General features: G+C 39.6%; 1 protein-coding gene across 13 annotated transcripts; it reads left to right on the plus strand.

Annotated features, from left to right (window-relative positions):
• Nucleotides 1-56,537: 56,537 nt before the first annotated feature.
• Nucleotides 56,538-213,365, plus strand: HERC1 (HECT and RLD domain containing E3 ubiquitin protein ligase family member 1). Of its 13 annotated transcripts, none has more exons than XM_084886215.1 (78): nucleotides 56,538-56,822; nucleotides 78,893-79,848; nucleotides 87,769-87,864; nucleotides 88,691-88,885; nucleotides 89,667-89,978; nucleotides 92,509-92,605; nucleotides 93,169-93,312; nucleotides 94,201-94,328; nucleotides 97,695-97,839; nucleotides 97,944-98,115; nucleotides 100,140-100,274; nucleotides 100,800-100,965; nucleotides 102,840-102,965; nucleotides 104,128-104,349; nucleotides 109,708-109,860; nucleotides 109,991-110,123; nucleotides 111,443-111,634; nucleotides 112,886-113,107; nucleotides 117,672-117,845; nucleotides 118,558-118,672; nucleotides 118,761-118,881; nucleotides 120,811-120,982; nucleotides 123,209-123,548; nucleotides 124,003-124,123; nucleotides 128,875-128,926; nucleotides 135,942-136,210; nucleotides 139,275-139,490; nucleotides 140,289-140,409; nucleotides 140,816-141,053; nucleotides 141,210-141,403; nucleotides 144,781-144,936; nucleotides 145,796-145,902; nucleotides 146,631-146,741; nucleotides 148,096-148,272; nucleotides 148,889-149,128; nucleotides 149,881-149,964; nucleotides 153,905-154,425; nucleotides 156,125-156,900; nucleotides 158,159-158,357; nucleotides 161,051-161,211; nucleotides 164,736-164,852; nucleotides 165,356-165,587; nucleotides 166,564-166,688; nucleotides 167,673-167,893; nucleotides 168,820-169,088; nucleotides 170,072-170,124; nucleotides 170,882-171,082; nucleotides 172,036-172,210; nucleotides 174,664-174,934; nucleotides 175,070-175,283; nucleotides 176,367-176,623; nucleotides 177,600-177,727; nucleotides 178,841-178,968; nucleotides 179,901-180,101; nucleotides 181,550-181,680; nucleotides 182,752-182,951; nucleotides 183,315-183,420; nucleotides 185,084-185,230; nucleotides 185,564-185,665; nucleotides 186,656-186,829; nucleotides 188,027-188,320; nucleotides 188,880-188,945; nucleotides 189,078-189,203; nucleotides 190,318-190,456; nucleotides 191,453-191,634; nucleotides 192,604-192,759; nucleotides 194,244-194,366; nucleotides 195,351-195,453; nucleotides 196,459-196,628; nucleotides 198,281-198,419; nucleotides 199,330-199,499; nucleotides 200,548-200,717; nucleotides 200,997-201,162; nucleotides 202,464-202,540; nucleotides 204,005-204,257; nucleotides 206,997-207,149; nucleotides 209,820-210,125; nucleotides 212,761-213,365. In XM_084886215.1, exons 2-78 carry the CDS (start codon nucleotides 78,919-78,921, stop codon nucleotides 212,944-212,946), a joined length of 14,664 nt encoding a protein of 4,887 aa, XP_084742341.1. In that variant the 5' UTR covers nucleotides 56,538-56,822; nucleotides 78,893-78,918; the 3' UTR covers nucleotides 212,947-213,365. The 13 variants fall into 13 exon arrangements, with proteins under 13 accessions (XP_084742341.1, XP_084742336.1, XP_084742343.1 ...); XM_084886210.1 differs by lacking the exon at nucleotides 56,538-56,822 and adding an exon at nucleotides 57,029-57,184; XM_084886217.1 differs by lacking the exon at nucleotides 56,538-56,822 and adding an exon at nucleotides 57,029-57,184 and having other exon boundaries at nucleotides 170,885-171,082.
• The last annotated feature ends 6,182 nt before the right edge of the window (nucleotides 213,366-219,547 follow it).

Genomic DNA, 219,547 nt, shown 5'->3' on the forward strand with positions numbered 1-219,547 from the left:
GGAGGCAACTAGTTGATGTGTCTCTCACATGTAGATGTTCCTCTCTCTCCCCCTCTTCCTTCCACTCTCTCTGAAAAGCAATAGAGCCCAGCTGGTGTGGCTCAGTAGTTGAGCATTGACCTATGAACCAGGACGTCTCAGTTCAATTCCCAATGTGGGCATATGCCTGGGTTGCAGGATCAATCCCCAGTAGGGGGCTGTCTCTCTCTCTCTTCCTTCCTCCCTGAAATTAATAAAAAAAAAAAAAAAAAAAAAAAAAAAAAAAATTTAAAGCAATGAAAAAAAAATCTCCTCTGGTGAGGGTTAACAAAAAAAAACAAAAAAAAAAGGGGGGGGGTTATTTTTGTATGTGGAGGGGACTGTGAAGTCCAGGCCAGGAATGGTATCAAGCAAAGACACAGAGGCAGGAGAGAGCGGAGCATCTCCTGAGGATGTGGAGCAGTCTGGCATGATGGGGGCCTGGTGTGGAGGAGAGCTTGGGGGTAATGGGCCTTTACTGTGAGCCATGGGAGACTTTATCAGAGCTGTGATTCACATCAGTGATTCTCAAAGCATGGTCCCCAGTCAGCAGCATCAGTACCTGAGACCTTGTTAGAAATGCCGGTTCTCAGGCCCCACCCAAACCTGCCCAATCAGAAACTCTGGGGTTGGGACCTAAAGAGCTGCTTTAACAGGCCCTCCAGGTGATTCTGATGCGCTGCTTTAGACAAATATCCTCCAGAGCTGAGGGAGAGAGAGGTGAGGAGGGGCAGTCTGGAGGAGGAAGCGCAGTTAGGGGCCATTAACAGCACCGAATGAGCGGGCAGCAGGCCTGACCTGAGTGGGGCAGAAAGACAGATATGAGGCAGCCCCCCACCTTCTAGGTTCATGAATCTGGGCCAGGAGCTTGCCTTTCCTGAGCCTCAGTTTCTGCATCTTCAAAAAGGAGTCACAGCTGGAAACGGTAGGAGAGATGGCCCCAAATGGCCCAGCTTGCCCAAGACTGAGGGGTTTCATGGGACAGGGGGCTTTTACTGCTAAAACCAGAATGGAAGGTCACCCTACTCCCTGTGTGGCCTCAGAGAGAAGCACTGCTCAGGATGTTTACGGAGGGAATGAGCGGAGGGCGGGGGTGCTGAGGGGCCCAAAGCCCATTCTCAAGCACTTTGGTGGCAGCTACAATTGCTAGTCCCCCATGCCACTGGTTCCTGATGCCCGCTGGGTCTGGCAGGAGCCTCTCCCACATGCTTCTGCTCTGGTCTGGCTCGGGAGACCAGCAGAAAGGGAGATGGGGCCCAGGGCAGTGGCAAGGGCAGGAGGTTGTCTCCCGATGGCCATGGTGCCTGCCCGCTCCGCCACATGAAACACAATATGGCTGTCACCTCTCAGGCCCCGCTGATGCTGCCGGAAGCTGCACATGCCTGGTGCCCTGGCTGGGGCGCCTGGCTGGCTCCTCTGGGCCAGGAGTCAGGAGATCACTGTGGTGTCTGTTACCCCACTTCTCTGGACTCAACAGGGTTCTCGCCACTTTAGCCAGGGGCCTGGCAGGGGGAGAGGGAAAGGGAAGGGGAGGGTGCAGGGCCCTGTGACTCCCCACCTTTCCGACAGGTGGGGGTTTTTTAAACAGACACCTGAGGTACAAATATCCGACAGAAAGGTTGCCCATGGAAGCTTTCTCAGAAAAGTGAGGCGGCTTCTTTCTGAAGACTCCAAGGCACTTCTCATTGTGCTTGCTGGTCCACATGCCAGTCCACGGACTAATAATGGTGACTGCGATGGATTAGGGTGATTTGTTGAGGAACGAGACCCAGGGCCTAAGGGTAGAGTCAGCTTCCTCCAAACTGATGGTGGGGAGCCCAGGTCTCTGCCCGGAGAAGGGAAACATGTTGAGAGGGGCCTAATGGCTCTCACTCTCTCCCCCTTTCCTGTTGACCCTGCTTTTTATCTGTTCTGCCACTGAGACATCTTCCACTAGTTCAGCGTTGGCTCATGAGCCAATTTTCTGGAGTTCCAATGAGGCTCCCATTCCCAACACACACCCATACTGGCCCAGTCGCCAGGCCTGCTGTAGCCTCCAAAACCTGTGGCCCCGCCCATGTCCACCCCCTTCCCTGAAAAGCAGCTTCAAACCCAGCAGGAGGTGCTGGCCTCAGGTGTGCAAATGCTAGGTTTGAAGTCAGGCCAGGCCTCCAGAGATTTGAATCCATATTCTGGCACCTTCATGGCTGAGTGACTTTGGCAAGGAACTGAGCCTTAGTTTTCCCTCTTGTAAAATGGGGATGACAGCATGTTCCCTGCAGGGTTGCTGTGAAGATTAAATAGAGGATCAAGCCCTAGTTGGTTTGGCTTAGTGGGTAGAGCATTGGTCTGCAAACTGAAGGGTCCCAGGTTCGAGTCCCATCAAGGGCATGTACCTCATGTTGCAAGCTGGATACCTGACCTTGATCAGGGCATGTGTGGGAGGCAACCAATTGATGTGCCTCTCTCTCCCTCTCTGTCTCTTTCCCTCCCTTTCACTCTCTCTAAAAATCAATGGAAAAATATCCTCGGGTGAGGATTAAAAAACAAAATTTTTAAAGTGCGTGTAAGCTAAGCTGAGCACCCAGTACACTGCACTTAGGAAATGGTGGCTGCTGCGATAGCCATGCCTCTTACTGACATCATGCAGGATGCCTCTAGGTGGCTCCTTGGGATACAGAAGTTGTGGAACTCCAGGAGCTGTGCCTCGTTCCTAGTAGGACCCAGACAAGCAGTCCTGGAAGTCAACTGTGTGCCACTGTGGCCACCCCACCCAGCCTGTGGGCATAGTGCCACGTTACCATCCTTCCTTTTCTGTGTCTCCTGAGTATCCCGCAGATTTTTTTCAGAAAGATGTGTGGAATCTTGTCTATGGCCACCAGATGGCGCAGTATAGGCCATGGGACCTTGACTTCATGATCTAAGGCTCAGCAGGTTTTTAGGGATCTTCTAGGACAGGCCAGGATTCTCTAAGAGGATTTTAAATATATAGGCCCAGATGGGTCTGAGATTCTAGATATGGGTTCTGGAAATTTTCCATTTAAAAGTTGTGTTTTTTAATTTTTTCTGAATCAGTGAAGTATCATTCACATGGTTCAAAATTTTAAAGGTATGAAAAGCTCTATAGCAAAGAATCTCCCTTCACTTTCCAGTAGGTATTCACTAATATTAGTGATATATATATATATATATATATATATATATATATATATATATATATTAACCCTCTAGAGATTGCACATATGTGCACCACCTCTGTTGTGCTCTCAGCCATCAGCCTGGCTTGTGGCTGAGCAGAGCTCCCCCTGCAGGAGGGCACTGACCACCACGGGGGCAGTTCCTGTGTTGAGTGTCTGCTCCCTGGTGGTCAGTGTGTCATAGCGACTGGTCATTCCTGGTCATCTGCCATTAGGGTCAATTTGCATATTACCCTTTTATTATATAGGATACTATTCTGAACCTTATTTCCCATAAAAATATAGAGATTTTTTTTCCATTTCAGTTCATAAAGATCTTCCTAGTCTTCATTACAGCTATGTAGTAGTCCAATGTATGGATGAAACATGTTACAAGTTCCCCAATGTTTCCTTTGCTGTAATAAACAAGGCTATAATGTACAAATGTCATTTCACACGTGTAATATGCATTTTTAATTTTCACAAATAGAGCAAAATTGCCCTTGATTAGGGTTGTACACTTTATACGCCTACCAGGGAAGTGTGAGAGTACTTGTTCCTCATCGGCTTCACCAATACAATGCATTTTCCAACTTTAGGATTTCTGCCAATCTTAAAATGTGAAAACTGGTATTTCAGCATTTCTTTTTTTTCTGAGATAATTGCTGGAATTTTTCCTCATGTTTTAAAAATCTATTTATATTTCCTTTTCTGGGATTTGTCTGGGGAATCTGTTATTTACAAAATGTTCCTCCCCTATAATCTTAAGCAAGACACCAAAGCACAAAACCTTAGAGGAAAAATGGGATATGTTTTAATCACAAACTTCTAATAAACAATACCATAAAAATGTTAAAAGACAATGGGAAAAATATTTGCAACATGTTTCCCACTGTAATTTGGCAGATGAACTTTCAAAGGAAGGGGAAAGGGCAGAGTTCTGACTGCCCACTTATCTCACCATCTTTATAGCTTGCCTGGAAGACAGGCCCATTCTACATGATTCCTCAGAAAAGCCCATTGACGTGGGTGTTAACATTTCACAAACAAAGACTCTAGGCTCAGCAAGGTGAAGCAACCTTCCCAAGGTCACACAGCTGGGGAAAGGAGATATTCTGTCTCCTCTGCACACAGCTGCCCGAACCACGTGGATACCTGAGCTCCCACTCCTTCTCTGGCTTGGCAACTACCCATAAGGCACCTTGGGCAGGTCTCTCCTCTCTCTACCTTAGTCTTCTTGTCTATAAAATGGCTGGGTTTTTAAGGTCCTTGCTCTAGAGTTCTGTGTGGTGGAGATGATGGGGGAGGGGAGGGGTACAAGGTGGGGTGGGAGTTGTGGGGATGCACTGAGGAGGTGTGTCCATGATAGGGAGGCGGTGAATACAACTGTGGGTGGTGTGTTTACAGTAAGGCCACTATTCAGACTCAGAGCCCCTTCCGGGGATTTCACAGGCTCCTGCAGCAAGGTGCTTCCATCCAGAGTGGCCTCTAACCCTAGACCTGTCAACAAGGCAGGCCCCTGAGTAGGGGGAACATTGAACCACCACCTTGGTTTGTTTCCAGGGCCCTCCTGCTGTGCTCATCCCCATTTTCCAGAGCTTATCCTACTCAAGTTCTTCCTCAGGCTCTTCTTTCCTCATTTTGAAGAAAAGGCAATGCAATAAGCTCCCCGCTTTGAGAGAGGTGCATTCTCACTAGCCCCCAAGGTTCTTCTTCTTCTTTTTTTTTTTTAAAAAAAGATATATTTTATTGAGTTTTTACAGAGATGAGGAGAGAGGGGTAGAAAGCTAGAAACATCGATGAAAGAGAAACATTGATCAGCTGCCTCTTGCACACCCCCTATTGGGGATGTGCCTGCAACCAAGGTACATGCCCTTGACCGGAATCAAACCTGGGACCTTTCAGTCCGCAGGCCGACGATCTACCCACTGAGCCAAACCAGTTTTGGCAGCCCCAAGGTTCTGTAAGGAGAGGACAGTGCTTAACCCTGAAGGAAGATAGCCATTAGCAGCAGCTGCAGATGAGGCGATATTCTCAGATAGACATACCCAAGTAGGGGCTCATATGCTATCGATGTTGGTCCAGGAGGCCTGCCTTGTCAGGAGTCCCCTTTTTACCCAGTCGGCCCTGGGGAAAATCTGGACAATTGACCTTAGAATGGACTGGAGGGCAGTGAACTATGATGAGACCCATGAGATCCAGCCACATGGCCAGGTGATGTCCCCAGGACCAGGCTGGGGCAGGGGCAGGAACTAAGAAAATGCCAGACCCACTCCCATTCTCCCCACTAAGCAATACAGAAGGGGCTCGTTTGCCCGGCATAGACACATAACTCGACTAATGACCAACCACCATTCTCTCTGAGAAAGAGAAAGAGAGGGAGGGAGGGCAGAAGGAAGAAAAGCACTGGACAAACAGACTTAGGAAACTTAAATCTAAAACAAAACGCAAAACACATGTGATAGCTATAAATACTATGTAACATTCCTGAGCTTTAAGCAGGCTCAGGAGGTCTTTGTTGTTGGCAGTAGTTTGTGGTTCTGTGCATGTGCATGGGGCTCCCAGGAGGGTTTATATCTCCTGGGGTCTCATGGGGGTAGAGGGAGGGTCAGAGGAAGGCCTACAGGGACCTGCCCCAGGCCCTGTGGCTTTCAGGATGACAAGACCTGAGCCCAGACAGGACCTGACCCGCATCTGCCTAGAGGCCTGATCCCCCACTCCCATGACAAACCGGGCTCAGATAGGTCACCCAGCCCAGCCCCATCTCTCACAAGAGCTGCTGGGAGCAGCTTTCCCAGGCCTCCCGCCCAGGGCCTGGCCCTTAGAGGAGGTGCTGGCAAAGGGTCAAGGAGGCCTGGACCCAGGGGAGAGGAGAGGGGTCAAAAAGAGAGAGGAAAAGAGAAAGGAAAAGAGAGATGCATGCTTTGAGAAACCACAGTGGCCTTGGTCGGGGGAGCTCGCCTCTCCACCGAATAAGAGGCATTTTTCTCAACCTGGGACTGGTGCCCGGGAAAATTCACCCCTTCTTGGGCTCCTTGCCTTCTCCATGCACCTGAATCCGGTGAGGGGCACTGAGGAAAACCAGGCTCCGCTTCTGCCTTCCGGGAGCCCAGCGAACACATGGTGTCAAACAGAGGTTTAGCATCAGTGCGATGGGCGGGAGGAGATGGGAGAGGTTCCTTAAAAGTGAGGCTAATGGCCTTAGCCGGTGCTCAGTGGCTAGAGCATAGGGTCTCTGGTTCGATTCTGGTCAAGGGCACATACCTTGGTTGCACACCCGATTCCCGGTCCAGTTGGGGCACGTGGGAGGCAACCAATCGATGTGTCTCTCTCACATCGATGTTTCTGTCTCTTCCCCTCCCTTCTACTCTCTCTAAAAATCAATGGAAAAAATATCCTCAGGTGAGAATTAACAACACCACCAACAGAAAGTGAGGGTAAGGTAGTGTAAGATCCCATGTATGTAAAGTACAAAATTGGCTACCTTCCTCTGTGGTGTCAGGGCAGGAACACAAAGGGACTTGGGGCGCATGCTCTGGGGCTGGTTACACAGGTGTGCCTGTTTTTGAAATTTAATCTAACTATATGCTTATGATTGGTGTACTTGTATGCACATATATTTCTTTTTAAAAATAATATATTTTTATTGATTAGAGAGGAATGAAGAGGAAGAAACATCAATGATGAGAGAGAATCATTGATCGGCTGCCTCCTGCACGTCCCTAACTGGGGATCAAGCCCGCAACCCAGGCATGTGCCCTTGACCGGAATCGAACCAGGGACCCTTCAGTCCACAGGCTGACGCTCTATCCAATGAGCCAAACTGGCTAGGGCTATGCACATATAATTCAACAACAACAAAAAATGTTTGTTTTTTAATGAGGACAGCTTAGATCACATGTGTCAAACACAAGGCCGCGGGCCAAATCCAGCCCGCCAGGCCTTGCAATGTGGCCCGCACCGCGCTGTCATCACTGCACTCCGCTGTCATTTTATGACATTGTCAGTTTATGACTGTTCAGTAAACCATTCGGCCCGCGATTTAGGCTGGATTTTAGATTTTGGCCCCTTCTCTGATTGAGTTCGACACCCCTAGCTTAGATATTTCCTCAGAAGAGCTCACATCTAACAGGGAAAGAATTGAAAGTACTGAATACCTGCCTGTTCGAGCATGTCACATATGCAGCTTCAACACTCAATGCAACCCACATGAGGGAGCTCCTGGCGGCCCCACTTTACACATGAGGAAGCTGAGATCCAGAGAAGTTTAACACTTGTCCGAGGTTGAGGCTACTAAATGACAGAGTCAGGAATCAAACCCAGGCCCTCGCACTGTCTGCTCAGCCTAGCTTCCTCCCCACCTGGTAAATTTTCAATAAACCACAGTATTGGGCTTAAGGGAGAGAGAGGGAAGGGCATTCCAGGCAAAGGCACAGCCTGAGCAAGGCCTGAAGCTCCTTGTTCAGGAAGCTGGGAGAAGCCCCTGTGACTGAAGGGTGAGTTTTACCCAAGACAAAGCTAGCAATTGGTAGAGGGCTCCCTTCCTGCTGTGAAGTTTTAAAGTATTTAAAAAGAATGGGTGAGTTTTCCTGTAGTCGGCAATGAGCCAATAAAAGTTGTGGGCCAGAGTGTGACCAGTGTCTTGGATGCTGAAGACCCTATTCCGGGCAAATCCAGCACTGGTTTGAACGGTCCCCCTGCCCATTCGCTATCATGGTCCACAAAGGACAAGAGAAGGGAATCCCTAGGAGCAGTTCCCTCCCAAAGTCCCAGAGGGGGAACCAAAGGGTGTTTGAGTGCTTCGCACTGTCCAGGTCACTGGGTGGGGGGTGAGGGTGGAGGTGATAGAAAAGCAACAGGAAAAGTGGCCCTTGCCTGAAGGCATTTAAAACCCAGCCAGAGAAAGAAGTCACATTCACATACATAAAAGGGATTCCCATGGCTTGGGTGAACCTTGAAAGTGTGAAGCTAAGTGAGAAAAGCCAGACACAAAAGACAACATGCTATATGATTCCATGTATATGCAATGTCCAGAACAGAAAAATCTGCTGAGACAGAAAAGGGATTGCTTAGGGCTCTGGGGGTGGGGTGGGGGATAAGGCGTGTTTGCCAAAGTGTACAAGGTTTCTCTTGGTGATGGCAAAAATGGTATAAAATTGACTATAGTGATGGTTACACAAATCATGAATATACTAAAACCCATCAAATGGCATACTTTATTATTATCATTAACATTTTTTATTGATTTCAGAGAGGGAGGGAGAATGAGAGATAGAAATATCAATGATGATAGAGAATCATTGATTGGCTGCTTCCTGCACACCCCCTATGGGGAAGAGGGGGTAGAGGTAGAGAAAGTCTTGTGGGGCAGGGATGGCTGAGTAGAAGAAGAGGAACTTGAATTACATCTAAAGGGGGGGCATGATTTCCAATGCGTTCCCAAGAGGAAGCAGAAGCCTCCTCCCCACCCTCCCACCATGGGTATATGCTGGAAGAGCCATAAATCCAGATCTTAGAGAAAAATCCAGGAGCTCATGTCAGGGGTGGGTGGGGGTGTCATAGGACAGAGTGGAGAGGCAGCACTTCCTGTGGCCACAGGGAGGGACTCTGGACGTGATTGGCAGCTCTCCAGCTGGTGGCCTCACAGGCAGGTCCTTGGGAGACTGAGTGGTTGACAACAGGCTCTCATCAAAGGTTCACTGACCACCCACAATTCTCTGTCTGTGAACACAAGGTACAAAAAGACACAGGCCACAAGGAACTTCAACATTAAGTCTGCCAGGAGTTCTGAAATTTACCACAAAAAGCTTCTTTTGTAGGCGTAAAGGCTGCTGATAGGATTATAGAATCTTAGATCCTAAATACAGCCTCTATTTTATATGAGAGTTAAGTTCAAGTTCTATCAGCTGTGTGACCTTGAGCCAGCCATATGGCCTATCTTAACCTCAATAAAATGTGATAAGGAAATCTACTCTGCCTTCACCAAGTTATCTCATGAAAATAAATATGCTTTGGGCTCTGGCAAGTGTGGCTCAGTTGGTTGGCGTTGTCCCATGCACCAAAGGGTTCCTGGTTCGATTTCTAGTCAGGGCACGTGACTAGGTGGTGGTAGGAGGCTTACAGGAGGCAGTGGACGTATATTCTGCTCTCACATCGATGTTTCTCATTTTCTCTTCCTCTCTGTCAAAAAAAAAAAAAATCAATAATAATATTTTTTTTTAAATGCTTTGTTGCCGAAACTGGTTTGGCTCAGTGGATGGAGCATCAGCCTGCGGATTGAAAGGTCCCAGGTTTGATTCTGGTCAAGGGCATGTACCTTGGTTGTGGGCACATCTCCAGTAGGGGGTGTACAGGAGGCAGCTGATCGATGTTTCTCATCGATATTTCTAACTCTCTATCCCTCTCTCTTCCTTTCTGTTAAAAAAAAAAAATCAATAAAATATATATTTTTAAAAATGCTTTGTAACCCTGGCTGGTGGTGTTCAGTGGTTAGAGCATCAACCCACACACCAAAGGGTCAAGTGTTTGATTCCCGATCAAGGGCATGTACCTGGATTGCAGGTTTAATCCCAGGCCCTGGTTAAGGCATGTGCAGGATGCAACCAATTGATGTTTCTTTCTCACATCATTGTTTCTCTCTTTTCCTCCCTCCCACTTTCTCTAAAAATCAATGGGAAAAATATCCTCCAGTGAAGATTAGCTATATATATATATATATGCTTTATAAACTGGAAAATGCTAGGCACACACTGGTTATAAAATTAATGAATTAGTCAGAATTATTCACAATAGCTAAAAGGTGGAAATAACCCAAAAATCCACCAACTAATGAATGAATTAAAAAAATGTAGTATTTACATACAATGGAATATTATTTAGCCTAAAAACAGGATGAAATTCTGATATATGGATGAACCTTGAAAATTTCATGCTAATGAAATAAGTTAGACAAAAAAGACAAATGTATAATTCCACTTATAGGAGGTACCTAAAATGTAAAATTCATACAGATGAAAAGAATAGGGGGAGCCGAAACTGGTTTGGCTCAGTGGATAGAACATTGGTCTGCGGACTGAAAGGTCCCAGGTTCGATTCCAGTCAAGGGCATGTACCTTGGTTGTGGGTACATCCCCGGAAGGGGTGTGCAGGAGGCAGCTGGTCGATGTTTCTCTCTCATCGATGTTTCTAGCTCTCTGTCCCTCTCTTTTTCTCTCTGTGGAAAATCAATAAAATATATTAAAAAAAAAAAAAAAGAATAGGGACAGAAGGGATGATGGGAATACTGTTTAAAAGGTGCAGTTTCGTATTAGGGCCCTTGGCACTGCAGCCTATTTCACCTCCTTCCTATCACACCAAGAGCAAAATAGCAGCCTAGTAGCCCTTCATTCCCATTTTCCATTTCAATTGGCATGGCGAAAAGTTCTAGAGATGGATAGTGGTAATGATTGTGCAATAATGTGAGTGTACATGCCACTGAACTATATACTCAAAATGATTAAAATGGTAAATTATATACATTTTTTTGCCACAATAAAAAAAATTAATGAATTAAGACTGCAAATTAGGATGATATATTCTAGTTTCTAGCCTGGCTAAGATCAGGAGAAAAATTAGCAAATATTTATTAATTCATACTGTATGCCAAGCATTTTGCATATTATTTCATTTAACCCCCAACAAGCCTACAAAGGCAGCTTCATTGTTATCTCCACTTTATAAATGAATACGCTGAGGCAGTTTAAGTATCTGTATCCTTTAGGCCTTGCTTTAGGTGGCAAGCAAGAGAAGATTTAACTTAAAAGGTCTGAAACCATACGAGGACTTGTTATCTGTCTTAAGAAGTTAAGTTAGACTGGGGCAGTTCAGGGTGGGTTAATTCTACATCTATCACAGAGGGCCCGGTTTCTTCCTTTGTATAAATCACATTTATTTTTTTATTATTAAATATGCTAGCCACACAAAAAAGAGAAATAGAATGAACACTTGCATACTCCCCACCCAACTTAATCACATCGGAATATTATCATTTTTGCTCAAGATTCTTCCCTCCTCCACCTTAAAAAAATATAGAGACTGTTAAGTCCTCCTGTGGACCTTACCACCACCCATTCCTCACCCTCCTGCCTTCCCTCCAGACAAACCACTATTATGAATATGGTGTATATCACCCCCACCCATAATTTTATGCTTTCGCTAATGTATTTGTATCTCCATGAAGATGATATAGTATTGTTTTTGCAGATTTCTAGATTTCTTTAGGTGCTATCATATTGTGTATTTCCTCCTGCCATTTTATTTTTAATTCAACCTTGTATTTTGGGGTTAGTGCATATTGATACATGTGGCTCTAGTTCATTGATTTTAGTTGCTATATAGTATTCCATATATTCATTCCCTTTTCCCATTTTATTTTAACATTTATTGGGCACCCGGCTGTGAGCAAACACCGGGAAAATTCAATACCAAAAAGGACTCATTTCTGGCCCTCGAGGCAACTGCAGCCTCATAGACTAGAGAGTCTCAACTATGCAAACCCTTGTCCAAACCACAGGAGCCATCCGTGAGTTGCAAACAAGACTCTGTGGGTGCTTCACAGGAGTGAGTCTTGATTTCCTTTTAAATAAAGATGTTTTGTTTTGATTTTAAAAATAAAGAATCTCTTTTAAAAGAGAAAAAATTGGCAATCCTAATGCCCGGAGACAATAAATGTATTTTCTGGTCAATTGTTCTGAAGGGGGAATGTGGTCAGGAGGTGGCACGTGGACTGTGAGGAAGAGGAGAGGGCAGCAGCAGGGCAGGGCCCTTGTTATCTGAGATCTGACCCTGGAGATAACAGCCCCTCCCTCCAGGGCTGGAAATTACTGTGTGTAAGGGGAGTCTCAGTTCTGGCCCAGCAGGTCTGGCCAGTCCTGTCACCTCTGTAGGCCTCTGTTTCTCCATCTTTAGAATGGTAGCCTCAAGGTTTTTTTCTGGACAGTCTGGTCTACAGCTGGCAAACTGGATTTGTTTTTTTCAAAGTTAGATTATTCCATGTTTTCTTTCAGAACAAATGAAGGGAAACAAAGCCAAACCCCGTCCATCTCAGACAACAGCCCTGTTCTCCACACCTTCCTGACTCTGGGAAGTTTCACCCAGAGCTGTCTCTCACCATCCTAGTGCCGCTGACTCTGACTCTGGAAGTCCGTCTGCCTCTGGGGACCCACAGAAAGCGACAGGAAGTGCTGAGCGAGCCTGGCCTGTGACTGCTCAGTAGAGGGTCGTGGTTGCCCTAATGGCCCTCCTGGCCTTGGTGGGAAATTTCCCGAGTGGCAGGCTGCCTTCTGGAGGCCTAGGGGCTCTGGCACCTGCTGCCCCTTCTTCACTCACAGGGACCCCCCAGAAGGGTAAGTAGTAGTCCCAGAGGGGAGTAACTTATCCAAGGGGGCAATGAAGCTGGAGCAAAACCCCAAGAATTCCAGCTCCCTGGCTGCCCCTGGATGGTGTACAAGGCCTGTCCCCTCGGCCACACCCTGCCCTGTCCTCACCAGGGTCAGGTCCCACACCTCATGATTCACTCTGCAGGTCTGGGCCTCTTGCCTTGACCCTCAGGACTGACTGCCATGAGGAAGTCTATGCAGTCCGATTTCAGAAGTACACCCATCCTCTAAACAGCCCCTGGCCTGGCTGACTAACACCCACAATCCCAGAGTTAGAAATTCTGCTCTTTGATACTTTCCTAAACAAACATGTTGTCTTCTCAGTCACAGGGAGTAAGTTCAGAAAGGCACATTCCCAAGAGCGATTTTTCTGTGGGGGAGGGGAGAAGGACATGCCCAGAGCTGGAAGGGAGCTGGGAGCTGAGAGCTGAGGGAACATACAGCACAGAAGGGACCCTTCTGCCTCACGGTTGTACCCAGAGCCGGATCTGAGTGTGCTCTTCTGATTTTGAGAGAAAAAGATAGACTACACTTTAATGCTTCTCCTTTGTCAATTGAAAAATGAACAATGTGTCACAGCAAAGTGCCTTAGACATTGGAGAGAGCACGGACTTTGCAAAGAGGCAGACTTGGGTCTGATCTTGGTTTTCTCACCAACTCAATGTGTGATGCTAGACAAGTGACTACTCTAAGTTTCCATTTCCTCCTCCATTAAAATGGGCCTAATAACACCCACCTTAAAGGGCTATTATCAGAATAAAATGAAAGAATATATCAAAGGTACTTAGCCCAATGCCTGCACATAGTAGGCCTACACTAAAAGCAGATTTCCTTTCTTCCTTCCCTTTTCCCTGTTCTCCCATCTGTTTGGATGGTGAAGCAGATGGTTCTTTGGTTGAAAACAACAGAAGCTGACTGGGTCCAGAAACCAGCCTGGAGAACCAGGAACCAGGAACGGGTCAGGAATTCAGTCATTTAGGATGCTGGAGCTGGAATAGTCACCAGCCTCCCATCAGTGGGTCCCTCTGCACAGGATTCTCAGGAGAGAGCATCTGATTGGCCAAGCTTGGGCCAGACACCCATCCTTGGCCTTGTGGCACTGAGCTGGACAGTTACTGCAGGACACATGGAATCCGAGAAGCAGATCCCCAAATCAAAGGAAAGTAGAGAGAAGAGATGCTGGCTGGGAAAAAATAGCAGGTATTTGGCTCTACAGATGGAATTTCCTATACAGATGAAGGCCACTGTAGAAGGTTTTTTGAATTTAAAGCAGAGGCAGAACTCCAACATTGAAAAGGCCAAGAGAAAGCCAGGGCTTAAATTTGCTGGAGTCTCAAATCCCAAGTCAAGGATGGAGGACAGGCACAAAGCAGCTGAAAACTAACTGGGTGTGGAGTCAGGAAGTTCAAGTCCTGCTTTGCTACTTACTAAATGAGAATCAGGTGGGTTACTTTACCTCTTTGGACTTTCCTTTCCTTATCTGTATAGTGGGGCTGGGTCCTCACAGGAATGAGGCTTAAGTGAGAACGTGCCTTTGAAACTATAACCTGCACTACAGACATAACAGTCAGGGCTTATTATTTGTAAAAACTCTGAATTTAAAACCTGGAACCTGACCTGCATTTGCAGTGTCTTGGGTTACATCATTATTGGCGACTTTGCTTGCTGAGAATGCAATCACCTGAGATACTCAATTTCAGTCTTGGCTATTGGGAAAGTATTTGATAGGGGTTCAAGGTGAATCACAGTGTTCTCTTGGAAGCATTAGAAGCCCAGGCTGCCCTTGTGAGCCGGTGAAGGGAGAGGGAGCAGGAATGATCAGTCAAACTGGAAAAATCTTTCTTCCCTCTGTCTCAAAGCCCTGGGCTTATCGGAGCCCGGGCTCTTAACCTTTTTGAGGTCATGGTCTCCTTTAATTGTCTAGTAAAGCTTATAGCCCCTTCTCAGAACATTATTTTTAAGTGTGAAAATTAAAATATAGAGGATTATAAAAGAAATACATTATTTTGAGATATGGTTATAAAATATATATATTTTAAAATGAATGTATAATATAATCAATGTGTCTCTTCATTGACACTTTCAATAACAAAATCTGGCACAGGGCATAATAACTGCTAGAACTTTGTGTGTGTGTGTGTGTGTGTGTGTGTGTGTGTGTGTGTGTTTTGTTTTGTTTTGTTTGTTTTTAATATATTTTGATTTCAGAGAGGAAAGCAGAGAGAGAGAGATAAAAACATCAATGATGAGAGAGAATCATCAATTAGCTGCCTCCCTGCCAAAACTGGTTTGGCTCAGGGGTAGAGTGTCGGTCTGCGGACTGAAAGGTCCCAGGTTCGATTCCGGTCAAGGGCATGTACGTTGGCTGTGGGCACATCCCCGGTGGGGGATGTGCAGGAGGCAGCTGGTCGATGTTTCTCTCTCATCGACGTTTCTGGCTCTCTATCTCTCTCCCTTCCTCTCTGTAAAAAATCAATAAAATATATTTTAAAAAAATTAGCTGCCTCCCACAAACTCCACACTGAGGATCACGCCCACAACCCAGGCATGTACTCTTGGCCAGAATCAAACTTGGAACCCTTTAGTATGCAGGCCAACATTCTATCCACTGAGCCAAACCTGCTAAGGCATAACTGCTAGAATTTTGAAGTGATGATGAGTGTAACTCATATTTTGAGATACTTTCAAGGAATTGTAATGTGATAAGAAAATATTAATGATTACTGCTGGTGATGAAGTTACAGATACTGCTAATGCTCTAAGGCCTATTATCTGCATTCGAAATCAAAGGAAAAGCTAGATTTCAGATAGAGATTAGTGATAATAATGATGTAATTTTTTAAATCCCATATAAATGGACCCTGGGTTACCACGCACAGATACAGTTAAAGAATGTTTGGGCTCAGAGAGACTTATGAGATGCTGATGAGTCAGAGACCAGCCCGCACCTGCTGGCAGGTTGTAGCCATGGGCCTCGTTTGCGTTCAGTGAACAGTGGGGCTGGTGCACACTCTTCCTGGAGGCTTGTCTTCTCCAACTCTCCAAGGTCCTGCCATGTCTCCAAGAGCCTGGGTTCTGAAGACCCTCAGGGATGAGAAGACCTTTAACAAGTCTTGGGTTGACCACAAATAAGACCCAAACCCTAGTTTCCAGCCCAGGATCTGACCACTCTTGAGTAACACATGATAATCAACCCAAACGGTATGGGCATAAGAGGCTGGGGAGAAGGCTTTTCTTAAAATTATTCCTTTAATTTTATTATTACTTTTAATTTTTATTTTATTGATGAGAGAGAGAGAGAGAGAGAGAGAGAGAGAGAGAGAGAGAGAGAGAGATTTGTGGTTCTACTTATTTATGCATTAATTGGTTGATTCTTGTATGTGTCGTGTCTGGGGATTGAACCCAAAACCATGTGTTGGGATGACACTCTAACCAACTGTGAGCTACCCAGCCACAGTCTTAATTATATTTTTATATTTTTATTTGGAAGTTTTTTTCTCATTTCAAAAGTCAGAATACTCAATAAAAAATTTTAAAACAGAAAAATAAACATAAAAAATTCCTCCAAGTTCTTATTATAAGTCTACTCAGACCTAACCACTAGTAATAGTTTAGACTATGTTCATTATTTTTTAAATGCAGATACACACATGTACATTTTCTACAAAGAAGAGTTCATACTGTCAAAATGTTTTTTTCATTTTTTGTTCAATAATATACAAGTTTTCCCATGACAACAAATATGCTTTGCTGACAACTCATAATGCCGGTAAAATACTACATTGTTTGGAAGTACGATGATATTTATCATTCTCTACTCAACATTTAATGTGCTTCCACTGTTTCATCATTATAAGTGGCACTGCTGTGAGCATTCTTATGCATCTTAGATTTCTTTTTCAATTATTCCCTAGGATAAATTCCTCAATAGAATTTGAGTCAAAGTAAAGAAAGAATTGTAAGGAAAAAAAAATTGCCAAATTGCTCTCATAACATTTATTCCAGTTTAAACTCCCACTCAGGAGTGATTGAATGTCATTTCTGCACATCGATGCCCACCCTGAGAATGTAAGGACTTTTTCATCGTAGCCAATGTGAGGCTTGGGGTCCCAGGTGTGCTGTGAGGACCCAGGGCCCCTTGGGGCAGCTCTCTGAGGAGGCGCTCTCTTCCCTGTTGAGATCTGGGTCCCTGGAGCAGGTGTTCTGGGAGCAGCCACTAAGCCAGGCTTCTGTTGGCATATTCCCCACAGCATCCTGGGGCCTGGCAGGCGTGCTGAGCTCAGGGTGCCTGTCTCTGCCTGCGGAGAGCTGCTTCTGGCCCACAAAAAGAAGGAACCTGCCGTCCTCAGGCCTCAGAGAGACATCCTTGGTGACTTAAATCCTGAGGGAAGGAGGGTGGGTTAGTCTGGCAGTTCCCCTGTGCACTCAACCTTCAGCTGTCCTCGCTGCCAGAGGTTAGGGCACTGCCTGCTTTCTGCTACCAACGAGATCAGAGAAACAGGGCCAGGGCATGGAGTGCAGAGACCTGGGTTCTAGTTTTGGCTTTGCCACTAATTCTCTGGGCAAACTTGGCACTGCTTGTGACCTAGAATGTGTCAGACACTGTGAGAAAATGTATACATTAAAAAAAAAAAAAAGAAAGTATTTTCTCAGTTTTACAGATGACGAAACTGAGGCCTGGAGAGGCTTCATACATTGCCCAGAGTTACACAATTGGAATTTAAATTCAGTTTTCTCTGACTTCAGAGCTCTTTCCCTAGTCTCCTCTGTCTGTACATTTCCCATCTCTTCCTCATTCTCTAAAGATGCCAGACTTGAAAGAAAGAGGCAGGAAGAAATTCCTTCCACTAAACAAGCCTAGCCATGCCCTCACCCACCCAGAGGCCTACTGGCATTGCCACCAGAGCCACTGGGCCTGGGGTTTCCCCACCATGGCTGGGTTTGCACCAAGGCTTCTGGTTCCCCAGAGGTTGGCTCCAGAGTGGCCCCATCTGGTGGCCTCAGACACTCCCTCCATCCACCTGCATTGCCTCCAATCCACCCAGTAAATTTTCTTCCCTCCCTCCCTCCCTCCCTCCCTCCCTCCCTCCCTCCCTCCCTCCCTCCCTCCCTCCCTCCTTTCCTCCCTCCCTTCTTCCCTCCTTTCTTCCTTTCCTTTCCCAGCTGGGGCTAGAAAATCAACTTATGAAGAAAACTACAAATAGGGCTTTCTCTAGGGAAAATCCTGATCACAGGAGAAGCTGTGACTGGGGCCTACTATCTGTAAACTTTGAGGGATTCTGTAGGGTCTACCTTTCTCCATCTGAAGATCTCCAAATTCAGGCTCCTTTCCCCCCACAGCCCATTAGAGACTAAAGAGCAGCATGCTCTGTGTCCTCGGCTTGTCCAAAGGTCACTCATTGCCCCCCTCCCCTCCCATCTTCCCCACCCCCCGCCCAGCATTCTGAAGGTGAACAGCCCCTGCAGGTCCACAGCCCCTCCCACTCATTACTTCATCATTCTCACAGCAGCCTTGGGGCACACTGTTCCATGACCATTTGAGAGAAAACAGACTTCCCATCTCCGAGTCCTGGCCCTTGGCTCAGGTATGACTGCGGCTTCCGATCTGGCCCTTCTATGCTCCTTTCTCCATCTTTCCTGGTTTTCCAGCTGAAGCTGTTGAAGTCTGGAATGCAGCCTGTCTCTCTGGATTTCTCAGGTTTGTGCCAAGAGCTCCCAGGCTGGCTCTTCTACAGGAATTGGAGCTACCCTCTGCTCCATTCCTGCTGACAAGAACACCCGAGAGCTTTGTTTCTCCCCCAGATGAAATCGGAAACCAGTTGGCCTGCTGAGGGCTTCATAAAAAAAAAGCACTTCCCGACCACCTGCCCTTGTCTCCCTCTGCCCCAAGGAGGAAACGACAATCCCCCAGGAGGCCTGCCATGGGAGGCTGGCAGCACGGCTTGGTCGTAGCCCTTGGGATCATGTGAATCAGGGGAACCAAACACTTGTGTTCTCCTTCCAGATAAGATAAAGGTTTCATTTTGTTCTTGTTGGGGAAGGAACCGACCTTGCCAGGTGCCAAAAATGCTAATGAGGCCCCAAGAGAGAGCCTGCCTGGTGGAAAGAGTCAGACTGAACTTGGAGCCACATGGGGCTCTGCGGGTTCCCAGCGGCGTGACTTTGGGCAAATCAGGTTGCCTTGTTGAGCCTGCCTCAGAAGGTTGGTGGGAGGACAATGAGGCAATACTGAAATGCGATGGCCTTAGAAGGATGCTCATAGCATATTGGCTTGAAAAAACAGGTTACAAAAAAATGTGAATAGTAGGCCCCGTTACGGTAAAATATAGAAAAATAGCTGAAGGCTGTGTATCACAATGCTAATAGTGCTTATTCTTGGTGGTGGAATCCCTGATGTCATATTTTTCCTTTCTGCTTATCTTTATTTTCTAATGTTTTTTACAGTGAGCATTTATGCTACATATATCAGCTATTGCCACAATAAAGCTACATAACAGACTAGCCCAAAAACTGAATGGCTTATACCACAAGGGTTTATTCTCATGCTTAACTGCAATTTGACTGATCTAGGTTGGGCGTGCTCTGTCTCAGGCTGCAGGTCGGCTAGGCCTGGCTCCTCACTGCAGGTTAGGCTATGTCTGTCCCATGTGTCTTCATTTTGGCATTTTGGCTGAAGGGACATCAGCTATCTAGGGTTTGCTTCTCCTCCCAGATCACCAGAGTCCAAGACACAAGTTAAACTGTGTAAGCACATTTAAAGTCTCTGTTTACATTGTTTCAATAACGTTTCATTGGCTAAAGCAAGTCACATGGCCAAGCCCAACATCAGTGGGGCAGGGAAGTATATGCCACCCACAGTAGGAATGGAGGGGAGTGAATATATGCTGAATAATAATCCAAATTTATTACTTATTACTTTTATTTAAAAAATAAGCATAGCCGAAACTGGTTTGGCTAAGTGGATAGAGCATCGGCCTATGGACTGAAAGGTCCCGGGTTCGATTCCCGTCAAGGGCATGTACCTTGGTTGTGGGCACATCACCAATAGGGGGTGTGCAAGAGGCAACTGATCAATGTTTCTCTCTCATCGATGTTTCTAACTCTCTATCCCTCTCTCTTCCTCTCTGTAAAAAATCAATAAAATATATTTTAAAAAAACAACAACAAAACAAGCATAGTGTACTTTGTCTTATCCAATGAGATTAGAGAAGAATCTTATAGAGCTCTCAAAGAATAAGACAGAGGAGCCATTTTATGATCTTGTTAGAAGATAGAACAAATGTTAAAGGAATAGGCTTTTCCCTTCATTCTATCTGTTCCTTTAAAATAAGCAAACACTAACCTTATAGCACCTGTAGTCTCACAAAGGAAGGTGGGAAATACCAACCCAGGCTCATGAGCAATTATAGCCAAAGGCTAGACCTTTGCTAGTTTCCATCCAGATCCATCTCAGTCCACTTCCTGTTGACTTCTTTTATTCTGTTTGTTTGTTTTTGTTCTCTCAGTTCATTCAGCCATTCATTCAATGTCTATTTATTGAGCACCTACTATGTGCTGACACTCTTCTAGCCATGATGTCAGTATCAAACAAGGAAACCTCTCTAGGGTTTATATTCTAGTAGGGAGGTGGGGAGGGTACTGAGTGTGGGAGGAAATCCTAGTGATGTTAATAATACCAAGTAATGTAAATGCTAAGAAGTAAATAGGGCAGTGCACCAGAGAGCGATAGGACAGGGAATAGCTACTTTGGATGGTGAGGTCAGGAAAGGCTTCCCTGAGAGGGTGTTATTGAAAGTTATTGGAAGGTGTCTCTTGGGACTTGACATTTATATCTGGGCTCTTCAGACCTTGACTCTGAGTACCACTCCAGAAGTTGGCTTAGATTTTCCACCAGCTCCCTGCTTACTTTGGCCTGCCTTAGAGACCTCTCCTATTCTAGTTGTCTTTCAGAAACTAACACAGTTTCCAATTGGCTGGAAAGTATTCCAATCAGCTTAGCTAGTCCTCAAGAATGAGGAGACCCAGAAAACCCTATTAGATCAAACTGACCACTATTGAACTTCTATTGTGTACCAAACTCGCAGGCATTTATTTAACACCTTCTGTAAATCAAAACAATAGGCATTCATTGAGCATCTATTGGATGCCGTTTTATTTATGTATGTATTTATTTATTTATTTATTTTAAATCTTTATTGTTCATATTATTACAGATGTTCCTCTTCCCCCCCCTCCGTTGTTCCCCTCCACCAGGTTCCCACCCCACCCTCTGCCCTTTCCCCACCCATCATTGTCCTCATCCATAGGTGCACAGTTTATGTTTAGTCTCTCCCCACATCCACATCTCCCCTTTTCCCCGAGAATCGTCAGTTCACTCCCCTTCCATACCTCTGATTCTATTATATTCACCAGTTAATATTGTTCATCAGATTTTTTAAAATTTTTTTTGGTTTTTAGATTCACTTGTTGATAGTTATGTATTTGTTGTTCATAGTTTTTATCTTTATTTACTTTCTCTTCCAAAAGAACCCCCTTCAGCAATTCATATAATTCTGGTTTGGTGGTGATGAACTCCTTTAGATTTTTTTTATTGGTGAAGCTCTTTATCTGGCCTTCAATTCTGAGTGATAGCTTTGCTGGGTAGATTATCTTTGGCTGTAGGTTCTTACTATTCATCACCTTGAATATTTCTTGCCATTCCCGTCTGGCCTGCATGGTTTCTATTGAGAAATCAGCTGACAATCATATAGGTGCTCCTTTATATGTAACTACCTGCTTTGCTCTTGCTGCTTTTAATATTCTCTCTTTGTCTTTTGCTCTTGGAATTTTAATTATGATTTGTCTTGGTGTGGTCTTCTTTGGATTCCTTTTGTTTGGAGTTCTGTGCGCTTCCTGGACTTGTAAGTCTAATTCTTTCACCAGGTGGGGGAAGTTTTCTGTCACTATTTCTTCCAGTATGTTTTCAATAGCTTGCTCTCTCTCATCTTCTGGGACCCCCATAATTCTGATGTTGGTTCGCTTGAAGTTGTCCCAGAGGTTTCTTACATAATCTTCAACTTTCTGGATTCTCTTGCCTTCTTGCTTCTGCGGAGGAGTGTCTTCTGACTCTTTATGTTCCAAATCTTTGACTTGATTCTTGCGATCTTCCATTCTGTTTTTAGGACTCTGTATAATATTTTTTATTTCAGACAATGTATTCTTTATTTCTTGTTGATCTCTTATTATTTCTTGTTGATCCCTTATTATTTCTAGTTGATCCCTTTTCATATTCTCATAGGTCTTGTTTATTTTATCGGCCTTTTCTAGGAGATTCTTGAACAACCTTATAAGTGTGGTTTTCAACTCTATATCCAGTCGCTTTTTGTCCTCCATTTCTTTCGTTTGTGATCTATTTCGTTGTCTTGGCATTTTCGCAGCTTCCCTGATGGGGCGGAGTTTCAGGGTGGAGCCTACAGCTTTGGCTTCCCTCAGCCCTGCCCTATGGAGCTCCTGAGTCTCAGTGTTCATCAGGGTCCTTCAGTACTCCCTGCAAGAACCTCTAAGAGTGAGGTGCCCTCGAGTTTCGCCTGCTACCAAACAGTCTAGTCCACATGTGTCAAACACAAGGCCCGCGGGCCAATCCAGCCCGCCAGGCCTTGCAATGTGGCCCGCACCGTGCTGTCATCACTGCACTCCGCTGTCAGTTTATGACATTGTCAGTTTATGACTGTTCAGTAAACCATTCGGCCTGCGATTTAGGCTGGATTTTAGATTTTGGCCCCTTCTCTGATTGAGTTCGACACCCCTAGTCTAGTCTCTCCCCCAATGGGCCTGGAACTGGGGTTCAGTTCAGTTGGAAGTGGGATTGGAGGTGGTGTTCAGAGCAGTCTGGAGCCCCTGTCTCCTTCCTGCCAGGGCAATCCCACGGCACAGCCAACCGTCCCTTCTCTGTGCACAATGTGCACGCCTCCAGGGGCTCTGCCTTTCGCCGCTCCCCCAGGGTTCCGCCTTACAGCCCAGCTCCCTCTGGATGAGCCTGTGTCCCTGGGGTCTGGCCTAGAACTAGGGTTCAGAGCAGTCAGAGCTGGGACTCAGCACAGTCCGGAGCTTTTGTCTCCTTCCTGCTAGGGAATGCCAGCCAGGCACTCAGCCTCCCCCTCCTCTCCGGCTTAGTCCTCTCCGCGTGCGCCGCGTGTCTCCGTACCTTAGGCTTTTACAGCTCCTCCACTCTTCCTTCTGATTTTCTCCTTGCTTCTCATTGTAGAATTTCCAGCCAGTCTACTTTCCTGTAGTTCTGGGTAATGTCCATTTTATATTTTAGTTGTATTTTATTGAAATTGTTGTGTGCGGCTGTGGTTAGGTGTTTACCTGTGCAGCCACCTGGGATGGATACTATTTTATTTATTTGGTTTTTTTTTGTTTTTTTTTTATTGATTTCAGAGAGAAAGGAAGCAGGAGAGTTAGAAACATCAATGATAAGAGAGAATCATTGATAGCCTGTCTCCTGCACGCCCCCTACTGGGAATTGAGCCTGAAACCTGGGCATGTGCCCTTGACCAGGAATCAAACCTGGGATCCTTCAGTCTGCTGGCCAATGCTCTATCTACCGAGCCAAACCAGCTAGAGCATGGGTGCCATTTTAACAATCATTCATTGAATGCTTAGTATGTATCCATGCCAAGTATTTATTTATTGTGTGCCTGGAACTGAGAACACAAAGGTTCCAACTATTGTTCTTTAAGAACCTGTGATTGAGTTGTGGAGGCAAGTGTTACATGAATGTAGCTATAAAAGGTGGGACTTAATACAATAAGTGCAATGTTTTACAGAAACAGCCTCTAAACTCTTTTAGAATCTAGTGATAGGCCTAGAAATCAGGGTGGAATAGGGTAGCCAGAGAAGCCTTCCTGCAACTAAACCTTGAGCTGGGCTTTAAAGGATAGGTAGGACTTGCAAAAGAAAGATAGGGACTGAGGCAGCATGGCTGGGGTTGGGGTGTATGTATTTTGGAACCCCAGGATATAAGTCTGGGCATTGATTCTTTGGGCCTGGCATTCTCTCCTTTCTGGTTTATTAGCTTTCTTGTAATACCCAGCTTCTTCATGACCCCGGTTTCTTCTAGGCCACTGCTGAATCCCTAGGCCAGTGGTCAGCAAACTGCGGCTCACGAACCACATGCAGCTCTTAGGCCCCTTGAGTGTGGCTCTTCCACAAAATACCATGGCCTGAGCCAGTCTATTTTGAAGAAGTGGCGTTAGAAGTTTAAGTTTTAAAAATTTGGCTCTCAAAAGAAATTTCAATCATTGTACTGTTGATATGTGGCTCTGTTGACTAACGAGTTTGCCAATTACTGCCCTAGGCAGTCTATAATAATTTGCCTGGGTGATCAAGAGCTAATGTCATCTAATGTCAGAATAGGCAGCCCTACAAAAATGTATTTGTGATACTTTTAGTAGATAAGGGCATAAAACCAATAAAAGTAAATGTCAGGATACCCAAATATAGCGTATTTCTAATTTCAGGTATCCTGCCGCCTGCTAAGACACAAGTCTTTAAAAATAATCATGTTCACTTTCTCTTCTTATAGCCTTGAGAAGGCAGCCAAGACTATTTAGAATTAATTAGATTTGAGGACTTAATTAATTAATGTTCTCTTACTATATATCTGGAAGCAGGAAGAATGGCATATTATTCTTTGACTATTTTGACAGCTAACAATATAATCTACTTTCCAGAAATAAATCATGAGAAAATATGAATTTATAAAATAACTTCATTAAATATCATCATTTCTTTTCACACTAAAAATATTTACCCTGCACTCACTCTACAGGCTGGGACTGGGTAAAAGGGGGCAATTCATAGTCAGGATTCCTTTAGATAAGGAGTCCTTCCATCCCTTGAATATGAAAGTTGATTCAATTTGTGGAAAGAGTCTGTTGATACAGCTTTTCAGGAAACTTGTCCTTTCTCTTATGTAGGAGTATCTACACCATCTGAAGGATTACTTTAGATTTTGTGTATTTGGGGGTTACAAAGGCTGTGCAAAGCTCAGGAGCCTTTGAACATTGTCATTGTAGAGGGAATGTTTAGACCTTAGGATAAGCAAGCACTGAAACTGAGAGGCAGGTGCAAAACCGGCTTGAAGATTCATTCTGTGGGAAAAATAAACCCACACAGGCTTTCTCCTCTGCTGGAGTCCTGGGAAACAGTGAGAAGCAGCAGGCAGGCAGGCACAAAGAGTTCTCTGCAATCGATCGATTGCAGAGCCAGCCCCTCTAGAAGGAAGTGAGTGCATTGCAGAAGGGAGGAGGGCTAAGGAGCTCTGTCATGGACATGTTTAAGGAAAACAAGACAGCCAGTTCTATGTCTATCTTGGACACTTGTAAGTGTGTCATGGCAGGTGGCACATGATGCAGAAGAATGAGCATGGGTTGGCCTGGGCCCACGCCCAGCCAGCCAGGCACCAGATGTGTGGCTGTGCAGTTGTGCTAGCTTAGACCTCCTGAGAGGTCTGTGGCTGTGCAGACACCCAGGCAGGGTTAGATGTGCAAAGGTTCATTAGGTAAATGCCTGTATGCAGAAAAATGGGGAGGGGGAGAGAGGCATCTGAACTCAAGGCTGGTGTGACCATGTGAGAGAGAGGGCAGGAAGGCTGGTGGAAGGCTGTCGTGCAGTCCCAAGAAAGGTCAGCAAGGCTAATGGGGGTCCTTGAGCCAAAGCCTCCCTATAGAGGAGTCCCCTGACCTCTAGGTCTGCCCTAGATTCCCCACAGGGAGCAGCCGGTGGGGAGCATGGCTTCAGAGCGAACATCCTGGGCAAATCCTCTCACTCTCTGAGCCTTGCTCTCCTCAATTACATGAAGGTTGTTTTGAGAATGAAAACAGCACCTTGAAAGGGTTTGAAATTAAGTCAAGTGCCAAGTAAATATTCAGTGAACACAAATTGCCTTCATCCCCTTGTCTTGTCCCAGGCCTTCCATCAACCACCCTTCCTTCCACTCCCCCAGCCATACACGCAAGAAGGCAGGTGTGTGTGCCCCAGGGCTGGGGGCTGAGTCTTGTGCTTTAGCAGCCAGGCCCTTGATCCTTTACCACAGGCTCTGGGATAAGGAAGGAGACCCAAAAAAGGTTGGTGTCTTACTTATTTAGGGGAAAGAGATAAGCCACACCTCCTCATGAACTCCCTCAAGGAAGACTTCAGGAAAATTCTGCTTCCTGCTCTTTTGGGTTGAGGCTCAGACAGTCCACTGTCTCAGAACTATTGGATATCTTCCCTCAGAGAGAGTCTTTGGGGTTGGCTAGGTAAGGCAGTTCCCAGCCCCTACCTTGCCTACTACTTGGACCTCATGCTCCTGCCATGCTGTTCTCTGTTTCTGTCTCAGTCTGTCCCCCACTCATTGCCCCCTTAAATCCAGGCCTTTGTGCTTCTTACAGTTCTTCCCTTTCCCTCACCCTCCTAGTGAGCCTCTTCTTCCCAACCCAGCTCAGATGTCTCCTCTTCTTGGCAGCCTCCCCTGACCCATTCCTCTTGCTACTGGCTCCAGTCCTCTAAGTATATCTCTGTGCCTTGGTTTCTGCATCTGGAAAATGAGGGTAATGACAGGGTCACCATAGCTAATCACAGTGCAGTGTCAAAAGTTAAATGAGATAATGAGAAAATCAATCCACAAAGGTTGTATATGAGTTTCTCTGTCAATGACAGGCATGTACCCGATAGACACTGTGAGCATATAATATTGTGTAGTGTGAGCGTGGAAGCCCACAGTGCAGCAATATGGCGAAAGCACTGGATTCAGAGGTGGAAACCCTGCTTCTGTCTCTGCTGCTGGACTATAATATTCCTGAGCCAACTCACTCTGGGCCCCCTTTTCCTCCTTTACACATGGATGTGGCCTCTCAGGGCCCTCCTGGCTATGCTAGCTCGTTTCAGAGGCTCTGGGTCCTGGGCTCTGCAGATGTTGCCTGAGCCCTGAGGCTCTGCTGGACTCCAAGGCTGGACAGCTCCTGTGGTATTTCAAGAGGGAGTGGAGGCTCCCATCTCAGCATCTGGACAGCACCTCAGGCTGAGAGGATGGAAGCCCTGGCTAACACCAGTCCTGCCTTGCACTGGGGTGCTGAGGATGGGGGGAGCTCCCTTCTGGAGGAGGAGGGTGGGCACCAGCAACAGTAAGGAGCTCCAAGGTCTCAGATAGAGGGAATGATGGAGGGGTCTGGGTAAAATCTAACCCCTTAGTGCAGTGTTTCCCAAACTTTTGACATATGTGTACCCCTTCTGTAATTTTCGTAACGCTGAGTACCCCTTGTGCTCATGAGAACATAGAATTAGGCACAGTGCATATCCCCACCAAACTCTGGTGCAACGCGTACCCCCACCAAACTCTTCCCATACCCCTGGGGGTACGCGTACCACACTTTGGGAAACACTGCCTTAGTGGAAGAGCGCAGAGACTGTGGGTTTTGGAATTTGCCTACAATCTTTAGGGCCACGATCACCAAAATCATTTGAGCCCTGATGTCTTGACTGACCCTAACCCAGATATAAGATATAGGATTCTCACTTGATGTTAAGAGTTTAAAAAAAATTTAAAATTTTTTTTTTTCCTTTGGGATTATTTAGAACCTTATTAGCAATCAAAGGCTCTATCCCCTACACAGCAACTTTGTCATATCCTACGTTATGGGAATTGTTTTTAAAAGTCTTTGGTGTGTCTTTGATGTTGGATCTAGTAATTGGATGTTAGGTTTTAAAGGCTTGGGATTTCCACTGTGAGTCATAATTGTTCGTTGACATACTTCATTTATTGCTCAATGCCATTTATAGCCCCAAAAGATAGCAGGCATGGCATGAACAAATATTTAAAATGCACTTCTTTAAATAGATTCTATGTCCTCTACTTATTTCTAGGTCTTTCATCCATTTGTTTATCATCAGTGTTCAACTAGTTTCTCCTGCATGCTGGCACCTGTGTAACACCCATCATTTCATTTAATCCTCACAACCATCATGAGACAGGAATTGTCATTCCTTTTTCACAAATGAGGAAAACATGACTCTGTGAGGTTAAGTGACTTGCCCAAGGCCACGGAACAGGTGGCAGAACCAGGATTCCAACTTAGGATCTTGAACTTCTAATTGTTATCAGATTGCCCCCCTCTCACCTCCTTAGCTTCCCACTCATAGTTCCTATGCTCTGCCCCCTACAATTTTGAAGCAGAAAACACTGGGAGAAATTATAGTTTGGTGGATGGGACACAGAAGGATATTGTTCAGGGTCAATTTTTTCAAATATCTATTTATTCTTTCAACACATATCAATGAGAACCAGCTAACCAATGACTTGGTCTTAGCCCAACACCTAAAGGTTATCACCAACTATTACATGCCAGGACCCATGGGAATACCACTCCATTTCTGAATAAGAAGGGCAATAAAAAGTTCAGCCAGCTTGGCTCAGTGATTGAACATCAACCCATAAACCAGGAGGTCACAGTTCAATTCCCAGTCAGGGCACAGTTCAATTACAGGTCAGGTAAATGCCTAGGTTCTGGGCTCAATCCCCAGTGTGGGACATGCAGGAGGCTGCCTATAGATGATTCTCTCTCATCATTGAAATTTTTATCTCTCTCTCCCTTCCTCTCCCTTCCTCTCTAAAATCTATAAAAATATATATCTTAAAAAAAAGAAAGGGGACAAAAAATGGAGCACAAACAAGTAGGACTCAGACAGGGGTGACTGGTCCTGTTGAAGAAAGTCCAAGGGAGTGAGAAGGAGAAAATTCTACCAGTTAGAAATCGAGTATGAACTTGAGGCAGGAAAAGGATAAAAAAGGACTTCAACTCAAAAAACCCTCTGTTCCCACTAATCTCATGAGCTTTAGATTAAGATGTTTTATATAATGACAAGTTAGAATATAAAACTATATCTCTGAGAAGGCTGTGTTTGAGGTGGGGAAGTAGAGGCACCAACGTTGGCACCCGTCACATCCTGGGCAGTCTCTCAGTCAAGCAGCCTGATCTATTCTGGCCTTTGTTTCTTTAACTGGAAACAGGAAAATGTTTCCCATCTCTTCCTATGTTTCAAGTAGATTAAATGTGATAACATATGCAAAGCCCTTAGCACAGGTCCTGGCATGTGGCAGCTGCTTGAAAATCATTTCAATTCATGAATTATGTTGAACAGTTGATCCAGAGTGAAGGGGGACCAAAATTTGGGTCAAAAGAGGGCCCTTGTGTTAAGGTTTGACACAACATATACATGCATCTTTGCAAAGACATCCTTTTGTCCAATGTGCTGATGAGACTCTTATATCCCATCAAATAGTTGGTCTAAATGGATGTGAGATAAGCTCTAATTTGAAAACTGTAATAGACCATCCATGTAACAATGGCAAATGCTAATAATTATTGCAAAGAAAGTGTGCTGGTCTGCATAAATGAAGGGTTTTCTATATGCTCTTGAGAAAAACTAACATTTATTTGAGACTCCTGGTTAGGTACTTTAGGTTGAAGAAAGCCAATACAATAAAGGATAGAGTGTAATAGAGAGAAGCCTGAACTTAGAGCAAGAGAACTCAGGTTCAAATCCTAGCTCTACACTCTAAGCAGTTTTGAGACCATGGCAAGTAACCAAGTGTCCTGTCTTATTTATGGCAATAGTTGTCTTAGTATCTGCCTTATCTCTGTCATATAATTGTTGTCATAATGAAAAAGTAGGCTCCTCAAAGAATTAAACATAGAACTAGCATCTATATGATCCAGCAATTCCACTCTAGATATATACTCAAAAGAATTCAACAGATATTTGTAAACCCAAATTTACAGCATTATTCACAATAGCCAAGAGGTAGAAATAATCCAAACATCCACCAATAGATGAATAAACATAATGTTGCATATTCATTCAATATAGCATTATTCAGCCTAAAAAAAGAAATGAAATTCTGGTGTAGCAGGTCCTTTTTTTTTTTTTTGTCTCTTTGCTCCACATCATTTCTTTATGTCATTGATGAGAAAAGAAAATTGATTCCTGACCAGGGTCATTGTCTGGCTGTAGTTTGCATATTATTCCTATGTCTGTCTAGGTTTCCTCCCACATCCCAAAGATGTGTACATTAAATGAAATGGCATGTCTAAATTACTCCAGACTGAGTGACTCTATTTGTGTGTGTGTGTGTGTGTGTGTGTGTGTGTGTGTGTGCGTGGTCCTGTGCTGGAAGGGAGTCCTGTCCAGGGTGGATTCCCACCTTGTACCCTGAGCTTCCAGGATAGGCTCTGGCTCCCTACAGCCCCAAACTGAAATAAGCAGTTTTTATTAATTATTTTTTATCTTACTTGTTTTTATTAATCTCTTTTAAATGTATGTATAGCTCACATTTATTTCAATGTTTAATAGTAGAAGTGTTTTGAATCTTTATTTAGAAGTTTATGTGGCCAGAAATATGCCATAGGAACTTAACTCTTGTTTATATCAATCAGCCTAAGTTATATTTGATTTTGTTATAGGTCGTTTTGCATAAAGTTGAAGTTTCCAAGAACCCATTGAGGACATTAAATGAGAACTTACTTTACATGCTATAACACTGGTGAACCTTGAACACATTATGCTCAGTGAAATAAACTGGACACCAAAGGACAAATATTGCATGATTATGCTTATATGAGGGACTTAGAATAGTCAAATTTGTAGGGAAAAAAAAGTAGACTAGAGGTTACCAGGGGTTGAAGAGAGGGGAAAGGGCAGTTATTGTTTAATGGGTAGAGACTTTCAGTATGAAAGATGAAAAAGTTGAAGATAGATAGTAGTGATAGTTGGACAGCAATGCAAATGTACTTAAGTCATTGAACAGTGTGCTCAAAAATGGTAGAAAAGGATAAATTTTATGTTACATATATTTCACCACAATAAAAATAAGTTTTTAAAAAGAAGAAAAAAAAGAGCAATATAATATAGAGGAAAATGCTTTTCAATTCCTAGAGCAATATGAGCCAATTAGCTGTGGTAAACAGGTTAGGATGCAGCATTAACATTTCTGTTAGAGCCATCATCACAACTGGGGCCCTCAGCTAAGATGTCTACAGCTGTTTTCTTACCTGTAGAAGAACAAGAAGAAGGAGATACAAAAAAGAAACAGCATCCACTAAGAGAGTTGAAAGTGTTTCCTCTGGGAAGTGAGAAACAGGAGTGGAGGGGACTGCTGTTTCCTAGCAGGCACTGTAAAACAATTGGACTCTTGAAGCCCAGTGCATATCCAGGCCCTGGCTGGGCAACTCAGCTGATTAGTGTCATCCTGCTACACCAAAGTTGCAAGTTTGATCCCCGGTCAGGGCACATACAAGTGCCAACCAATAAATGCATAAGTGAGTGGAAAAACAAACTGATCAGTTTTCTCTCTACCTTCCTCTCTCTCACTAAAATCACACACACACACACACACACACACACACACACACACACACACAAATTTGGCCTTAGCAGAGCCCAAATTAGAGGGAAAATCAAATATTTCTCATTCATTATTTTTTATTTACCAATTTTAATTTTAAAATTATTTTTCAATGTCTAGCTGTTCTGAGTTATTTGCTTTCATTCATAATAAATTCAACCAGGCCCGTGGAAACGGTTGTGGTACTGTCAGGAAGAGGTCACTGAAGAGCACTGAGCACCTGGTGTTCCTGCTCTCTGCTTGCCAGGTGCCCCGCGAGGGGCGAGGAGCGGACCCTGCCCCAGGATTCCTGGTGTGTCCCCACTGGAAAATGAATCAATTGGCCTCCCTGTTTACTAACACGTTTCTCAAGTGTCTGGAGCTGGGGCCTGGATCCTCCAAAGCATGGTTCCCACAAGTGAGCCTGCTGATGGAGTCTGACAACCTCACAAACAGGAAGGACCTGGGATCCAAGGAACCTGACAAGGTGCTCTTTGACCCTCCTCTTGAAACTGCCTGGAGGCCGTGGCCCTTTAATTACACTTAGGGTGAAAATTAACTGACAAACTGTGTGCATGGAGATTAGGATACACCAACAAATAAAAATGGACTTTGGCAGTAAACTGGCATAATTTCACAGGCAACATTTCACAGGCAGTAACTCAATATGCCTATTAAGTATTTTAATCTGCTCTCTTGCGATGTAACTACCATACACTACAGCATTTAAAACTGTGCAGTTCAGTGCTTTTTTGTATATTACATTATTGACTTTTTACAATTGTGGCAAAATATGTACAATATAAAATTTGCCATTTTAACATTTTTTAAGTGTACAGTTCAATGGCATTAATGACATCACAATGCCATTTCCTGTAATCCCTGCAAAGATGTTTTTACAGATGAGAAAACTGAGGCTGAGAAGGTAAACAAATGTATCCCTAGTTATTCAACCATGAAGCAGCCAGGTAGAATTTCAAATCTGAATCTGCCAATCCTAAAATCTGAGTGTTTCCCAGCATGTCCCATTGCCGTCTTTAAGGGCAGGGAGTTTCCTCAGAGGTAAACAGTCTAGAGCAGCCAAGGCAGGCGGGCTTCTTGATGCCTAAGGAGCTGGGGAGACTGCAGAGCATGCTTCCGTCCCTTGAGCCTCCTCGCTTGCCCTCTCTACTTGACTTTGAACCACAGTGACTAGTGCTCTCATTGGTGCCCATCACCTGCTCTCCCCTGAGGACAGGAACAGGTCATCCTCCTGCACCTCCTGGCCAAACTTTGTGAAAGAATGACCCTCAGCTTTCCCAGCCTCCTTATTTCTTGTTATTACTCAACCCACTGAGATGTTGTCTCATCGCTTCTCCAATACGACTCCCCTCCCCCACCAACGTCAGTAAGGGGTCTCTGTGACCAAATTCAACGGATGCCTCTCTTGGCAGTTGTGCTGGCTTTTTCCATGGCTCCATTGGCATCACACTCCCGTAGTTCTTCCTACTATGATCACTCCTCTACCGCCTTTCTCTTAGATGCCGAGTTCAGTCCCAAGCCCTCTTTCCACTGTACTTGCTTGCCCTGGACAGCCTCCCAGTCTCCCTTGGAACCATTCATGTGCAACCACAGTCAAATCTATATCGCATCCAGGCCAGACCTCTCCTCTGTGCTCCAGCCTCAACTCCCGTCAGGCCATCCGCCCTGCTCATCCCACAGGTGCCCCAAATGAACCATGTCTGATAGGGAACTGTGTCTCCCCAACCCAAACTCACTCCTCTCCCCTGTTTCCATCTTAGTGACATTCTTCATCCACCAGGCTCCAGAGGCAGAAACCTGGGAGTCATTCCCTGGGATGTAAACTCTACCGGGACAGATAGATATAGATATAGATAGATATAGATATAGATATAGATATAGATATAGATATAGATATAGATATAGATATAGATATAGATATAGATATAATCTATCTATATTTATATTTATATAACACCCATATATCTATCTATCCATATATATATATTTTAAATAAATTTTATTGATTTTTTACAGAGAGGAAGAGAGAGAGATAGAAAGTTAGAAACATCGATGAGAGAGAAACACTGATCCTGCATACTCCCTACTGGGGATGTGCCCGCAACCAAGGTACATGCCCTTGACAAGAATCAAACCCTGGACCTTTCAGTCCGCAGGCCGATTCTCTATCCACTGAGCCAAACTGGTTTCGGCTGATATATATGATATATATATATATATATATATATATATATATATATATATATATATATATATATTTATTATCCTATAATCCAAGCACCATGAACTGTGTCTGGCTATGGAACCATGTCTGAAAAGCACCACTAAGCATTTGCTGAATAAATGCTTTCCCCCCTACATGCTCAAACCATCCCCAAGACCTGTCCATTCTGCCTCCTAAAACATTCGCTCATATACTTCTGCTTCCTCCAATAGCTCACTGCTACCCTAGTGTAATCCCCCCATCTCTTGCCTAGACAAGTGCAACAACCTCTTTACTTGTCTCTCTGCTTCTAATATCCCATTAAAAATGATTCCTCAGATCACCAGCCAGCAGATTCTTTCAGAAACCCAAATATGATCTTCGCCTCATCTGCTTCAAATCCTTTAGAGAGTCCCTATTATCATCAGGGATTAGGGAGTGGGGTGGGGGGTGGGGGGCAGGTGTCAAAGAATAGTTTTTTAAATAAATGGTTCCCTGATCCCTGTAGCAGAGGGCCTGAGCCCTTGGCCCACCCACTATAAAACCTTTTTCCTGAGGGGCGGTGTTGATGAGTTCCCTTGCAAAAACCTCCATCTGTTGGCTCCCTGCTGGCCTGGGTGAGGGCCATCGTGGCCGCCTCCAACTCAAGTCCATTCAGATTGCTCCCAACAGTCTGCAGAGCTGAGAGAAAGAAGAGAGGGGAGAGAGCTGCCAGGGAGAGTCATCCCCATCCTTACCTGGGATCCCAATATCCCATCATCCTGAGTCTGCTCCCTGTCTGCCTGCGGCCACACCACCTTTGTCAGGGTAAGCACCAGGGAGAGAGACCTAGCTTGCCCCCTCCACTAAAGGAAATGTTCCTGGCTTCGGAGCAATGGGGGTTAGGGCTACAGTGACTTCCGAGACCAGACAGGGGAAAGGGAGTTTTTGTAATGTAGGAGACAGAGGGGTTCAGGCTGCAAGGGGCTTTTTCTGAAATGCTTTGAACTTCAGCTGCAGGAACCCTTAAGAAATGCTCAGAACCCAGGCTCTGAGATGTCCCAGTGAAGTGTCTGACCTGAGCTGTGGGACCTATTTGAGAAATGCTCTAAATCCAGGCTGCAAAGGCTCCCCAGGGACTCATGGATTCAGGCAGAGGGGCTTCTTGGGAAATGTCTCTCTGACAGTGAAATGTCCAGGGGAGGCTACTGGACTCAGTCCAATGGGATGTTTGTGGGGCTACACTGAACTCAAGCTTTGGGGGCTTCTGGAGGGATCAATAAGCCCAGTTTATGGGCACTTCTCAGGAGTTCACGCTGCAAGCCTGGAACTTTGTCTCCTGCTAGTCAGAGTCTATTAGGCTTCCCTCTGCCACACAGTCCCAGAGTTACAGGACCTATAGACAGGCATAGTCCCTCTCTCTCATGCCTTCTCAGTTCCCTCTTCTGGTTCTTCCACATTTTCCTGACCTCTAAACACAGGAATGCACAGCCCTCTCCTCCTCTTGTTTACACTCACTCCCTAGGGGATCCCACCCAATCTCATGACATTAAACACCATATGTTCTCTGACAGCTGTCAACTTTACCTCTCCAACCCAGACTTCTCCTGTCCATTCCAGACTCACTGACAGCCAACTGCCTGCTTGACACATCCATCTGGTTAGCTGACAGGCATCTCAAACTCAACATGTCCAAATCCATCCTTCTGACCTTTCCTCCCAAACTCCTTCCTCCCACAGTTTTCTCCATCGTAATAAATGGCAACTGCATTCTCTCAATTTCCCATGTGTAGAACAGAGTCATCTGTGGTCCCTTATTTCACACTCTGTATTAGCAAATCCTGTAAATTCTAGCTGTAAAATGTATTCAGGATCCAACCACAGGTAACTATCTCCACCACTTCTACCTGGTCCAAGCCATGATCAACCCTCCTTGGGTTATTATTCCATATTATCGATAGAGGGCTCCTTGCTTCAATTCTTGACCCCTGTTGTCTATTCGCAGTGCTGCAGCCAGAATGGTCTTTCAAAAATGTCACCCAGATTGGGTCACTCATTTTTTCCAAACCTGCCAATGGTCTTCATCTCAGAGTAAAAGCCAAAGTTTTACCATTTAAAAAAAAAAAAGTTTTTACCATCAATGCCCCACATATTTCTTTCTTTCTTTCTTTCTTTCTTGCTTTCTTTCTTTCTTCTTTTTTTTTTTTATAATACATTTTATTGATTTTTTACAGAGAGGAAGAGAGAGGGATAGAGAGTTAGAAACATCAATGAGAGAGAAACATCGATCAGCTGCCTCTTGCACACCCCCTACAGGGGATGTGCCCGCAACCAAGGTACATGCACATGCCCTTGACCGGAATTGAACCCGGGACCTTTCAGTCCGCAGACCGACGCTCTATCCACTGAGCCAAACCGATTTCTGCAATGCCCCACATATTTCTTCCCCCTCCCTCTCTTTCCTTATCGCCTAATCATCCTCTCCCCTGTTCATTCCACTCCGACCATCCTTGTTTCCTTGCTGCTTTTTGGATATGTCAAGGCCACTCCATCTTGGGATCTACCTTTGTACTTGCTCTTCCCTCTGCCTGGAAATGCTCCTGTCAGCTACCCACAGGCTCATTCCCCCAGCAGTCAGGTCTCTATTCAAATGTCACTTCACCAGAGGGATTTTCCTGGTCACTTATATAAAAAGGCAATTCCTCCTAGACACTCCCTACCTTTTTATCCAGCTTTATGGTTTTCTCTGTAGTTCTTATCACCATCTGATGTGCTATAGATATATTTGCTTATTTGTTGTTTTTCTCCCCCCACTAGAATAGATTCCATGAACATAAAGACTTTGTCTTGTCTAATGATATATCCCCAGGTCCTACAACATGCTAAAAAAGTATCATAGTAGGTGCTCAATAAATATTTATTGAGTGAATGAATGAATGAATGAATGCTGGGAACCAAGTATATATTTGTTGAATCGAATGAAATTGGATCCCACCCTTGCCCTTTGTGGGTCTCATGGACCTACTAATATATCTTTTTCCAAACAGGGAATTTTCTAAATTAATTACCAAGGCTATTAGATGGGAAAATCAATATTTTGCCTAAGGGAGGGAGTTTAGGACTTCTAGAACATCGTTTGTAGTGTCTAGCCTGGAAACAAATATCATTTTGAGCATTTAAAACAGAGAGATAATAAAGAGAACTAATTACACACGTGATGGAAGAACCAAAAAAACCACTGGGGAACATGATGCAACTCAGAGGTCAGCGGCAGCAGAAAGCTACTTCTACCCCTAGGTCAAAGGTCAGGTGGAGGAGGTTGTCAGGGCCCAGGAACCAGGGGCACCCAAAGACACTGGGACCACAGAGGAAAAGTAGAGATGCAGCCTGGGGTGTATATGTTGGGGAGAAATAGCATGGCCTCTCCTCCAGTCTCCTTCCAGTGCCTTCTATTGGCCAAATATGCAGGAGGCCAGCTGATCTAGGAGCCTGGGAAACAGCTTGCAGGGGTCACCTCTTATAACACAGACCAGAGAGGGAGAAAAAAGGAATGGAATGGAGGACAAGTGGCGCAGGCCTAGGACAGACACAGACGCACTCAGTGGTTTCAACAGATTAGAAAGGGTTAGAAGGTGGAAGTCACAGTTTCAAACTGTTCTGTGAGCTTGACTTCAGACTCTGAAGGCTAGTCTGAGGCTTCTGGAGGTGAAGGAAGGTAACATCTGTATCTGCCGGCCCTAGATGTGTGCTGGAGTGTCTGTGTCTGCGGGGGCAGCCTCCTGGCTTGGACACCTTGATTCAGAATCACCTCCTCCTGTCTGTGTTTTTTTCTGGCCCAGTGCCCTCAGTCCAGGAGTTAGGGGAATGCTAGAGGAATGCAGAGATATGACAGAGCCCAGAATTTGATCCCACAGGTCTGTTCTGGGAGAAAAACCAGGACACTGAACCCAATTGCACATTTATTTCTTTATGTTATTTTCCAGTGGAGAAAAATCAGAAAGAAAAATAAAAGTGTGAGTAAGGTACAAAAACCTCCTCTTTATCTCTGTGATTCTCCCAAGGTCCTGCTATTGTTTAGGGGCCCTCCCTGTTTCTTTTCTTTGAAGGTACAGGAAAGCACCAGGGGCTTTTCCCCTAGGACATGGGTCTTGAGAACAGCTCACTATGGTAATATGTTTTAGCACTCGGCCCCACCTAACATGGTGGCTAGGAATCTGCCTCTGGAGTCAGATAAAATCTGGCGTCACAATCTGGCTTTGCCACTTTTTAGCCGTTGTGAACTTTCACGAGTTTTTTAACTTCTCTGAGCCTCGAATTTCTTATATTTGAAATCTTTGTAATAGCAGACAGCATCTAAATTTCTTGTAAGGAGAAATGAGAGATTCCATATATAGTACTCAGCATTCTCCCTGAAATTTGGCCATTACTATGGAGATATTGATTATTATTGTTGTTAGTATCGTTGTCATGTTATTATCATTTTGGGGAGAAGCTTTAACTCAGGGCTAGAAGCAGCCACAAATCTGAGTATCCACTTGGCTTTCCTTTAGGTGGCACAGCAGCCTGAGACTGCATGCGTGACAAGGACTGGGAGGACAGGCTGCCGTCCTCTGCAGTTCAGGAAGGCAGACAGGTAGGTTCAGGTATGTTTTCATTAGACATAACTGAATTAGCCTGTCAATAAATTGAGAGAGAAACGTTGATCAGCTGCCTCCTGCACACTTCCTAGGCACAGCTACAAAGGACAAAGAAGAGATGTTGGCATGTTCCGTATGTGCTCCACCGATGTGGTGGTGAGGATAGGTGCTGCCTCTCCTACGAACCCATTTAAAAAAAAATCATTGCTAGGAAACTGGTTTCTAACTTTATGTGTTTTGGAACAAAAGGGTTGAATTTATTGACAGGCTAATTCAGTTATGACTAATGAAAACATACCTGAGAAATCATGACGTTTTCAGGTTTATGTCCAATGCCAAAAAGCCTATTTCCCTAGAGTACAAACAGGATACAGTGAGTCAAATGACATTTGGTAAAGTCTTTAAATCCACTCCCGGGAGCAACAACAATTGATGGAATGCAGTGAAACAAACATTCTCCTTCATTGCTGGTGGCAGTGAACTCACTGCAATCTTTGGGAATGTAATTTGGCTGCTGGGGTCAAAGTGTTTATTTCCTTAGGCTGGGCAATTCCATCCCTGAGAATCTATCCTGAAGAAATAATCCAAAAAATTTAGAAAAGAGCTGTGTGCATATGTTTGTTCATTGCCTCATTGTGTATAAGAGTGTAAAGATGGAAACATCTTAAATGTCAACCTATAGTCCCAATATGGGGTTGGTTGAATGAATGAATATTCCATTTGGTAGAATATTATGGAACCATTGCTCTTAAGTATCATGAAGACATGCAGCAGCATAGAAGAAGACTTCTGGTATATATCAAGTAAAAATGCCAGACAGCCCTAACCAGTTTGGCTCAGTGGATAGAGCATTGACCTGCGGACTCAAGGTTTCAGGTTCAATTCTGGTCAAGGGTATGTACGTTGGTTGTGGGCACATACCCAGTAGGGAGTGTGCAGGAGGCAGCTGATCAATGTTTCCTCTCATTGATGTTTCTAATACTTCATCTCTCTCCCTTCCTCTCTGTAAAAAAATCAACAAAATATATATTTTTAAAAAATGCCAAACAAAAATGGTATAACTATGTGAAATACTCAATAGAAAAGTAGATTGGAAAGAGTTACCAAGAGATATTATTAGTCACTAGAGGCCTGGTGCATGAAATTCATGCACAGGATGGTGGGGGGGAGTCCCTCTCTTGTAATCGGGACCCCTCAGGGGAAGTCCAACTGCCAGTTTAGGCCCTGAGGGATTGGGCCTAAACTGGCAATCAGACATCCCTCTTGCAATCTGGGACCGCTGGCTCCTAACCACTTGTCTACCTGCCTGCCTGATCGCCCCTAACCACCTCTGCCTTGGCCCCTGCTGCTGCATATTTGTCCAGCTATCTGATCTAATTAGCATATTACACTTTTATTATTATAGATTGTGAAAGGATGATGGAGGAATCGTGGGTAACATTTTGGACATGCTGCAAGTTTTTAATTTTGTAGTTCAATAACTTGTATGGTAGGCGGAATAACAACTCTCAAAGGTCTTTATGTCCTAACCCCTGGAACCTGTGCACATGTTCTCTTACATGGCAAAGGGGACTTTATAAGGGTAGATTAATGATTTTGAGATGGAGAGATTGGTCTGGATTATCCAGATAGGCCCAATGCAATCACAAAAGTCCTTCCAAAAGGGAAGCAGGAGGATAAAAGTCAGAGAAAGATTAGAAAAGCTTGCAATGCTGATATTGAAGATGAAGGAAGGGGCCTATGAGCCAAGAAATTCAGGTAACTTCTCAAAACAGGAAAAGGCAAGGGAACAACTTCTCCCCAAGCGCCTCCAGAAGGAACACAGCCCTGCCAAAACCTTGATTTTAACCCAGTGACCCATTCCAGACTTCTGACCTCCAGAATTATGAGAAAAGAAATATCTTGCTTTTAAGCCACTGCATTTGTGGTAATAGGATATGAATATAATATATATAATAAAATTAAAATGAATAATATATATATTCCTAATAAATATATCTAAAAAATACATATAATAAAAATTATTTTTCTAAAGTGCCAGCTATTAATGCAGTGCATTATCAAATAAGTTGAAAAATTATATATTTTCTTTACACTTATGCCTATGACATTTTTCCTTTGAATGAGGAAGGGTATTGATTAATTTGTAGCAGTGACTGCAGAAGAGGCAGACCTGAGTTTGCTTCTCAGCCCCTCAGTTGTGTGACCTCGGGCAAGTTTCTAAAAAACTTTTCCTAATCTACATACATGTGGCCCCTAAAATAATATGACTTTCCACTGTAGTGGGCTCCAAGAAGGTGGACTAATGTTTTTTCTTAAGTATTTTTTGACATTATAGAAAGAATATAACATTAAAAACAGAATAGAACATATAGAGAAAACCCCCCTTAATTCTTTTATCTGAACACAATAATTATTTTGTGCATTTCCTTCCAATCTTTGTCATATATATATATATATATATATATATATATATATACTGTGTTAGTCAAGACTCTTGGTTACAAGTAACCAAAACCCAACTCAAAGTAGCTTAAGTTAAAAAAAGGAAACTTGTTTGTTCAATAACTGGGAAGTGCACTGACTTTTGGAATAGCTAGATTTGTGTACTCAAGTAATGTTCTTAGTGTCCTGTATCTCTCCATGCCCTGGATTTGCTTTTTTCAGTATGGTTTCCTTATCCAGGGGAATCTTTTTATGTGGTGGGAAGAATAGCAAACAGCATGGTGAGGCTTCTATAGTCCTTATAGGCCTTGATCCCAGAGGAAGACAAAGTATCAATAAACTAAATATCATACTGAGACTTTGATTGGCCTTCCATGGGTCACATGTCCACCCCTTGGACAAACCAGTGTGGGTGGATGGAAGAGGTATCCTGATTGTCCAGGCTTGTATCATGTGCCTACTCTTGTAGGCAGGGATTGGGAAGAAGTGTGTGATTGCCATACAACCAGGGGGAGGGGTGGTTCCTTTGATGGACAAGAGCTATCAGACATGCAAAATCAGAAGCCATGCTCCATCCATATAATGAGTAATTTGTACACCATTCCAAGTCTTCATAATCATTATTTTAATGGATTTAGGATCACAGCACACCCTAGCTTGCCTAATAAGCGGTTGGCTATTTGGATTGCTATAAAAATTATTCAATTATAAATAATGCTGTGAACATTTTCGTGCATATAGCTTATCTGTAGTTTAGATTATTTCTGCAAAAACAGAAGAGGGGTTGCTAAGTTTAAGGTGAGAACAATTCATTTTGGCAAATTGTTTTCTGGGAGGGCTGCACAAACATAGGGAGTGGCCCTCTGCGGAGGCTGAGAAGGAGAGTTGTGCTCACTCTCAGACCTTGCCAACTGGTGTGCCCTGCGGCCATGACAAAGCAACAAACAGGAAATGTGCTTATCTTGCTTAAAATGTAAACTCATTTGTACTTTGGGAAATGTATATTAGAACAGCAAGATACCATCTTTCATCCCTCAGACTGACAAAACTTGAAAACATAACATGTAGTGCTAGTGAGACTGGGGAAAGAGGCACCCTCATAATCAGCTGATAGAAATGGGAATTATTACAACCTTCTGGGAAAATAATGTGGCCAAAGGCATTAAAACTGATCTGAGAACAACTCCATTGCATTACATAATTACCATTGCTTTTGTGATGAGAACATTTAAGATCTACTCTCTCAGCAACTTTCAAGTATATAACTGTTATATACTATTAGAGGCCCAGTGCACAAAATTCGTGCACTTGCAGGGGGGAGGGGTGTCCTTCAGCTTGGCCTTCGCCCTCTCGCAGACCAGGAGCCCGAACCTGAGCCACCAGTTGGACATCCTTAGCATTGCCACTAAGGAAGGAGAGGCTCCCACCAGCCATAAGCCCAGCTTCTGGTTGGGCGGCACTCCCCCTGTGGGAGCACACTGACCACTAGGAGGCAGCTCCTGCATTGAGCGTCTGCCCCCTGGTGGTCAGAGTGGAACATAGTGACTGGTCATTCCACCATTCAGTCATTTGCATATTAGCCTTTTATTATGTAGGATACGCTGTAGATGAGGCCCCCTAGACCCATAAAAAATGCAAAATTCACCGTTAACTCATTCTCGAATTGCTCCCACTTAAAATCAAATTGCCCGCTTGTGGGACGTGTGCTGCACCTTGGGAACCACTGGGCTTGACACTTTTCCTCTCTGAGCTTCATTTCTGAATACATACGCCTATACCATGGGAATTGTAATCTCTTCTCCGCCTACCTCAGTGGTTGTCATGGGGAGGATCTGAGCTAATAAACCTGGAAATGTTTCATCAAGTAAGTGATGTCTAAACAGGAAGGCATTGTTATTTTTATTTTTTTTCTAATTATTACATTTTTACTTATTTCTTATTATTTTTTTTAGTGTTGTTGTGAGGATTCCGTTACTTTATTTTTTAAATAAATCTTTATTGCTCAGATTATTACAATTGCTTCTTCTTTTCCCCCATAGCTCCCTTCCACCCACTCCCCCCCACCCCCCCACCCTCTGCCCTTACCTCCCCCAGCCATTGTCCTCATCCATAGGTGTACGATTTTAATCCAGTCTCTTCCTGCAGGGATTGTTATTTTTAAACTCAAGGTACCCTGGCAGGTGGCAGGTGCTGATTAAGGGGGAGGAGGGCCGGATTGTCTCCTGGGATATAGCTATGGAAGCTTTGCAGAGGGTTTCTCAGGCCTCGGAGGGCCAGGCTGTGGCCAGCAGCCCTGCAGTGGTGGTCATCCCTGGAGGTGCTGATGGGGGGCAGGGTTTTAGGGGGGCGTGAGAGGGGTGGCCAGGCCGAAGGAGGAGTAACTGTCAAACCTTCCCTTTTGCTGCCTTTTTTTAAATTCTATGTGGCTGTTTTGCAGCGGTACCTGCTCAGGGCGGGACTCCAATCTCCTGGAGCAGAGTGGGGGCGGGGCCAGGGCAGGGCCAGGTGGGCTAGGAGGGTGGGTTTAGCTGCTCCCCCAGTGAGGTTCAGTGCACTTCTGCTGCAGAGATGGCACCGCTGCTGTCCGGGGGTGGGGTGCAGGGGCTAGGATAGGGTGTTCGTGCAGGGGGATTGGAAGAGCTCCCCGTGGCTGCTTCCTCTTCCTTCTTTGCAGTCCGAGCTCCTGACAGGTACTCTCCCCAGACTCCTGGGAACTTGGCTCTGACTGCCTGCCCCCTGCTGCACTCACAGTCTCCTGCTGGTCTGCCAATAAGCAAATTGGTCATTACTGGGGCACTGTAATGGACAATTAGCATATTACCTCTTTATATGTATAGATAGTCACCATGCTGTACAATAGATCTCCAAAACTTACTCATTTTCTAACCAGAAGTTTTACTCTTTGACCAACATCTCTTCATTTTTTCTACCTGCTCTGGTTAACACTGGTATTTTTTATTTATTTATTTTTTTTGGTCTGTTTTTATGAGTTAGAACTGTTAGACTTTTTTAGATTCAATATATAAGTGGTATCATACAGTATTTGTCTTTCTCTGACTTACTTCACTTAACACAATGCCCTCAAGTTACATCCATGTTATTATGAATGGCAGAATTTCCTTCTTTCTATGGCTGATTAATATTGTAATATATGTGTATCAAATCAAAAGCTGGGGGAAAAGATCTGAGAGTCCTTTTTTTTTTTTTTTTTTTTTTTTTTAATCTTTCCTGCATAAAGAAGGTACCAGCTCAATTTTTTTGTTTGTGTCAGTTTCTCTTTCTTTACAGGTTATAGCTCCCTTCACAAGCTAGATCCATCATGGCCTTGTCTCTTTGGCCTTATCTCCAGGAGGTCCCATATCTATTTTTATCTTAAACAACTAAGCATTTGATATGGACTGGCAGAGGCAACTATCTCCAGTAGCTACTTTCCCCTTCTTCCTTTTAGTGGTAGATTTCACAGGACCTATGAGGACCCTTTTAGAGGCCACATAACCCAGCGTCCTTTAGGGGTGGCCATATGAATAAATTCTGGCCAATAGGAGGTGAGTGGAAAGGATGCCTGCAGGCTCCAGAGATGGAACAATCAGATTTGTTCATCTGGAAATTCAGGCCTTTGAGAAATACCAATGAATGCCTGCTGGTCTCTGAGAAGAGACAGAATTGGGAGCCACAGATGGCTGCTTTCTGCCACGAGAACCGAGAAAGAAGTGGTTTGCAAAGAAAGGGATTGGAGCAGTTGCAAAGCAAGAGGCAGGATGGGGATACTGTGAGGTCTGAGGGTGCTCAAAGCAACTTTTCCCAGTCCTGGCCCTTGTTCTTCATGAGTGAGGCCATAGCACTACCGTCCTTGGTCCTTTTCATAGATTCTCCATTTTCCTTTAGGTAATTTGAATAACTTTAGTTATTTGTAAGAAAGGGGAACTTTATAAATATAGAGTTCTCCAAAATAACCCTGTTTTTTATATATGATAGGCAATAAGGAGTGGCAAGAAAATTTACTGAGGTGTTGTGTTTTGTTTTTGCGGATGTAGAAATACTAGAAAGAGCAACAGCCATCTGTTTATTCTTAATGTTTTCCCCTCTGTGTTCTGAGAAGGTAGAAAGGCCTTAGGTTTTCTGCCTTCGAGGGAGCTTGAGCTACTGGGCTAAAAGAAGTTACTGAAGGCAATCTGCTGTCCTAGGTTTGGTTTCCAAAAGTTTGAGTTTCTTGGGAGAATATTCTGGAGGAAGGGAGAGAGTATGGATAGGTGGGGTAGGTGGAAGCAGATAGAGTGAAGGGAGAGTCCTTGAGATAGAAGAAGGATAAATGTGAGTAGATTCTGTGACTTTGGGGAACTTGTACCCTAACCTGTCTAGTCCCAGGGAGATTTCAGGATGCTAGAGAGGACTGGAAGCCTGGTGCATCCAGAGAAACTAGAGTCTGCCTTTTCATGCCTGACTGTCACTTCCTCACAATAAGACTTTATTTTTAAAAACATGGAAGCTTGAAAGATTTGGCCCATGGGTCCATAGTTTGCTAACGCTTGAATTAGAATATCATCATTTAACAACCCTCAAGGAATTAATTGATACTAGAGGCCCAGTGCACAAAATTCATTCATGGGTAGGGTCCCTAGGCCTGACCGGCAATCAGGGCCCATCTGTGGGGTGACCAGTGGGACAATCGGGGGGGGGGCCCTGCTGGCACCGGTCTTGACCGGCCTGGTGTCACCTGCTCGCTGGCCCATCCCCTGCTGCCACTGTTGGTTGCCTCCCTCTGAGGGTCAACTGGTGGAGTAAAGGGGGGAGGGGCCTAGGACCTGCAAGCTGGGGGACGCTCCTGTATTGAATATCTGCCCCCTGGTGGTCAGTGCGCATCATAGCAACCAGTCATTCCACACGGTTGTTCTGCTGTTTGGTTGATTTGCATATTAGGGTTTTATATAGATAGATGGGTACTAGACATCAGTGTGTGTTAACATCATAAAAAGAGAGACAACCAGGCATTGTGTGCCTCCCTGGTGATGCCAAAGACCACTTAAGAGTCTTGCCAAAAGCACTAAACCTAGTCTGGATGCAGCTATATAATTATAGGAAATATAGGAAACAGAGAAGCATATTGAACTGCAACAAGAGTATATGCAGTCAGCAAAATCTAGACTTTGGGAAGCTTCACAAATCAAAAGGATTCTTCAACAGATTGGATGAAGTAAAGGGACAGAGGGAAGATATGGGTTAAAAGAGATTTAGGGATATATCAACTTTCAGAAGGACGGGCAGAACTAAGTTCCAATTTAGGAATGCACATTTGGGTGATTATAAAATCAGCATTTGGGGAGTTTTGTGATTGGGAATGGGCTCATGGGTGGCAAGGTTCTAAGACAAGCATGTCAAACTCAAAGGCTAACACGGGCCAAATAAACAAAGTTTAAGTTTACTAGTATGTGGGCTGCAAAAAAACAAAAGCTCCAATTTTTATAGAAATGTAGTTTTATTTTGATAGCGACATGCTGAAATAAATGAGAAGTTGTTAACATACAATAATAGAACATTTTAATAAAATTAATATTTTTTTGAATATTAACTTACCAGACACTAGATAACTGCACAAATTAACAAGTGTAATGCAAAGAAAAAAAAAAAATCTTTTTTTCTCCAAAAGTGAAATATTTCCTGTTGTGCACACGAAACAAGTCAGTTAAAGACTAATGACATGGCAATTGGCTGCTAAAATATTCACTGCTAGTATTTAGTGGAGAGAAATGGTGCACCTTTGAGTAAAGTGCATAAGGGAAATGAATGCAACACGATTATAGTAATCAGTTATTAGCGAATGTTGTAGTTCATTATTTATAATTACATATAACAGAATATTGTAAAAATTAAGTTACAAAATTTTTATTAGAACGTTTCTTACATACTGTTATATTGGCTGGGCTGCAAAAATGTTTGTTAGGGGCCATATGCGGCCTGTGGGCAGCGAGTTTGACATGATTGGTCTAGGTAGTTTCCCCTAAACATGTTTGCCTGAAATATTTATGCTACATAACTAATTGGCCATAAAATAATTTCACTGTGAATGACAAAAGAACATGAATTAAAACAGAGATATTAAGGACTTAAGAAAACATAAAAGGTAATAATAAAATTTAAAATGTTGTTGCAGTCCTGGCCAGTGTGGCTTAGTTGGCTCAGTGTGGCTTAGTTGACCTCATGCACCAAGAGGTCACCAGTTCGGCTCCTGGTCAGGGCACATGACCAGGATAGGGGCTCAATCCCTAGAGAGAGTGCAGGAGGCAGCCAATTAATATTTTCTTCTCATGGATGTTTCTCTCTCTCTCTCTCTCTCTCCTTTTCCTCTCTTTTTCTAAAATCAATAAAAACACATTTAAAAAAAGCTTTTGTTGTGAAAAATGAAAATATATTGTCTTTGAAGTCTTTTGTTCACAGTATTATACATTTTTTATGGCATATTGATTCATCTATTCCTTTGGCATCACACTTGTTTTCTTTTTGGCTAAAATTTTTTTCTTTATTAAAAGAGGTATCCATTTCCAGTTAAAGAATCAATAATTAATGTTCTCAAAGACCATGTGAATTAGTAAACACCACTTTTTTGTTTACCATAGCTTGGTAAACTTTTGGTTTGGATGGGTACAAGAGATGACTGTGCTCCCGGAATGATTTGATAAGTTCTATCACAGAGTACAATCTGGCTTTACATGTAGCTGTTATGATCAGTTATTTTAAGACCACCACATCTATTTGCAGTATAGGCCATTATGAGAGTTAAGATTTATCTATAATAATAAAAGCTTAACATGCTAATTAGACCGGACATCCTTCTGGAGGTCCTTCTGGATAACCTTCTGGACGAAGCCAGGGCTGTGAGGGAAGCCCGGGTCCTGGGTGCCAGAGGGAAGCCCGTGCCAGCAGCCGCGGGAAGGAAGGCCTACTCTCGCACGAATGCCGTGCATCGGGCCTCTAATATAATATAAAAATGGGAGTACTGCCCTGGCTGGTTTGGCTCAGACGATAGAGTGTGGACTGAAGGGTCCTGGGTTCGATTCTGATCTGGGGCATGAGTCTTGGTTTTGGGCTCCAATCCCGGTCCTGGTTAGGATGGATGCTGAAGGCAGCCAATCAGTGTGTGTCTCTGATATAGATGTTTCTCTATCTCTGTCTCTCTGCCTCCCTTCTACTCTCTCTAATATCAGTGGAAGGATATCCTCTGGTGAGGATTAATTCCCACCCCCACCTCCAAAAAAAAGTGGGAGTACTGCAGGAACTTCTTTGTCAATGGAGAAATGAAACCAAACTCCATACCTTAAGTCTGTCAAAAACAAACCAAACTGTCAACCAGTTTATCTTTTTTTTTTTTTTTAATCCTCATCTTAGGATACATTTTTTTAAAATTGATTTAGAGAGAGAAAGGAGAGAGAGAGCTCCAACCAACTGAGCCACACTATTAGGGCCAGCTATTTTATGTTTATGGCAAAATTACCTTATGGCCAACGAGTTTAGGTGGTGAAATGCTTGCCCAAACATCTTGTGGCAAAGATGTTTACTGGAAAACTGATAGGGGTGGTGAGATTCTATTTCTTCATCTTGTGGTAGTGACAAGAATGTTCACCTTAGATTGAGCAAATGGTATAGTTCTTTTTTCTTTCTTTGTATTTCTTTGTGGTTTTTTTTTCTTTTCTTTCTTTTTTTTTGTATCTGTGTTTTAGTTTGTAGTTAAAAAAAGAAATGAAAAAAGGAGTTCTATGGACAACAAGATTGGCCAATCAGCACTCCTCCCCCCTCCCCAGGATTGTTCAAACTTGAATTAAGAGTGCTATTCTCATTCTAGCGGTGGAAATAGTGAGATGTAAAACTTGGGGGTGCCATATTTCCAGACCATATGAAGAAAGCTAGTCTTGAGAAACTGAAACCAATCCAGCAAAGGAAGCAAAGAAGCAAAAGAGTTCTAGTGGTGTTAAAGTTTCTGGTTCTAGAGGTTCCTAAAGCCTCAGTTCCTTGCTCTCCCCACCGCTTTGTTCAACCTTCTTTGGCTTTCTTGAGCTAATTCTTATTCTTTTCTTTTACCCAAGCAAGTTCAAGTTGGATTTCTGTTGCTAGTAACCAAGAGTCCTGGATAACATAAGTACCACACATCCATAACTAATCTGGACTACCTGTGATCCTGAGCACACTTTGCTTTATACTGTTCTTTGTTTCTAAAATGTTCCCTATTCCCACATGTCCAAAACTAACCACTCAATCTTAAAGACCCATTTCACATGAACTATCCCTGACCAAACTTGCTACAATTTCTCTTCTAAGCTCTTGCACTCAGAACTTTCTAATATCTATCTATATCTATCTATCTCTATATTTATATCTATAATCTATATACTAGAGGCCCAGTGCATAAGTTTGTGCACAGGTGGGGTCCAATTGGCGAAGCCTGTTGGGAGGAGGAGATGGCAGGAGGTTGACCAGTTGGCTCATCCTGGTCAGGGCCCAATCAGGGCTTGCTGAAGGTAGGGGCTGCGAGTAATTCAGGGGGTGGGCCCTGCCCCCGATGGGGTAGAGAGACCGATTGGGGGCAGGGCTGGCCATGGGTGGAGGGGCTGTGGGTGGTGGGCTGGTCCCACCCCCAAATCGGGTGAGGGGGGCTGATTAGGGGCCAGTGGCCTCGGGGCGGGGCCATAGGTGGTTGGCTGGCTGGCCCTGTCCCCCTGATCAGAGTGGGGGGGGGCAATCAGGGGTGGAGCTGGCTGGGGGGAGGGACTGGGGACAGATCTAGGTGTTGTGGGCCAATTGGAGGTGGGACCAGCTGGGGGTAGGGGTTGCAGGAGGTTGGCTGGCCAGCCCCGCCCCCTATCGGTGTGGGGGCGATCAGGGGCGGCCAGCTTGGGGGAGGGGCCCCGGGCTGATGGGGTGAGGCAGGCCAATCGGGGGTGGGGCCGGCTGGGGGGAAGTGCTGCAGGAGGTTGGCTGGCTGGCCACAACCCCTTATCAGGCTGGTACACTGGCTGTAGTGGGCATCATAGCGACCGGTTGTTCTGGTTACTGGCTTTTTATATATATAGATATTCTCTGTATTATTTTTAATTTTTTTTAGGGAGAGAGAGATAGAGAGAAAGAAACATAAATGTGAGAGAGAAACATGGATTGGCCTGTAAAGGCCCTGACTGCGGATTGAACCCAGAACCTAGGTATGTACCCTGATGGGGAACCCAACCTGAAACCTTTTGATGTATGGAAGGATGCTTCAACCAACTAAGCCACCTGGCCAGGGCTCTATTATTTTTTTTCTAGAACAAAGAGTTGCCTTGTTCACTTGTTCCCACACAGTGTCTGGCATGGATAGCATTAGATAAATGTTAGTTCTCTTCTTCCCCTTCTCATTATAGGCACACTTTTTTCCTGTAGCTTCATTTTCTTTGTCTGACATCAACATTCCATTCCCTGCTGCTGAGAAAATGTTCATATGTGTCTGCCCCAGGCAGTTGTGTTTTGATAACACAATACTAACAAACTGTTGTAAAAATAATTTATTTAAAAATGGTTACAAAGGGGATATCTATAATACTCTCAACAATAAAGATACATTGAAAAAAATGGTTACTTCATTGAAGGCTTAACTAGTGTGGGAAGTTGTTAATACTGTTTAGATGGTGGGCTGTTCTGGTATACATAATATTTCACTTAGAATATGGATTTCATGTAGGAATCCTATAAGGTTTGCATTTAGCAAAAAGGAGCTCCATTTCCAAAAACTCTGTGACAATCTTGTGTTCCCATTTTTAGTATTCTTGCTTCCCTTAAAACTTTTGGCAGATCAATTATTCATTAGCAAGAAAAGAGACAATGACTGTGTTCTCAAATGTAGATGTACATAACAAAAAATTCTAGGCAACTTTCATTGCTTGGCGGTTTTTTGGGAATAATACATTATTATTAGAATATGTAACTTTTGCCGGGACTGGTTTGGCTCAGTGGATAGAGTGTCGGCCTGCGGACTGAAAGGTCCCGGGTTCGATTCCGGTCAAGGGCATGTATCTTGGTTGCGGGCGCATCCCCAGTAGGGGGTGTGCAAGAGGCAGCTGATCGATGATTCTCTCTCATCGATGTTTCTAACTCTCTATCCCTCTCTCTTCCTCTCTGTGAAAAATCAATAAAATATATTAAAAAAAAAAAAGAATATGTAACTTTTTATATTTAGTTCCCCTCTCAAATTTTACCACCTGGATGAAGTTCTCTCTGTCCAGCAATCTCTTTTCTGAGTTCTGGAAATTTTTAATTTTCTGCATCATCTTTTAGGTTGTTATCATATTGCTTTTTATTGATGGCTATTATTTTGGTGCAAGTCATTGTGTTCCAGAATAATGTTAATTGATATTTGGGTTAATTTCAAATTTGACCTGTACCCAGAGAAAACTGTCATGGTCATATTGTATTTAAAGATGATGTATTCCAGAGAATCTACTAAAATACCTATCATACACCTATAAATATCAAATTACAATAAAAATCTTGCCCTTCCTTTTATTTTTAGTGTTTAAAGTATTACATATGTCTCATTTTCCCTTGATTGACACCCTACCCGCCACTCCCACCCCTCAGGACAAGCCCCCATCACCCCAGTATCTGTGTCTATTGGTTATGCTAATATGTATGCAAACAAGTCCTTTGGTTGATCTATTAAACCCCCCCCCCCCCACCTTCCCCCTCTCCTGCCTTCTCTCTGGTTGGATGGTTTGTTCAGTATTAACTTGTCTCAGGATCTATTTTTGTTCATCAGTTTATGTTGTTCATTATATCCCACATATGAGTGAGATTGTGTGATATTTATTTTTCTCTGTCTGGCATATTTCCCTTAGAATAATGCTCTCCAGTTCCATTCATGCTGTTGCAAATGGTAAGAATTCCTTCTTTTTTATAGCAGCATAGTATTCCATTGTGTAGATGTACCACAGTTTCCTAATCCACTCATCTGCTGATGGGCACTTAGCCTGTTTCCAAATCTTAGCTATTATAAATAAATTGTGCAGCTATGAACATAAGGGTGCATATATCCTTTCTGATTAGTGTTTCTGGTTTCTTGGGATATATTCCTATAAGTGGTATTACTGGGTCAAATGGGAGTTCCATTTTTAACTTTTTGAGGAAACTCCATACTGTTTTCCACAGTGGCTGAACCAGTCTGTATTCCCACCAGCAGTGCACGAGGGTTCCTTTTTCTCTGCATCCTCGCCAGCACTTGTCATTTGTTGATTTACTGATGATAGCCATTCTGACAGGTGTGAGATGGTACCTCATTGTTGTTTTGATTTACATCTCTTGAATGATTAGTGACTTTGAGCATGTTTTCATAGGTCTCTCAGCCTTCTATATATTCTCTTTTGAAAAATGTCTATTTAGATCCTTTGCCCATTTTTTTTTTATTGGATTGTTTATCTTCCTTTTGTTAAGTTGTATGAGTTTCCTGTAAATTTTGGAGATTAAATCCTTATCCAGGATAGCACTGGCAAGTATATTCTCCCCTGCAGTGGGCTTTCTTGTTGTCTTATTGATGGTTTCTTTTGCTGTGCAGAAGCTTTTTATTTTGATGTAGTCCCATTTGTTTATTTTCTCCTTAGTTTCCATTGCCCAAGGAGCTGTATTGGTAACGATATTGCTACTTATAGAGTCTTCTAAGATTTTTATGGTTTCCCATCTTATATTTAAGTCCTTTAACCATTTTGAGTTTATTTGGTGTATGGTGTAAGTTGGTGATCTAGTTTAATTTTTTTGCATGTATCTGTCCAATTTTCCCAACATCATTTATTGAAGAGACTGTCTTGACTCCATTGTATGCTCTTGCCTCCTTTGTCAAATACTAATTGAGCATAATCGCTTGGTTCTATTTCTGGGTTCTTGTGCCAGTACCAGGCAGTTTTGAGAACCATGGCTTTGTAATATAGCTTGATATCTGGTATTGTGATCCCTCCAACTTTGTTTTTCTTTCTCAAGATTGCTGTGGCTATTCAGGGTCTTTTTTTAATTTCAGGTGGAATTTGTTGGAGAGCTTTTTCTAGGTCTGTGAAATATGCCATTGGTATTTTAATGGTGATTGCATTGAATCTATAAATTGCTTTGGGTAGTATGAACATTCTAATGATGTTGATTCTACCAATCCATGAACACAGTATGTTCTTCCATTTGTTTATGTCTTCCTCTATCTCTTTTTTCAACGTCTTGCAGTTTTCCAACTACAGGTCTTTTATCTCCTTAGTTAAGTTTATTCTTAGGTATCTTAATTTCTTTGGTGTAATGGTAAATGGGTTGCCCTTCCTTTTTAATCCCACTTCTCTGGAGGAGCAGTAGGGTAGAATAAACAAGTTCCAGAAGTTGGGCACCTAACTTTACAATTTTGGGAGATAGAATCCACACTGTTAGTTCTTTAGCTTTCTTTTCATGGATCTTTATTTCCATCTTAAGTTTTCAGGACCCTAGAGGGCATGGACCTGCTTTGTACAGCTTCTATTTCTAACCAGGTGTTTTATACATAGTAGGCACCAATAGATATGAGAAATGATTGAGTGACACACATACACACACACACACACACACACACACACACACACACACTTTCTTGGAGTTTCTTTGTGGGGAACATGATTCAGAATAAAATGCTTACAGTTACCTCAAAATCTTTTTGAAAAGAAATAGAGTATAAATAAACACAAAAGTAAAAATAAAATATTATCACATTTTGGAAATGCCTCTTGGCCTCTGATCTGCAATATTCCCTGGATCAGAAAGACTGGCTGAAGGGAACGATTGGGGACAGTCTTGCGAGGTGAAATGCATTCTTTTTTTCTGGTGCTTAAACACAAGCTGTAAGAACAAAATGTTTGCAATTAAGATACCACTCAATTTTTTTTTCTCCATTAATTTCATCTTTCTTCAAAGCTAATGGGGATATATAATGATTCCACCTCAAAGACTCTTTTCTAATGGTTTAAGAGATGCAAAGCAGAAGATACAACCCACAACAGAGCAATTATCAATAGTTGAAGTTATTTTCGTGTTGATTTACAAATCACTCTTCATGAAATGAGCTGGCTCCTCATATGTGCTCTCCTTTTAAACCTCCTTTTCCAAGAAGCCTTTCTATTATAGCTCTTTGTCCTTCCTCCTATTCCATCCTTCCCCCCCATACCCTTGTCCTTGCACTCACTTCACATGGCATTATAATATTTATTTTCTTCCCTATCTCCTCCCATTAGACTATAAGGGATCTTGAGGTCAGGTATAAAGCTTGCTCTACTCTGTATATTCAATGCCTTGCACAAGTGCCTGGTTTACGCCAGGCATTCAACAAAGATCTGCTAAGTGAATGAATTAATGGTAACACCTCATATTTTGGTGTACTCTAGGCTTACAAAGTATTTTCCTATGTTGTGATTCCCATGATATTCTGAGGCAAGCAGAAAACCTATTATCACCCATATATACAGATGTGAGACGAGGTTCAGAAAGGCTGTGTCACCCGAGGGCAAATAGGCTGCCTTTCCAAGAGATACCAGGACTCATGACTGTGGATTCTGGCTCTGCAGCCCTTTTCTGAACATTGGAGCTATTTGTTTCTTGAGCCAAGTGCCAAAGGCAAAACAAATTTATCCCAGAACCCTTTTAACCTTCTCCTCTGCTCTGTCTTTATTCCTCTGTTGGATTCTTTCACTTCTGACTTAGCCCTACTTTTTATTTAGGAGGCGCATATTTTCTATTTGCAGATGGAAGATGAAAATTAGAAATTCTTCTATTGATTCTCCAAGTCCTCTGTCTGGGACCTCCTGGTTGGGGTGCAGGATTGTGGAATGTGTGGCTGACATGGGGGTGGTGTACACATGTGGGAAAAGATGTAGCAGACTGAAGTGGCCAGTGTGTGCTACTGAGACTATCAGGGCAAAGGCCTGTGATGCTGAGGCCTTGGCCTTGAGTTCCTTCTATCCCCCCTCTCATGTTCAACGTTTTTCTCTAGGGGAAATCTGGATACAATGAACTGGTAAGAGTTGGGAGAATCATCCTCCTATCTAATAAAAGAGTAATATGCAAATTACCCATCACTCAGCTATATCAACAAGCCATGCCCACTCAGCCAACCAGGAGCTACACCAATAAGCCACGCCCACTCAGCCAATCAAGTATGCAAATTAACCCAACCAAGATGGCTGCGGTCACAGAGCGCGCAGGAGGCTTGGCTCTGATCAAGCCTACAAAGTTTCAATTATAAAAGATAAATAAATACCAGATACCAGGGCCTCTGCTTGGTTTGCTGGGGTGTGTGGCTGGCCTGCAAACTACTATAGGCACCTCACCCAGGTCACTCCACGCCCCAAAGGAATCCCCACCCTGATCCAGGACACCCTTCAGGGCAAACCAGCTGGCCCCCACCCATGCACCAGGCCTCTATCCTATCTAATCCTATGTAATAAAAGAGTAATATGCAGATTGACCATCACTCTTACACAAGATGGCTGCCCCCATGTGGTCAAAGATCCTGCCCCCATGTGGACACAAGATATCCACCACAAGATGGCCAGCAGGGGAGGGCAGTTGGGAGGGATCAGGCCTGCAAAGGGAGGGCAGTTGGGGGTGATCAAGCTTGCAGGATAGGGCAGTTAGGAGTGACCAGGTTGGCAGAGGAGGGAAGTTGGGAGTGACTGGGCCTACAGGGAAGGGCAGTTGGAGGGGACCAGGCCTGCAGGGGAGAGCAGTTAGGGGTGACCAGCCCTGCAGAGGAGGGCAGTTAGGGGCAAAGAGGCTGGCAGGGGAGCAGTTAGGCATCAGTCAGGCAGGGCAGTGGTTAGGAGGTGATCAGGCTGGCAGGCAGAAGCGGTTAGGGGAAATCAGGAAGGCAGGCAGGTGAGCAGTTGGGCCAGTAGTCCTGGATTGTGAGGGATATCCGACTGTCCGTCGAACATCCCTTGAGGGGTCCCAGATTGGAGAGGGTGCAGACTAGGCTGAGGGACACACACTACCACCATCCCCTTGTGCATGAATTTTGTGCACCGGGCCTTTAGTATTGACAATAAAACTCCAGCATATGGAGATTTAATAATTAGAGTGTTTAAGGAAGGGGTGGCGTGGTCAAGGTGAGGTTGGACAGTAGTTAGGGCTTACTTGCAGACATTAACTGTATTTGTTACTTGTATGAAATTGAATTCCATTCTTCTCAGACAGCCCCGAGGGTAGAAGTTAAGGAGAGGGCAAAAGAGAGAATATCTTAAATGGCCTTTAAAGTAAGTAGAGTCCTTTGCTTGAAAGAGAAAAGGCAATAATGCCTACATCATTAGCAAGTGAAAATGACAAGGGAGCTTGTTGGCCTTATCTCAGCTTCACACACAATAACCCAGATCATAAAGCACTAGCAACAATGACATCACTCTACATATACCCACTCCCTCACATCTAGTTTACCAGAGAGGTACACATTTTATATGGTCAAACTTAAAAGTTACACACATTTAAATAAGGTCTAACATTTAATGAGTAATGTCAGAAACTTTACATATATTTTACTTCTCACAGGAACCCTGTGATAGTAAGACCCAACATTATAAGTTGACAGATAAAAAACCGAGGTTCATAGAGGTCAGGCAACTTGCCCAAGGACATACTCATGGTAAAATTCTCATCTATGTCTGACAGTGAAACAAGTTATTTCAGAGACAAATAACTCTCCAGCTACACTGCCTCACATACACCCAATTTAACCAGTCTTTACCTCTATCATAATTATTTTTACATTAGTGAAACATACATGACTTGTATGTTGTATTTTCCTCTTATGTCCCCAATTTCGTGAACTTCTTGAGGGTGGAGACCAACTCCATACCCTCGGTCACTGGGACATAACTGGTGCTCAGTAAAATATTTTCAAGGAAGGACCCCTGGAAGGTGGCTAGAAATGCGGGAGCCTAAGAGTAAGAACAGGTACAGAAGGAAGACGGGGACAAGAGTATCACTCAACAATTTAATGAGTACCTGCACCAGGTGTCAGGTGCTGGGAATACAGTGATGACCAAAGCCGGTTAGGGTCCCTCAGGGGACATCACTATAGAGTTCGGGGTTATGGTTCAGGATGTAAGTCAACCAAAGAAAATGTACTTCCGTGAGCCTCAGCGCGAAAGAAAACCAAGGATAGGAAGCCCCAGCATTTGCAGGATTCTGGCAGTCCGGCAGCGCAAAGACACGAATACTAAGACATTATTAGTAGGTCAAGTGAAATACTTTCATGTGATTGAACTTGACCGGGCAAAGGTCTAGGGTGTGTGATGGGAGATAAAGAGCACAGAGCGCAGGGTGCGCGTCCGAGATAAAGGGGTGTGGCCGGCCGGGCGCTGCAGTCAGCTCTTCCGCGCGCGGTCCGGTCCCGCAGCGCCCGCGGGCCGGTCAGCGGGGTTCTTCCAGCCCGCCGGGGGCTAGGACCGGCGGCTGCCTGGCTCCCACTCCTCACCGCCCTTTGTGAAACGCCTCCATTGTGCTTCATGGGTGGAGTCCGGTCCACTCCGCGAGGGCTGAAAGGTGAGGGCTGCGCGGTACTTGAGTCTCCAAAACACCTAGGTTTCCGCCCCCGCCACCCCAATTCAACCCTCTTCCCGGTCCCCTCGCTCCTGAAACTTCCTCGGGGCCCTCCTCCCCAGCCCCTCTCGCCTCCCGCGCTCGGCCTGGGGGGCGGGGCGAGGGCTCCGAGCTGCGCGAGAGTTCCGCCTAAATCCCGCGAGACTCGCCTGCCGCCGCCGCCACTGCTGCCGCCTCTTACGTCTTTCCCTTTGACAAGTCGCCGCTGCTGCAGCAAAAATAAAGGACGCGGCCGCCGCCGCCGCCGCCGCTGCTGAGCGGGGCTCGGGTCACAGGGTCCACGTCTCACCCCGGAGCCGCGTATGGTAACGCCTCGTCTTCTGTCTTCTTGGCCGCCTCTGCTTGCGCCCCGCCGGCCTGGCGAGGCTGGCCGGAGCGTTCCGGGGCCGCTGCCGAGCGGGGCGCCGGGGTCCCGGGTGGGCGGCCGTCGAAGGCCTGAGGGTGAGGCCCCCTGGCCGCAGGGGCTTCTCGCGGCCCGGATGCCCACAAAGTCACGTTAGAAGCCGAGCCGCTCGCCCGGGAGGGCGGGGGGACCCGCCCCTCCTCGGCGGCTGTGTCTGTCTGTACGTGCCCCTCAACCACCCAGGGTCGCATCTCTGACCTCTTCCTTCACCCCTTTATCCGCTAACAACCGCCCCTCCCCTGGCCGGGGCCAGGTGGGCCGGGCGCGGCGGTCGGCTCTTTCCCCCCCATCTCCAGATCCGAGGAGAGCTGCGACCCCGGTGTCCCTCTCGGGCCACCTTTTGAGGGGTGGAGGTGGAGGTTGGGACGAGGTGTCGTTCTCACTTCCTCTGCTTTTGGGTGGGGGCAGCTCATCATCCTGGTAAACCCTTTTTTCCAAATCTCCCGCCTCGGGAAAAATAATGGATAGCCTCTGCTCACAGGAGGGGGAGACGAGATGCATTGTTTAGTCCTCGGAGTGAGATGAGGAGGAGGATGACAGGAGTGGCCCCAGGGAATATGGTGATGGGTAGCGTGTTCATGGGAGACGGGAGGAAGACAGGAGCTGGTAGGTACCACATTTCCCAGGAGGTTATGTAAAAGATGGGTTTTCCATCCCGGAGAGCTGTGAAGCACCCGGGCATAATTTGCCTTAATTTTAAAATATCTGTAATACTGTTGTTAAATATGGATCATCAGAGTAGTAGGAATACCAAACCTGAGCAAACGAACGCATCTTTGGAATTCCATTTCCAGAGATAGCATTTCATGGCTAACATTTCTAACAGACACTTAATTTTTTTTTTTCAAATAGTACGTGGCTCATCCTTGATTGGGTCTTTTCCATTTTATATTATTGCAAAAATTATTTGTTTTATTTGAGTCACATCTTTGGCCTGCTTGATTAAATCTAGTTACTTGTTCATTGTCACCGGTTGGACTCTGTCATCACTATCTCTTTCATTGGGCCTATCTCTTTAAATGATTGTTAGCTAAATGGTTTTAAAAATCAAACAGTAAAAAAGTATCTGCTTGGATCTCGTGCATTACGTGTTTTTGCAGTTGTGCCTGAGGTGGATGGTGAAAAGGAGCAGTGTTTTGGAAAGCAAATAAACTTTATTCATAGAAGGAAGAAACCTGTTTACCCCGAGGTTTATAAAATTGATTCCCATTGGTTATTTTTAGGCCAAAGTGGTTATGTGACATTGTTTGTTTCATAGTGCTTTTGTGATTGGGATGGGTGGATGTGTGCCTTTGATTATGTAGGCTTTTCTCTAGCGTGTATTTATACTAGCAAAATTGAGTGTTCTAGGTGCTTGTTTGAACATGTATATGACTTACTTCCTTGATTTTATTTATTTTTATTTAAAAATATATTTTTTATTGATTACAGAGAGAAAAGGAGAGAGAAATAGAAACATCAATGATGAGAGAGAATCTTGGATAGTCTGCCTTCTGCACTCCCTACACTGGGGATAGAATCTGTTACCTGGACACGTGCCCTGACTGGGAATGGAACTGTGACCTCCTGGTTCTTAGGTCAACACTCCACCACTGAGCCACACTAGCACATCCTTGGGGAGGGGGGGGGGAAATATATATATATATATATATATATATATATATATATATATATATATATATATATATTAGAGGCCCAGTGCACAAAATTGTGCATGGGTGGGGTCCCTCAGGGTGGCCTGGGGAGATAGGGCCCCAGCTTGCGCCCCCAGCCTTGCAGCCCTGCAGCCCTGCCTGGCACCCCGCCTTGGCCTGGCATTGCCCCTCACCTGCTCCACCATCCCCACCTCCTGCCCCTGCGGCTGGTCAGTGTCTGTGGGGCAATCAGGTCCCCCTTGCACCCGCCTTGATCTGGTGCTGCCCACTCACCTCCATCATCCCACTCTTGTCAGGGCCCATTGGGGCTGGCAGCGCCTCCACTACTGCCTGCCATGTTCTGCACCGCCCCCTGGTGGTCAGCACAAGTCATAGAGAGCAGCCGAACTGGTCCAATGACCAGCTGATGGGACAATTTGCATATTAAGCTTTTATTATATAGAATAATTATGTCATTTGAGAAAATAAAGTATTAGGTAGGGCAAAGAATAGTCTTGTAATATTTCTCCCCAATTACATGATAGGATTAAGTGGTAGAATCTAGGGAAGTTGGAAATCTAAAGGCTTTTAAAATTAGGATAGATTGTCATCTGTCTGGGGTTGTCATTGGAATGGATTAAATGGCCTATTAAGGCCTCTTGAAATTCTACACTTTTATGAATTTTGCTTTCCTAAGGTTCTTATCACTTTGTTTCTTAAATTTCTAGTCATATTGTTTGCATATGACTCTTCTCTTTTATTTGCTGGTCATGTAGGTATTTCACTCTCAATATAGACATCCAGGTGGTGCATGGACAAGAAAGCAAATATAAACAACCACTTAATCTGCTTATTGATATAAATGTGTACTAAAAATCCCATTGGATTAAAGAAGTTTAGAAGACTGTGTTGTTTATTGAAGTGGATTGGTCAAGTAGAGGATGCACATCGTAAATACCATACAATTCAATTATCCCGAGCATTTTTCCCTAAGAAAGACTAAATGGCTTTATTGATATTTGAAACAAAAAAAGAGGACGGGGTACATTGAACACCTGGTTTTTTAAAATTCAGGTTTTCAGAACTTAAAATAACAATGACTGAGGTTTGGAGTGTGGAGAGACACTTGTGTTAGGATAAAAGCAAATTGAGGCCCTAGCCAGTTTGGTTCAGTGGATAGAGTGTTGGCTTGCAAGCCAAAGGGTTCCCGGTTCGATTCCGGTCAGAGGCACATACCTTGGTTACAGGCTTCTCCGTGGTCCAGGGCGTGGTTGGGGCGCGTGCAGGAGGCAACAAGTCAATGTGTTTCTGTTTCCCTCTCTCTTCTACACTCTCTGAAAGATCAATAGAACAATTTCCTCAGGTGAGGATTAACCAAAAACACAGCAAATTAGCTTGTGAAACAAAACTTGAATTTTTTAGTTGAACAACTGTGTAATAATAAATAAAAAATGCTATAATCTATTGTAGATATTTTTTAAAATGTAAGTATAGCTTTGGTTTAACAAACAAATGAAATGTGTTCTTACACATACTGCAGATTATCATGATGTTGAAAACATAAAAAGTTGCTCATGTCATTTAAAAAGAAGTTTGCAAAGCCAGTAAAGTCACAGCAGGTAGCAAATATTTTTGATAAAAACATTTATAAGGGAACATAAAGTATGCAATTTTTGAGATACCAGATCTTATTTTTATGAGTTTAGCAGAGAAGGAAGGGTGATGGAGGTGGGAGTTAACATTCTTTTTAAAAAATATATATATTTTTATTGATTTCAGAGAGGAAGGGAGAGGTCTAGAGAGAAACATCAGTGATGAGAGAGACTCATTGATTGTCTGCCTCCTGCATACCCCACAACCTGGGCATATGCCCCAAATGGGAATTGAACATGACCTCCTGGTTCATAGGTTGATGCTCAATCACTGAGCCACATCGGCTGGGCTATTTTGATTTTAGTTTGTTTTACTGTCACTTTCTGGACCCTCTAAGTTAATTGGAATATTAAATTCCAGATGAGATCCCTGAGCAGGGAAAAAGGAAATTGAATAAGATGATTGATTGATGGCTTTTATTTATTTTCAGCTGTTTATTTTGAAATAATGTTAGACTTATAGAAATGTTGCAAAAATAGTACAGTTTCTATATACCTTTCACACATCTCCTAATGTTGACCACTTACATAACCATAGGACCATGATCAAAATTAGGAAATTAACATTGGAATACTACTATTAACTAAACTAGAGTTATTTATTTTTCTTTTCTTTCATGACCTTGACATGATGAGTACTGGTCAGTAATTTGGTAGAATTTTTCTCATTTTGGGCTTCTCTGATATTTTTCTAATGATTAGGTTGAGGTTATATGTGTTTGCAAGAAACCACAGAAGTGATCTGTCCTTCTCAGTGTATCATATTAGAGGGTACATGGTGTTGATGTATCTTACTGCTAGAGACATTTTAACCTTGATGACTTTAAGGTGGCCTCTGCTGACTCTCTACTGTAAAGTTACTATTCTTTATACTTTGAGATATATTGTTTCTCCTCAAACTTTCTCTCAGTGATTTTAGCAGCTGTTGGTGGGTTTTGTCTGAAACATTTATTACTGTGGCATTTGCCAAATGGTAATTTTGTGTTTTTTTTCTTTTTTAAAAATTTTATTTTATTGTCTAAAGTATTAAAAATAGTAGTACATATATCTCCTTTTTCCCCCATTAACCTTCCCCCCAGGATCCCCTAACCCCTGACACATGCCCTCATCGCCTCTCTCCCCTACCCAGTGTCTTGTGTTCATTAGTTGTGCTTATATACATGCATACAAGTCCTTCGGTTGATCACTTTACCTCCCTCCCCAACACTCCCCAGCCTTCCTGCTGTTATTTGACAGTCTGTTTGATGCTTCACTGCCTCTGTATCCATCTTTTTGTTCATCAGGTTATAATGTTCTTTATTTTCCATAAATGAGAAATCATGTGGTATTTTTCTTTCATTGCTTATTTCACTTAGCATAATGCTCTCCAGTTCCATCCATGCTGCTGCAAATGGTAAAAATTGCTTCTTTTTTATAGCAGCATAGTATTCCATTGTGTAGATGTACCATAGTTTTCTAATCCACTCATCTGCTGATGAGCATTTAGGCTATTTCCAAATCTTAGCTATTGTAAATTGTGCTTCTGTGAACATAGGGGTACATATATCCTTTCTGATTGGTGTTTCTAGTTTCTTGGGGTATATTCCTAGAAGTGGGATTACTGGGCCAAATAGGAGTTCCATTTTTAGTTTTTTTGAGGAAACTCCATACTGTTTTCCACAGTGGCTGCACCAGTCTGCATTCCCACCATCAGTGCACGAGGGTTCCTTTTTCTCTGCATCCCTGCCAGCACTTGTCATTTGTTGATTTGTTGATGATAGCCATTCTGACAGGTTGTGTTTTTTTCTTAAAATAGATTTTTAATTTCAGAGAGGAAGAGAAAGGGAGAGAGAGATAGAAACATAAATGATGAGAGAGAATTATTGATCGGCTGCCTCCTGCACACCCCATACTGGGGATCGAATCTGCAACCTAGGCGTGTACCCTGATTAGGAATTGAATGGTGACCTCCTAGTTCATAGGTTGATGCTTGACCATTGAACCACATCGCTGGGTCTAATATCGATTTTGTATTTCCCTCATTCCTTTTGCATTTATTATTGGAATTCTTCTGTAAGGAAGAGATGTCCCGTCTTCATTTTATTCAATTATTTATTTATATAAGTATGATCTCATGGGTAATTATTTTACATATTATAATCCAGTAGTAATACAATATTTTATTGCTCACATTGTTTCAGTTTTGGCCATTAGGAACTCTTTTTTTTTTTTTTTTAATTTGTTTTTATTTTTATTTATTTATTTATTTATTTTTTTAAATAAGTTTTTATTTTTCATATTATTACAAATGTTCCTTCCCCCCCCCCCCACCATTGCTCTCCTCCACCCTCTGCCCTTTCCCCTCTCCCCATTGTCCTCATCCATAGGTGCACAGTTTATGTTCAGTCTCTTCCCACGCCCCCCTCTCCCCTTTTCCCCAAGAATCGTCAGTTCACTCCCCTTCCATACCTCTGATTCTATTATATTCAACAGTTAATATTGTTCATCAGATTTTTTTAATTTCCTTGGTTTTTAGATTCACTTGTTGATAATTACGTATTTGTTGTTCATAATTTTTATCTTTGTTTACTTTCTCTTCTGAAAGAACCCCCTTCAGCAATTCATATAATTCTGGTTTGGTGGTGATGAACTCCTTTAGCTTTTTTTTATTAGTGAAGCTCTTTATCTGGCCTTCGATTCTGAGTGATAGCTTCGCTGGGTAGCTTATTTTTGGCTGTAGGTTCTTGCTATTCATCACCTTGAATATTTCTTGCCATTCCCTTCTGGCCTGCATGGTTTCTGTTGAGAAGTCAGCTGACAATCGTATAGGTGCTCCTTTATAAGTTACTACCTTCTTTGCTCTTGCTTCTTTTAATATTCTCGCTTTATCTTTTGCTCTTGGAATTTTAATAATGATGTGTCTCGGTGTGGTCCTCTTTGGATTCCTTTTGTTTGGAGTTCTGTGCACTTCCTGGACTTGTAAGTCAAATTCTTTCACCAGGTGGGGGAAGTTTTCTGTCACTATTTCTTTCAGTATGTTTTCGATATCTTGCTCTCTCTCATCTTCTGGAACCCCCATAATTCTGATGTTGGTTCGCTTGAAGTTGTCCCAGAGGTTTCTTACATTATCTTCAATTTTCTGGATTCTCTTGCCTTCTAGCTTCTGTGGAGGAGTGTCTTCTGGCTCTTTATGTTCCAAATCTTTGACTTGATTCTTGCGATCTTCCCTTCTGTTTTTAGGACTCTGTAGAATATTTTTTATTTCAGACAATGTATTCTTTATTTCTTGTTGTTCCCTTATCATTTCTTGATGGTCTCTTTTCATATCCTCATAGGCCTTATCCATCTTTTCTAGGAAATTCTTGAAAAACCTTATAAGCGTAGATTTGAACTCTATATCCAGACGCTTTTTGTCCTCCATTGCTTTCGTTTGTGATCTATTTTGTTGTCGCATTTCGCAGTTACAGATGGGACGGGGTTTCAGGGTGGAGCCTGCAGCTTTGGCTTCCGTCAGCCCCGCCCTATGCGGGTCCTTCAGTGCTCGCTGCCGGCGCCTCTGAGAGAAAGGTGCCCTCAATTTTCGCCTGCTGCCAAACAGTCTATGCTCTCCCCCAATGAACCCGGTATTGGGGTTCAGTTCAGTTGGAAGTGGAGTTGGAGGTGGCGTTCAGAGCAGTCTGGAGCCCCAGTCTCCTTCCCGTCAGGGCAATCCCGCGGCACAGCCGGCCGTCCCTTCTCTGGGGGCAGTGTGCGCGCCTCCGGGACCTCCTTTCTCCGCTACCCCGGGGTTCCGACTTACAGCCCAGCTCCCTATGGCTGAGCCTGAGTCCCCGGGGTCTGGCCCAGAACGGGGGTTCAGAGCAGTCAGGGGCCCAGCACAGTCGGAGTTTTATCTCCTTTCCGCTAGGGAACGCCCGCCAGGCACTCGGCCTCCCTCCTCTCCGGCTCCGTCCTCTTCTCGCGCACCGCGTGTCTCCGTACCTTGGGCTTTTACAGCTCCTCCGTGCTTCCTTCTGGTTTTCTCCTTGCTTCTTGTAGGATTTCCAGTCAGTCGACTTTCCTGTAGTTCTGGGTAATGTCCATTTTATATTTTAGTTGTATTTTATTAAAATTGTTGTGTGCGGCTGCGGCTAGTTGCCTACCCGAGCAGCCATCTTGGATTCTCTCCCGAGATATTTCAATTTGAAACCCATTAGGAACTCTTTCATGTTGTCCTTCACCCTTTTTTGAGCACTGTTTTATATCCTGGCACCACAGACTATTCCATTTTGTATCTTTCCTGAAATCAACCACTTCTCTTTCTAAGGAGCTTTGCTTTCTTTTATTGGAAAATAGAATTTAAATCAAGATCTGGATGCTAGGTATGCTCATTGGGTTGTCATTATTCCTAGGCCCTCAGAGGACAGAGCTAGGAGATAATATGTTATATACTAAACCATCGATGCATACACACATTTATTTCTATATATAGTAGTATGAACTCTATATGAGCTCATATTGCTATCTTCTACTCCAGTCCAACACCACAAGGTTCATTCCAACTTGTCTCCTATTCTTATAACTTTTTTTCTGAAGTGAGAAACCTGGCTCTCATCTGTAGTATACTAACTTATTTATTCACTTTTAGAATGCACATCAAGTAGTTACGATTGCTAACCGTGTCCTTGTGAGAAACATAGTTGCTAATTAAATCCAATATTTGAATACAGCTTTTTGGTGTGTGTCTTTGACCTTACAGTATCTGACTCAAAATACTGTTTTCCAAAGATATCTAAGTTTGTTTTTTTCTTCCCCACTCCTTTTAGTGTGGTTATGTTATTAATCTGTAATGCAATTAAGTTCTTTTCTTGCTCTTTTCCATTTTGGGTTTCCCCCAGCCCAGGTTGATTTTCATTATTTGTATATTTACATTGTTATATGAAACATTACTGCTACCAAACATGAGTACATAAAAGGACATACTTAGAGAAATATTATTTCTTATTCCTGCTACCCTGTTGCCATTCCCTCTGCTCCCCACCTGTTTTCTATATCCTGTAGTTAACCTGTCTCCTAAGTTTCTGGTTTATTCTTATATTTCATCTACACAAATGAACAGAATGTGCGTGTTTTCTTATATTTCTTTTTTCTCATACAATTTTTTAAATTGAGATACAATTCATATACCATAAAATTCACACTTTTGAAGTGTATGATTTAGTGGTTTTTAGTATATTCACAAGGTTGTGCAACCATCACCATTAATTCAAAACATTTTCATCATCCCCAAGAGAAATCCTTGTATCCATAAGCAGTTAGTTATTTCCCATTCCCCCTTTCCCAATCCCCAGTAACCACTAATCTACTTTATTTTTTTTTTATAGAATTGTCTATTGTGGACATTTCATGTAAGTGGAATTGTATAATATGTGGACTTTTTAAAAATATATATATTTTATTGATTTTTTACAGAGAGGAAGGGAGAGAGATAGAGAGCTAGAAACGTCGATGAGAGAGAAACATCGACCAGCTGCCTCTTGCACACCCCCTACTGGGGATGTGCCCGCAACCAATGTACATGCCCTTGACCGGAATCGAACCTGGGACCTTTCAGTCCGCAGACCGACGCTCTACCACTGAGCCAAACTGGTTTCGGCAATATGTGGACTTTTGTGCATGGCTTCTTTCACTTAGCATTTTTTGAGATTATCCCATGTTGAAGCATGTATCAGTACTTTATTCCTTTTTATGGCTAAATGATATTCTGTTGTTAGAATATACCACATTTTGTTTCATGCATCAAGTGATGGACATTTGGTTTTTCTTTTTTAAAAAAATATATTTTATTAATTTTTTACAGAGAGAAAGGGAAAGGGATGGAGAGTTAGAAACATTGATGAGAGAGAAATATTGATCAGCTGCTCCTGCATGCCTGTCTACTGGGCATGTGCCCGCAACCAAGGTACATGCCCTTGACTGGAATTGAACCTGGGACCTTTCAGTCCGCAGGCTGACGCTCTATCCACTGAGCCAAACCGGCTAGGGTTGGTTTTCTTTTTTTTTCTATTACGAATGATACTTCTGTGAACATTCATGTATAAGGTTATGTGTGGACATATGTTTTCAATTTCCCTGTATATATAACTTACAGTGGAATTGCTGGGTCATGTGGTAACTTTAACTTTTTAAGGAACTGCCAAGCTGTTTACCTTTTCTCTACCTTTTATATGAAGAGTGACATGTAATACTCTTTTGAACTTTATTTTTATCACTTAACAGTACACTATATCCTGGAAAACCCTTCAAATCAGTTCATTCTTTTGAAGAGATATTTTAAAAGTATTCTTCACTTTTTTTCTTTTTATAGCTGTATCCTACTCTACTGTGAGGATGTATCCTAATTTATTTTAACTATTCTTCTACTGATGGACATTTAGTTTTTTTCCTGTGTTTTGCAATTATAAGCAACTAAAGGCTTGATGCATGAAAATTTGTGCAAGAGTAGGCCTTCCCCTGGCTGCTGGCACCAGTTTCCCTGTGGCACCCAGGACCCGGGCTTCTCTCCTCTGGTTGCCAGCAGCACCTGGGACCCTGGCTCCTTTTCTTCTCCTGCTGCCAGCAGGTGCCAAGGACCCGGGCTGGCTTCCCTCGGGCTGCCCACAGGCACCCGGGATCTTCCCTCCCAGCTTTGTCAAGAAGGACATCTGGAATGATGTCTGGAAGACGTCCACTCTAATTAGCATATTATCCTATTACCCTTTTATTATTATAGATTATAGATGTTGCAGAAAATGACCTGTGCTAATGTATTTTTGTCTTGTTAAAGTTGTACCTTTAATATAGATTCGTATCAGTGGGATTGCTGGGTCAAAGGTTAAGTGCATATGTAGTTTTGTTAGGTATTGCCAAGTTTTTCTCCAGAAGTATTGTACTAATTTTCATATCTACAAGTAATTTATGAGAGAACTTGTTTTCCCTACAATATGTTTTTGTTTTTGTTTTTTATACCAGAGGTAACTGGTTTTAAAAAATGCTATGTAGTCTTTTTAGTGACCCATTGTGGGAAAGACTTAATGGCTGCGGTTGGCAGGTTCTTGTAACTCGAAAATGAAATTCATTGTCCACTAACACTGCACTGATACATGTGCAGATGAAATCAATTGGAATGCAATTTCTGATCTAGACAGGATTGTTCATTTGAAACCTTTTGCATTTAATGGAGGTGCTGCATTGATTCATAATATCCACGCTCAGAAAGAATCCTTGAGGAGTTTAATAGGATAACTGAAATTGTAAGGAGAATATTTTTTTCTTTAGAGTTTCTATGATGTAGTAGTTATTGGTTCACATTGTATGCTAGTTATTTTGAATAGTATACACAAGATATATTGACATCATGGTATGGGAAATTTTTTTTGACCTTTAATGGCCATATCTGGAACCTTTTGTGTTTCCATAAGAAAGTAGGCTAATTTTAGGAAGATTAAATGGAGAGTTTAAAGTTCTGAATTAGGATACACAGATTTTAGTGGTGCCAATAAATAACATGAAAAACATCCTTATCTTATAAGGTAACAAGCTCTGTCCAGGGACACTGGAAATTTAGGTTCTTTCGGAGAAAGGCCACTGTTTAGGGTGCTTGGAACACATTAATGAAAAAACAGATTCTTGTATTGGAGGACTTGACATTCTAGTTTTCTGATGAATTGATGTTTTCAGGAAAACAGATGCTGAATGTTGATTTTGAATGGATCCAAAAGTGGTCTGATGTAGTCTTAATTAAAGTGAAATCATCTTTGGTGCTATAAAAACCCAAATAATACTTCGTTTTACTGGTTACAAAGAGAAGGCTATGAAACATCATAGGATGGTTACTTATTTTGTCTATCAATCTTTCTCATTTTATTTTTAAAAAAGACATTTTTACTAGAGGCCTAATGCACAGATTTGTGCATCTGTGGGAGTCCCTTGGCCTGGTCTGTGGGGATCAGACCAAAACCGGCCCAGTGCACGGATTCGTCCAGAGTGTGTCCAGCCTGTCTCACCCAATCCCTGTCGGGCCAATGGGGGCCGATTGGGGTTGATTGGGACCAGCTGATTGGGGAGGGACCCCTGGAGGTTGGCCAGCTGGGAGGGGTCACTGGAGGGCTCCAGGGAGTGTCTGGTCTGTCTTATACAGTCCTGATCAGCTGGACCCAGCAGCAAGCTAATGTACCAGTCAGAACATCTGTCCCCTGGTGGTCAGTGTGCGTCATAGCGACTGGTCGAACAGTTGAATGAACACTTAGCATATTAGGCTTTTATTATATAGGATAGGATTGATTTCAGAGAGGAAGGGAGAGGGAGAGAGAGAAACATCAATGGTGAGAGAAAATCATTGATTGGCTGTCTCCTGCACATCCCCCACTGAGGATCGAGCCCACAACCTCGGCATGTGTCCCCCACCGGGAATTGAACTGTGACCTCCTGGTTCATAGGTCAACGCTCAGCCATTGAGCCATGCTGGCTGGGCTCTTTCTCATTTTATTGTATGTATGTATGTATGTATGTATTTATTTTTAATATAAATCCTTATTGTTGAAAGTATTACATATGTCCTTCCTCCTCACCCCCATTGCCCTCTTTCTCCCCTCTCCCCCAAACCTTCACCACCCTATTGTTTGTGTCTATGGGTTATGCATATAAGCATATGAATTCATGGGTTGATTTTCCCCCCACTTCAACCTCTCCTGCCTTCCCTCTCTTTCTTATTTTAAATTATTCCTACTCGTTGTCATCATAGTAATGGAATAATAATAGACATAATAGTATAGGACAGGGTTTTCTCAATTCCCATTCTATGAGAGTACTAAACCCTAATGTTTATTTAGACACTCATTGTATGTAAAGAATAGACTTTTCTCCAGTGCATCTAGAATGGGACTAGTTATGTACCGTCCTTGGGAGAATTGAGAAGAGGTCACTCCAGTATTCACGTGAAGTTCTGTGGTTCCGATGATGAATACCAGTTCATGGCCATTGTAGTCAGATCTGGATTTTTTTCTTCTTAACTCTGCCATTTATTAGCAGAAGGATATTGAATAAGTCTCAATCTTTTAGCTTCAGTTTTCTTGATCTATAAAATGGGACTAATGATAGTTGCTTCTTATAGGGCTGGTGTGAAGATTAATTAAAAAAAATCTTTCCAGTCTATGTTTATCCATTCCTTTGGCTTTAAAACTATCCTGTATATCTTCAGCCTAGACCTGAAGACCCTGCAGTCCAGTGTCATAGTTCATCTGTCTGTTTCATATTTCACTTGTCTCTCTGGTAGGCATATCAAACTAAACTTGCACAACACAGAAGGTGTAATTTCTACCATCATCATTTCCTATGAAACTATTCTTAGTAAAAGGCAGGACCATTTAATAGCCACTCAGGCCAAAAGCCTAGATATCATCTGTAATTCTTTTCTTTATACCCTATAACCAGCTCATCAGCACATCCTCTTGGCTCTGTCTCTTGAATATATTTTTCATCTGTTCACATCTCATTATCTCTGCCTTAATATTCTGGTCTAAACCACCACCTCATGTTTAGATAATTACTATATACTCTTAACTGGTTTTCCTTCTTTCTCACTTGACCTTCCATAGTCTATTATGCACTTCATAGCTAGGATGATCTTTTTAATCAGATAGACCACTCTTTTATTTAATATTTTACAATGACTTCCTGTTACAATTAAAATGGCCAAATTCCTAGCCATGGTGTACAAGTTTCTGCGTGATATAATTAGTTTCTGCCTACCGTTCTCTATTCACTACACTTCTGCTACATTGAATTTCCCTATATTTTTTTGATAATGCTAGGTGCATTCCCAGGGCTTAATATTCGTTTTCACTCTGTTTGGAGTGTCCTTCCCTTAGGTCTTTGCTTGCTTCCTTACATCATTTAGAGGGATTCTCCAAGTCAACCTCTTTAGAGAGATCTTCAACAATCACACTATAGAAAGCAGTGGTCATCTATCTCTCCTCGTCTCTCTTGCTTTATTTTTTATGGCATTTATGTGTTCTGAAATTTAATGACTTATTTGTCTACTTATTTGTTATTTGTCTTCCTCACTAGAATGTAAAGTTCATGAGAGCAGGAACCTTACATATCTTGTTCATTCCAGTGCCTAGAAAGACCCTGGCCCATAGTTAGCCAGATGCAATCCTAGGAAATTGTCTATGGAATAAAATTCTCTGTCTTTTTAAGGTTTTAAGCCAAAGGAAAACTATTAAGTCAGTTAACCCAACAGTACTTTGGATATTCACACGTGAAATGTTAAGTTTTAGAATTTATAACATTATCACGAACACTTAATTATGCATCGGATGTGTTACATGATATGTAAAAAATAAGCTTGGAGTTCAGCTCTTGTTGCAGAGTTTAAGATACTCCTTGTTTATCATCTAATTATAATGGTAATGATGTTGATGTAATAGTAATATTTTCTCTTGCTTTGGCAAAGGAATATTTCCTCACTCTAAACACTTGATTTAAAGTCTCCGTTGATTTTCAATTTGGGGGAATGCATTATTTTCCAAGCTCTTTAAAAAAAATTAACAGAGTAGCATTTATAGGAGCCTTTTAAGTTTTGCCATGTTTTAAGACTTTTCCTATTAGTCACTATACCATAAAACTATTTGGCCATGAGCAATTCTGTATGATATAATTCAAGGAAGCAGCTTTGCTGTATTAGAAATACAGGATCTAGAAGTAGGACGATTATATTATTTGTGTGTTACTATAATTTAAAACCATTTGGGAGTTAGTATCTTTTATGTAAGGTTATCATTGAACTTTCTTATACAACCAAATATCCAGTCAAATATAGTATAATGAAATTTTGTCAATTATATGGTTATAGTTTCTATTTCTTCAAAATTGCTCATTTCTTTGAAAAGAAGGGATTATGGAGAATGATGGAGAGGTTTCTATAATTTAGTGAAGGTGGTATGGTGGAATAGATAGATGCCCACATAATGGAATAATAATGGGTAATACTTATTGAACATTTACTGTGCACACCAGTCACTATTCTAAGCACTTTCATTTGGACTATGTTTAAATCTGGTTGACAGTTTTGACCAGGTGGTTATTGTGATAATAACCACCTTTAACTAATTTATTTTGCAGATAAGGAATTTAAAACACAAGAAAGGTTAAGTAACTTGCCTAAGATCATGAAACTAGTAATTGGTTAAGCCTGGATTAGAATTCAGAAACAAGGGGGATCTTGGTGGAAATTGTGGGGGGCAGAACATGGAAATGACCAGCCTCAGTTCAATGGTTTTAGCTGATCTTAAATCCTAGCCAAGTAATGTCATATGGGTAGGATATAGGTGTTCAGAAACTCGCAATTACAGTTAGAATGTTAGGTGCTGCATGTTGCTTTGACTTCTAAAAGAATGTTTCTAATTCTGTTCTTCCAAAGAGGGGGAATAGATGTTAGAAGAAAACAAGTATTGGTATAAGTATTGGACTTCTCTATAGAAAAGTAAATATTAGTGAATCTTTATACTCTGAAATAGGAAGTTTTTCTTGGTGGACTTTGAAACCAAGGAGCAAGTTTAGACTGCCCCTGTCCAAAGTACAAACAAGTTGTGAAATAATAATGACTTACATTTGTATATTGCCTTTCAATTTACAAAGTACTTTGATAAACATTTTCTTAGTTGATCTTATAATACCTCTGTGAAATAGGCAGGGTAGATATTATACCATTTGACAAACTTCCATAGAGGAAAGAGGTAGCTGCCTACAGAAAGAGCCCTTGAATAACCTGAGTTGCCAGACCCTCTTTTATGAAGATCTTTACATGAAGAAAGTTGCTATTCCTGGCAAAACTGCCAGAATGTGAGTTGTAGACGTTTGCATTGTATGGTGTTATGGGCTTAATTTCTTAAATTAGTGATTGGAAAGTTGCTTAATCTGGAAGTAGAAGATACTTGGCATGATGAACAGGCAAAGATGGCTTGTTATAATTAGCATGTTTTTAATGTTTGTTAAACCGAAAGCCTGGACATTTTAAAGAAATATGTATAATTTAGTTTAAAATTATAATTTTAATAGCAACGTGGTAATTTTTTAAACCAGTATTTTAATTAAAACCTACTAGTTAGGCTGAAGTGATACTGTGATTAGCATAGAGGTGGGGAGCTTTACTTTTCTGAGGTCAAAAAAGTAAGTCTGGTAGCTTCTGAAAAGGCTGATGTAACATAAAGCCTTAGTGAAATGTTAATAAAAGTTTACGGTATTTCCTGTTTTCTTTGTTCATTTTGGGGTAGTTGGAATTGCTTTGGTTCATTTAAATTGGTCTGAGTTGTTAAGTGGGACTATAAAAATTCTTAAAGGTACCTTGTATGAGGGAATGAAGTCAGATGCAAATTCATAGAATAACTTCACTTTATAGTATATACGACTTTGTTTTGCAAAAATCTAAGGAATTGCTGAATATTTTGTATTCTTAGTATCTTTTAGTTCTGTGTTATTTTCTTTTGCCATGGTGCTCTTTTGCATCTACTTCCTTATCACCACCCTTTCTCTTGTGTTGTGCCATCTGTTGGTTTGACTCTTGACTTCAGAGTAGGAAGGCAGGAAAGGGTATTTGTATGCAAGATAAAACTAGTCCTGTTTGGAGCTCAGTGAGCTGGAGCGCTTCTGCAATAAAGTTGCTGCTGATAAATTCCAGAAGTACCATAGGCCCACAGGACTTAGAATAGCAACTTTCAACCCTTTTCACCTCATGGCACACACATACTAATTACTGAAATTCTGCAGCACACCAAAAAATATATTCTTTGCCAGCCTGACAAAAAAAAGTTTTTATTTTGATTCATTCACACTCTACCTGATCTTAGCAAAAAGGCTGAGAATTGATTAACTTAATATATCAATATCATGGTTATTATTCCAATTCAATACATTCCAGATAATTACAGATATTCCTCATTCATTTTAATGATTGCATTGAATCTCAGTGTATATGTATAATTTATTTAACCAGTTTCTTATTGGTGGACTTTAGATTCTTTCCCCTTTTTGTTTTTTACCTTAGTTTTCTTTTTGCTATTCTAAACAAGGCTACAAAAAATAGGATATTTTTTAGTTTAAGCAATACCTTATTTCTTTCTGAAACCGATTTGGCTCAGTGGATAGAGTGTCGGCCTGCGGACTGAAAGGTCCCGGGTTTGATTCCGGTCAAGTGCATGTACCTTGGTTGCTGGCATGTCCCCAGTAGGGGGTGTGCAAGATGTTTCTGGCTCTCTGTTCCTCTCTCTTCCTCTCTGTAAAAAATCAATAAAATATATTAAAAAAAAAGATTTTTATGAAATTTAATGGATCTGAAATCTAGTAGGTGCTCAGTAAAGGTTTGTGAATTTTAAATTCTAATCTTTCAAATTTATTCATATTTTAGTATCCTTAAACATGTATAAAATGAAACATTTCTTAAAAATTTTATAAGATGCCTGGCTGGTATGGTTGAGCATTGACCCATGAACCAGGAGGTCACGGTCAGGGTACATGCCTAAGTTTCGGGCTAGATGCCTAGACAATCAATGATTTTCTCTCATTGATGTTTCTATCTTTCTCCCTCTCCCTTAGACTCTCTGAAATCAATAAAAACATATTTTTAAAACATTGCATAAGATGCCACTGTTGGAAAATGTATTTGTTGTTGAATGGATTTAAGTGATGATTCCCCTTAATTGTGGACTAGATTTAGTTTTAAAAAAAAATCCTGAGTTTACTGGTGGTTCAAATGGGCAAACAAATTATCTTTAGATTGATTTTAAACAGGGACTTTTGTCTACCAAATTATGGAAATGAACATGAAGTTTTAACAAAACCACAGTAAAATGCAATTGTTCGTGACTAAGAAAATTGACCAGATTTTCTTTTCTCTGTAGAGCAGAAACTTGTGCTTTAAGAACCTATTGCTGTATCTTTAAGTGTTATAATTTGTGAGTGTTCATTAATTTTTTTCAAGTAGGAAATGGATAATTACCCCTTTATCTTTTCTTCTCCAACTGCAGAAGTTGGGCTTGGAGACTGGGGGTGCGGGGAGGGAGATATCCTAGCTATTCCAGGGGAGAAGTGTGGCATCTTCAGGTAATCTCAGTTTTATGTAGGTAAGTTATTTAACTTTTAAATTTTAAATTCTCAGTAGTATGTAGGGAACATTATATTATTTAAAACAGGGGTCTTCAAAGTACGGCCCGCGGGCCACATGCGGCCCGCAGAGGAGTCTGATCCGGCCCGCCAGGTTTTTTGGGCAGTGAGCGCAGCCGAGGTGTTACAGTAGGAATTAGTAGTTCATATAGTCCGGCCCTCCAGCTCTCTGAGGGACCGTGATCTGGCCCCCACTTTAAAAAGTTTGAGGACCCCTGATTTAAAAGCACGCCATATATTATGAAGTTAAAAGTCATGATTGTAGAAATTTAGAGAATTTAGAGTAATTTGTTACTTAAAATGGACTACTTAGTTTGAGATACCACTTACCTCCTGGAAGTGCGCATTCAATCTACTCTGCTATTAGGACTATATCTGGGAAGAGATTTGAAAAGTCAGCAACGTCTTCTGCACTTTTTCTATTCTTTCCAGAAGTGATTAGAATGCAATAAGACCAAATTTTGTGTTATCAGACATTTGGGTTTTATTTAAAATATAAATGCTTATAGTGTTTTAGAACTGAATGGGACTTTGAAGATTATTTCATTTGAATCTCATTTTTTAGACAAGTCCTGGGGAGTGTAAATGGTTTTTCCCCAAGGTCATTTCTTAAGTATTATCACCTTAATTTCCTGATTCCATTCTAATATATACTGAATCATACTTGTCTTTTTTTGTAGCTAAAGTAGGAAGGAGGTTGATAAAGTGACTTATGACATTAAGGTTTGAAAATGTTGGTTGGGTGCTTGCTTCAGCAGCACATATACTAAAATAGGAACAATACAGAGAAAATTAGCATGGCCCCTATGCAAGAATGACACGCAAATTTGTGAAGCGTTCCATATTTTTTAATATAAGCCTAACCAATAGATATGAACACCAGAGGCATGAGGGCATGAGTGGGGGGAGGATTTGGGAGGTTAAGGACACAAGGAGGGATGAGGACACATATGTAATACCTTAATCAATAAAGAAATTAAAAATAAAACAAAATAAAAATCAAAAGAAAATGTTGGTTGGTTGAATATATAGATATAAACTATATGAATATTATATACAATCTTGGAGTTTCAGGGAACATGAAAAAATAAATCTGTTATTAGTAAGTGCAACTTGCCCCAACTTAACTGTTCTTGATAACAAGAACTAACACTGAAAGTAGTTGATTATAAACAGTTTTATTTTGTTTTTGACCAGTTGTGGGACATCAACACTAGAGATGCTAGGATTTTTTGTTGTGAAAATGCTGTTTATAAAAACAAATCCATTATAAAGATATATTTGCATTTTTCTATCTCCTGAATTAAAATAATGTGACTGATAATTGTTTTTTAAAGGTTTGTTTTTTTTTTATTGATATTTTTTGGAGAGAGAGACAAAGGGAGAAAGAGCATCTATATTAGAGTGAAACATCCATCAGCTGCCTCCTGTATGCCCCCTAATGGGGATTGAGCTTGCATCCTGGGCATGACAGGTGATTGAACCACTAACTTTTCTGTGAGCCGGATGACACCCAATCAATCACCTGAGCTACCTGGCCAGGGTGATAACTTTAGATTACCAGTATTGTAATTGAAAACAATATGATCATACAAACATTTTTGTTTTTCCTTTTCTTGAGAAAAAATTTTAAGACTGAAGAGAAGTACAGAGAATAAAAAAAGACCCTATGTTTTTTCTACCATCATTTAACAGGTGTTATAATTTTTTCATGTTTATGTGACCATTTTAAAAATGAAAGAATGGAAACATAACACAAAGTTGATGTTCTCTTTGACACCTGCCATCCTCCTGGGAAATAACTATTATGAGTTTGGGGGGTGGGTGGTCCTTCTAAACTTAAAAAAAAAACTTTTATAATACATCTTTGCATATATGTGTAACCAATATATAGTAGAGATAGCAATAATGAACAATAGCAGTTTACCTTTATTAAGTGTGCACTTTGTTTCAAGCAGTAATTCTAAGAATTTCATTTGTTATCCTCATTTAACCCTTATGGTAACCATAGAGGTTCTCTTATTACTCACCTATTTATAGATAAGCAAATTGAGCCATGAAGAAATTAATGCTAGCTCCAGGATGATTTGTTGAAGATTGGTTCTGCTTTAGTAATTTTCTTCATTCTTTGTCCAGTTCTGCAAAAATTGTAACTATTTTTGTTTTGAAAACCTTGCCCTAAAGAGTTTGCCACCATCTTCCTATTTTCTGTTTTAACTTATGTTCAGTGGCAATTGATCAGCAGGGTTATAATAGTGTGAAACCACCTTGAAGTTAGATTGTGGCTCTGGGGACATGATTACATAGAGCAAGATACTTTTGAATTTTTTAAAAAAAATCTTCATTGTTGAAAGTATTACATATGTCCCCCATTGACCCCTGAGTTTGGATTTTTATTTATTCTGTAATTAACTACTTTTTTTTGCAATCAACTACTTCACAGTGCTCTTGTTTTTAATATTTAGGCAGATTCTCTGATGGGTTATCTAGGTATTTAATAATGTCATCTGCAAATAACAGTTTCTAGAATATGTAATACTTAATTTTTGGTTTAATTTTATCATCAATAATAGTGGTGAAACGTGCACTCTTTTCTTGCATTTGACTCCATGAGCCAGTGCTTCTTGTGTTTTTTTTTTTTTTTTTGCAACTTTTATTCATTTAAAAAAGAAAATATTTATTCTTGCCTTATTAGTAGATTTTTATTGGAAATGGATGTTGAATTTTATTAAATGTCTTTTTAACATTTCACAGTACGACATGTGTTTGGTAATGTTAATAAACTTGCTTATGTTGCACCATCATTATATTTCTGAAATAAACGCCACTCACATTTCATGTGTCAATCTTTTAATATTTAAAATGTTAACTTTTAAAATTTTCTAATGTTTTAAATTTAATGTCTTAAAGTTACAATTTTATTGTTAACTTTTAAAATTAACCACTTGCTAATATTTTAGTTGAGAATTTTTACAACCATCTTTATGGGGCAGTATTATAATTGTATTGTTTGTGCATTGTTGTGTTTTGGTATTGTTACTTTAATGACTACTTAAGAAGAGCTGAGACTCTTTCCTCATTGCCCTAATGCAATGTTTCCCAAACTTTTGACATATGTATACCCCTTTTATAATTTTCATAACGCTGAGTACCCCTCATACTCATGAGAACGTAGAATTAGGTGCAGCTAAGCACGGTGCAGTTCATATCCCCACCAAACTCCGGTGCAACGCGTACCCCCACCAAACTCTTCCTGTACCCCTGGGGGTACGTGTACCACACTTTGGGAAACACTGCCCTAATGCATTTAAAGTAGCTTAAGAATTGTTTGTTTCTTGAAGGAATGAAAGATTTCTCAAACATTCAGAGCTTGATTTTTGTTTGTTCCTTTGAATCTCATTACTGGTTTAGTTCATTAGAATCCTAACTAGTAGTATTCCAGTTCTGAAGTTCACTGTTAATTTCTGCCAAATTTGTTTTTTGAAATGCATCCTTAATTGAGAAAATATGAGATATCAGACATTGCACTAGGTATAGATATCATTTTTGTCTCCTAAACTACCAATTTTCCCCCCAAACCACCAGTTTTGACTCATTACAGATTATAGAACTAAAAGCCAATTCATTGACTCATTTTTTTCACATTCTGAATTCAGTGTTCATTTTCTTTCTTTCTTTTTTTTTATCTTTTTAATCCTCACCTGAGGATAAGCTTTCAGTGATTTCGAGGGAGAGAGGAAGGGAGAGGGAGAGAGAATGAGAAGCATTGATGTGAGAAAGAAATATAGATCTCCTGTATGCACTTCAATTGGTATCTAACCTGCAATCTGTGTCCTAGCTGGAAAACGAACCTGCAACCTTTGGTGCACGGGTCAACACTTCAACTAACAGAGCCATACCATCCAAGGCCAAATTTTTAAAATATTAATATTTTTATTTTGTGATGATTTTAGATTTATCCGAAAGTTGCAAAGATAGTACAGAGTTCCCATATGTCCTTCACTCATCTTCTCCTATAATTAGTATTATCTTATGTAACCATGGTATATTACTATTAACTAGTCCAGACATTACTTGAAATCACTTATTATACTATAAGATAGAGTTAAAAACTTTTTATGAATTATCCATATAAGTCTTTGACTGCTTTTTCTTCTTCCTTTACAGAACTAATGGCTAAAGAATAAATCAACATGGCAACTATGGTTCCACCAGTGAAACTGAAATGGCTTGAACACCTAAACAGTTCTTGGATTACAGAGGACAGTGAATCTATTGCTACAAGAGAAGGGGTTGCTGTTCTGTATTCTAAACTAGTCAGTAATAAGGAAGTAGTACTTTTGCCCCAACAAGTTTTGTGTCTCAAAGGACCACAGTTGCCAGACTTTGAACGTGAGTCTCTTTCAAGTGATGAGCAGGACCACTATTTGGATGCTCTTCTCAGCAGCCAGCTAGCACTAGCGAAGATGGTTTGTTCAGATTCCCCATTTGCTGGGGCACTTCGAAAACGACTGCTTGTACTCCAGCGTGTTTTTTATGCACTTTCTAATAAATACCATGACAAAGGCAAAGTGAAACAGCAGCAGCATTCTCCAGAGAGCAGTTCTGGTTCAGCAGATGTCCATTCTGTTAGTGAACGTCCCCGGTCAAGCACTGATGCACTTATAGAAATGGGTGTTCGAACTGGTCTAAGTTTATTATTTGCACTTCTAAGACAAAGTTGGATGATGCCTGTGTCGGGACCTGGTCTCAGTCTTTGCAATGACGTTATTCATACTGCAATTGAAGTTGTGAGTTCTTTGCCACCATTATCTTTAGCAAATGAAAGCAAGATCCCTCCAATGGGCTTGGACTGTTTATCACAAGTAACAACATTTCTTAAAGGAGTAACTATTCCCAATTCTGGGGCAGACACTTTAGGTCGAAGATTAGCTTCTGAGTTGCTGCTTGGCTTAGCAGCTCAACGAGGTTCTTTGAGATATCTTCTTGAATGGATCGAAATGGCTTTAGGGGCTTCAGCAGTTGTAAATTCCATGGAGAAAAGCAAATTACTATCAAGCCAGGAAGGAATGATCAGCTTTGACTGCTTTATGACGATATTAATGCAGATGAGGCGTTCTTTGGTATGTATTATATAAATCTCAACTTTAAAATTTTTATCTAATGATTTTGGGAGAAGTCCACCAAACCTTTAACATATTTGTGGTAATATGGGATGATTTGAGAGTTCTGGTGGATAGTTAAGTTATTTAAATATTTTATGTACTTGGAGTGAAGAAACTTTTATACAAGTTGATGTGAATATGTAGTTCAAGGACAGGCTAGTTAGTTCAGTTAAGACCATTGCATCAGGAGTCAGGATTGTAGTTTTAGTTTTATGGCTACTTATGTGAACTTGGGAAGTTCATCTAATTCTTTGTTGTAAACTCGTGTAAAATGAGTGTACTCATATAGTAAACTCATGTGAAATGAATGTGGAGGTCTTTTGAAAAAAATCTCTGATTTTATCCTTCTCAATTTTTATTAAGCATTGTGCCAAGTGTTATTGTAGTCCCAAGGGATACAGCAGAGAAAAATGTAGTTTCTGCCTCAAGGAGCTAACAGCCTGGTAAGGGAATTAGACAGTCAGTAAATAATTTCAGATAGTGAGAAGTCCTAAGAATTAAAATTAGGGAGGTTAAAGGGAGCCTGTCATACAAAATTATAGGCTCAGGGCAAAGAGGGGGGAGGGGAAAGATATGCTATTAATATGGTCAGGGAAAGACGACTCTGAATTGTGACATTTGAGCAGAGACTTGAATGAAGGGGAATGATGAGCTAATAAACAAAGATCTGTGAAAAGAGTGTATTATTCTTGGAGGAAAGTAATTACTTGACTATTATTATGAAACTACCGTGTTTCCTTGAAAATAAGACATCCTCCGAAAATAAGACCTAGCGCATGGAAAGATAAGACATCCCCTGAAAATAAGACCTAGCTCAACTTTGGGAGAAAAAATTAATATAAGACACTGTCTTATTTTCGGGGAAACAGGGTAATCCTGGGCCCTGCCAGAGTGGCTCAGTTGGTTGAGTTCCATTCCTGGGGTTGCCAGTTCCATTCCTGGTGGGGCCACATACCTGAGTTGTGGTTCGATCCTGGTTGGGTTATATGGAGGGCAACTGATCAATGTTTCTTACATCCATGTTTTTCTTTCCCTCTCCTCCTCCTCCTCCTCCTCCTCCTCCTCCCTCTAAGCATGTCTTCTGGTGAGGATTAAAAGAAACTAACATTGGGTACCACATTAAAGAATAAACAATAAATTATAGTCTAGTATGATCAGTTTCAAAAATTTCTAAGACCGAAACGTAATGCCTTTGTGAAAACCAAGAATAAAAATTCAAATTAAGAATAAAATTTAGCCCAGCTAGTGTGAATCAGTGGTTGAGCATGGTTCCATGAACCAGGAAGTCACAGTTAAATCCCAGTTAGGGCACATGCCCGGGTTTCCAGCTCCATCCCCAGTAGGGGGTTTGTAGGGGCAGCTGATCAATGATTTTCTCTCAGCATTGATGTTTTTATCCTTCTCTCCCTCTCCCTTCTTTTTTTCTGAAATTAATAAAAAATATAAAAAAGAATACAAATTTAGAATATAAAGACTGAAACATTTATAAACTGATTTAATTTCAATTGGGTTACATGGATCAGTCTTTTTGGTGTTCTTTATTACCAAATATCAATTAACAAATTTAGTTAAAATAAATAAAAAAATGCCACTTATAAATTATATATATGTATTTGAGACACCCCCCCCCAAAAAAAAAAGTGAGAAGCTCTTAGATTAATAGGAATGTTTCATAAAAAAACAATTGTGTTGAATTTATTTTAAAACCAGAGCATTTAATGTTCACCTGTTTTACATTAAAATCAAGACAATGAAAGCATACAGTGCTTTGTTCAATATATGGAAATGTTGACAGGGTCCTATGATCATCACCTGCAGTGGAAACTGAGAGCTGGAGATTCAGTAATCTAAGTAAGAAATGTTTGAGGGAACACCTGTGAGAGGCAGTTAGACCTTGTTCTGTTTTCTTATTCAATATTTAAACTCATTTACTTGCACATCTATTTTTCTAATTTTCTTATCTTAATACTTTCTGGTAATATACTCTAAATTTATACTGCTTTCAAACATGTAATGCCATTTAATGACCTGAAATAATGTATCTATCCATGGGCATGTGTTAGTATTTCTAGGAGAGTCGCTTAATTCTTCATTTTATAATCTATTTATTTTGCTTTGCCTTGTTACAAAGAAAATATATTAATGATTGTACAATCTAGTTATCTTATATAATAAAAGCCTAATATGCAAATTGTCCCCTCTACCAGGAGTTTGACTGGGGGTGGGGCTGGCCAGCCAACTGCCTGCTATCCCTCCTCCTGGCCAGCCCGGCCCTGGCTAGCAATCAGCAGCTGCTAGGGAGCCTACCCATGCACAAATTTTGTGCACTGGGCCTCTAGTATGATTATATGCTTATTCATAGTGTATTTTCCTTCTTAAACAAAATGCTAAATACGTTGAGTCAGAGGTTTCTTCCCCATGCTTGCCTAAGGCTTTATCCTACAATATTGCCCATTAGTAGGAAGAAGGTGTCCTTTTAAGCTTTCTTCATAGCAATCTAGTTTAGTCTCATTATCTTTAGGTTTGTATGCATATTTGGCTATTAGTTTAAATTGGCCCTATAAGCTTAAGAAATGTTTATAGTAAATATATTTACCTACCCAATGTATTTTAATATTCATTTAGTTAATCTATAATTAACATTTCATTCCTTTTTGGCTTGTTTTATTTACTGCTCCCCAATACCTGCACTTAGGGAAGAGGAGGGGTAACCTTTATTGTAGCCTACTACCTACCAGGTGGTTTATGTGCACTGTCTCATTCAATTATCATGTTAATTTCTAAGATATTTTTTATCCTTATCTTAAGGATGAAGAAACTGGCAATTATCCTAAATTTACACATCTACTTCTCAAAAGATCTGGAGTTCTAATGCGTACTTTTGATTAAGCACTTATGGGCCAGGCACAGTGTTAACTAATTTTTACTACAACCCTGAATGTCTATAAAGCCCATGTTTTTTCTGCCTCCTTCCTCCCCTCATCCCCCCGGTATATGTTAAATCAATTTATTTTTTTCCCTATGAAGGCCTACCTTAAAGTAGATTGAAAACATATTGCTTATTTTATGGCTGGATTTCTAGTTTCTCTCCACTTGGCCTCTTTAATTCCAGGGCAAAATGTCAAATACACCTAGTCAGAAAGGTGTCGTTACTCACCAATCTGTACCCTATAACATAACCCCTTGTTAGGGCAAGGACACCCCAGAAAACTAGATTGCTTTCCTCGGAATCCTGGATCTATTTTGGGGGAAGAATTTTGTTTTCAATTTAGTTTGCTCCCAAAGTCACCACAGACCTACATTATATTGAATTTAATTAAATCTCGGATTGACTTTTTAGGGGAAAGAAATGGTTATTTAATTGAATTTTATATTCAATATTTTTTCTTGCACAATAAGCAATAGAGTCTGATGCTCTTGGTCCAGAACTTATGCTTCTTACACTTTACAGTAGTGTCTGAGAACTCAGAAAATATCTAGAACCTCTCCTGGTACATTGGACCACAACCTCACCTGATCATCCCTGTCTGAAGTTTCTCTACCCCTGAACAACTGGGATAAAATGTACCCTCACCTAGGTGTTAGAGGAAGAGACACATAACCATCAATTATGTACTTGGCATAAGGATTAAAAAATTAATAAGTTTAATCCATAAGTTGTATTTACTTGTGTGATTTTTAAATTCCACTACTCATACACATAATAATTGTGTTTGAATGGGAGTGCACAAGATATTCATTACCTTAGATTTAAATCAAGAGTAGGGAAACAATGTCAGTGTACATGTGTGAGTTCTAAAAAAAATAACAATAAACACATTGGACTTTGATGCCAGTAGATGTTTACTGAACACTGTGTGCCAAATACTGTTAGGCACTGGGTTAAAAAAATGAATAAGCTTTGTAGTGTACATGCCCTCAGCTAGCTCGCAGTTTAAGGAAAGAGAGATACATGGACATTTCAAATTAATGATAATGGGTTGTACTAGAAGTCTGTACACAGGGAGGAGGTGGGGGATACAGGAGAAGAGCTGGAGGGGAAGGGGTTGGAATTGACTTATGGTGGAGGAATCCCTAAGCTTAGTTGAAAAGTAGGAAAAGTTTTCCTATAAACATGATATGTGTCAGTGAGGGACTAGAGAAGAGGACCAGATTTCACAAAGTGACTGGAAGAGCAAACCCTGGAAGTATGGGGTGGAATGAGATGAAATGAGACTGCCAAGCTAGGCAGGGACTTGAATCCCTTGCTTCTTGATCCTGAAGCTAGTGGGGAGTCATTGAACCAATTTTAAGTAGAGTAAAACCAGATAGCAAGAACATAAATGCACTCCATCCATTCTTATGTTCTTGTCTTAATATCTGCTAAGGATAAAGGTGAAAAAATAAAAGGTATTACATTATTTTTAATGGTAGGTATTTAAGAAGAAGGTAATTAAATGAAGACCTATGAAACCACTAGTTTGTTATTTTAATTTCTACTTTATCTCTGGACCATTGGACTTCCTATGGCATGTTAGTAATGTATATAGTTATACATTGAATGTACTATATTTTTCAAAATTTAATTTCTTTTAAAATGCTTAGGTATTGCCCTTTTGTTGTTTTTATATTATGCAGTGGGTTTACAAAGCACATTAAGAATTCTGTATACAATGGATTACAGGATTATATTATATACTCTGTAATCCTAATTGATTGGGACTAGCCTCTTAACTATTTTGGGAAGAACAGAAAACAGTGACAGTCTCTGCAGACAATGTTTGAAGGATATTTTATTAGTTTCTTATTCTTAAATCTAGCAATAATTTATTAAAGACTCCCTGTATTTTCTCTTCTTTCTCAGTGTACATAGTGCAAAGTGCAGTTATTACTTACTGTATGTTAGGAACTGTGTTAGGCGTGTTTTATACATAATTTCAGTTAATCCTCCCAACAGCCCTATATAATATAGGCATTATTTCTGTCTAAGGATAAGGGATCTTATCCTTCAGTCGCACAGCCAAAAAGTGATGGAGTTTGGATTTAAACCCAGGTTTGTCTGTTATGAAAACTTTATACAGTTTTTTTAAAAAATATATTTTATTGATATTTTATAGAGAGGAAGAGAGAGGGATAGAGAGTCAGAAACATCGATGAGAGAGAATCTTCGATCAGCTGCCTCTTGCACACCCCCTACTGGGGATGTGCCCGCAACCAAGTATATGCCCTTGACTGGAATCGAACCCGGGTCCTTTCAGTCCCCAAGCCGACGCTCTATCCACTGAGCCAAACCGGTTTTGGCAAAAAACTTTATACAGTTTTTAACGTTTTCCTCTATACTGTAGAAAAGCATAAAAAAGGTATTGATGGTACTGGTGCCAGCTCTTAGGAAGGTACACACGCTTATTGTTCCTTATCTGCTATTGGCCTGATGATCACTAGAAGGGTTCTTTAAACAGTGGAGCCAAAGTTTACAATTGTGTTTTTCCCAATTATGGAGTTTGGAGAGGTTATGCCCCAAAGTATTTGCTAATATAGCAACACCTGATGTGTCTAAGGACTAATTAATTTTGAACACTCAGCTTCTGGTATGACTCTAGACCTATAAGTGGTTCTCTAAAGTCTTACCACTCAAAGTGGGCACCAAACAGCAGCATTGGCATCAACTGGGAGCTTGTTAAGAAATGCGGAATCTCAGGCTCCCATCTTTATTTATTGAATTGGAATGTGTATTTTAACAAGATCTCTAGATAATTCATGTCTATTTTAAAATTTGAGAAATACCACCTTAAACAAAAAGAAAAGTTGTTTTGGTAGCAGCAGGTTTGTACCTGGTGATCCAGTGATAAATTAAATAGCCAACATGTTCATTTTGCTCATTACTTATTAATCATGTTGATTAAAATAATTTGAATTGATAAAATCATAATCATGGTGTTGGATGGGATCTTACTGGTCAACTAGGCCAACCACCCTTCCACAGTAGTGGATATACTTTCTTATGGTATATCTGCCATGTGATCTTCTAGAATATAAATATTTTTATAATACAGTATCCTTTGAAATAAATGCCACTGATGAAAATTTCAAAATTATAGGATTGGCAAATCAGAGAAAGAATCTGATATTTGTGATCTAAAGATTTAAGAATATGTATGGGAATTTGAGGGAGCAATGAAGATGAAGTTTATTTTCTGGTTTATTATTTTTCAATGAGAGAATGATTTCTAGTCATAGCCTTTGGGCCCTACTGTGGAGAGTAGGCATTTAGTCCCAGAGAGCTACTATTGTTACCTGACAGGGTCTGGGCCCGGAGTTGCTCTTCATTGCTGTGTGGGTTCTTGATTTCATGTAGGAAAGATTTCACAATATGAGTCCAGGTGATTTTGAGAGTATGTTTATTAAAGTTGGAGAGTGTGAAACAAAAGAAAGGCTTCAGGTAGGAAAAGCAATAGGAGAGAGAAAGTCAGAGAAAAGGGGTCCTTGAAGACAGGTTCAGGGGGTCAGCCCAGATCAAGCTGCTATTGCCCACTGCTCCCCTGGTTGCAAATCTTGAGGGGTTAGGAATTGCAAGTCTTAGAGTTTAAGAGATACAACGCCTGGGAGTTCTGTTGCCAGAGTGAGCTGTGACGTTTTTGTCTTGAGTCTTTTAACCTCTCTGGCCTGCTGGAATTCTAGGGAAGGTCTCAGGGGAAGAGTCTTATCAGAATATTCATTAGCTTTTTAGAGTGTGTTTTTCAATATGTTGATTCACCAAAATGTGCATATAGAGGGCTTAGGGTTATCTTCTGGTTAGTTTCATTTTTATTTAATAGTTACTTTTTTATTTTTAAAAAATACATTTTATTGATATATATATATATATATATATATGTCTATATCTATATATATATATATATATATATATATATATATATATATATATATTTTTTTTTTTTTACAGAGAGGAAGGGAGAGGGATAGAGAGTTAGAAACATCGATCAACTGCCTCCTACACACTTCCTACTGGGTATGTGCCCTCAATCAAGGTACATGCCCTTGACCTGAATCGAACCTGGGACCTTTGAGTCCATCCAAGGCTCTATCTATTAATCCAAACTGGTTAGGGCTGGTTAGTTTCATTTTTAAAAGAACATCATCAAGAAGGTCATTGAAGAGGGGTGGGGACTGAGACCCTTTGGTCCCAGGACAGTCTGGAATATGTAAGCCATTTGCTCCTTAATGTCCTTTGTTAGGGAAGATAAAACCTTGTGATTCATTAGCTAGCTGTGCATTGCTCAGATTGTTTGGTCTTATTTAATGATACTATCTCATTTTCCCTTATTCCACTTGTCAAGGAATCTCCTAGCTTTATACTGTCCTTCCTCCAGCTGTGTTAGAATAAAAGATGTTTGTTGCTAATGTAGTCAGGTAGCCACATGAACTGACCTTAGGATTTTAGTTGTGCTGAAACTAAAAGGGAGGGCCAGACTTCCTGCTCTGGTCAGGGTCATCACTCAAGTTGGCTATGTTCTAGTACTTGCCTTTATCCTTGGGGGGCAGATGGGCAAGGAAGCCCCAGGGGAATACAATATTTCCTGGATCCAATTTACTGCATTCTGATCACCCACAAAAATGTGTAATTTGTAAAATTCTGCCTCTTTGATTGTTTTTGGCTCAAGCCCTGTGACCCTTAGGAAAAAAAATTACTATTTAATAAGGTCATCAATGAGAGAATGACACTTAATTTATGGTTTCGCTCTATAGCCACATCTTTTATAACATTTATTTGTAAAATTGATTTCATGACCTAATGTTCAGATTTGACCTTAATGCACATAATCATATAAACAGTTCTCAAATGTTTTTGTGATTTTAATACATATGTCTGTCTTCTTCCTCACAATGTTTTAATTATAGGGTTCATCTGCTGATCGGAGTCAGTGGAGGGAACCAACCAGAACATCTGATGGGTTGTGCTCACTCTATGAGGCAGCTTTATGTCTCTTTGAAGAGGTATGTAATAACCATGGCTTTTATATTACAAATTATTTTGTGTTAAAATGCTATTGCATGTATTTATCCCTTAAAAATAATCTGTTCTACCTCTGGAAAGGATGCAAAAGAAAGTGACATCAGTGGTTGTCTGAAGACCTGGGGTGTCTGGCATCAGGAATAGGGAACATATTTTTCAGTGTATACCCTTTTATTCATTTTGAATTTTGTATCATATGAAGGTAACTGTAATTTTTTTAAAAAGTAAAACAGATATAGAAAGACATACAAACAAATGTTGGTTTAGTGATTTATCATTTAAAAAAATCCTTCTAATCTGTAACCAAGTAAAGGAATAAAACTTTATTCTTTTATGTCCTGGCCATAACCCTTTTCCTCCTCACTTAGGTATCCACTGACTTTTAGAGTACAGATGCTCCTCAACTTATGATTGTGTTACATTCCAGTAAAACCCTTACAAGTTTAAAATATCATTTAGTCAAAAGTGCATTTAATACATGTAACCTACCAAACATCATAGCTTAGCCTACCCATCCTTAAACATGTTGAGAACACTTATCGTATATCAACTTACAGTTGGGCAAAATCATCTAACCTAAAGCCTATTTTTAAAATATATATATATTTTATTGATTTTTTACAGAGAGGAAGGGAGAAGGATAGTAGTATGTAGTCTAGCCATCTATGTTTAAGAATGGATGAGTTGTTAGGTTATTTGAGCAGTTGGGAGTTTTAGAAGAAGGAAAGTTAACAGTAATTACAGAATATTAAAATGTCTACTTTAAAAATATTTTGACAATGCATTGTATGTTTTTAATTTTAATAGGTTTGCAGAATGGCTTCTGATTACTCAAGAACATGTGCTAGCCCAGATAGCATTCAGACTGGTGATGCTCCCATTGTCTCAGAAACCTGTGAGGTTTATGTTTGGGGGAGCAATAGCAGCCATCAGTTGGTAGAAGGCACACAGGAGAAAATATTACAGCCCAAACTGGCTCCCAGTTTCTCTGATGCTCAGACCGTGAGTTATTTGCATACCTTACAGATTGGTAGATGAGAGGGTTTGCTTTAAATAATTATAAAAGTGTTTTTTAAATGAGTGAAGATTCTTGACTGTTTCTTATCTCTATTGTTTCTATATCATACTGTGTCAGTTTTTTCATTTTAATAGAAAAAATGTTTTTAGTCCCCCATTTCCCTAACGCTATTCCCAAGTTTTAAAAAATTAACTTGGGATCTGGATTTTTAAAAAGAATTATGAGTGGCAACATACTTACCATTATATTCAACCTAAGTGGTAATACTAAATAAAAACTGAAATTTTCCCTTTGCCAGATTGGTATTTAATTTTTCTATTATGGTCACTTTTTACATTTGTAACTACCATTAGCTAAGCTAGATGTTCTATTTTATTATTATTTTCATTAAAACATTTTTAAATGAATTTAGAATATAATATGGTTCCATAATGGACCCTAAGGAATTTATAGGAACATTTTATTTCTTGTCCTTTAATTATAAGAGGAGGTTAAAACATTTTACTTTGTTGTTTCATTGAATCATGACCAGGTAAATGACCTGGAAAGAGAAAATATATGTTAATTTGAGCATAACAAAGGCAACATGAAAAGGCCATTAATGATTTTCTTAATTTTCTATTTACTTTTTAATCTCTATGAAGATCCATGCCTTAGTTAGCTTTAAAAGATTTCTTTTGAGCCTCTTTGGTAAAACCAACCGTAAATATTAACACATTGATTCCAACAGAAGCATTTTATATTTACATTTCTGTTTGCTTATAGATTGAAGCTGGACAATACTGCACTTTTGTCATTTCTACGGATGGCTCTGTCAGAGCTTGTGGTAAAGGCAGCTATGGGAGACTGGGCCTTGGAGATTCTAATAATCAGTCTACTTTAAAAAAGTTAACATTTGAGCCTCACAGGTCCATTAAAAAGGTTTCATCTTCCAAAGGATCTGATGGTCACACTTTAGCTTTTACCACAGAAGGAGAAGTCTTCAGTTGGGGAGATGGTGATTATGGGAAACTGGGACATGGAAATAGTTCAACACAGAAATATCCCAAGCTTATTCAGGGCCCTCTTCAAGGAAAGGTATGTGCTTTCTTTTTTAACTTAAAAAAATAATTAGATGCACTGGTGCTATAACTGACAATGTCTTTCAGATTTTGTTGTGTTTCTTCTGAAGTTGCATTCCCCCAGCTCTGTGGATTATCTTTTGAATAGTTCTTTTATGGTTTATGAAACATTTTCACATATATTATTTAATTTTAATTCTTATAATAACCTTATTCGGGTAGTTATTTTCTCATTTCACAGGTAAGAAAACTGAATATAGGGCTCTAAGGAACTTCAGGCCCCCTTGCTATCATGGAGCTTTAATCTGTGGGATAAAGATAATAAATAAGTAAACAGATAAAATAATTTCAAATAATAATAAAGGAAAATTGAGTAATGTAATAGATACTAACTTGGGTGAGGTGTGTGATATTAGATAATGAGGTCAGAGTTCTCTTGGAGAAAGTAGCATTTTAACAGAAACTTACATGGGCTTTTTTTTTTTTCAGGGTCTGCAGTTTCATTAGGTCCCCAAATTGTGTGCTGTCATAGTTACAGTACCCCTGGTTTCTGCTTTATGCATCTTAAATCCATCCTAAAAGTTTAATAAGAAAAGCTTGCGCTTATGAAAACAATATTGAAATTGTCATTTTATATGTTTACTTTTTCTGATCTGAGTTTGTTTTTTTGTAAAAAAAAAAAAAATTTGTTTCATATTTTACAAGAAACATTATATATACAAATCCTGTAGTATAAAATGATTCACATTTTAAATAAATTCATTTTCAGAAAGATTTAAAACAGCATTTGTAACTAAGAATTTTGAGAGAAAATATTTTTCAAATATTATTTCAAATGTATATAGTATAAATGTATATACATATTTATGTATTTTTTAAAATTTTATTTAAAGTATTATATATAATATTACATATGTCTCCTTTTCCCCCATTGACCTCGTCCTGGCTACTCCCCCAACTCCCACACATACCCTCACCCTTCTAGTGTCTGTGTCCATTGTTTATGCTTATATAGTCCTTTGTTTATGCATATAAGTCCTTTGGATGATCACTTACCGCCCTGCCTTGCACCCCTCCCCTGTCTTCCCATTGAAGTTTGACATGAGGCTTTTAAAGTGGCTAAGTAACTTGCCCAAGGTCACACGCAAATAATCACAATCTCCTAAATATATAATGATATGCAATTACATAGGTCTCTCCATTTTAAGATTGTATTCTTTCCATGAAAGTTTCCTCACATAGAAATCTGTTAATGTTTAAGTTTCAAACTTTTTTTTTATTAATCCTCACTGGAGGATATTTTTCCATTGATTTTTTAGAGAGAGTAGAAGGGAGAGGGAGAGACAGAGTGAGAGAAACATCGATTGTGAGAGAGATACATTAATTGATTGCCTCCCACACGCACTTGACCAGGGCCAGGGGTCGAGCCTGCAACTTAAGATATGGGCCCTTGACTGGAATCAAACCTGAGACCCTTCAGTCCACAGATTGATAATATATCTGCTGAGCCAAACCAGCTAGGGCTAAGTTTTAATTTTATATCAGAATTACATGTGGGATACTTTTCCTTCATGGGAGGTTGGTTGACAAGGTTAGCTAATCAAATGAATTTTAGTTTATTGTAACTTGCAGTATTTTAATTGAGACATCAACCCCTAAGCAGTGACCTTTGGAATCCACTTGACAATATCAGGGGATACTTGATAAAATGTTGAATATGGGGGTCTAAGGAACTTCAGATAAACACTATTTGAAGTAGTGTTTTCCTAGTCTTTGTACCTTCTTTCTTCCTTAATTACAATTCTTTTTAAAATTAGTTCTAATTTCTTATATTAGAGAAACTAGAAATTGAAAGGACATGGAGTTATTGGTGTAAATTTTTTCCCTATGTATCTCTTTTCAGTAGTTAGTGATTTTGATCAGTGTTAAAGGTATGAGTGGTCCCCAAAATATATTGGTACATGCCTTTATTCCCCTAATTTTTACTCACCAACCATATACCTGAGGCTGTATAGTTTTTACTTAAGGGTAAAAATTACTATCAGGAGTTTATTTAATGTAAGCTTATATACTGCTTAGATCTTTCTATTTTACAATGAGTTTTACTTGATTAGCCAGGATTAGAGGTTTTATTTTAACTTTTTTCTATTTTTTATTTTTTTATTGCTCCATGAGTTTAGCCCTCTCCAACTCTTTGAGTAAAGACTTGAGTAGTGATATAATATTGTTGCAAGGGATTAGGCTGATATATTTGGGGTTGGGGAGTTGCTAGTTTTTACACTGCCTTTGTGTGAATTGAGTTAAGAAAAGTTGTCCTCTTCTCTGGGTGGAAACCAGGGTTTGTAGCCTGGCCAATGTAGAGCATATAGCTACTGCTCTGAAATATAGAACATATTTTAGTACTTTCTCGATCCTTTAGCCAGGCAGCCTTGTCTTAGATGAGTTGTGAATATCAGTATCTTTGAAGTCTCTTTGTATGGGGTCAAATATGAACTATATATTTTATCCTCTTTGTGTTCATGAAATCCACTTTGTGTACAATGCAGGTAGTTGTTTGTGTGTCGGCTGGATACAGACACAGTGCTGCTGTAACAGAGGATGGAGAATTGTACACATGGGGTGAAGGAGACTTTGGAAGATTAGGTAACATTTTTTTAATTGAAATTATCCTCATAGAAAAATAGAAATGATGATGGTTATTGAGTGAGACTAGAATTAATAGGCCAAAGACTGTAATTTATTTTGTTAGTTTTTAAGTTCAGAGGAAGATGTTTATATACAGAATACCTAGATTTTGGTGCTAAAATTACAAAATGTAATTAAATCTATCAAGTATTCACTGAGTGTGTACTATGAGCAGGCACTGCAGGATTTCAGTGATAAGAAAGATACCATCATGATCTTGATGTGTATAAGCTAGTGGGAAGAGAAAACAAATCACTATGAGCATGATACTGGACAGCATTTGACAAAGTGCTCTTAGAGGAGCATAAATAGAATGTCCTAATGAGTCATTGGATAGACTGAGTGACAGAGTTTGGGAGTTGCCTAGAAGATTGGATGAGAGAAGATGATAGAAATGATTCTGTTTTTCATATTTATCTGTATTTAAAAATGTGTTAATTCTATTTAGTGTGTATTCCAGCTGTGAAGTAATGGCAGAAAGAAAAAGAGTTAATATTTCTTTTTTGTTGTGTTTTACCAAGGTCACGGTGACAGTAATAGCCGTAACATTCCAACATTAGTAAAAGATATTAGCAATGTAGGAGAAGTTTCTTGTGGCAGTTCACATACTATTGCTTTATCTAAAGATGGGAGAACTGTATGGTCGTTTGGAGGAGGAGACAATGGTATGTAAAAATTTATTTGTTGATTACTTTGGCTTTTTTTCTTGAGATTTTTTAAAAATTATTTTCCCGTTGTACATGTCTATTGTAATTAAAAAACCTAAAATGAGCTGTTTCTACAAATGTTGCTATAACCATTGTTAAAACTTTGGTAGATAGACATCTAAATATGTACATATTGTATATTGCTGCACAGATGTTTTTTAAAAACCATAGCAGGCCTATATTTACCATAGATATATTTAATAACCTGCTGGTTTTTATCTAACAGTATTTTATGAGTGTCTTTTTATGTCAACAAGCATGACTACCTTTTTCTTTTAATAGTCTCAAAGTATTCTTTCATGCGATTGTAGCACAACTTATAAAACCAGTTTATTGTTGAGTATCTAGAGAGTTTCCAATTTTTTTCAGAATTAAAAACAGTACAATGAATGACTGAATCTTTGTCTACTTTACTTAGTCACTGCTATCAGCAATGTGAGAATGCACATTTCCCCATATTCTTTAATATCCCACTAGGTATTAAAGTAAGATAATTTTAAAAATGATTTCAATAGTGAAAATAATAGAATTTAAATTGTATTTTTTGGTTCTTAGTAAGGTTGAATATATGTTAGCCACTTATTTTTCTACTTTAGTGATTTACCAAGTGAACTTTAGTGAACTATAATATTAAATCTTTTAAAAAATTAGAAACAATTACTTCATATGCACTCTAATATAGGAACTATTTAGTATATCAGCAAATTTGAAGTTAGAAGTATCACTATAAAAGGAGAGCAAAACAAAAATAATTTTCTATACCTATCTTAAAGTGGTTTTAATTGCAAGAACAGAAGTTCTTCAAAACAAATAAATTATTTAACCTGAATGTGTTTGTTTTCATAGGCAAACTTGGCCATGGTGATACCAACAGGGTGTATAAACCTAAAGTTATTGAAGCTTTACAAGGAATGTTCATACGCAAAGTTTGTGCTGGGAGCCAGTCTTCACTTTCTTTGACATCAACAGGGCAGGTAAGACTAAGGGATGAGCATGAAGGCTTATGTCATTTCCTAGAACTAGGTGACAAAAAAGTAATTCAAAATTTAAAGTTAAAAAAGACATTTAAAACATATATATTTTCTCCCGTTTGAAGTACAGTATCTAAGAAGGAATCCGATTTTCTGACCTGGCCTGTGTGACCCTGGTAAACCTGCCCTTAGCCCCCTGTTCTTTGTATTAAGATGATTTTATAAAACCTTTTAGCACTCAGCAACTCTTAAGTGTTTTCCTAAAAATCATGGATAGTGGGAGAAATAGAGACTAGATCTTGCTGGAACCAGTGATATGAACTAACTATCAAAGCAAGAAGGTGATCAAAAGAGAGGGTAAGGAGAACATTTCCATATGAAAAATAATCTGAGAGGATTAGGTGTCCCAAGAAAGGGTTAGTCAGGCTTAGGATAGTCAGAATTTTACAATCTCTTTATAAACTTTTGAACTTATACATGTGTATCTTGACTTCCCTTTGTTTGTTGGTGATAGAAAGGGTCCTGGTATGGTGATAGACTGACAGTAATTCCCTGCTTTACATCATTAGCAATGACAGTTGAAAAGAGAGCTAACCACTCATTCTCTTACATATAGGAATCTCTTATGTGCCAGGTAGTGGTATAAAAATGTTTTCAAACTAAATCAAAAGGCAGATGAGCAGTAAAGTGGAAATTAACATATAATTTAAAAAAATTTTTGAGAGACTTGAATGTCTTATGTCCTAAAAAATCTACCTCATGCCCTGGCTGGTTAGCTAAGTTGGTTAGAACGTCATCCCCATACACCAAGGTTGCAGTCTCTGTCCTTAGTCAGGACACATATAAAAATGAAGCAATGACTACATAAATAAGTGGAGCAACAGATCCATGTTTCTTTCTCTCTCTCTCTCTCCTCTCCCCTCTCTCTCCCTTCTTTCTCCTCTCCCCTTCGCCCCTCTCACCTCTCTTCTCTCCCTCTCTCATCCAACCCTTTTCTCTCTCTAAAAAAACCAATTAATAAAATTTTAATAATCTACCCTGTTTCCCCGAAAATAAGACAGTGTCTTATATTAATTTTTTCTCCCAAAGTTGCGCTAGGTCTTATTTTCAGGGGATGTCTTATCTTTCCATGCGCTAGGTCTTATTTTCGGAGGATGTCTTATTTTCGGGGAAACACGGTACCTCAAATTATCACCTTGTACTTCACTACATTAGTCATTTGTTACAATGCTGGTTGCTACCTTAAAACTTAAAACTTCTCTTTTACATCTTTCTCACTGAGAGTTTTGTGCTAAGAATCAATGAATTGAAGTCAGAAGATGCTCATCTATTTGTTGTATAACCACAGACAAATCACCAACCTCCTTTGAGCATCAATGCTTCTTTTGTAAGAGAGGAGTAATAATTCCTACTTTCTTAAAAATGATCTTAAACAACTGTTATTTGAATGGAAAGTTTCTATAAACCAAGAAGTACTGCTTAACTATTAGTTGCTAATCCTCCTATATGATAAAATCCTAATATGCTAAGTGTTTGGTCATCCAGTAGTCCATTTAACCAATCAAAGTGTAATATGCTAATGATATACTAAGGCTGCTCAACTGCTCACTCTGATGTGCACTGACCACCAGGGGGCAGACAATTGACCAGCCCACCAGTCTATGATGTGCACTGACCACCTGGGGACAGATGCTCCGACTAGTAGGTTAGCCTGCTCCCGGGGTTCAACCAATTGGGACAGAGCGAGACAGGCCGGACATGCCCTGGAACCCTCCCTCGGTCCCTCCCTGGCTGGTTAACCTCCCTCAGACTGGCCTGCACCCTCTTGCAATCTGGAACCCCTCAGGGGATGTCGGAGAGCCAGTTTTGGTCCAATCCCTCAGGCCAGGCCATGGGACCTCACTGGTGCACAGATTTGTGCACCCAGCCTCTAGTAATATAATAATAGTAATAAATTCAATACACTAAATTCCAAAGAAACATGTAAATTGTTTGCTCTATGAGTATGCTAAATTAGTTATGTGAAGTCAAATACATAAACTGAGAAAAAAATAAAGTGAGAGAGAAGTACTTTTGAATGGTAAGGGTAGTTCTGTTTACCATTCTACTACTTGCTGAGCATGAAATGAACATCTACTTTTTCCTTGGTTCATCTCAGTCCCTCAGGCCTCTTCAGTGCTAACTCACCACCATATGAAGTGTGATACAGTATATATTTTTGTACAACAAGGCCCCTAAAATGCAAGCCAAGTAGTTCTTCATGTATTCAAGCAAAGTTTTAGCAAAACTTAGCTATGTGAGTCTTTTTTTTTTTTTTTTTTTGGTGGTGGGGAGGAGGGAAAGCACAGGCACGCTGTACTCCTGAGAGGAGGAAGAGCATGAGCTATGTGGGTCTTAATGAGTGACAATACTATACTGTATTTGAATGATTTAGGAGATTTTCAATGACATTGACTGTATTTTTTTTTTTTATCAATGTATTTATCTTCAGTTTCTAACCCCTCCTAACATAAATCTTTCTTGTATTGGAATTATGTGGCATTCTATACTTAAATAAGTTATTTGGAAACTGGTACAAGTATTTGCTCTTCATTTTTTTGTTGAAGAGGTTTAATCTCTCAGCAGTGTTTCCTGAAATAATTGCAAGACAAAAAAAAATTCCCAAACGTGATGGCACAAAGATAAGAGTCTATAAGACCCATTGAAAGAAAAAAAATGGTTCAGTTTGCTGATTATTTTGCTTTTGGGTTACCAAATTAGCAGTTGTTTATTCTTTTATATTCCATATTTTTCACCTCATATTTCCCTCAAACATCTTTAATCAGTATTAGTAAAAAATAAAGATGTTTGTTTCACATGGTCCTCTTTCTAAGTGGTAATTAAAATTGTTATCACAATGAGATAAAGTATTTTTCAACTAAATCATAAATGGCAGTTTTGTGATTTATAGAATTTTTTTTATATGATCACACCTTGGTCTAGTCAACACAATATTTGTTGGGACCTTCAATGTAAGAAACATGTAAAGGAGAAGTTTTAAGATAGCAACAGTATTTCTAGTCTACTAAGCTTGGGCAAATATAACACAATGAGAGCCAATAAGTAGCTTTGGCAGTATCTCTCAGAAGATCCTTCCATGTATTTTTTTTTTATAACCAATTATTTTTCTTTCAGCGAAGGTTTTTGTCTGCCTGTATAATAAACTTTTAAAAACAGCAAGATAAATTACTATGAGCATCTTTAAAAGATTTAAAACAGTAAATATAATTTTAACAATAAAGTTTTGTAGTATTAAATCACACTGTTTTTTATAATATTTATTTCTAATTTCTCAGGTTATTATATGTAGTGTATTTCTATTTGTTTCAGGTCTATGCTTGGGGCTGTGGAGCTTGTCTAGGTTGTGGTTCTTCAGAAGCTACAGCTTTGAGACCCAAACTTATTGAAGAACTGGCTGCCACCAGAATAGTTGATATTTCTATTGGAGACAGTCATTGTTTGGCTCTTTCTCACGGTAAAGTCATTTGTTTTTAAGAGTTAGTATTAACTATCATCTTTCACAAATACATCACATTTAAATTGGGCTTTTCTTCTTTTGTTCTTTATGTTTTGTTTTAGATAATGAAGTTTATGCCTGGGGCAATAACTCAATGGGGCAGTGTGGCCAAGGAAATTCCACAGGTCCTATTACTAAACCAAAGAAAGTGAATGGCTTAGATGGCATAGCTATTCAGCAGATCTCTGCTGGAACATCACATAGTCTGGCATGGACTGCTCTTCCTAGAGACAGGTAAGAGTGGCCACATTTAAAAAATTTTTGTGTTTTAGCCGAAACCGGTTTGGCTCAATGGATAGAGCGTCGGCTTGGGGACTGAAAGGTCCGGGGTTCGATTCCGGTCAAGGGCATGTACCTTGGTTGCGGGCACATCCCCAGGAGGGGGTGTGCAAGAGGCAGCTGATCGATGACTCTCTCTCATCGATGTTTCTAACTCTCTATCTCTCTCCCTTCCTCTCTGTACAAAATCAATAAAATATATATTTTAAAAAATAAAAAATAAATAAAATAAAAAATTTTGTGTTTTAATAGCAGTAGAAGCACTAGTAAAAACAAATAACTGTGCTTTGTTTTAAAATACACTTCTGAAAAATTTTAGTATTGTTTTCTTATTATCATAGTTGACATTTAGATTTCTTTCCATTTTAATATTGGGGTTAAATATGTTTTATAAGCATGAGGTTATCCCTGTATTTAAGATATTTTCCTAATTTGTCTTCTAAACATTTTGAATTTCTTCTGGGTCCAGATAATGATTAAAAAATATTTTATTTATTTCAGAGAGAGGAAGGGAGAGAGAGAAAAATGTCAATGCAGAGAGAGAATCATTGATCGGCTGCCTCCTGCACACCCCCTACTATGGATAGAGCCCACAACCTGGGCATGTGCCCTGACCTGTTATCGAACTGTGTCCTCCTGATTCTTGGGTCATTGCTCAACCATTGAGTCACACTGGCCGGGCCCAGAAAATGATTTTAAAGTTAAATGTATAAATATCAAGAGGAAATTAAATTAAAATAATCAAAACCAGAAGTAGGCTTACTTGATTTAAATAATTAATTAGCCTCTATACCCTTTATCTGGCTGGTTTTTGCAAAAAGTAATTGCCAGACTTTTAAGTAAAATAAGTTACTTTTTGCAGGAATTTAGCTTTTTCATGAAGTGATATAGATCTGTTTAATTGGGAAGGTGATTTTTAGCCAATATTGGGGGATTGAATTTTAAGGAATTTGAGGATTGGTTCAGATATTTTTAGATTCATGTGGGCTAATTTACAACCTAGAATGTATTATACAGTTGACTCTTGAACAACATGGCTTTGAACTGTGCTAGTCCACTTATACATACACAGATTTTCGCCAATAAATATACAGCCAGCCCTCCATATCTGTGCATTTTGCATCCACGAATTCAATCATCTGTGGATTGGAAACAGTAGTTTTTAATCTGTGGCAGTTGGAGGCCCAACTGTATGCATTTTTCTCTGCCATTTTATATAGAGGACATGAGCACCTGTGGATTTTGGTTTTCACAAGGGAGTGTGTGTCCTACAACCAATCCCATGTAGATACTGAGGGACAACTGTTAAGTTTGGGGGATTCAAAAGTTCTACATGGATTTTTTACTGCACTGGGGTAGAGGGCCAGCACCTTTGACCCCTGCATTGTTCAATGGTCAACTGTATTTGCATTCTAGACCTTTGATTCAGGTGGGGTTTATTTAACATTGTAACCAATTAAATTCAATTATGGCCTCTAAAACAAAACCCCAAAAGGATAATAAATTGAATATATATTTGTATTAACTCTGCAACTTCCCATTTTATATGTAGATAGTTTGTTTCCAAGATCTTGAAAATCTTCACAAGAGTTTTTAGGAGTTTTTCCTTTAATAGATGTCAATATGTCACTGTGAGTCAGACTATGTTTCTTAAAATGAAATATGTATTTTATAGACCCTTAGAAGGGGCTATAGTAGATCATGTGTCTTGGCCTTCTGCCTTCAGGTGAGGGAGTATCCAAACCTTACAAAACAGATGGTGGTTATATATTTTCTTATTGAAGAACTCTAGGGATGGCCAATTCTTGGTTTTCCTCATTTGTAAAATGAAAGGTTTTATCACCTTCATAATCGATAAGGTTTTCTGTGTATCTTGTTGAAACTTTTAGCTTTAGTAATGGTTTAGATTTTGTTTTTGATCATGTGTAAAAATTTTATGTTAAGGTGGCTCCATAATTTTTCTTGATGCTTTTTTCTAGACAAGTTGTTGCATGGCACCGACCTTATTGTGTTGATCTTGAAGAGAGTACCTTCTCACACCTGCGTTCTTTTCTTGAGAGATACTGTGATAAAATAAACAGTGAGATTCCCCCACTCCCTTTCCCTTCATCAAGGTATGTTTTATAAATGTATATTTGTGTGTGCGCGCGTGCATGTCTATTAATTATTCATTTAAAGTTTTGACTTACTATTCTTTTATTTTTTATTTTTGGGATGCTGATGAATTTATTTTTATTTATTTATTTTTTAAAATTCTTTATTGTTTAAAGCAGTGGTCACCAACCTTTCGGACCTCATTGACCACCGCACCGGTTGGCGACCGCTGGTTTAAAGTATTACATAGGTCTCCTTTTTCCCTCATTGGCCTCTCCCCAGAGTTTTGACTTACTATTCTTTCTTGTTTGATTTTCCTCTCAATTGTATGAAATTTCTTTACAATCTAAAAAAGAGCTAAACTTAGGTACTTGTTGATAAAAAATCTTTTTATAGAGTTACCCATAATTTCATGAATCATGTTTTAAAAATTACTGTTGGTCATAATTTGACAAAATTTTTAAAGAGAAAAAAAATGTTACTGAAACTGGAAAGCATGTGCTCTTTTATGTTCTAAAAGTTCACTGCAGTTTATTTGGTTTCAGGGAACACCACAGTTTCCTCAAACTGTGCCTGAAGCTTCTATCAAATCACCTTGCTCTTGCACTTGCGGGAGGAGTAGCTACCAGCATTCTTGGGAGACAGGCAGGTCCACTTCGAAATTTGCTCTTCAGACTGATGGACTCAACTGTCCCAGATGAAATCCAAGAGGTAAGAGTATAGGCCTCATGAATCTGTATCTCAAGGCACATCTTTCTCTGAGTTTTTAGCTTAGAAATTCAACTATATCTTAGGAAACTTCAGTTGGATATTCTTCCCCTACTCCTATTTTCTTGGGAGAACAAATGTTTTTGGTCAATCTGTCTTTTAGAATAAAGCTCAAATGTCATTTCTGAGAAAGCCTTTTATTCCCTGCTCTCCTGCCAGGTTAGGTTTCTCTTATATTTGTTCTCATTGTATTGCAATGTATTGAAGTTGTTTATTTATAAACATGCCTGTTTTTGAACACCAGAAAATGAATTTATGAGCACAATGATCTAGCTTATTTTTTATTATGATAAAATACATATAATATAAAATTTACCATCTTAACTATTTTTAAGTGTACCGTTCAGTGGCATTAAATTCATTCATAATATTGTATAGATATTACCACCATCTATCTTCATAACTTTTCATTTTATAAAATTGAAATTCTATATCATGTTTAATAACTTCCCATTTTCCCTCCCTCCAGCTCCTGGCAATCACCATTCTACTTTTTGTCTCTATTACTTTGACATGCTAGGTGTTTCATATAAGTGGAATCATATACTGTATATCTATTCATGACTAGCTTGTTTTATTTATTACTAGAAGCCCAGCTCGCAAAATCGCACACACGTGGTCTCACCGTGCTTGCAGCCCTGCCCATCCATGCTGGTCTTTGGTTGTTATGGCTTAGGGCCACTGGGTTTTTATAATACAGATAATGTCTACAACCTATGTTGTAGCATATAGCAGTGTTTTCTCTTTTTTAAAGCTGGATAGCCTTCTGGTTCAGGCTCAATCCCCAGTGTTGGGCATGTAGGAATTTTTTGACATGTGACTTACAAGTCAATTTAAAATAAAACAAAAAAATAGTGATTTTTCTGCTGCTGGGATCCTGCAGGTAGGAGTATTAACATTAACCTGAAACTGAGAATTTAATATCAGCAATAACATAGTGAAATATTTTTTAAAAGGTTTAAAATACTGGAATAAAGTAAGGAAGTTAACTTAAGCAAGTATCTTTAAAATCATTTATTTATTCCTTGAACCTCCTTGGTAGTTACTCTGTCTTTAGAGAGTTCTTAGGATATGGATTCTCTCAGGGTGTTTATAAGGCCATTTCTGTTGAGGACTGTTTTTATTCCTTTTTACTTCTCCCTAAAACTTTTAGTAATTTATCTTTTTTCAGCAATCACTGTTGCTGTGTTTCATTTCTTTCTTTTTGAGTGTATATTTTGAACCAATTGTAGATTTAAGGAAAAGTTACAAAAAAAAAAAAAGTTTATTTATATAAAAGTTAAATAATAGGATTTTCATGTATCTGTCACCCAGTTTCTCCTATACTGATGTCTTACATAACCACAGTACAATGATCAAACCCTAGAAATTTCATTGGCTTTATACTATTAATTAAAATAAAAACCTTATTAAAAATTATATCAGTTTTCCACTAATGTCCTTGTTCTTTTGTAGGATCCTATTCAGGATTGAATTGTTATTTCTCCTTAGTCTTCTGCACTCTGTTACAATTCCTTATGTTCTGCTCAACTTTGCAGAGAACCTTATGAGGCTCAATGCTGTATTCAACACTAAACATTTGTTGGGTGATGATTATCTGTTTAGTGGCAAATCTAAAAATATGTATTCTGGTCTTCTTAAAGACATTTAAAGAAGGACTTGCATGCTTTCTTTTTTCACATACCACTTTTATTTAGATTTCCGTGATCCACTTTCTATGATTTCTGTGATCCTAATATCAGTGGATTTAATTTTTCTTTTTTATTAAAAAAGATAAGGACCAGGCCAATAAATACACTTTCCCTTTTTAACATTAGGTGGTAATTGAAACTCTGTCAGTGGGAGCAACCATGCTGTTACCTCCATTACGAGAACGTATGGAGTTACTTCATTCTCTTTTACCCCAAGGACCTGATAGATGGGAAAGCTTATCCAAAGGACAGGTGAGCTTTTGCATGGTATCTAAGTAAGCCAGTAATATCACACACAAAACGTAGAGAGGGAAATAAAACTAATCGATTGCCTTGTATTTATGAAATAATACTGTATTTAACTCAGTGGTTCTGGTAAATCCTTGTATTTAATGTTTTCTGCTGTGAGAGTTCCCAGATTTCTAATGAAAGTAAATGATAATTTATTAAATTATGTGGGGGAAATTATTAAAATTACAGCTAATTTTTCCAGTGTTGCTTACACTTTTAAATCAGAGACTTTTTAGTTTATTTGTAATGTGCTGAGTTGAAATCAAGGGCATGCACTACTATTGATTCCATGCCCAGAATTTTGTCTGAAATTGCTTACATAAAAAGTAATAGATGATTATTATGAAAAAGTATTTGCTGATATGAGTATGCTTATTCTTTTTTAGTATCTTCTGTACATTTAAGTAAATACATTTTGCTTAATCAAGTAGAACAATCAATTGTAGAGTTAAACATACCCAGGAAAATTGGTGCATACTTGTAATATAACATTCATAGATGCCTTGCAATGAGAATTTTACATTAACTTAGGTTTCAATTATATATTTTAAACATTAGAATAAATAGTTTCATTGGTAATTCTGTAGAAGAATGTGTAGTATAGTTTATTTGTTGACATTTCTGACTCCTTTCTACGTACAGTGCTAAAATCATTATGCAGAGTATGCCACTTTAGCTTAGAGTTTTAGGTTTCATAATAAAGAGTGGAATAAAACTCCAAGTTGCATTTTTCCAAGTAGTATTAATGGGATAGCTTTTCTTTTTAAAAATTTTTTTCTTTCTTTTTTTTCAGAGAGAGGAAAGGAGAGAAGTAGGGAGGAAGAAACATTGATGAAAGAGGGAAACATTGAAGAGTTGCCTCCCACATGCGTCCCCAACTGGGAATCAAACCCGCTACCTTTTGGTATATGGGATGATGCTCCAATTAACTGAGCCACACCAGCCAGAACCAGATAGCTTTTCTTTTGATTACTTACTTGCTAAAAGATTATTGTTAGTCAGGATATGAAGTGGATTGATTATTTAGTAGTATTAAGTATAGTTTTTTTTCTGGGATCCTTTTTCTTCTAGTAAATTTTATGCTAATTCCTATTTTATCAATGGAAATATTTTTTATTTTTAGAGAATGCAATTGGATATCATTCTGACAAGTTTGCAAGATCATACCCATGTAGCCTCCTTACTTGGCTATAGCTCACCCTCTGATGCTGCTGACCTCTCTTCGGTGTGTACTGGCTACGGAAACCTGTCAGATCAACCTTATGGCACTCAGAGCTGCCATCCAGACACCCATCTTGCTGAAATTTTGATGAAGACTCTCTTAAGAAATTTAGGATTTTATACAGTAAGTTCTTTTTGTGTGTGTGGTAATAATAATAATAATAATAATAATAATCCTCTTTGTTTTTTGAGGTGGAAGATATTTTGACATTTAAACGCTAATGAAATAAATAAAGCTCTAGACTCCACTCCTCCTTAGGATAAAAACATGTCAGATCTTCTGAAATATTGTGGGTGCCTACTGACTTATAATTGACAATTCCAAAGAGATTTCTTTTAGAGTTTTACCAAAATTTTTTTGATGTTAATGTAGAAGAATAAACAGATACAAATAGTCAATAACATTTTGCAAGAGAGGAAAAATGAGGATGGGTATAAGATTGACCTTACCAGATATAATATTATAATTAAGCAATATGATTAGCACTAACTAAGAATAGGCTGATCAACTGGAGAGAAGAAGGTAGAGACGGTAGCTTTCCCTGTATTAGGGGGCCATTAATTTTTATTTTGTGGTATTTCTTAGATCCATCTCTTTTTTTCTTTTCATTCCTATAGGTTCTAACTCAGGCCATCAGGACCTAATACTAAGAGTAGTGTTATAGCTGTTTTCACTGTTGGTGTCTTCTCAGCATCCTACAGCTGGAATAACCTTGTTTTATTAAAAAACAAGATTGTATTAAATTGAAACTTTTTCAGACCTATCATCATTTGGCTTACACACCACTCTTGACCTCCTGCACATGGCACACCTATCTTCTGCTTGCTCTTCTGTCTACCAATCTGTAACTTAAAAAAAAAAAAAATCATTATTGTTGAAAGTATCACATATGTCCCCTTTTTCCCTCATTGATCCTCTCTGGCCCATTCCCATCTCCGCCCTAGGCATTCACCACCCTATTGTCTGATTATGCATATATGCATACAAGTTCTTTGGTTGATCTCTTTTCACCCACCAACCCACCCCCAGCCTTATTCTAGGAATCCTTGCCCAAATAACTCTAACTCTAGCATTATAACTGCAATAACTGCATACCCTTTAGCAATTTTTAGAGTCAAATTGTACTGTATAACTTTGACTTGTGTATTCTTTCATATTGTCTCCTGTGCTCTTCAGTGGCAGGTCTGAATATTCTTTTTCTTCTATACAAGTCTTAGCATTTTGTTCTGCCTATATTAAAAGGTTGTTGATTAATTAGAGTGATAGTTGTTCTTATAAATTATTTTCTTAGATTTAAGAATGTAAATTTGACTTGATATTTGACTATAAGTGGAATGGGAACAGTGGTATAGTATATCCATATCCACTTTTAAGGAACATTTATGCTGAAGTAAAGTAGTTCCTTTATTATGTTTTTAGGGCTAAAGTAGATGTGTATATTATGTGGACATGGCAATAAAATACTACTTTTGGGCTAACATCATAAATTATTGTTTCTGTTGTGATTTAAATCAAACTTGTCATGTTCCAAGATTTTAAAATAATGGTTCTATCTTAACCTGTTTGGTCTGCTTAAACAACACCCTGGACTGGGTGGCTTATAAAGAACACAAATTTACTAACTAGTTTGCAGATAAGAAATCCAGGACCAAGGCACTGGAGAATTGGGTGATTTATAGACAACTGTCTTCTGCCTGTGTCCTCACACTAGCAAGCTCCCTGTGATCTCTTCTGTAAGGGCATAATCCCATTCATGAGGGCTCTGCCCTCATAACAATTCACCTTCTAAAAATCCTGCTTCCAATTACAAAAATATTTGGGGAGATTAGGCTTCAACATATGAATTTTTGAAGGGATGCAGTCAGTTTCTTAATAGTGCTCATTTGGGAGCTTATAATGGTGCTTATATTGCAAGGGTCTTAAAATGTTCTGAGATCCTCTTTTGCACAATGTAAACAGACCATATATTATGCATAAAGATGTTCATTGCATCCTCTATATGTATAAAACCCTAATATGCAAATAGATTGAACAGCGGACAACCCAACAACTGGCCTCTATGACATACACCGACCACAAGGGGGCACGTGCAAAACATGGCAGGCATCAGCCGAGGTGGGATGGTAGAGCAGGTGTGCGAGGGCACCAGACCAAGGTAGGGTGCCAGTCACCATCATTGGGGCGAGCCTCTGGTGGTTACTGAAAATTCTTTGCTCCTGTGCACCGCAGTCCTGCCCAGCGCTTGCACCTGCTGCCAGCACCAGCCCCGCTCGCATCCACTGCCGGTGCCCGGCGCTGGCCCCAATCACTCCGCACCATCAGGGCTTCTCCACCCCCTACCCCCTGCTCCTGAGGGACAGTCAGGGCCTACAGCAGCCTCTCGCACCCACTGCTGGTGCCAGCCCTACTTGCATCCACAGCCGGTGCTAGAGTCTCTTGCTCACACATGCTGCTGGCGCCCAGCACTGGTCACGATTGCTTGGCACTGTCAGCGGGTGCAAGTGGTGGCTACTGGCCCTGATTGCCACTCAGGGCTTCTCCACCTCCCCCTGCTTCTGAATGGTGATCAGGGTAGCAACTGCTTCTTGCAGTTGGTTCTGGCTCCTTTCGCACCTGCTGCTGGCTCAGGTCCCAATCGTTCAGCATGGTCAGCAGGTGCAAGTGGGGCCAGTGCCATCAGTGCATGGTAGCAGTGGTGGGCTGGAGCAGGGCTTCCAGCAGAGGGGGGACTGGGGGCCTTAGTGGGAGGGGCCAGGTGAGGCATGGAGGATGGGGTGAGACCTGCTTCTGTGCCCACTGAAGCCTCGTGGCCCACAGTTCCTTTCTAGATGCACAAATTCGTGCACTGGGTCCCTAGTTAATTATAACCAACTACAGGCCCAGTGCACGAAATATGTGCACGGGTAAGGTCCCTAGCAGCTGCTGGCCAGGACTTCCCTTTCCACCAGCCTGAATCTGGCACTGCCTACTGACTTGCTCCACCATCCTACTGCAGTTCTGCTCTCATCAGGGCCCAGCGGGGCTGGCAGTTGCTACCTGCGCCACATCACTGATGCCCGCCATGTTTTGCACCGCCCCCTGGCAATAAGTGCATGTCTAACTCCCAGTGGGTCAAACTTCTGCCTGTAGGGACAATTTGCATATTAGCCTTTTATTATATAGGATAAGAAATTAGAAACAACTGAAATGTCTAAAAAAGGGGAATGATTAAATTATGGTATCCTGCCAAAACCGGTTTGGCTCAATGGATAGAGCGTCGGCTTGGGGACGGAAAGGTCCCAGGTTTGATTCCGGTCAAGGGCATGTACCTTGGTTGCGGGCATATCCCCAGTAGGGGGTGTGCAAGAGGCAGCTGATCGATGACTCTCACTCATCGATGTTTCTAACTATCTCTCTCCCTTCCTCTCTGTACAAAATCAATAAAATATATTTTTAAAAATAAATTATGGTATCCTATCTAATAAAAGAGTAATATGCAAATTAACCATTACTCCACTACACCCACAAGCCACACCCACCAGCCAGTCAGGAGCAAGTATGCAAATCAACCAACCAAGATGGCTGCAGCCAGGGAGCAAGCAGGAGGCTTGGCAATGGAGGAAGCCAAGCTTTCTACACACCCTGGCCGGCCCAGGCCTCCACTCCAGGCTACAAAGTTTCAGTTATAGAAGATAAGTAAATCCCAACAAAAATAGGGAAAGCTACGGTGTTGGAGAGAGCAGGAGGCTTGAGTTGCCTCTGGCGATGGAGGAAGCTAAGCTCCTGCAGCCCTGGCCTACCTTGCCTACACTCAAAGCTACAAAGTTTCAATTATAGAAGATAAATAAACCCCAACAAAAATGGCTGCAGCCATGGAGAAAGCTGGAGGCTTGGTTCCGCTCAAGGCTACAAAGTTTCAGTTATAGAAGATAAATAAATGCCAGATACCAGGGCCTCTGCTTGGGTCGCCGGGGGGTGTTGCCAGCCTGCAAACTACCATAGGCCCCTCACCCAGGCCGCCATACACCCAAAGGGAACCCCTATCCTGACCTGGGACATCCTTCAGGACAAACCAGCTGGCTTCCACCCGTGCACCAGGTCTCTACCCTATCTAATAAAAGAGTAATATGCAAATTGACCATCACTCCAACACACAAGATGGCTGCCCCCATGTGGATGCAAGATGGCTGCCACAAAGATGGCCAGCAGGGGAGGGCAATGTGGAGGGACCAGGCCTGCAAGGGGAGGGTAGTTGTGGGTGATCAGGCCAGCAGGGGAGGGCAGTTAGGGGTGACCAGGCCAGCAGGGGAGAGAAGTTGCGGGTGACTGGGCCTGCAGGGAAGGGCAATTGGGGGGACCAAGCCTGCAGGGGAGAGCAGTTGGGGGAGACCAGGCCTGCAAGGGGAGGGCAGTTAAGGGTGACCAGGACTGAAGGGGAGGGTAGTTAGGGGCAAACAGGCTGGCAGGGGAGCAGTTAGGCATCAATCAGACTGGCAGGGGAGTGGTTAGGGGGTGATCAGGCTGGCGGGCAGAAGCGGTTAGGGGCAATCAGGAAGGCAGGCAGGTGAGCAGTTGGGAGCCAGCAGTCCTGGATTGTGAGAAGGATGTATGGCTGCCGTTTAGGCCCGATCCCACTGGGCAGTCGGACATCCCTCGAGGGTTCCCAGATTGGAGAGGGTGCAAGCTGGGCTGAGGGACACACACACACCCTGTGCACAAATTTTGTGCACCAGGCCTCTAGTTATCTAATATATGGTCCATATTCAAATTTCTATAATTGTCCCAATAAATTGTCCTTTATAGCAGCTCCCTTTCAATCCAGGATCATATATTTAATTATCATCTCTACTTAGTCCACTTATTTATTTTACTTTTTTTTCCAATCCTCATTCAAGAACATGCTTTTTAAATTGATTTGAGACAGAGAGAGAGATAAAGGAGAGAGAGAGAGAGAGAGAGAGAGAGACAAACAGACAGACAGACAGACAAAGGAAGAGAAGGAGAGATTGGTTGCCTCCTGTACGCCTGTTGACTGGGGAATCAGAACCCACAACCTTTTGGTGTAGGGACGACGCTCCCAAGTGAGGCACCTGGCCAGAGCTAGTCCACTTATTTTTTTATAGTCAGAAACAAATTTACTTTTTAAGAATTCGGATGTTAGAAATTTACAAGTATGTGAAAACAAAAAGTTTATAGAAATCTGGAAAACAATAGCATTAAAATGTTGAAATATGTTGTCTTTGGATACTGTACTGTTTTCTTCTTATTTTCTGTATTTTCAAAATTTCTTTGGCGAAATATGTATTATTTTTTTAATGGAAAAGCAAATTGAGATTTCTTGATAAATCTTATCTAATAGCTAATAACAATGTAGCAAAGATTTAAAAATCTATAATATTGAAGAAAGAAGACAATGGCTTTTTAAATCAGAATTATTTATAGTAGGTAGCATCTTTCATTTCAAGCACTTCATTTATGATCTTCATTTATATATCATTTTAGGATCAAGCATTTGGAGAGCTAGAAAAGAATAGTGATAAATTTCTGCTTGGAACATCATCCTCGGAGAACAGTCAGCCTGCTCATCTTCATGAACTGCTGTGTTCACTGCAGAAACAGCTGCTGGCATTTTGTCACATTAATAACATTAGCGAGGTATGTGATTCTTTGCCTTTTATGGTGATCTCTCTCAGGGACCTTGGAACTCAGCTATTTGGTTAAGCCATGACATTTTTGTACCTTGAATCTTTCGAAGTGTAGTAATTTAGCAACTTTTCCCCCTCAGAATTCAAGCAGTGTGGCATTGCTTCATAAACATCTTCAGCTCTTGTTGCCTCATGCCACAGATATTTATTCACGTTCTGCAAATTTGCTCAAAGAAAGTCCTTGGAATGGCAGTGTTGGAGAAAAATTAAGAGGTATGTTTAGAGCTAGGTTTCAGATTTTATCAGTGGCTATAAAGTAAGAGTCCTTAGTCTTTCCAAAGCCTTATGAGGGCCTGAAACCTCTGAATAGAATTAGAGTGATCTTGAATCTCCTTATTGAAAACCCTTTTGATGTGGGTTGATTTTGGGGTAATAGTGATTGATCTGGTTAACCTTAAAAGAAGCTATTGGCATGACAGAGACCTAATTTTAAGGCATTGGATGATATATACTCAAAATGATTAATTTTAAATGGCATAAAGTGAGATTTTTAATTTGCTATTTCCTTACCTTCAATATTTTTCAGTGTTCCTTCTTGAAATGCCTTCTTTTCCTTGGGCTTCTGTGTAGTCATAATCTGTTTTTACTGATATATCTCTGGTCACTGTTTTTCATTGGTTCCTATAAACTCTTTCTTGGACAAGCCCTTTAATGTGTATGATTTTTGCCCTAAACCCTCATTTCTCCCTGAATGATCCTATCAGGTCCCATTGCTTTTAACCACCATTTGTGTGTTGACTTCTGTGTCTGCGCCTAGCTAAGAACTCCCCTTTTCACATGGGCCTTTTTCTAGCTACCTACTGGTATCTTTTTTGTAGTTGTTGTTTTAAAGGGAAATGACATTCACTATGTCTGGCCAAACCAATTTACTTTGACGTTGCCCCACTGAATAAAGAAACTGCTTACTACTAGACATTTCCATTTTGCTATTGCACAGGCATTTAAAATTTAACCCATTCAAACTGAACTCATCTCTGAATGATCCACCCAAAATACAATGAAATATTGAAACAAATATGATTTAAACCCGATACTGATAATAAAGAAGATATATGCTTTGAGGTGATGTTAATTTAAAAAAAAGTAAATTTGGTTTAAAAAACATGAAAGGCTTACCTCACTAAATGTGAGGTAATGTAAGCATTATGAGGGCGGGAATTTTTATGTCTTTTTTTTTCATGGCTGTATCTCACCTAGAACAGTGCTTGGTATGTTGTATAGGTACTCAGGAAATATTTTTTTAGTAAACCTAAAAAGGATAAACTTGTGAATCAGAAATTCATAATGCATTTTAAGGGAAGGAGCTATAATCTTTTGAATTTGTTGGCATGAGGATACGTATGCTTTCCCACAAAGTGTCTGTTGGTGGCACTCTCTGCAAGTGAGTAAATACTAATACCACACCACCTACCAGGTAGGTGTTCAACAAAAAGTTATTGAATTAGTATACCATAGTTCTAAGTTAAAATTTATTGGTTTTTAAGTTTGTAGCATGTTGAATTGATCTATGTTGAATTTCTTACCCTTCATAGATGTGATATATGTCTCGGCTGCAGGCAGTATGCTCTGCCAGATTGTTAATTCCCTACTGTTACTCCCTGTGTCCGTGGCTCGGCCTTTATTGAGTTACCTCCTCGACTTGTTGCCACCTCTTGATTGCCTTAATAGACTCCTGCCAGCTGCCGCTCTTTTAGAAGACCAAGAGTTACAGTGGCCTCTTCATGGTAAGTAAAGATGGTAAAAGAGCAAATAATGCTTTTGAGAAAAGTTGTTCTTTGCATTCATCAGGTAAGTTCTATTTGGATGTATTATGTAATGAAAAAGATAAAGTTGTTATCTTCTCAGAGATTATAGTCTAATGTGGGCTCTTACATGGGAAAATATTACGAAGTTGCTCATATATAATAATGTCATGAGGAGGATCTTTATATGATCAGCAGGTTTGAATGGTGTATTTCATTGATTCTAAGAAACTTTTTTTAACCTAAATTTTGACTTGGTTTAAATTAGAATACATCTTACAATGGATGATAGGGAAGCTTTCTCTTCTCTTCTCTTTTCTTCTCTTCTCTTCTCTTTTCTTCTCTTCTCTTCTCTTCTCTTCTCTTCTCTTCTCTTCTCTTCTCTCTCTTCTTTAATGTTCTTATTAATTTAAGAGAGAGGAAGAGAGAGAGAAACATCAATATTAGAGAGATGCATCTATCAGTCCCCCCCATATGCACCTGGCTAGGAGTATGTGCCCTGGCTGGGAATTGAACCAGTGACCTTTAGGTGCACTGGACAATATTCAACCAACTGAGTCACACCGGCCAGGGCAGAAAAGCATTGTCCATCTTTATTACTCTTCTCAAATAACCAATTTTGGATTTGGTTCCTCCGCTCCCCCCCTTAATCCTCCCTACATACCATTTCACTGATATCTGTTTTTATCTTTATGGCTAAGTTTTATCTTTATGGTATAGTTTTTTGTTTGTTTGTTTGTTTTGTATGGTGTGTGTGTGTGTGTGTGTGTGTGTGTGTTTTAATGTGAAGAACTGTTGAAAACAAATGTACAAAAAGAAAGCATGGGTCTGGATCTTAGTATAATTCTCAATTCAAGCTTTAAAAGTATTAATACTAAATGTCATTTTACTAAATCAACCTTGTTTTGATTTTGGAGGGATGAGTTGTCTCAAGTACTCTTATGGTAAAATTTTATCTGGATAATGAAAAGTAGGAATAGAACCCTTTGGGGTAATTCTGTCATATACTATTTTAATGTTTATCTTAAAATTAATAATTTTACAAAGGAAAATTTTGATAGCATAGTTATCTGAATATGATTTAAATTAATAAATGGAATATGTACAGAAAATGTTATAATTTCTTTTCATTGTAAAATTATTTTGCTTCAACGTCTTGTTGTAATGCAAGAGAAAGCTTGAGAATCTTGAATACCTGATAAGGACACAATTACTAATGATTTTTGTCTTCAGGAGGGCCAGAACTGATTGATCCTGCTGGCGTGCCATTACCTCAACCAGCCCAGTCCTGGGTGTGGCTTGTGGATCTGGAAAGAACCATTGCTCTCCTTATTGGGCGATGTCTTGGTGGCATGCTTCAGGGCTCCCCTGTGTCTCCGGAGGAACAGGACACTGCATATTGGATGAAAACACCACTTTTTAGTGACGGTGTAGAAATGGATACCCCTCAGTTAGGTAATGTGCTTTTTCACAACATTTAAAATACAGTTATGTTTGTACCTCCATTGGAAATTTTTATTTATTCTGGATTTGCTGAATAGAAAACTGATAAGAAACTAAAGTGGCATTTGCAGGGTAGGGGATCTGAGACTGTAAATTGGAGCTCTCAGAAAAAGTTAAATCCTACAGTATCATGTAGTGAAAAGAGCCTCTAAAATATAGAATGAAGGCCTAGTCCTACTCTGTCATTATTTATCACTCATTTGGGGAAATTTATCTAACCCATAAAAATGGGAAAATTCTTGATTACTTGTCTTCTAGGGCTTAGAGGTTATGAAACTGCTTCATAGAATATAAAGCTTTGTAAGTTTAACACCATGACTTACCAGTGCTCAGTTTTCAAACACCTCTCAAATGTGAGTGGCAGTCCTCCTCCTAGCCAGTCCTGCTTTCATGTTATTGTTACCTTATGTGAGTTTTTCTTTTTTTCTCTCCCTATTTATGGTATTTTTGAAGATTCCTTTGTTCTGCCTCATTTCTACTTGTCTACTTTGCTGGGAAGCTAGCTCTCTGTCTGAACATGAGGATTTCTCCAGTTCCTGAACAGATAATCTAGTTGTTTATCTAGGATAGGTCCTTTAATCTCTCTGGGTTTCTCATTTTAATCCATAAAATAATGAGTTAGATTAGATAGCCTATGTATCATATTAGATCTAAAGTTCATTATATATATAAAAGGCTAAGTCTCCATGCATACATCTTACTGGTAGTTATGATGCACACTGACCACCAGGGGGCAGACACTCAACGCAGGAGCTGCCATAATGTGTACTGGCCATTTAAAAATAAACAATACCTTGGACCTGGCGCCAACAAACCAGCACTCTGCTTCCCCAAAGTGGGACACGGGCCCCACCAACACCCCAGAGGGACACCCCACCAAATCGCAGCCAATGTTGCCAAGATTCCCTGGTGCAAAATGTGGCCCACAGCACAGCTCAGCCTGGAAACAGTAGCTGTGAGCACCAGGTAATGACGTCATATAGCAACACCCAGCCTATTCTCCATAGCAGCTAGTCTCCTTGGAGTTTCTGCAACCAAGGAACCCAACTTGCTTTATAACCAGGTGCAAACATTTTACAGTTTAACCAAATGTCTGTGAAGTATTTTTCCATGCCTGATCTCATTTTATCCTCACAGAAGTCCTGGAGTAGACTCAGTAGAATCTTATTTTCTTTTCATTAGTGAGAAAATGGAGATTTAGAAAGTTTACAAACTTGACCTGACTGAAAAGAAGTAAGAAATGGTGGACCTTGAAAATGACTTCAGGTTTTCTCACTGTGCAGAATATAGTCAAACACTGCTGCAGTTAAATATTTTACCCTTTGTTCTCCCTATGTGATCTACAATAATAATCTGTTTCATTTTGATATTTACTGCTATGTTGCTGACAATTACCTGAAAGATAAGTGGGTGCTTCACTAGGCTGGAAAAAGTTTAGCTAAATTAGAAAGTAGGTCTAATTGAACAAGTTTATCCCATCTAATAAAAGAGTAATATGCAAATTAACCATCACCCTGTAATACAAGCCACGCCTACCAGCCAATCAGGAGCAAGTATGCAAATTAACCCAACCAAGATGGTTGTAGCCATGGAGCAAGCAGGAGGCTTGGGTTTTCCCAGCAATGGAGGAAGCCAAGCTTTCCACACATCCTGGCTGGCCCAGGCCTCCACTCCAGGCTACAAAGTTTCAATTATAGAAGATAAATAAATCCCAACAAAAATGGCGGCAGCCATGGAGCTGGAGAGAGCAGGAGATTTGGGTTGCCCCTGGTGATGGAGGAAGCTAAGCTCCTGCAGCTCTGGCCTACCTTGGCCTACACTCAAGGCTACAAAGTTTCAATTATAGAAGAAAAATAAATCCCAGATACCAGGGTCTCTGCTTGGGTCGCCGGGGGGCATGGCTGGCCTGAAAACCACCACAGGCCCCTCGCCCAGGCCACCCCATGCCCCACAGGAACCCCCACCCTGATCCAGAACACCCTTTAGGGCACCTGGCCCCCATCCATGCACCAGGCCTCTATCCTATCTAATAAAAAAGCAATATGCAAGTTGACCATCACTCCAACACACAAGATGGCTGCTCCCAGGTGGTCAAATATGGCTGCTCCCATGTGGACACAAAGATGGCTGCCACAAGATGGCCAGCACGGAAGGACAGTTGGGAGGAACCAGGCCTGCAAAGGAGGGCAATTGTGGGCGATCAGGCCAGCAGGGGAGGGCAGTTGTGAGGGACCAGGTTTGCAAGGGAGGGAAGTTGGAGGCAATCAACCCTGAAGGGGAGGGCAACTGGGGGGGACCCAGGCCTGCAGGGGAGAGCAGTTGCGGGGGGACCATGCCTTCAGGGGAGGGCAGTTAGGGGTGACCAGGCCTGCTGGGAGGGCAATTAGGTATCCATCAGGCTGGCAGGGGAGTGGTTAGGGAGTGATCAGGCTAGCAGGCAGAAGCAATTAGTGGCAGTCAGGAAGGTAGGCAGGTAAGCAGTTGGGAGCCAGCAGACCTGGATTGTGAGAGGGGTCCCCGATTGGAGAGGATGCAGGCTGGGCTAAGGGACCACACCCTGTCCCCCCTTCCCCCCCACGCAAATTTCATGCACCTGGTCTCTAGTTACATATATAAAAGGCTAAGTTGACTTGTGTATGCATGATACATATAAAGCTCTCACTGGTACCAATCGTACATATGTGTTTCCATCTGTTGTTGATTGTGAATTTAGTTAACACTTCTATTATAGAGAATGGGTGAGTAGCAATATTAAAATATTTTTTATAATTAGTTTCCTTTCAATTTGCAAGAATCGTGCAGCAGGACACTAGTTCTCATAAGAGAAAGATACTCAGAGAATATCCAAGAAGGAAAGTATAAGAGAAATCTCATTCTAAGAGAATCTTAATCAAGAGAAAAAACAAACCCTAGCCAGTTTGGCTCAGTGGCTAGTGTGTCAGCCTGCGGACTGAGGGGTCCCAGTTTCGATTCCGGTCTAGGGCATGAACCTTGGTTGCAGACACATCCCCAGTAGCGGGTGTTTAAGAGGCAGCTGATTAGTGTTTCTCTCTCATTGATGTTTCTAATTCTCTTTCCCTCTTCCTTCCTCTCCGTAAAAAATCAATAAAATATGTTGTTGTTTTTTTAAGAGAAAAAAATCCCTTTTTAAAACCAAGACAAAAATCGCAGAAAGATTCTGCTTTGGGGTGGAGGGATAGAGAATGGAGTAAAGAGAGCTGTTGAATATTTTCTTTCTTTTCCAAATAAGAGTATATATATTCATAATTTTATTTATGAGCCAGAAGGTGAGTCTGGCCATAGCCTATGAATGCTAGACTGGTACTTTATGATACATATATTAAAAAAAATAATAATAAAATTATGGTTTTTCAAGCAATATTTAACATCAATAAGATGGTTATAGTACTATCAGTGTTTAACTCTGTGTTAGCCCCAGATGACCTCTTTGGACAAAAGTATAGCTCTACCTTTCTCATATTTCTGTTATATTTACTTCACTGGAATTTAATATGAATAAAAACACTTTTTGTTTCTTTTTTTCTATTTATTGAGCTTATTGGGGTGACACTGGTTAACAAAATTATACAGGTTTTAGGTGCTCAATTCTACAACACATCGTCTGTACACTATATTGTGTGTTTATTCTCAAGTCAATTTATTCTCCCTATACCCAGCCTCCCCACCCCAATAGGACAGCTGTCAGTCTTCTTTCTCTCTTTGAGTCTGACTCTATATTGCTTGTTAGTTCATTTGGATTCCAATTCCATATATGAGTGAAAAATCATATGGTACTTGTCTTTCTCTGACTGGCTTATTTCATTTTTAGTTTTCATGTTACTTTTCCAATTATAATAGATCATGATTGATCTATTAAAATATTATGTTTTATGTTTAAATACTTGCATATATTAAGAAAGGGTATTTGTCCATTGTAAGATTGTAAATATATGATTATTCAATTATATTATTGGTTACATTGACTTGTTATTAGCCCAAGAGTTGTCTGGCTGTCATTTAGAGAATTGTTTTATTTGTTTTTTAAATGGAAAATTAATTCCAAATATCAAATGTCCCATTGAAAAGTTAGGAACCACCTGAACAAATGTTTATGGTATCACTGATCTCTCTTGAATCATACTTAAGTCTAGAAAAAAGAAAAAAATTATCTTCTAATCTCTTTTCCAGTGGTCACATGTTTCTCAAAAAGGATATAATTACATTTTGAACAAGAGGGTTCTTTATTGTCTATGACAATGGTGCAGGTGTAGGCCCCTGCATACTAATATGTCAGACCTCTTCCCTGGAGTGTTACATCTAGTCATACATCCTTCTGGAGCAGATACTAGAGGGATACTACTTGCAATTGAGAAACATTGAACACCTTTGTAGCACCTACTTAAACTAGTTTGAAATGTATCATTTCATATGCATTAAGTAAATGTGGTAAGATTTTGTTTGTGGCACCAAAATTTATGAGGTTTAAAATGAATAACTTGAATAATTTTCTTTTTAGATAAATGTATGAGTTGCTTATTAGAAGTAGCTCTTTCAGGAAATGAAGAACAGAAACCTTTTGACTACAAATTGCGACCTGAAATTGCCGTCTTTGTAGACTTGGCATTGGGTTGTTCAAAAGAGCCTGCACGAAGCCTTTGGATCAGCATGCAGGATTATGCTGTTAGTAAAGGTAAGATGAGGAGAATGAAGGGGATAAATATGTAGCTAGCTCATAATACTATGTATGTGTAATACATGTAAATAGAAAATCATAGGCCTCTCCCTATTACTTTTTGTATAGAAAAGGGTATTTTAGAAATAACATTTTATAAAAAAGATTTATTTTTCCTCTTTGTGGAAAATACCCTTGAAGTTTTAAAATTTTTATTTTATATTAAATATTGTTGAAAGTATTACATATGTCCCCTTTTTTTCTCCCATTGACCCTTTGTGGCCTGCCCCTACCCCTGGCCTGGCCTCCACCATCCTCTGTGTTCATGGATTATGCATATATACATACAAGTTCTTTCGTTAATCTTTCCAGGCCGGTCCCCCAACCCCACCACCTTCCCTCTGAAATCCGTCATTCTGTTGCATGCTTCCATGCCTCTGGATCTATTTTTTTCGTCAGTTTATTTTGTTCATCAGATTGCACATATAAGTGAGATCATGTGATATTTGTCTTTCTCTTATTGGTTTATGTTGCTTAGCATAATAATCTCCAGGTCACTCCATGTTGAGGGACTTAATTTGGTTTACTGCTGTATAGCACACAGAACAATGTATTTGTTAAGTGTGTAGAAAAATGACATTCAGATGTGGGATTACTAAAGCTATTAAAATGATCTCTGAACTGTTTTCTGAGCCCTTTTAAATCTTTAATGCATCATTTTTATCTTCAGATTGGGACAGTGCAACTTTAAGTAATGAATCACTCTTGGACACTGTGTCTAGATTTGTTCTTGCAGCTCTTCTGAAACATACGAATTTACTTAGTCAAGCATGTGGAGAAAGCCGGCAAGTAACTTAAAACTATCCTCAGACAAATATTTGCTTTCATGATGTTAGAAATTAGGTAACTTTTCTATTTTGGTTCTTTATTTAGATATCAACCTGGTAAAAGTTTATCAGAAGTGTACCGTTGTGTGTACAAAGTTCGAAGTCGTTTACTTGCTTGCAAGAACCTTGAACTTATTCAGACCAGGTCATCATCACGAGACAGATGGGTAAAGTTGGAAATCAGTTAATTTCTGTTTTTCTGCACGCTGTGAGAGATAGCTGCCCTATTGACTTATGTCAGGAAAAGAAAAGTGCCTTGCTTATTGCAGATGTACAATTAAATGTTGAGCAGTTCTTTTTCTAGTGAAAAAAGTGGGCAAGTAAAAGATTTGGATTATTTTTTAACTTCATATTTATTAAGTATGATATGGCTGATAAGAAAGTTTATATATTTTTAGGCTGTATAAATTATTTAATAAATTGAATTATCTCATCAGATGAAATATTATTCCTTTATTTTATATTGATCAGACCACATTTGAATTATCATATTTAATTTGGGGTACCATAATTTATGAAGAGCATTAACAAACTACCTTGGATTAGTGAAAGGTCCAAAAATCATACAGAACTGAAACAAATGGGAGGCACATGATAGCCTCAAAAATACCAGGCACAGGTAGGATCAAAGGGTAATAATTGCATGATGAATCATTGATAGCTGAACGTAAGGAAAACAACTTTCTAGTGTTAGGGTTATCCACTATTGGGGAAAAGATTGAAATCTCTTATTAAGGATGTTCCAGAAGTAATTCATGCACCAAAAATGAGATGATTTCTAAAGTAGTTGGTAATCCTGATAACATGACTTTGTAGTTACAAGTATAAGCCTGTATAATGAATACATCAACTTCAGAAATGCTTATTTTGAAAGTTTATACAGTAGATGTTTTGCACTGTACTCTTCAGATCTTAGATTTTAAAAATCAAACTCTATCTCTACATTTCTATTACAGTATTCTTTTAGCCTGCCCTTATTTAATATTTTAGATCTGACTACTTGTTAGTGACCTTGAGTTTCTATGAAATGTACTGTCATTTTGTTGAGCTTCATATTTGAAATTCGCATATATAGGGATAATGATTTATGTACTGTGTGAGATTGACATTACTCAGTATCCCCATCTCAGTGAAATTCTTAAGTTATTTACTGGCCATGAATCACAAAATAACTTTTGTTATGCATTAGAGGATATCACTAAAATCTTTATTTGTGCTTTATACTTATATTTGTGGGGGGAAAGATATAGTACTGTTATACTTGTGCCTCTCTTGGCACCTGTTTTAAGGATTCTTTCCTCTAGATGACTTCTAGATAGCACAACCACCATGGGAAATAAAATTAACATTGTTCTTATCAGATTTCTAATTTTTGGTTTCTTTAGGGGCAAACAAAGTAAAGAAAAAACTAAAAATAATACTGTTTGAAGAATTGAAATTTGCTAAGAGAGTAGAATTTAAATGTTCTCACCAAAAAAAGTTAAAAATACTGTTTTAAATAGAATTATTAAACATTTATACAGAGTAATAATATATATAACTTGAAGGGAGACTGAATGGAATCAAAATTATATTTTTTTAAGTACCTTTTATTCTTAGTGTCATAACTCATTTTAAGTTGCAGCACTATAGTTTACAGCTGAATAACAATATAAATGTCAGTTTATAGCATGGCATTTTATTTTTATATTATTGATTTCAGAAAGGAAGGAAATAGGTAAGAGAGATAAAAACATCAATGATAAGAGAATCATTGATCAGCTGCCTCCTGCAATGCCCCACACTAGGTATCAAGCCCACAATTTGTGCCCTGACTGGTTCATAGGTTGATGCTCAACCATTGAACCACACTGGCCAGGCTATAGCATGGCATTTTAATAAAAATATTGAGAAACAAAGAGTATCTCTGTATGTATTTTGTGTAGATACATTCTTTCTAATTTTTTTTATATTTATCTAGTATGTCTTTTCGTAGTAATTTCATGTGTTATTATTGGCACTAGCGGCATTTTCCATGATAAAAAGTCAAGGTTTTAATGAAGTTTTTCAAAGTTTTTGAAAAATATGTTCAATATAACTTGATAATTTTTTTTAAGATCTCAGAAAACCAAGACTCTGCAGATGTTGATCCTCAGGAGCATTCATTTACCCGGACCATTGATGAAGAAGCTGAAATGGAAGAACAGGCTGAGCGAGACCGGGAAGAGGGGCATCCAGAACCAGAGGACGAGGAGGAAGAACGGGAGCATGAAGTGATGACAGCTGGCAGTGAGTATACACCTTACATTACAGATATACACACAGATATACTAGTATATTTTTTTTAGTATGGGAACTGAGTGAGAAGAAAGAGAAAGACAAATTTCTCTATGGTTTTTCTAAAATAATTTGATATTTACTGGTGATCTGAATGTACATTAGTTAATATTTCAGCCGTGTGTTAGTTTCATTCTGAAGTTTTTGGATCATGTTTGGGGCTGAAAAGTTCTGGAAGCAGACTTTTGGAAACCATACCAGTTCCACTGAGTCTTATGCATGAACTTATGTTCATGAGTCATTAGATAAGGTCATTCAAAGTATGTCCTCTCGAGATCCAAGTTATCCATTGACCTGGCCCACCTCTGTCTGGTGAGGAAGAGAGCCCCCTTCTATGCATATTAGTAGAGCCCAATTATTTTCATATGTAGAACTTTTAATGTTATAAATTTTACCCACTGACTACACTGCTCTTCTCAGAAGGGAGCAGGAACATATGTGAGAATACTGTTCTGGGTAAATAACACTTTTTATACTTATATATCCCAGGGCTACCGATACTTTTTAAAGAGAAATATTAAGGCTTTTAAAACATTTGTTATTATCTTTTGAGTGATTTGGCTATTTCAAGTTAAGATGTATATTCATGTTGTAGGCTAAAACATTATGTCCAGCTATGCATTTAGTTTTGGGATTATCTGTCTATATCAATTAGTTGGACACTTATTTTATTATCAGTTTGTTTGTGTTCTGGGTACTTCTAAAAATGATCTTGAGGCTGCTCAAAAAAAATATCAAAAAACATTAAAAACAACAGGGAAAGATAAAGTCTAAATGGAGAAAAGTAGGTTGAAAATGGAAAGGGAGAATAATTAGTAAAAATCTAGATAGAAATTTTTTTCAGTTGAACTTAAAACTTTCTGAAAGCAAAGTATAACCCACAGTTATAGTAACAGAAAGCATAATAGTCATCTGCAGAGTAATAATTTTTAAACTAGCTACCATTTTTGAGCACTTACTTTATGCTGGGCACTGGTCAAATTCTTCACATAGATTAACTCATAATCCTTCCAAAAGTTTTATGAGTATTCCTCTATTCATAAGATGATCAAACAGGTTTAAGAAGCAAAATTATGTGCTTAGTACCACAAGTAGCAGCAGCTGGAATTAGAACCAGGTCTCCCCAAAATTCCAGTGACCATTCTCTTAAGTACTTTAACTGATTTCTAGCTCTGGACTCTGTATTTGTCACTTTGATTTTTATTGAAATAGAGATTTTCAACAATATAATGAAAATGTCATCATACTAATTCTATAAAACATACAGATGCATTTTTAAAACTTGTATTTCCATGTAACAAATGAATCTAATATTTTACCAATTTTTTTGCCTTGGTTCTCCAAAAATACCCTCTTCAGTTCAAATTTGAGCAAAATATTCTTTTCCTATTGTGAAATATCTGCCAATACATCAGAACCTTGGTACACCCACTGACTTTTTACACTTATAAATTGGCACTACCTGGTATCAGACAGGACATTCCTGGTGATGCCATTTGACTCTTGAGCCAATCTTGGCCACATAATGTAACCAGATTCTGTTTCAGCAAAGACCTTTAGTGGTTGAGTTATTTAATGTATTCAAGTTATAGCAAAGTGTAGGTGTTAGGTATTATATGAAATTTGGAACTGGAAAGTGGCCTTTTCAATGTAACTATTGCAACTTAAATTTTGTCTGTTTCTTTTGTAACCTGATATTTTTCATACCAAGGTCATGATTAGAAGTAGTTATTTTTACTTAACTCAGTGCTTCTCAAACTCTTGTGGACTTCAGAATCATCTGGAAGAGTTATTAAAACACAGATTGTTGGTCCCATGTCTAGAGCTTACATTCAGAAGTTCTGGGATGGCTCTGATAATTTGCATCTCTAGCAAGTGTCCAGATAATGTTGATGTTGCTGATCTGAGACCACACTTTGAAAATCACTGATTTAACTCATAAAAAAGAGTAGAAATAGAATTAATCAATCTAAATTCTATAAAGGCATGAGTATTTCTTGTTGTAATTTTCATGAAAAGTTTAATATTTTATGTGTATTTTTATATAATTTTAACATAGTTACTATGCTGCATTTAATATCTAAAATATAATTTTTCCCTTTTTCAGTAATTTTTGGTCCAAATAGTTTGACTATTTTTATTGTTATTTTCTTTGCTTTTCTCTCCCCATGTGTTAAGACCTTGTTTTTGTGTTGCATGTTACAGAAATCTTTCAGTGTTTCCTCTCAGCCCGTGAAGTAGCTCGTAGCCGAGATCGAGATAGAATGAACAGTGGGGCAGGGTCTGGGGCTCGATCTGATGATCCACCTCCTCAGTCTCAGCAAGAGCGAAGGGTCAGCACAGACCTTCCCGAGGGTCAGGATGTGTACACTGCTGCCTGCAACTCCGTGATCCACCGGTGTGCCCTCTTAATATTAGGAGTAAGCCCTGTGATTGATGAGCTTCAGAAGCGGAGGGAAGAAGGACAGTTGCAGCAACCTTCAACAAGTACATCTGAAGGGGGTGGACTTATGACCAGGTGGGACTGGCTAGAAACTTAACAATTACTCTCTTCCCTTCGTTTATGCATTGAATTGGTTTATTCTCAAAGTTAGAGTATTCTTCTGAAATGAACACAGACATGGAGGAGGAAATGCGAATTGACTAGGATTAATTAAAAGTAATATAAAGGGTAATACTACTTTAACCTGGCATGTAAATTTCTGATTAAATGAGGAGACACAGTATTTAATATGTATAGACAACAGTAGTTAGTAACATATGAAGCTATTGCGTATCTGTAATTTAGTGGCATGCAGATTATTTTGATGTAATTGAAAACGGCTTTGTGCTTAGTAAGAGTCAGGCTTTCCCATCCATAAGTGTAATTACTCCTCACTGTGTATGTATTATCTCCATGCTGCTAGTTCCATTACATTTTATGTTCACTGACAATCCCAAATAAAAAACTTTTCTTTGTGCATGTGAGACAGGAGTGAAAGTCTTACTGCAGAGAGCCGCCTAGTCCACACAAGCCCAAATTATAGACTGATCAAATCGAGGAGTGAATCTGATTTGTCTCAGCCTGAATCCGATGAAGAGGGTTACGCACTGGTAGGTATACCTAGATTCAGCCAAGAAGGATTTTTGTTTTCAAGGTACAGATACTATATGAGGCTTTAATTAGGGTAATATACATTTGTTTTAGACATATAAAAACTTTTTAAAAAGAACTTTTAAGATAAATTAGATAACTTTATTGCATAGATATTTTCCACTTATCTATTAATGACTCTCAGATTTCTGTCTTTAGCTCTGAGTTCTTTAACTGCACATTTATATATCTGACTCTGATGGATATTTCACTTGAACATGTGGGGTTTCCCTAATTCTTTAAAAAAATATTTCTTTATTGATTTCAGAGAGGATGGAAGAGGTAGCGAGAGAGAGAAACATCAATGATGAGAGAGAATCATTGGTCGGCTGCCTTTTGCATGCCCTCTACTGGGGATCGAGCCTGCAACCCAAGCATGTGCCCTTGGTCAGAATCGAACCCGGGAACCTTCAGTCTGCAGGCCGAGGTTCTATACACTGAGCCAAACCAGCTAGGGCATAAGATATCCAAATATAAACTCATCTTTCTTCTAAATCTCCTTCTCTCATATTGCCTTTTTTAGTAGGTGGTACTGTTAACTACCCAGGCTGGAAACCTGGGCTTATACAAACGCTACATAAGCAAAAGATGTTTAAAGGAATCTTCTAAGCATAAAAGATTATTCCTCTAAGGAAAGTCGAACAGTGTCTTCAAGCAAGCTTCATTGTCTCATGATGTTTTTGTACTTCTTTCTTTTATTCTTTATTCCCATTAGTTTCTTTGTGCTCTCAGTTCATGTTCCTAGTTTTGCAGTCTACTGAGATTCCTCTCTGTCCATTTTCCCTTCCTAGTCTTATAAGTCTCATCTAATCTCCCAACCCTTGATAATTTTATAACATAGATCATGTCCTTCTCTACTCAAAACCTCCAGTGACTTCACTTTTTCTCCAAGTAGAAGCCTTAAGTCCTCACAGTGGCCTACATGACTCTATACATCCTGGCCCCACTACCTCTCCTACTATTCTCCTTGGTGATTCTCCTGCCACACGAGGCTTTTGGCTTCTCCATAAACATACCACTCAACTTCACCTTAGGGCCTTTATTTAGCAGTTTCTTCTGACTGGAATACTGTTGTCTGCATGACTAATTCCCTCACCTCAAATATTCATTCTGATGTTACTTTTTCTGTGGCTTACTCTGACCACTCTATGCACGTTTTAAAATTTTTTATTCCTGCAAGAGGAAGAGAAAGAGACAGAGCAACTAAGAGATAAACATTGATATGAGAGAGAACACTGATTAGTTGCCTCAATTACATGCCCCCAACTGTGGATTGAACCTGCAACCTGGGTTTGTGCCCTAACCAGGAATTGAACCCACCACCTTTTGGTGTACAGGATGACACGCCAACCAACTGAGCCACACCAGCTAGGGCCTGACCTCTCTATTTAAAATTGCAATTGGCCCTTCCTTCCACATATTCAATCACTCCCTGTATACCTTGCCTTGCATTGTTCCCTCTTACCCCCCCCGCCCCCACAGCACCTAATGTAATTTATTTATTACATTTATATCAGTTTCCGTTAGCCTACAGTAGAATATAAGCTCCTTGAGGACAGAAAATTTTGCTATTTTATTCACTGCTATAGCCTAAGCATCTATAGTTCCTGGCACATAGTAGGCAGTCACTGAATTTTTTTTTAATAAATGAATGACTATCGAATCTATTTGAACTGAAATCCCTGCTTTTCCCTATCTCTCTCCTTAGACACTGCTCTCAAAGATAGAGCTCTTGAAGACACAGACAACAACAAGAACAACAAAACACCTGCTTATCATGCTACATTCCTATTCAAAACCTTAGTGATTATACTGACTACCTTAGAAATCAAAAATTCTGGGACATATTGCCTGCTTGCATTTAGAGCCAGTTTTCTCCTGCAGTAATCTGCATTTTTGCCATAGTAGTCCATCTGCCAGACCATAAATATACCTCTTGAGCCTCTGCTCAAGCATTGTTTGCTTTAAATGTCTATTTCCTGGGTTTTGTTGATCAAGTCCTGTCTCTTTTAAGGATTGGCTAAAATGTCCATTGTTCTAGAAAGCTGCCCAAGATTACTTGACTCACATTGACTTTCACTGTTATTTCCATAGTAGTTTGTTAGTAGCTTTGATAAACTACTAGGGTTTCAGATTTATGTATGTATTATTAGTATTTTTTTAAACATTGACTTAGAGAGAGGGGGCGAGAGAGAGAGAGAGAAACATATTTGTTATTCCATTTTTATATTTATGCATTCATTGATTGATTAAAAATATTTTTTATTGTTGATAGTATTACAGATATCTCTCCTATTTTTTCCTCTTTAACCCTCCTAGCCTCTACTCTCCCCCTCCCCACATCTCTATCTCCACCCCCACTCCCAATTGGTTGATTCTTATCTGTGACCTAATCAGGGATCAAACCTGCAACTTTGGTGTATCAGGATGATGCTTTAACCAACTGAACTACCCAGCCAGGGTCCTAGCTTCTTTATATTTGAAGTGGGGAATAATACTCCATGTTATACTTGTCTCAACTGGACTGTGAAGAATAAGTTTGGTAATACAATTTAAAACATTTTGAAAATTGCCTCGCCAGTAGCTCAGTTGGTTGGAGAATCGTCCCATACAACAAAAAATTGCAGGTTCAATCCCTAGTCAGGGCATGTATGGGAGGTAACTGATTGATTTTTCTCTCCCACATTGATGTTTCTGTCTAGCTTTCTCCTTTCCTCTCTCTAAAATAAATAAAAACATATCCCCAGGTAAGGATTAAAAAAATTTTTTTAAATTATGTTTTCAAAAAAAAAAAGGGAAGATAAATCAGTAGACGTGGGCTGAGTCTAGATTTAATTGCCAAGATTGTTCATTTAGTTTCTACAGAATTTTAAAAAGATTAATAAATACATTTTTGAAAAAGATTAACTCGATTATTTTTCCTTATGGAATATATAGGAAGATAGTATCATAAAAGATAGAAAAATCAACTAGAGAGGGCAGGTTCTGTTGCAGATGAAGGAAGATCTGGGCACAGCTTCAGAGAGCCTGACTGGTACAGATGAAGCAGAACAAGCAGTGGAGGCAGTTTGGGTTTTTCATCTGAAATATGCTGCCCCTCTGTCTAAGGTTGTTTAGTTGTGTTGCTATCCTCAACATCTCATTTATCCTGAATTGTTAGTGACTAAAATATTTTTTAAAAAATAACTGAAGTTAACTAGTTTAATAATTCGAAATCTTTGTTTTAGCCTTTTATAAGGCTAAAACATTATCTACTTCTCTTAGTAAACAGAGAAGAAACCGAAGTAAACAAATATAAACTTAACTCCTACCCCTTCATTTCACTATGGATTTGAAGTGGTGTACACAAATAAGTACTTTATAAAAGGATTAATTAAGGCTGAAAGAAGCCAAAAAATAAAAGATGCCAAAGTGGTGTCTTCAGGAGCTGTGTGATAACCATTTCATGTTTTGACCAGCACCAAATGGCTTGAGGATATATTAATCTGGTGTGTGTGTGTGTGTGACAAAATTTATTTATCTACAATGTGAGTACTTGTGTCTATATGTGTGACCAGGTAAAGTCTTTCTATAATCTAGGGGTGTCGAACTCAATCAGAGAAGGGGCCAAAATCTAAAATCCAGCCTAAATCGCGGGCCGAATGGTTTACTGAACAGTCATAAACTGACAATGTCATAAACTGACAGCGGAGTGCAGTGATGACAGCGGGGTGCGGGCCACATTGCAAGGCCTGGCGGGCTGGATTTGGCCCGCGGGCCTTGTGTTTGACACATGTGCTATAATCTATAATGATCTATTTTGTCACTTCTGCAACCTTTCTTCTTTGCCACCATTTTATTTTTTATTTTTTATTGTGGGATAGAGGACAATTGAAATTGAGACCATAATATCAAGTCTGTGCATAAATTTAAGACGTGTGTAATTTGTGTATGGTTGTTTACACTGCCCCTCCCCCACCACCACCACACATACACAGAAATATACTTCTGTTCTTCCTGAAGCCTTTACTGTTTTATTAAGTTGTCTGCCATTTTAACACTTTGAGATTTCTTTATTTAATAGGTTCTTAAAAACATTTAAAAAACTTTAAAAATACTACCATAAGGGTTAGGACTATGCTATTTTTCTGTTAGTGTGGATTGGATTCATCAGATTCTCTTCTTCCCAACACTTAGCCAAGGCTAGTAGGAGTTTTGAAAAGAATGAATTTTGGAAAATGGGTCTTTGTTACAGAGGCTTTAGGCATCTAGAGGGTATTAATAAGATGTGTTTGGAAGGTAAAAGACAGATTCCAAAGAAGAAAAGGTGAGGAAAAAGAAAAACTTCTGCTACTTTAGTGCTAGTTAATGTGAACCTTGACTTTGTGTTTTAGTTTCTGAGATTTGTGTGCTTATGCCTTCTTCTGGCTGTTTTCACTGAGTTTTTAGAAACTTATTACTGTTAATGTGACTTGATTGGTGAATAAATAGCACATTATTATAATTATATAGATTAATTTTTATTACCCTGTTTCCCCGAAAATAAGACAGTGTCTTATATTAATTTTTGCTCCCCAAAATGTGCGAGATCTTATTTTCAGGGGATGTCTTATTTTTCCATGCGCTAGGTCTTATTTTCGGAGGATGTCTTATTTTTGGGGAAACACAGTAGTACTCTATTACATTCTAATTTTATTAACTACATTTTATTATGTATATTTAATGTTAATAGAATGGAAGACGAAATGTTGATTTGGACTTGGCATCATCTCATAGAAAGAGAGGTGAGTATTAAGAAATATTAAATATCTGGTTAAGTAGTTGTTTTTATATCTGATGTATTTACATTTGATTGTCATTGAAAAGTAATTGCAAAAAATTTAGAAACATTTTATTAGGAGAGTTAAATGGAAGATCATTTTCTTTGAAATATACACCCTTTTAAAATCTAGGAATGCCTAGGAGTGAATAGGCTCTGTTTCTCAATTTGTCATTTGTTTTGACTTCCTAAAAGGCCTATGGAATTCCAGAAGCGGTGCTTTATAATTAGGGAGGGGGGTTATGTACATAATTTACCATGTTTTAGCTCACTGATATAGTTGTTATAGTTTAAATGGTATCCCAACTCTTTGCCCCATTCGCCTCAATATACATATAGTACATACTTTTAAACTGAAAGTTTCTAGTTTTCCTCTTTACCTCATAAGATAAAGCATGTAAGAGATAAACTGATGGTTTCTTAAAAAAAATTTCCCATGAGGAATAGTTTTAGTGTCATCATGAGTTACCCTTATTTGTTAGAAGCTCTGTCTTTGTGAATAATACAGTTAACTCTTGTGAAAATGGGTGAAAGAACAGCAGTTTTAAATAATAAAAATCCAAGGATAACTAAAAATTCTCCAAGTATTATTCTCTTATTAAACCCATATGTAGTGTGGTTTTGAAAAGATGAAATATTAAAAATTGTCGCTAGTGGTAGTGTTCTAAAAGCCTGTGGAGAAAAACATTTTTTTTTGTTTTTCATGGATTAAGTCTTTTATATTTTAAAATGAAACCTATTTCCTGATAGCTTCTTTGGCAGAATGTTAGGTGCCCTTCATAGGAAAAAATGGAATGAGGGAAGAAACACACACACAGACACAACACAGTTTTTCATTTTTGTGTTGGTATTTCTATAGAATAAAATATGGCAATATTTTGTCCTTTCATTATAATTAGAATACATGAAATATTTTTCTAGAATATTAGGAATAAGGACTAGAGCTGGTGCTTTCTGTATTAAAAAGTCTTTTGAGACTATAACATCAGTACTGTTGGGTTTCTTAAAACAATTATGTTATTTGTGATAAATAAATGATGTACTAATGTGTAATATGTGTTTATCTTCTGATTACTTGAAAATTGGCAATTCATGTGCTATAATTAGCTAGAATATCTTTTTCCTTAACAACTGACTTAGGAATTAAATTTTTGGAATAGATTTACCTTTCTGATTTTGATTAACTTAAGTGAATATTGTTGTTAAGAATCTGTTAATGAATGCTTATCATTTTATGTTAAAGAGAAGATAGCTCCAAACTTACTGAGTAGCATAAGGGATCCAACTTAATAGTTTAAGAGCTTCCTACTATATTTATATATGATATTCCATTGGCTAAATTATTTTTTTCTCTCAAATCTTTATCATGCTTGTAAAATATAAAATTGAGATTCAGTCTATGTTAACCATGTAAGCATGTGGCAAAGTCATCCCTTGGAATAAAATAGGAAGTGTTAAGAATAACCTAGAACTTGCCGAAACCGGTTTGGCTCAGTGGTAGAGCGTCCGTCTGCGGACTGAAAGGTCCCGGGTTCGATTCCGGTTGAGGGCATGTACCTTGGTTGCGGGCACATCCCCGGTGGGGGGTGTGCAGGAGGCAGCTGGTCGATGTTTCTCTCTCATCGACGTTTCTGGCTCTCTGTTTCTCTCCCTTCCTCTCTGTAAGAAATCAATAAAATATATTAAAAAAAAAAAAAAAAGAATAACCTAGAACCCAATGCAAGTTATAAAATTTTATGCTTAGCTCTAGCTGGTTGCTCAGTGGTTAGAGCGACAACCTGAGAACTGAAGGGCCCAGATTTGATACCTTGGTTGCAGTCTCCATCCCCAGCCCCAGTTGAGGGGGAGAGTCCATGTGGGAGGCAGCTGATGGATGTGTCTCTCACACATCAATGTTTCTCTCTGTGTGTGTTTCCCCATCCCTTCTACACTCCGTAGAAATCATTGGGAAAATATCCTCCACTAAGGATTAACAAAAATAAAATAATACTAAAGGGCTTAATTCAAGCAAAATATTATTCAAACAAGTGTTTCTGATGTACTAAATGTAAGCTAATTAATTTTCAGTTAATTTTCATTCCTCCCTGCTCCTAAAAACGTATTTTCTGTGATCTGGCAGCTGTTCCAATGCTAAACATATGTTGTGTGTATCTGATGTCATTTTTCTATTAAGACCAAGTATCATGTTTGTGTTTGTAAATCTTGTCTTGAAATTTGGGGGGGGAAAGAGAATAATTTAGAATTATTAACCCAGTATTGTTAACCTAGTGTTATTAAGAATAACCTAGAATTTGAATATAAATTCTTAGGAAGAATTAAGGTAACATTTTAAAATTAGTATCCACCGAGTTGATATCTGTTAAAAAATTTTGAACAATTATCTTATAGGTGGATGTGTATTTCCTATTAAGCCATTAACTCAAATTTTGTTTATAGATAATTTCTCCAGAAAGCTCAAAGTAGTACCAAAACCTATTAACTTGTTGGAATTTAATTTTATTTTGTTGAAAACAGAAAAGCAAGTACAGGACCTCATGGAGAATTTCTTTTTAATTATCTGTTAAGGAAGTTAGACAAATTAGTTATGTCACTCTTTAAAAAATACATTTTTATTGATTTCAGAGAGAAAGGCAGGGAGAGAGAGAAACATCAATGATGAGAGATAATCATTGGTTGTCTGCCTCCTGTATGCCTACTATTGGGGGGATCAAGCCTGCAGCCCAGGCATGTGCCCTGACAGGAAGTTGAACCATGACCTCCTGGTTCATAGGTTGACACTCAACCACTGAGCCATGTTGGCCAGGCAGTTATGTCACTTTTCATGATATAACTTAATGTGGTACCAATTTATTCTAGTCATTACATTTTTAATGTTCCCAGGACAAAATTTTGCTGATGGCTTTGTCCCTAGGAAAAGGTAACTAGAAAATAAAATTACTATTTCAGAAAGGGTAGTAAACATAGTTTTTAATCTCATGAATCCGAGAGCTTGTGGATTATACAATAAAAGTGTACTTTGAATTTGAAATGAAATTGCTGCTTCTCCCCACACTCCAGTTAATGTTTCACAGTTGATCCAAGGAAGCTAATATGTTAGGAAGGGGTAAAGCAAAGTGAGCTCTTTAGAAGCATCAAAGCTAAATTCTAAAACCAAAAATGACATAAATTACTTTAAAAAGAGACAGGTGACACATATTTCTGCTTAGCACCTCAGAGATAATATGAAATTTATACTCATTAAATACTTATAAACTGCATTGTTCTCATCACTTCAAACATATTAAATCATTTAATTCTCATAACAGCCTGACAAAACTTGTTAAATATGTTGGTGTTCTGGTATTTAGATAAATATTTTAAAGATTTGCTTATGGTTATGCCGAATTGGGCTCCTCCTTTGGCAATACCTTTTAGCAGAAATTTAACTTTAGTTTTCATATTTAAGCTAAAACTGATAGAGTAAAAAATAGTGGGGGGAAATGGTGGTTTGCCAAAGCAATTTAAGAAGCAACATATAGTATTAGTAAAAGTACTATATGGTTTGACTATTTCCCTTACCCTGGTTCTTTAAATATAGTTAGGCTTTTATTGCTAAAATGGAAACATTTATCAATGTGTGTTTCGTGGTGTAACATGAATGGGTGAAATGCTATTTTATCTCTGCATTTCAAATTAGATTATATAAAAAGGAGCAAATGTAAATGTTGTCACCTGTATCAAATTTCTCCTTTTGTCTTCTGATTCTTGTGTGGTAGTGTATTTACTCCTTTTTGGCCAGTTGAGCCCCAGAAAAAAGAAGAGCTTCAAGCAAGTACATGATGGCATGTTTAATTTTTTTTCCTTTTAGCTTGCCTACATATTTTATGGTTTATAAAGTATGTATTGCAGCTCTGTCATGTTCATTTTGAAAATTCCATTTATGAACCAAAGGTCAAGTAAACAATTTCAAAAATTTCTTGTTGGACTTTTATATTATTTTCTTTTCATCGTAGATGATTATGAATTAATGTTAAGTAGGAATTGGGCTTAGGCACAGTTACGCTATAGAAGCTTTTGATATGCTTTTCAGACACAATATTTCCTATATTCAAATAAAACAAAATATAGAACAAACCGAGGTTACCAGGTTGTGATAATTTTTAAAAGAATTTAGAGTTCTTTCATTTCTCATTTTCATACTGTAAGTTTTTGTTTTAAAGTATTATTGATGTTCGCCTAATGTTTTATCTTAATGCTTTTAGATAAATGTTCTTTCTGTTCTTTCTTATATTCATGCAAACTTTTGTTTGGGTCATATGCCTAATAATTTGTATCCTTTTAATGGCAAACTATGGTTAGTGGGCCAAATTTGGCCTCCCACCTTTTTGTTGTGTTTTTTTTTTTTTAATCTATAAATAATGTTTTGTTGGAATACAGCTACACATTTGTTTGTGGCTGCTTTCACACTATAGCAGCAGAGTTAAGTCTTGCAACAGAGACTTTCATGACCCACAAAACCTAAAATATTTTCTATCTGGCTCCTTATAAAAAAAAGTTTGCTTATCTCTGCTTGAAATTGTAGAGAGGTTTTAATTTGGGTATTGGCCACCCACTCCATAGAATATTTTTGAGTGTATTAAGGCAATTCAGTATTTGTATATTCTTTAAAGTCAAACCTTAGTGTAGGCAGGCAATTGAAATTTCCATGGGTTAATGATTTGTGAGTTGATTGATAACAGGAATATGTAAGACAACCTCCTATAAAATTAAAGAATTAGTATTAATACTTCAGCAGATCATTTTACTTGAATACCTCTTTCCTCAAGTTCAAGGAAATTGGACAAGATAATCTTTAAGATCTCTTTTAGTTTGGTTCTAACACTAATGCATTGCACATTTTTTTCATTTTTAAAAGTGGTTTATAAGTGATGGAAAACAGAACATTTTATTCTGAATTTTCTTACGGAACAAACAAGCTCAATGCTACGAGCCAAAAAATATAATTTGTAAGTTAAGGATACAACTAGATTCTGAATATGCGATGCTTAAGAAAATGGAAAATATTTTTTATATTAACCCCTACTTTAGTCTTTAACTATTTTTAATTTAATTAAAAATTATACATATATGACATTATTAATTACTTAATTAGGCATCTTTGGAGTTTTACATGAAAAAAACATCTAACTATGTAATTTGGGGAAATTTTCAGATTGGTATTTTTTATGTTCAGTAAAATAGAATATTCAATATTTTAAAAGAATTCTTGCTAAAATAACAAAGGCAGATAAACCATATATTCTTGGCCATTCTAAATTATTTAGTAGAATGTATATAATTATTTTATGGTTACTTTATATTACTAGCTGCCTGTTATGAATTTCTGTTTTGATTTTGCAGTCCTGAGGTTTTATAATAGAGAAATTTGGTATATTCACACAATAGGATATTATGCAGCACTCAAACAAATGAGCCATGGCTATATGCAGTAGTGTGAATGAATATTAGCAATATAATATTGAATGAAAATATTATGTCATATATATGTACATATATATATAAATGATACTTAATTTTATAAAGTCTAAAGTAACTAGAACTAAACTTTGATATATATATATATATATATATATATATATATATATATATATATATATATCTATATCAATGTACCGTATTTTCCGGCGTATAAGACGACCCCCTAATTTTACAGTTAAAACATAGGTTTAGGCCTATAATTGCTGTATAAGACTACCCCCCACTTCCGAGGCAACACCAGTTCTTTTCTTAATAGACCGCCTCTCTGACTCTGGCCAATCTGAGCAGGCTTTTTACTAGAACACAGTGTCATCTTATACGCCGGAAAATACGGGTATAAAGAAGATAAAACAATATTTTACAACAATAAAACCAAAGGAATGATAAACCCAGGCTTAGGGATAATAAAAACCTTAGATAGGAGAGAGGGAGAGATGGGTTGGAAGAGGAACAGATGGTTATAAGTTATTGTTAGTTTTCTAGTTCTTGTGTTCACATTTATTATAAATACAAAAGCAGGCCATGAATGGATCAATGATGAGAATATATAATGAGCCAAGGATTATGACTAATCTAATTTGTATACCTGAGATCAATTAAATTAAAAAAGACAACGCCTGTAGGAATTGGACATTGCTATATTTATTTAAAGCTAATATTACCATATGACATGGACAGTTGTTATATTCAAACATATTAACATTTTTACTGTCTAAAGATTTTAGCCTAGAAAATGCTCATTGGCAAAACTAATGGTATTATGTTTTGCAACTACTGTGAACCATTTATTTTATATACCTGTCATTTTATGATAAATCTTACATATTCTTGTCTGTGAAACTTTGCTTCCTCTATATAGGAGTTTCACAACGTGCAATAAATATGCACATGAAACAGTGAAAATGTTCCTTATATTAATGAAACCCAAAGGGTGATGTTTGTGTCTCCTTTTTGTGTAAGTTTACTTGCCCTTCAATATTCATTTTTTGGTAATGTTTTATTGCAGATATGTAGACACTTTGCACAGTCTTAACTTACTTTTTGCAATGATATGTTAAATCAGATGAATTCCTATTACTAGTAGGTCTTAGCAGCAGTGTCTTAAGTGCCTAGGTCCTTTTTGTTCATAAATAATGGTCTGGTTTAATACTGCAGAGCATTTTAAGCTAAGCATTTTGAGAGCAGCTTCTGCCTTTCTTTTTCTTGTGGCAGCGTGTTGCTAAAGCGCTTACAGAGATACTGGTACATCAAACAGGGCTTTCCCTTTATTTTCTTACATTGCTATACTTTTTATTTTTTTATAAAAGCATTTTGCTCAGACTCACTTAATGCATGCATGTATCCAAACATAAGTATCCATTTCTCACCACTTGGTATGGTAGCAATACTCAGCCCTCATCGAGTTTCAGATTGAATGCTCTACTAGGTTACCATTGATGCATGTTTGTTCTGTTTGTATGTAGGTACTATCCACAGTCAGTTGGAATCCCTGAACGACTCTTGGGCTCGCCTGAAACATAGCAGAGATTGGTTGTGCAATTCTTCCTACTCCTTTGAGTCTGATTTTGATCTTACCAAGTCTTTGGGAGTTCACACTTTGATTGAAAATGTTGTAAGCTTTGTGAGCGGAGATGTGGGGAATGCCCCAGGTTTTAAAGAGCCAGAAGAAAGTATGTCTACAAGTCCCCAGGCCTCCATCATTGCGATGGAACAGCAGCAGTTAAGGGCAGAAGTAAGTCTTTGATATTTACTCCTCTGAGGGACTATGGAAACTTAAACTGAACCACTGAATGTAAAATTGTGGGGAAAACTTTTCCTTTTCTTATATCATTGCCTCTCCCTTTTCTCCGCTTGAACACTTTGATGTCATTATCTTAACTATAACAGCATATTTTGTTTGAAAAGTACACTTTTTTTAAACTGGTATTTCCCTTTTTGATTTATCTTTATTGTTCAAAATATTACATATGTCCCTTTCCCCCCCTTTGATCCTTGCCTCTCCATCCTGGCCAATCACACTATTGTGTGCCCATGGTTATGCATATATACATACAAGTTCTTTGGTTGATCTCTCCCAACTCACCCACCCTCCTCCATCTTCCCTTTGAGATTCCACAGTCTGTTCCATGCTTCCATGTCTGGATCTTTTTTGTTCATTAGATTCTACATATAAGAGAGATCATGTGATACTTGTCTTTCTCTGATTGGCTTATTTTGCTTAGCATAATACTTTCCATCTCTTAGAACAAGATAATCTAATCATAATTCTTATCTCAGAAACTACAGTGAGACTGGCTATCTCTTCTCAGAGGCTCCATTTGTCTTCCTTTAAAAAGGGTTAAATTAGAACACCATATTAATAACGATGAATGCTAAAATTAGGAAGCAGAACTTTAAGGAGACACAGGATGTCTACATAACCTCAAAGTATCTCCTTCAAAATACTTATTAATTATTGTGGTTTTAATATATCCAAAAATTCTTTGATAACTTGTCTCTCTGGGAGCTGGAACTTACCTCCTCCTTTTGAGAGTAAATTGGACTTAGTGATTCAGGGCTAACACAATATGAAAAGAGAGTAATTTTATGTTGCAGAAAACTGGCAGACATCTCCTGAACCAAGTGATCAAGAATAACATTGCTCTAGCTGGTTTGGCTCAGTGGATAGAGCCTTGGCCTATGGACTGAAGGGTCCCAGGTTCAATTCCAATCGGTTTGTGGGCTTAATCCCTAGTAGGATACGTGCAGAAGGCAGCCAATCAATGATTCTCTCTCATTATTGATGTTTCTCTTTCTCTCCATCTCCCTTCCTCTCTGAAATCAATAAAAATATATAAAAATGGGAAAGAAAAAAAAACATTACTACCCAGCCAGTGTGGCTTAGTGATTAAGCATTGATCTATGAACCAGGAGGTCACAGTTTCATTCCCAGTCAGGGTATATGCCTGGGTTTCTGGCTCAATTCCCAGTATGGTGTATGCAGGAAGCATCAGATCAATGATTTTCTCTTATCATTGATGTTTCTGTCTCTCTTTCCCTCTCCCTTCCTCTCTGAAATCAATAAAAATATATTTAAAAAGAAAGAGTAATATTACCAGTATCGTATTTTCCGGCGTATAAGACGACCCTCTAATTTTTACAGTTAAAACATAGGTTTAGGCCTATATTTGCTGTATAAGACTACCCCCCACTTCCGAGGCAACACCAGTTCTTTTTTTAATAGACCGTCTCTCTGACTCTGGCCAATCTGAGCAGGCTTTTTACTAGAACACAGTGTAGCTTTGGGTACAGAACATGTATAATTTGCATGCATAAAAAGCCTGCTTGGATTGGCTGAGTTAGAGAGGCGGTCTATTAAAAAAATAACTGGTGTTGCCTCGGAAGTGGGGGTAGTCTTATACAGCAAATATAGGCCTAAACCTATGTTTTAACTGTAAAATTAGGGGGTCGTCTTATACGCCAGAAAATACGATAATAAGATGGTGATATCATGTAACTCTGATATTAAAAGAAGACTTAAGTATTCTTCCCTCAAATCCATAACTCTAGTTCAATCTTGAGAAAACAACAGGCAAACCAAAATTGAGGGACATTCTATAAAGTACATAAATAGCTCTTCTAATGTGTCAAGGTCATGAAAAACAAGAAAAGGCAGAAACTGTTATAGACTTTTAAAGGAGATTGAGGAGACAGGACAACTAAATGCAATATGATATCCTGGAATAAAAAAGGGATATTATGGGAATATTGGTGAATTCCAAATGAAGTCTGTGGTTTAGTCAGTAGTGTTGTCCCAATGTTAATTTCTTAGTTCTGATAAATATACCATAGTAATGTTAAATGTTACCATTAGGGGAAGATGTGCAGGAACTCTGTATCTTTAAAACTCTTCTGTAAATGTAAAAATATATTATTAAAAAAAAAAAAAGAGGAGGGTTAGGCTGATTGACTACAGTGATAGGTATTGCCCTTCTAGGGGAGATAGAGTCAGAAGTTGAAGTGAGCCACAGAGAAACCTTTCAGAAATACTTCTCACTTATATGTGGGATATAAAACAAATCAACAAATGGACAAACAAGAAAAACAAATAGATAAAAAAACAAACAGGTAAAAACTCATAGACACAACAGTATGGGAAGGGGGAAAAGGTAGTAAAGGGTAACGGGTCAGATATTTGGTGATGGAAAAGATCTGACTTTAGGTGGGGGACACACAATGCAATATACAGATATGTGTCATAGAAATGTACACTTGAAAACTATATAATCTTATTAACCAGTGTCACTCCACTAAGTTTAATTATAAAAAAGAAATATTTCTAATTCTTGAGCTAGAGTATTACAAATAAAGTTTAAATATAGCAATAACTATACTACCTTATAGTTTTGAAACCTTCACATATCTTATGAGCATCACAGTAGCTTTGTGAGTAGGTTACAGTAGTACTATTAGCCTCATTTTACCATCTGAAGAAGGTGAGACTCAAGAAGTTAAATGAGTTTCCTAAGGCCACGCAGTAGATGGCAGGGTTCAGCCTTGAAACCAGGTCTTCTACATCCAAATCTATTATTTTTCACATTGTACTGTGTAGCCTCTTTTGTACTATAGTATGCTTATAGAGTTTCTAGAGATATTTTTATTTTAAAAACTTTTGAATTTTCATCTTAATAAAATAAATTCTTAAGAAATGTCAGGATTTTCTGTGGTGTATAATACATTGTTTGTGATATGCAGAGTTCCTCTGTGTCTCAGTTCAGTGAAGAGCTCTAACCTATGTTTGTTTTACTTTTCTCAAGCTTCGTTTAGAGGCACTCCACCAGATCCTCATTCTGTTGTCTGGAATGGAGGAAAAAGGTAGCATCTCTCTGGCAGGAAGCAGGTTGAGCTCAGGCTTCCAGTCATCCACACTGCTCACATCCGTGAGGCTGCAGTTTCTAGCAGGGTGTTTTGGTTTAGGCACTGTTGGACAGGCAGGAGCCAAAGGAGAGAGTGGCCGATTACATCACTATCAGGTAGGTGATGATGACATCTTACAGTATATTCAGATTTTAACTGTCTTTTGCAAAACCAGTTTTATAATTCTGGGTTTAAGATTGAAGTTTTAAAATATAGACTTTTAGCCCAGCCGGTGTGGCTCCGTGGTTGAGCATTGACGTATGAGCCAGGAGGTCGCTGTTTAGATTCCCAGTCAGGGCATGCAGGAGTCAGCCAATCAATGATTCTCTCTCATTGATGTTTCTCTCTCTCTTCCTCTTTAAAATCAATATAATTATATTTAAAAAAAAAAACAAAAACACTTTTAGATGACTCTTAAAGATATCATATTGGTTTCGTTTCCTGAATAATAGTATTATAGTTGGGGTTAGGTGAGCCATAGCTCCGTTGTACTTTCAGATTCTCTGCTGGCTTAGTTTTATTAATCTTTAGCCAAATTGGTAAAAAGAGATCTAAGTTGGGATAGGGTGTTTGGGAAGATGGGTTTTAAGAATTTACATTTTAGACTTAGTCATTCTGTGTAGATTCTCAGGTTGTTTGGAAAAAAAATTTAAGTGTTATCTTTATATCTTTCATATTTATAGAGGAATACATGCTTTGTGGGAAAAGGAGAGAGATTGTATAAAATTAGGAATTATCAATTTAAAAATAATTTTATTTTAAAACTATTATGTACTGAAATATACTAAATAATTAAAAACCACCATAGTGCTCTACCAGGTAGCTAGACTAAGGGTAAAATGACTATTACTTTTATTTTGGTAAGAGGCGTTATGTTTGCTAATAGAAAAAGTAAATCTTTATTTATAATTCAGGATGGAATCAGAGCAGCTAAGAGAAACATACAGATTGAAATCCAGGTGGCTGTGCATAAGATTTATCAACAATTGTCTGCTACCCTGGAGAGAGCCCTGCAAGCAAACAAGCATCACATTGGTGAGTAAATGCCCCTGGAAATTCAGGATGCAAATTATTCTTCCCTAAGGTTATGCTAGATGGTTATGCTAGACTAGAGGCCTGATGCATGAAATTCATGCAAGGGCTTTGGCCCCCACAGCAGCGGCTACCTCTGCCTTGGCCTCCGCCTACCGCAGCTTTGTCTGGAAAGAAGAATGTCAGGAAATCTGGTCTAATTAGCATATTTTGCTTTTATTATTATTATAGATACCTTGTGTTTGACATTAGTAGATTAACTTATATGTAAAGAATAAATATTTAAAAATGTAATAGTATTCCATATTGGTATTTATATTTTAGAATATAGTCCATTTTAGTAAATGCTTCATTTACTTAAAAGGAGATTCTAATTGTCTTTCTTTTTTTTCTTTCTTTTCTTTTTTAGAGGCCCAGCAGCGTCTCCTTTTGGTTACAGTGTTCGCTTTGAGTGTTCACTATCAACCAGTGGATGTCTCTTTGGCAATTTCCACTGGTCTGCTAAACGTATTATCGCAGTTATGTGGCACAGACACTATGCTAGGACAGCCTCTGCAGTTATTGCCAAAGACAGGTGTTTCTCAGCTTAGCACAGCTTTAAAAGTGGCTAGTACAAGGTTGCTCCAGATTCTAGCCATCACTACAGGGTAAGCATTATAGATGTCTTGATAGAACTGTGTTGGGTCTGGTATTTTCACATTTTAGTAATTTCACTTTTCTCCTAATCTCCTTTATGTGTTTAAGTATAACATTTTCCCTTCTGTGTTATTACCATTTATCTTTTCCCCTGTTATTTCATGTAGGACCTATGCTGATAAACTGAGCCCCAAGGTAGTTCAATCCTTGTTGGATCTACTCTGTAGTCAGTTGAAGAATTTGTTATCCCAAACTGGTGTACTACTTATGGCCTCTTTTGGAGAAGGGGAAGGAGAAGATGGTGAAGAAGAAGAAAAAAAAGTTGACTCCAGTGGAGAAACTGAGAAGAGAGATTTCAGAGGTATCTACCACAAACCCTTTTTTCTGTCATTATTTACAAGCATTTATTGAGTCCCCATTTTGTGCATATCAATAGAATGTATACTTTTTTCTGTTGTGGGCTTGAAAGGATTTTTATTTGTTCATTTAGAAACCCCTTTTCTATACCAATGTGTATGACATAGGTGGGTTTCTGACAAACCTTCTTTCCTTAGAGTCCATTAAATCTGATGTGGTGACCATATTGCTTACTCTCTAGGTTCAGTGTCTCCTTGGCTGTCCTGGTTCAAGAACCTAGAGGTTCTAGGTGACTGATTTCCCCAGGATATGTTTTCTTAGCATCTGATCTTGACAACCCATCTCTAGTCATACTTTTGATTTAAGTGTTTCCCCAGGACCAAGGGTTTTATTATTTGGGAACTAGGTTACAATTCGAGGGAGTTGAATTTCTAGCTAGGTTAGCTGCTCTGTGCCCTAGACACTAAAAAGATTCTTTTTATCTTTAGCCATTTTAATTTTTGATTGCTGTAATATGATTATCTGCTCATATCTTTAAAAAACTATATTGAGCATTGTATTTCAGTAAATTAAATTAATTAAACCCTGAACAGAATCACCACAATGTATGCTACATAATTAAGGAAATAAAGATCTAAAATTGATCATTTATTTAAAAAATATGTGTGAAACTACCATACCTTATTACCATAATAAACTCCAGGGGGTGGGTAGACACATAGATAACACAGACAGAATGAAGCATGGATGGATGGATGAGTGGATGGATGCATAGAGAGCAAGTTACTTACCCATTCTGTGCTCCAATTCCCTCATCTTTAAAATAGGAATAATAGAACCAATCACCTAAGCTTGTTATGAGGATTAAATAATGTAATACATGTAAAACAGAGCAGTGCCTGTCACATAGTGAGAGCTCAATCGATATTAATATTATGATATTCCAATATCTATAAATTGCATAGATAGGTGGGTAGATAGAGAGAATTACTTGGGGTTACAAAAATGATGAACTATTGTGGTTCTGAAGGAGCTTTTAGGGTAATAATGGAGGCAGATATGTAAACAAATAATTATAGTGCAATACAGGAACCCAGAAGAAATAACTAAATCTCTTAAGTCAGACTCTTGGAGGATGTATGAGTCTGATTAAGGACTAGCTTTTAGTTTCAGAGACTGAACCTATGGTAAATTTTTTCTCCCGATTTTTATAAAGAATGTGCTTATAGAAAGAGCATATACAGACTCACAAAGTCTGATAAAATAAAAACAAGTATTTAATCCCACCTCCTGTTTTCCTGCGATCTAGTGGTAGATACGGGATTGTTAAGGGGATAGCTTCTCGCTATTCTGTGCTGAGTATTGCACATATGGACAGCAGTAGAGTTACTTCTCAGCCTATTGGTTCTCAAGAAAACTGGATCCTCCCATATCCAGGAAAGAATGAAACAGTTCTGTGGGTCAGTCTCAGCAGGTGGAATACACATCTACTCCCCTTATGTCGTCCTGGAGAGAAGGCCATTGCACCTCTTGATTTATGGGAATGGCTGGGAGTGCGTCTTATTCTCATCTGCACTGGCTAGGTATTCAGAGGCAGACTGCCCTCTAAAATTCTTAATTGAAAGGTGTATTCTTCATTTCAAATGTACTATTGATAATGAAACACAAATTATATCAAGTTCTACCAACAGCTTTATATATATAACTGGAGGCCTGGTGCACGAAATGTGTGCACAGGGGAGGGTGTCCCCTCAGCCCAGCTTGCACCCTCTCCAATCAGGGACATCCCTCTCGCAATCCAGGACTGCTGGCTCCTAACTGCTCACCTGCCTGCCTAATCGCTTCCTAACTGCCCCCCTGCTGGTCTGGTCACCCCCGACCTGTCCCCCCTACCAGCCTGGTTGCTCCCTAGCTGTCCCCCTGCTGGCCTGGTCACCCCAAACTGTCCAGAAGGAAGTAAGATGTCTAGAAGATGTCCGGTCACCTGGTCTAATTAGCATATTACCCTTTTATTAGTATAGATGGCTTTAGGCATTAATTAATTTAATTAATTTAGTGTTTTATAGAAATACTTGCTGGGAGTAAGGGGTTGGGTAGGATGGATGCATCATAAAAGAGATACTCCCAGACATCTCCACCTAAAGAAAAAGGCTCATTGAACTTAACTTCGAAGGAATATGTTGGAGTGAGATATGTGGGTACTCAGAGCAGGCTAATAATTTTATATTCTTTAAACTAATATTATAAAAAATATTTGCTTTTTAACACTTAAGTAAAGAAGAGTAGATACTGTGTAGAAGAAATGTAGAGGAGTTACTAGCTTTTTCCCTCATATTGTCACTAGCAGTTTAGTCAAGGACTTGCACATCCATCTCATAAAACGAAGTCCTCTAGTTAATTAGACATCTGTGAAGATAGATTACTGGCCATCTAAGCATGCCCCTTAGTGGTGGGGGTTGGGAGGGTGAAGAGGCATCCTTAGATGGCCAATAATCAATTAATCTCTATCTACCTATCTATCTATCTATCTAATTATCTATCATAAGTGACTTGTCTGTGTTTTCCTTAATTGAATATGCCATGATCTTCCTAAAAGAAGTGCTATGTACACTTGTCTTCAAATTATTAAGATTTTCCATGTTTTAGTGCCCCTTGGCGATTGACATCTTGGGCAATTGCCCCACTGGCACACTTTCCCTTGGTTCTGAGTGGGACTTTGCCAGAATAAGAAGTTATTAAAGGTTGGTGTATTACAGGAAGAACAGATGGTTTAATGGCTTCAAAATGAGCAAGAGAAAGGCTGGTCCAATGCTGGTGGGAAAATTAGGAAGTTTGGTTAGGGCAAGTTTGTGTGAAAAATCTTAACAGATTTTGAGCTCAGGCAAACCAGAATCAGGCCTAGAAATTTGCTTCTTTGTAGAATCTGAAAATACAATCTTTTTTAAAGATATAATTCTTAATTTGACTGATGGGGCAGAATCATGAACTTTTTGAAAATGGGATTAAATTTATGAACTCTCTTATTAATCATATACACATGCATACATAATTTTTCATACATCTTCCATTAATTCTGTCAAGTAGAACTCTAGACTTGGGTAGAGAACTATTGTTTTATAGAATAACATTAAAAATATATACAAAATCAAGTATACATATTTTATTCTAGCAACACTGTACACAGAGGTAAAAGATGTTTTAAATTTGACTTTATTTTCTGTCTTTTCCCCATTCTGTTCCTTAAATTGTAAAAATTCAGCAGTCTAGATGTTAAATTTAGGGTTCTGCTTGCTACAATCTAAATGTAACTTACTTGATATAAGACTATTTCCTGTTTGTTGGCTTTTGACTGTAATGTAAACTTATCGCTTCATTCTTCAGCTGCTCTTAGGAAGCAACACGCAGCCGAACTGCACCTGGGGGATTTTTTAGTTTTTCTACGCAGAGTTGTATCTTCAAAAGCAATTCAGTCGAAAATGGCTTCCCCAAAGTGGACAGAAGTGCTTCTGAATATAGCATCTCAGAAGTGTTCTGCAGGTATATTACTTTTGTCTTGTTTTAGGGTATTTTTATACATCACATGTATTTTATTCAGATGATGCCAGACTTTATGGCAAATTAACAACATTTGATACTTGTCCTTGATTTTAAGACTTTTTTTTTCTTGTTTTCTAAGTACTTATTTGTTGAAAAGAAAACTCTAATTTTAGAAGTAAAATTGATAGGAATTAATAATAGAAAAAATAGCCCTGGACAAGATCATGGATTTAATTAAGAACTTTTTCCTGTTTGTTCAGATTACAGTAATAAAAATAATCAGAAAATATCCTGTTTAATATAATTTGGCACAGATTTTGATTATCAAAATATAAATCTGTTCATTTTCTCTTATCATGATATGATTACTGTGTTTTGCTTATAACTTCTTATTTTGCTTTACTTTAGGAAAGTACAAATTGCTTACTCCCATTAATCCTAACAATCTCTCTGAGGCAGTCAGGGCAGTCAAGAGAAGAAGCAATGAAAGGGTATGATAAATCTTAGCTTTAGAGATTAACATACCTGCTTAAAACTCTACCTCTGCCTCTACTGAGCTATGTGGCTTCATCAAGTTACTTAATGTTTCTGAGCTTCAATTTCCTCATCAGTAAAATCAGGATATAATACTGTAGGGTTTGTGAGGATCAACAAAATTAATGTGTATGAAATCCATAGCACAGTAACCTGGCACATGGGTATGGGTATGGGAAGAGTCCAGAATTATTGTGATAATAAGTTGAAGTGAAGTCCATTTCACCCATAAATGCTTAGCAGCCTTGAATATTTTTTCAAGAAGCTTATTTAAACTTTGAATTTCTGTTACATTAATAATAAGAAAATGTCTTTCCTCCTTCAGGTATTCCTCTAGTTGGTAACTTAAGAACAAGGCTCCTTGCCCTTCACGTCCTTGAGGCTGTGTTACCAGCTTGTGAGTCTGGTGTAGAAGATGATCAAATGGCCCAGGTTTCTATTTTTAAAGTTGTTATAAAATGTTTTTGACATTTACAACATGATTTAACCAAAATCTAAACTTAGAGTTTCTTCAGTTATAATGTGTCATTTTCTCAGTAGCAAAAACTTCTACTTCTGAGATTCCTTTCTTATAATTTCATCTCTAAGCAAGGAGAAAGAAATTAAATAATGGGGTGTAAGAAGGAGGGGATAGTGAATGCTTACAAGGTCAGAAGGAAAGGAAACTCTGAAATTTCTCACTAGGTTTGGGCATCTACCGAGAAATGATGAGGTTGTGTGGCCTATTCAAAAGTCTATATGGTGAGGCAACATGAGGGCAATGTGACTCACTTTCTAGTAAGTTATTACTCTTCCTTAAAAAAAAAGAAAAATATGCCGAAACCGGTTTGGCTCAGTGGATAGAGCATCCTTGGGGACTGAAGGGTCCCAGGTTTGATTCCAGTCAAGGGCATGTACCTTGGTTGCAGGAACATCCCCAGTAGGGGGTGTGCAAGAGGCAGCTGATCGATGACTCTCTCTCATCGATGTTTCTAACTCTCTATCTCTCTCCCTTCCTCTCTGTACAAAATCAATAAAATATATTTTTAAAAATATATATATTTAACTTACAACCACCCATAAAATGTTACATATGACTTAGTAATATAGTTGAATGATTTTATTTTTCCTAAACTTAAAATTACCTTAACAAATTTTATTCTTTTTCCGTCAATAAATAGGTTGTTGAACGCCTATTTTCCCTCCTGTCTGATTGTATGTGGGAGTCACCAATTGCGCAGGCCAAACATGCTATTCAGATAAAGGAGAAAGAACAAGAAATAAAACTACAGGTAATCAATTTTTCCCAAAAATGTATTTTTAGACAGCACAAGTGAATATCCTGTCTCTGGATTCCTTTTCCTCTGAGGGGCCTTTTCCATCCTGTTATCCTGTTTCCTCTCCACATCTTCTCTGTTGTCCTACATTGCTAAGTTTCTCAGAAGAGTACTCCTATACATGTTTTCATCACTTTTTTACTTCTCATTATCTTCAACCCAGTTGTTTATCTTCCATCAAAGTATGGAAATTAAATGGCAATGCTAAAGTATTAAGTGCTAAATACAGTACACTTTTTTGTCCCTGTCTTACTTGACCTTTTGAAACTCTAGCTTTCTGTTGTTTTCAGAACACTACCTGCTCCCAGATCTTCATCTATTTTCTGCCAATTCCTGATTCCTTTTGGAGGCATCTTTCCTTTGCTGGCACTTTCTCTTTGCCTTCATCCCAGACTTTGGTGTTCCTCAGGGTTCTATCCTTAGCTTTTCCAGCAGTGTCAGTCACATCTGCCATATACATTGCCTTCCAAATTTAAATGCTAGTCCAAGTATCTCTCCCTCAAACCTTTACCCCTGAATTCATGGGAACTCTAGACATCTCCTAACGTCTCTATCCATGTAGTGAGTAGGCTTTATTGATTTTACCTCCTAAATAGCTTGAATCCTTCCATCTAAAACTACTTTAATTTTTCTTTTGGTTTTTATACTTTTTCTGGCTTTCCCTCTGTCTCAGTAAAATGGCCTTTTCTTACCATTCTCTTTTATTGGTTCTTCCTCTTCTAGTTAATCTAAGTGTAGGAGTATCTCTTGGGAGTAAAATTTAATATTAAAATAGCATTCAAGGCCTTTTATGCTTCTGTTTCATTCTCTCTTTGTAGTCTTCTTTTCTGCTAATCTCATCCTCCAGAACTTCCATATTGCTTGCAATTACGTTAAGTTGATGAATTCTGTTGCACCTTCATACTTTGATACATGCTATACATACTGCCCTAAATGCCTTTTTCTTCTTCGACCAGCTGCTAAAAGCCTTATCATTCAGGACTCAGCTTGGAAGTTATTCTCTTTTGAATGCTTACTTATCCTTTCCAACTATAGTTAGATGCTTAAACTTTTATGTTGCTTCTATATACCTGTTATGTAACTTCTATATATCAGTCATATTTATTTCTCTGTCCTCTAATTGTGCTGAAAGTTCTTTATGGGCAGGGACCATGCTATATTTATCATTGTGTTTTTATTGCCTACACAGTAACTGGTATGCAGTTGATACTTAATAAATATTTGTAGGCTCAAACCAAGCAATGTTAGAATATATATTAACTGAGATCTAAATTACTGCATAACACTGACCCTGCTTCCTTTCTGGTAGAAGCAGGGAGAGTTGGAGGAAGAAGATGAGAATCTCCCTATACAAGAAGTATCCTTTGACCCAGAGAAAGCTCAATGTTGCCTGGTGGAGAATGGACAGATATTAACTCATGGCAGTGGAGGAAAAGGATATGGATTGGCATCAACTGGAGTAACTTCTGGTTGCTACCAGTGGAAGGTGTGTAGAATCACAAATAGTTTTTAGCATTTTGTATTTTAGTCCTTTTTCCAGGTTCTGTGTTAAAAGCATGCCTTTTTAAAGATAGCGGTCTCAGGCTTGCTATATTAACTCTTTTCTGCACAGAAGTATACATGGGAGTTGTTAGAAAATTTGTATGTAAAGAATTGAAGCTTCCCATTAATAATTTTCTGGATTAGATATACTTCCTCAACTTCATAATTAAGATGAAAGCTAAAATTGCTTATTTAAAACAAGTACAAAAGCTAGGGAATATTATAATAACTACTATGTATGGTATTAGCTGGGTATTAGACTTATAAGGGGGATCATCTTGTAAGTTATAGGAATGTCTAACCATTATGCTGTATAACTGAACTTAATATAATAAGAACTAAATATTCTACAAGGTAAAAATTAATTTTTTGAAAAATCTTTACAAAATTATGGAATTAATTTTATTCATATATTAGTTTCACTTGGTCTAAAAATAGACTTAGGTTTCCATAAATGGATAAATATTATTTATAAATATATTCTTCAGTATTGATTTATACAGTTAATAGTATATGAACAGCTTTTTTAATATTAGTGAACGTTACCATTTTCATTTTAGTTTTACATTGTGAAGGAAAACAGAGGTAATGAAGGCACGTGTGTTGGAGTTTCTCGTTGGCCAGTACATGACTTTAACCACCGTACTACCTCGGATATGTGGCTCTATCGGGCCTATAGTGGAAACCTCTATCACAATGGAGAACAGACTCTGACATTGTCCAGCTTTACTCAGGGAGATTTCATTACCTGTGTGTTAGATATGGAAGCCAGGACCATTTCCTTTGGGAAAAATGGAGAGGTACTAAAATTCATTCACAAGCATTGCATGTTTTCTTGTTTTTATTTACACTCAAATCAGTTTTTCAGATGCTTGTTATTCAGTTTATAGATTATCCATTCTTCTTTGCCTTTTCTCTGATACTTTTTGGTTCTTATATATTTAATAGAGGCTTGGTGCACGGATTTATGCACTGGTAGGGCCCTTCAGCCTGGCCTGTGGGGATCGGGCAAAACGGGCTCTCACAATCTGGGACCCATCAGGTCTCAGATTGTGAGAGGGCGGTTCTTGGGTGACACACCCTGGAATCAGGCTCCCTCCTCTCTGGTTCTCGGTGTGTCACCCGAGAATTGCCATTGCCAAGTGACCACAGCTTGGAAGCTTCTGTGTTGAGCATCTGCCCCTTGATGGGTGTGCATCATTAGCTACTGGCTGGTTAGGCCACTTAGGCTTTTATATATATATATATATATATATATATATGTGTGTGTGTGTGTGTGTGTGTGTGTGTGTGTGTGTGTATATATATATATTTATCACCAAATCAACAACAGAAAGATAGTAAAATTTCAAATTTCAGTAACATTGTTGAAACAGGTGAACAAATTAGGATTATTTATTATATGTAGAATTTCCTTGGTTAGTAAGGTTAATTGAGATTTGGCTGTAGTAACTTTGTTCTGTTTCCAAGAGCTTTGAATCTTAATGTGATTGGATATTTTCAATTTTTAAAAATATTTTGTTTTCTTTTCATCATCTGTGCCACATTATAGGAACCAAAATTAGCTTTTGAAGATGTTGATGCAGCAGAGTTGTACCCATGTGTGATGTTCTATAGTAGCAACCCAGGGGAAAAGGTAATGAAACCTCAAGTCTAAAACAAAGAATATTTGTTAATACTTGTTAACATCAAATAGAGCTTATAATTATAAGTTATTTCTACCATTAAAAGTTCCTGCTCAAGTAATTTACTATTCTAGAAGAAGGTTAGATTTCTTTTAGAGATTGCCTTCACTTTTTATTAAGGCATTATTTGATATTCTGACAATGTGAATAGAGTGAGTTAACTTTCAAGTATATGTGCAATTATAACAATTATAGAAAACTAGAGGCTCGGTGCATGAAAATTCATGCACTGGACGGGGGGTGGGAGGGAGCCCTCAGCTCTGTCTGCCCCCTCTCACAGTCCAGGAGCCCTCAGGGGCAAGAGGCGACCTGGCGATCAGGGGAAGGTGACACCCCTATCACACCTCTGCTGCTGCTACTGCCAGTAGCACAAGTCTCAGCCGGCCCTGGTTACCTGAGTCTCGGGCAACCTTGGGAGGCTGGGCAGCTGCCATCCGAGGCTTGCCTGCCCCTCGGGCCAGCCCTGAGCTGCTGGGGGACTGAGGGGACAGGGGGACTCCGGAGGCAGGTGCCCCAAGGGTGCTGAGGACTGGGTGCCACCATCTTGTGGCTGTAGGTGCTGCCATCTTTGAGGGTGTGGCAGCAATTAGCATATTCCCTCTTTATTAGATAAGATAGTTTAGGAGATTAAAAATGGTGGCAGAGTAGGAGGATGCTGCACGGACATTCTCCCAGGAACAAGCTGGAATTACAGAGAACCCCAAAGAAGAAAAACCCAAATAGACCCATGCCCAGGCACATCATAATTAGAATGCAAAAAAATTAAAGACAAAGAATCTTAAGGCAGCAAGAGAAAAGGAGTTCCCATAAGGTTGATCCTGATTTCTCATCAGAAACTCCACAAGCCAGAAAGGAATTGCATGAAGTACTCAAGGTAATGGAAAGCAAGGATCTGAGACCAAGATTACTATATCCAGCAAAGCTATTATTCAAAATAGATGGTCAAATAAAGAGCTTCCCAGATTAAAAAAGAGAAAAAAAAGGCTAAAGGATTTCATCACTACCAAGCCAGCATTATAAGAAATACTAAAGGGATTGCTGTAAGAGATTGCTGAGAAGAAGAAACAGAGAGAGAAACCTAGCCTTCAGTATCTCTCAATAATAACCCTACATGTAAAGGGATTAAGTACTCCAATCAAAAGGTATAGGGTAGCTGAATGGATAAAAAAATGACCCAACTATATGATGTTTACAAGAGACCCATAAATACTTATGCACCCAATATAGGTGCGCCTAATTATATATATAAAAAAAAAACTTCTAGAGGACTTTAACGGAGAGATTAACCACAATACAGTCATAGTAGGGGACTTCAATACCCCTCTGACTTCCCTGGGCAGATCTTCCAAAAACTTAAAGAGAAACAGAGACTCTAAAAGACACACTGGATCAGATGATTTAATAAAAATTTATAGAACATTTCATCCCAAATGAAGCAGACTATACATCTTCCCAAATGCACATGGATCATTCACAAAATTATAGAGTTTCCTCAAAATATTTAAAATGAAACTTCCATTTCACCCAATAATCCCACTTCTAGGAATATATCCCAAGAAATCAGAAACATCAGTCAGAAAGGATACATGCACCCCTATGTTCATAGCAGTACAATTTACCATAGCTAATATTTGGAAACAGCCTAAGTGTCCATCAGCAGATGAGTGGATTAGAAAACTGCGCTACATCTACACAATGGAATACTAACTATGCTGCAGTAAAAAAGAAGAAACTTTTACCATTTGCAACAGCATGGATGGACCTGGAAAGCATCATACTAAGTGAAATAAGCCAGTCAGAGAAAGCTAAATATCATATGATCTCACTTATTTGTGAGTGAACAACATAAACTGATAAACAAAAATAGAGCTAAAAGGGGAAAATATGCTAGAATATAATAGAAGTAATCCTGTTATTTGCAGATTTTTAATATTTCCTGCAACTTTTATGATAATCAAACTATGTTAGTACAGTTTGGGTAATATTATTCTTAAAATCCTTTTATTCTTGAAATATTAATGTTTATTGCATGTAATATTATATGTAAGATCATTTTTCTTGAATAATTGGTGTTTATTGCATGTAACATCATATTTGAGATAATTTTTCTTGAAATATTAAGATTTATTATATGTAACATTATTACATTTAAAATAGTTTTTTCGTGAAATAAAAAAAACACCTGAAAAATAAAATAAAATATACTATAAAGAATTTAAAAAGAAGAAGAAGAGAATACCGTGTTTTCCCGAAAATAAGACCTACTTACAGGTTTCCTTCTGAGTGAAATATAAGGCATCCCCCTAAAAATAAGGCCCCCCTAGGATGCTATTGCTAAACATGAGAGATTTGGTCCACTGATTCTGAAAGAAATGGAGTCACAAGAAATTCACCAGGAAATTCAGGAATTGGATTGTTATGATGATGTTCCAGAAGATGATGACATGATTGTCATTGAATAAATGAGTAAATTCTTGATACTGTAGGATTCAGTTTGTCTGGTTTATGTTGACAACTACCGTACTACCGTACCGTATACAGATAATAAATTTCCTTTATTTTCATTTAACAATAAATGTGTACCGTATTCTTCATGGAAAAAATAAGACATCCCCTGAAAATAAGACCTAGCGCATCTTTGGGAGCAAGAATTAATATAAGACACTGTCTTATTTTTGGGGAAACAGGGTAGTTTAGGGATAATCTGGTTCATTGGCAATTTTGAATATGAGAGAGAAATATAGAAATAATTTTATATAATCCGGTATTATTAGCAGAATAATGGACGTTCCAACTATGGTGGGGAAGCTGCCTTTCATTTATTTAGTTGAAGTTCTCAGATCTTATAGTTGGTATAAATTCAGTCCCTCAACCTTTGGGAGGACTGTATTAAAAAGATAGCCTCTCGTTATAAACTATTTTTCTCCTCATAAAACCTAGGCCAGACAGACTTCCCTGTGGTCTCCTATACTGGTGGGTGCATTTGTTTTCACCCCATCCTTTCACTTGAGGATGTTGTGCAGCGTAGATCTGTTATTCAGAATTTCTAGTTATTCTTTATTAGAAAGTTTTCACGCTGTCACGCATATAATATTTCTATAATGGAAGTCCTGGACTTCGTAAATCCTAATCATGAAAATTACATTTTAGTCTGTGCTTTTAAATGTATTTTTTAAATTTTCAAAAGTTATAATTTCAGGCTAACCATTGACATTTTTGAACATTTTCTGGGTGTCTGGCACTGTAGTAATAAGCATTTATGTGCATAGTTTCATTTAATCTTTATAATAATCTATTACTATTAAAGTAACCTACTAGATGAAATAGCTGAGGTTTAGTGAGATTAAATTTTCTAAGACAGTACAGAGTTATGGTTTGAACTAAGTCTTGCTCTTCTTTTAACCTCTATATGTCTTACTTGAAATGTGTATTCAGATTGGAACTATCCCAATTATTTAGATTTATTATTTCTTTCTGCCCCTTGAACAGTATAAGATGGTCCCAGGACTCAGTATTATTATGGAGTCTTGAGGCTGAAAGAAAATAGATACTCAAGGCTTTTTTATTTATTTATTTATTTTTTTTACTAAATTGAATAGTCATATATACCTTAGTCTGTATTTACCTATTGTGTGGCCACAACAGCTCTGATACTCACAGGTTTCAGGAATTTTAAATGACTGGGCAGCTTATTTCAGAGAATCACAGTGCTACTAATTTAAGTAGATCTGTGATATTTGCTCACTCCTTACTGAGACCAGTGATATAATACCAGGTATTAGGAGTCCAAACACTAGTTTCACATGGGATTGCACATGTCAAATTTATAGTGACTAATAATTTGAGAGAACTATTAATATTATGCATTTTCCACTTCCTTTTCTTTTACAGGTAAAAATTTGTGATATGCAGATGCGTGGCACACCTCGAGACTTACTTCCAGGAGACCCCATTTGTAGTCCAGTAGCAGCTGTGTTGGCAGAGGCCACTATTCAGCTTATCCGAATCCTTCACCGAACAGACCGCTGGACTTACTGCATTAACAAAAAAATGATAGAAAGGCTATACAAAATTAAGTTATGTATTAAAGAGTCAGGTCAGAAGCTAAAGAAAAGCCGCTCAGTTCAAAGCCGAGAGGAAAATGAAATGAGAGAGGAAAAGGAGAGCAAAGAGGAAGAGAAAAGTAAGCATAATAGACATGGCCTTGCTGACCTCTCAGAGCTGCAGCTGAGGACCCTTTGCATAGAGGTGTGGCCTGTGCTGGCAGTGATAGGAGGAGTGGATGCTGGTCTTAGAGTTGGAGGTCGGTGTGTTCACAGGCAAACTGGGCGCCATGCCACGCTGCTGGGAGTGGTCAAAGAGGGCAGCACGTCTGCCAAGGTCCAATGGGATGAAGCAGAAATTACTATCAGGTATGATCTGTTGAGTTATACTTGTTACAAATGAGCATGTAATGGTGACCTGGGCCATGGCCTAAGGGCAGTGAGTAATTATGTGTGTTAGTTGAGCTGCCAGTCAACTTTTTTAAATAATTTTATTCATATAGTTGCATATGAATACTGTGATTTCTAAAGGAATATTTCCCAAATTTGTGTTCCTTGGAATACTAGTGGTTTATAAAGTTTATAGTTTTTTTTTTGTTTTTTTTTGTAAGCTCACTAGTTTATGTTTAACTGGGATATTTTCTTCTATTTTTATTTGCGTAGTTTCTTGCTTTTTGAACATTTTCATTACTCACTGGGATTGAAAAAAAGCCAGCAGATCCATCAGTTACATTTTTTTTTGTAGGAGGTCTTTGAATGTATGACAAAACATTTTTGTGACTAAAATTAATTTGTTTTTGGATTATCTGTGATCTTAAGTATTTTTTAAAAAGAGATCTTTTTGTTGATTTTTAAAGACAGAGATAGAGAGATAGAAACATTGATGAGAGAGAAATTTCATCAATCAGCTGCCTCTTACACACCCCCTTCTGAGGATCAAGCCCACAGACTGGGTACATGCCCTGACTGGGAATAAGATCAGTGACCTCTTGGTTCCTTGGTTAAGTTGAAACCAAGACTTAGATTAATAAAACATATGTTTACCTCCAAACTTTTTATACTTGGTAAAGCTTTCTATTACATTTTGTATACTTATAACATTTTTTTTTTATTGATTTTGTACAGAGAGGAAGGGGGGGAGATAGAGAGTTAGAAACATCGATGAGAGGGAGTCATCGATGTGGGAGTACTTTGCCACAACCAAGGTACATGCCCTTGACCGGAATCGAACCCGGGACCCTCCAGTCCCCAAGCCGACTCTCTATCCATTGAGCCAAACTGGTTTCGGCTACTTATAACATTTTTAAACTTCCGGAAATTCTTGCCAAATATCAGGAAATATGTGATTATATTTTTGCTTAAACTATAAATTAGAAGCATTAATTGAAAATTACAAAGCAATTTTTTAAAATTAAACAATGCCTTTCTGGAATAGGTTATAAATAGCCATTACCCACATAAGTTATATTTATTATACAGAATTTCCAAATAACTTCCAATAGGAATTGTCAGAAAATATCTAGCCTACCTCCTGTTTTTATAAATAACATTACATAGCCACATCCTTTCATTTAGGTGTATCATTGGCCATTTTCACACTATTGTGGTGGGGTTGAAAGATTGCAACAGAGTTTGGCCTACAAGGTCTAAAATATGGGGTGGGCAAAAGTAGGTTTACAGTGATTTCTATGGAAAGATATATAATACAAGAATAAATACTAATGCAAGAATAAACTCTATTTCATGTATTCACATTGTAAACCTTCTTTTGCTCACCCCATACTTCTTTTTGGCTCACAGAAATTTTGCTAATTTCTGGCTTATATTATATTATAGTAAATATTCTTTGAAAGCACATGCACATCTCATTGCTTTTGCATTTAACATCGCATCTCCCCATTTTCTTATAATAGACTAATTTTTCTCTGTAATGTCTTCTCTAGCTTGTGTAGATTATTCTCTGTAGTGTGTACATGATGCATCTTATTTTGTCTACATTATATTCTGTACCTTCCTCCTGTCTATCCCTCACTTGCTTCTTCCTGTGTCATTCTGATCTTTATTAAAGCTTCCCAACTTTTTGGTCGCCTAGTGATACTCCATTGTATAATCTGGAACCCTGTGAACCACTGCCTTTTGACGTGGCGCGATTCCGAGGCCTGACGGCTTCTGTGCTGCTGGACCTCACGTATCTGACTGGCATTCATGAAGACATGGGCAAACAGAGCACCAAGCGACATGAAAAAAAACACCGACATGAGTCTGAAGAGAAAGGGGACATTGAGCAGAAAACTGAGAGTGAATCTGCTTTAGATATGCGAACAGGCCTAACATCTGACGATGTCAAAAGTCAGGGTACCACAAGCTCCAAATCAGAAGGTGAAATAGCTTCATTTTCTTTAGATCCAACCCTGCCAGGTGTGGAATATCAACACCAAATAACAGAAGGAAAGAGAAAAAATCATGAACACATGTCCAAAAACCATGACATACCCCAGACAGAAATTAGAGCAGTCCAGTTGTCTTACCTCTACCTTGGTGCTATGAAGTCACTTAGTGCTCTTCTTGGCTGTAGTAAATATGCTGAGCTGTTGCTGATACCAAAAGTTCTGGCTGAAAATGGCCACAACTCAGACTGTGCAAGCTCTCCAGTTGTTCACGAAGACGTGGAGATGCGTGCAGCCCTGCAGTTCTTGATGCGACACATGGTGAAGCGAGCAGTCATGCGGTCCCCCATAAAGCGAGCATTGGGATTAGCTGATCTGGAACGAGCTCAAGCCATGATCTATAAATTAGTGGTCAGTGGGCTTTTGGAAGACCAGTTTGGGGGCAAAATTAAGCAAGGTATGTTATCTAATTTTTTAAAATGCTTTTGTGCTGTTGAAATTATAATTGTCAGAATTGATGTACTCTGTAAGTGATGTAAAAATATATTTTTTTTCAAAAGCAATTTTCATGTCATTTTTTCTTTGCAAGGTGAGCAGTTCTTTTTTCTTTTATATTAATAATCTACCTATAATTTTCTGTTTTAGATCTATAAAGCATTTAAATTTAATAATTATTACTACATTTTGTAAAACTGAAATTTAATTCATGCCACAAAATGTACTCAAGTATTTATTGATATGATTCAAAATATATATTATTCTGATGACTTCTCAGAGGCATTTTAAAGGATTACTTTTATAGATTCTGTACTGTATGCAAAAAAAAAAAAAAAATCTTGTTTTATCTTTTATCCTCACCTTTGGAGGTAATTTGAATTCTAAGATTAAAATGAGATTCAGTGAATATTTACTGAATGCCTACTATGTGCCAGGTATTCTTCTAGGTTCTGAGGAGTCAGCAATGAACAAAACAAAGTCCCTTGTTGTAATGAAACTTCAATTGCTTTTATTCTTTCTTCCCATCCTCTTTCTCTTCCTCCTTTCTTTCCTTTTTCTTTATTCCCCTCCTTCCTGTCTTAGCTTAGGCAGTGACTAGGCAGAGAGAGGTGCATGGTGCATTTAATATGAGGGTTAAGATCATGATGTCTATGAAAGTATGTGGCCATTTAGCAAACTTTAATAGAATTAGCTATTTTTGTAGCAACTTATTCCCTCCCCTCCCCCCAATCTTTTAGGAGTAGTTTGTTTTGTGAGCCATTGTCTTTTTCAGAGCATGGAGTTTCTGTCTAGGTTTTCATATTCTTGTATTTACATGTCTTCGTCTTTGCTTGCTTAAAGACTGAAGATAGGCATCAAAATAAAAGCGCTAAGGAAATACAGTTTAATGATAAAATATCTTTAGAGAATCTCTGGTCACATCTCACATACACAAGTGAGACTATTTTTTTGTTTTTATTTTTAAGAGAACCTTTCCTAACAAAAAGAAATTAATAATTACAAGGGCTTGTTCCTTTTTTTGTCTGTAGAGTCTACAATTATGAGAACAATAGTGAATTCATTGTAGATGTAAAAACATTTTTTCTATAAATCTTTTATAGAATTTATATTTATGAAATACGTTTATAAACTTTCCAAGTTAAAGGTTAAAAGCTTTCCATTCCCATGTCACATTTGAAAAAAAAAATCCTTACCACTTTCTTAACCTTGGTTTATAGAGATTGATCAACAAGCTGAAGAAAGTGACCCAGCCCAGCAGGCGCAGACTCCAGTTACCACTAGCCCATCAGCCTCGAGCACGACTTCCTTTATGAGCAGCTCGCTGGAGGACACCACAACTGCCACCACTCCAGTCACTGATACAGAAACAGTGCCTGCGTCTGAGTCCCCAGGAGTGATGCCACTAAGTCTCCTCAGGTAGGGAATTTAACCTTTAAGTTGTGCCATATTTGATGCCTCTGGTTATGAACACACAGTTCCTAGTATTCTCTTATGAAGAATGTGCCCAACTAAATCAAGGCATTCTAGAGTTAAAAGGAATCTAAGAGATTATATGGTCAAACCCAATTTACTGACGTTGGAAATGTCCTTCAGAAGAAGTTTAACAACTGTCCAAGTCTCATAGCTAGTTGTGGTCCCAGATCTAATCAGTGGTGCCACTGCCAATCAGGTATTCCAGCACTATTCTATTTCCTTATAATGGTTCTTTTTTTTTTTTTTTTTTTTTTTGGCTAGGTGTTTGAATATGTTTTTCCTCAAAAAGTAAATACTTGTATTTTGATTGTTACAGTTTTAAGAAAGAGCTTGCTTCCATTAAATAATTTAAATAATTTTCTTTTCTCAGGTTATTTTCCCTCTAGAAAATTTCTTTATTTTTTATTTATTCCTTATTATAAGACCAGTGGCCCAGTGCATGAAATTTGTGCATGGGGGGAATGGGGGTGTCCCTCAGCCCGGTCTGCACCCTCTCCAATCTGGGACCCCTCAGTGGATGTCCCACTGCCAGTTTAGGCCCGATCCCTGTGGACATCCCTTTCCCAGTTCGGGACTACTGGCTCCTAAGTGCTCACATGCCTGGCTGCCTGCCTGCCTGCCTGATTGCCCTTAACCGCTTCTGCCTGCCAGCCTGATTGTGCCCTAACTGCTCCCCTGCTGGCCTGATTGACGCCTAACTGCTCCCTTGCTGGCCTGATCATCCCCAACTGCCCTCCCATGTTGGCCTGATCACCCCCAAGGCTTTTTTAGTATAGATCAAGCAAGTCTACTTTTCAAGTGAAAGAGCATATCTTATGATGCTTCTTCAACCAACCTTAGATTACTTTGTATTACTTGTATAGGTTATCTTATGAGATAATGATTTTTTAAAACTGTGGAGTCTTCCTCATCCCAATTATTAATTTTAATTGATTTGTAAATTTCAAATAATGTTTAAGTGTCTGTTTGCTTCAGTTTGCCAGATGTATACACAAACCAAAAACCTTGAGAGAAGATCTCTAGGGAGGGACTATTTTGTGAGCTTTCTTACCTAGGGCTTAAGAGAAATAAAAGAAAGGAAAACTAATAGTATCTTTTTTTCTTATTTCTTTTTCCCCTTCTCTTAATTGATGGGTCACTATTATTCCCCAGTGTGTATATTGACTTCTTAGGTAGAGTGGCTATTATTGTAATGATTCTCAGTATTTGGTGATCACAAGAGCTACCTGGAAGGCTTTTTAAAGTTCCGGGGATGTATTCCCCAAGTCTCTCACTAGGTCTGGTGGGAGCACATAATTTGCATTTGAATTGTTTCTTCAATAATTCTGATGCAGTAGTTACATATTAAGATTTATTTCTCTGGTTTGGGGCAGAAAGAGCACTATTCTTAGTAACTATCATTGCCCAGTCCCCACACATCTCCTGCTTCTGAGGTCTCTTACTTAAGTAACACACATCCAGGAGATGCTTCTGTTTAAGAAAGCAAGAAGAGAGAAATGGTAGAATATTCTAATATGGTTTTTAATCCCTCTAGCAATTAATAGAATTCAAGGCATCCATAGAGGATCAATAGCACTGTGACTCCTTTTGCCTTTCAAATTCTGCAGTGTAGGCATGGGATTCAGTGGTATAATAATGCTCCCTGCTCCCAGAGGCATTCTCCAGGTCTTGTGACTCCTCCTTTCTTCTCAGTCTTTGTTTTCCTATTATTGACTGGGACTATATTAGAGCTGCAATTGTGTCTGCCTTCTGAATATCACTTAAGGTGAGAAAAATCAGGGAACAACTGCCTCTTACATAAATATGATCTTACCACAATTATTGTATTGTGTCGACAATGCTGTCTTGATGCTTAAAAAGTTATTACTATTGAACAAATCAAAAGAGCAGTCAGTGAGGAGCTTCCTGGACTTTCTTCTTTACCCAGTGCCTGCTTTCTCACCCTGAGGGGTCTGCCTCTCTATACCTTGTCCGCTTTACACAGCTGGTATCTCATTCTTATGCTATATTTCGGTTGTGCTGGGTGACTGAGCAGTTATCTTTTCTTTCTATAACTTACCTATAGGTTATTATGTTCAATCCATGTGAATAATTTCATGGCTAGCTAGTAAATTTATATTTGAAGTAATTGTAAGTTATCTATCTTTACAAGTTTTTTTATTCTGTAACTACTATATATGCCTATCAAAATATCCTGTCATTTTGGTATCATAGTAGAGGAAAGCTCCCTGAAGACAGGAATTTTAAAAAATGTTCTATTAATTGCTATATTCCCCCACATGCTATTATTGGCATTTTGCTGAACAAATGAAAACCTATAATTACTTGTATAGATTACTTTGTATTACTTGTATAGGTTATCTTATGAGATAAGATTTTTTAAACTGTGGAGTCTTCCTCACCCCAATTAATTCTAGATAACTAATGTATATAGTTTTCCAGGTCACATATTCTTTCATAAGACTGTGATGTATATACAGGGTGGAACAAAAGTAGGCTTACAGTTGTATAAGAGTTTATTTTTGTATTATTTATTAATTATTAAATTATTTTCCATATGAATAACTGTAAATCTACTTTTGCCCACCCTTGTATTCTATAATTGAATTTTTATGCTAACTATTGTTTCTTTAAAGGCAAATGTTCTCTAGTTACCCAACTACCACTGTACTTCCCACACGTCGTGCGCAGACTCCTCCAATATCATCGTTACCAACCTCTCCTTCTGATGAAGTAGGAAGAAGGCAAAGCTTAACTTCTCCTGATTCCCAGTCAACAAGGCCAGCTAACCGCACAGGTGCGTGTATTATCATGTGCTATGACACCCAGACGTCTTGACATTCCAAATGTGTGAGATTTTATCATGTAGGCATTGTGCTTTGTCTTCATGAAAATAAAAGTAGTGATTTTAAATAATTAAGGGGAGTAGTCTGCCCCATCAAAATGAGCTATCTTCTGTATTTTGAGTCTGTAGATGGAATTATGGCTATTCAGGAGAGAAATAATATACTGTACATCAGTTACATTAGTCCTTTTTAAAAAAATTGAAAAAATTTTTTCAATTACTGTTGACATCCCATGTTATATTAATTTCAGGTGTATAGTATAGTGGTTAGACATTCATTTAACTTATGAGTTGATCCCCTTGATTTATCTAGTACCCACCTGGCACCATACATTATTATTATTACAAAATTATAAACTACTAGGAGCCCAGCATGCGATTCAAAATTGCGCAGCGCTGCCCACCCTCGAGTCAGAGGTCTGGCCCTGCCTTGCTCTCTGGCCCTTGAAGCAGCTGTGGCCGCTGCTGATCAGGCTCTCCTAGCTTAGGCACGCCCCCCTCCCCCCCCCCGCCCCCCCCCACGCTGTGTGCAACCTACTTCTGTCCTGTCGACCCATTTACTGTGTCCTGATTAATTAGCATATTTCTATAGATAGATAGATAGATAGATAGATAGATAGATAGATAGATAGTCCCTATGCTGTGCTTTATATCCTGTGACTATTTTGTAACTACCAATATGTACTTTTTAAAAATATGTACATTTTTACCTATATTAGAGGAAGGAGAAACATCAGTGAGAGAGAAACATTGGTCAGCTGTCTCCTGCATCCCCCTACTGGGGATCCGAACCTGCAATCTGGGCATGCACCCTGATTGGGAATAGAACCATGACCTGGTTAATGAGCTGACGCTCAGCCCCTGGGCCACATCAGCTGGGCCAATCTGTACTTCTTACTCCCTTCACCTTTTTCACCTACCCCTTCAGTCCAGCCTCCCTCCCATCTGGCAACTATCCTTTTATTTTTTTCTAATAATATAGGCATTTTTAGTGCTATGAATTTCCCTCTAAACACTGCTTTTGCTACAATTCAAACATCTTGAAATGCTGTGTTTTCATTTTTTATTCACTTTAAAGTACTTTCTCATTTACTATGCTATGTCCTTTGGCATTATTTAGATGTACAGTATTTTGTTTCCAAATTTTGGTGAATTTTTCAGATATCTTTTATTGATTTTTAATTTAATTTCATTATCATCAAGGAACATAACTTGTACAATTAAAATTTTTAAAATTTATTGATACTTGTTTTATGGCCCAGAATATGGTCTGTTTGAAATATATTCCACATGCACTTGGGAAAAGTGTGTATTGTGCTATTATTGAGTGGAATGTTCTATAAATTGTTGGTTAGGTCAGGTAGGTTTTTAGTATTATCTCAGTCTTTGTTATTTTGACTTTTGGTCTACTTATTCTATAAATTATTGAGAGTGGTGTTAAAACCTCTGTTATTGTGGATTTGTCTATTTCGCTTTCATTAATCAGTTTTTGTTTCATGTATTTTAAAGCTTTGTCTTTGAGTCAATAAAAATTTAGTATTCTTATGTCTTCCTAAGGAATTGACCTCTTTTTATCCCTGGTAATATTATTTGCCCTTAACTCTGTTTTGTCGGGTATAAATATAGCCACTTCTGATTTTTTTTTCATTAGTGTTTGGATGGTATATTTTTTCCCCATCATTTTACTTTTAACGTATTTGTGTATTATATGTTAAGTGAGTTTCTCAAAGGCAACCTATAGTTAAGTCTTGCCTTTTAAAATCCAATTTGATGCTTTCTGCCTTTTAATTGGGGTACTAGTTAGATCATTGACATTTAGTGTGATTATTGGTATGGTTGGGCTTAAATTTACCATCTTTCTGTTTATCTCACCTGTACTTTGTCCCCTTTGTCTACTTTCTTTGGATTAAATGATTTTTTTAAATTTCATCTCCTTTGTTGGTTTATTATACTTTGTATATTTGTAGAAATTACTTTTAGGTTTATAGTATACACCTTTAATTGTCACAGTCTACCTTTAAATAATGTTTTATCAATTCCTGTATACTAACAGAATCTAACAACAATTTGCTTTCATTTCCCCTTTCTCAGCCTTTGTACTTTTGTTGTTACACTTTTAACTTTTACATGTGTTATAAAGCCCCATAATATATTGTTATTATTTTTTCTGTAAACAGGCAATTATCTTTTAAGGAGATTCAAATAAATTTATATATATATATATATATATATATATATATATATATATATATATATATATATATATATAAGTTTTTGAATCTCCTTAAAAGATAATTACACGCACACACATGCACACACACACACACACACACACACACACACACTAGAGGCTCGGTGCATGAAATTCGTACACTTGGGGGACCACTCAGCTCAGCCTGCGCCCTCTCGCAGTCCAGGAGCCCTCAGTCGGCCACCTTTAGCGCTGTTGAGGAGGCAGAAGAGCCTCCTGCTACTGTTGCTGTGCTCACCAGCTGTGAGCCCGGCTTCTGGGCTTCGGGCTGAGCAGCACTCCCCCTGTGGGAGTGCACTGACCACCAGGGGGCAGCTCCTGCATTGAGCATCTGCTCTCTGGTGATCAGTGTGCTTCATAGCGACCAGTTGTTCCACTGTTCCATCGATTTGCATATTATTCTTTTATTATATAGGATAGGATTATATTTACTCGAATATTTACCAGTTCTGAGATTCTTTATTCCTTTATGTAGATCCAAATTTACATCTGGTGTCATTTCTTTCTGCTTGAAAGGCTTCCTTGTAGCCATCTGCTGCTGATGAATTATTTTGTCTCTTGTATGTCTGAAAGAATTTATTTCACCTTAATTTTGAAAAATATTTTTATTGTTATAGAATTCTAGATTGACAGGCATTATACTATATACCTGGCCTATAATCTTCAAAGTACCTGAGTAGTTGAACACTTAAGAGAAACATGAAAAGTAAATAAATGCAAAGGGGATCCTAGATTGGATCCTTTGCTGTGACGAACATTACCTAGATTTTTGGTGAAACTGGAATGAGATCTAGATTAGATGATAATATTCTTCAGTTTCTGACTTTGATAGTTGTGGTGTGGTTATGCAGGAGAATGTCCTTATTTGTAGGAGTTATATATTAGTGTATTCAGGGGAGATTGTCTGCAAAGAAGTCTCAGTTCAGGTGTAAAATATGCACTCTTGAAAGTGTCTGTTAAGTATGAAATTTTTTGTAAGTAGGTAACTATTTCAAAATAAAATATTTTACATTATTTCAGCAGTTTTATTTTATATTAGCAGGTTTATCTTTATGAAAAACCGTAATCTATAACAAGGTTAGTTAGAGTCATACATTTAATGAATTCTTGCTAGAATAAATGCATTGAATTTGAACTATATTAAGAAACCGTGGTTATACTGAGAACACTTTATTCCTGTTATATAGTGATATTTAGTTCTTTCCTTCTCTTTCTTTTGTCTCAGCCTTGTCAGACCCAAGCAGTAGGCTTTCAACTTCTCCTCCTCCTCCAGCAATTGCAGTACCCTTGTTGGAAATGGGGTTCTCCCTCCGACAGATTGCCAAAGCCATGGAAGCCACAGGTAGGATAAGTTTTTATATATCACTATGTACAGATATAAGAAACTTAATCTTATTAAGGGCAATATTTTTTAAGAGGCCATAAAGCTTGGTAATATTTTAAAATATATATGTTTTATTGATTTTTTTTTTATAGAGAGAAAGGGGGGAGGGGAAAGAGAGAAAGAGAGAGAGAGAGAGAGAGAGAGAGAGAGAGAGAGAGAGAGAGAGAGGGGAACAGAAACATCAATGAGAGAGAAACATCAATCAGCTGCCTTATGCACACCCCCTACTGGGGATGTGCCCACAACCAAGGCATATGCCCCTGACCAGAATCAAACCTGGGACCCTTGAGTCCGTAGGCCAACGTTCTATCCATTGAGCCAAACCGGTCAGGGCAAGCTTGGTAAGATTTTTTTTTTTTTAACATCAAGTTTAGTTACAGTGGCATCATAACAGACACTATCATGAATAACTAATTATTTTGCCCAAAGTCAGTGTCAGTCTTGCTTTTCTCCCTGTTCAGGTGCTCGAGGAGAGGCTGATGCCCAGAACATCACTGTCCTTGCCATGTGGATGATAGAGCACCCTGGGCATGAGGATGAGGAAGAGCCTCAGTCAGGCAGCACAGCAGACTCAAGGCATGGAGCAGCAGTTCTAGGCAGTGCTGGGAAATCAAATGATCCCTGTTATTTGCAGTCACCAGGAGACATACCATCGGCTGATGCCGCTGAAATGGAGGAAGGCTTTAGTGAAAGGTGAAATTCCCATCCTCCATATTTCTGTTCAGTGTGTTATAAGTGGAACCCCCAAAAGCCCCATTTGTTTCTCTTTTATAGGAGCTTCTAATGTATGTAAAGTTGATAAGATATATATGAAAAGTGGACATTTTAGTTTCAAGTTTATGTTTCTGTGAAGGGTAAGAATGACATAACCAGTTTTATCTTGAATAGATGTTTTCAGGGAAAGAAGGAAAAAAAAATTATATAAAATTGATCTGAAAAGAGGAATCTGAAAAATAAAATAATTTTATTTCATATAGGTGATATGAAGTACAATGTTCATTTTAATATTGGCAATTGATTTAATTAATGCATTTGATGGAAATTGACTTTTAAGCCTTTTTTAGCTCTTAATATAGATTTATTTTTTATTCTTTAGTTTCTAATATCTGTACAATATACCCTTTTTAAAATCTGTGATAATATCTAGCCCAAAATGATCTATAATATATTTTACAGTCCTTCCTAAAAATCTTCCTCTTTCTGCACTTTTTGTGACTTTAAATCTTAACTTTTCATTTTAGTCCGTGAAGTAATATGTATGTAATCATTTGTGCATCTTATGTAATATACAGACCTTTTCTGACAAGATTAGTAAATATTTTCGTAATTTACTTTGAAATATTTGTTCCTCTTATGCAAGGATGCAAAATTACTTCAATTTTTAAGTATTTAATCATTTGGAATTTAGTTTGAATTTGAACATGCATTAAGCATCATTTCATTTTTGGCATAATTCAAAATCATATAAAATTATTGCTCATGCAGTATGACACATTTTAAACTTAGGAGCTTTACCAGGGACAAAAGATACGTTTCAAAGTTTTATAACTGTATTTTATTCTCAGTAATATTTGGAGGAAAACGTACCATCAGAAGCAAGCATGCACCTATGCTTTCTATTCATGATAGTTTTTAAAAATCCATGTTGCTTTCAAACTTACACTTACAGCCCTGATAACCTGGATCACACAGAGAATGCAGCTTCTGGTAGTGGACCACCACCTAGGGGTCGCTCAGCAGTAACAAGAAGGCACAAGTTTGATTTAGCTGCTCGCACATTGCTAGCAAGAGCAGGTAATTACATGTTTCACATCCTTCTCTTGGTTATAGTATTATATACCTTGCTTTTATATTTTAAAATAAATGTAAAAGGAACAGTACAGACTATGTAAACTAATGATACTAAGTACTCAGTTCCTCCACATTAGCAGTGACTACTTTTCGGTATATTTACATAGTTTCCAAAAATTGAAACCACAATATACATTCATAGATTTATTTTTAAGTTCCCTGGGGGTGCAGAAGGACTGGTTACTTTTAGATGCTGAGAAATTTCATAAATGCTCTCTGTGGTCAAGCAACTTATAACTTAAGAGTGAAGATGCATATTTAAAATTTAATATTAATAGTGAAAACGAGCTGAAAAAAGTACACTGTACCAAAGAAGTAGGCCCTGGCTTTTCTGATGTACTCTGCGGACCTTAGGTCTTCATTACTAGATAAGCAAAAATAGTTTTCTTCATTACATTAATAAATACTTCTAGGATTGTGTTCTGGAGGGTAAGTTATAGAGAATCTATTTTCCAAATTAAATATTAAGATATGTAATTTGTCAAAACAGAGTTTGATCCTTGAAATATTAAAGCATAGTGTTTCCATGATTTATGGGAACAGAGAGAAGTTGAAACTGTTCTAAAAAATATAAGATGTATAGTTAATATTCAATATAATGAAGAGACTGATTTAAAAAAAAATAAACCTAAAGGAACAATAACAGCCCACATTTTTGGGTGTTTTTTCAATAATAAACGTCATGAAGTATTTTACATGGATTATCTTATTTAAACCTATCAACAGCTCTGCCAGGTATGAGTGCTATTGTCCTCATTTAACAAAGAGGAAGCAAAATTGATAGGTAAAATTTTATGTTTATAGTCTGGAATCCAATAAGTTAGCTGAGATAGGCTCTCACCTGCATGCATGGCAATTAAGAATTGGCACAATATTCAGAATTATTTTATACATGCAAATAAAATACCTTTTTTGTTTTGTTCTGAGCGGGGTTATACCGCTCTGTGCAGGCCCACAGGAATCAAAGTCGGAGAGAAGGAATATCTTTGCAGCAAGACCCAGGGGCATTGTATGACTTTAATTTAGATGAGGAATTGGAAATTGATCTTGATGATGAAGCAATGGAAGCAATGTTTGGACAAGACCTGACCAGTGAAAATGATATTCTGGGAATGTGGATCCCAGAGGTACTGGATTGGCCTACCTGGGTGTGTGTGACTGCAGCGGGCGCTGCTCTGCCTTCTTTTCCTGCCCTCTTGTTTATGCAGCTTACTAATAACAGCCTGGCCTAGGGTGGTAACACTGAAAAGTTTTACATCTCATCCTGAAGTTTGGGGCTCTAATGGCTAATGTTTCTTTCATACTTGCAAACTAATAAGAAAAAGTCTCTCTTTTTGCTTTTTCTGTGCGATTTTATTGCTTCTCTCTCTAGATGAATAGAGCTGTATTGTGGTAATATTTGATTTTAATATCAAAGATGATTACAAAACAGGCTTCATGTCTCAGTTGACTGCTGAGTATATAACATAGCTGCTGTTTTCACCTTGCTATCTGAATGCATGCTTTTTTCCTTCAGGTTTCATTTAATCACTGTTAATGCCTCATTCTAGGAACCAGTGCCACCTAGATCTTATAAATACCTCTATCCAGGATCAGGGTACATGGTGGGTTTGGACGTTTACATTATCTAGCATTATGCTTTTATAGCAGTGAAACTGAAAAGCTCACAGGTGTAAGTCCTACAGGAAAGAGCATCTACCATGTTAGGTTAATAAGATAAATGAATCCTAATAACTTCTTAGAAATTCAGAAAATAGGTATGCATGTTATGACTAGATTAAAGAATTAGAGGGATTTTAAAAAATCATTTGAGCTGGGGCAGATGGTCATTTTTATTAACTCTTCAGTAAAGTAGTCAGTTACTTTTATTAGAGAAAGGAATGGGGAAAAAAACCCAATTTAAGATTGTATGATATGAATTTGGATTTGAAAGAAATTTCTTATATAGCATTAATGAACATATTGCAAATATTCCAGCATATGTAAATAAAATAGTTAATATCAATAATCTGTTGACCTCTTCTTAATTTTGTGTTAAATTGACTAATAATTTGATATGTAATCATTTGTGCAGCATGTTTGTGAGTCTGAAGACAGGGAAGAAGTGGTGGTGTGTGAACTGTGTGAATGCAGTGTTGTCAGCTTCAATCAGCACATGAAGAGAAATCACCCAGGCTGTGGTCGCAGTGCAAACCGCCAGGGCTACCGCAGCAATGGCTCCTATGTTGATGGCTGGTTCGGTGGTGAATGTGGGAGCGGAAATCCATACTACCTGCTCTGTGGCAGCTGCAGGGAAAAGTACTTAGCCCTGAAGACCAAATCCAAGACGACAAGTTCTGAAAGGTACCTTGAAATTGTATGGCGATCCAGTCCCTCTGAATGATAACCTCAGTAATTAAAGATATGGGAATAATAGCTTTTTTCATGTTAGGAGTTACTTTCTAACATTTCCTGAAGTCCTGTGATTGCTGGATTAGGAGTAGGAAGGATGGAGGAGGTTGAGGAATTCATGTTCCTGTCAGAGCTGGGGACCTGTAGTCCAGGAACAGTGGTTTATCAGCAGGCCCTTCACTGGAGTTCGTGTTACTTTTGACTTGTTGACAAATTGTGGGTAGGATCCTTGCCTTAACCTTTTGGAAGCCTTTTTTTTTTTTTTTTTTTTTTTAATATATTTTATTGATTTTGTACAGAGAAGAAGGGAGAGAGATAGTTAGAAACATCGATGAGAGAGAGTCATCGATCAGCTGCCTCCTGCACACCCCCTACTGGGGATCTGCCCGCAACCAAGGTACATGCCCTTGACCGGAGTCGAACCCGGGACCCTTCAGTCCCCAAGCTGACGCTCTATCCATTGAGCCAAACCGGTCCCAGCCCTTTTGGAAGCTTATGGTTAATTTTTTTCATTGATGTTTTTACCATATTTTTTATATCTTAATATCTTTTCCTTCATGAAAAAATAGATTGTTTAGATTAAATGAGCTTTCATTAAAATATCTTTATATCATAGAATAGCAATTAATCTCTAGTGAGTATGGTTTTTGACTATTAAAATCTTTAATGCATTCTGGAAGAGGTTTTGATTTAAAAAGTTCTAGGTGGCCCAGAAACATCCCCAGTAATTATTGAAATAGTCATTGATTTTGTAAGTAAGTGTGTACTGCCTATATATCAATGGTTTTTATTACATTAGCCCATAACATGAAATGCATTTTTTAATTTTGTGTTGCTTTATTAATAACCTTTTAAAATGTTCTAATGACTTAATTTGCATTTTTGGGTACTAACTGTTTTATGTAAAAACACACTGTTCTTCATATTTGGTGCAGGTACAAGGGACAAGCTCCAGATCTAATTGGCAAGCAGGACAGTGTATATGAAGGTAGTTGTTTTGAGAGCTTCTTTATTTTACACATATATTTATGTATACCTTATGCTTAACATCTGGTTACTAAAATTTCCCTTTATGTGTTCGTATTTATTACATGTTAACTTAAATTGTCCCTAAAAAGCTCAAGATAGTTTAATAGCATCGGCCCTAGTTTTAAAAGTTAAAGGAAAAGGACCAGGTTGAAATACTAGTTTTACCACAAAATGGAATTTCTATTTGGCATTTTGTTTTCAAAGTGGAGGAAGTGTATATACATTTTCAATATCCTAGATGAGGAAAGCAAAAAAGAAAAATTAAAGCAAGCATCAGTTTATCTAGAGCACTCATTTCATTGAAACAACTCATTTCCTACTTATTATAGAAAAAGTTAAAAACACTTTGTTGATCCTATAACAATATTTTTTATTAGTTAAAACCTTCATTACCAGCTGTAACATTTGCTATTGCCTTAGCTGGAGAAAAGTCAATGGGGAAAAAAGGAGACTTATGTAATACTTTTAACAAGAAAGAATTAAGAGGGGGCGGAAAGTGGATTTGACTGCTTTGACTCCATTTCCCAGCTAGTATCCCTGTGCCTTAAAAGTGCAGTTTGTCGACTCACCAGGAGATGGCGCCATAGTTCATTTTGTGGGCACTGGACTTTTATTGTAGTTCATCTGCATCTTAGACATATCTTAAAATAACCATTGCCAGCAGAGTCATGTCATGTTTATATTCAAATACCATACATATGTTATTTAAATTTCAGAAGACTGGGACATGTTGGATGTTGATGAAGATGAAAAGCTAACAGGTGAAGAAGAATTTGAATTACTTGCTGGACCACTTGGTTTAAACGATCGGCGTATTGTACCAGAACCAGTTCAGTTCCCTGACAGTGATCCATTGGGAGCATCAGTAGCAATGGTTACAGCCACAAACAGTATGGAAGAAACTCTGATGCAAATAGGTAAATTGACATGCTAATTGGCATGGATTTCATAGAGTCTATATTAATTTATTTTTTAGATAAATAATAAGAAGGCAAAGGTAAATAATAAGAAGAATAAGGATTCAACATTTTCTCACCCCATCAAGTATTTTGAGCCAGTTGTTTTAACATATTTTGAGGGTATAATACAATATTAAGGTTTGATTTTTGTGGTTTTTATGAAATAGCAAAGTGTTAAAAATTTGATAAAATATGAGTAAGATTTTTTTTAACTTTGTGATAAGAGAACCCTGGAACTGGTTAGAAATTATTTTGCCATCTTTTTTTAATTTAAATGAGAAGTTGTGGTAACTTTGCTATAGGGAATACAAAATAAAGAATTGGAACAGTCTTGATGACCCTTTATGTGTAAAAAGCATATTTTTAAAACTATGTCTTTTCTGTATTTTTTAATATCAGCAGATATGATACATGAGCAAAATAAATTAAACCAAAATATTTTAAGAATCATGTTTCTTTTATAATAGACTAGAGGCCTGGTGCACAGATTCATGTACCATGGGGTTCCTAGGCCTGGCCAACGATCAGGGCCAATTGGGGCTGTCTCACCCAGTCCCAATTGCGGGGAGAGCCGCAGGAGGTTGGCCGGCCAGCCAGGAAGAGGATTGGGGGAGGTTGGCCGGCTGTGTGAGCTCATGGGCCACCAGGATGCAGCTCCTGCTTTGAGCATCTGCCCCTTGGTGGTTAGTGTGCGTCATAGTGACTGGTTGGCCAGCCATTCCTGTTTATATAGATTATTGACTTAGAAGTATCTGTTTCTCCCAAGGAATTTTCTGATTAACAAAGTTCCAGATGAGCAAAACACTTTGGTTTTCTGTATTTCCTTATTGCCTAGAACCTAGAAAATTTTCAGTAGTCTAGATATTTTTTTCTTTACCATGTTGAGAACTAAACAAAATCTTGTTTTTCAGGTTGCCATGGATCTGTAGAAAAGAGTTCCTCTGGGAGAATAACATTAGGTGAGCAGGCAGCTGCCTTAGCAAACCCTCACGACCGAGTGGTGGCTCTAAGGAGAGTGACTGCTGCTGCTCAGGTACTTCTGTCCAGAACCATGGTCATGAGGGCTCTGTCTCTTCTCTCAGTCAGGTAGGTGTTAGTTTGTGTCAAGTTTTGCTAAGTTAGACTGGAGTCTGGTATTGTTGAGAGGATGAGATAGAATTTTTAGAAACTTAATATCTACTATTAAATGACAGAAGTTGGACATAGTCATCATTGCTACTGATTTGTTCACTCAGTTAATACTTGGCACTTCTTAGGTAGAAAATAATGCCATTATAGTAACTGATTCAACTACAAACATTTTATTATCTGAAATGGGAAACTCGGGCTGTTGATCCATTTGGTACAAGGTAGCAATAAAAGGTCAAATGAGTTTTTCTGGAGAATTAATCAACCGTGTAGCTAAGTCAACCTGCAGATTTCATTATGAAGACTTGCCATGTTTAGACTATGGAGTATGTTAAAAAAAAAAAAAAAAGGAAGTACCTGAAAGTCATCCATTTAAGAAATGATCAAGCTAGGACCGTGATCGGCAAACTGCGGCTCGTGAGCCACATACACTCTTTGGCCCCTTGAGTGTGGCTCTTCCACAAAGTACCATGGCCTGGGCAAGTCTATTTTGAAGAAGTGGCGTTAGAAGAAGTTTAAGTTTAAAAAATTTGACTCTCAAAAGAAATTTCAATCATCGTACTGTTGATATTTGGCTAATGAATTTGCCGACCACTGAGCTAGGGTATTTAACTGTCATTGAAGATAGAAGGACCCTGAAAAAAAAAAACACCTCAAAATAAAATTTAGATAAGGCTGTGAGGTTTTGGCTTAAGAATAGACAATTTGGACAGTGGTGGTGAAGAGTTCAGAAACTGACTCACACATGTAGATAAACACTTGATTTATGAGAGTGTTTATACTGCAGAGCAATGAGGAAAGGATGGTCTTTTCAATAACCTGGGCTAAGTCAGATGGTTTACTCACATAAGAGAAAGATGAGTCTTGACCCCAAACTCACACTATAAAACAAATATTTCCAAGTGATTCTTCCATCAAATGTAAAATGTAAATCAATAATGTTTCCAAAAGATAACATAGGAAGAATTTATTCTTGATTTTGGGATAGGCAGAGATTTCTTAAGCAAGCCACAAAAGACATTCACCATAAAGAAAAAGATTGATATATTGGATTGCATTAAAAAAGAACTTCTGCCGAAATCGGTTTGGCTCAGTGGATAGAGCATCGGCCTGCATACGGAAAGGTCCCAGGTTCGATTCCGGTCAAGGGCACATCCCCCCCTATTGGAGACAGCTGATCGATATTTCTATCTCATCAATGTTTATAACTATCCCTCTTCCTTCATCTCTGTGAAAAATCAATAAAATATATATTTTTATAAAAAAGAACTTCTGTTCAGCAAAAGTCATTAATTCAGAAAGTTTAAAAAAAAAGTCACTAAATGGGAGAAGATATTAGCAATGCATATAACCAACAGAAATATAAAGAATTCCTATAAATCAATAAGAAAAAGACTTATCCCAAAATGGGCAAAATACAAAATAATACAAAAGAGGATCTCTAAATGGCCAATGAACATGAAAGTTGAGTTGTTCAATCTCATTAGTTTTTGGAGAAATGAAAACCCAATGAGATACTACTACATACCCACCAGACTGACTAAAATTTAAAATACTGCGGGAACAAGGTGAGCAAGGATGTGGAACACTTAACGCTCTCATACACTGCTGGTGAGGAAATAAATTGGTACAACTACTTTGGGAAACTGTCTGATAGTACAGTACCAACTGAAGATGAATATTAACATATTCCATGACCCAGAAGTCAGTTCACTTCTGGGCATACATCCAACAGAAATGCTTACATATACACACCAAAGACATAAGCAAGAACAAACACAGCAGCACTATCATAATGGCACTGTGCTGGAAATCACCTGATTACCATCTGTATAGATAAATATGTGGTACATTTTATTTACACATCAGTGAAAATAAATAACCACTGCTGTGATGCAACAACATGGGTGAGTCTGTTACAAGCGGTGTGAACAAAAGAAGCCAGACACAAAAGAACACTCTATTATTTTAGTTATACAATGTTCAAAAACAGGCTAAACTGGCTTATGGCTTTAGAAGTGAGGATAGTGGTAACGTTAGAGGGCCTAGTGACTGAGAAGGGCCCAAGCATGCTTCTGAGGATCTGGCAATGTTCTCTTCTTGATCTGGAAGTTGCATGGGTTTGTTCAATTTGTGAAAATTCATGTTTTGTGAACATTCCTGTATGTTACACATCAGTAATTCAGTTATTCTTCAAATATACATCAATGTATTTTTTTAAAGTTTCAATAACAGTTTCTAGCATACATAATATTTTTGGACATCTCTTAGGACATGTATGATTAGTGATAGTGCAGCTTGCCTTTAATTTGTTTTGTTTTTTTGTACTATGGATGATATACAGGGCTCCAAATGATCCCTTAAGAAAACTTTTATCTTCATCTATCTGAAGTGTTTTCCTTTCCTGGCAGTGGTTCCAGTTGTAGCCTGGCTGCTGGTCTTGAATCTCTGGGGCTCACAGATATCCGAACGCTGGTTCGATTAATGTGCTTGGCTGCAGCAGGGAGAGCTGGCCTCTCCACCAGCCCTTCTGCCATGGGAAGCACCACAGAACGCTCACGAGGTGGGCACAGCAAAGCCAACAAACCCATCTCCTGCCTGGCCTATCTGAGCACAGCAGTGGGATGTCTGGCATCAAACACTCCTAGTGCTGCAAAACTCCTAGTGCAGTTGTGTACACAGGTAAGCTAGTTTTCAGTGCTTTTCTTGTTGCATTGCTTATTTCTAACCGATTCTTAAAAGAGCCTTTTGAGATAAAATCTTTGTTCCAAAATTATATGTAAAAATTAAACCTATTTGTTCCAATTGCCTCTTCAGAACTTGATTTCTGCTGCAACAGGTGTAAATCTAACTACAGTTGATGATCCAATTCAGCGAAAGTTTCTACCCAGCTTTCTCCGAGGAATTGCTGAAGAGAATAAGCTTGTGACCTCCCCAAACTTTGTTGTAACTCAGGCCCTTGTGGCATTACTAGCAGACAAAGGGGCCAAACTGAGACCTAACTATGATAAGTCAGAAGTTGAAAAGAAAGGTAACTTTCATACCATTTAATTTATGCAATCTTCTAATGAATTTGTATAATCGGTTTGATTCATGTTTTTTAAAATGGGTTTTTCATTACTCTATATGGTGAATTACATAACGTATACTTCTTAAGTTTAGATTATAAAAGAAGTACATGAATACTTTTTCAATGTGCATGAAAATAAATATTAGAAAACCTACCAAATTAGTCTTGTTTGATTAGATTTTTTTTTATTAGATTATGGTTTGAGTCAACATAGATCAGTGATTTTCAACCTTTTTCATCTTATGGCATACATAAACTAATTACTAAAATTCTGTGACACACCAAATAAATATGTTTTTTTTGCTGATCTGACAAAAATAATAGATGTAATTTGATTCATTCACATGGAACAGCTATTGTGTGGGCTATTGTCATTCTTTTTATTTGACAGTAAGGGAAAAGAGGTCAGTGCCCCCTGACTAAATAGTCAGGTATTGCATGTTTTAAAAATTCTTGCAGCACACCAGTGTGTCGTGACACTGGTTGAAAATCACCGCCATAGATTATAACCCTGATAGGTCTTCTTAATAAGATTTAGATAATGGTAGTGCTGTTTTTCTCTGTCTTAGGATGATAACCCTTTGAATGGAGTATTTAATCACTGCTGGCTACCTTTTTTTTTTTTTTTTAATCAGGACCATGTGGTCAAGAGAGATGGGCCTTAGTATCTCAGCCCAGTCCCTTGACTATCTATTAAGGTCACTTTTGAGCTGCAAAGGCCAAATTCTTATTTTTAGAGCATGCTGCCTTTGCCCTGGCCTTAAAATTATTTTTGCTGCCTTCTTAGTCTATGTGTCCTTAGAGTAAAGACTGTTTACTGATTAATGAATATAAATGTGCATTTGTAGTGAATCATTTTTATTTATTATATTGATTTATTATAGTTAGATGAGATAAATGTTTTATTATATCTTGTATGCCTAAGTTAGTAAAATGATTGCTTGCAAAAACACTAGTTATTAAAAGATATGGGTTAATCCATTTTTGTTTGTTCACCACCACCAGCTCTCATCTGTGCATTATTTCATTATTTTGTTTAAGCAGGTTTAACTGCTCAATTGCATGTCCATCCTTCCTATGATCCTTCTGCTGTAGGCCCTCTGGAGCTGGCTAACGCCCTGGCAGCTTGCTGCCTGTCCTCCAGGCTGTCCTCACAGCATAGGCAATGGGCTGCTCAACAGCTTGTGCGCACTCTTGCTGCACACGACCGCGACAACCAAACTACTCCACAAACACTTGCTGATATGGGAGGAGATCTCAGAAAATGTTCCTTTATCAAGTTGGAGGCTCATCAGAACAGAGTATGTATTTTGAGTGCAAGTGTGCTGATCGCTTTTTGTAAGATAAAATAGTTTCTGCTCTTCTTAAAGAGCTCAAAGTTTACATCTCTTTCCCCCCCCCAACACACCACACAACACACACACACACACACACACACACACACACACACACACACAGTTATCAATATTTAGCTGGCAGTTACCAACTCTCTCTGTATGTTTGTTTGATATAAAATTATACAAACAGGAGACTCAGATGGTGAATAAAAAGAAAACCAAAGAAATAGCCTCACAAAAGATCAAGGCTTATACATGCAAGAGGAAAAAACATTGGCTTCACTGTTTGAATATAACCCACTGGGCCCTTGAGCAGTGACAGGGGCAGTTTAGGAAATGAAAACTGGCCTCTTTTCACTAATTTTAAAATCACTTCTTGCCTGGCTAGTGTGGCTCAGATTGAGCATCAATCTAAGTACCAGGAGGTTCTGGTTCGATTCCCAGGCAGGGCACATGCCTAGGTATAGGCTCAATCCTGAGTACAGGGCATGCAGGAGGCCACTGATCAATGATTCTCTCTCATCATTGATGTTTTTATCTTTCCTCCCTTCCTCTCTGAAATCACTAAAAATATATTTTAAAAAATCATTGCTTAGTATGTGTTATTTTATAAAACATACAAATAATGTTGCAGTATTTATATTTTATTGAAGTAAATATGTTTTTAAATTAAATAAACATGTTTAGTAAAGATTTCAACAGGTTTCAGATAACTGAAATGATTTGGTGCATAATACTTTAAAGCTATACTTAAAATAGGTGTGTATTCACAAGCTAATTAGAAAAGAATGAGACCATGCCTATTGCATTATAACATAGATATTTCTTCTTACAATTTAATGATAAATTTATTTTTTAATTTGATAGAACTTTTTCAAATGACAGAATCATTATAATTAAAACTTGCTCATATATTGCTGGACATTTTCACCTTTTCTAGGTAATGACATGTGTTTGGTGTAATAAAAAAGGACTCTTGGCTACAAGTGGCAATGATGGCACCATCCGGGTGTGGAATGTTACCAAGAAGCAGTATTCACTGCAACAGACCTGTGTGTTCAACAGATTGTGAGTGCTAACGTGACCTTTCTTGTGCAACATCTAAGAGAATTCTAAACATGCTGTATTTTGGTTGGGTTAATGTAATCAAACTATCACTAAAATTTTTTGCACTTTTTTTTTAGAATAGTCTTATTATATCCCCAGTGTATGTTTTTAAATATTCAGAACTAGAGGCCCAGTGCACGAATTCATGCACTGAGGGGCCTCAGCCTAGCCTATGGGATCGGGCTGAAACTGGCTCTCTGACATCCCCCAAGGGGTCCCAGATTGTGAGAGGGCATAGGCCAGGCTGAGGGACCAACCAGTGCACGATCAGGGCCAGGGAGGGACCGCAGGAGGGCTCCAGGGCACGTCCAGCCCATCTCAGTCCTGATCAGCTGGACCTCAGCAGCAAGCTAATGTACGGGTCAGAGCGTCTTCCCCCTGGTGATCAGTGCATGTCATAGCGACTGGTGGTTGACCAGACAGTGCACATCATAGCAAGCAGTTGAGCAGCCTTAGCATATCATTAGCATATTACACTTTGATTGGTTGAATGGACAACCAGACACTAGCACATTAGGCTTTTATTATATAGGATAGTATTTGGCAAGTGAAATTATTAACTACCAATATCTGGAGTTACTCAGAATTAAATGAAAATATATTATCTTTCAAATAAATGTTCATTTCTGTAAAACAGTAGGCTAATATTCCATAATTCTTTAAGGATTATTTAGGAATTAGAGTAATGATATTTCTTTTGTAGTGGAATGTAGCTAGCTAGAGTAGGTGTTTCTTTTCCGTGAACTTACCTAGAGACTAGGCAAACAAGACTCAGTGGGTTCTGAGTAGAAACCATTGTACAACCCACACAGAATCAGAATGTCTTTATTGACAAATGATGTTCTATATTAAATGGTGTATGATCTAAGCATCACTCTTTTATAATTCTTTTTTTGACATTATGACAAACGCTAGAACATGTGATTGTCAAATACTGTTAGCCAAGTTGTTGAAATGTTAAGATTCTGCTATTATGTACTGAGGTCTACATGAAACAATTACTTTAAGATTCGAGGTTTAGTTTACTTTTGGATGATGGGGATTAAAATCTCATACTTATCTACTATTTTCTAGGGAAGGGGATACTGAGGAAAGCCTAGGGTCACCCAGTGATCCAAGTTTCTTGCCTGTTTCCTGGAGTATCAGTGGCAAATATCTAGCTGGTGCTTTGGAAAAGATGGTGAATATCTGGCAAGTTAATGGTAAGTCATGTAAATACTAAAGGCACTTTTGAGTCCAAGCAGTGGCTTCCCCTCACCTTGAAACTCACAGTCTGTTAATTAACTGTGAAAATCTATGCATAATGTGGTTTAAGTTAAAGAGGAAGTGTTCATTTCCTGATTTTCCTTTCTTGGAGATGTAAACTAAAAATTCTTTTCATGTACCACTAAATATTTAGAGTAGTATTTGAGGAGTAGTGATCACTGAATTTTCAGCTAAGTATTCTTTTAAAACACTTGAAAATATTTTTATTATTTATGTCTGTTTCACTGGTAAAAATTCTTGTCAGTTTTTAATACCTCACGTGAAAGTAAAAATCAGTAATGTAATCCTAAACAAAACAAAAAATAATGTAATCTTGGGCTTATTAGAATTTTGTTCATTTTTGTACATTTGAGGAATGGCTGTTCTATTTCACATATGTGAAGGATTAGCTAGCCTTAACTGTAGGTAAATTTTTTATGTTAATTTGTTTTTCAGAAATTATTAGGAAAGGACTTAAGTGATTAACATTTGTACACTATTTTCCTTTACCCTTTTTTTCTACAAAGTTACCCTGTTTTCCCGAAAATAAGACAGTGTCTTATATTAATTTTTTCTCCCAAAGTTGCACTAGGTCTTATTTTCAGGGGATGTCTTATCTTTCCATGCGCTAGGACTTATTTTCGGAGGATGTCTTATTTTCGGGGAAACAAGGTATCATACTTGTTCCATTCATAGTTTTAGAAAAGCCTATTAATGTCTTAATCTATGTCTTATATAAATGAAGGATTCTGTCTAATATTCATTGGTAGTCTCTTTTGAAAATGGGGACTGCTTTGAGCTATGTTAGAATTAAGTAGCATTTGTTTTTGCTCTTGTTTTTGTTTTTAAGAATTAAGTAACAAGCAGTTAACATTTTCTTTCTCTTTAGGAGGAAAAGGATTAGTAGACATTCAGCCCCATTGGGTGTCTTCCCTGGCGTGGCCAGAGGAGTGTCCAGCTACAGCCTGGTCGGGAGAGTCTCCAGAATTATTGTTGGTAGGGCGAATGGACGGATCTCTAGGATTAATTGAAGTTGTTGATGTGTCCACCATGCACCGTCAAGAATTGGAGCATTGCTATCGAAAGGATGGTAAGTGACCAGATTTGTGTCTAGTTGAAAAAGTGATTCTCCCTAATCAAATAAACTGTGGGTTTTTTTGGAACTTGCTTTTAAAAATGCCGAGTGAATGTTACTTTTGGCTTTGTTTTCTGAATTGTCCAATTCGTGTTTTATTTTAATTAGTTACTAAGTTGAAAGACACTTCTCTTCCAACCCATACCAGAGGTCTCTGCAAAAAAAGATCTAATAGTGTTCTATTAGTCATTCATCTTTTGTGTATCTGAACACTTACAACAGTCTCTAAGTCTTCTTTGAAAGTTAGGAATGCCCAAGAAAAAAAAGATAATGATTGGTAGAGATGAAATTGTTAACAAATGAGTGAAATTGAGGAACTGGGGGAAAGAAGAAGAGAGGGTAGTTCCTAGTCTTTCAAGAGATAGTAAGAAGTCTACTTTCATTTATTTTCTCACTTTGTTCCCTTTGGGCACATAGGTATCTTACCAGATAGTTTTTGTTAGTTGTTTGGACCAGTGGGCTCTTTCAAAGTTCTATTTTTTTAGTGGCATTTTTTTAGTGGCATTCTGTTAACAGCATAAAACAATTCGGGGATTTTTAAAAGTTTTTTTTTTTAAATACATTCATAGGGTTTAAAATCTCTTAAACTTAAAAAGGTATACAACAAAAAGTTTTTCTCCCATCTGCTTAGTTCTCATGTCCCCATTCTACTCACAGAAATAAATACTATTTTTTACTTTTTTCTGTAGCTATCCAGTGTTATATATACTTAAAGAAGCAAATATGAATATGCCTTGTTGGAATAGAATATGCTTGATAGAATATGGATACATTCTGAGAAGGGTACACTAAGCAAAAGAAGGGACAAGTCACTTTCTTTCAGTGATTTGGGCTTTTTCACTTATCAGTTTCATGGCAGATTCTGGTCCAAAAGGGAAGAACCTGGTACAATCACTTAAAATCAGCATGGGAATTCAATATTTGTCTTTTTCAATACCCACCTGAAAATAATGAAAGATTTAAAAAATGAGGTATTCCATACACTTGAAACTAATACAAAATAATAGTGAGTGTAAACTATAATCAAAATATTAAAATACAATACATATACAGGATGTCCCCCAAAATGTATACACACTTTGAATACCATTATTAATTCCAATGAGTTAAATCTGAAAAGAAAGAAACATCAATTGAGTTATCCGCTGTTAAAATGTATATACATTTTTTGGGGACACCCTATATATATTTTAAGTGTGGTAGTCCTTGTCACTTGTAAATAACACTTGTAAAGTGGGTTACGTGGAATCCTTGCAATAAGCCTACATTTTATCTAAATTCATTACAGAGATGTCTGGAAACTTACAATTTTTCTGGAACATTTATTTTTTTTGCAGAGTCTTTTGTCTTTTTAATGACAAGTAAATCTCTCTTTTCTTTTTTTGTTATTTTTACCATGTTAGTGTCCGTAACTTGCATTGCTTGGTTCAGTGAAGACAGACCATTTGCAGTGGGTTATTTTGATGGAAAATTATTGTTGGGAACAAAGGAGCCACTTGAGAAAGGAGGCATTGTTCTAATCGATGCACATAAGGTAAAGCATCTTTGCCAGATGGTTATTTTTTTGTGTTTCTTATTGTAGTGTTCCTTGATTCTAATTTCTTTTAAAAAAATTTTTACATCAGTCACTTATGATTTAATATTTATTGTTAGCTCAGCTGATGTGGCTAAGTGGATTGAGTGTTGTTCTATGCACCAAGAGGTCACCCATTCGATTCCTGGTCAAGGCAAATGCCTGGGTTGCTGGCTCAATCACCATTAGGGGCATGCAGAGGACAGCCAGTTGATGCTTCTTTCTGATCAATGATTCTATCTCTCTCTCCCTTTTCTTTTGTCTCTCTAAAAAATCAATAAAAACATACTATTTTAAAAAACAATAAGCAGACTTTTCATGTAAAACAAAAAAATTCTATAGTTACACAAAATCTGTAAACTATAGCATATATTGTACATGAAAAAGTCTATGTAAGAAAGCCATTAAGCCAAGAAAGAAGTAAAATCAAACTAGTGAAATAGGAACATCCTTGAATATCCCCTGTCAAAGTACCTCCCTAATAAGAGAAATTCCATCTATGAGGAATGATTCCTTTACCTTAAACAAAGGATGCCATTTCAGATGTTTACAGGGCCAGCTAGGCAAGTAACATAAATGCATGAAGCCAGGAGTTTGAAGTAGTGTAGGAGTGTTTAAAAACAAAACAAAATAAAAAAACAACCAATGACAACAACCATATAAACACAAAACATGATTCTCACAAGTATTTGCTATTTTGGGACAAGGGGTACATTTTTTTAAAGTTTTTTCTTTTTCAAAGTTAATGTCAATAAAGATAACTTAAAAATACTAATGAGAGTTAACATATCCCTTCAAAGTCAGAATTTCTTTATTTAACCAATATTTATTGAGCATTGACTATAGAAAATAATATGATTCAGACTATATTAAAGGGTGAGTTGGGTCTAGTGATTGGGAACCATATAACAGTAGCTGATTTGCATATAATGTTGATTTTCAAGTAAGTGCTAGAATAGGTCATAAATACTGAGTTTAATGTATTTGTGAAGGAAGTATTAATATTATTTTTTTCCCCCTTACCATTTTAAGGATACTCTTGTTAGTATGAAGTGGGATCCAACAGGTCACATTCTTATGACGTGTGCCAAAGAGGAAAATGTGAAACTCTGGGGGCCTATTTCAGGATGCTGGTGCTGTCTACATTCACTCTGCCACCCATCTATTGTAAATGGCATCGCGTGGTGCAGCCTCCCAGGGAAAGGATCCAAGTTACATTTACTGATGGCCACGTATGTTGTAAATGTGTGTGTGTGTGTGTGTATACATCTGTCTTAATTTTTATGTTAATATAAACTGTTACTTGCATTACATGTGTCTTCTCTGTAGTCTTAAAAAGTTTATTTTCAGGTGTTACTCTTAAAATGTATATCGTAAGATAACCTTAGAGAAATAAAGAATTTGAAACTTGGTATGTGATCTACTTACCTGGGTGTGATGATGTTAGAATATCAGACCTAGTTGTATTATAGCATACCTACTACAAATAAATTTTAAAGTAATACTGTAGTAGTTCTATCAGTTGATTGTTATTTGAAAATATTTTTACTTCTGCATATTGACATGTTTTGGTTTTATGTGTTTATTTTTTTAAGCGGCTGTCAGAGTGGCTTAGTATGTGTTTGGCGTATTCCACAAGATACTACACAAACCAATGTGGCTACTTCAGAAGGATGGTGGGACCAGGAATCAAATTGCCAGGTAAACATTCTGGTGTTTTTTAAAATCTTATTTGAAACCACAAATATTATAAGTCATCAAAAGACAAGAACCATTAAGGAAATATGAGTAATTGTCATGCTTAAGTGCTCTCTGAATTGGATTACTTTTTTGTAAGTCATAGACACCATATTACTTGTTAAGATAAGATATTGAATAAGTATTGAGTGATGATCATTTATGGGTAATGGACATAATCAATACCACAGATAGATGAATCCTAAGTTAAGTCTTTGGTACAGTGCAATAGGAATACCACGGGAGCACACCTTATCTAAAGTATCTTATACTGCCAAAACGGGTTTGGCTCAGTGGATAGAGCATCAACCTGTGGACTGAAAGGTCCCAGGTTCGATTCTGGTCAAGGGCATGTACCTTGGTTGTGGGCACATCCCTGGTAGGGGGTGTGCAGGAGGCAGCTGATCGATGATTCTCTCTCATCGATGTTTCTAACTCTCTATCCCTCTCTCTTCCTCTCTGTAAAAAAATCAATAAAATATGAAATAAAAAATAAAATAAAGTATCTTATACTGATACCAGAATTCCATATATGAAGAGCAATACCTTTATCTTAAACAGAGGTTATGAATTCAAATATATGCTTACAGGGCCAACTAGGCAAATAAAAATTCCTGAAGCTGGGAATTAGACGGTGTGGAGAGGGTTAAAAAAACCACACAAAAAAAAATAGAAGTGCACATGTTTCATATAGTGGGCACAGTTGCTACAAAGCTGTTTGTTACCTTGAAGAAATAAGAGCCTATTGCTACCAACTTGTCTAATTTTTTTATAGAAGCCCGAAATCCAGAGTTTTAAATAAAATCTCCCAATATTACACATTTTGATACTTGTCTTAAAATGCTTTACAACACTGGGTGGCCAATCAGATTGCATCCCTGAGCTAACAGTTTGTTTGCTCTTTGTTTTGTTCATGACACAAACACCCCTGAAAGAAATAGGTTTTATGTCATCTTTGGATAGATGAGTACATCTGATATTATACTCTGCCATAACTAGAAGGAAGAGGAACCTTAAGGGCAGGGAGAAATGGATAGGGAAGTATGGATAGATAGCTTATTAATGAGAGGAAGATATCTCAGAGGTGTAGGTGAAAGCACTAAAGATAAAACTAGTTTGCTCTTTGTGGTAGAGAGCATTTAGATTTGCCTTACCTGTCGCACTTCTAAAACCTACAGAACAAACGCCAAATTAGACACCATCTGAGAGAACCATATGCAACAAAAAGAGGGGCCTGTTTGTATAGAGCCAGCATGTACAATTCATAAATGTTAGATGCTAAAAATGAAAATTACATAAAGCTCATGTTAAAAATTAAAACACTTATTAAGAAGCAAAAGTTAGAATTTTCTTATTTCTGAGGGAAAATTAGAAATGAAGAAACTTCTGCCAGTTTGAAAAGTTAGGAAACAGCTTAGAACTATATAAAAGATGAAACTCAACTGAGCAAAGGAGAACCAGGTTAATGTTTTATAATTTCCTCATTCAGGCTAATCCCTCTGAGAGTTGTCCTTCCCTCCTCACTAATGTTACACTGAAATATAAAATTTCCAAGAATGAATTGTAAATCTTGAATCTATAAATTATTTTACTTTCGATATATGCTAAAAATAAAAATGAATTGCAGGATGGATATAGGAAACCAGCTGGAGCCAAATGTGTTTATCAGCTACGAGGACACATCACCCCTGTCCGGACAGTTGCCTTCAGTTCAGATGGGCTGGCCCTGGTGTCTGGTGGACTAGGTGGGCTCATGAACATTTGGTCTTTGAGGGTAAGAGTACAGATGTTATTTTACCTTAAATGTTTTTACATTAACTTACATACAGTGAAAATTAACCCAACCAATTCTAAGAATATTTTGTATAATAAATATCTTGAATACTGGAAAAACTTCTTTCAGAATCCTCCACTCTTTTAATTTTTCTTATTGAAAGTGATCTACGCTCTAGAAAATTGGGTAGAAGGTATATATTATAATTGGACATTACCAAATTTAGTGGAAGTGCAGATTTTAGAATGTTTTTGTGAATGTGAAGTATAGATTTAAAATGTAAATAATAACTAAGATTAAGTAATGTGTATTGATAAATGCATTTCATTTTAGGATGGTTCTGTCTTGCAAACTGTTGTGATAGGCTCTGGAGCTATTCAGGCCACAGTATGGATTCCAGATGTTGGGGTTGCTGCTTGCTCAAACAGATCAAAGGTAACTTGCAATTATATAAAATTATAGGATATCAGCCTATAAGGTATCTTAGAAATCATAGTCAAACATCACACTTCACAGAGGAGAAAACTGATACTCAAAGGGATTGTTTCTTACAGTTATTTAGTGGCAGAAAGAAAACTAGAACCCAGGTCTTCACTCATTTTACTATACCCTAGACATCAGTGAAATGTTTAATTATTGAAGGGTTTTATTTCCTTGGAAATTATTTATGGATTTTGACTTTCTGCCATCTTTGAGAAAGCAGCAAACTTCTTTAACGTTCCCTAAAAGAAGAACCATCCCAAAGATTTTTAATATATTAAAAATCACAATATATTTTGTCTTCCAAATTTAATATTCTATGAAGAAAAATACTATCCCTCTGCTGTGAAGTAATTCTATGATATGACATTATTCCCTAGAGTATTGCTTTTTATACCCTTAATGAATACAACCAATGTGCTGCTTTAGTTTACACTTTATGTGGTTAAATGATATTAACAGAGAGCTGTAAACCTGCATGAATAGTCCTACTGAAGTCTAACATAAAAGCAGACCCTAGGCAGCAATGGCTTGTGTATAATAAACTATAGAGCCATAGTTAGAACGTGTTGCTGCTTTTGCAGATATGTCCCTCAGCAGGCAGGGTACTACTTCCCTGTGGTCGTGTCAGACTTTTAAGTTACACTAGATGCCTTGTCTTACAAGTCCTAAATATAACAAATAATTGCTATTATCTCTTTAAGAAGAATCAGCTAATAATCTAAGGTAGTTCATAAATGTTATGGTTATTTATTATTCACCTGTTTTTACTTAGACAAAATTTAGAATGTTTCAAAGTTCATAGGTATTAAAAGTACAGCATAAAATGTCCAAAAAACAAATGTATTTAATGCAATTATTAATATGAACCTTCTCAGGTGTTGAATGGTGATAGAATTTTCTCTTATTAAAACAAATCATATAGCATGACTTATTTCCCATCAGGATGTTTTGGTCGTGAATTGTACAGCAGAATGGGCTGCTGCTAATCATGTGTTAGCAACCTGCAGGACAGCCCTCAAACAGCAGGGTGTCCTGGGACTAAACATGGCTCCCTGCATGAGAGCATTTCTGGAACGGCTTCCCATGATGCTGCAGGAACAGTATGCCTATGAAAAGGTGAGCGATTACGCTAATTCTGACATTTACAGATGCCTGGTGCTTTGGAATTTGAATTATAGCTTTGAATTTATCCCTTAAGAGCATGAGATCTGAGGAAAATACATGGGGCTCTTTGGACAGAATCAAATGAAGCTAAGTCGTGCCTAAAACAGTAGTTAATAATCCTAAGTTTACTCCTACTTTATTTATGTGAAAATACAGTTTTAAAATGACCCTTAAATTTGTGTGTTGTTTATATCATTCTTTAGATTACTTATTGACTCCAAATTTTTTAAAATACCTGTGCCTCAGAGTATCATCTTCCCTTTTTTAACCCATATATCTATTTTTATGTGGTTTTGCCATCCCAAAGTTGGGAGATGGGAGTGAGTGTTGGTGTCAGAATGAACATCTTTTCCACTTATCAGATGGACCTTGTGGAAAGTTGTATGGAAGGGCAAAGGTTGAACTATTAAATAGGTCATTAAATACTAGATGAGGAATTATGGAAGGTGAGCCTGAGTAACCTGTCTTTCAGGCCTTACTAGTCACTGTGCTGCCTCCTAGGTAAAGCTTGTTGGATTTGGTTGTTTTGTGTATGGGGGTTGTTTTTGTTTGTTTGTTTGCTGTCAAGTTACATTAATGTTATTTCATTGATGTATTTGCCCAGGTTTTCTATTCTGAATCCCTTAGCTCTTACAAAGTTGTTCTGCTAGGACCAGGGAGAGCCATGAACAAAGACTATTCTTCGCTACCAGGCTTCCCTTGGATAAAGGAGCAGTTGTGAGAGGGAGCAGGTGTCTATGGTTCAGTTGTTACCAGTCTGCTTTTTTTTTTTTAACTTAAGAAAAACTAATGAAAATATACTAAATACAATGAGATATCCTGAATTGGATTCTAGAGCAGAAAAGGGGCATTAGTGGGGGGAAATAAAACACAAATAAAAATTGTGTTGTTGAGTTAATATTGTACCAGTGTTTATTTCTTAGTTTTGATAACGGCACCATAGCTATGTAAGATGTTGACATTAGAGGAAGTTGTGTGAAGGGTTTTCTGCACTATCTCTACAACTCTTTATATCTAAATTTTTTTCAAAGTAAAACGTTTAAAAACAATAAACTTAAAGAATAAATTACAGGCTTTAGGTGTGCACTAGATTACTTTAGAATATTTGGAAAAGGCTCTTCAACATAATGTTCTTGCATTTTCTCTTAGCCTCATGTGGTTTGTGGCGACCAGCTTGTTCACAGCCCCTACATGCAGTGTCTGGCCTCCCTTGCTGTGGGACTTCATCTGGATCAGCTGTTGTGTAACCCTCCGGTGCCACCACACCACCAGAACTGTCTCCCTGACCCTGCATCCTGGAATCCGAACGAGTGGGCCTGGTTAGAGTGTTTCTCAACCACCATAAAAGCTGCTGAAGCCTTGACCAACGGAGCACAGTTCCCGGAATCTTTTACTGTTCCCGACCTAGAGCCAGTTCCAGAGGATGAACTTGTATTCCTAATGGTAAGTGTAAGGTGAACTGCTGTTATTTGCAGCTGCAGTTGTATCATGGGTGTTTAGTATATAGCAGGCCCTCAGTAAGTATTTGCTAGCTTGAGTAGCTAGAAGCATACCCTTAGATAAATTTAATTACCATTAAATAAGAACTATGGAAGAGCATTCTGATGGTATCTAAGAGTATTTTGCTATAGAAACTGTCATTTTATAGATGAGGCAACTGAAACAAGTCCAGCAAAATGAAGTGACCTGCCCAAAGCTATTCAGCAAGCTCACAGGGTCAGTGACTCTTGCACATGACTTTATACCTGCAGGTACCCAGAAGTTAGCTTTGAATTTCCAAGGCAATTGTGATTGATATAATTGATAGTGAAAGTGTTTATAATAAAGGGAAATATTAACAATGCAAAAAATCAAGTTTGGTGTAATTATAAAATTGCTCTTAATTTTTCATAATATTACTAAGTTCTCTTTTGTAAATAAGACTTAGTTATTAGAACAACACTTAGTTGTTATTTAAAAACAGATAAGCAAGATTGATCCTGATGTTTGTTCTGCCTTGCAGGACAACAGTAAATGGATTAATGGCATGGATGAACAAATTATGTCTTGGGCAACTTCCAGACCTGAGGTCAGTAAAGATGAAGATAATTATATGATTTTTCTCAGTAAATCTTCTCATTCTAAATGCTTATCTGTTTATGCCCTGGTGTCTCCCATAGAGACTGGCACACACTTGGTACAGATGATTATGTTTTTCTAGGACTGGCACTTGGGAGGTAAATGTGATGTCTACTTGTGGGGTGCTGGCAGGCATGGACAGCTGGCAGAAGCTGGAAGAAATGTAATGGTACCAGCAGCAGCTCCCTCATTCTCACAGGCTCAGCAGGTAACTAACTGGGTAAAGAAATGAAGAAGGGACTAGGAAACTGACAATTCTGATTCCCTAACTGTCAGCTACCAGTAACTTACAGTGGAATAAAGTTTGTCCATTTCATAGTCTTCTGTAAGGAATCACTAAAGAAAGTCATGATGTTAGAGCTTCCAAATAAAAGCTTTCTAAGATTTTTATCAGACTTAAATTTTGTTAAAAAATATCTAAAATTTTCTTGCTTTCTTGTGTAGTGAATTGACATCTTGATTTATTAAGCCTAATCACTATATATTTCTAGAAATTAAGATAATCCTAATTATTGATTCTCTCTTTGCATCTATAGAATTACTATGGCCTTTAGCCAGATTTAATTGACATTCCTTCCCTCTTCTAATAATTGTGTACTATATTTCCAAACCTTTTTTTTTTTTTAATCCTCAACTGAGGAAATTTTTTCCATTATTTTTCAGAGAAAGTGGAAGGGAGGGAGGGAGAGACAGAAAGAAAGAGAGAGAGACAGAGACATCAGTGTGAGAGAGACACATTGATTGATTGCCTTCCTCATACTTGCCAACTGGGGTGAGGAGTAAACCTCCAACACAGGTATGCCCTTGACTGGGAATCGAACCCATGACCCTTCAGTGCCTGGGCTAATGCTCTAACCACTGATATCACCAGCCAGGGCTCCAAACTCTTCTTGAGGCAACTGCTTTCTCTTTTGTTCTTCTCTACCTCATGAAGGCACTATTCTTTCTCCTATATATCCTTTCCAGTTTCTGCCTTTTGCTGACCTGTAGCCCTGTCTTTACTATTTCCCCATCATCCTTTCCTCCTCCTTTTATCAATTTTGTTAAGGTTTTTATTTGAACTTTGCACAATTGGCTGAAACTATTTTAAACTATCTTAAATATATTAAATAGTCAAATGAGCCTCATACATCTCTTAATTAAGTAAGCAGTATTATAATAATCAAGAGCTTATAGGAACCCAATGTCACATTAACCCCTGGAGTGAAAAGATAACAAAATTGATGAAAGTATCTTAGGTATACATGGAATCACTTTGAATATTTGCATGTTAAAACTATATAATAAAAGATAATATATTTAGTTATGTGTTTTTATACTAGGTCATATGTGGTCAGAATTGTACCTTTGTAATCCAGGCCAATGGCACAGTGTTGGCTTGTGGGGAAGGAAGTTACGGCAGATTAGGACAAGGAAATTCAGATGACCTTCATGTGCTGACAGTTATTTCAGCCTTACAAGGTAAAATTATGCTCAATTAAAAGCTGATCAGAAATGTTGGCCTAACTATAGGAATGTTTGCTTATATTGGAACTCTTAAATCTTTGCTAGGTAGCCATATATTGAAGTTCTTGTTTAGACATATACAGCCTTAATTTTCATATTTTAGACAATATTATTTTGCAAGTTACTTATAGCAGTGCTCAAATTTAGTGGTATAAATAACTTTTTCAAGGCCCACTGAAGAATATAAAATTCTTTAAAAGTGCAAATTTGTAATTAGGCAACTATTAATAGCAGTGCTTGTGCTTCATTAAAGTTAAAAATCTGTTTATATGGATATGTATGAAAGACTTTAAAGGGCATCTCTGTCAAAGTTGTCTGTGACTTGGAAAAAGAATATTCTGGAGAAACCACTGCAAGAGACCCTGGCTTGTACCTTAACTTTGACTTTGAAGCCTACAAAAAGAGAAAATGAGGATTTTTTAAGTAAAAGCATACAAGTAACAAGGAGCTCAGAACCAATTCCTGATTAGCTCTGAGTTCTCTTCCCTGATCCTACTGTGAAGAGGACAGTAGTGAGAATGGGAGGGCTGGCTGGGTTCCTATCTGGTTCTACTGGCCTACCTCTGGGACCTTCCACAAGTTAATAGACCTCTTTGTAACGTGGTTTCCCCAATTGTCAAAGTGATAATGATAATGTCTGTCTCAGGTTCTAAGTAAAAATAGAAAATGAGATATTTCATGTAAAGCATTTATAGAAGTACTAGAACATAGTCCTTAATGGCTATTAACTGCTGCTGTAACCATCCTCTTTCTTGACACATTATTGTTTAGTGTGACTGCTCCCAATTTGTTAGGCTATTTCTGCAAATTTGATTAAAAATTAAGAAATTATTTTTATTTCTGTAGTACTATTTTGTTATATTTCATTTTGAGAATATTCTGTGGCAGCTGCAAGTAAAGAGGGGAGTTTTAACATACAGTAACTCTTGCTGGGTTTCTGCTCTGTTCCAGGCTTTGTGGTGACGCAGTTGGTGACTTCCTGTGGTTCTGATGGGCACTCCATGGCCCTGACTGAGAGTGGTGAGGTCTTTAGCTGGGGAGATGGTGATTATGGCAAACTCGGCCATGGGAACAGTGACAGGCAGCGGCGACCCAGGCAGATTGAGGCCTTACAAGGAGAAGAAGTGGTGCAGGTCAGGCACGACATGGATAAGTTTGGCCTTAAATGTAAACATACTAGTTTTCCAATCAAATTCAGGTAATGGGAAATAATAGTAAAAATATATTACACAATCATTATAAGAGGTCCATTCCTTTTGGAAAATAGGAAATGAGATAATTCATTCACTCCTTGTGCTTGTCAGACGTTTGAATGGGCTTTGATGTTAGAATGGACTCTTTTTCCTGAGCCAGCTGCTTGGCCCAGGCTAGGGTGCTGCAGGTCCTGAGAGGAAACATTATGGGGTTTAGCTCTTGCCCCACAGTACTTAATACACAAATAAATGGAAAACTTTGCTTTAAATCTGTCATCATTGTTACAAAGGCTGAGTTAATATACATTTCTGGAAAATCAATTAGTGATCTAAAATAATACTATAAAATTGTGTACCATGTTTGAGTTAACAGAGAATTTCCCCAATCATTTCATGTAGTCTAGGTCATCTTTACACAGGTCAAGAGTAGCAACAGTTCTTCTAAGGTATGCAGTTTATCTTGGTCTTCCTGCGGATGATGAGGTTGACCAGACCTAGGGGAGCAGAAGAGCCATTTGGTCAGGTAGAGCATACCAGTCTTGAAGATCCTGATTTATCAATGAAATTTATTACTATACTAATAACCAAAAAATGACTGACTTCTTTTTTTCTTAGCATCCCCTCTTTTTTTTTTTTCTTTTTTTAATATGTTTTATTGATTTTTTTTTTTTACAGAGAGGAAGGGAGAGAGATAGAGAGTTAGAAACATCGATGAGAGAGAATCATCGATCAGCTGCCTCTTGCACACCCCCTACTGGGGATATGCCCCCGCAACCAAGGTACATGCCCTTGACTGGAATCGAACCCAGGACCCTTGAGTCCACAGGCCAATGCTCTATCCACTGAGCCAAACCGGTTTTGGCTAGTATCCCCTCTTAATAAATTATTTTTCTCCTTATTTATCCACAGATGTCTTGTGGCTTCAAGCACTCAGCAGTGGTAACTTCAGATGGCAAACTGTTTACCTTTGGGAATGGGGACTATGGCCGTCTGGGTCTTGGAAACACCTCTAATAAAAAGCTTCCAGAGAGAGTGACTGCACTGGAGGGGTATCAGATTGGACAGGTACGGAAAAAGGCAATGATATGTTCCGTCAGATCATAGTTGCTTATGTGCTCTGCATGCTCTTAGACACTGTCCTTTCAGGAAGAAAGAAGTCACCATTTATATTTAACTTCATGCACATTTTGCTTGGCTTACTGGATAATTTTTCATGTTTTTTTTCCCGTATGAAAATTCACATTTTAAGTCAATTTCAGTTTGCTTGTCATATAAGTATGCTTGTCATATTCCATTCCACATTAATTCAGGATGTGCATGTTTTATTTTTTATTTTCTTTTTTATTTTTAAAATACATTTTTTATTGGTTTCAGAGAGGAAGGAAGAGGGAAAGAGAGATAGAAACATCCATGATGAGAGAGAATCATGGATCAGCTGCCTTCTGCAAGTCCCCCACTGGGGATTGAGCCCACAACCTGAGCATGTGCCCTTGACTAGAATCAAACCTGGGACCTTTCAGTTCACAGGCTGACACTCTATCCACCAAGCCAAACCGGCTAGGGCGAGCATGTACATATTTTAAAACCACCTTCATAAAGAACTAATACAACTTGATATAAAATAAACAGTACAAACTTTTGTGACTCCCATCCAGTAGGCTGGAAGTGAATGGCTGAACTGCAGCATCACTGATAGCTACTACTTGCTCTTAAGCAATAATTGTTCTTGTCCTAAAATTGTTAGTATTTTTATTGGAAGACTAAAGGCCCAGTGCACAAATTCATGCACCAATGGGTTTCCTTGACCTGGCCTGCATGATTGGACTGAAACCGGCTCTCTGACATTTCTCGAGGGGTCCCGGATTGCAAGATGGTGCAGGCTAGGCCAAGGACCCCACCAGTGCACGATTGGGGCCAAGGAGGGACTGCAGGAGGGCTCTAGGTTATGTCCAGGCTGTCTCCTTCCCTCCCTATGGGCCGGACCCCAGCAGCAAGTTCACCTACCAGTTGGAATGTCTACCCCCTGGTGGTCAGTGCACATCATAGCGAGGGTTGAGTGGCCTTAGCATATCATTGGCATATTACACTTTGATTGGTTGAATAGACAACTGGACACAGCATATTAGGCTATTAAAATATAGGATGATTCTTGAGTTTATACATGCTAGTAGGCACATTGAAACTTTCTTTTTATATGGAGATAAGATATTTTTTATCTTTTTCTATATTTTTCCTTAGACTTCTCTGGTATGAATGAGTATTTTTGAGTTATATGTACTTTTTCCCTATCTTTTGTGCTCTCTGATTCTGAGTTAGCCACAGATATTTGAAAGATTTCCTTTGAAGAAAAATGTTATTTTTTTCTTTGTGGACATTAGGAATTATTTCTTATGGACACTATTATTTTTAACATATGTAGAAGGCCCTGAAGTCAATAAAAATCTTTAGAAACATAGCCAAGTTTTCCTCTAAAGTGGAGGAAAGGGTCCCAGGAATGGGTATTTTTAGGTATTATGATTTGCCTTACTGAATACTCTGTTATTTCCCAGGTGGCCTGTGGCTTAAACCACACTTTGGCAGTATCAGCAGATGGCTCCATGGTGTGGGCTTTTGGAGATGGTGACTATGGAAAACTAGGCTTAGGAAATTCCACTGCAAAATCTTCACCTCAGGTCAGTATTATCGTTAGTGTTTCAGACAACCTAGTTTTTGTCTATGTCATTACCTCTTTTTAGTTGGGAATAATTTAAATTTAGCATTTATGGTAATTCATAATGAAGTTTAGAAGCTTCTGTTGCTTGTTCTTAAATGTTCTACATTCTACAGCTTGATTTTAAATAAGCCATTAATAGTTAAACTGGATGTAAAAATTTTGCAAAGATAAGTGTCTATCTCTCTACATGGCTGAACACCTTCCATTTAAAGAAAAAATAGTATAAACATATCTTCGGGGTGTTTTATGGAGGGAACCAGGAACTGTTTTATAGCGGCCATGATCAGTTTATTGTTACCACTGAATTATACAGATATGCACCTTTGTTTAAGAAGTAATAAAAAGGAAATTTGAGTGCATAAACAAATAAAATAGAAGCTCTTGTTCACATTATAAAAGGATTCTTGGCTCTGCAGAAGACCTCTTCCATAATTCTTTTATGTGGGTTTTCCTAACATTTTTAATAAGCAGCATGATTTACAAATACTCAGTTTATATTCAACTCCAGATTCACCATCTGTGACATCTGTGACATCCAGAATGTTAGACAGGATTCGGTCAGGGATTCACAAAACCAGGAAGACTCTCTCTGGGAACATTTACGCAGTTACGGTTGCCTCTGAAAGCAGAAGTGTGCTGGGAGCAGCCCAGTTCTTACAGTAGTCTTCAAAAGGCCGCAGGCTATCCAGAGGAATGCTTCCACTTCAGTGAGGTTCTGGGGGTTTTTGCCAAATGTCCTTGCACACTTCCTCCCCCAAATTCAGGTAGTTTGTAGAACAATGTGGGAAAATAACATTTAGGGGTGTGGGTTTGAGTGGCAACAGGTAATTGACTGTTAGTGCTTTTATTGGAAGATAATTCTTGAGTTTATACATGCCAATAGGCAAATTCAAGAGTATTTTCTTTCCCTTTTAAAGTGTGTCTTACACCTTTTATTTTGCAGAAAGTTGATGTTCTGTGTGGAATTGGAATTAAGAAGGTTGCTTGTGGAACTCAGTTTTCTGTTGCATTGACCAAAGATGGTCAGGTGTATACCTTTGGTCAAGGTAAGACATTTTCTAGGCATTGCATTGCTTGTTTTGTGTATACATATATAATATTATGGAAACATTTGCCTTCAAGTTTTAGAGGAAGTGCTCTAAATTGAGTCTTTTTTTGTTCTGGGTGAAAAGTGGGTCTATGACCTTCATTCACTAGCTACTTTCCTGTTCCTCTCTGTGAACTTGGTCATAAAGATACTCTCCTCCCCATTGATGGCCCCTCATGCCAAGCCTTCACTCTTGCTAGAAGAGTTCCTACAAGGCCCTTCCCTTCCTTTTTTGCTGCCTTCACCGTGCTGCCACGAACACTGCCTGACCACCAGAGTGCCTCTGGATCCTGCCTCACTCTAGTCCTTCCAGGACTGGGAGTTCAGGTCTTATGAATTCACTGGCTCAAGGTTCAAATTTTGAGGGACAGAAGGTACCATGTTATCAGAAGGTTTTATGGGCTCTGTTTGCTGGAGCCTGAGAAGCTGCTGCTGCAGTCGGCAGAAGTTACTTACTGCTTTGGAGAGTACATTTTCAGTACAGTAGTAACAGTGGAAGTAAGTTGTAGACAGTGCCCACGCCAGACAGACCTAGAGGACATGGAGAAACAGGGACTGGCCTGCACTTTCTAGAAGTGTGGCAGCAAAGGTAAGGGGAGAGGTTGGCTGGAAGTTTGAGGACATCTTTTCTTAGAATGTAAAAACTTTAGGGCCTTTGTGAATTATGTACCAATCCTCTCAAATATGGGGACACTGGAGTGCCTCTTGGTTTGAAAGAAGCTACTGATTTTAGATTTATTTATTTTTTTTTATTAATAAGGAGTCTGTGACATTTTACAAGGAAACAATTTCAAACTTTTTATGCACTTAGTATCCAGTATACCTTACCAAAATAGCAGTTTTGGCCCCAGTCAGTTAAATATTTCATTGCCATTCCACCATAAAAATTAAATGATTCCTTAGAAAAACATAAAAGGACTCTGATGTGCCATCCATAAACTTCCTCTTCGCTGTTTTTTCTCAGATCGCTTGATAGGCTTGCCAGAGGGTCGTGCTCGCAATCACAACCGGCCACAGCAAGTCCCTGTCCTGGCTGGAGTGGTCATCGAAGACGTGGCAGTTGGAGCTGAGCACACACTTGCTTTGACATCAACAGGAGATATATATGCCTGGGGGAGCAATTCAGAAGGACAGGTACATATTTATCTTGCTTGCTGCCCTCATATTCTAGAGAACTGAACTTCCTTCAGTTGGGTAAGAGATAAGCTAAGAACCTCATAATATCTACCACAGTGCCTCAAGCACATCACTCTGCCACAGGATTGATAGCTTTGTGAGTCTCTGTCTCTCTCTCGATCGTGGCCAAGTATTATACCATGATGGTATTTCTTGGTGTGTTTTTTTAAAATATGTTTTTATTGATTTGAGAGAGAGGGAGAGAGAAACATTGATGAGAGAGATCCATCAATTGGCTGCCTCCTGCGTGCTCCTTACTGGGGACGAAGTCTGAAACCCAGGCATGTGTCCTGACCTGGAATTGAACCGGTGACCTCTTGGTGCATGGGACAAGGTTCAACCAACTGAGACACAACCAACTTGTACAGCCAGAGCTATATCATGGTTTTTAAAAAATCACAGCAAAAAGATAAAGGGGATTAACTAAGTATATGCATGTGTTTACACATATTGATAGGTGCCTGGCACATAGTAAGCAGCTCTTTATAAATATTCGGTGCTGTCATCATCATTTCTACTGCAGTAATATGTGAGATTAGGTACTAGGAACATCAGTTGATGGAAAGAATGAAACAATACTTCTATATTTAATAATATGAGTGTGCAAAGTAATTTGTGTTTGTGCAGGAGGTCTTGTCACCCCCATTATATGGAGGAATGAACTGAGCCTCTAAGAGGTTGAGGAAAGATTTGTGGTTGATGGGTTTAGCCTATCGTTTACATGGAAGAGGGAGAGATACCTGAGATGCCTGCTACTGCAGAGCCACATCGCCTTCCTCTATAAGTCCTCAGGGTTTGCCTGCCACTGGAGTAGGTACTCAGGTGCCCTCAAGTTCAAGGTCCAGTATTATCCATTTTGGTCCTGTCATCTGCTTACCAGTGTCTTAGCAGATCAGGAAGCTGCTTATCATTATGAATGCATATTGTTTTAATGGAGAAAAATTGATGTTGAGGACACTTTTGGCAGATCCCTGACAGGGCCGTGACATGATCCTGTTTAATGATGTTGTGGTGCTTAGCTTCTGAAACGCTGAGTGTTATGTTGTTGTTTTTTTAATATGTTATAATTGACTTGAGAGAGACTCTAAAAACAGAAACCTGGAAGAGAGGGAAACATTGATGAGAGAAAACCATCAGTTGGCTGCCTCCTGCATGCCCCCTACTGGGATTGGGCCCAAAACCCAGGTATGTGTCCTGACCTGTAATCGAACCGGAAAACAGAGATCTGGAGGAGAGAATTTGCTTCTGTAATTATGTTAAAAATCAAGAAATAAATGTGTTTTAAGTAAAAGCTCTATAGATCACTGTTATCTTTTACACTTTCTAAGAATTCATTTCCTCTCCAGAAGTGGAATCCACGGATGTGTTCAGTTATTAAGACTCTCTGCTAGATTGGGACTGGCTTTGTTGTATCTTAGTTTTTAGGAGACAGTCTGAGCTCTGAGGACCATTCTGAGAGAAAATCAGAATTAATTTATTTATTTTAATGCTGTGGCTTGGTACAGATATTAACCTATTTAGACCTGCTACTTCTAAGACAGATTTCATCATCTTGGCTTCCTCTCTTCCTCTTTCTAATTGAATCTCTGTGTATTTGTAATTTACCCCAGCTTGGCCTTGGCCACACCAACCACGTTCGAGAACCGACCCTGGTTACAGTTTTGCAAGGGAAAAATGTTCGGCAGATCTCAGCTGGCCGCTGCCACAGTGCGGCATGGACAGCGCCGCCTGTCCCGCCAAGAGCACCAGGTGAGGGATGAAATACCCATGCGCCTGCAGCTTCTCTTTCAGCAGTTCCCAGCTGCACCCTCTGCTTGCCAGTTTCAAACTGCATCCAGACATTGTTCTGAAACCATCAAACCTTCCCCCACAAACCAAAGCACTTTTTGTGCTACCAGCACTGTAAGTACTTTCACAGCAAGAAGTTCTTCTGCAACTTCTTTATGAAGCAGTCCCTCTCTGCACCCCCAAAAGACGAAAGCATGTCACTTAAAAATAGTTTAGAGCAGCAACTAATGTGTTTTTATATGTTAAAAATGATGAATTGTAGCTAAGGCCTATTGTTGCCGTTTTACTCAAGGCTGTTTTTGCCTTTTTGTTGTTTCGTTTCTAATTTATTTTGAAATTCTTTCAGATCTACAAAAATATATTTAAAAAATAAAATGCATATTTGTGTATGGTACTTAATGTCCAACTGTGTACTCTACTAATTTGATCCCTCTTCCATTCCCCACAAGTGTAACTTTTACCTTAAGTGTGACATTTATTGCTCTTACACATTTCTTTAAATCTGTAGTATTTCTTTCCCAGATCCTCAGCCCTCTCTTTTTACCATCCTCTATTGTCTAAGGCACTAGAATTTCTCTAAAGTGACCTTGTGCCCGAGAACTCAGCATTCTCTTGCTTTTTTGCTAACATCTCTACTTAGCCACAGGTCCGCAGGAAAGACTCCCCATGGATATTTTTTTTAGATATACCCTAAGACAGCGTTTTTCAACCTGGCACACCAGGCAACATCTCGCGGCACACTATATTAATTATAGAATTTAAGTGGTAGGAATGTTTATTGTACACTTTCTGTATGTTTGAAATTTTTAAAAATACTAAAAATGCAGGCAATGCATTTTCCTTTATCAGTGTTCGTTTGCTTTCTGAGCAGGTGTGTCAGTGCCTCTGCAGCTGGGCCTGCCCGATGCAGTGCCCCCCCAGTATGGGGCACTGAGGGAGGTGAGCATTCACACCGCGAGGGCCAGGTTGCGGCTGCTTTACCACTTCTCGGACCTCATGTACTCATCTTGGAGGTTACTGAACCTCAGCCCCAACAACCAGGTAACATGCTGGCTTGGGAACCAGCACCCATGATACAGGCTCACTATGCCCGGGCCTTTCAGCCTTTGAAAAATTATTTCATAGCTAATACTTTTTATTACTCTTAGAACCTGAGACATGTAGAAAAAGCAACAATTCTGTTTCCATCTTATTATTGGCTTAGTGACAGACCAGATATTAGTAATCATTTAGACCAGATATTAGTAATCATAAAGTGTTTTTCTGTTTGTTTTGATTTATTTAAACCTCAAGGAAGAATGAATGCTTAAGCATATGTTTTCTATAAAGTTTATTATATGATTTTAAAATTTAAGCACATAAAACTGTTAATACCAATTATGGCTGTTAAATAAATGCGTCCAAACATTTAGGAGACTTTTTGCTCTTACAGATGTGAATTCTGGGCTCTTACAGATGGAATGGGAGATGGGGGAAGTAAAGTAAATTAGGATGATTTGACTATATTTATTGAATAGTCTAGAAATATATCAATAGAAGGAAAGCAAGCTGGCTGTGTTTGTTTGTTTAATGTATAGGCATACTAAAATGTATATCATTTTATAAAACTGTTCATCAAAAATCTTTTGGGGAGCCAGTCATAGGGCAGATGAGAGATTTGACAAATCATTGTTAGAAGTAAATAACCAGCCAGGATATGGAATGTTGTGTGCACTAAACAAAGTGTCAACAAACTATAATTAGTGTGGAAATATTTAATGATATAAAGTTAGGTGAGAAAAGCAGTGGAAAATTATATAAACAGCATGATCTCAACAATGTGAAAAATGTACGCAATACATAACATGGGAGAAATAGATCCAAGTGTTAATGGGACCATCTCCATATGGTAGGATCACAGGTGATTTTATTTGTTTCTACATGTATGTGTCCTTTTTAAGTTTTTAAAAATAATAATCATATTTTATCATAAAAAATTTTAAGTGATTAATAGTTACTCATTAAAAAAACTGTATTCTAAAAATGACAAGTATTATTTCTTTTAAGCCTTAGAGTATACCATTTCTGATAAGCTTACTTTCTGTTACAGAACAGTACATCTCATTATAATGCTGGAACATGGGGCATTGTGCAGGGACAGCTTCGGCCTTTGTTAGCCCCAAGAGTCTACACCCTCCCCATGGTGCGCTCCATAGGAAAAACCATGGTTCAAGGCAAAAACTATGGACCTCAAATTACAGTAAAGAGGATATCAACCAGGTTAGCCTATGTGTGTATGTTTCACTAACTAGTTAGCATTTTTTTTTTTACATGAACGTCACTAACTAATCTCTGTGAGCCTTAGCTTCCTTATTGTAAAATAGGATAATAACAGTGCTTACATAAGTACCCGATGTGGCTATCGTGGTCCTAGCACAGTGTTTGTTGTTAAACTGGCCTGTTCATTCACGAATGGGAAGGTATCTTCAAGTGACATTTGTGGTGATTTGCGAAGTTGGTGAGAGTTGTATTTTATTCTGTTTTTCCTTTCTTTTAAAGAGGACGAAAGTGTAAGCCCATCTTTGTCCAAATAGCAAGACAAGTAGTTAAACTGAATGCATCAGACCTTCGTTTGCCCTCCAGAGCGTGGAAGGTTAAGCTTGTTGGAGAAGGGGCTGATGATGCTGGAGGAGTGTTTGATGACACAATCACAGAGATGTGCCAGGTATATTCATTCAGTGTCCCCTGCTGAGTTGTCCACTCAGGTGTTGGCCATTCTATTGTTTCCAGTGTTTACTCTGTCAGCCATCCTATAAAATAACAGGGTAATTGCAAATTGACCCTAATGGCGGAACAACCAGTCACTGTGATGTCACTGACCACCAGGGGCCAGACGCTCAATGCAGGAGCTGCCCCCTGGTGGTCAGTGCGCTCTCATGGGGGGAGCTCTGCTCAGCCATAAACCGGGCTGAGGGCTGTGAGTGCAGCAGCAGTGGCGGGAGCCTCTCCTGCCTCAGCAGCACTAAGGATGTCCAACTGCCATCAGTCGGAAATCCCCTGAGGGCTCCTGAGCTGCCAAAGCGATGTCTGCCTGCCAGCTTAGGCCTTATCCCCTAAGAAGTGGGCCAAAGCCGGCAGGTGGACATATTCCAAGGGGTCCCGGATGTAGGCCAGGCTGATGAGCCACCCCCACCCCCAGTGCACTAATTTTCATGCACCAGACCTCTAGTGTTCTTTTTGTTTTGTTTTGTTTTTAATATATTTTATTAATTTTTTACAGAAAGGAAGGGAGAGGGATAGAGAGTTAGAAACATCAATCAGCTGCCTCCTGCACACCCCCTACTGGGAATGTGCCCGCAACCAAGGTACATGCCCTTGACCAGAATCAAATCTGGGACCGTTCAGTCCGCAGGCTGATGCTATATCTACTGAGCCAAACTGGCTAGGGCTCTTGTGTTTTTATATATGCAGTAACGATGCACTTGTGAACCTTATACAAAGTCATGCTGTTAATGATTGTTTAGGTGAATTATAGTAAGGGTTTGTGAAATGCTTTTATGAAGATACCTTATTGAATAAATGTCAGTGCTTAGCCGTCTCCCATTGATTCACTGTCTGTTGTGCTATAATATTGGCAGGGAAAACAACAGTGACACATATTTACATTTATATTTATATTTATTTTTATATTTATATTTAAGACAAATCCAGGATAACTCACGTGCTCTGACTTATTCTGGTGTTTTTAGAACTGCCAGGCTCCAGGTGAAGTAGAAAAGCAAGTGTGCAGTGTTTGGATGACTTTTTATTTAAGATCTACAGTGGCAGCTTTGCTTCCAGATCAGCTCTGACCTTTTCAGCTTTGTGTGGTATTAGGATTTTTCTGATAAATCAATCAGAGAGAGTTGGCTGGTTGTCACATAGCATTATAAAGTTCTCAAATATTCTCTTTTCAGTATGATACTTAATATAGTTCATTCTCTTGATGCATTTGATTTTCATTACTCAAAAATTTTTCTTCTACAGGAACTTGAAACTGGTATTGTTGACCTTCTTATACCCTCTCCCAATGCTACTGCAGAAGTGGGTTACAATAGGGACAGGTAAGACAATCAGCAAGTATTTATGGAATGTCAAAAATAACAATAATAATAACAACAACTCACATTATAGAGTGCTTACTGTGTGCCAGGCACTACTCTAAGTGCCTTATGTGTATTATCCCACCGAATCCTCATTATAACCCTAAGGAGTAGCAACTACTAATATTCTCTTTTCATAGATAAGAAAACTGAGGCACTTTTATCATGATTTGGTATTTAGTATGGGACCAACTCTGATAATATAGAGGGGTAGAGGAAACTCAGACTTAATCATAGAACCTGACTTCTTATGTGTTTTTGAAGGCCAATATGACCTCTCTTCGAGGAATTTTTTGCATCAAAGTTTATTTTAAAAGCTTTAAACTGGTGCAGCCACTGTGGAAAACAGTATGGATTTTCCTCAAAAAATTAAAAAGGGAACTCCCATTTGACTCAGTGATCCCACTTCTAGGAATATATCCCAAGAAACTAGAAACACCAATCAGAAAGGATATATGTACCTCTATGTTCATAGCAGCACAATTCACAATAGCTAAGATTTGGAAACAGCTTAAGTGCCCATCAGCAAATGAGTTGATTAGAAAACTGGTACAGCTACACAATGGAATATTACGCTGTAGTAAAAAAGAAGGAACTTTTACCATTTGCATCAGTATGGATGGACCTGGAGAACATCATGCTAATCAAAATACTAAGCCAGTTGGAGAAAGATAAATACCATATGATCTCACTTATTTGTGAGTGAACAACATAAACTGATAAACTAAAATAGAGCCAAATTGGAAAAAATAAACTAGAATATAATAGAAGTAATCCTGTTATTTGCAAATTTTTAATATTTCCTACAACTTTTGTGATATCATAATATATTTGTACAATTTGGGTAATATTATACTTAAAATCCTTTTATTCTTGAAATATTAATATTTATTGCATGTGATGTATATAAGATCATTTTTCTTGAATAATTGGTGTTTATTGCATGTAAAATCATATTTAAAATCATTTTTTGTGAGAAAAATAAAGGCTTTAATATGCTATCAAGTCACAACATTTAGTATTTGCAATTCTATATTATCCTTGTATTTGCCAAATTTTGAATTCTGGATCTTTTGTCATGCTCTTGTACATGATAAATGAAATTATCTTAAGAAATAGAGCTTCCCGGAGTAGATAGCTTAAGGGTTAATAGACCATTTACTTGCCCTTTTATGGTTCTTCAAAAAACAATTCAAAGTGTGGTCACTGTGCTATCCAGAATAGTAGCTGCAGGTTACATGAAACTGTTGAGCACTTGAAATGTGGTTAGAGTGGCTGAAAAACTGAATTTTAAATTTTACTTAATTAATTTAAATGGCCACATGTTTGGCAGCGCAGGTCTAGACTAATGCTATAGCTGTTGGATAACTTATTCTAATAAAATTGAAGACAACTCCATTTGAAATATTTTCTTTAATTCTGCAGGTTCCTTTTTAACCCTTCTGCCTGTCTTGATGAACATCTAATGCAATTTAAGTTCTTGGGAATTTTAATGGGGGTTGCCATTCGCACAAAGAAGCCTCTGGACCTGCACTTGGCCCCTCTAGTGTGGAAGCAGCTGTGCTGTGTCCCCCTTGCCCTGGAGGATCTAGAGGAGGTGGACCTGCTGTATGTGCAGACCCTCCATAGCATCCTTCACCTTGAAGACAGTGGCATCACTGAGGAGAGTTTCCATGAGGTAACGGGGCCAGTCCATTATTCTGCTGATGTGAAATAGAATATATATATATATATATATATATATATATATATATATATATATATGTATGTATGTATGTAAATACTAGAGGCCTGGTGCATGAATCCGTGTGTGGGTGGGGTCTGGCCAGCCTGGCCCCAATCGGGGTGATTGGGATTGGTCCTGTTGGGAGGAGGAGATGGCAGGAGGTTGGCTGGCCGGCCATCCTGATTGGGCTGGGCCAGCTGGGGGAAGGGCCGTGGATGATTGGCCAGCAGGCCCCGCCCCCAATTGGGGTTAGGGGGATGATTGGGGGCAGGGCTGGCCATGGGAGGGGCTATGGGTGGTGGGCCAACTGGCCCCGCCCTTGAATGGGGTGGCGGGGTGCCAATCGGGAGCCAGTGGCCTGGTGGAGGGGCAGTGGGTGGTTGGCCTATTGGGGTAGGGGGATGATCAGGGTTAAGGGGGGGGCGGGCACCTGCAGGCCAATCAGGGTGGTGAGGGGCCGATTGGGGGCTTGGCCAGCTGGGAGGAGGGGCTTCAGGAGGTTGGCCACCCAGGCCTGCCCCCTACTGGGGTGGGGGTATGTGATCAGGGGCAGGCCTATTGTGGTGGGACAGACTGATGGGGGCGGGGCTGGCCTGGGGAAGGGAAGGAGGTGTTTGGCCTGTGGCTGGCTCTTGATCAGGTTGGGAAAGTTGATCAGGGACTAGTCAGGAGTGGGGAGGGGCTACGAGGTTGGCTGGCAGGTCCCACCCCCTGATTGGGCAGTTTGCTGGCCACAGTGGGCGTCATAGTGACGGGTTATTAAAGTTGTTATGGCCGTCATGGTCGCTGGCTTTTTATATATATAGATATATAGAGAGATATTTAACTCAGATATTATCTCATACTTGCTGTCTGGCTGGCCCATGCATGTCCCATTGCTTCCCTTAGCAGTTCAACCCCAGCAATTTATTTACTTGTTTGTTTGTTTGTTTGTTTGTTGTTAATCCTCACCCGAGGATATTTTTTCCACTGATTTCTGAGAGAATGGAAGGGATGGAGGGAGGGAGAGAAAAAGAGAGAGAAGAGAGACATTGATGTGAAAAAGACACCCTGATCTGTTGCCTCCTGCATGGGCCCCTACCGGGGAAGGGATCACTGGACCAAGAACAGAACGTACAACCCTTTGGTGTGTGGGCAGACACTCTAACCACTTTGCCATGCCAGCCAGGGTTCAACCCCAGCGATTTAAATAGTTTCTAACAGAGTTGGCTCCCGCACCCAGCTTCTACTCCTTCCCCTTTCATCAATCCTGTGCATGTTAGAGTGGAGTACCCAGAGAACCAAGGTGGAGAGGGAGTTCATCCAACTTGGTAAACTTTAGGGAAGAAAGATTCAGCCTCATTCTTTTTATTTATTTTTCTTTTTAGAAAATATATTTTATTGATTTCAGAGAGAGGAAGGGAGAGAGAGAAACATCAATGATGAGCAGAATCATTGATTGGCTGCTTCCTGTATGCCCCCTAACGGGGATCTCACCCACAATCTGGAATCAAACCTGACCTCCTGGTTCATGGGTTGACACGCAACCACTGAGCCATACCAGCTGGGCCAGCCTCAATCTTAATTACAGCCAGATGAGGCAGCATTCCCTGCTGATCAAGTAGCCTGACCAGCTATCTTGATTGCCTTGTTTTTAATACTTAAAAATATTGATGATGCCCAGCTGGTATGGCTCAGTGGTTGAGTATTGACCCATGAACCAGGATCATTGTTCGATTCCCAAACAGGGCACATGCTTGGGTTGCAGACTCAATCTCCAGTAGGGGTTGTGTAGGAGGCAGCTGATGGATGATTCTCTTCATTGATGTTTCTATCTCCCTCTCCCTTTCTCTCTCTGAAAATCAATAAAAACAACCCTAGCCAGTTTGGCACAATGGATAGAGTGTCAGCCTGCAGACACTAGGGTCCTGAATTCCATTCTGGTCAAGGGCACGTAGCACAGTTGCAGGCTTCTCCCTGGCCCGGGCCCTGGTCAGAGCTCATGCAGGAGCAACCAATCAATGTGTTTCTCTCACATTGATATTTTTCTCTCTTTCCCTCTCTCCACTCTCTTTTAAAAATCAATGGAGCTGAAACCGGTTTGACTCAGTGAATAGAGCATCGGTCTGCGGACTGAAGGGTCCCAGGTTCAGTTCCGGTCAAGAGCATGTACTGTGGTTGTGGGCACATCCCCAGTAGGGGGTGTGCAGGAGGCAGCTGATCGATGTTGTGCTCTCATCGATGTTTTTAACTCTCTATTCCTCTCTCTCACTCTCTGTAAAAAATCAATAAAATATATTTTAAAAATAAAATAAAAAATAAAAATTAATCGGAAAATATCCCTGGGAGAGGATTTGAAAAATTAATGAAAACATTTTAAAAATATATTTTATTGATTTTTTTTTTACAGAGAGGAAGGGAGAGAGATAGTTAGAAACACTGATGAGAGAGCAACATCAATCAGCTGCCTCCTGCACACCCCCTACTGGGGATGTGCCCACAACCAAGATACATGCCCTTGACCAGAATCAAACCTGAGACCCTTCAGTCTGCAGACCGACACTCTATCCACTGAGCCAAACCAATTTCAGCAATAAAAACATTTTTTAAAAGTACATTGATGATGTTGATGTTTTGCTACATTTGAGTAACATACTTTTTGTTGTCATTTCTACCGTGTAGTTAAAAGTCTTTTTTTTCTTCTATTCTTAGATGATTCCTCTTGATTCTTTCGTTGGTCAGAGTGCTGATGGCAAAATGGTTCCCATTATCCCTGGTGGAAATAGTATCCCACTCACATTTTCCAATAGGAAGGAGTATGTGGAGAGGGCCATTGAATATCGACTTCATGAGATGGACCGACAGGTAAGATGAAACATTTTGGGAGATGCTTGTGAATATTTGCCTTTGTCTCCCAACAGGAGCTGAATAAGTACTACCGAATTTTGGCATTTGAATTTGCTATGTTGATTCATTTGTATCTATATTTTAGCCCCTATTCAGATACTTTTCAGGCCATATCTCTGGGTCTCCTATTTCCTTACTCAAGGCCTTTTTTGGGTCAGCTCTGAATTGGTCACTGGTTGGATTGAGGCCAAGCTCTGACCCAGGCCTTCATACCCTGCATTCTACTCCTCCTCATCTCTTACTGCTCTCCAACCCAGTGTCCCCACTCCAGCTTGGTCATCAGGTCCATATAAAGGAGCCCTGATCACGGATCTTGCAATCCCACATGAGTGCCTCTTCCCCTCTCCTGCTACAGTCCTTCAAGTCCCAGCTAAGAATGTGTCTCCTCTACAGACCAGCTTTCCTGTAGGTCCATTACCTATAGAGGTCTTTTTTGTTGCTTAGAAGTTCCTCAAGATATCCGTGTTGTCTAAGAATTAGGCTGCAGAGTTTGGGTCTTGTTTCTTCAATTAGCTTGTAAGACATTAAATGAAGAATGTATTCTCTCTTTCCATCTATACCCTTTGTATTCTTGTTTTATGTTGATATATAAGCATTTAATAAATGATGGGAGTATGATCATAGAAATTAATATTGTGTCCAAAAATGATTTTTTTGGTTATCCAATTCTCATTAGCCACTTCAGTAATACTTTATTTTTAAAACATATTGAGGTCTTATTGATAGCTGGACTCAGGCTCTGAGGCTTATAGTAACTTAAAATACATATATTCTGTACCCTTAACTCCTGGTTCCTTCTTTGACTCTGATTTTGGGCCAATTCCTGTCAAAACACTAAATCCTGAGTTTAATGAGAGTGGGTTTGGTCAGCAATACTATTTTCACAAGGATTTGTCTCTAGCTATTGACTATTTTTAGTCCTCGAAGAGTGAATAACTGGCTAAAAATGTGTTGATCACGTCCTGTAAGCCAGGCATGGTTTGGGCACCTTCATGTGCAGTTTTTCCCAAGGTTACTCTGAGATCAAGATTACTACTCCCATTTCACAGATGAAAACATGAGTCCAGAGACATGCAGTGATGTGTCCAAGGCGTAGCCAGGATCGCAAACCAGGTTTAACTTCAGGGTCCAGGCTCTTCTGTGGCCCTTCCTCTGAGGGTCGCATTGACCCTCCACTCCCTGACAGTGGTGCTCTGCTCTGCCCTGGCTTTGTTCCTTTCTTCGTAAGGAGCCCTTCTTCCTCTTTTGCTTCCTCTTGTCGCTTAGAATCCAGTGTTCTTCCCATAGCTGTCCCCAGTTATCCCCTGCCCAAGGAGCCAGTCCATTCTGTAGCCTCAGTTTTTCAGACAGCTTTCGACTTATATTCTACCAGGCGTGACATCTTGTTTTGGGCAGACTTTGTCTGAAGTATCTTATTTATTTTTAATTTATTTTATTGTTGAAAGTATTACATATGTCCCCTTTTCTTCACCATTGACCCTCCTGACTCCGCTCCTGCCCAGGCCTTCACCACACTATTGTCTGTGTCCATGAGTTATACGTATGTGCATATAAAGTCTCTGGTTAATCTTTCAGCTGAGGTATTTTAATATCAGTAGAGACTGCCAATCCTGTTTCTTAGTCGCAGGCATGACAACTCTATCCCAATTATACCTCCAGGGTATTCCTCAAGGTATGGCCCAGGGAGGTTCTTGGGTTTTTGTTTGTGTGTTGTTGTTTTTTAATGGTAGATAGTTCTGAGTTGGCCAAGAATGAAGGTGTATTTATGAAAGAAACTTTGAAGAGTGGTGAGTCTGTGTATAGAGGATGCTGCACTACTTCCAACCGTGGAGGAGTTCTAAACAGACCGTGTGGGCAGCCCCAGCAGCTCCCCCGTTGGCATTCTCAGAGAACAGGCAGTAAAAACTCCATCTCTCAGACTTTCTTGAGCTACTCAATTAAAATTCCCACCATAATTATGTGAGCAGCAGTATGTGCCTCACTTTTCAGGTGAGAAAATTACAGTGAAAGAAGTGATGGAGCTGGAATTTGGAACTCGAGTTTCCTAATTAAATTATCTGGCCTTTCTACTGCCCTCTTACAAAGAATTTCCAGTTTTACTTTCTTCTTTGTACTTTTCTACCTTATTTTTTAACAATGAACACAAATAATTTTTACCAAGAAATTACTGGGAAGCTCTCAGAGGGCGTGTCTAGCTTCCATTGTTTTTGTAACATTTCAAAAGAAAAATATGTTACAAAAACAATGGAAGCTAGACACGCCCTCTAAGAGCTTCTTACCGTGCTGGGGATTCAGACTATGCCCCACAGCACACTTTCACAGCTTGTGGCCACATTGTGGCAATGTGAGTGAGGGAGGTTGGCATCGGGGAGGGCCCAGCAGACTGGGATTGTGTGGGGGAGAGAGGTGGCCTCCTAAATTGAACTCAAACTAGGACCAGAAGGAGCATCTGATTCCCACAGGCAGGGAGAAGTTCCAACCAAGAGTTAGAGGGAGGGCGGGCGGGCTGAGCACGTGGGCACTGGTGGCCGGAGTTCTGAGGGGCAAGTGGAAGGTCTGGGAGGGGCCGGGCAGGTGGAAGGTGCCCACTCTGGCTCTCATACTGAATGAACACCCTCTCTGGGGCAGGTGGCTGCAGTCCGAGAAGGGATGTCCTGGATTATCCCTGTGCCACTGTTGTCGCTCCTCACGGCGAAGCAGCTGGAGCAGATGGTGTGCGGGATGCCGGAGATCTCTGTGGAGGTGCTGAAGAAAGTGGTGCGGTACCGGGAGGTGGATGAGCAGCACCAGCTGGTGCAGTGGTTCTGGCACACGCTGGAGGAGTTCTCCAATGAGGAGCGGGTGCTGTTCATGAGGTTTGTGTCTGGAAGATCTCGACTACCAGCCAACACTGCTGACATTTCTCAGAGATTTCAAATCATGAAGGTTGATAGGGTAAGTAAGCTATTTTTTCCTCCTTGGTAATGTCTGTCCTTATTGCATGTTGAGAAAACCAGCTGTGACCCTCAAGTAGGCCTGCCAATTCAGGCTTAATGCTTGGAATTTCCTAATTTAAAAAAAAAAAAAATTCAAGCAGAAAAATTTGTTCAGAAAAATCACATAACCTCAGCCTAAAAAGCCCAAAATGGATGTAGAAAGCACACTACAGCCAACAACCTTCCAGATCCCAGTATCCTCCTGCGTGAAAGCTAGGCTTGGAGGATGGGTCATCGTGTTGCCCCTGTCTCTTATTTCCTACCCCCTTTTCTTTGTGACTTACCCCTGGAACACGGTCCTGTTTGTTTGCATGAAGATGCTAACCATTGGCTGGTGCACATGCTCTAGAAGGAACTTGAAGACGTGGGGAGCAGCGGTAACGTGCCCTGCGACTGCTTGTGTGGTGTGCCTCGTGGAGCAGGCCATGCAGCGTCTCTGCGGCCTAATGAAAGGCCCCAGCTGCAGAGCCCCAGCCCAGCTGCCGTTTTGACAGATGGCCTAGGAATAAAAGGGCTTAGAGTCTTGAATGCACACTGCTGCCAGAGTCATCTTTCTCAAGCACCCATCTGACCACGTCCCTCCTCCCTTCAGACCACTCAGGGGCCCCCGCATTGACTCCAGGACAAATGCCGATCCTCTTTGCAGCCTTAAACACCTCCAGTCTGACCTCTGCCCTACTTTGTGATATAACCTCTTGACACTTATTATGTTCTGGCTATAATGGACCTTTCTCCCCGACAGACCGTGCTATTTTTAAACGTCTATGCCTTTGTACACTGTTCCCTAGCTTTAGCAAGTTCTCTCTTACACACTTTTCCATCTATGCTTAGCAGGCACTAATTTATCTTTTAAGCCTAACAACAATGTCATCTCCTCCAGGAAGCCCTCCTTGATGCTTTTCTGTATCCCCTGATCATTCCTGAGGGCAGACTTAGATCCCCTTCTTTCCGCCTCCTGAACATCTGGTATACCCCTCAAACGCAGCATTAAGTTAGAAGTGGCTGTGTTCCCTCTCTCCCTGCTCCCTCCCCTGCCCCAGGCTGGGCAGACCTCCAAACAGGGTCCATGGTGTTTTTTCTGGAAACAGTAAGGAAAGTTTGGCCTCTTCACACAAGGGCCCTTCCTGCCAGTTTCAGCAGGTTTCAGTATCTGCCTTTCTGGTGTTTTTCCAGTAACCACTCCTGGAAATTGCTGAAGCCAAAGCCGTCCCTCCCCCACTGCCTCCTGAGGCTGCCCGCCTGGGCTCCGCCCCTGGGCTCAGCTTGTTGGAGAGGCCGAGCACAGGAAGGACTCTGAAAGAGCCTTTCCATAAATTTTCTACATGACTTGCCAGAAACTATAAGTTGTAAATCTGTTTTGTTGCTTCAGAGAGAGGTGGGGAGGAGGAACTGGTTTATTTCCATTCAGCTCTGAAAAAAGCCCTTGCCTTATATCTGTCCAGGGCTACCCCTGCCATCCCTGGAGCTAATCCACCACTAATCCCCTGCCTGGTGGGGGAGGGAGGCGAGGGCGGCGTGTCAGCCTCAGAAAACTGACCACTGCTGGTCTCTCCTTTGTGACTGACTCTTAAACCATTTCTCCAGTTTCCAAGTCCGAGCCACCTGCTAGCATTCCCCTTCAGTGTCTTTGCTACTTTGGGTTTTTCTGCATTCAAGCTCTCTGTGTCCTCACTGGCTCGGGCGCAGTCAGGCTTCTGGGCCCTCCACCTCCCACCTCACTCACCTCATGTAGGGTGTAGGTCTCAGAAGGAGAAGGAGCTGGTTTTAAAAGAGAGGGGGCAGGTTCTTTTTTTTAAAAAAAACTAAGCAATAACAACATAAAACCAGTGTAATATTGTTAAAATTATTACAGTTTGAAAATGGTTGTGTTTTCTGGGAGAGACGGGGAATGTGTATAATCCTCTCTCTCTAGCAGCAGCCATTCTCACCTTACACCTTTGTGCAATTCCTCCCAGTCCTTGTCTCAAGCATACACATTTTTAATGTAAAATTTTATATTCTGCCTTTTCGCTTAACTGTCTACCCCCAGCACTTTTCTGTTCTGCTACAAGTCATCATATTCACCATTTTAAATGGCTGCATCCCTGCCAGTGAAATGGATGCGCTGGGATTAGTTAACGTGTCCTTTCTCACGTGAGCTGCGTGCTGTGGCCATGGGGGAGGCAGAAGCATGGTGGGTCCTGGCAGTTGTTCCTTCCATGTCACCGGCTCTGTTGCGGTCCTGAAGCAGCTTCCCATCTGTACCCTCCGGTGAAAGGGAAGGAACTCTGCTGCACCTTGTTCTGTGGCAGGCACTGCGTGAAGCAAGTTCTCTCACGTAATCCTGCCAGTCAGGGCCGGTTCTCACTGTACACACGAAGGCCTCAGAGGAGTGGGAAGAGGAAGGGAAGCATCTTCGCCAGAAGACACCAGAGCCACACTCTTCCCACCGAGGCCAGGCTGCTTCCCCGAGGTGGCCCCTCAGTCACGTCCGTGCAGCCCATCCGGAAGACAGGGAGAAGTGCTCTCCTGACTTTGGGGGGCGGTAACGGGCAGCCCCTCTCCCCACCACACCCCGATGCTGCACTCACGGCTCTGGGTCTGTCTCTCCACAGCCTTATGATAGTCTGCCTACCTCACAGACCTGCTTCTTCCAGCTGAGGCTGCCCCCCTACTCCAGCCAGCTGGTCATGGCCGAGCGCCTGCGCTACGCCATCAACAACTGCCGCTCCATCGACATGGACAACTACATGCTCTCGCGCAACGTGGACAACACCGAGGGCTCCGACACCGACTACTGACGCGGGGCCACCCCCTCAGCAACGCTCACCTCCCGTCCGTGTTGATATACATAGATGTGTTAGGAACATAAACCAACGTTATAAACAGTGGCCACATTTAGTTACTCTAAATGTAACAAAGAAATTAGATGTTTTTATTTTTCTGTGATTGTACAAAAAAAGACAAAGTGCTCAGTCAGGTTTTCCCTCCGTATTTTGGTCACTTTTGATAAGTTTGCATGGAACCATTTTGGTGCATTTTTAGTTGGGAATGGTACATTTTTGTAAACCCACCCAGTGAACATGGAATTGTACATTGTGTATAATTGTTCATTAGAAAGGACAGTTTTACATGAATATTCATATATTTATTTTGTTTTAATTTGAATTGCCTGTGCAGGGTTCCTTATGCAGAGAAATAAAGCCAGTCAGGAAACAGACGTGGGCTGTTTTTGTTACCAGCACGGAGCTTCTGACAGAGAGAGAGAGCGGGCTCTCAGGCTGCTCTCTCCCTCTGACGGCTTTTGGCACCAGCCGTTCCTTCCCACACAGTGGGCTCCGCGTGGAGATGGCCAGGCGCCTGGGCACAGGCCCGGGGCCGGGAGCTCCTGCCGCCTTTGTTCGGTCATCTTGGGTCTCTCACTCTGCTCACTCCAGAGGCCCTGCTTTAGCCACTCGGCCCATTTTCTCAGCACCACCCATCCCCCTTCTGCATAGCTGCTTACAGTGTCACGTGCTAAAAAGAGGCTTTCTAGAAGCCCCGGGATGCCTAGTGCGGCATGCGGCTCTACAGGCGAGGAGGGAGTTAGCCGAAGTAATAGGTTCTGACCTGCCTGTGAAGAGCAGGTGGACGGGATGGAAGAGCCGGGCAGGTCACGGAAACGTGCACGCCTGCGGGGAGGGCGGACCAGTGGGAGGCGCACAGGAAGGACTTAGCATGCACGGATGAGTGATCAGATGAATGAGTGAGTGAACATGTGAACTGATACGAGCACTAACGAGTGGCTTTCATGGTCTCGAATGATGGGTGGTGGGGAGCGGGACAGGGGCTGGGGAAGAGGTTATCTTGGTGCTCGGTCCCAGCGCCGAGGACCCTGGGCAGCGTGCTTGTGCGCTGAGGAATGTCGGGGTGAGCGTGTGTGCTTGAGGAAGTCCATCTTAGAGCCCGGAAGACTGGCTGCTGTGGGAGGGGAAGGAGGAGGACAGGCCTGTGGTGGCTTTCTCCCTCATCTACGCAAGTTCAAGCCAAAAGCTGCTTTGGGTGTACTTGACTGACGCCTGCTCAGGCGTGCCAGACAGAGCTTGGCAGGAAATAGGTGTGTATTTCAAAGAGAAGTTGGAGGAAGAAAATGGTTTTGTTGGCTAAGATAATGTGGTGCATGGATCTTTCCCACTGAGACTGTCTAATAATATTTAGAACAATGACTTCTTAATTTTATCGAAAAGAGGCTTCCACTAGAACTGGGTCTCAGAGAGATCACAGCTTTGTGGAACCTGGGGTTTCTGGGCAAAGACAAGCTTTTACCACTCGATCGGAGACTCGGTCAGCAGCAGTGGTGAAAGGCTCTGAGCTAGAAGCACTCGGGGTCAGAGGCACCATCCAGGCCACTGGACCAGGAGGGTTCCATCAGGGAAGGGAGGCCTCTGTGGGCCGCTCAGATCCTGGCCCACCAGAGACCGGCCTTCAGCTGCTGGGCTGCTTCCTGGTGACAAGGGGCTCTTGCTGGGCTGGGCTGGGCTGGCTGAGGGTGTGCTGAGCTGAAGGGCACATTGCTGTCTCAAAGACGATTTCAAATCACAGTAATGCTATGACCTTGTGAGGGTCTGGCCTCTGCCATCACAGTTTCTCTGGACTGAAGGGCAGAGGCACCCCCAGCAGGCTAATGCTCGTGGTTCCAGGTCCTGCTGTTACCGGACAGGGACTGGGCCAGGAGAGGGTCTGCCTCAGGCTGGCCTGCAGTGTGTGGGTTCTTGATTTTGTGCAGGAAAGATTTCACAACACAAGTCCAGGTGATTCTAAATATGTTTACTGAAGCTGGGGACAGGGACACAAGGCAGCACTCGGCACCAGAAGAGAGCTGGGCGGGCTCCGCGTTGGCTCCCTAGAAACACTAGGCAAGAAGGGAGCCTCGGGGGGGGGGGGGGGGGGGCTGCTGTCAGTTCACCGGGAAGTCGGAGAGAAGGGGGCCTTGGAGACAGGCTCAGGGGGTGAGCCCTGGACAAGCTGCCACTGCCCACTGCTCCCCTGGCCGCATGCCTCCTGGGGACCGTAGAGTTTAGGAAGAAGGAAGAAGTTCATGTCTGAGAAGCTGCATGAGCATACACTAGGGGGAGCCCACACCAGCTCTTCGTTATGAGGGTTTTTATCTTTCTTCTGTGGGCGAGGATTTTAGGGGAGGGTTTTGGCAGAATATTCATCAGCTTTCCAGGCGTGTCTTTAACATGCTGATGCACCAACATGAGCATATAGAGGAGTTTGGGATTGTCCTTTGGTCTGCTTTACCGTTTTACTTTTATCTTGGGTATGTCTGGCTCTGATTGGGTTTGTATTTGTTCCCTGACTTCATCTGTCCGTGGGTTTGCCTGGCACAAACGGCACTAATTGGGTCTCTGTTCTGTCTCCCAGACCAGGATGGTTTAAGCTGAGCATTCTCTGGTTGGGGAGGAGAGGTATGAACTATTTGCTCTCAAGTGTCCTTGGTTAGGGGAAATAGGTCTTGCAATTTACGAGGTGGCTGGAAGTTGTTCAAATTGTTTGGCCTTGTTTAATTTTTTTTGTCTGTGTCCCCATCCCATTTGCCAGGAATTTTCCTAGGTTGCTACTGTCCTGCCTCACTGTCTGTCAGGTCTGACGGACAGCTTCTCAGAAGGTCTGATCCCACGAGGAAAATCCGCACCAACACCTTTGTTTTATAATATGCCGTCTCTTTGCTGGGGAGCCTGTCGCTCTTCTGCGTTCTCTCAGCTTTGGGAGCCCTGGAGAGGGAGGTGTGAGTCCCTGAGCGGAGGAACTGAAATGCCAGACACGATATTTCTTTACTTGGGTCACTTTCAGCCCCGTGGAGGCTTGGGCACTTTCTCTGTTTGCTGGATCCTTCAGTTAACAAATACTTGTGGGTTTTTTATGACCCTTCACTAGTCTCGAGAACTTTGTCCTCCAGTCTTTAAAATGTAAGATTCCTCAGAGGCCCTTCAAGGTAGGCCTCCCCACTTTGTGGCCTTTGCCCAGCATGCCAGCCCTGAGGCACCCACATCTAGTTAACTGAGCTGTTAGCAAAAAGCAAGTCTTGGGCATGGAATCCTAGAGCTGGAGGAGCCCGAGCTAAGGGATCAGTTTCTCCCTTTACAGACCAGAAATCCAGGGTCAGGAGAGGGAAAACCCTGGATCCCAGATACGCCAGGTTAGAGCTGGGAGACCAGCTTCCTGTCCGCACGCCCCTGTGGGAGCTGATAGGCGTCCATCAGTCCTCTCGGAACAGTCAGCCTCTGCAGACACTGGCCAATGTGTCCCTGAAGGACAGGCCTCTGCACCAGCTCCCGGGGAGCAGTCTGGGCCTGTGACCTAAGCGTGTGGCCCCAGGCTGCTGGCACCGCGGTTCCCCTGCAAACCAGCAGCGCTGTGTGGTGCCTGAGGCCGGCCTCCAGTCGGGGGCCTGTTCTGCACCCTCCCCCTAGCATTCCCTCTGTGGCCATTGTTGTCTCAGTCACGACAGAATGAAGAGAGTTAACGTTCAGGAGCTGGGGAAGTCTGTGGTCTGTTCTGGTAGAGGCTGTGAAGGCACAGCTGACTCCCAGTCGTTTCTAGGTGCCTCCCCTGGAGGTCAGGCCCCATCTCCCCAGCTCGCTCTCCTCTGCACTCTGCCAGGCACCTGGCTTTTCTAGTCCCCGGAGATGTGAGGACTCCTTTCCCTACCCCTACCTTCCAGCACTACACATCTATATGTAAAAGCCTAAGCGACCGTTGGACCAGTAGCTATGACACACAATGACCACCAGGGGGCAGATGCTGTGACCAGTAGCTATAAACACATAGTGACCACCAGGGAGCAGATGCTCAATGCAGGTGCTACTGAGCTGCAGTGACCTGGCAGCTGCGGTTCTAGGGTGACCAGAGAGGAGGGAGCCCAATTCTGAGTGTGTCACCCGAGAACCTCCCTCTCCCAATCTGGAACCCCTCAGGGAATGTCGGAGAGCCGGTTTTGGCCCGATCCCCACAGGCCAGGCCGAGGGACCCCACCTGCTGGAGGGACCCTGCTCACCTCGTAGATGCCCTTCAAGCCCCAGCACCACTCCAGGTGCAGCTGGCTGGGGAAGGACCACGGGAGGTTGGCTCCAGGGTGTGTCCAGCCCGTCTCGCCCAGTCCCACCCTGCCAGCCACCTTCTAATTAATTTCAATGTGCACGAATTGTTGGACAAGGCCTCTAGTTTAGACATAATGTCATCACAGTGTCACAGAGAGGGTCCCATTTTACAGATAAAGAAACTGAAGCTCAGCCGAAACCGGTTTGGCTCAGTGGATGGAGCGTCGGTCTGCGGACTGAAGGGTCCCGAGTTCGATTCCGGTCAAGGGCATGTACCTTGGTTGCAGGCACATCCCCAGTGGAGGGTGTGCAAGAGGCAGCTGGTCGATGTTCTCATTGATGTTTCTAACTCTCTATCCCTCTCTCTTCCTCTCTGCAAAAAATCAATAAAACATATTAAAAAAAGAAAAAGAAACTGAAGCTCAGAGAAGCCATAACTTGTCAGAGGTTATGGTTGTGGAGCTGGGCGAGCATTTGAAGGCTCCCCTCACCCGAAGCTGCACGTCTCCTGACCAGAGTGAGTCCTTCGGGGGAGGGCGTGGCCCAGCCCACGACCAGTACCCACTGAATGTTTGCTAGATGAATAAGCATGCAGTGAGTGCCCCCTGTTCTGTGCAGATCTGAGAGAAGACCCAGGAAGTAGTCTAGAGTCAGCAGGGCGCTGTCCGGGCAGGTGCTTTGCTCAGTGCTGCTGATGGTGAGCAGTGACTGAGGAGGCAGGGTGCTGCCCACCTCTGGGAGCACCTCGGATGGCGCTGGGCTCAGGGACCCAAAGCTTCCCTGGGTGGGGCGGGGCAGAATTAAGAGCCTTAGAAACAGTGTGGGGCGCAGCTTTAGTCCTGTATTCACCGCAGTCTTGGTATGTGGGGGGTTACTAGGCATTGAAGGGTTAGCGGGGGAATGTACCCTCACTTATAAGAGCACCCATGGGAAAAGGGACCTCAGGCATGCAGGTTATCCCTTCCCGGCTGAACTTGCAGTGACCTCTGTTCTACAAACACACTGCTCCTTACAAAACCCAGGTAATAAGATCCTCTAGCCAGCCGGGACCAGTTTGGCTCAGTGGATAGAGCACATGTGTCAAACACAAGGCCCGCGGGCCAAATCCAGCCCACCAGGCCTTGCAATGTGGCTCGCACCGCGCTGTCATCACTGCACTCCGCTGTCAGTTTATGACATTGTCAGTTTATGACTGTTCAGTAAACCATTCGGCCCGCAATTTAGGCTGGATTTTAGATTTTGGCCCCTTCTCTGATTGAGTTCGACACCCCTAGGATAGAGCATCGGCCTGCGGACTGAAAGGTCCCGGGTTTGATTCCAGTCAAGGGCATGTACCTTGGTTGCGGGCACATCCCCAGTGCAAGAGGCAGCTGATCGATGATTCTCTCTCTTTTATGTTTCTAACTCTCTATCCCTCTCTCTTCCTCTCTGTGAAAAATCAATAAAATATATATATTTTTTAAAAATCCTCTAGCCATCCCAGTACACAGGTAGGAAAGCTGAGGTGAAGAGGGGGCTGACCCACCTTGGCCAGAGGAGAATCAGAAACCACAGCCCTGTTGTTCCCCAGACTAACCTCCAGCCTGGGCAAACAGCCTGCTGGGAATTGAGGTTTATCAGAGAAGCCAAGCCTGAGGCTTAAGTGGCTCTGTTTTAAACCTTTAACCCCCTGGAAACCTGAGCTTTTTTCAACATTGTTGCAGTAGAGGGAGAAAATGAAGTTCCTGCAAGACCTGTCTCCTGAGCCCAGCCTACCCTGAGCAGAAGCTCAGGGAAGGCAGACATATCCAAGTGAAGGCCTGGAGGTGCTGACATTTCTCCTGGCAGAACCTGTGGGCAAGCAAGAGAGCCCCACCCTGCCCCAACCCTTCCAGGGACGCTGAAGGCCTGTTGCTGCCCCCTGGGCCCCTGCTTGGGCCAGTGCTTTGCTTGGAAACTGGGTGGCACTGAACCCCAGGCTGGCCTGTGTGGGAAGCAGCAGTCTCTCAGGCCACCCCCTGCAGTGGGGAGGGCACACCACCACCTGTGAGATCTCCCACTACCCATGGGAGCTCCACAACCATAACCTCTGACAAGTTATGGTTCTCTGAGCTTCAGTTTCTTTTCTTTTCTTATATTTTATTGATTTTTTACAGAGAAGAAGAGAGATAGTTAGAAACATGTAATTTATATAAGAATCACATCAACAAGCAAATTTCTAGAATCCTGTGTGTAGTAACTCCTAGAAATAAACCCTCTTCGCCTGAGGGAAAGCCAGCAGACTGGTGTGGGCGCGGAGCGAAACCGCGGGGGGAGCCCAGGCGGCGGAGCAGGGCACCGG

This window comes from Pipistrellus hanaki (genome assembly GCF_964339955.1).
Source record: "Pipistrellus hanaki genome assembly, chromosome: 1".
Classification (NCBI taxonomy): Eukaryota; Metazoa; Chordata; class Mammalia; order Chiroptera; family Vespertilionidae; genus Pipistrellus; species Pipistrellus hanaki.

Excerpts from the sequence above, each read along its gene's own strand:
- HERC1 (XM_084886215.1), top strand. The coding sequence starts at position 78,919 with ATGGCAACTATGGTTCCACCAGTGAAACTGAAATGGCTTGAACACCTA. Across the intron at positions 118,882-120,810 it reads CATCATCACGAGACAGATGG|ATCTCAGAAAACCAAGACTC; the intron begins GTAAAGTTGGAA and ends ATTTTTTTTAAG. Across the intron at positions 149,129-149,880 it reads CCTTTGGGAAAAATGGAGAG|GAACCAAAATTAGCTTTTGA; the intron begins GTACTAAAATTC and ends GCCACATTATAG.